The sequence below is a fragment of the Neofelis nebulosa genome, chromosome 5 (genome assembly GCF_028018385.1).
Source record: "Neofelis nebulosa isolate mNeoNeb1 chromosome 5, mNeoNeb1.pri, whole genome shotgun sequence".
Lineage (NCBI taxonomy): Eukaryota > Metazoa > Chordata > Mammalia > Carnivora > Felidae > Neofelis > Neofelis nebulosa.
In genome coordinates, this window is record NC_080786.1 from 50,989,289 (window position 1) to 51,277,646 (window position 288,358).

The following is a 288,358-nucleotide window of genomic DNA, read 5'->3' on the forward strand; positions in this document are numbered from 1 at the left end:
GGAAACTTTCTGGCTTTAAGTTGAGGGCATCACCCTCTCGGGCTAAAGTCGGCGGAGGGCGCGGTGTGCCGAGAGCCAGGCGGAATCAGGGATTCCTTGCCGGATTACTCGGCCGGGTCGGCACGCAAGGAGAGCTCGATGCCCGCCAGGAAGCCTTGAGCGAGCACGGAAGCGCCGAGAGCAGGCGGCGGGGGCGGGGCCGCCGCCGCCGGGGTTGCGTGACCTGCCGGCCGGCGGCCGCACGCACTTCGTGCCGGTGGCTGCCCTCTGCAGCCTGGCCGGTCGCCGCCGCCGCGGGGCGGGAGACGCAGGTGCCGGAGGGCGGCGCCGGGTTTCCACTTTTACAACCCCAGCCGGGAATGGAGTCACGCTATATTTCTGGGGAAGGGAGTGAGTTCACCGGAGAGGACACGCGTCTCCTTGTTATCAGAACGTCGGTAACATTCGGTAATAAAACCCGCTCACACAGGATGTTATTAGACACACTGGGAACCAGAGCTGCTTAATCAATAAGCAATCACGCCGAGGAAACTTTACAAAAAAAACTTTAAGAGGCAGGGCGCACAGGTGCGGTTCGTGTGACATGCTTACACAGAAAGGAACAAAGCAAGGATGGCGGCTTTGGGAGGCAATTTTGTCCACTCTGCACAAAAATGAAATAACATAGTCGGGATTCTGTGCACGCTGTCATTCCTCCTAAAAGTGTTCTTTCCAGCGTTTTGTTTTGTTTTTTTTTAAATCAGAAGTACCTGATTTCCCTGGCAGACTGACTGGAGAGACCTCTTGTGTACGGCGACTCAAGAGTCCCAAGAGCATTTAAAAATGAAAAGAAAAGGTTACAGACATAATAAGACGCCTTGTCAAGATCATGTAATCAAAAGTGTTTTTTGCTCAGGTATCTATTTATTGTTACTTGTATGTTTGTAGATTTCCAGATAAATCAAGTTTGGAGGGCAAATCAAACCTATTAACACCAAAATATTTTAACACACAAAACCATTCCCCTGGACTAAAAGTTTTTCAAATTCAACATTAGCTTATTTGCTATTAATTAAACTTTAATTTGGTGGATCTAAGCTCTCATTTATTTCCCTATTACTATTACCCTTAGACCTAAGGTGCCTAGTTACACACACACACACACACACACACACACACACACATTTATTTTTGTTATACAGGTAACATACTATTATTGAAGAAGGGATCCTGCTGGGTTAGGATACCTACCATAAAGTCCTAGGAAGTATTTTTCAAAATACACATATTTACCTCCCCACTTCTCTCTTAGAGCAAAAGTCACTGTTTAGTTTTAGCATGTTTTCCCAGCTAACTAATTCTTAAGTGTATGTGGGGATGTTTATTTTGTATGCCCAGCACTCATCTGCTACAGAACTGCCCCTCTACTCTTCTAGGCCTATAATTAGAAAGGGAGGTTCATCATGTGTGGCTTTGCCTACATGATCCTCACAACTGGTCAGGAAGCATGTACCTGATACCTCCTAGCTTCAGCAGTTTGATCAAGGGATTGTTGTATAACTTAAGGTGTGCCAGAGTCACTTCCCGGCATTTTTCTAACTGGAGGTCGGGAACAGAAACCTCCTCTTTTCCTCTTGGTGACAAAACCAGACTGTCGGCCATGTGCAGAGACTGTAAGAGAATGGACCAACCATCATTAAGTGGTAGACTTAAAGGGCTGAGACTCCATGACTTTTTATAGTTCAAGAGTTCATATCTGAAGTTCTCAAAGCAGGCTTATTTCCTGCTTTCTTGAAGCTTGGTTATTCAGCTCTTCTGTTGATTCTGTGAAGTGCTCTGGTATCCTAAAATATATATTTATAGACATAAATAACAAAATGTATATTTAGAATGCTGTTTGGAATACTTTTTTGGGGGATTTATAATATTTTTTTTTAATTTTTTTTCAACGTTTTTTATTTATTTTTGGGACAGAGAGAGACAGAGCATGAACGGGGGAGGTGCAGAGAGAGAGGGAGACACAGAATCGGAAGCAGGCTCCAGGCTCCGAGCCATCAGCCCAGAGCCTGACGCGGGGCTCGAACTCACGGACCGCGAGATCGTGACCTGGCTGAAGTCGGACGCTTAACCGACTGCGCCACCCAGGCGCCCCGGATTTATAATATTTTTAACTTGCTTGGGACATTAATCACCAAAGAACTATATCATCATTTCTTTTTTTTTTTTTTTTTTAATTTTTTTAACGTTTTTATTTATTTTTGAGACAGGGAGAGACAGCATGAACAGGGGAGGGTCAGAGAGAGGGAGACACAGAATCTGAAACAGGGTCCAGGCTCTGAGCTGTCAGCGCAGAGCCCGACGCGGGGCTCGAACTCACGGACCGCGAGATCGTGACCTGAGCCGAAGTCGGCCGCTTAACCGACTGAGCCACCCAGGCGCCCCTATCATCATTTCTAACAGGTGCACAATCTTGATATTTGATATATCTATTTATTTCATGTTTTGGCTTTTCCAGCTTTTAAACATTATTTATAAAGGAGACTGTCATGGACACTAAATATATGTACTAATAAGAAATAAGCCTCCCAAAAGCTTCTAGCAGGCTTCTCTTGGGGCCTGTTTGGTCAGAATTGGGTCATAGGCCCATTTCTGATTTAAACCACTGGTTAAGGGGAAGGGGCTAGCAGAATTGACCTAATCTGAGCTGATTCCTGGAGTTGGGCTGATTCACTTGTGCTTGAGGGGAGGGAAAGGGGAGGGTGAAGAGGTTTGGATTGTTGAACAAAAGGAAGATGTCCTTTTGTTTGTCTACTACATTAGTTTTGTCTAATGTTGTCTACTACAATAGTTTTGAATTTTTCAGGGTGTTTACAACATAATAAATGTATTACCCTAAAATTTTTGACCCTAAAAGCAATGTTTAAGAATGCTATTGTTCTAAACCCTTGCAAACCAGGGCTGCTATAAGTGTTTTAATCTTTTTCTGCTGTTTTATAGGTTTGGTAATATTATTTGATATATTTTTTATCAATAATTCATAAGAAAATATCTTTAAGATGATTCAAAACTCCTTATTTAATAGAATCAAATCATTCTGTTAATAGAGATATAACAAAATGACAAGAAAGTTGCTATAATTTGATTCATATAAATTCCACTGCTAGCTAAAATTATAGGTACCAAAACATGAATTTCATCTTTACAAAGGTAGAATGAAATCACTTCTGCCAATCACTTATCAAAACACATATGAATTAGACTCTCAGATGCTTCATTAGAATCCTATGGAAATCTCAGAAATGAGCTATAATTTCATTAAACAAGCAAATTCTACAAAAGCTGTTTTTTAAATATATAAGGCAGTTCTCAATTTTCAGTCTTTGAATTCATTAACATTTATTATAGGCTGTGTATTGGACGCTAAGAGTTTAAAGAACTATCAGTGCCATATATTTGAGTATCAAATTCATTACAAGAGTTTTAAGTCAGTGCCATGAGAGCTTTATTCTTTTTTTTTTAAATATGTTCATGAGAGTAAATGTATCCTTGAGATGTAATGTACAGCATAGTGACTGTATCATATATTTGAAAAGTTGCTAAGAAGATAGATCCTAAAAGCTATCATCAGAAGAAAAAAATTTGTAATTATGTGTGGTGATGAATGTTAACTAGGCTTACTGTAGTGATTATTTCACAATATATATAAATAAATATTGACTCATTATGTTGTATACCTGGAACTAATATAATGTGATATATCAATTATGTCTCAAAAAGAAATATATTCATGTAACAAATATTAAACTATATTTGGCAAACAGTACATTTTTGGCTAAAACTCTTATCAGTAGTGAACAGACCACAAGAGAGTACATTTATAATCATTAAAGGTTTCACTGTAGTGTCTGACTTACTTTTAATATTTGAGAGTTGACATTTATCACTTAAAGGCCTGATGTCTCATTGGGAATTTTGTTCAACAATTACATTCTTAGGGCTAAAAAGAATTCAGTATAGAACTTATTATTGCACAGATCACAACACATTTGAACTCCTAGAGAGAGATGCTAAACAGTGTGACATTCATTTTATTACATACTTAAAGTTTATACTACACATGGGATGGATTCAAAAATATACAGAGCAAAACCCCACAAATAGTATTTTGTGGCCAAAGCCACCTTTAGATTGGTTATTTGGAATTCAAAATATACAAAGTAGGGGAGTCTGGGTGGCTTGGTCAGTTAAGCTTCTGCCTCTTGTCATGGCTCAGGTCATGGGCCTGCTTGGGATTCTTTCCCTCTCTCTCTCTTCCCCTCCCCCCACTTGTGCTCTCTCCCTCCCTCTTTCTCTCTCTTTCTCAACATAAATAAAAATAAAACATTAAAAAAAACAAAACAAAAAATCCAAAATATACAAAGTAGCTTTACAAAGGAATCTACAACTTTAAATGTTGATTAGCAGTTAAAAAAACAGTATTATGAAAAAAATCTAATCCACATCTTGGTGAGAATAAAATGTGTTGGGGTGAGTATAACAAAGCAAATCGTCACTTGTAGCCGACCACTTTTTTGAAAACTGGAAGCTGTAACAGAAAAGTTTGGAAAATGGTAAGTCTAAAACAAAGTTAAGTTTCCAGAATTCAATGCTTTTTGAGTATTTACATATGTTACTAATCTACAGTAGGCTGATGCCTTTTGGTCACTGACTGACTGGCAGAGTCAACTGACATAATACATGAGGCCCAGGTGCTTCTGCTTATACTTTCAGTCCAAGTACACTTCAGTGCTCATGTGTTGTTGGGCCATGCCCTTGGCCACTTCCATCATTTGGGTAAAAGTAAACAATAAGTACGATCTGACCAAGTTATGATTTGGAAGCATTCTCAATAAATGAGATATTGTGTATGCAGTGTTTGGCAAACAGAAAGAGCCCAATAAGTGTTAGCTTTTTAAAAATTCTGTAGTTGAATGGGATAGAACTCAGAAATAGCAGTGAAGTTTGCTTCCAACCTGGGAGGCCTGTCTGCAACCATTTTATTCAAACTTTTGAGGGAATAGTGTGGTACTATGTTCTGGTTCACAGGATAAAAATAAAGTTGGGCTAAGTATAATTTTGCCATGCTCCCTTGCTACAGTTCTGAACTCACTTTGAAATTAGCAATTTTGGGTAGACTTCCTGATATTTTTATCAGACTTGCCAACAAAGTACGCATTTTTCCACATGCCTCTTATGGGGGGAGGCGGAAGGGAAGGGGAAGGGGAAGGGAAATAATATTACTTACCAAAATGAATGGGATGAGTGACAACGCCCTGCTGGTTCAATATCTTAGGTAAACTCATAACAGAAACAAAAGCACAGACACTGTGTTCTCATAAATGTTAATACTACAACACAAAGGTCTGCAGACATTGTGGAAAGCCCTCATTTAGTCACTTTACAGAGGTTCTTCTCCCAAAACTAGGGACCATACTTTTTCTTTCAGGGGTCATTGACCCACAGGGGAAAAAGAATAAAAAAAGGTCACAGAGGAGGTGAAAAGGAACTTAATTTGGTTACCACCAGATTACTTTTAAAAGTCACAGTAAAAAGTGAAAGGGGGCACCTGGGTGGCTCAGTCAGTTGAGCATGATCAGACTCTTGATTTTGGCTCAGGTCATGATCCCAGGGTGGTGGGATTGAGCCCTGTGTTGGGCTCCTCACTGAGCATGGAGCCTGCTTGGGATTGTCTCTCTCTCTCTCTCTCTCTCTCTCTCTCTCTCTCTCTCTCTCTCCCTCTGCCCCTCTCCCATGCTTTCTCTTTCTCTAAAGGAAAAAAAAATTAAATTTAATAACTGAATAACACAAAACTTTATTCAATATGGCCAATGATGGGAACATTTTAAATTCTATATAAGTTCCAGTATGGCCAATAATGGGGCGAGTTAGAGTAGTGGAAAAACAAAAAAGACAAGGAAAGAGCCCAGAGAGAGGGAGGGAGAGAAGGAGAGATTGAGATCATGAAAAGCCAAGAATAAACACACAAGAACCCGGGGAGAAGGTTTATAGGATTACTTTTTTAAAAAATCTATTTCATAACACCCTGTCACAACTCTTCATCTGTGCTGTGGTCCTCAGGAATAACACCTTTCACTGCTACTTTTTAACAAAAGCTATTCCTCGCAATCTATCAATGCTCTTTATCCTTGAAATTCTTACTGGGCCTGCAACTGTTCAGTAGAATTTTCTCTGATGAGGAGAATGTTCTATATATGGGCTGTGTGATGCCGTGGCAACATGTGACTACTGAGAACTTCAACTGTGGCTAGTGCAATAAAGGAATGGAATTTTTTATTTTGTTTTAACTAAATTGTACAGTCACATGTGGCTATCTTATTGGGCAGGGCAGGTCTAAGGGACATTTATGGTGTGGACATTTATGGTGGAAGGAAAATCGGTCTCAAGGCCAATGTAGAGATGACTAAGGACAGATGAAATTAACTCAGAATGAATTAACAGCCTTTCTGCGGTATTTTCTCCTATCCTTGAAGTGTTTCCTTTCCTTATATACACTAAATAATAAATATTAATGCTAATAGTCATACTACTAGCCAAACTAGACTAAGAATCATCTTGCTTTAGATGTGCAATTTCTGTTCCAGATAAAGCACTCAGTCGATCGAGATGAACTGCTTTTTTGTGTGTGTGACCTATGTCTAAACTCCCCATTGTTAAGAACAGTCCTATTTTCATTGTCCCTCAAAGAAACATACTGAACGTGAATAGTTGTGAAAGTTCTTTATGCTTCTCATAAGCATGCTGTCCCTGACCACTTCATTGGCTCCCCTCTCCTAATCCTCTCTTCAATCCTCTAATTATTGTTTATCTTTCTCAGATGAAGAAAAATGCTCTTTGAGGGGTGGAAACTGAAGGTCGTTGGCAGGCAGGCAAAATATCAGCTAGGGTACAGGTACAGGGTACATCTATCTCCAAGACTTTCAGTGCTTTGAGGACAAGACTTTTAGGAGTGGTCAGTACTTCGTCCTGTCATTTTCATTAACAAACAGCTATCATCAGCAGTTTGACTACTGTTTCAGCACTGCTCTGCATCATTCGATCACCTCTAAATCTATAGGTTTTAATTAATTTTCTTTGTACTTTATTCAATGGTAACAAGTTTCTTTCCCTGCTGGTAAGCCATTGATATTTTTTCGTATCAGAGCTGCAATTTCTTTTCTTTTCTTTTTTTAATGTTTATTTATTTTGAGAGAGAGCACATGCACAAGCAGGGGAGGGGCAAGGAGAAAGGGAGGCGGGGGGGGGGGAGAGAGAGAGAGAGAGAGAGAGAGAGAGAGAGAATCTCAAGGAGGCTCCACCCTCAGCACAGAGCCCCAGGTGGGGCTTGATCCCATGACGGTGATATCATGACCTGAGCCCAAATGAAGAGTTGGCGCTTTAACCGACTGAGCCACCCAGTGGCCCCAGAGCTGCATTTTTGACTTCATGTATTCAGGAGAGATTGGGGTTATTAATGAGTCACTTGAAAATCATACCAATAGCTGCCCCTACCTGGGTTAGTTACAGAGCATCACCCCATTCTGGTATGCAGTGCTCATCTCTTAGTAGTATGTCAGTAAATACTTGCTTTATGAAGGAAGGAAAGTAAGTCACTTGCAAACGTGACCAGCCTTCTATAAATAAACAACTTGTGAGTAGGCGGTCTGAAGATACCTTCTGAACTAAGCCTTACATCTTGACTACTTTGGAGCTAGAATGAAAATTTTAACGCCTTCTCAATTGCCTTCGCTGCAATGCCCAGCGCTTCCCTTTACACCCATGACCTCTACAGGCTTCTCTTCTTTCCGCTCAAGAACAATGATTGCCCACTGCTGTCTCCGCCACACGGGCTCTAGAGCCTGGGGTCAGAGGTACACGGACTTGGGCCTCCACCGCAGGCAGTGTCTCTCTCTCTAATCTAGTCTTGGGGCTAGGGACATCTCCCTCCTTCCCAGCAGCCTCTACCGCGACTCCAGCCCGCCCTCCTCTGCCTTGCCCTTTGCGACCCTCCCTTCTCTCACACAGCGCTCAGCATAAAAACAAGCCTTTTCCTCTCAACCCCACCGCCAGCTTTCCCGCTTCCGCCCGGCACGTGTGGCCCGGGGCGGGGCAAGGGAGGCCCCTCCGAGTTGGCGAGGGGCGTGGGCCGTGACGTCACCGCGCCCTGACGTCGGGCAGACGTGTAGCACGGTCTCCCGGGAGACCGGGAAAGCCGTTCGCACTGGGAGTCGAGGTCTAGGTGAGAGACAATGAATGACTTCCTTGAGTCCCCCGCCTACCCAGCCCCCCGGGACGCAGTTCCGGAGCGGAGGCGTGCTGGCACCGGGGGAGAGGGCAGGAAAGTTGAGACGAGGCGCCGCGGCGAGGGGCTGGGGCTTCCGAGCGTTCCCTCCGCCCCTCTCTGCGGCCCCGGCACAGCTTCCGCCAGCCCGCCAGTCCTCTACTCCCTCTGAGAGCGCCGCTCGGCCTCACCCCCGCACCCTCCTCCTCCTCTTCCTGCCACAGCAGGTCCCGAGGGAGCGGGGTTAGGAAGGGACGGGTTTTAAAACCCATCCAAGCAGTTTTGGCTGGCCTTGCAGTTGGTTTCTATTCGGAAAATCCCGCCTCTTCAGGAATGTCTTAGAGCGTGAACTCCGTTTCACCTGACGCTGATCTGCTCATTTGCGGGTGATTCACGCCAGGGGAATAGTTCTTTACGGAAGGGCCTGAAAGCTGGACGTGAGTTAATGGCCCAGCGTGACACTGCTGTGAGGGAAGGGAATCGGAAGTGAACAGTCAAGGACGTTTCTGTATTTTCGACATCTTCTTCACGATCCTGTTAAGAGAGCAGGTTCACAAATACTTACGTGGCTGCTGCCAGTTTCACCGCACTTCTCGCTGAAGGGCAGTCTACATGTACGTAATGTGAAAGAATAAAAGAAACTAGTTTGATAAAACATACAAAACAATGTAAGAGTAAAGTAAAAAAGTTAAAAATTTTTCCACCTACGTGTTGCCGTGGGTGAAAGACTTTTTTCTTTCCTTTTCTTGAGAAATTCCGTAAATTTGTGAAGGCCTCTATTCGTTTAATACGTATGCAAATCTTTTTAAAGACCCAGAATGTTTTTCTTGAGGACGTGGGAACCATCTCTTTAAAATGTAAACATCAAGGAAGACGGCGTCCCTGTTTCCTTATCACCTTTGGTACTTTCTCCCTCGACTCCTTCCTTTAGAAACCACGGATTCTATCACAGGGATTTGTATTCCTTAAAACAATCGCAATTAACCAGTGCAGATAGCTACTTCAATCACTAGGTGAATTGGAAACGAACTATGAAAGTGTGTAGCCCACTGTGTTGAGGACGAGTTACCTTTTCTCTTGAGAACGTATATGTAATGGATTGTATCTACATGGCTGTATATAAAAAAAAGTGAGCTTTCTGTCTTTGTAGTCTCGTTAGCAGATTGGCTCTGATGTGCATCACAGTCTAGTTAAATGCTTACTCAATAATAAAATTGTTTTCTTTCTGCATTGTAGAGAGATTTTCTGGGTTGGCAGTATTTTCTTCAATCAGAACCTGCCAAATTTTCCTACTTGCTATATAAGAAGGACCCAAAGTTGGAATACCTTTACAGATAAAGAAGGTACTAAACAAATATGTTCCACTGGTCCTTTGTTTATGCTGTCACTAGATCCATGCTCTCAAATAATTTTATGGGTGGAATTTAAAAAGGAGATTTAGTTGGCAATTTTAGGAAAAATTGTACTCCCAGTAGAGTTTAATTAAGATAATGTCATCTTATTTACTGATGGTAAGTCCATTGTAAAATGGCAGAAGAGAGAATAATGAGCCTTCTGTGAATAACGAGCTCTTGCCATATCACAGTCTGCCAAACGTCAGATTATTATGTACTTGACTGTGTGGGCCTATGTTAGCTATGGCAGTTAACTTTACCCCCATAGTTAACTCTAGTTAACTTTACCAAACATACATATTATGTTTATATGGGAAGAGAGCTCATTAGTTATTTGTTCTAAACAGCAGCTCATTAAAACAACAGGCTTTGTGCTAACACAAGGGGATGGGGAATTTCCTTTCCACCAATGGTTGCGCGACTTAAAAAAAAAAAAAACAAAAAACTGCCGCTCCAGGAACTTTTGTTAACTACAATTTCCCTGACACCTCGCTGTGCCTGGGTTGCTGTCTCTGATAGAGTACTGTGCCTCTTTAGTCTATCTTTGTGTCAAAATCCTGCTCTGATCAAAAACAGCTTCAGGAAGCCTTCCCTAATTCGCCACTCCCACCAGAAAGATAAGACATCTTTCTTTGCTGAACTCCTCGGTTGTTCCTAGTCTACCACTCCCAGCCCTCAGACTTTCTTCATTGCTATGGAATTGTGCCTGTATCCTCTCTGCTGCCTCCTTTCTGCCCCTCAAGTCCTTAGATGAATATATAAGCATCTCTCATGAAACTGGACTGTGTGTTCTTTCTCCATATTTGGGAAAGATAAAAAAACAAACAAACAAACAAAAAAACCAGGGGCGCCTGGGTGGCTCAGTTGGTTTCTGACTCTTGATTTCAGCTCAGGTCATGATCTCCTGGTTCTTGAGTTTGAGCCCCGCATTAGGCTCCACACTGACCGTGCGAAGCCTACTTGGGATTTTCTCTCCCTCCCTCTCTCTCTGCCCCTTCCCCGTTCTCATACTCTCTCTCTCTCTCTCTCTCTCTCTCTCTCTCAAAATAAATAAATAAACTTAAAAAAAAAAAGAACCAAAAGTGTTCCTTCCATTCATCTTGTGTGGTTTTATGAAAGTAGTAATAGGATTTTATGTTGAATTATTATATTAGAAATGAAAATTTATTTAGGTAAAATATCTGCATAAAATTATATAAATGCTCATCTTGAGTAAAATTAGCACGTCTCATAGTTTCATGACTTTTCAGTGTCTGCATATCATATTTAATCTGATAACTCTAAATATTTTTTGTACTTCATCCTTTAAACCAGCATTCATGTCACAATTGTTTTTCTTATCTGCTGAACTAAAATACTATATTTAGATATTTTTCTTTTCTTTTTTTTTTTTTTTTTTTTACCGTTTTATTTATTTTTGAGACAGGGAGAGACAGAGCACGAACAGGGGAGGGTCAGAGAGAGGGAGACACAGAATCCGAAACAGGCTCCAGGCTCTGAGCGGTCAGCACAGAGCCCGACGCGGGGCTCGAACTCACGGACTGCGAGATCATGACCTGAGCCGAAGTCGGCCGCTTAACTGACTGAGCCACCCAGGCGCCCCTAGATATTTTTCTATTAGCTTTTTGGAAAAAACCCTTTAAAAAAAAGAAAACAGAAATAAATGAGTCTGTTTAAAATTTTAAGTGACATTTAGGGGTGCCTGGGAGGCTCAGTCGGTTAAGTGTCCAACTTCAGCTCAGGTCATGATCTCACGGTTGGTGAGTTCAAACCCGGCGTCAGGCTCTGGGCTGACAACTTGGAGCCTGCTTTGGATTCTGTGTCTCCTTTCTCTGCCCCTCCTACACTCACACTCTGTCTCTCTCAAAAATAAATGAACATTAACAACAATTAAAAAAAATTAACATTTATTCTGTATTTGCAAAACAAGTAATTAGTAATAAACCACCAGAGAAATTACAATTAGACTATAAAGTTCTAAAGGAAGAAAATATTTCTGACTTAGTCATCTGTTATCTTTCCTGTTCTATTGGCGTAATTAATTGAAAAGGTCCAGTTGTACCTTTTAATACTGAGTTGATGAAATAACTGTTAAAAGTTATCACCATTTATCTCTCATTACTCCAAGAATTTATAGCTTTTAATTTGAATGTTATTCATAATTTCAATTCTGACCATTGCCATCAATGTTTTTAGATTATTTTACTTCAGAACTCCCTCTGCATATTTTGAGAAATTATGGATCGTCACATCCCCATGCACGCATTACCTGAAGAAATCCAAAAGGTATGGTATTATATTGTGTTATTAAAGCATAACATTGAGAGCATTTTAAGGTAGATAGTAATATCTCCCCCTCTCTCTGCCCCTCCCCTGCTCATGCTCTGTCTCTCTCTGTCTCAAAAATAAATAAAAAACATTTAAAAAATTTATATATAAAAAAAAGGTAGATAGTAATAAAACCTGGGGGAGTGATTTCAGAGGTTTTATATTTATTTTGGCCAGGGGATCTGCAATTAATTCATGGAGTGTAAGGGGAACAATCATAATGGCCAGATTGTAGAATTCAATTCAGTGCAAAGAATGTTTGACCTGTGAAGGAAGACATCTATAATTTCAGCACAGTATTTGACCAGCTGTTTGTGGAGCTCTTGTGAAAAGAGGGCCTCAGGAATGTCCAAATACTATAGTTAGATATATATTTTTTTGGCAGCTTTTCAGAAAAAAAAAAAAACTTGCTTGAAAAATGGAAATAAACGGGTCTGTTTAAAATTTTAAGCGATCCCCCTATTTGCAAAAACAAATAATTAGTAGCAAATAATTAGTAGTAAAACATTATAGCACCTACAGTTAGTTTGTAACATTTTGTGATATGCTAAATTTTTGTGTCTCTCCATATAAGGGTCTGTTTCAATTTCACCTCAATTCTTCCCACTTATCATGTACCAGGCACTGTTTTAAACCCTTTCATATATATCAACTCATTGAATCTGGTTAAAAAATTTTCAGTTTCTATCCTGCTCTCCTCCCTGTGAGTTCATATCTGTCCTCAGGCAGAAGCATTTATCCTGTATTTAGTTTGGCAATGCACACATTGTTAACAGTATAATGTTTAAAACGTCTCTTTGAAACTGATTGACAGATTGTGAATTAAAACCTCAAACATTAACTATCATTAATCATTGAGGGTTTTCAGTAAATCTACAGTCAACTCTTAATTAACCACCAATCCGTTACTTTTTAATTAAAAATTGTAGTCATCCCTCAGATATGCTTTTATCCTTTGTGCATGTTGCTTTGGGCTGCCTGTTAGCATTAATCATGCCATTGATTTAACTTAATGCTTAATGTTACTGCATGTCCTTCAGATTTATGTAAAATGCAACCTAGCAGGCACTGGAAAGGAAAAGCCCAGAAAAAGACCTTTTAAACCATTGCATTTAATTTGCTTCGCCTTTTAAATTGGACATAAGAGATAGTAAGCACAGAGAGAGCTTAACTATGCTATGCTTATCTGAGAAATGGTGCTTATATGTGTTTGAAGACATGGAATATCCTTCTTCTCTCCCTCAACTGAGTTCCTTGCAAATACTAAGCTGGTATGGTAGAGATTAAAAGACACAAAACAAAACAGTCTGGAAGAAACAATTTCCATACTGCAGATCCCAAGGAAGAGGATATATAATGACATGAAAAAATAACTCTAAAAAACAGGGGCGCCTGGGTGGCTCAGTCGGTTGAGCGTCCGACTTCGGCTCAGGTTATGATCTCACGGTCTGTGAGTTTGAGCCCCGCATTGGGCTCTGTGCTGACAGTTCAGAGCCTGGAGCCTGTTTCAGATTCTGTGTCTCCCTCTCTCACTACCCCTCCCCTGTTCACATTCTGTCTGTCTGTCTCTCAAAAATAAACATTAAACATTTTTTTAAAATAACTGTAAAAAACAGTATATGGTTTAAATATCATATAAGGTAGTATCTTCTTTGATTTGGACAGGTGGGGGAGGATGGTCAAGGGAGGAGCTTTATGTGGGTGACAGAATTGGGATTGGCCCTTGAAAGCTGAGTATTTCTATATACAGATGGGGAATAGGGCATCCTAGGCCAACGTAACAGAAACTTACTGGTGAAAAAAAGCTGGCCAAGTTAGGTATGTATTTATTTTGACAAGATTTTTATGAGAATTGTAAAATGCCTTTTTCTCATGTTTAAGGTGCTATATAAGTAAATCGTTTAAAAATGATAAAAACCAAACCTTTCATGAATCTACAGTTCTATTCTCAAGGCAGGAATGGCAGACAGTTGTCCATACAGTGCAGAGGAGGGACATCAGGAAAAACTCAGCTGCCTAAGTCCCTGGACAATTATGCTGATTGTAGCCCTGGTCCTGCTGAATGTTTAGAATGTAAAATGCAGCTCTGCACTTTTTCAGACTCAAGTTAGATACATTTATACCACAAATATTTATCAAGTGCATATTATGTGCTAGGGACTGTTTTGGGCTTGATTATAAAGCAACAAAAATGTGTACATGTAGCCACAGCCTATTAAAGCACAGTCCAAGAATAAGTCAGTTATTTCTTTTTCACAACTTCTTACCTATGTTTGATTCATCTAGATTGTCCATTATGTAACTTGTTAAATTGCTTACTGATCGGGCAGTATATCTATTTAGTCAACTTGCATACATCATTTCATACAGAATCATGTTAAATAGGTATATAGCTTACAATGCTAATAGGAATACCTCAGATTAGAACCACTGCATTATTAAGATGAAGAAAACAAATCATTTTTCCCACATGGCTTTGAAATTGTGCTCATTTCTCTATTGGATGAACAAATAACTGAGGTGTGTAGGTCAGTAGGTGGTGACAGGTCTTTCAAAGGCTTTTTTTTTTTTTTAATCTTCTGTTAACTTTTTATATTAGTTCTTATGTGGCTCTTCTTTCTAGAAAAGCTTCTGCTGTGTTTCTTTCTTTACTTTTTTCTTTTTCTTTTCTGTGTCTAGGCAAGGAAAGTTAGTGTAGAAGAGAAGGTGAGCCTTTCCTGTTTATTTCTTTCTATACTTTTGCTGTATGATCTGGAAATAGATGGTCAATAAATCACATGAAAGATACATGGTAAGGAATGTGAAGGTGTATTACACTCTATTATTAATAGCAAAACAGGTAGTAATAGAGTTGCAAGAAAAAGTAAAGGTGGTGGGGAAAGTAGGGAGAAGAATGCTGATGACATTCAGTTATATTGAAAGAATCCATTGCCTGATTAGAAGCCTAATGTTAGATTACTTCCCCCTGGTCTCATTTCTTAGGAAATCTTAGAGAAGAAAGAATAAAGTAATCTTTTGACTCTCATTCTTAAATCTTTTTGCTTTTTGTCACAGTTTCTGACCAAGCATCAGACATGCCTCAGACTTCCATATCCCTAAGTGGCAGAAAATATAAAACAGGCTTGTGTACTGGAGAGCAGGACCACACTTGCCCGCTTTGTCTGCTGCTAGACTCTACAGTTCACTTCCGTGTGTACTTAGACTATATCTCTGAATCTACTCTCTCTAGACTGAACTAACTCTTACTTGTCTCTGACCTCCAATATCCAACAGCTTTGCTAGAATTGTTATCCAACATTCTGGAAGCAGAATGAACTTGTTCTAAGTTTAGGACATTATTGCCATGATTTAAAACTTGAACAGTACTTATAGATCAGCAAAGTAATAATTCTATATTTATTCCCCTCCTGAATGTCAACTGATATTATAGACATACGGAGTTCTCTTTTTAGAAACAAAGCAACGAACAACTTTCCTTTTGCTGTTTTCACCAGGGGACATATGCAGAAGTCAAAACAACTCCAACAAACTGTGGAAAAACTAGTTACTTTGCAAAAAGTAAAACTGATCTCTTGGTTTTTTTTTTAATGGTGACAAAATGAACACTTGTAATAGGATTTTTAGCTTCAGGAGATATTTATTACCACAGAACACAAAGTAAAATAAAGAGACCAGAATTGTTTATTTTACAAAACACAAGTGGTGGTGCAGGCTGGAGTGCACACTGTTCTTTCTGGGATAACAATCCCTTTCCCTAGCAGTAACAGCTCATTTCGTCCTGTTTCAGTAAAGTAATTTTAGTACTTTGGAACTTTGAAATTTATTCAGAATAACAGTTTTATATTTCCAAGCACAGATTGTCATTGCCAGAAAAAATAAACGTAATTTTCCAGGTCATTTTGGGCCACTGTGGCTAGGGTCAGATTTTGTGTTGAGTTAAAGGAAAAACAAAGAGAATATGGTCATAGAAATGTTAGCACTAGCATCCTGGAAAAGTAGTGATATTTATGTGTGGGCGTGGGTATGTGTGTTGTGTTTTGAAGCAATTTTAGTCTTAAAGTCTAATGACAAAAGGAATAGGAAGTTATGTGATTTTTGGAGAAACTATTCTGTTAATATTATGACCTAAAATCTTGAAAAATCTCCAGTTGTCAATTTGTAGTCCAAAATCCTTTTCTTTTCTTTTCTTTTTTTCTTTTTTTTTTTTTTTTGAGTCTAAAATACTTCTGTTGGCAGGCCACAGAGGGTCATGGAGTCTACTAAGGTGAGGTTTCCCAGTGGAAAAATAGGTATTGAAGGAAATACACTTTAGAAGCATATTTATATAAACATAAGTGTGTCATATATAATTTATGTCTGAAGCCAACATTTCTTAACATTGTTCACTAAAATTTCTTTATGGATTAATCTCTGTATTTTAGTCCCAGATTGATTTATTTTTATTTTTATTGTTTTACAAGTAAACTTCTTATTTCGAGATTATTGTAGATTCACGTGAAGTTGCAAGAAATCATACTAAGAGATGCCAGCTTCTTCTTCCCCATCTTCCCCATCTTCCCCATCTTCCCTGTCTTTCCCCATGGCCTCCAGTGGTAACATCTGGCAAAACCATACTACGCTTTCACAACCAGGATATTGACATTGATACAGTCAGGATGTAGAACAGTTCTATCACAACAAGAATTGCTCATGTTTCCCTTTTATAGTCGCATTTACCTCAACCTACCTCTTCACATACCTCCATTACCCCACCTCCCATCCCCAATTCATGACCCTTGGGAACCATCGATCTCCAGTAATTATGTCATTTCAAGATGTTACCTAAATTGAATAATGCAATATATAACCCTTTGGGATTAGATTTTTCACTCAGTGTAATTCTCTGGAGCTTTATTCAGGTTGTTGCATGTATCAGTAGTTTATTTCTTTCTGTTGCTGAGAGGTATTCCACAATCTAAAGGTACTGCGCAGTTTGTTTAACCTATTGAGGGACATCTGGTTTTTTTCCAGTTTTTGCCTATTATGTATAAAGCTGCTGTAAGTGTTCATGTGTATGTTTTTATGCGAACATATGTTTTCATTTTCCTGGAATAAATGCCCAAGAGTGCAATTGCTAGGTTGTACAGTAGTTGCATTGCATGTTTAGTTTTTTAAGACACTGTCAAACTTTTCCAGTTTGGGCTGTCCCATTTTACATTCTCGCCAGCGATGCATGAGTGAGCCAGCTTCTCTGCATCTTTACCAGAATTTGATGTTGCCATTAGTGTTTATGTTAGCTTTTCTGATAGGTATATGGTGATAACTCATTTTGGTGTTAACTTGCATTTTCCTAATGGCTAACAATGAGTAGCTTTTCATGTGCTTATTTGGAATCTGTATCCTCTTAGGTGAAATGTTTCTTCATGTCTTTCGACCATGTGTTTTCTTTCTTTTAGTTAAAAAAATTTTTTTAGTGTTTATTTTATTTTTTGAGAGAGAGTGAGAGAGAGCGCAGTTGTTTGTGAAAGTGTGTGTGGCACCAGCAGCGGAGGGGCAGAGAGAGAGAGAGACAGAGGATCCGAAGAGGGCTGCTGTGACAGCAGAGCCCAATGGGGGCTCAAGCTAATGAACCGTTGAGATCATGACCTGAACCCAAGTCAGACGCTTAACTGACTGAGCCACCCAGGCGCCCCTTGACCATGTGTTTTCTAATTGGATTTCCTTAAATTGTTGAGTTTTGAGAGTTCTTTTTGTAATCTAGATAATAGTCCTTTGTCAGATATGTGGTTTGTAAATATTTTTTTCCCAATCTGTAGCTTGTATTTTTCTCCTCTTCACAGGGTCCTTTTCAGAGCACAAGTTTCACATTTTGATGAAATCCAGCTTATCAATTTTTCCATTTATGGATCATGCTTTTGGTATCAAGTATAAGAACTCTTTGCCTAGAAAATCCTGAAGATAATCTCCTAGGTTTTTTTTCCTTCTAAAATCATATTTTTATGTTTTACATTTAAGTCCATAATCATTTTGAGTTAATTTTATATAGGGTATGAGGTTTAGTTTAAGTTCCTTCCTTCCATCCCTCCTTAACTTCTTCCTTTTAACTTATGGGTATCCAATTGTTCCAGCACCATTTATTGAAAAGACAATCTTTCCTTCACTGAATTGCTTTTGCATCATTGCAGAAAATCAATTTGGCATATTTATGCAGATCTTTTTCTGGGTTCATTATTCTATTCCATTGATCTCTGTGTCTGTCCCTTTGTTAATACCACACAGTCTTATTACTATAACAATACGGTATGTATTGAAATCAGATAAAATGATTCTTTCCACTTTATTTTTTTTAAGATTGTTCTGGTTCTTCTAGTTTCTTTGCCTTTCCATATAAATTTGAGAATCCTGTCTATATCTTAAGAAAAAATCTTGCTGAAATTTTGATAAGAATTACATTAAGCCTATAAATTTGGGGATAATTGCTATCTTTAATATTTTGAGTCTTCAGTATGTCTCTCTGTTTATTTAGATCTTCTTTGATTTTTTCATCAGCATTTTATAGTTTTTAGCATACAACTACTGTACATGTTTTGTTAGATTTAAGCCTAAGCATTTCATTTTTTTGAGCAATCATTATTGGTGTTGTATTTTTAATTTCACTGTCCATGTGTTCACTGGTAGTGTATACAAATACAATTGTTTTTCTTATGTTTATCTTCAATCATTGACCTTGCTGAACTTATTTGTTCTAGGAGTTTTATTGTAGATTCTTCAGGATTTTCTATGTAGGCAACCATGTCGGCTCAAATTAGGGACAGTTTCCTTCCTTCCTTCATTCCATCCTCCTTCCCTTCTTTTCTTTTCTTTTCTTTTCTTTTCTTTTCTTTTCTTTTCTTTTCTTTTCTTTTCTTTTCTCTTTTCTTTTCTTTCTTGGCATTTACTTCTTGCCTTCTTGCTCTGGCTAGAACTTGCAGCATTATGATGAATATGAGCAGAGAGAATAAATATATATCCTTGCCTTATTCCTGATAATAGGTGAAAAAAACACTCACTTTTTCACTATTGCTCCTATGTTGCTATAGGGGTTTTTGTAGATGTTCTATACAAAATTGATCTTTAAATTGGTTGTATAGCAAATTGACTTATTGATAAGGAAGGGTCCTGATGGCCTTATGAAATGGTCAGGTGGCCTGTATAACTGGTGATTCAAAAGGTCCACTGTTCTGTCTTAAAATGTTTCTCCCAAACCAAATGAAATTCACTGGCTAGACCCTCTTTGCATCTTTTTAAGTGGAGAACCTCTTAGAAGGGGTCACATTTTATACTGTGTTATGGAATAGTTTATCTGTTTCTTTCCTCCTTTATAGAATAGTTTATCTGTTTCTTTCCTCCTTATCCAAGTACAACAAGCATGGGATGGGTGGGAGAAGAAAGAAGGAACAGTTTTAGAGCAGAGAATAGTTCAGCTGGGCTGCAGGAGGTTACTGGAGTGCCTTTTCTAGTTCAAGCACAGACAGGAGCTTTGAAAAGGATTTGAAGCCTAATTTAACCTTTTAAAAAACTTGCATCACTTCTATATTAAATACAGTAAAACCTTGGTTTGCAAGCATAAGTCATTTCAGAAACATGCTTGTAATCCAAAGCACTTGTATATCAAAGCAAATTTCCCAATAAAAAATAATGGAAACTCAGATGATTCATTCTGCAACCCAAAAATATTCATATAAAAATGATTACAGTATGGTAATATAATGAAAAATAATAAATAAAATACAAAATATAAAGAAAAATAAGTTAACCTGTACTTACCTTTGAAAACCTTCATGGCTGGTGTGAGGGAGACAAGAGAGAGGAGGGTTATTGTGTAGGACAACTTCCAGTATCACTAAGGGAATCACTGCTATCTATTGGCTCAATGGAATCTTTTTCTTTTTGTGCAGTTTTAACAAGGAACCTATCCAATGACACTTGCTCTTGCTTCCTTTCGAGGATTTCACAGAAATGTGACATTGCATTGTCATTGAACAATTTCATTGCTTGCACTGCTATAGCCTTATTTGAGTGGTGCTTTTCTACAAAATTTTACACTATTTCCAGATTTTACACATCTCCCTAATCTCATTTGAAGTGAGGGATTCCTCTGCCTTTTTCTTCTCTGTAGACGAGATGCTTACAAAATGTTGTAATAAATTTTCTTCTCTGTAGACATACACTGCTTACAAAATGTTGTAATTTTGGCCACTTGCATACCTTGTTCATACTTCTCGATGATTTCCTTCTTAACTTCCACTGCAATTAACTCCTTCTTACCACCTTTCTTTTCAATCTTTCTCTACGTGGGGTGCCATTGTATACGCTGGCACAGATGTTGACTACAGTATGGCATTAATAAACTCTTGTCATATACTGTATTTAATGTAACTGGTAATAAGGCCACAGAGGAAAGGGTCTCCATCTGCAGACAGCCTGACCTAGAATGAAGCAAAGCCTTCCTAAGCTTATTCTTGTGTAGAAAAGCAAAAGACTGTCCATGGGTGCTTTGAAGTGACAAAAAATACACTGATGCCAGTTGTGGGCACCTTCCAACATTTTGAAAAAAATCACTGGTTTGTGCCAAACAGTGTGACCTGAGACTGAGCATCTGAGCATGGGAGATGATCACCTGCAATCCCACAGTGACAGAGAGAGAACCATTGGCTCAGTTGTGATTATATGATGTTCGGCGTCACGTACTACTCATATTGTAAGACATCACTCGTTTATCAAATTAAAATTTATTAGAAATGTTTGCCTGTTTGCAGAACACGTTACTCACAATCTAAGGTGTTACCGTAACTATAATTTTAAAAGTACAAATACCACATTTGAGAAGTTTATAATTTTTAAAATTTTATTAAAAAATGTTTATTTGGGAGAGAAAAAGAGAGTGCAAGTCGGGGAGGGACAGAGAGAGAGAGAGAGAGAGAGAGAGAGAGAGAGAGAGAATCCCAAGCAGGCTTTGCACTGACAGTGCAGAAATGGGGCTTGATCTCACAAACCGTGAGCCATGACCTGAACCAAAATCAAGAGTCAGATACTTAACTGACTGGTCTACCCAGACACCCCTGTAATTTATTTTTAAATGACTCTACATTTGTTTAATATACTGCATTTGTTGATGCCTCCTCCAAAGCATGTCTTGTAGAAAGCAAAAATATCCTGCTCATGATATAGGTCTTTTGTCAAGAACGACAGCATGTCATTATTTTACTTAGAAAATGATGACATAATACCAAGTTATAAGAGTGAAGCACAAATTATATTTCACAAAAAACAGATAACTTTTACTTACTTCATGTGGGAATATAATTATAGTATTTCATAATTTTTCAAGCTTCACAGAAATATCCTAAGTAATTAGCCCATACAAACACTAAGAATTTGAAAGTGTTATTGCATTTTTTTCTGTTGTATTTTTGCTTATGAAAAATTGTTTACAAGTTAATAATACTGAAAACTTTTGTTCAATATACTTATCTAACATAGATCATTCACTAATTTAGATCGTACTAGGTGAATTCTGGAGACTCTTCTTATGGGCTTATTCTTTTGTAATTTGGTTGTCTTGTTTTCTAGCTCATGATATCATTTTTTGGGTATTCTTTGCTGAACTTCTAGAATACCTATTCTATAAAATGTATTACTTTATGTATTTCTGCTCTACCTGCCCCTGCCTTGATTGCTGTTTAGAATATTAGAATAACATTCTAATAGCTTTTGTAGCTGTGAAGTTTATACTGTTTCTGTTTTGTACATCAGGCTGCAGATGAGCTCCACCTAGCAAGAGTTTTCTTTAGAATGAAGATAAAGCATTTTGCCAGAATCTGGGCAAGAACTGTGATTAATAGGCATAAGGTTAGGAATGAAAGTGCCTTCAAGTAAGCAATATAATTTTCAAATTGATGAGAAGGAACCAAAACTCACAAGAGCAAAGGGATTATAAGAAAATACCCATCTGTTCTGAATTAGTTCAGGTCTCTTGACCTAGATAAGTTATATTCCCAGGGACTGATAGTACCTTTGAATGTGATTGTGGAGCTACTCTTGGTGATCTTTGAGAACACATAGAGAGTAAGAGGATAACATACAAATGCCATTCCAGGTATAAAATGGCCATAAATTATAACCAGTGAACTCAATTTCAGTTCCAGACAATATACTAGAACGTATTTATTAAAAGATGGTTTGTGAGGATATACTAGAGAAAACAGTAACCCTTGAGCCAATTTTATGTTTATTAAGAGAATCAGCATGTGGATGTTGTATACAGTTACTAGGTCTAAGAGCTATAGTAGCTATAGAATGTATAGACTTTATGAAGACATTTGACTGAGTTTGCCATAATATTCCTGAAGACAATATGGGTAAATATAGGCTGATTATAAAAATAATTGGAGGGGCGCCTGGGTGGCCCAGTCGGTTAAGCGTCCGACTTCAGCCAGGTCATGATCTCGCGGTCCGTGAGTTCGAGCCCCGCGTCAGGCTCTGGGCTGATGGCTCGGAGCCTGGAGCCTGTTTCCGATTCTGTGTCTCCCTCTCTCTCTGCCCCTCCCCCGTTCATGCTCTGTCTCTCTCTGTCCCAAAAATAAATAAAAAACGTTGAAAAAAAAATTAAAAAAAAATTAAAAAAAATAATTGGCTAGATTAATAATCAATTGAAAAGTTGTACCTTCAACTCTTCAAATGTGCTGAGTAATAGATCAGTATCAACCAAGTAGATATGACATGCTATGGAGTTCTTTCCTCAGTTTTGTCATATTCAACATTTTAAATCAATGAATTAGATGGAGAAAACAGCTTATAAGGATCAATTTTCAAAGAGACACAAAGCTTAGAATTTCCTGCACACCAAGTCAATACATAAAGGGAGTCTAACACATACATATCTTTAAGATACATGTGTGTCAGAGGCACCTGGGTGGCTCATTTGGTCAAGTTTCCGACTTCAGCTCAGGTCATGATCTTGTGGTTCGTAGGTTCGAGCCCCACTTTGGCCTCTGCTGACAGCTCACAGCCTGGAGCCTGCTTTGGATTCTGTATCTCCCTCTTTCTCTGCCCCATCCCCACTCTCTCTCTCTCAAAATAAAAATAAAACTTAAAAAAAAAGAAAAAGATATATGTGTGTCTAAGATATGTATGTGCAGATATATATGTTATTAATTTACTTACATTATAATTATAATTTAATTTTCTGCACTTCAATCTGAAAAACCAGATACACAATAGAATGAGGGTTATTGGTTGCAAGAAATAGGTAGTATAAGGAGGAAAGAGAATAGTGCAGGAAGATTGGGCATGGATCCCAAAGGACAGGTAGGGAAGCTAGGTTGCACGAGTAACTGAAGTGAGGAATTTGAAGGTCATTGGTTCCTTTTTTCCTTTCTTACTTTGGATCCAGATTATCTTTGTCTCATCTTGTCTGTGTATGTCTGCTCACCCTTCTCTCTCATTCCAGTAATGTGGCTAACTCTGTGTGGAAGATCCGTCTCCATTCAGGCTGCCCTAAAGGTGTCCCAAATACCTGGGTCTTCAACACTTACAAGTCTGGTTGGCTCATCCCAGCCTAGGGCTTGGTTCTTCTAGGTCTGATATCCAGTCCTCATCCCCCAGTCAGCCATGGCTACGGTTGATGGGTGGAGGGAGATTTAGTCACATTACCAGAGCAGCCAGGACTGTAGAAGGTGAATTCTCTAAAAAAGCAAACATAGCTGAGAAGGAATAGATTGGTATATTTAATATAATGAAAGATGGTTTCACACTGAAGCATTTTTTTAATAGGTGCTTTATTTAACACAAAAGCAAGTAATAATATATAATATCAACGTATAAAAAATAGAAAAGACTGTTGTGAACGAAGGTTGCATTAGAAGATACTACCAATGATATTACTTATGAGATATTAGAATGAGGGAAGTTTGAGCCCTCTCTTACTCTGTTTTAGTGAGACCAACCGTGCTGGAGTATTAAATTCTGGGGACCAAACTTTGAAACATGTATAGAACACTGGAACAAGTTCAGAGAAAATTATTCAGAATAAGGAAGAAATTCAAAACAATGTCATATGGGAAACAGCTGAAGGAATTGGAAGTCTTGACCTGGAGAAGAGAAGATATGGAGTGCTCCTGATAGCTGTCTTTAAATATTAGAACGAGGTCTAGGGTTGTTCCACATGGTTACTGGGAGATTTAGGGCCAGTGCGCTTACCAGGGAGGCAGATTTGGGGTCAGCATGAGAAGCTGTCAGAGGATAGAACAGGCTGCTTTACAAACTAGTTTCCCATCATTTGGGAGGTTGAAATAGAATCTGGATAACTTCTTATCCAGGTTAGAATAGATTGTATGCAAGTTACTTTTATGATTTGTTTCAAACTTGTTGTTTTACAAATCTGTAAATTTGGTATCTCTGGCAGTTAGATGGTTGATGTGGTCATTCACCTGTATCCCACAGTATTGCAGTTTTTAATTTGAAATTTTTGTTATTGAACTTTAGATGAACAAAATGATACTATGTAAAGATTTGTTATTTGTTTCAACTGACTCTTGTGTAATGGCATTGACAGGTGGGTGAAGTGTGTCACTCTTAGTTGTGGGAGCAGTTTCTACAGTCTTAAGGGAGTTTTCATTAAGAGTAAGTACCCCTTGAATACAAGTGTTGCTTTCATTTTAGTGCCCTGGGGCAAATATTTAATGAAGCCATCTCTTAGCCTTTCTGAATAGCAGGACGAGTACAGTCTACTTGAGGAATATTTATATACTTGAGACAGAAAAAAGAATTACCTCTCTCTTCACTTTGCTGGAATTCCATTTTTCACTGCCCTTATGCTGGCCAGAGATATATGAACTTCTTATTTATTTAAGAAGTAAGAGGGTTAAGCTGACTCACCCATAGCAGAAAAATATGACACAAATGGTTACAGGGGGTAGGTTTTAGATAGACCTGGGTTTAATCCCAATGTCTCCATATACCAACTGGTTATTTAACTTCAGTGGTTTCCATTTCCATATCTATAAAATGGGTATAACCATACCTACCTGAAGGGAAAAGAACAGAGTTAGAAGAGATTGGGTTTAAAATGTTTTTGCTATTTATGGTTATATGAGAGAATTCTGTTGTAAATTCTGTAAAAATCATAAAATATTAAAACTGAACAGGAACTTAAGAGTTCATTTGGTCCAATGCCATAATTTTATAAATGAGGAAAAATAAGATCTGAAAAAGCCAAGAGGCATCTCCAGGATCACAGTGCAGCTGGCGGTGAAAGGCCAGCGATTTCTCTCCACTTCATGGAAAACTCATCTTAAAACAAGAATTATAAAGATGTTTTCATCATTTTTTGTTTTATTTTATGGAAAATATTTCAAGAGTAAATCTTTCTTAGAGATACTATGGAGAAGCAATCACTCTGAAAGACCCTTTTTTAATTCCAAGATTCTGTGTCAGAGTCAATGTCATGCCAGTTTTTAAAATTTTATCCAGATGTCAGCAACATCATAATTATTACTCCATGGCATAGTCCATTGTGCATTTACTTCATTTGACCAGCCTGGTTGCAATAACATCTTCAGTGGAACTTTGCCAGAAATTTAAAAATATCATTTCAATGTATGTATGTATATATGTCTATTTTCTAGATGTCCCCTGAAGAAAAAGTTTGTAAGTACTGTGGAGTCAGCTATCTAATTCTTCACGAGTTTAAAGCTATGGAAGAAAAAATGAAAGCTATGGAAAAAGAGATGAAATTTTATCAAGGAAGTGTAGATCGTGAAAAGAGACTTCAAGAAAAGCTACGGTCTCTTAGTCAAGATTTTGAACAGTACAAAATTGACAATGAATCCAAAACAGAAAGGTATATTATTCTTTTCTGTCATTTATTTAGTTCGAAAGGAAAGTACAGGAAATAGACTTTGAATGTTTTTCTGGAATTTCTCTATATCAGGTATAACTTACACTTTAATACACCTATGTTTGTTCATTAATTATTACTAATTGTTAAACCTAATTATTATAGTTTAAGCATTTCTTTTGAGGCATAATATTTACTATTTGAATAATTAGAAACTAGTTCATTCAGTAGTCATAGTTGGGAAGGGTCAAGTTATATTTTTCCCCAGATATATATCTTAATTTATCATTAGAAAGATTTGTCTATCGAAATCAGGTGAATTTTGGTTGTTTTGCAACTTAACATTTGTTTTTAAATGGCCTTGAATATTTAGATTTATAGCATAAGGTTTTCATGTTTTGAAAGGATGCCAAAACATTAAAATTGGTACATGATTCTAAGTCACTGAAATTGGAATAAAATTAAAGATTGGGTTCCTAATTGCTGCTGAATCTAATCAGCAATTTAGTCTGCCTAACGACACTTCAGTATGTTTATACAGACATTTCTATAGAAAGGTTTTTGCTGGTATTTTATGGCTTTTCCTTTTTCCTATAAGTGAATATTTCTCCATTTAAAATATCGACAGTTGATGTTAGTAAACTTTGAATTAATGAATTTAGTGAATATCATGTCTTTGTAAAAGTAGGAACTTTGTTAAATCTCGTAGGATTAAGTGCTTCTATTACATTTTGTTATAAGCTTTTATAATTACATTAAATCTCAGTTGAACCTGATATTTCTTAGACCTTTACTAAGAAAATTTTGTTACAGTGTCTTTAATTTCAAATTTGAATAATAAATTATTTCATAATGTTTGAGTAGAAAAATAAGAAGCTTGAAGTATTCAGCTTAAAATTTTAGATTTGGAGGGTTTTGCCTATCAGAGCAGAGATTCTTTTGTTTGGGGTATTCACATTTTACTTTCTTTAATAAAATATTGCATTATATAAGTCATATGAACACACAAAATAAAAGAAGTAAACAGAAGTAAAGGCAAAGAATTCCCTTTTTATTCTGATTACTTTCTTCTTACTGGAGAGAAAACCGCTTTTAATGGTTTGGTGTATATCTTTCTAGATCCTTTATTGTGCCTTTTCTTTTATTATAGATATATTTCTTTAAAATATCTAATATATATGAGCCACTTAATTACATACATTGGAAATTGTTCCATGTTAGTGTGTATAGAGCAATCTTGTTTTTAACTGTTACACTTTCCTTCTTAAGAATATGCCATAATTTACTTATTTTTCTTTTCAACATTTAGATTATTTCCAATACTTCTTATTACAGGTTTATTTTTTTTACAGATAGTATTTATATTTATATTCTTGTGTACATGTGTTTTTCATGGGATAAATTCCTAGAAGTGAAATTGCTGAAAGAAAGGAAATGCCAACTTAAAATTCTGATAAATAGGGGTGCTTGGGTAGCTCAGTCAGTCAGCTATGTATCCGACTCTTGATTTAGTCTCGGATCATGGTCTCACGGTTCATGAGATTGAGCCTAGTGTTGGGCTTTGTGCTGACAGTGTGGAGCCTGCTTGGGATTCTCTCTGCCCCATCTCCCCTTGAAAATAAATAAATAAACATTAAAAAAAATAAAATTCTGATAAATGTATACCAAATTGTCCTTTGAGAAGATAGTGTTAATTTGACCAATAGTTTATAAGACCATTTTCTTACATGTTCATATTAGAGTTTTTCAATTTTTTTCAAATAATTTACTTTTTTCTTGAGTTTTCATTGTTGTTTAATTTGTGTTTCTTTGTTGCTAGTGAGGTCGAACATTTTTTCATGTTTATTAGACATTTCTGTTTTTTCCTCTACTAAGTACTTGTTCATATCTGTTGTCAAAATTTCTATTGGGTTATTTGTTTATTTTTGTTTATTTATAGGAGTTTTTAATAAAATATGGACATTATGTTTGGTTTATATATGTTGCTAATATTTCCTCATGTTTGCCTATCTTTTTGTTTATTGTGTTTTTCTGTGTTGATTTTTTATTTTTTTAATATTTCATGCCAAATTCTGGTCCAGGTTCTGTGTCAAGTTCTTTTGATTGCAAACAACAGAAACTCACTCTGGCTAACACTAACCTAGATTCAGGCAGGTTGAAAACACAACATATGTTTAAAACTTTTATAGTACTGCTGTTTTAGTTAACTTTTTAATCTATTTGGAATTAATTTTGTCTGGTGGATTTATAATTTCATATTTATTCTTTTTGAAATGTATGGCTTGTCTCAATATCATTCATTAAATTTTCATTCTTTCTCTTTTGATTTGAAATGCCACCTAGTAATTTCTATGCTAGTCTATTTCTGGACTCTGTTTTATGCTATTGATCTATTGCTTATCAGTGGATGTCTTAGTCCATTTGGGCTGCTATAACAAAGTACCATAGACTGGGTGGTTATAAACATTATTTATTTGTTTCTGACAGTTTTGCAGGCTGGGAAGTCCCACGGTGCTGGCATATTTGGAAGGGTTCCTCCCTCCTACTCTTTCCTGGTTTGGTGTTTTTGCTATGTCCTCACATGGTGGAAGAAGCAAGGGAGCTCTTCCAGGTTTCTTTTATAAGTACACTAATCTCATTCTTGAGGATAAAAATTCTATGTGCTATGCCTATTCATCTTTTCGTCCCTTTTAAAGACTGGCAACCACTGATCCATTTGCTGTCTTCATAGTTTTGTTTTATCCAGAATGTTGTATAGTTGGAATCATATGTAGCTTTTTCAAGTTCTTTTACTTAGTAATATGCATTTGAGTTTCTTGCATGTCTTTTCATGGCTTGAGAGCTTACTTCTTTTTAGCATTGAATAATATTCCATTGCCTGGATGTTCCACAGTTTATCCATTCATCTACTGAAGAGCACCTTGATTGTTTCCACGTTTTGGTAGTTATGAATAAAGCTGCCATAAGTATTCATGTGCAGGTTTTTGTATGCAGATACATTTTCAACTCCTTTAGATAAATATCCAAGTGTGATTGCTGGATCATACAGTAAGAGTATGGATAATTTCGTAAGAAACCTCCAAGTTGTCTTCCAAAGTGGCTTTATCATTTTGCATTCCTGGCGACAATGAATGAGTGAGAGTTCCTGTTACCACATACTCACCAGAATTTGGTGTTGTTGGTATTTTGGATTTTGGCCATTCTTATAAGTGTGTATTGGTATCTTGTTTTAATTTTCATTTCCCTGATGACATATGATGTTGAACATCTTTTCATATGCTTGGTATCTGTATATCTTTGCTGAAGTGTTTATTCAGATGTTTTGCCTATTTTTAAATCAGATTGATTATTTTCTTATTGTTGAGATTTAAGAATTCTTTGTATATTTTGGATAATAGTCCTTTATTGGATGTGTCTTTTGCACATACCTAATTTTTCTTCTGTTATTTTCTAGGAATTTTATACTTTTGCATTTTATATTTATATCCATGATACATTTGAGTTAATTTTTGTGAAGGTTGTAAACTCTGTACTTATATTCTTTTTTTTTTCTTTTTTCTTTACTTTTTTTTTTTTTTTTTGCACTTGGATGTCTTATTGTTGCTCCCAGCGTGATATGTTAAAGAGATCATCTTTGCTCAATTGTATTGCCTTTGCTCCTTTGTTGAAGAGCAGTTGACTGTAGTATTTATGTGGATCTATTTCTTTTTTTCTTAAAGTTTGTTTATTTATTTTGAGAGAGAGGCAGTGTGAGTGGGGGAGGAACAGAGTGAGAATCCCAAGCAGGCTCTGCACTGTTAGCACAGAGCTTGATGAAGGGCTCAAACTCCCGAAACCGCGAGATCATGACCTGAGCTGAAGTCGGACGCTCAACCGACTGAGCCACCCAGGTGCCCTCATGTGGATCTATTTCTGGACTCTTGTATTCTGTTCCATTAGTATCTTTGTCTGTTTTGTTTTTGTTTTTGTTTTTGTTTTTTACTGGTACTACATTATCTTGATTATTGTAGTTTTGTAGTAAGTCTTGAAGCCAGGTAGTGTCAGTCCTCCAAATTTGTTTTTCTCCTTCAATATTGAGTCGGCTATTCTGGGTCTTTTGTCTCTCCATATAAACTTCAGAATCTGTGTGTTCATATCCACAAAATAACTTGTGGGATTTTGATTGATACTGAATTAAATCTATACATCAAGTTGGGAAGAATTGATATCTTGACAATATTGAGCCTTCCTATCCACACACGGAATAACTCTCAATTTATTTAGTTATTCTTTGTTTTCTTTCATCTACATTTCATTTTCTTATATAGATCTTATACATATTTTGTTAAGAGTTTTTCACGGTTATACCTACATATTTAATTTTTTGGGGGGGTTGCTAATGTAAATGGTAATCTGTTTTTAATTTCAAATTTCATGTAGTTATAGTATATAGGAAATTTATTGACTTTTGTATGTTATGTATTTTGTTATGTATTTTCTACATAGGTGATCATATAGATTTGCATACTATATATTTCAGTAAGTTGTATTTTCATTTTCATTTAGTTCAAAGTATTTTTATTTTTATTTATTTTTTTTAATTTTTTTTTTTAACATTTATTTATTTTTGAGACAGAGAGAGACAGAGCATGAACGGGGGAGGGGCAGAGAGAGAGGGAGACACAGAATCGGAAACAGGCTCCAGGCTCTGAGCCATCAGCCCAGAGCCTGACGCGGGGCTCGAGCTCACGGACCGCGAAATCGTGACCTGAGCTGAAGTCAGCCGCTTAACCGACTGCGCCACCCAGGCGCCCCCTCAAAGTATTTTTAAACTTCTGTTGTGACTTCTTTGACCCATATGTTATTCATAAGTGTCTTTTTTAATTTCCCAGTATTTGGGGATTTCTCAGCTCTTCTGTTTCATTTGTAGTTTAATTTCCTCGTGGAATCAGACATTGTATGATTTTAATTTTTTAAAATTGTTAGAGTGTATTTTATGGCCCTGAATGTGGCCTAACTTGGTGAATGTTCCATGTGAGCTTGAGAAAAATGTATGTTCTGCTATTCTTGGATGAAATAGTCCATAGATGTCAATTATATCAATTGATTAATGATACTATTGAGTTCAACTATGACCTTACTGATTTCCACCTATTGTATCTGTCCATTTTTGTATTAAAGTCTTCAACCATGCTAGTGGATTTATTTATTTCTCCTTGTAATTCTATAAGCTTTTGCCTCACATATTTTGATGCTCTGTTGTTAGGATCTGTTGTTAAGGATTATTATGTCTTCTTGGAGTATTGACTCCTTTATCATTACATAATACCCCTTTTCAACTCTGATAACTGTCGTTGCTCTAAAGTCTTCTCTGTCTGAAATGAATACAGACATTCTCACTTCTTTTGATTAGTGTTAGCATGATATATCTTTTTCCACTGCTTTATTTTTAATCTACATGTGTCTTTATATTTAAAATGGGTTTCTTGCAGACAACATGTACTTGGGTCTCATTTTTTGATACACTCTGTTAATGATTTCAATCATTAACATTCAAAGTACAGTAAAACCTTGGATTGTGAGTCACTTGTTCTGTGACTGTTCCACAAGACAAGCAAGCACTTCTAATAAATTTGAACTTGATAAATGAACGATGTCTTGAAATATGAGTAGTACGTGATTCCTAATGTCACATGATCACAACTGAGCCAATAGTTCTTGAAATTCCCTTTGATATATGGGTGCTTTGGATTACAAGCATGTTTTCAGAACAAATTATGCTCACAAATCAAAGTTTTACTGTAAAGATTGATGTAGTTGGATCACTATCACCATTTTTATTACTGTTTTCTATTTGTTGCCCTTGTTCTTATTTTTATTCTTATGTTTGTCTTTCACACTTTTTCTGCCTTTTGTGTATTTGAGCATTTTAAATAATTACATTTTCTCGTTCTTAGAATATCAGCTCTACTTGTTTTTTACTTTTTTTTTTTAGTTGTTGTTGTATAATTTGCATTATATATTTATAGCTAATCCAAGTCTACTTTCAAATAACACTGTGCTGCTTCATGGGTAGTGTAAGTACCTTATAATAACAAAATATTCCTGATTCTTCCCTCCTATTTCTTGCATCATTGCTGTCATTCATTTCACTTTAAGTAAGAGTATGTAAATATTCACCATCAGGATTTGCATGATTTGTTTCCTTAGTCATGATTTTCTGTAGTTTAAAGATGGTATACCTAACTGTGGGGTTTTTTGCAGGGCAGGGTGGTAATCATCTTGCTTGGTATTCTCTGAGGTTTCTGGATCTGTGGTTTGGTGTCTGACATTAATTTAGAGGAAATTCTCAGTCGTTGTTTCAAATACTGTTTCTTTTCTTTTTTCTTTTGGTATTCTTGTTATACATATGTTGCACCCTTTATAGTTGTCGCAAAGTTCTTAGAGTCTCTCCCTCTCTCACTCTTTTTTTTTTCATTTTTTCCCTTTGCTTTTCAGTTTTAGCAGCTTTTCAATTCTATTGTCATATCCTTAAGCTCAGAGAATTCTTTCCTCAATGATGTCTTGTCTACTAATAAACCCATTAAAGGCATTCTTCATCTTGTTATAGTGTTTTTGATCTCTGGCATTTATTTTTGATTCTTTAGTAGAAGTTTCATATCTCTGCTTACTTACCCATGTATTTTTGAATATTGTCTACTTTTTCCATTAAAGCTCTTTTCATACTAATCGCAAATTCCTAGTCTGATAATTCTGACATTCCTGCCATATCTGCCTCTGGTTCTGATGTTTGCTTAGTCATTTCAAACTGGGTTTTTGTTTTTGTTTTTTGCCTTTTAGTGTGCTTTCCAATTTTTTGGAAGGAGAACATGATGTTCTAGGTGAAAGAAATTGCAGTTAATGGGTCTTTAGTAATTTAGTCTAATGTGGTGGGTGGGAGTGTAGGAGAGGTATTCAGTAGTCCTGGGATTGGGTCCCAGTCTTGCAGTGAGCCTGTGCCTCTAGACTGTGAACTTCACAGATGTTTCTCAGTTGCCAGCCTCTTACCCCTCCCCACTCCCACCCTAGGTAGGACAGGATGGCTGGGGTGGGCTGAAGTTGGGTATTTCCCTTTGCCAGGTCAGTTGGGCCCTGATAAAACCCCAGTAGTTTAAACTCTGATAAGATAGTTTTTCCTGAGAGCAGGCCTCTTAAACAGAATAGAAAGCTCTGGTATATTTCATCATATTTGAAATATGTTTCCCCTCTCCTTGTCAGAAGCACAAGTGGATTTTTCTCTAATCTTTACTGTGAAGACCTGGTAAGGCTCCTGGATATAAAACTCACAAAAGTGTGGTTTCCCTCTCCCCCTATAGTTTTTATCTCTCAGATTGATGTCCACAGTGAGCTTCCAGTCATTTGCCAATTACAATTCAGGTTTTTCTTTCCATGCATTGGTTCCCATGAAGGTTTCTCTTGTGGGTTTCTGCTCTGAGAAGTTCTGATTCTCTGTATCCACCTTATCTGTCTCTAATTTAGGGGGCAGTGGTTTGCCCTGTGACCTTACTTCTCTAACAGATCTAGCAAGAGTTGTTCATTTTTCACTTTGTTCATCTTTTTTACCTATTGTTAGGATAGCATAGTGACTTCTAAGCTCCTTACACATCTGATTGGAAACCAGAAGTCTTATGCTGACATTTAAAAAAATGACTTAATACTTTAAACATTTTTATTTTTTTCATGTGCTATAAGTGTTTATAACTGTACTCATTAAGCCTCATGAAACCTGAATCAAAGTATAGATAGCCCAAGAGAAAGAATAGAACATGGTGGACAAAGGAAATAAGCAGAAAAATATGAGTGCCTAAAACTTAAAGAAAGAATGGATTTCAAATAACATTTTCTTTCTTTATTTTTTTATTAAAAATTTTTTAATGTTTATTTATTTTTTGCGAGAGACAGGCAGACAGACAGAGCACGAGTGGGGGAGGGGCAGAGAGCGAGGGAAGTAGGCTCCAGGCTCTGAGCTGTCAGCATAGAGCCCAACGCAGGGCTCAAATCCACAGACTGTGAGATCATGACCTGAGCCAAAGTCGGATGCTTAACCAACTAAACCACCCAGGCACCCTCAAATAACATTTTCTAACCTTGACTTTCTTGTTATAATAGGTTAGTGTTACTACTTCTATATCAATTCCTTTGGTGTCTGTCATAGACTAGTATTGAGCTGCCAACTTGACATTGCGGCAGAAATATCTTTTGGGGCTCCTTGGGAGGTCTACTCCAGAGTTCCTCTGGAAAGGACTTCATTTGAGTAGCCACAAGGAAATTCTATGTTTGCAGGTAGATTGATACTGTATAAATAAATATATCATTATTATTTTTTTTTTTTTAATTTTTTTTTTTCAACGTTTTTTATTTATTTTTGGGACAGAGAGAGATAGAGCATGAACAGGGGAGGGGCAGAGAGAGAGGGAGACACAGAATCGGAAACAGGCTCCAGGCTCCGAGCAGTCAGCACAGAGCCCGACGCGGGGCTCGAACTCATGGACCGCGAGATCGTGACCTGGCTGAAGTCGGCCGCTTAACCGACTGCGCCACCCAGGCGCCCCTAAATATATCATTATTATAGCTACTAGACTGTTCTATTGATATAAGCTTATTGAAACTCTTAGTTTAAGCTTATGATGCTCACCAGCTGGTCAGAATGACATATAGAAAATTTTACCTTTTATAAAAGTCATAAAGAGTAGCACACTGATCACAGCTGGGTGTTTACTTCAGAGAATTCAAGAACCATAATGGCAGATTATTGGTCAGAAATATTTGCATTTAGAATTGAATGGAATTTTTACATTAAACTTTAATTTTAAGGTAATTATAGACACATGCAGTGTAAGAAATAATGGAGATCCTGTGTACTATTTACCCAGTTTCCCCTGTTGGTAACAGCTTGTAAAACTAGTATAATATCATAGTGAGGATATTGACATTGATATAGTCAAGATGCAGAACAGTTTCATTACCACAGGATTCCTCATGTTGCTCTTTATAGCCACAGTTACCCTCTCCCTCCTCCAATCATGACCCCTGGCAACCACCATTTCTATAATTTTGTCCTTTCAAGAATGTCATATAGATGGAATCATAGAATATTAGTCTTTTTGGGATAGGCTTTTCATCCAGCATAATTCTTTGGAGATGCATTCAAGTAGTGTGTATTAATAGTTCATTCTTTTTTATTACTGAATAGTATTACGTTGTATTCATTGTGTTGATGTACCATATTTTGTTTAATCATTTACATTAATCATTCACAGAAGGGCATGTTGGTTGTTTTCAGCTTTCCCTATTGCAAAGGAAGCTGCTATGAATGTTTATATACAGGTTGTGTTTGAACATGAGTTTTGTTTCACTTCTACAAATGTTCGGAGTGCAGTTGCTGGATTTTAGGGTAACTGCATGTTTGATTTTATAAGAAACTTCCAAATAGTGTTGCAATGTGGTTATACCCTTTTGCATTTTCACCAGGAATATATGAGTCATCCAGTTTTTCCACATCCTCACCAGCATTTGATGTTGTCAACTATTTTTTAATTTAGCTGTTCTAATAGGTGTGTAGTGGTACCTCATCATGATTTTACTTTGCATCCTAATGACTCATGGTGTTAAACCTCTTTTCATGTATGGATTAGTTTACCGGGGCTGCCATAACAAAATACTACAGACTGAATGGCTTAGACAACAGAAATTTATTTTCTCACAGTTTTGGAGACTAGACGTCCAAGTTCAAGGTGCTTGATTTCTGACATGTTTGTATGTTTGAAGAGAGAGAGATCTCTGAGTCTCCTCATTTTCTTTTGTGGATACCAGTGCTGTGGGATGAGGGCCTCACCCTCATAATGTGTTTTAAACTTGATTGCCTCCTGAAAGGCCCTGTCTTCAAATACAGTCACATTGGGGGTTAAGGCTTCAACATTTGGAGTTTGAAGGCACATATTCAGCCCTTAACAGTGTGCTCATTTGTTTTCTGTATATTCTCTGCTGTGAAATGTCTACTCATATCTTTTGCCCATTTTCTAATTGAAATATTGACTTTTTTACTGTTGAGTTTTTAGAATTTTTTTTATATACTCTCAACACTAAGCCTTTTTTGATTTGTAAATATTATCTCCCAGTCCTCTTCACAAGGTCTCTTGCAGACCGAAACTTTTTTTTTTACATTTGATGAGATTTAATTTATTGGTTTATCTTTCTATAGATCATACTTTTGCTAAGTCTAAGAACTCTTTGCCTAGCCATAGATCCTGAAGATTTTCCACTGTCATTTTTCTAGAAGTTTTTATGTTTTGTACTTAAGACATATTTCAATTTGTCTTAATTTTTTAAATAAGGCGTAGGACTTAGGTCAAAGTTCATTTCTTGTCTGTAAATGTTCAACTGCTCCAGCACCATTTATTTAAAAGACTACCTCCCCTTCATAGAACTGCTTCTGCACATTTGTCAAAAATCAGTTGAGCACATTTGTATTGGTTTATTTGGGGGTTCTGTATTCTGTCCCATTTATCTGTGTGTCTGTTTTTCTACCAGTCCCACACAGTTTCGATTACTGTAGTAAATTGGTAGACCTTTATGTTAAAGGTAGAGTGATTCCTCCTATTTTATTCTTCTTTTTAAAGATTGTTTTAGTTGTATGGAAACCAATTTGACAATAAATTTCATATATTGGAAAAAAAAAAGATTGTTTTAGTTTAGTTTCTTTACCTTGCCATATAAAATTAAGAATTGGTTTGTGTCTACAAAACATCTTGCTCGGATTTTGATAGCAATTACATTAACCTGTGTATCAGTTTGGGGAAAATTGACATCTTTACTATGTTGAGTCTTCGAATCCATGAACACAATATATCTTTCCATTTATTTAGATCTTATTTGATTTCTTTCATCAGCATTTTGTAATTATCAGCATACAGAGCTTGTACATGTTTTGTTAATTTATACTCAAGTATTTTATTTTCTTTGGAGTGTTTGTAAATGGTATTGTGTTTTTAATTTTGGTTTCCACATGCTTGTTTTTAGTATATACAAATGCATTGTTAGCATATAGAAATGAAAACAATGGTATCTGCAAATATGGATATGGATAGTTTTCTTTTTCTTTGCTATTTCTATCTTTTTTTTTTTTTTTGCTTTGCTACAGTGACTAGAACTTCCAGTAATATGTTGATTAAATACAGTGAGAGTGTACATCCTTGCCTTGTTCCCAGTCTTAGGGGGAAAAAATTCACTCTTTCACTGCATTAGTGTGATGTCAGCTATAGGTTTTTTGTAGATGTTCTATCAAGTTGAAGAAGTCCACTTCTCTTTATAGTTGGCTGAGTTTTTATCATGAATAAATGATGGATTTTGTTAAATGGTTTTTCTTTGTCCTTTGATATAATCATATCATTGCTCCCCTTAATCCTGTGGATATGGTGAAATATATCGATTAATTTAAAAATATTGAACCAGACTTGTATACCTAGAATAAATCCCACTTGGTCATGGTGTATTGTATACATATACTGGATCTGATTTGCTAATATTTTGTTGAGGGTTTTTGTGTCTAAATTATTGAGAGATAATGGTGTGCAGTTTCATTTTTTTATGATGTTTTTGTCTGGTGTTAGTATTATGTTGATGGAATCTTCTGAAAGATTGATTAATTCATCTTTATTTATTTATTTATTTTTTAATTTTTTTTTAACATTTATTTATTTTTGAGACAGAGAGAGACAGAGCATGAATGGGGGAGGGGCAGAGAGAGAGGGAGACACAGAATCCGAAGCAGGCTCCAGGCTCTGAGCCATCAGCCCAGAGCCCGACGCGGGGCTCGAACTCATGGACCGCGAGATCGTGACCTGAGCTGAAGTCGGACGTTTAACCGACCGAGCCACCCAGGCGCCCCGATTAATTCATCTTTAAATGTCTGGTTGAATTCTCCAGTGAAACCATCTGAACCTGGAGACTTTTTTTTGTCGTTGGTTGCATTTTTTAAAATGTTTTTTTCATTTTTTGTCGGAGGAAGGGCAGAGAGAGAGGGAGCCAAAGACTCTGAAACAGGCTCCAGACTCTGAGCTGTCAGCACAGAGCCTGACATGGAGCTTGAACCCATGAACCATGAGATCATGGCCTGAGCTGAAGTCAGACGCTTAACTGACTGAGCCACTGGATTGCCCCTTGCTGATAGCTTTTAAATCACAGATCCATGTCTTTAATGGTTATAAGACTACTCAGGTTATTTATTTCATCTTGGTTGAGTTTTGGTAGTTCATGGTTTTCAAGCAATTCTATCCCAAGTTGTCAAAATTTTTAGAGTGTTGTTTATAGTCATACCTTACTATCCTTTTGATGACTACAGGATCTGCAGTGATATGCCCTCTTTCATTCCTGTTGTTGTTGATCTTTGTCTCTTTTTGTTCTTTTAATTCTTCCTGTAGATTTATAAATTTTGTTGATGTTTTTAAAGAGTCAGGTTTTCGTTTCATTGATTTTCTCTATTATTTTCCTGTTTTCAATTTAATTGATTTCTTCTTTTATCTTTGGTATTTTTTTTTCTTTTGCTTGCTTTGGGTTTATTTTACCATTCTTTTTCTAATTTCTTGAGGTAGGAACTTAGATTTTTAAAAAAAATTTTATTTACATTCCAGTTAGTTAACATACAGTATAATGTTAGTTTCAGGTATACAAAGTAGCAAGTCTTAGATTATTTATTTGAAAACTCCCTTTTTTTGGTGGAAGCACTTATCTCTTTTCTAATGGAAGCACTTAATGTTTTACTCATAAATTTAACTCTCTTCACTACTTTAGTTGCGTTTCACGTATTTTGATATGCTGTACTTTCATCTTCATTTCAGTTCTCTATGTGTGGGCTTGTGTGTATGTATAATTTTAAAAATTTCTTTTGAGACTTCTTTGACATATGCATTGTTTATTATTTTTTTATTTAAAAAAATTTTTTTAATGTTTTTATTTATTTTTGAGACAGAGAGAGACAGAACATGAGCAGGGGAGGGGCAGAGAGAGGGGGAGACACAGAATCCAAAGCAGGCTCCAGGCTCTGAGCTGTCAGCACAGAGCCCAACACAGGGCTCAAACTCACGGAATGTGAGATCATGACCTGAGCTGAAGTTGGACGCTCAACCAACTGAGCCACCCAGGCGCCCCTGACATAATGCGTGCATTATGTGACATATGCATTGTTTAGAAGTTTGCTGTTTGGTTTCCAAGTGTTTGTAGATTTTCTTGTCATCTTTGTTATTGATTTCTAGCTTGATTCCATTGCGCTCAGAGAATATATTTTGTATAATTTCACCTTCTAAAGATTTGTTGAAATTGATTTTATGGCCTAGTATAAGCTCTGCCTTGATGACTGTTATGTGGGTGCTTGAAAAATAAATGTGTATACTTCTATTATTGGGTGGAGTTTTTTTATATATGGCAATTAAAATCTGATGGTTAGTAGTTTTGTTGAGTTCTTTCATTTCCTTGCTGATTTTCTGTCTAATTCTGTCTGTTACTGAAAGTGTAATTCTGAAAGTCCCCAACTCTAGTTGTAGATTTGTCTGTTATTCTTTGAGTTCTATAATTTTGGCTTCACATATTTTGTGGTTCTGTTGTTTGACATGTACACCTTTAGGACTGTTATGTCTTCCTGGTGGATTGATCCATTTATCATTATGTGATGTCCTTATTTCTCTATAGTAATTTTATTTGCTCGGAAGTCTACTTTATCTGATAATATAGACACTATTGTTTTTTTTAAATGATTTACATGGTATATTGTTTCTATTCTTTTGCTCTTAATCTACCTATGTTATTATATTTTAAGTGAGTTTTGTAGACAGCATATTGTTGAACCATGTAGTTTGTTTTTTTTTTAATCTACTCTGCCAACCTCTTTTAATTCATGTATTTAGACTATTTACACTTAAGGTAATTATTGGTATGCCATTTTATTATTTGTGTTCAGTTTGTTTCCTCTGGTTCTCTTTTCTTTGTTTCTCTTTTCTTACCTTTCTGTTGGTTTCTTGAACATTTTAAGGATTATATCCTGATATGTTTATAGTGATATATGTATATTGCTCTGCATGGGTTTCTTAGTGGATGCTCTAGTTATTGCAGTGTAGACACGTGACTTATAGTCTGTGGTCTAATTATGATATGTCTTACATGGACTTTTTGAGTTTATTCTATTTGGGTAGAATAAGATCTTCCCTACATCTTGTTGAATCTATAGGTTTATATGTCTTGCCATATTTAGAAAGTTTTCAGCCATTATTTCTTTGAATATTATTTAGCCCTACTTTCTGACTTTCTTCTCCTTAGATTCTAATCATGAATGTTAGCTCTTTTGCTATTGTCTTACATGTCTCTGAGACTTTGTTAGTTATTTTCCCCCCATTTTCTCTCTGTTCAGATTGGGTGAATACTGTTGATCTATCCTAAAGTTTATTGATTCTGTCTTCTGCCCATCTAGTGAGTTTTTTCTTTCAGTTATTATATTTTTTCATTTCTGTAATTTCTATTTGGTTATTTTTTTGTAACTTCTGTTTATTTGTTGAGATTCTTTATTTTTTATTTCAATAGAATTTTAAATTGCTTTTAAAATAATTTTTATTCTGGCTGCTTTATAATCCTTGTCAGATAATTCCAACAATTGATTTATCTCAGTGTTGGGTCTATTGTTTATCTTTTCTTGTTAATGTTATGATTTTCCTGCTTCTGGCATGATAAGTGATTTTCCATTGAGTCCTGATTATTTTTGAGGTTATACTGTGAGGCTCTGGATCCTATTTCATCTTTTTTTTTTTTTTTTTAAGCAGGCACTCCCCCTGTTGAGGTATAGCATGAAAGCCAGATGGGCATATTTGTTCAGCTTCCTGCTGAGTTCACTGACACCACTCCAGTAAAAATGGGTTTTGACTCATACTGTATCAGTCTGGTAGAGTGGAACTTCACCTACCCTCTTTGGTCCCCTTCACACTTTTCTGGCTAAAGTGGGTCACCAACTTGCACTGCCTTGTATCTCTGCTTGGGTTATAACGTTAGCTCCCTGCTGCTGAAGTCACTGTCACCAGAGAGTGTGAATCAGAGGGCTGACACACACTGCTTCGTTGCAGCAGGAGGCAGAAGCTTGGCTCCACTTTGTGCCCCACTGACACCAAGGGATGGGAGAAGTAGAGTGCCACCCAGCCCTGCTTCCCATCACTTGATTCTGCTTTGTTGACGGCAGCTGGGAGGAAGGCTCAGCAACCTGGTCCCACTGGCACCAGAGGAAAGGAAGCGGAGTGTTGACTAGTTGGTCTCATACTACCTTATTCTACCTCATTGGTGTTGAGTGGGGCTGGAGGCTCCTAATTGGGACCCCGTGACATGGAATCTGGATGGGGAGCAAGAGCAGGAGTGCTGCTAGTAGTGTTTTTAACTGCTTCATTCGATCTCTTTGCTGTTGCTTGATATGGAGGTTTAGTTTCCCACTAGGCCTCACTGACACCAGGAGTAGATGGGAAGTGAAGTGGTCACTACTACGGACTTACACTTTGTTCAGACTTGGTGCAGGGTGGGAGTGGAGGCTCAGCTTTCCCCTGGCCCTGCTGTTACTGCCCTGGTGGGGGAGTTAGAGCATATCTTAGCTTCTGCAAGAGGGAAATGGAAGATCAACTCCCAGATCATCCCATTGACACTGCACCTGTCAGGTGAATTGGAATACACTACCTGCCTCTATGGGGGTAGGGATGGCGTGGTGTGAAAGATCAACTTTCTACTTGATCCCAGGCCTACTGAAATTCTGGGGTAGGGAGGTACAGTTGTACAGTTGATGTCTAGTTTGAGAGGGTGGATATTGCCAAGAATGTTTTTGTTGTTTAGTGACCCTATTCCTCATCAGTTAAGTAGATCAGATTTGTCTTGGAGGTTTTTTTTTTCTTTTTCTTTTTTGGTTTGTGATTGTTGGTGATTCTGGGTTGGAGATTTCAGCACCCTGTCTGGGATATATGGATATAATAAGGAAACTCAGTGATCTCATTGCCTTGGTATGTCTCAAGTTCTGAGATTTCTAGCCCATCTGCCTTCTTCCCACCTTTCAGAGTCTTCATATACTTGTGTGTGTTATGATCAGGGTTTTTTATTTTTTATTTATTTTTTAAATTTTTTTTTCAACATTTTTTTAATTTATTTTTGGGACAGAGAGAGACAGAGCATGAACGGGGGAGGGGCAGAGAGAGAGGGAGACACAGAATCGGAAACAGGCTCCAGGCTCCGAGCCATCAGCCCAGAGCCTGACGCGGGGCTCGAACTCACGGACCGCGAGATCGTGACCTGGCTGAAGTCGGACGCTTAACCGACTGCGCCACCCAGGCGCCCCAGGGTTTTTTAATTATAAGAGGGAGGACCTGAGAGCAACAGGTTGTGATCTTGGTTTTGATCTTGGATTGATATTTTAGCCAAATTAAATATTGCTTTGAATAACTAAAAACTTTTTTTAAGTAATGGATTAAATTGTCACACTAGTCACAAAGTAGCTAGTCAATAAATAGTCACAAAATAGCCAGTCAATAGCTAGTTCACAAAAGTCAGTAGTTTTATAAATGTGTTTTCTATGTGTCTGCTAAACATTTCTTCTTTGACTTCTCTTCTGCTCATGCTAGGTTAAGACTCTGGCATGAAGATTTAAGCAGCTATACAATAGACCTGTGTATGAGGAACCAGACTTAAGAGTTCTATTGAGCATAGGTGGCTGTTCTCACCAGTCAGGTGAGCCATGTAAGTAAAAGCCTAAAGCAGTCAGCCAGAGAAATGGGCATAGGTAGTAGGTACCAAGGGTTCAGAGAGCCAGACTGAGCTCACAGTTTGGGATCAAAATTGGGGCACCTGGGTAGCTCAGTCGGTTAAGCGTGCCAGTTTGGCTCAGGTCATGATCTCACAGTTTGTGAGTTTGAGCCTGGTGTCGGGCTCTGTGCTGACAGCTTAGAGCCTGGAGCCCACTTCAGATTCTGTGTCTCCCTCTCTCTCTGCCCCTCCCCCACTTATGCTCTGTCTCTTTCTCTCTCTCTCTCTCAAAAATAAATAAACATTTAAAAAATTTAAAAAACTAATACAGAGAGTATCTCTGAGTTTATAAATGAAGAGAATGGGAGGAAATAGGTGTACCTGGATAGAGTAGAGCATGATTGGGCAAACGAGGCAGATTTTGTGAATTATCTTCCCCTGCCAAATCTACCTTCCACATAGACTAGTTATATCAGTTAGGAATGCATTCTGCAGCAAGTGGCTTTAATTTGTTTCTTGAATCAAGAGTAAGGGGTATAGGCAGCTCAGTAATGTCACCAGGGAGCTAGCCCCTTTCCATCTCTCACTCTTTCTCAGTGAGTAGAGAGCCTCATGCTGGTCTTCTTGTGATCTCAAGATGGCTTCTACATTGCCAGACATCATGTTCATTTCTAGGCAGGAATATGAGGGGTAAAGCACTAAGGGGAAATGCCTATATTAGAAGATCAAAAGCTTCCCTATAACTGCAGGGGTTCTGGCAACTGACTGCAGGGAGTTGGCTCATTGCTTGCTGAAATATCAAGTTCTGTTGTAAGGAAGAAGACACTAGCAGGGCCTGCCTCACTGTACCGTTACATCTTCCTCCAGAAAGTAATGTGTGCATGTTTATTTTAGTTCCTTGGGTGGGAGAAAAATAGTATCTCAAGGAAAGAAATATATCCAGAATTCCCTTTTTAAAAAGATCTTGTCTTCTGTACATGTCTTGTTGAGGCTCTGCTTTTTCTACATTTGCAGTATTCTCTGGGGTTTGTGGAAGTAGTGTTAAGAGACATACATTAAAAATGTGTGTGACAACTGATTTTGAATAATTAAGATTTTATAGAAGTACTGATCAGTATAAAGTACTGATGCACAACTACAGTTCTCATGGGGTAGGGAACTTCCTAGGGAATCACTTCAAATCTCTGGGACTTTTCAAACCTTCACTTCTCTTCTAAGATCCTGATTTGTCCCTTGGGGGCAGAGTGAGACTATCTGCAGTGAAATAAGAGCTAGTATTGATGGGAGGGTGGTTGGGTATATGAACATGGGGAAGGCAGGAAAAATCAGGTTGCATTCCATTGGATATTTATTCTTTTTCAGGCACTGAAAAATGGCTCTTAAATAGACACAGTGTCATTAACAAATAATTTCAACTTAGAAGTTCATATCATGTTTTTGTCTAGGTATATAGATACGAATTTATTATATTAACATTTGTACTATGCATTACTTAAATTTTCAGAAACCTAAACAAATTTTATTCACATCATTTAGTTCTAAGACCAGCTAGTCTTTTTGTTGTCTTTTCATTGTTCACCACTACTAGATTGTGTTCCCGACCAAAATCCTTGGGTATGCAGTGTACTGTTTTCCTTTATTCCTTCTCTCTATGGACATGTGCAAACGGTAAATAGAAGTTGACAGGTGTTTTTACTATTGGTATAAATAATGCCTACATGGGTTTCTTGTTACTAGATCTGGCAAGGTTATGGAGATTGATATTTATTCAACAATGTTGCTAGACCTATGTATACATGTATATCTTTTATAACCACTATAACTTTGAAAGCTCTTCTGTGTACCATTGTGTTATCATTATAACAATGTAGTTACCAAAATAAGGTACATTTTTCTGCTTTGTTTTTTTAAAGGAGGTCTCTTTTTCCCCCAGCTTTTTAATCAGCAGTGTAGAATTTTGGTTCTAGACATTCAGTATTCTTTCTATTTATTTTTTCCCCTTGAATTTCCCTTGCTTAAATTAGTAATTTATCATTATAAAATGCAATTTTTATTGGACTAAAGCCTAGTGGGAGTTATAAGAATGAATGAAGAGAAACCGTGTATTAGATGGTATAAACAGTTAAGTCTCTGCTATTTCCTAGCCCCAGGACCTTGTCTTGTAATCTTTTCATACTTTTGTTTCTTCATCTAGAAAATGGTCAAAGAACCAGCTACTTCATAGGAATGATGTACACTTTACTCTGCCTGGCAGGAATTCAGTTATGTCTCACTCCTCTCATCTTCCTTTTTTTCCTTTCCTTGTTTTGTTTTTGTTTTGTTTTGTTTTGTTTTGTTTTGAACTCAGGTTCATAGCATACAGTTATTCCTCCGTAGATATCATCTCATTCCCACCTACCTTGGATATCTGAACGTTACCTAATATTATAAGGGACTTTCTTATGTCAGGAAATATCTCAATCTCAGCTATACTAAAACAATGAATTCCTTTTTAAATGGGGACTTAAAATGCCTAGCCCAACTTTGAGATTTTGTAGAAACCATGACTTTAGAACTTAATTGTTACTTTTATTTATTATACTCTTTTATTTCCAAATGCATAGTGAGGTGTTATAAAAAGACATAATAAAATTAACAACTTGCCAGAAAAAAAGAGAGGAAGGTGTTGTACAAAAACTAAGAAACAAAATAAGTGAACCCTGAGGGTCAACAGTTGAGTGTAGCTTTCCTGCAAATCCTTTTACCTGAGTTTCAGGGATCTTACATAGTCTTTTTGTAGGAAAAAGAGTAGAGTAGGGATTGGAGAAGTGGTTTTTATTTAATTAATTAATTAATTAATTTAAGCAAGGCTGACTTAGCACTGGAAGAAATCTATAAGAAGTCCACAGGAAATAACTAGAGGGCAGTTAGACCCTAGTGAGAACCTACACTATCTGTGTAACTTGAAGCCAGTCCTGGTAGTGACAGGTGGCTGCCCTACTAATGCTCCTGTTCACTAAGGAGGCGGCAGAACTTTTCTAAAGAATGCACCCCAGTTTACCTTTCTGTTAGCTTTCTTTAGCTCTTCATCTCTCTGCCCAACTCCTACTGCTTCAGTTACCACCAGGCCTGAACACACAAGTCAGATCATGTTATTTTAGCTTAGGAATAGGCTGGTTTTTATTTGTTACAGATTTGAATTAATGTATCTTCCAAAAAGTGTGCAATTTGATTTCTTCTAAGATCCTTTATTTTACATTTTTCTAAAGAGGAACAGTTTGAAATTAGTGAACAATGAATTAACTCATTGAGTGAGGTGTATGATCAACAACTCCTATTATATCCATTTTGAGGATGGATAAACAAATAAAAAGATTAAATAATAGTGTCACACAGCAGATTAACTACTTTGTCTTTTCTGTATTACCATTTGGATTAGTTGAAGAAACCAAAAAAATATAGCTATGGCAAACGATAGCATGAAGATACTGTCATTGGAGACTTGTTTTGAAGGGACAGGGCACACCAGTTCTTGAGTCTTGCCTTGTTGTACTAAAGAAACCCACTGTATAGAAAGCCATCCAGTATTAGCAAGAAATGGGTTGGTTGAGTTGGCAGATCTATTAGGAAAGCTGTCCCTGGAAACAATGTGAAGAACTCAACAAGAAATCTTCATGTATTACATGCCTTTTTAAAAAGTAAACTGAAAATGTGATGAAAATTGAAAATGCTTTTATTAGCCAGAGTGACTCCACATCTGAAATGACTAATTTGGACATCCATTCTTTGTTTATAGCGTCTTCACCTTCCAACGTGGTCAGTTTCATTGAGGACTGAGGTCTATTGCTATCTCTACCTTCTCTGTCTCTTTATGTTATCCCATTTTTCCTATTCAACTTAGCTTCCATAGTCTGTGATGTCAGCTGTTCCTCTGACAATAAGTTAAAGTCCATTGTCCCATTATCCTTATATCAGCCTGGAAAACCCCTACTGTGGATGACTCCAGCTACCACACACTGGTACCCTAGCTGCTGGGAACCCGATACTACCTATTATTTCCTCTTTCTAGAGTACTTTTTACTTTCTCTTTTTCTACAAACTCCTTCCTTTCCAACAGCATTCCTTAGGACTCTCCAAACAAAGGAAAACTTCACTCAATCTGAGGCTTCTTCCAGCAACTGCCTTAGCCCCTTTTTCCTTTTAATGCTAGTCTTATTGAATAAATTATCTGAACTTATTGTCTCCGTTTTCTTATTTCCACACACACCTTGGCTTACCATAACCTGGCTTCACCTGGCACCATTTCAAAGAATATGTTCTAATTCAGGAACCAGTTACTTCTATGTTACTAAATCTAAAAGATTATGCTAGTTCATAATTTTTCTGGACTTGCTAGCCAGCATTGATGCAGTATTTGACTTGTTCTATTCAAAATACTCTTCTTTTACTTCCATATCATATTCTTTTGGTTTTTATGTTGCTTCTTGTAACTGTTACTTCTCATTATCCTTTCATGGCCTCTTCACTTCTTCCTGTTCTGGAAGATTTTCAGGGCTTTGTCCATAGCTCTCTTCTATTTTTATTCTATATTCTCTCTTTACTTTCCAGTTTATCTTATCCCATCCCAACACCTCAATTACCCTCTTTGGGTTGTAGGTTTATGAATCCCTACTTCCACTTCTAACTTCTCCTCTGAGCTCCAGATTAATCTATTCAACTTTTCATTCAACATCTCCACTTGGAGGCATCACAGCTTCAACAGTGCCCCAAAGTGAGCTGGTCAATACACTTGAGTTTCTAAGTTAAGAAAATGTTACCCTCATTATCACCATGCAGCATTAATATTGTTCAGAGTCTGTGTCCTACAGTCAGACTGACTGCCTGGGTTTGAATCTTGGCACCCCACGTTATGAGTGGTGTGGACTTGGGTAAATTGCTTAAATAAAATACTCTTTGTCTTAGCTTCCTACTCTTTAAAATGAGAGTAATAATGCTGCCCATATCGCAGGATTATTCTGAGTATTAAGTAGGGTTTTGTAAGGTATATGTATATATGTAAATTTATAAAATACATGAATTACTTATATAACAAACTATAATTATGTTTATCATCAATCCTAGGCATCATTCTTAACTTAATTCTTCCTATTTTATTACCTTATTCCTGAGTATCTCTTGAATCTGCCCCTATTCCTCTCAAACCATATAGCCACCATCCTGGTCCATTCTCTGTTTGGACATCTGCATTAGTCTCCCTACATGACCTATTGCCTCTTTCCAATCCATTCTTTACTCTGAAACCTAGGTCAGATACATACCTCACCATTGCACTTTACCACTGTACCTGCCATGGGTTTGTACTGTTTTTAGAATAAAGTCTAAAATCCTCTTTATGGTTTGAGACTTTGTGTGATCTCTGGCTCTTGCTTATCCCTCTAGCCTCACTATCTATGTTCCAGTCACCTTAGACTTTTTCTTTCTTTCTTTTTTTCTTTTCTTTTTTTCTTTTGCAGTTCCTAAAAGGTACCATTCTCTCACCTCTGACCCTTTAAATGTACTGTAACATCTGCTGGGGATTCCTCTCCCTTCCACCATCTTTTCTCTCCCCTTTTTTGCTAGTCTTAGATAACATGTCAAATCCTCAGGAAGGTATTCCATGACCCCTGATGGGGGTTCCATGACATTCTTCCCCCTTCCCCCCCATACTATAATGTTCTTCACACTTACAATTATTTAATGTTTGTATTTCTGGCTGTCATGTAAATTCCATGGAAACCAGTCTTATTCTTTGCTTGATCTATCCCAAGCAGCTAACACAGGGTCTGTCATATAGTAATGTTGCAAAATATTTGTTGGATTGATTAATTTATAAGCAAATATGAAGAATGTATATGGTGGCTTCTTGTTTGAGAAATTTTCCACTCTTTGATTCTTGTAAGCAGTACAAGGCCTTTCCCTGTAGATGTTGAAAAGGCCAGACACTTACTTGCTCAGCCTTATTTGCAATTAAGGATGACTGTCTCTGACAGTTCTATCAAATTAGATGTAGGTAAAATTCTGATGGGGGGTTGTGGGAAATTTTGCATCACTCCTCTTATTGCTTCCTTCTTATTCTTTCTATATGAAATTCAGAGGACAGAGTTGAGGCAGATCAGAATTTTTTGCAATGTTGAGTTTCTTGTGAGGATGAACATGACATTCTTTTTTTTAAATTTAAATTTTAGTTAACATACAGTACAATATTGGTTTCAGGAGTAGAATTCAGTGATTCATCACTTACATACAATACCCAGTGCCCTATTTAATACCTGCCACACATCTAGCCCATCTCCCACCCGCCTCCCTCCATTAACCCTCAGTTCATTCTCCATCATTAAGAGTCTCTTGTGGTTTGTTTCCCTCTCTCTTTCCCTGTCCCATATGTTCATCTGTTTGTTTCTTAAATTCCAAGTATGAGTGAAACCATTATGGTATTTGTCTTTCTCTGACTTATTTCACTTAGCATAATACATTCTAGTTCCATCCACATTATTGCAGATGGCAAGATTTCATTCTTTTTGATGGCTGAGTAATATTCAATTGCATATATATACCGCATCTTCTTTATTAGTTGATGGACATTTGTGCTGTCTCTATAGTTTGGCTCTTGTTGATAGTGCTGCTGTAAATATTTTGGTGCATGTATCCCTTCGAATCTATATTTTTGTATCCTTTGGGTAAATACCTAATAGTATAATTGTTGGATCATAGGGTTCTATTTTTAGTATTTTGAGGAACCCCCATACTGTTCTCCAGAGTAGCTGCACCAGTTTGCATTCCCACCAACAGTGCAAGAGGGTCCCCCTTTGTCCACATCCTTGCCAACACCTATTGTTTCTTGTGTTGATAATTGTAGCCATTCTGACAGGTGTAAGGTGGTATCCCATTGTGGTTTTGATTTGTATTTCCCTCATAATGAATGATATTGAGCATCTTTTCATGTGTCTATTAGCCATCTGGATGTCTTTGGAAAAATGTCTATTCATGTCTTCTGCCAACTCATAACTGGATTATTTGTGTTTTGGGTGTTGAGTTTGATAAATTCTTTACAGATTTTGAATACTAGCTGTTTATCAGATATGCCATTTGCAAATGTCTCCTCCCATTCCGTAGGCTGCCTGTTAGTTTTACTGTTTCCTTTGCTGTGCAGAAGCATTTTATCTTGATAAAGTCCCAATAGTTCGTGTTTGCTTTTGTTTTCCTTGCTTTTGGTGACATGTCAAGTAAGAAGTTGCTCCAGCTGAGGTCCAAGAGGTTGCTGCATTCTCCTCTAGGATTTTGATGGCTTCCTGTCTCACATTTAGGTCTTTAATCAATTTTGAATTTATTTTTGTGTACAGTGTAAGAAAGTGGTTCAGTTTCAGTCTTCATGTTGCCATCCAGTTTTCCCAGCACCATTTGTTAAAGAGACTGTCTTTTTTCCACTGGATATTTTTTTCCTGCTTTTGAACATGACATTCTAAGACAGAAGAAGCCTGGGTCATTGATAACATCTTGGTGCCCTTCTACCAGCCCTGAAATGTTTCTCTCAAGACTTGTTGTTATGTTAGAATAATTAACCTCTGTATGGTTAATATATACTGTTGTCTGGTTTGTGTTATATGTAACCAGATAAAATTCCTGATACATAAACTTAATAACCTACATCACTTATTTAGTACCTAGCATGAGCTATTTTATGATAGTGGGTGGATGGATGAATGGATGGATAGATGGATGGGTGGGGTAGGGGCGTAGATCAGATGGGTGAATGAGTAGCAACCACTAGATTATAAACTACTAGAGCATTAAGACCACATTATCTGTATTTGTATCACCCCTTCCTCACCCAGCTCTCTCCACCCTCAGCACTATCCTGCATATCCTAGATGCCCAACAAATACTTATTGACAATGATGCTGATTATGGATTGAAGACATTATTTCATTAAAGAAGGCTCTGAGTTATAGGTTTAATTTGGATTCTAAAAATGAAATCCCTTAAGAGGGTAGCTTCTGGACTTTCACAATCTAGAGTCGCATATGCATTTGGATTAATCTTCGGTATGTCCCTGATAATTTAGAAAACCAAGTATATTTATAAAAGTTAGAATCACAACATCTTGGCAGATGTCCTCAAAGGTGTTTAAAACAAAACAACCTTTGTTAAGTGGAAGGATATCAAGTCGCATAATTCTCTACAAAGATTGCACATTATGAATAAGATGACCATAATATTTGTAGTCCATATTGGGAACTTTTTGAGAGTAAAAGGAGGTGTTATTAAGAATTATTCTTTTTAAAGACTTTTTAAGAACAATTTTAGGTTTATAACAAAATTAAAAAGGAGGTATCAAGATTTTCTATATCCTCCCTGCCACCACACATGCATTGCTTGCCCCTTACCAACATCACTCACCTGAAGTAGACTTTTTTTTTTTTAATTTTTTTTTCAACGTTTTTAATTTATTTTTGGGACAGAGAGAGACAGACCATGAACGGGGGAGGGGCAGAGAGAGAGGGAGACACAGAATCGGAAACAGGCTCCAGGCTCCGAGCCGAGCCATCAGCCCAGAGCCTGACCCGGGGCTCGAACTCACGGACCGCGAGATCGTGACCTGGCTGAAGTCGGACGCTTAACCGACTGCGCCACCCGGGCGCCCCATGAAGTAGACATTTTTTTAATCAAGGATGAACCTACCTTGACAAATCATGGTCACCTGAAGTCCCCGGTTTACCTTAGGGTTCCCTTTTATTGTTACATTTTATAGGTTTGGAAAAATGTATTGTAACATGTTTCCATTTCTTGTATCATACAGAATAGTTACACTGTCCTGAAAATCCTCTGTGTTACGCCTCTTCATCTCTCCACCCCCAAACCACTGATATTTCAATTGTCTCCATAGTTTTACTGTTTCCAGAATGTCATATGGTTGGAATCATACAATATGTAGCCTTATCAGATTGCCTTTTTTTTTTTTTACTTAATAACATGCATTTAAGGTTCTTCCAAATCTTTTTATGACTTGATAGCTCATTTCTTTTTAGTGCCAAATAATATCCTATTGTCTGTATATACCACAGTTTATCTATTTCTTTACTGAAGGACATCTTGGTTGCTTCCAAGTTTTGACAGTTATGAATTAAGCTGTTCTAAATATCCACATGCAAGTTTTTGTGGACATAGGTTTTCAACTCCTTTGGGTAAATGCCAAGGAACAGAATTGCTGGGTCATATGGTAAGAGTATATTTGGTTTTGTAAGAATTGCCAAACTGTCTTCCAAAGTGGCTGTATTTTATGCATATCTACCAGCAATGCAAGATAGTTCCTATTGCTCCACATCCTTCCCAGCATTTGGTGTTGTCAGTGATCCGACTTTTGGCCATGCAGATAGGAGTATAGTGGTATTTCATTGTTGTTTTGGTTTGTATTCACCTGATGACATATGCTGTGGAACAGATTTTTATTTGCTTATTTGCCTTGTATATCTTCTTTGGCGAACTATTGAGATGTTTGGTCCATTTTAAAAAAATTATCTTTAATATTTTTTATTTTTGAGAGAGAGAGAGAGAGAGAGAGAGAGAGAGCGAGCATGCGAGTATGAGCAGGGGAGGGGCAGAGAGAGAGGGAGGCACAGAATCTGAAGCAGGCTCCAGGCTCTGAGCTGTTAGCACAGAGCCCAATGTGGGGCTTTAAACTCACAAACTGCAAGATCATGACCTGAGACGAAGTCAGACGCTCAACTGACTGAGCCACCCAGGCGACCTGTGTGGTCCATTTTTTAAATGTGTCATTTGTATTCTTATTGTTGGGTTTTAAGAGTTCTTCATTTATTTTCTTTTATTTGTAAAATGTTTGTTTATTTATTTTGAAAGAGAGAGAGCGCAGAAGCGAGAGAGGAGCGAAAATCCCAAGCAGGCTCCTTGCTGTCAGTGTAGAGCCCAACACAGGGCTCAATCCCACAAACCATGAGATCATGACCTGAGCTGAAATTTTTAAAAGAGTCAGATGCTCAACCAACAGGGCCACCCAGGTGTCCCAAGAGTTCTTCATATATTTTAAGTAATAGTCCTTTATCAGATATGTCTTTTGCAAATTTTTTCTTCTAGTCTGGATTTTCTTCTAATTCTCTTAGTATTGTTTTTTGCAGAGCAGAAGCTTTTTAATTTTGATAAAGTTTAGCATATCAATTATTTCTTTCATGGATCATGTCTTTGGTGTATCTAAAAATGCATCACCATACCCAAGGTCATCTAGGTTTTCTCCTGCGTTATCTTGAAGGAGTTTTGTAGTTTTGTACTTTGCATTTAGGTTTATGATCCATTTTGAATTAATTTTTGTAAGGACTATAAGGTCTGTGTCTAGATTCTTTTTTTTTTCATGTGGATGTCTAATTGTCCAGCAATATTTATATGGGTCTATTTTTGGACTTTCTCTTCTTTCCATTAATTTCTTTGTTCTTTCACCAATACCACACTATCTTGACAACTGTGGTTTTCAAGTAAAGTCAGGTAGCATCAGTCTTCCAACTTTGTTCTTCCATTTGTGTTGGCTCTTCTGGCTCTTTTGCCTTTCTATATAAACTTCAGAATCAGTTTATCAATATCCATTAAATAAGTTGTGGGGTTTTCATTGGCATTGAATTGAGTCTGTAGATCAACTTGGGAAAAACTGACATTTTGACAATATTGAGTCTTCCTATCTATAAAGATGGAATATCCTTCAGTTTATTTAGTAAATGAATCTTGTATAGATCTTATATATATTTGTTAGATTTATACATAAGTATTTCATTTTGAGGGATGCTAAGGTAAATGCTAACGTGTTTTTTAATTTAAAATTTCATGTGTTCATTGCTGGTACGTATATAGGAAAGTGATTTACTTTTTGTATATTAACCTTGTGTCCTGCAACATTGCTTTGACTGCTTATTAGTTCCAGAAGTGTTTTTGTTGATTCTTTCAAATTTTCTGCATAGATAATCATGTCACCTGGGAACAAAGACAGTTTTATGTCTTCCTTCCCAATCTATATACTTTTTATTTCCTTTTCTTGCCTTATTGCATTACAAGGATTTCTTGTACAATGTTGAAAAAGAGTGGTGGGAGGGGATATCCTTAACTTGTGCCTGATATTAGTAGGAAAGCTTTGATTTTTCACCATTAAGTATGTTTCTAGTTTACTTTTTTTTTTAAAAAGATAGTCTTTATTAAGTTGTGAAAGTTCCATTTTATTGCTAGTTTACTGTGAGATTTTATTCATGAATGGATATTAGATTCTGTCAAGTTTTTTTTTTTTTTTTTTTTGCATCTGTTCATATGATCTCGTAATTTTTCTTTCTGATACTGTCAGTGTGATGGATTATATTACTTAAGTTTTGAATGTTGCACCAGCCTTGCACACCTGGGTTAGATCCCACTTAGTAAAGGTATATAAATCTTTCAAAAAAAATGTTTGTGGATTTGATATGCTAATATTTGGTTGACAATTTTTGCATCTATCCTCATAAGAGATAATAATCTGAGTTTTCTTTTCTTGTAATGACTTTGTCTGGTTTTGCAATTAGGGAAATGCCTCTGTCATTGAATGAATTAGGAAGTATTCCTTATGTTTCTACTCTTTGAAAGAGATTGTAGAGAATTGGTATAACTTAACCTTAAATGTTAGAATTCACCAATGAACTCATTTGGGTTTGGCTTCCTGTTTGGAAGGTTATTAATGATTTATGCAATCTTTAAAATAAATATAATCTGATTCAGATTGTCTATTCCTGTGTGAGTTCTTTCAAGAAATTGGTCCATTTTATCTAAGTTATCAAATTTGTGGGCATAGAGTTGTTCATAGCATTCCTTTCTTATCCTTTTATTGTTCATAGTATTTGTAGTGATGTCTTTCCTCTTTCATTTATGTTGTTAATAATGTGTGTCCTCTCTCTCTTTTTCTAGATAGCCTGGTTAGAAAATTTTCCATTTTATTGATTTTTTTTCAAAGGGACAGCTTTTGGTTTTGTTGATTTTCTCAATGGATTTCCTGTTTTAAGTTTCATTGATTTCTGCTCTAATTCTTGTTTCTTTTCTTCTGCTTACTTTGTATTTAATTTGCTCTGCTTTTTCTAGTTTTCTAAATTAGCTTAGATTATTGATAATTTATCTTTATTCTTTTCTAATCTATGCATTCGATACTATGACTTCTCTAAACACTGTATTTTTTCCTGCATCCCACAAATTTTGGTAAGTTTTATGTTTTCATTTTCATTTAGTTCAAATATTCTTTAGTTTCTTTTGAGAATTCTTCTCTGACTCATGTATTATTTAGATGTTATTTATTCTCCATACTTTGGGGGATTTTCCAGATATCTTTCTATTATTGATTTCTAGTTTAATTCCACTGTGATCTGAGAGAGCAAATAGTGGATGATTTCTGTTCTTTTAAATTTGTTAAGATGTGTTTCATGACCCACAAGGTAGTCTTTCTTGGTGAATGTTCCATGTGAGCTTTAGAAGAATGTATATTCTGCTCTTGTTCTATGTGGTCTATCGATGTCAGTTATATCAGCTGTAGTGGTATTATTGAGTTCAAATATGTCCTTACTGATTTTCTCCCTACTGTATCTGTCCATTTATTATACAGGGGTGTTGAAGTTTCCAGCTATTGTGTGGATGCATGTATTTCTCCTTGCTGTTCTATCAATTTTTGTTGCAGGTTGTTTGACTTCTTATATCTTCTTGGAGAATTGACCACTTTATTATTAAATAATTCCCTTCCTTGTCCCTGATAACTTTCTTCCTTTAAAGTTTGTTCTGTCTATGGGGCGCCTGGGTGGCTCAGTCGGTTGAGCGTCCATCTTCAGCTCAGGTCATGATCTTGTAGTCCGTGAGTTCGAGCCCTGCATCGGGCTCTGTGCTGACAGCTCAGAGCCTGGAGCCTGTTTCAGATTCTGTGTCTCCCTCTCTCTCTGCCCTTCCCCCACTCATGCTCTGTTTGTCTCTCTCTGTCAAAAATTAATAAACATTAAAAAGTTTGTTCTGTCTGAAGTTAATATGGTTATTCCTGTTTTCTTTTGATTATTGTTAGTTAATCAAAATGTTTTTTTTTTCCCTTTATCTTTACTTTTGGTCTATATGTGTCTTTATATTTAAAGTGGGTTTCTAGCAGACAATATAGAGTTGGTTTGTGTTTTTTTTTTTTTTTTTTTTTTTTAATTTTTTTTTTTCAACATTTTTTTATTTATTTTTGGGACAGAGAGAGACAGAGCATGAACGGGGGAGGGGCAGAGAGAGAGGGAGACACAGAATCGGAAACAGGCTCCAGGCTCCGAGCCATCAGCCCAGAGCCTGACGCGGGGCTCGAACTCACGGACCGTGAGATCGTGACCTGGCTGAAGTCGGACGCTTAACCGACTGCGCCACCCAGGCGCCCCTGGTTTGTGTTTTTGAATTCACTCTGATAATCTCTGTCTTTTAACTGGTGCACTAAGACCTTTGACATTTAAAATGATATTGATATAGTTGGATTAATATCTACCATACTTCATACTGTTTTCTATTTATTACCCTTGGTTTTGTTCTTATTTTTGTCTTCTACCCTTTCTCTGTCTTTTGTAGTTGAGCATTTTATATGATTCTGCTTTCTCTCCTTTATTAGCATGTCAGTTATACTTTTTTTTTTCTTTTTTAGTGATTACCCTAGAGTTTGTAATAGACATTTACAACTAATCCAAGTTCACTTTCATATAACACTAGACACATCACAGGTAATATTGTGTGTATCTTATAATAACAAAATAATCCATGTTCCTTTCTCTTGTCCCTTGTGTCGTTGCTGTCATTCATTTCACTTATGTAAAAGCATACATGGGACACCTGGATGGCTCAGTCAGTTAAGTGTCTGACTTTGGCTCAGGTCGTGATCTTGTGGTTCATGAGCTTGAGCCCCGCATCAGGCTCTGTGCTGACAGCCCAGAGCCTGGGGCCTGCTTCAGATTCTGTGTCTCCCTCTCTCTCTGTTCATCCCCTGCTTGGACTCTGTCTCTCTATCAAAAATTAATAAAAATTAAAAAAAATAACGAAATCATATATAAGTATACATATACATAAGAATAAATAAGTACATTGCTGCTATGATGAATTAAGAATAAGAAAAATTGGGGCGCCTGGGTGGCTCAGTCAGTTGAGCGTCCGACTTCGGCTCAGGTCATGATCTCACAGCTTGTGAGTTCGAGCCCTGCATCGGGCTCTGTGCCGACAGCTCAGAGCCTGGAGCCTGCTTTGCATTCTCAGTCTCCCTCTCTCTCTACCCCTCCTCCACTCATGCTCTGTCTCTCTCTGTCTCAAAAATAAATAAACATTAAAAAATTTTTAAAAAAAGAATAAGAAAAATAAAAGTTTTTTTTTTTTTACTTCCACTTATTCCTTCTTTGATGCTCTTCTCTTCTTTAAATAGGTCCATGTTTATGACTGGTTTTCCTTCTCTCTAAAGAACTTCTTTAATATTTCTTATTAGGCAGGTGTACTAAATAGTATACTATATATACTATATATTGGCAACAAATTCCATCGATTTTTATTAGTCTGAGGAAATCTTTATTTCTTCTTCACTTTTAAAGGATAATTTTGCAGCATACAGAATTCTAGGTTGGTGTGTTTTTTTCTTACACTAAACACTTTGAATATTTCACCACACTCTCTTCTTGTTTGCTTGGTTTTTGAGGAAAAGTCAGATATAGTTCTTATCTTTGTTCTTGTATAGGTAAGGTGTTTTTGCCCTCTGAATTTTTTCTTTATCTGATTTTCTTAGTTTGGTGATATGCCTAAGTGTGGGCATTTATCTTGCTTGGTGTTTTCTGAGGTTCCTGGGTCTGTGCTTTAGTGTCTGACATTAATTTGGGAAATTCCCGGTCATTATTGTTTCCAATATTTCCTCTGTTACTTCTCTTTTTCTTCTTCTGGTATTCCCAATATGCATGCGTTACACCTTTTGTAGTTGTCCCATAATACTTGGATATTATGTTCTGTTTTTTTAAGTCTTCTCTTTGATTTTTTAGATTTCAAAGATTCTATTAATATATACTCTAGCTCAGAGATCCTTTTCTTAGCCACGTTGTCTACCAAGCCCAGTAAAGGCATTCTTTATTCTGTAACAGTGTTTCTGATCTCTGGCATTTCTTTTTGGTTCTTTCTTAGGATTTCCATCTTTCTGCCTACATTGCCCATCTGTTCTTGCATGCTCTCTACTTTATCCATTAGTGCCCTTAGCATATTAATCATAGTTGTTGTAAATTCACTGTCTGATAATTCCCACATTGCTGGCATATCTGTTCTGATGCTTGTTCTATCCCTTCAGATTGTGTTTTTTTGCCTTTTGGTATGCCTTGTAATTTTTTCCTGATAGCCAGGCATGATTTACTGTGTAAAGGGAACTGCTGTCAACGGCCTTCAGTAATATGGTAGTGAGGGGTAGGGGAACAGGAAGCAATCTGTAGTCCTGTGATTAAGTCTCAGTCCTGTAGGGAGCCTCTGGACTGTGAACTTCATAAGATTCTCAGTTCTGCCTCTGCTCATCCCCACCCCCTCTGCCTCCAGCCCTTAGGTAAGACAGGATGGCTGGAGTAGATTGGAACTGGATATTTCCCTTTGCCAAGCCAGTTAGTATCTAATAATACTTATGCAGCTAGCTCTGGTTAACTAGTTTCCCTGGAGAGCAGGCCTTTTGTTAAGAGAACAGAGTGATCTGGCATATTCCTTTTGCCTTCCTCCTTCTGGAACCATAAGGGGATTTTTCTTTGATATTTGCTATGGGAACCTGATCAAATTCCTAAAGGTAAATCTCACAATATTGTGGACACTGCACTATGACTGGGTTCTCCTGCAGTTTTTAACTCTTAGAGTTATCCACAGTGAGTCTCCAGCAATTTATCAATTACAGTTCAGGTTTTCTTACCCTCAATAACTATTCTTGAATAATAAGCTTAAACTGGAACTGCCCTAGGACTTATGACTAATTTTGAGAAAATAATTCATTTATATATGTTAAAAAATCAATGATTTTGATATAGATTTGAGTTAGCATAAAACTATGAGGCCATTCTCACTTCAATGTGTTTGCACATGTTTTTCCCCTGGCCAAAACAAATTACCCATTTTATTATTTTCTTTATGGTTAGGTTATTTGGATTCTTCAAGATCCTTCTTTTTTATGGTGTTACCTACAGTTACTCTAGCCCATAATGATCTCTTTTGATACCATATAGCACTTATATTTTTAAACCGTTTGGCAGTTGAGTATGTGCTGTCTTGTTGGGTGTTTTTTTTTTTTTTTGTTTTTTGTTTTTTGTTTTTTTTGGTGCTTGTTCTTCAGTCTTGCCTTTTTTGCATGTCAAAATTCTTGAGAACAGTAACTGTCTTTATTTTCCTTTGTAATACCCATGGGACCTAGCACAATGGTGGGTGCATAATAATAGGTATTTGCTAATTTGCCCAGTGATTGGAATGTATGAAATGAATCACGAAGCTAAGGTTTTCATATTACATTTCATTTTGATTTTACCACTCTACAAAACCTGGGAATGTTTACACATCTCCTGAAATGCACTCAAGCTAATGTGTTGTTGTCCTGTATTGTAAATGATATCCATGCCAAGAAGGGATTGATATGGAACAGTATATCTCTTGCTGCCACTTCTGTTTTCTATTAACATTAAATGCATGTAGGCCTATAGATGGCTCTCTGCCATGAATTGCATCATTTACATTGGCTTTTAATATGCCTCCTGGCATTTCAGTTTCTGTTCTCAGCAGGCAGCCTCACTCACGCTGAATTTTCTAATATTTGTATCCAGATAAATGCTTAGAGAGCTGTGAAAGATATTCTTTCTTTGCTTCTACATGGTTTCAGATGAATGTGAGTGACACATTGGAAAGTGTATCGTTCAGATATAATTTAAAATATTGAATCATCATAATTTCCTAGAATTTATATTCTGTTTCTTCTTTTAATGGACATGAGTTTTTATATTGAGTTTTGTTGCCCATATATGATTACTCCTGGGTTTTGTCATCGTCTGCCCTCAAAAGAGGAGGGTTTTTTTTTTTTTTTCATCTGCTGCCAGCCAGTAGGCACCGTGTGCCTTGTCTGTGCCTGAGCTTAGAAAGGGGAGCAGAGAAACAGAGAGAGGGGAAAAATGGAAAATGCTTTACAACATTTTCTTTGCCCATGTTAGGGGTAGCGTATGGCGGAGAGGCTGGGAAGAAGGATAATGCATACTTAAAAGTGGTATTAGCTTCTAGTTAATCAAGGCTCAGAAGAGAAAAACATTTACTTTGTAATAATTATACATTTTTGTGTCAATAATTATGTAGATGAGCTTAACAAATATTTTTAAAGCTTTTTTTCCCCTTCAGAACCCTTTGTGTTCAAGAGAGTCATACTGTACACAAGATAAGGATAAAAGAAATTACATTTTTTTTTCACAGAGTACTTTTTTTTCACAATTTTTTATTAGTAAAATAATAGTTTTTTTTCAGGGAACAAGACTTCATTCATACTTAGAAGCATGTTCATAAATATTATGGATCTTTTTAATATTTTATGCAGCCATCAGAATAGTAGTTTTCAATTCTCAATTCTCTGTTGAAAAATATTTGAATGATTAGTTTATACATTCTGCTTTATTGGTATATTAGTGGAGGTCCCCTGGTAATTGCTCAGGAAAGAGCAATCAAGCAGCAACTCGTATCGCTATATGAGCTTTAATCCTATTATTTATCTAATTTAGAATTATTTTTATTAGAAATTAAAAAACTTAAAAATGGGACATAATTATTGTGCTGGGATCAGGGTAATCCTTCTGCCGCCGCTCCGCCCACCCCCCCCCCCTTCCCCAACTGTCTGCCATTTGTAAAAATCCTATAGACAAAGATTTAGGTTAACTCATTCATTCATTCATTTATTCATGAATGACTACCATTTTCTAATTTTTTCCAGATGGTATATCTTGAGAAGGACATTTGAATGTTCATTTGTATGTGTTTTGCATCATTCTGTTATTATTTTGACAATCTCAAGAGAGTAGTTTAGTCCAAATTCTATCATTAACATGCAAATAAAGTTGTGATGACAATAAACATGATGATATAATCAGGGAATGGAAAGAATGTCCCTGTTTTCAATATGTAATTCTGTCAAGTGTGTGGTCACAGTTCACATACCTCTTCACTATGTCTAATGAAACTATCTAGTTTAATGTGACTGCATAAGAGATGGTCAAAGAAGGTGGGAGAGTTAGGAGTGGGAACAGGATCTGGATAGGGAAGAAACAAAAAAAGTAAAACAAAGCAGTTGGTCAACACTTCTGTTAAAAAGCAAATGTACAGTAGGGAAACATGGTAGTTATTTATGACCAATCTAAACAGCAGGATATCTCAAGACTCAAGCTTAGACTGGAAGTATAGCATTGCTGAGTAGAAGAACTAAGGCCACATTCACAACACTCTCTCACTAAGCCATTCATAGCTCTGTGATTTAAGTTTTCCTTATCCTGTTGTTAATAACTGTGTTTTTGCAAAATAATTTTGTGAAATGAAGTTAATGCTCTTCTAATATTAAACCAGAAGATTTTGGAGAGGCACAGAATGAAGAACAAAAATTAAAGATTGAAAATGCCTGGTAAGAATGTCCAGCAAATTTGAGGGGCTGCTAATCCAAGGAAAGAGAATGGCTTAAGTTTGTTTCCTTTTTCTCTAACCTTTTGCTTTTAGCCTGTCTTTATTTTTGTAAATTGTGTCTGTGAAAAGCAGCATTTTCTGGGAATATTTATCACCATTGTTCTGTGTTAGATTTTGTCCAATGTTCTTAGATCTCTCTCACCAGCATTGCAGTCCAAACACAAGCCTGTCTTTTTTTTCTTTGTTTAACTTAATGTAAAACTAATTAGAGCATGAGCTGAAAACATATTATGTTTATGCCTTTGAAAATTAACTTTAGCGTAACCTGTTTTATAGCTCTTATTTTCTAAAAAGGAAAGTTTTATTTTCTTGTAAATGCTAAATCATAGACTTCTTTTTAATTTTATTTTCTTTGGCTAGACATTTTATTCATTCATATCTTTGTATCTAGAAGAATAGGTTATAATTTTCTCCATTTCCTATCCTCTTTTAAAGGGAAGAAGAGTTGGCTATTGAAGTAAAACTCAAAATTGTCAGCGAGCTATAAGCCAGTCATTTAGTACCTCATTTACACTATTATATTGGCCTGGCATTTTATGTGATGAGGGAAGGAAGACTACAATTAGAGGGCTTTCTAGGGTTGATAAGAATTATACTAAAAAAATTATATTTCACATAATTATAAACCTGTCTTGTTTGTCGCAGTGGAAAATATATGAACAACAACCACCACCCCTGTGCCTCTTTCCTCCAATGCTTTTCTTTCTTTTACACAAATCTGAAGTCAGTTTGGAGGCGGCTAGAAGAAGATGAAAGCGATTTGCTGTGGAAGCTAGAATATTAAGTGCTTTGGCAAGCATTTAGATTTCTCTCTCAGGAAGAAAGGAGTAGCATGCCAAATTCTTACCATGCAGAAGGACAGAGACTAACTAGGATTGATTCTGAAAACATTTTATGCCCATGAAAACAAATGTCTGTGGAAATTACCACTGAACTCTTTCCCTCTGTCAACCTCTGGGTTTCATAAGGGGATTTTAAAAAGACATCCTTTTGGAAATACGTGTAAATTTATCCTTGTGCTTAACTTTTTTTCATGTGCATAACATTTGTGGTTCTTAGCTGTTGCTCACTTTCCTTTTTTGGTAATGCCATTTCCCACTCATTAGTTCCCATCAATTGTTAGTAAGTATTAATTTAATTAAAGCAGAATGCAAAGTACAGTATGCAAATAAAAATCCATCTTCTAAAATGATATGCAAAGCAACAATCAAAAGTACAAGATCAGAGCAAAGTACAGTCCACTATATATTAGTAGCAGGATAAGAGTCAGGCTGCGTGGGTTCAAATCCCAGCTTGGTCACTTGCTGGTTGTGTGCCCTATTGCAGCTTTGTTTATCTCTCTGCCTCTCCATTTCCTTATCTGTCAAGTGGGGCTGATAGTAGATCTACCTCATAGGAGTATTGTGATGTTTGAATATGATAGCTGATGGGAACTTTAAGTGCAATATCTGGCACTTGGTAAGTGCTCAGTAGTGTCCTTTATTGTTTCTTTTTATTTTTATCCTTATTATGAATATTTACCTTGCTGTAGGAAAATATGATTTTGAAAAATAAACATTTTGATATCAATAATATGCCCGCATTTAAAGCAGCATGCTGAACTAACTCATTTACTTGAATGCCAAAATGAAGAGAAGTGAAATCTGAGAAGTTATAACTGGCCCAATATATAATGTGTGACCTCACCATTCAGATGTTTGCCAAGAGCAATCCAAATTAGTAAATATCTAAATGATACACTATTTTATAAGTGCTCAGTTTTAATTTATTTAAGTACATGTAACTGATAAAAGCAGGACAACAAAGTACTGTGTGATTTAATACTTCATTGATGAGCTTTAGTAATCCCCCAAACCTAATGTTACAATTTTTACTTATTTCTAAATATCAGCAGTTCATATTTAAGTATTTTTTCTGAAGTTTAAAAGCAGGTATTATGTTAATATGTCCATCTTAAATAATGCAGACAAACTTCAGCCCAGCCTTTTGTTCGAACTATCAGAAATTCCCTGTTTATTTGGAATCAAATTGTAATTTAGCATTACATTTACAGAGCAACTCTAAGGCCTCTCTGTGCTGTTAATTGAGATCAGCACTGTGAGATTACTCCGAAGTGACACTCTGCCAGCCTTACTTGACAGAAGGGTGGGTGAGAAAAGAGGCTGCAACTTGGGTATAGGTGGCTATTTTTTAACAGCCATGCTTCTTTTTAACAGAGAGGATTAAAGTATTTATGGGAAGCCAGAGAAGCAATTTTCTGTTTGTTTGCACTGTTAGACTCCAGAAGAATTTTAATTTGGGGAAATGCAATCCAAGATTACTTAAGCGTGAGAGAAAAGTATACACATTTTCCTCTTGAGGTTACATGATTCCATACTTAATAAATTATTAGTACTATAGGGAAGGCCCAGTACTGTCTCATTTCTGGACAGAGTGGAAGAATTGAAGGGATTATGAACTTTTTAATCTAAATAAGGGAGAGAAAGGCTTAATGGGCTAGTGAGGGAGAAGCATAAGGTGATTTTTTTATGGCATGCAACATAAGATTGGGTGTCAGTGAGGATCATCTAAGGGGCCAGGTTATCATCTCAGTGAACAGTTAAAATAAATGGTATTTGTCACCTCCCTGAACTCAACTGAGCTTGGCTCAGTTTCTTAAGACAAATATATAGCTTACTAGAAGGGGGTGGGACCTATCCATTGCCTATATCAGGGGCTAGGGAAGACAACCTTAGCCTTATTATGCACTGTATAGGTCTTCCACTGCCACATACACACCCTCCTTGAATTTCTAGGAGGGTTGATGTATCTGGATATGCAGTTGACGAGAGAAGTTCAAGGCAAAGTACTAATAGCTACTAGCTTGCCCCAACAAATAGCAGGGCTCATGTTGATAAATCCAAAAGTCTGATCACTCAGTCAGTGATAGAGAAGCTGAATTGCCAAATTGTGGTCCTGGCCTGGAAAGAGAATCATTAAGGATCTAGTCTTAAGTGAGGTTACCAATAAATAGAAGACAAGATTACAAGAAAGTGAGATACAAGCCTATTTATTAAAGGAGGATAAAGGAATGAGCAACAAGAATGAATAGGTGTGGAGAGGTGGGCAGGGCTGTTGAACTTAGGTCTGAAGTCAGAATTGGTCCTAACAAGCAGGAAAGAAGGGAGGAGAAGGAAAAAGGCATGAAGGCAGGAGGTTGAGACTCTTAAGTGGGGAAATCATATGGCAGCAGCTGTGATCACAATAAAATAAAAGCTGACTGATGTTATCAATCAACAAGACCATGTATAAATTGAGCTTTATAGGAGAAATAAGATACTGGAGAGGAGGGGGAGGTTGAATGAAACAAATATACACCTATGTCTCAGTGGCATTTTCTTAGGTAATTTCTGATAGAGCCATCTTTCAAAAATGCAAATCTGACTCCTGCTTCAAATCCTCTAGGGGCCCCATAGTACTGAGGGAAAAGTGCAAATTCCATAACATGGTTCACATGATCTTTAATTTGCCTTCAATTCTTGTCACTCCATGTGAACCACTAAGAATTAACCAGAATATGCCATCTTCTCTCAAACTTCTGTGCTTTGGCTAATGACCTTCTGGAACTCCTTGCTTGTTATGCCTTCCCTGCTTCACACTGACCCAAACTCATCCTTTACCACTCAGCTTTCTTGACCAACTTCCTATGAGCTCACATAAAACTCTGTGCATGCCTGCTGTTATAGTACTTAACCTTTAGTGCTGGTTGACCAACCAACCAGTCTTCTGCATTAACTGAAATTCTTCAGTGAATGAATAAATGTATGACTCAGATGAAACTTTGAGTGGAGAGAATTATTGCTAAGATTTAGTCCAGTTTGATGGTTAGTTTGTTTGAAGTACCTCAGACCTACTAATGATAGCTTCCTATTTACAGTGAGGGAGCCATCCAAAAACTTATAAGATATCTTCCTTAGCTGGCTTCTGTTTCTCAATAGAGCCTTTTGTAGGATACTGGTGCCTTACAAGGTCAGGATATATAGGAGAATCTCTGCTATTGAGGGCCTCTGGAATTCTAGTTATGACTTTGCTGTCATGGGAAGTTTTAGGTTCTATATTTTGGAGAGTAGAGAAACCTAAAAGAAATATCATTTCTGTCTTTAAGATCCTGGTGGAGAAATGGCACTGGAAAGATCTTTCCTAGCTATAATTTTTATCCCTGGCTTTTAAAGTCCATGGTGTAGGCTATTTGGCAAATATCTGAAGATCAAATAGGTCAGACTCTTTGCTTGTTTGGCCTTTTGACAAGCTCTGAGTATAAGAAAACACTGCTCTCATTAGCTCCCTTCATGTGTCTTTTAGATTGGCCTTACTGATCTTTAAGAAGGAAAATGCTAACATTCACTTTTACCAAGATGATAGGAACAGCATCCTTAGGTATGCTACTATCAATCTTCTCCCATAGTCAAAGAAAATGTCTGAGTCTGGGATAGAAAATTGGTTTGGGGTTAGTTAACATGCCCCAACTACCCCTTCCAGGGTGGGCAAAGGATCAGGTACATTGGGATGTCCAAGGAGTCTTCCAAGTTGAAAGCAGTGGGCCAAGGGGGAACTGAGAGGGACAGAAGTAAAAGGTTAGGAGTTGGAAACAGTTTGATGATTCAAGTAAGTTTGTAGGGCAGAACTTGAGACAACGCCTGAAATTGTGTGAGAAGGAGTCTTTGATGGAGCCAGCTCCATTCTGGACAGGAGTCCCCGTAAAGGGAATAGCTCATTTGGCCAGATAGAGCCTCTGCAAGATTCACTAGGAAAAGAGGAACCTCTATTCTTGTTGGAAGTACCTGCCATCTGCTCAGCTTTCTGCCTTCTGCTGATACTTTCTGATACCATATTGAAATGAACACCACTTTAAATAAAAGCAATTACATAGAATGATTATAAGATTAATACTAAAAATAGAACATTGCTCCTCAAAGTGTGTTCCAAGGGATTTGTAAGAAATGTTACTGAAAAACTATCCTATGGTCAAATTTTAAGTTTGGAACATACTCATCTATCTTCTCTTGGTGATTCACTTTACATATTAGCACAGTAAAAACCCTAAGAAGTTTTACAGTATAAAAAACCTGTTATTTCCAGTTTTATTTTACTATGAAACCCTTTTTTGGAGTGCGCTGGGGCTTACTGTGGAACATAGTTTGACAACACTAAAATAAGGGTTAATAAAACATTTGATATGAAAAAGAAACTGTTAAAAATCAGGCAAAAATCCCTTAACTGGGACCAAAAGGAAATTGAGAAACTGGAGCTAGGATTCCCCAAAAGGTTTAAATGAGAAAACACCTGTAACTTACGTTGCATTGGACCTTTTGCATGGTTGGTGCTGGGTCATTTATTGCTGCTGTTGTCTTTTGCTGTTGTTGTTTGTTGTTTGTTTGTTGTTGTTTAATGGGAAATGAGATAGAAAAGGTTTATTCTTGCCAGTTTTGTGAGAGACAAGTTGCTGTCGGTAGGGTAGGTATCAGTCAATCTTTAAACTAAGGATCCCACTGCAACTTTGGAGCGGACAGTCATGATTTCTCCTTGCCTTCAAGTCTTAGTATCTTGGTAGCTGTCAGTATAAATTCTGATTTTTCTCTACGGTTTTGCCATTCTCTTTCTTTTTCTGTTTCTCTGTCTCTGCCTCTGTCTCTCTCTCTCTATTTTTTTTATTATGCAAAATAAAAATGGAATTCATTTAATTTATAGAATTCCCCAAGTAAATGGTAGGCAACCAACTTATGTCATTTTCAGAGAAAAAATATTTGAGGTAGCCAAAGCTCATTTGGATGGGCTTTAAATGGCTTATAAAAACATCTAAAATCCATCTAGTGAATCTCTGGAATTAGAATTTAGAATGGCAGACTTAAATGCCTATGGGGCAAAGCAGGTATCCAAAACTCACTGATTGTGAGTTTGTTTTAGCGAGTGAAACAGGCTAGGTGTGAACTACAGGAAGCCAGAGGATGCATGCTCATTAAAGGAGACAGCAGGTACAGGAGATTGTTTTGGTGGGGGGGATGTGGGCCTGTTGTTTCTGAATTACTTGATTTTTAAAGAAAAGTAGGTAATCTGGATCTTTATGTAAAATCCCTGAAATTTTAAATGGTGGTACTCATGAAAAGTCAAGTCAAATAAAGAGTGTTCACGGACTGATTTGCAGCTTCAAAACTGGACAAAAGTAAGACTGCACACAGAGGAACCTGAGTGAGTCATCATACCAGCTCGGCTCTGGGTCCTGCTCATCACTGAACCCCTACCAAGAAATAGTATCATGATTCTCATGTCACCCTCTAACAGAGGTGTTTTCTGTGACCCCTATAAACATCTGCTTTAAATTAATTTGAGAGCACAGTGCCATTATTTGATGATTTACAAAAGTCACATTACCTTTCCTAAGGCATTGCAATTAGAAACTTTCAGTGTAAGCGTATAGGATTTGAGTTAGAAAATATTTAGTAAAACACCAATAGCAGAAAAAATGTCCAAAAATAAAATAGGTTTCTTAACTGTAAGAATATTTGGCTTTAATATTTTTATGTGTTTTAACGATTTGTAGTTGGAGAAAATTTCATAGCTTTATTTCCTCAGAATATGGCAGGCAATAAGTTGAATTTTGAACAAATATTACTACATTTCTTTTTCTTATTCTCTTTGAATAGTAAAATGAAGTGTATGTAATATCTTGTCAGAAAGATTCTTTGGGCATTTTTATTTTTAAAAATTTTTTTTTAACATTTATTTATTTTTGAGACAGAGACAGAGCATGAACAGGGGAGGGTCAGAGAGAGAGAGAGGGAGACACAGAATCCGAAACAGGCTTCAGGCTCTGAGCAGTCAGCACAGAGCCCGTCGCGGGGCTCGAACCCACGGACAGTGAGATCGTGACCTGAGCTGAAGTTGGACGCTTAACCGACTGAGCCACCCAGGCGCCCCTCTTTGGGCATTTTTAAATGTCACTACAGTATTAATGAAACTCTTTGAATGGTCTTTCATTTGGAAGTAGCCATAATAACTCATAGCTTTTTCTGTAATTATTAAACTTTTTTGTTTATTTATTTATTTTGAAAGAGAGGGAGAGAGAGAGTCGAGGAGGGAAGAGAGAGAGGAAAAGAGAGAGAATCCCAAGCAGGCTCCAGGCTGTCAGCACATAGCCTGACGCGGGGCTTCATGAACCACAACATCATGACCTGAACTGAAGTTGGACACAAGCGACTGAGCCACCCAGGCGCCCCTAAATATTTTGAAAAGGACTTCCTAATAAATTTTCTTTTCTTCCCTCCATTACATCTGGGCAGCCTCTTCCCTCTTTTATTCTTCTCTTCCTCCTTGCCAGTTTTCAACAGTACTCCTGATCAGTCAGAGCATTCTCTAATCTTCATATTTTCAAGGACACACAAAGAGAAGCTGGTTACTTTCCTCTCTGCCTTCTCTCACTGCCTTCTTCCTTTAACCATCTGCATCACACTGTAATGTAGCTCTTCACTTTTATTCTCTCCCACATCTAACTCCGAGTCACCAGAAGACAGATACTATTCCTTTATTTCCCAATCTTTAATGGTGCTGGGTGTGGTACCATGTACATAGTGGGCATGTCATACATATTTTTGAGTGAGTGGTTTCTATTTTTGTTTTTCCTCTCTAGTGTAATTACAGTTTTATCACAATATTAAAAAATAGTGACCTGAAGCTGTCACATATACTCTTTTCCTTTGATTGAACCAGATTTACTTTTGCTTCAAACCTAAAAATGGGAGGAAAGGAAGCCTCAAATTTTAATGATTCTTTGAATATCTTACAATTCTATGCATTATTTCTAGAAGCTCACATATAGCTCTCTTGAACCTTTTTAAAGAACAGATGTATAAATTAGTGTTTAAAACAACTAATCTAATGACATTTTGGGGTGCATTAGTAAATGGGCTATCATATTGGGTTTCAAATGCACTAATTTTTTATTGCTTCAAACATTAATTTATAAATTATTTGCTATTATCTATTTTTTTCACAGAAATTAAGTCTCTTACTTTTACTGTGCACATTATGGAGTATTTGAAAAGTAGAAAGTTTGATGAAAAAGATTGCCTTTAATGTCACTTTCTGAGATAACTGGTATTTACTTTTTGGTGTCAGTCTCTTCTTTTTAAAAAAAATTTTTTTAAGTTTATTTATTTATTTTGAGAGAGAAAGAGAGAGAGAGCATAAGCAGGGGAGGATTAGAGAGAAGGAGGGAGAATCCTGAGCAGGCTCTGCACCATCAGCACAGCACCTGACTCAGGACTTAAACTCATTAACAGTGAGATCATGACCTGAGCCGAGATCAAGAGTTGGACGTTTAACCAACTGCACTACTCAGGCACCCTCCAGTCTCTTCTTTTAAAATGTATTCATTTTAGGGGCACCTGGGTGGCTCAGTCGGTTAAGCGTCCAACTTCAGCTCAGGTCATGATCTTGTACTCTGTGAGTGGTCTGTGAGTTCGAGCCCCATGTCGACTCAGTGCTGACAGCTCAGAGCCTGGAGCCTGCTTCTGTGTCTCCCTCTCTCTGCCCCTCCTCCTGCCCTCTTTCTCAAAAATAAATAAACGTTAAAAAAATTTTCACATGTTCATTTTATTACCCTAAGAGCCTCAAAAATCACATTTTAAAAAGTATTTTTAATGAGAAAAAGAGATTAGAAGCTGTTTCACAATCAAAATAAGTTACTTTTTCTATAAGAATGTTAATAAAAGTTTTTTTTAAAAGAATAATCCTATATAGCTATTTTACTACTACAGGGTAAAAGGAATACAAATACATGTAGTTTAGCTAAAAGGGCAAGCGTATATCCAAAATATCACTGAGGAGTTCCTGAACAATATGTAAGACTGTACTAAAATTGGGTTTCTAGAAATTATTATACATGTCGTAACCACCAAGAGTAAAAACACAGACCCAAGGTCAGCTGAGCAGGGAGCCCCTTACACGGGATAGCTAGTGTTCTCACATTTGGAGAACAATGGCTTTTGTCCCTTTACTTAAGGTGCTAGCACTTTCACAGAGATCAGCTTTTCACTAACAACAGTGCAGTCTTTAGAATGCAGATCATGTTCCCTATTACCCTATTGAACGATATCTAGCTTATATTCATAAAAATTTTACTCAGAATATTGCTTTTCTCCGAATTGCCTATTTATTGTCATGAGCTTATTTCACTAAATGTTTTCCATTTTTTAAGGATTATTAGAAAGCATTCTATCTTCAAACTAACCTTAGAGGTTAATTTTAAGTTTGCTGTATGATGGATCCTGGGTCATACACTGTTAGTTAAAACTCTTAATTGTAAGTGACTAAAATCTAGCTTGAACTAGCTTGGACACAAAATTTAAAAAAATTAATGGATCGCAGATTTCAAAGAAAAAATTGAACCATGGGAGCTAGCCCTCAGGAATAACCTGAACAAAGGACATGACCACCCCTAAGATTTTCTTTTTGTCTTTCATCTTCGCTTTTCGTTTCATACTGGCTTTATTCTCTTAAGCTGCAGATTTACTTTCTCCTTTTAGAAGGAAAAGCAGTTGCCTACAATGCCTAAGTTTTAGTTCCTAGATCTACTGCCACCTGAGAAGAACTGCCTGCTCTTTTCTCTTGTTGCAAGGGGAAAAAAAATCCTAGAGAAGAGCTCTGGTTGACCTAGTTTGGGGCAGGTGTTTCATCCACTGAGCCAGTGGAGTTTGAGTCCTAGAACATGGAAACTTCTGTGGCAGTAGTCATATGAATGGTTGGATCTTTAAGGTTCGGGTGGAAAAAATAATTCTTTGCATAAAGAGTTGATGATTTCACATAAAGGGAATCGTACCGGGTGGACAAAACAGTAGCTAACCATTACATGAAAAAGAATATCCAGGGATTTTATATGCTTTCCATTCTTTAGAGTTAATCAAAAGAATATTCATCAATGCCTTCTATGTTACCAAAACTGGGACAGAACAATTAGGGAAGTAAGAATCGTAAATTCTTGCACTAAAGAATAAATAATGTAATTGTTAAGTGTACTTTGGGGCACCTGGGTGGCTCAGTCGGTTAAGCGTCAAATTCCTGATTTTGGCTCAGGTCATGGTCTCATGGTTTTTTGAGTTCAAGTGTTGGACTCTGCTGAAGGTGCAGAGCCTGCTGGGGAATTCTCTCTCTCCCTCTCTCTTTGTCCCTCCCTTGCTTACATTCTCTGTGTCTCTCTCAAAATAAATAAATAAATAACTTAACAAAAGTTAAAAGGTAACTTAGAATGATGGTAGCAATATTTAAAACAGTTTTTTTTATAACAATGTGATTTTATTAAGAGCACTTTATTTTTATTTATTTTTTAATTTTTTTAAATGCTTTTATTTATTTTTGAAGGAGAGAGAGACTGAGCATGAGCAGGGGAGGAGCAGAGAGAGAGGGAGACATAGAATTTGAAGCAGGCTCCAGGCTCCCAGCTGTTAGCCCAGAGCCCCACGCGGGGCTGGAACCCACGAACTGGGAGATCATGACCTGAGCCGAAGTCGGACGCCCAGCCGATTGAGCCACCCAGGTGCCCCTAAGAGCACTTTAAAACAATGGAAATTTCCATTTTTCTCCAAATTATCTTCCATCTATCCCCTTGCCTTCAAGGAAAATACAGCAAAACTTTCACCTCCATTTTGTGAAAATATACATCAAACCTACAATACAGAATTATGTGTTTGGTTATTTATTAAGTCAAGGTTAAGATTTTTAACTTCTGTTTCTGTACTAGTAAAGCTTAAGAGTATCATATTTAGTCAAAGGAAGATCTATTTAGTAGATTCTCTACATTAAAGAAACCAGGGGAATTTTTTGATTACTGATTCAATTTCACTGCTGGTGTTCAGTCTGTTCAAATTTTCTATTTCTTCCTGCTTCAGTTTTGGGAGGTTATATGTTCTAGGTACTTATCCATTAAAAAAATTAAAGAGACCCAGGGAAAAATCAGGGACTGAATAAAGCTCAAATGAGACCAATTAAATGAAGTTCATTTAAAAAGCAGTGTTGATTCAGTCCAATGGAAAGTACCATTCTCATAGTGTTGGGAAAGAGTGGGGAGAGACAGGGGAGAGAGGAGAGAGAAGAGGCGAGGGAATGAATATGAATGTGTGGTATCAAAGTCAAGACAGTGGCTTACCATTGTTCGACTTTTGAGACCTCTACATGTTAGAACCTTCCGTCAATAGGGCAATCACTGTTTAGAAGGAGTCAAACTATTAAGGAGTACATTTGTTACCAATACACTGAAAGTACATTGATACTGTATACAATGACTGGGATAAAATTAACTACCTCAGAAAAGGATATGTTTTAATAACTAAGCTAGAACTTTTGTAGGAAGATATAAATAAGTATCATAATAATTTTATAAATAAAAGCAATAGGATATCACTCAAAAGGAAATTGTTGCATTCACAAATAATTTTGTTATAAATATTGCTATTATTCTATGCAATTGTATGTTAGTGACATTTCTGGTCCTGGGCATTCTCCAGTTGACATTTTTGAAGTTGCCATACTCCTGATAATAGGTAAAGAAGTTTGGTTTCTATCTCCAGAGTTTCACAAAGTGCTTATGACTTTTCTCTGCAAAATAAGAATTCTTTCTGGTTTTATTGAGTCCTGAATGATTTATCTACCTATATACTTGGCCTTCCCACCTCACACTCCCTACTTTCTTGAAAGGTAATTTAATTTTCTGGATGCATTTAGGCAGTGGTTAATTCCAGAGAAGCCACATTTTGTGATTGGCAGTTAGTTGCATGTTAACTTCTGAAATCTGTTTCCCAAGAATTCTTGAAGCACTAACTTGTTTTGATTGATTTCTTTGTTGCAGTCCTAATTTACCCCTTGATAATTGGATGCCTTTGCCTGCCATGATAGGCCACAGTCCTGAAAATCTGCCACCTAATTTCTGTGGACCCTGAACTTCCACCTATCATCTTAGATTGCTGTAAAACCAGTTTGAAGGAAATACTAAAAATAAAGGAATCTTTAGAGCCAGGAGCTGGACATAAAAGAATATAGGTTACAGGTGGTAGAATCCCTAGGGATATGATTAGCTTCCTTATTGTGTTTTCTGAAGTGTTTGATTATAGACTGGAGGGAAGCTAAAGGGGTGTTTTTAAAGTATTTTCAATTTAAGAATATTTTCATTATGAGTAATATTAGTAGATGATCCGAATGAAAATAATTAAGAGACTATAATACCTTTCCCAACTTTGTTTTACAACTCTGTGATTCTCACACGATTCATTTTAATCAAGTTAGCTAAGAGAAAAGCTGGGAAGTATGTAAGAGTAATAAATGTGTTGTTCTCATGGGTGCATTGGCAAGAGGTTTATAATACAAATCATCTAACTTCCAGCACAGGACTCTCTCCACTAGAACATGCTGTTAGTCCCTATTTTCAGGAACACCCTCTCTCTAGACAACAACATGTCCTCATATCAACATAGTATTCAACTTTAATGCAGGATTATGACCGTTAGAGAAAAATATGTACTTGCACAGTACATACTTTATTGCAATATTATGTGAATTGTTTATTTCATAAAGTTGATAAAATATGTAAAAGTGAACATTAGTGCCTTTCCAGGCATGACATTTATAACCTTATCAGTTTGATTTGAAAGAAGTGAAGTCAACTTACACAGCCAGAACAGATTGAAATAATGTGGCCTAACTTCTCAAGGAGTATTAAAGGGCTTGAGATGCTATTTATATGTAACATTCAGCTGGGGAGTGTATTAAAAGAATTAAAGTTGGAAAGTGTTTTCATGTGTATTTTTTTTAATTATGAAAAGGAAAATAATTTGTAAAAATACAAGCTTCGAATTCTTTTCTGGGTAAATCTTAATAGTTGGAGTGGGCTATAATTAAGGAATGTTTAATAAAAAAGCCTTTTAATCCAGCAGTATAAACTTAACTTTTCTTAAGTGTAGCTTAAATTTTCTAATATTTCTGGATTTTTCCACATTTATCAATCTCTATATGCTTACATACAAGTAATAAGCTGTCTAGGTGTTTAATTTTAATTTTATTTTTATAAATTTTTATTGAAGTATAATATAGAGGAGAATGCATAAATATGTACAGCTAAATTAAATTTCACACAGTGAATTTCCCATGTAATCAGCACCCAGATCATGAAACAGAGTACAACATCCTTCCAGAAGCTCTCTTTACCTCTTTTATTATCACCCATCCGGAGGAATTTACTTACTATCTTGGCTTATAACACCAGAGATTAATGTTGCCTTTTTTTGAACTTTATGTAAATGGAATCATATACTGTATATTCTCTTGTCTGGTTTCCTGATGTTTGTGAGATGCGTCTATGTTGTTTTGGGTGGCAGCTTTTTGTTCATTCCTGTTGCTCTTCAGTTTTCCATGGTCTGAATATGCCACAGTGGATTTATCTGCTCTGCTATGGATGGGTATTTGGGCTGTTTTCAGTTCAGGGCTATTATAATCAGCGGTGCCATGAGCATCCATGTGCATGTCTTTGGTGAAAATATGAGCACATTTCTGTTGGATATGTACTAGGTGTGGAAGTTCTGGGTCTTGGCCTCATACATATGGCCTGGTTTATAGATCCAATTATTTATTCAAAGTAGTTGTGTTAATTTGCATTCCTACTAGGCATGTTTGAAAACTTTTACTCATCTGTAAATTACAGCTTTTCTTTTTTCTCGATAATTGGTCTTGTATTCTTTCTATGCCAGGACATAGAGATATATTTCATTCTTTTTTTATTTTTTGTATAGTATTGCATAGGAATATAGGTTGTTTAAAGTTCCTGTACTATTGACCATGAAGGTTTTTTTCCTTTTATTTTTGCTATTAAAAATATTTTATAACCTCCAAAATTTAAGATGCACCCACCTTTTTTTAATGTTTATTTTTGAGAGAGAGAGAGAGAGAGAGAGAGAGAGACAGAGACAGAGACAGAGACAGACAGCACATGTGTGGGGAAGGGGCAGAGAGGAAGGCAGTCACAGAATCCGAGGCAAGCTCCAGGCTCTGAGCTGTCAGCACAGAGCTGTAGTAAGACACTTAACCGATTGAGACGCCCTGGTGCCCCTAAAAAGCACCCACCTTTTTACATAATTTATACTACAGATATATTTGACATGTACAAATTACTCATTGTATATGTACAAGTGATTTTTAAGAACTTTTTATTTTGAAATAATTTTAGACTTACAGAAAGTTGCAAAAAATAAAAAATAGTACAGTTTCCATATGCCTAGCTTCTCCTGATGTTAACACCTTACATAACTATGGACAGTTAAAAAAGCCAAAAAACTAAGAAATTAACATTGGTATTGTATCAATTTTTCCACTAGCATCTTCTTTTCCAGTTCGGGCTTCAATCTTGAATCACACATTGCATTTAGAGCTTATACTGTCCTAGTCTTCTTTGGTCTGTGACAGTTCCTTAATCTTAGCCTTTCATGACCCAAGGCTTTTCAAGAGTGGTGTTCAGTTATTTGTAGAATATCCCTTAATTTGGGTTTGTCTGATGTTTACTCATAATTATGATGAGATTATTCTTTTTTCGCAAGAATACCACAGAAGTGATATGTCCTTATTAGTGTATCATGATGTTAATATGTCTTCTTACAGATGATGTTTACCTTGATCACTTGGCTAAGGTGGGGTTTGCCAGGTTCCTCCATTGTAAAATTACTATTTTTCCCTTTGCAATTATACATATTTTGTTGTAAATACTTTTCTTATTTCTTCTACATTTATTAATTGCAATTTCTTTGTGAGGGAAGGACTGTTCCTTCTCTTCCATTTATTTATTCAGTTACTTATTAGTATCAGTATGTAATCATTCATTTTTATTTTGTGGGTTATACTCAAATACTATAGTTATTCTTTTTGTTTATCAGCGGTTCCAGTTTTGGTTATTAGGAGTTGTCAGGTGGCACCTGTGCCCTTTCAACGTGTCCTATCTTCCTTGAGCTCTTCCTTACTTTCTGGCACCACAAAATATTCTAGGCTCGCCTTAGATTTTACCTGCCTCACCCCTGGAATCAACCAGTTCTCTAAGATGCTTTGGTTTATTTTGTTGGAAAGTAGTATTTAGAAACCAAGATGTAAGAATTGGGTATGCTCATTGCTATTGGGGTACCCTTATTTCTGAGAATAAATTTTTTTTGTCATTTATACTTTCTCTTAGATCATGACATTCAGAATGCCCATTCATTGTTATTTTTTTAATAAATGCATTATCATTTGTTTCTAAATAGTTGATAATTTTTTAAAAAAAATTTTTTAACGTTTTATTTATTTTTGAGACAGGGAGAGACAGAGCATGAACAGGGGAGGGTCAGAGAGAGGGAGACACAGAATCCGAAATAGGCTCCAGGCTCTGAGCTGTCAGCACAGAGCCCGATGCGGGGCTCGAACTCACGGACCGCGAGATCATGACCTGAGCCGAAGTCGGCCGCTTAACCAACTGAGCCACCCAGGCGCCCCAGTAGTTGATAATTTTTATTTTTACTTCCTTTTTGACTCAAAGTTCATTAGATGTATGTTTAAGTTTCCATATATGTAGATTTTTAGTGGACTTTTTGTTGTAAATGTTTTGTGTAATTTTACTGTAGACAATGAATGTGGGTATATGATTTTCTTTTTAAGAACATATTAAAATTTTGCAATCCCTATCAAAATATCACCAGTATTCTTCACAGAGCTAGAACAAGCAATCCTAAAATTTGTATGGAACCAGAAAAGACCATGAATAACCAAAGCAATGGTGAAAAAGAAAACCAAAGGCATCACAATCCTGGATTTCAAGCTATATTACAAAGCTGTAATCATCAAGACAGTATGGTACTGGCACAAAAACAGACACTTAGATCAATGGAACAGAATAGGAAACCTAGAAATGGACCCATAAATGTATGGCCAACTAATCTTTGACAAAGCAGGAAAGAATATCCAATGGAATAAAGACACTCTCTTCAGCAAATGGTGTTGGGAAAACTGGACAATGACATGAACCTGGACCAGTTGCTTACACCATACAAAAAAATAAACTCAAAATAGATGAAAGACCTAAACGTAAGACAGGAAGCCATCAAAATCTTACAGGAGAAAGCAGGCAAAAAAACCAAAAAGCCACAGCAACTTCTTACTCAACACGTCTCCAGGGCCAAGGGAAACAAAAGCAAAAATGAACTATTGGGACCACATGAAAAAATGCTCAACATCACTTGTCATCAGGGAAATAGAAATCAAAACCACAATGAGATACCACCTCACACCAGTCAGAATGGCTAAAATTAACCACCCAGGCAATAACAGATGTTGGCAAGGATGCAGAGAAAGGGAAACTCTTTTGCACTCCTGGTGAGAATGCAAACTGGTGAAGCCACTCTGGGAAACAGTATGGAGGTTCCTCAAAAAATTAAAAATAGAACTACCCTATGACCCAGCAATTGCACTACTAGATATTTATCCAAAGGATACAAAAGTGCTGATTGGAAAAGGCACATGCACCCCAATGTTTATAGCAGTGTTATCAACAATAGCCTAAGTATGGAAAGAGCCCAGATGTCCATCGACAGATGAATGGTTAAAGATGTAGTGTGTATATATATATGTATGTATATATATATGTATATATATATGAATGGTTAAAGATATATACATATATACACACACACACACACACACACACACACACACACATACATACACATACATACATATCCAGTGGAGTACTACTCGGCAATCAAAAAGAATGAAATCTTGCCATTTGCAACAATGTGGATGGCACTAGAATGTATTATGCTAAGTCAGAAAAAGGCAAATATCATATGACTTCACACATATGTGGAATTTAAGATATAAAACAGATGAACATAAGGGAAGAGAAGCAAAAATAATATAAAAACAGGGAGGAGGACAAAACATAAGAGACTCTTAAATATAGAGGATAAATTAAGGGTTGCTGGAGGGGTTTTGGTTGGGGGATGGCTAAATGGGCAAGGGGCATTAAAGAAGACACTTGTTGGGATGAGCACTGGGTGTTATATGTAGGGGATGAATCATTGGATTCTACTCCTGAAATCATGATTGCCCTATATGCTAACTACCTTGGATGTAATTTTTTTAAAAAGAAAAGAAAAGGAAGGAAGGAAGGGAGGGAGGGATGTAAATTAAAATAAGTAAATAAATAAAAATGAAAAAAATAATATATTAAAATTTCAATCGTGGCTGATTACGTGGTCAGTTTTTGTGATTATACCACATATTTGGAAGAATGATTATTAGATATATCCTCTAATTATATCCGTGCATCAAGTTTATTAATTGTTATTCATAGCCTCAATATCTTTACTATTTTTCATGTCATTGTGACCATTCCATTCCTGTGAGAAATGTGTTCCTACCTCCCATTATGATTAGTAATTTATTCTCATTTGATTTTTAACAGATATTTCTTTATATTTTGGGTATGTAAAAGTTCATGATTATTATTTTTCTTGGTGGATTAGACTTTTATCAAAACTTAAGGTTGTTCCCTTTATTAGTAGTTATTAATATTAATATATATCTTTTGTCATTTTTAAAGCATCTGGTATATATTTTTCTAACCTTTTATTTTCTACATTTCTTTAATTGTTATTTATTTATTTATTTTTTTAGATGTGACTCCTGAAATCACTTGGCTAATTTCTTTCTCTCAGTATGCCAAGAGAAATACTTGTCAGGGTACAAAGTGAGGCTGAAAATAGGAGAATTTATGAAAAATATTTTAAAAGTGCATTTAGGCTTTCAGAACCTCTCTCCCACTCTGTCTCCTCAAAGGCTTTTAATTACCTTGCCCTGACTCTGGCAGATGGCATAGGTACTAGCAAAATAGCTAATTCCCCATGTGATCTCCGCACAGTTGAAGGCCATCATTTAATAATTCCTGCACACACCACAGAACCTTAAGACAGAATTTCACTGCCTCGTTTGTTGGTTTTTTTTTTTCTAGGTGAAAATAGTATAATATACATTAACACAGATTCAAAAATTACCACAGTTTTGTCTTATGTGTTTCATCTGTCCCATTTTTTTTTTGTTGTTGAAGCAATTTAAGGAAAATCCAAGACTGCATGCTAGTTTCACCTCCATTTACTTCAGTGTGATATGCCATTTTCTTATACAACAACAGTATTATTATTCCCAAATTAGCAATAGTTCCTCAGTATTTTCTAATTCCCAGTTCATAATCAAATTTCCTCAATATTAAAAAAAATTGTAGTTTGTTTGAATCTGGTTCTACACAAGGTCTACATGTCACATTTAATTGTCACTTTTGTTACTTCTCTTTATCTAGAAAAGCCACTCCCTCTTTTCTCCATCATTAGTAACTTATAGAAATGGGACCAATTGTCCTCATTTGTAAATATGAATAGATAACAAAGGATCTCCAGACTTGTAAGGAAGGCTTCAAATGTGAAAGAAGGGAAGCAAAACAAAGAAAAAATTTAAAAAGCCAGAGGAACAGAAGCTATGAAGTGAGCTGAAGAAAACTTTAAAATACACCATAATTGGGGTCCTTGGGTGGCTTAGTTGGTTAATCATCCGACTTCAGCTCAGGTCATGATCTCACAGTTTGTGAGTTCAAGCCCTGCATTGGGCTCTGTGCTGACAGCTCAGAGCCTGGAGCCTGTTTCAGATTCTGTGTCTCCCTCTCTCCCTCTTCCCCTCGCCTGCTCACACTCTCTCTCTTTCTCAAAAATAATAAATTAAAAAAATAAAAAATAAATGATAAAACACACAGTAATTGATACCTTCAAAAAATAAGAAAAGAAATTGTAATCATGAAATAAGAACAAGAAATAATTCTTGTAGACTTTTGAAGAATAAGAAAGAATTCTTGGTAATTAAAATTTAACAGAAATTAAAAATTTCGTAGACAGGATGGAAGATAAACAAAATGTCCAAAGTAGTAAGATGGCAAAAAATTTAAGAAAATTAGAAAATCTCTTCAGAAGGTCCCACATCTAAACAGAAAGATGTTCCAGAAAAGAAAAGAAAAAAAAAAAAAAACATAGAAAATGAAGGGGAAAGAATCATTTTCCTTAGGGTAAAATTCCTGGAACTAAAGAACACCAGTTTTCAAAACATCATGTGCCCAGCAAAGAGAATGACAAAAGACTGATACAATAATATATTGTGATGAAATTTAAGAATACTAAGTGAAAAGAGAAAAATCTTAAAGCTTCTGAACCAGGGCAGGGGCAGAGTGAGGAGAACCTACCATGTATCATACAAAGAAGTAGAAATTAGACCGGCATTGGACTTTTCAGAAACAGCACCATATGTTAGGAAACAGAGGAAAAGTGCCCTAATTTTCAGATGAAGAATATTTTTTCTCATCTATGATTCTATATTTAGCTAAACTGTCTAGTCTGAGATATAATACATTTTCACATATTCAAGTTCTTAAAATTACCTCTCACGTACAAAACAAAAAACAAAAAACAAACAAAAACAAAAAACAAACTCCTGGAGGATTTATTCCACCAAAAGGAGAACACCAAGAAGGAGGAAGACTTTAGAGCCAGGGTACAGGGTACCGACATGAAAGAGAGCTAAGGACAGTTCCTGAAATGGTAAGAAAGGCAAGTCACAGGGTGACAGTTGTTTAGTGAAACTGGAGAATACCCAGACAGGAGCATGGGAATAGAGAGCTCTGGGAAGGATGTTTCCTGGAAAAGAAATGATATGGAAGAGTTTTCCGCTGTGTCTGAAGATATTGAGAAAGCAGAATTAGACCTCTGTCAGATTTGGAAGATGTATCAAAGACAGGTACACAGAAAACTAAGAAGAAAAGGAGATGGGTTTTCAATCCAGGGACACCAAAAAGTTGTACAAGAAAAGAAATGTGATCATAACATAACAGCTCACTAGTGAAGAATAATGTAAATACTGAATAAAAAGATTGATGTAACTAAACTGGGAGGGTAAGATGGGGAGGGTGGTGTGTTTGTACGTTTAAGAGTACAGGTATGTGGAGGAAGGTCAGTTCTTACTAGGATTGTGATAGAGACTGCTAGCTACCTACTATAACACCATTCTTCCTTCTTTGTTAGTAATAGAACTGTGGATATACCTGGGAGCTAATCTTTCCAATTACTTACAGTAGGTACAGCCAATGTGTCTAAGTTCAGCAGAAGTAGTTAGTGGTACTTCTAGGAAGTTTCCTTATAAGAGACAGAGTGAGCCATTATTCTCCTCTTGTTGCTAGTCTGGAATGGGAAAAGAATTGTTGCAGTTTCTGCCATTATCATGGTCAATGAAAATAAAAGACATATACCAAAGATAATAGACCAGAGAGTTGGAAGTATCCTGGGGACCTGATGACTCTATAAAGCTATTACATCAGCATTAGATTGGCTAATAATACATTTGTTTTATGCAATATAATATACTCTTGTATATTTAAGCTATCATATTCAGGTCTCAGTTATATGTAGCAGAATCAGATCTTAACTGTAATTTGTAATTTACTAGGTAATATCTATACTGAAATATTAAGGAATAATAATATAAGCATGTTATTTAGTAATATAGAAGTAAATACTAGAGGAATCAGGAAAAACGTTGAAAGTTGTTTTGGGCAGTGGGAATTGAGGTAAAAGAAAATGATTTCTGTTTTTTTTCTTACGACTCTTTTAGTAATACTTGACATTTGAAATTATATACACATATTACTTTAATAAAAATTAAATTGATGTTTTTAAGTTATATTTTAATTAGTAATTCAAGTAAAAAATGTTTATTGTAAAAATTTGAACAATACAAAAGATATGGAGAAAAAGTTTTGCCTCCCTTCAGTGCCCTTCCTTGCCTTTCCCCTGCCAATTGGTTCCACTCTCCTTCCCAGTGTTAATGGTGTTTGATTTGTGTCTCTCCATACTTTTTCTGTACATTTATTTAGCATATATAAAGATGCATAGTTTTTTAGAATTTATTTTTATTAAAAGTGTATTTAAATTTTAATTTAATAAAGCTCTCATGAAGGATTATTTAAACTTGTAATGGATGTTTTTTGTTTATATTTTTAGAATTTGGGATGTAAGTATGCAGTTAAAAAGTCAACAAAATGAATTTCAGAGAGTACAGAGAGAATTGAGTCATTTGCAACATGAATTAAATATTAAACAGAGACAATCACAAGCATTCAGGTAAGATTATCTTTAAAGAATCGAAAATCATGAAGATTGAAAAAGTACATTTAAAACTAACTTTATAAACATTCAAACACATTTTAGTAATATAGTTTCTATATTCAGTGTGGTTGAAACAATGAAAACAACTTTACTTATTTTCTTTTTAAATCATTATTTCAACTGAATAGTTTTACCAATAACATTTAAATCAGGCAAACACCTTGCTTTTATTTTGCAGTAACATTTAGAATGAAAGAATATTAGCTAATTCATTTCTCTCTTGATGAGTATTTCTTGGTGTATTTGATTCCCTGCCAGATAGTCCAGTGATACAAAAAGTCATAGAATAGGGTACATTTCTAAATGATAGTAATAGACCTTCTAAATTTAGAAATCTCCAACAAAAATGGTGTTAATTCTGCTTTTATATCATCTTTGGAGGGTTTATCATACCTGAAGGTAAAAACCCCAGTGTTCTACAGCAACAAGGAAGTTCATTTTTTTTTAAATAAAATTGGAATTGAATTATTGAGAATATCAGAAAAAAATGATTCTTTTCAAAACAGTAATTTAGCTGCTAGAAAAGGGAAATAAGTTAAATGAGCATTACAAATAGACACGGATTCTGGGTGACTTAAAAAAATATGTTGGATGAATATTTTGAATGTTAGGTTTCTTTCTTTTCTTTTCTTTTCCTTTTCCTTTTTTTCCAATCTACTAGTTGTTGCCAGAAACATTGTTCTGTTAAAAATATTGCCTGGGTGGGGTGCCTGGGTGGTTCAGTCACATAAGTGTCCAACTCTTGATTTTGGCTCAGGTCATGATCTCATGGTTCATGAGATCGAGCTCCACATTGGGCTCTGTGCTGACAGTGCGGAGCCTGCTTGGGATTCTCTCTCTCCTTCTCTCTCTGCACTTCCCTCTCTCTGCTCTCTCAGAAAGAAAGAAATAAACTTAAAAGAAATTTCCTAGGCTAACAAGTTTTTAATATACTAGCTGGTGATCACCTGTTGGCCAAGTACCTTTCATAAATGCCTTGCACATAACTGATGCTCAATAAATAATTTTTGAATGAATGAAGGAGTCTACTCATAAAACAGATGATAGTTTTTATCATCAGAAATCCTTGCCCTTTCCTAGAAATCTGGTATTGAACCAGCAGGTGATTTCAGTTCTCCACTTTGATCATCCCCACTGGTGTTCAAGCTTGGCTTTTCCAATAGCTTTGGCTCAGGTCTGCTAAGGAAGTCCCATTTGTTTCATCCATTAATGCCATCATGAGTGGTAGGATTGATTAAATTTTAAGGTTAGACCAGGACTAGGGGCACCTGGGTGGCTCAGTCGGTTAGGTGTCCAACTTGGGCCCAGGTCATGATCTTGTGGTCAGTTCATTTGAGCCCTTGTCCAGCTCTGTGCTGACAGCTCAGGGCCTGGAGCCTGCTTTGGATTCTGTGTCTTCCTCTCTCTCTCTGCCCCTCCCCTGCTCATGCTCTGTCTCTATCTTTCAAGAATAAACAAACATTTAAAAAAACATTAGACCGTGGGGTGCCTGGGTGGCTCAGTAAGTTAAGTGTCTGACTTCAGCTCACGTCATGATCTCACGGTCTGTGATTTTGAGCCCCGCATCAGGCTCTGTGCTGACAGCTCAGAGCCTGGAGCCTGCTTCAGGTCCTCTCTGACCCTTCCCTGCTCGTGCTCATGCTCGTGCTCTCTCTCAAAAATAAATAAACATTTAAAAAATTTTAAAAAAGTAGACCAGGACTAGCTTAAATAATTAATGCTGCTTCAGGATATTATGGACTGATATGGTCAATTTTCACTATTCACATTTTGCATGTGATTTGTAGCATTGTAAATTATTGAAAAAACTGAGACATATTTGTACTATTTATTGTCTAGCAGAAGTAAGATGGTTTAATTGTAACTGATTAATATTCTTTTTCTAGTCTGGTTTCCTCTTTCTTTAATGTTTGTTTATTTTTGAGAGAGAGAGAGAGACAGAGACAGAGTGTGCGTGAGGGAGGGGAAGAGAGGGAGACACCGAATCTGAAGCAGGCTCCAGGCTCCGAGCTGTCAGCACAGAGCCCAATGCGGGGCTCAAACCCATAAACCATGAGATCATGACCTGAGCCGAAATTGGATGCTTAACCCATGGAGCCACCCAGGCACTGGTTTCCCCTCTCTTAAACTTCTGATGTTGCTATGCCATTGGAGTAGTCACAAGCATTTGTGGAATCTGAGTAAGGGAAAACTGAGTTGGGAATACACGATTATAACTGACATTTGGGAAAACATTGTAGAATGCTTCAATAATACAAGTAAGGATTGCAAACTAAAAATTTGGTTGTGTATGAATTTTTAAAAATTAACGGAATAAAAACAATAAATATCAACTTAAACAATATAAACTATTGTAGCATAAAAAAATTATAACTCTTTTTTCAGATTATATTACAAGTGAATTCATTAAGAGAAAGATATATTTTCAAAAAAGGCTCTTGGATTATGAAATAATCCATTCAATGAAATAGAGTAAATTATTAAAATACATTGGAGAAAGATTTAAATGTTTTGCCAATTTACAAAAGCTACTAACATCACTGAATACAACATAAAAATCACACCACTTCAAGGACATTTAAGATAAACTGTTTTATGAGTTTCATCATTTCAAAGACAATTTAAGTCTAGTCATTTTCCAAGAAAACTTGAAATGCTCCAATTCTTATAATCATATAAGAAAACTAGATAAGTGTTTTTCCAAATTGGACAATGTGTAATATTTACACAGTGTTATCAATAATGAATCGTAAAGCTGAAAGAATATTTTGAAACTACCAATAATAAAAAACTAATGGCCATGTTAGATGAAAGGCTATATAATTTTTATATTCTCTCCACATAATGCATTATTATAAAATGGTTCTCATATGCAGAAGTGGTTGAAGAACATGTGGACAAAAATTACAAGCAAAAAAAATATTGTAGAGCCGTTACTATTAGCAAGTTACATTATTTTCATATATTTTGTGATATTGGTGGAATTTATCAACTTTACAATTTTCATTTGTAATGATTTTTCTCATTCTATAGATAAGCACACACTTTTAAACCTAATTTTGTGGACATTTTTGTGTTCCTTTTTCTTTTTTTTCCAAGAAAGTCTTCCTCTCACTCACCACTAATAGTATAAGATTTAGGTTCCACAAAGCATGGATCTGGTCTTGGCTAACAAGCTTGAATTTTCTATTTCTTGCCTTTCTCCCTAAAGAAGCACCTGAATCCACATCCAGTCTTTTTTCCTGTTAAATATCCTTCTATACCCTGACCCCTTTGTACATGGTTTATTCCCGGCAGCTGCCTTACACCAAAACCATTAGCCCCTTGACCTTGACTTAGTTCATAGCTCTGATCTCCCTTTCTTACCACCAGTTTCTGGTTCCACATTCAGACTTCTCATCCTCACTTTTGGCCCCCTTGATTTAGTGATCTATTTGGACTCTTTCTCTGCTTTTTGAAATTAGCATCTCTCTTAGCTCCTAGCTCTGCATGCTGTTTGAGGTATCCTCTGTGGCTTCTGGTCACTCAAGTGGACATTAGTTACCATATAGAATGTCATCACCCTTTTTCCTGGCAAAGGCTAATCCTTTAGCCTCTGGCCTGTATCTGGCCTTTCTAGGACTTTGCACAAGAAATTGACTGTATCTCTTGTCTGTGTTTTTAGCCTCTGACTGTGCTCGTATTGTTGCTCAGCTGTGTGCACATTCAGGTGTCTCCTTTCACAACAAACCATTCTACTCTGCATTTTCCTCTTCCTCTCCTTGCTATTTAAGTCAAGTTTCTTGACTGCTAGTATCACTTCTGCTTTACTACTCTGTCCTTTCCTGCCTAATGCCTCTCTCTCAGATCTTCAGAGGCCTCCTTAATACCAGATACAGTGCACTCTGTTCAGCCTTTAACTGAGGCTTTAAACACTGACCACTATTTTTTGTTTACATTTCCTATTTCCTGAATTTCTGATATTATTATTTTGGCTCCCTGGTCTTTTTTTGAGGGATTCTTTTCTGCTGTAGTCCTATAAATGTTAATGTTATCCAGTGTTTTATCCCCAGCATTTCTCACTTCTTCGGTCCTCCAACTGGGTGATCTATTATTTTTACTCATTCATTTATTTGTCAGTATTTAAGCATATACTATGTGATAGGTACTATGCTAGGTGCTTGGGAAACTGTGATGAATAAGACAGATATAGTCTCTGCATCATAGATCTAGTCTATTCAGGGAGATATATATTAACCAATTATACACTTCCATGGCTTCAGTCATTACTTACTTACTTACTTACTTACTTACTTACTTATTTATTTTGCTGATAACTTTCAGATCTTGTCTAATTATTGGGTAAATTATAGGCAGGACATCTGAAGTAATAAATCACTGAGATTGCAAAAAATGTGTGATTTCTTTGAACTGTGTCACTTGATGAAGCAAAAGCACTACATCATTCACTTTAAAAGGTATTCTTTATTATTACCTTGGGTTTTACACTTTTACACTGTCTGGAGAAGCATGGTATGTAGCAAGAATACTGTCTAAGAATCTGAGATTCCCATTTTGGTCTATGATTAAGTCACTGTGACCTAATTTTCTCCACTGTTTACTCTTGAATTAATTTAAAAGGTTAGTAGAATAAATATGTATGAAAAAATTAGCTCTATTTCTTTATAGTTAAAATAATATAATGAAAATGAGTTGGGCTGACCATACACTTCAGTGTTCCTGGGATATTCCTAGTTTATATCTGTCATCTCAGCAAAATACAGATATCACCTCCTTTTACTTTCAAAATGGTCTCCATTTAGACAGTAGATTATATGGTCATTTTCAAACCATTTTTCAAAGAAGACCATTTTTTCAAAGAAATATTTGTTATTATGCTTGCTACTTTTAAAATCCTAATTTTTAAAACTATTTTACAGTCAAAGATTGGTGGAGTACAAATATTTGTGGAATAAGACTCTTTCATTACTTACTTTTACTAAAAGGGAGCTAACCAGTATTAAAAATGAAGTATATGACAATTTTCAAAACTGGACTTCACTGAAAGGAGAAGTTTTTCTACAAATTAAATCCATAAGTGAAACAGCCTTGACAGGTTTGTTATGTATATTTAGAATGTAATCATCTTTTTCCTTTTGGTATATCATACATAATAAGTAATGAAATAATGATATTTGATGTGATGGGACGTATGACTAACTTTTAAAATTATTGTTTGTTGGTAAACTAGGTGGCCATTATGACCTATTTGAACCCTGAAATTCAATAATTGTAGGCTGATCTGAAATTAACCATGACACATCTATCTAAAGCTGTGACCAGAAGTCTGTTTATTACTGTTAAGTGTGCCAATTTGACTTTTTAAACTTTTTTTTCTGTTAATGACTGAGTATCTCATGTTGAATCAGCCTTCCACAGATAACTGATAATTTCTAGACAAAGTAACTACCTAAAAACACCTGGAGAGTGACCAAAATCAAGCACATAGCAGAGAGAATGTCCAAAAATTGAAAAAAGGCATATTACTAAGTGAAAGAAGCCAGACTGAAAGGCTACATACTATATGATTCCAACTAAATGATATTCTGAAAAGGGCAAAACTATGGATATAGTAAAAAAAAGTCTTTGTTTGCCGGGGGGCGAAGTGGGGGGGAGAAGGATGAATAGATTGGGCACGAAGGATTTTTAAGGCAATCAAAATACTTTGTATGATACTAAAATGGTGGACACATGTCATTATACATTTGTCAAAGCTCAGAATGTAAGCACCAAGAGTGAATCCTAATATAAACGAAGGATTTGGGGGTGTTTGTGATGTGTGAGTGTAGGTTTATTGATTTTAAGAAATGTCTCACTCTGGTGTAGGATGTTGATGATGGGAGAGGCTATGCATGTGTGCAGGCAGAAGTTATATGGGAATCTCTGTACTGCTTAATTTTCCTATGAGCTAAAACTGATATTTTTTAAAGCCTATTTTTTTTTAAGTAAAAGAAGAAAATGGCACTGGGTGAATTCCCTGGGGTTTTGTTTTTATTTTTGTTTGTTTAAGGCTAATAGGTTGAGGGCAGAGTATAGTGTGTTCTACGCAGGGAAGCTAAAACTCTGAAGAAATCTATAGTCTTTTTGGCTTGAAGACTGGAGGACATAGATCAAGGCAGCCTCTGAGAAATAAGAGAATATCCCAGAAAAGAGATAATCAGCGAGGGAGAGTTCAGAGTTTGCATATAAGCTTTTTCCAAATCTCTGTCCTACTTCTACAATGCACGTGCACAGGGAAGACTTTAAACAGCCCACCAAAGGCCGAAATAACTGATATTTTAGCTGTCACCCAAGGGTAGACATATTTTACAGTTTGAGTTCAGACAAGTTAGCTGCTTATTAAAATAAAACAATACCAAAAATCACTACCCTTTGGAGGAATATAACAGAATTCAAGGTCTCCTTAGCATAACATCCCCAATGTTCAAGATGCAATCCCCAATTCCTTGAACTGGGAAGAAACAGGAAAGCATGGATCATACTCAAGAGAACAGACAACAGAGACCAATGCTGAGTTGATCCAGATGATGTAATTAACTAACCAGGATCTCAAATTAGCTGTTAACTATGTTCAATGACATAAAAGAAAATAAGCTAGTAATGAATGAAAAGAGATAGACTATCTCAGCAAGAAACTATTAAAAATTGGATAGTCAAGATTAGAAAAATATAGTATCTGAAATAAAAATTTACTGGATGGACTTCTATAGCATATTGTGATTATAGAAAAAAGAATCAGCGAACTTTATTCATTTTGAAGAAGAAAACTAAATAACATTGAAAAAAGATGAACAGAATCCCAGGACTCTAAAAGGATGTAAAAATGATGTATAATTCATAGAGCAACCACTAAAAAATAAATACAAAGTGATAAAGCTACAGAGGTAATAAATAAACTAAAAAAATAACTCTTTTAAAAGTATCCAAACAATGGAGAATTACTATCATCTGTCTCTAAGATTTATTATGTATTATGGCATATGGATCATCAATAGATACATGGAACAATAGCCTGGTAAATGATCCCTATTTGTATGATTATTTCACTTTTCACAAATGTGCCAAAACAATCAAATGGGAAACAAGAAAGTCTTTCAACAAATTGTGCTAGAACAGTAGAATACCCATATGGGAAAATATACCTCAAGTCCTACATTACATTGTACATGAAGCTAATTCAAGATAAATCATAGAACTAAATATAAAAGCTAAAACTATCAAAGAAGAAATAGAGGAAAATATCTTCATGAATTGGTAGTAAATGAAGTTTTCTTGGATGGAAAAAGACCCAAAAATTGATGTGTTAGACTTTATCAAAATTAAAAATTTCTGTTCATCAAGAGATGCTATTAAGAAAATGAATAGGTAAGCCACAGACAGAGAAAATATTTTTTAAAAAAACATTTGAAAAACAAAGAATTGCTGCCTGGATTACATAAAGAGCACCAACAAGTCAGTAATGAAAGGACAAACAATCCAGTCAACAATGGCTAAAAGATTTGAGCAGACACTTTACAAGGAAACATATACAATTGACCAACACGACATGAAAAAGTGCTGAACATTATTGGTCAAAAGGGAAATGCAAATGTCAACAGTACATACCCACTATACTTGTTAAAATGAAAAAGATTGACAACAGCAAATGTTAGTGAGGAAGAAAAGCAACTGGAATTCTTATGCAAATTGGTGAGAGTATAAAATGCTACAACCACTTTGAAAAAAGATCTGACAGTTGTTGTTGTTGTTGTTTAACAAAACTAAAGATACACCTACCCAATGACCCTGAAATTCTTCTTTGGTATTTATGTGCTCTCCCTGCCATGAAAACATATGTCCATACATATATCCTAAAGAAGTGTTCATTGTGTCAGGCTAGTACCCTTAAATAAGGGAGCAAAATTAATGCTCTTATAGTTTAAATATATTTATTAATATATAACTAATATATTAAATATATATAAAAATGTAGACCCATGTAAATATGCAGAACTGATTTTTGACAAGGGTGAGCAAGCAGATCAATGGAAGAAGGATAGGCTAGCCTTTTTATTGTTGTTGTTTTTTAACAAACTGAAAATAATAATGGAGGCAATGGAGTGACTGGAGTAACTGGTTATCCATAGGCATAAAAATAAATAAAAAGAACCTTGACCAAAACCTTGCACCTTATGCAAAAATTAATTCATAATGGATCATAGACCTAAATTGAAAATAGAAAACTAGATAATCTTTGGGACTTAGGATTTTCAGACTTGAACTAAAAGCATGATACATAAAAGGAAAACTTGATAAATAAGAACCTCAACAAAATTAAGAACTTTTATTCTGTGAAAGACCCTGTTACGAGGATGAAAAGACAAATTACAGCTTAGGAGAAAGTATTTGTGGACCACACAAAGGACTTTAATCTGGAATAGATGAAAAACTCTCAAGACTCTACATTTTAAATAAACAGTTTAATTAGGAAATGGGCAAAATATGTGAGCAAAAATTTCACCATAGAGGTTATGCAGATGGAATAATAAAGCATATGAAAAATTGTTCAACATTACCCAATTAGGGAAATGCAAATTATAACAGTAATGAAATACTACTACACATCTATTAGAATGTCTAAAATTGTAAAGATTTCCTAGAGACATAATTTTAAGTCCATATGATTAAGCTAATAGGACTAAGAACAACAGAAAAATCTTACTAAGATAAAGAAATTATGTAAGATTAATACTAATAATTGTATTTACATTAGCTAGCATTATATGATACTTATTCTAACGGCTAAAAAAAGCTGTATTAGCTATAAACTTTGACAATATTATAAACATTTTAAATGGCAAATACTTTTTTAATACCAGCTTTTATTTATGATCTATGTGGATATATTCTTAGGGTGTGAGTTGATTCTGCATGACACAGTTCTTCAATTGAAAAGTTGATGTAAAGGGCTTCTGGGTGGCTCAGTCGGTTAACTGTCTGAGTTTGGCTCAGGTCATGATCTCACAGTCTGTGAGTTCGAGCCCTGCGTTGGTCTCTGTGCTGACAGCTCAGAGCCTGGAGCCTGCTTTGGATTCTGTCTCCTTCTCTGTCTGCCCCTCCCCACTTGTGCTCTCTCTGTTTCTCAAAAATAATGAAATAAATGAAAATAAATGAAATGAAAATAAATGGAAAAAAAAGTTAAACTAGAAAAGTTGATATAAAAAGAACAATGGAAACTTTTTTTTTTTTTTTTTTTTTTAATTTTTGGGACAGAGAGAGACAGAGGATGAACGGGGGAGGGGCAGAGAGAGAGGGAGACACAGAATCGGAAACAGGCTCCAGGCTCCGAGCCATCAGCCCAGAGCCTGACGCGGGGCTCGAACTCACGGACCGCGAGATCGTGACCTGGCTGAAGTCGGACGCTTAACCGACTGCGCCACCCAGGCGCCCCGGAAACATTTTTATAAGAAGTAAAACAAACCCTAATTCCTTTATCCTAACATAGTTGTTTTCATTTTCCCATTTTATCTTCTAGTCCAACACATGCTCATCTATTTTTTTCCATATTTATAATCACAATGTAAATGCCAGTAAATGTTCTAAAATATGTTATTGGCTGAGTTATGTCACTGCACCCCCCCATTCATATGTTAAAGTTCCAATCCCCAGCACCTCAGAATATATCTGTATTTGGAGTGAGGGTTCTTTTTTTTTAATTTTTTTTTATTGAGAAAATTTTATTATTTTATTATTATTGAGAGATAGAGCGAGACAGAGCATGAGCATGGGAGGGGCAGACAGAAGAGGAGACACAGAATTTGAAGCAGGCTGCAGGCTCTGAGCTGTCAGCACAGAGCCCGACGTGGGGCTCGAACCCACCAACTGTGAGATCATGACCTGAGCCGAAGTCGACTCTCAACCGACTGAGCCACCTAGGCGCCCCTAGGGTTCTTAAAGAAATACATTTAAATGGGTGGGCTCTAATCTAATATGATTGGTGTTCCTTATAAAAACAGAGGAAACAGAAACATACAGAAGAAAGAGTCTTGAAGACACAGGAAGAAGATGGCCTTTTATAAGCCAAGTAGAGAGGCCTGGAATAGATCTGTCCTTCATGGCCCTTGAAAGAAACCAACCTAGCTGATACCTTAGTCTCAGACTTCTTAGCCTCCAGAATTGTGAAAAAATCAATCTCTGTCCCTTAAGCTACCCGGTCTCTGCTACTTTGTTACAGCAGCCCTAGCAAACTCATAAATATAGTGAACCCCATACAAATTCACGACATTATTTGAGATACTTTAAAAGTTTTGCACATTAAAATTTAGGCTTAAAATCAAAGTCCAGAACAGAAACAACATTCCTAGAAAAGGCTTTGCTTAATATTTTCTTGCTGACAAGTATGTTGATTATTGAATAGCGGATATGAGTAAAATATTTCCTACCCCTCTAATGAGTGGCTATCTCTTTATATAATCAATGTTTTTTAAGCTCAAATATTCATAGATTAGGGGTTTTTTTTCTTGTATTACTTAAAAAAAATTTTTTTTGAGGTTTATTTATTTTTTGATAGAGAGAGAGACAGAGTGCAAGGGGGGAGGGGGGAGGGGCAGAGAGAGAGACACAGAACCCAAAGCAGACTCCAGGCTCTGAGCTGTCAGCACAGAGCCCAATGTGAGGCTCGAACTCAGTCTGTGAGATCATGACCTGAGCTGAAGTCGGACGCTCAACCGACTGAACCACCCAGGCACCCATTTTTTTTTAAGTTTTTTTGAGGTTTATTTATTTTTTGAGAGAGAGAGAGAGCTAGCATAGATTAGGTTTTATTAAAGTAGAGCATACCTATTTTAATAAGAGAAATTTCAGGAAAAAATATTTTTACCAAGGTAGATTATTTTAAGTGTAGAATCAGTTTGTTTCCACTCTCAAAATAACTATTGGATAGCTCCTGAATTTTTAAAATTCAAGTTCCAAATTAGGCTTGGAAATGTAGTCCACACATTTTCATAAAATTGAAGAAATTAGGGATGAAATAGGCCTATTTTCTCATCCTATTAAAAATGTTAGCTGCTTGTTTTTACTACCTTACCTAGCCTGACATTAAAGAATTTGTGACTCAAAATGCTTGCCTCTGAAGTAAAGGGCAAGATAAGACAAAAAATATTCAGAATACTGTATTCAACTAGTATATCAGAAACTATTTAGAAGTTTTGCTCAATAAAGCCTTTATTCATTTGGTAGGTATGCATTGAGCTCCTGTTATTTCTAGGACATCATGGTAAAAATTGTGGGTGGAATAAAAAATGACTAATATATGATCTCTGGCCTAAGTAACTTACAGTCCAATAATAGATCACATGTATACATATTATCAGTGCAGTAAAAATGGTGTAAATTGGTATGAGTTCTAGGAAGATCCAGGTCACTTCCAGATTGGGTCAGAAAAGATTGCCAGGCCATGGTAGCATATGAGCAATAGCAAGCCAAATGAATGAAGTTAGAAGGACCTTCTTCATAGGGGGTGCTGAGATAAGGGAAACCAAGGTGGGTACAACAACCAGAATAGGTTAACCTGGTGGAAATCATAACTTCTGAACTCCAAATTGGAACACGTGACTGACAGATATGATGCTGTAGAATGATGAAGGTAGGACCCAATATTTGACATCAGGATTGCCGTAGGTACAGGGAATGTGTCACTTGTCGAGGGTGAGTTAATTCCCCTTCATTGAGTTTTAGTCTTCTAATTTCACATTAGAAATATAGCTCCTATTAGTTTGGAAATCTTGCTGTACTTTTCCATGTTTCACAACTGAATTTGTATTGCAGATTCTTATTCTTCTAATGTCAGATAGAAAGTCATGTTGACATGAGTAGTTATTTTAGAGACAGATAGTAGTGTATGCTTACAGAGTCATCCTGCTAACCTAAGCAGCATCATTCTGGCAAATGAAAAATAGGTGACAGCATGTGTGGATTCCTCTGCACTGTCATTCTGACTTAAACACAGATATGATTAGGATATGATACAGTTTATTCAGCAGAAGGAGCCACCTTTATGGATACAGAAATACTAGAGAAAAATTGGGCCTAAAGAAAAACTGCAACCTCCATATTTTTTAAACTCTATTCTTTTAAAATTTTACACATTAGTGTGTTAGCAGTTTTCTTTACACAAATGGGTGCATATCCGTAAGTATTTAGAAGCACATAGTTATTCTTAGGAAAAATATTCCCATTTAAGTAATTGTTTGAATATAGTAGAACTTCACTTACTTGGTCCCTGCCAATTTATTTCTCCAGGTTTTCCATTTTGAACAACAGTTAGAAGTGAAGTAGGCGCCAGACTCCTTGTGGTCACCCCTAAATCTGTCTTAACGGTCACATTTTCTTTCGGACATACTCATCACCCACAGAAAGACATTTTACTTTCTCTCCTTGGACCACATTCCTAATTCTATTCTTCACCATCCTTTAAGGCATGCTCTCTTCTCTGTGCTCTGTCTAGCCAACCACTTTACTTTTCCTTTAACCACTTACCAGCCCTATTGCCTCTGATGCCATGTCTGTCTTCTGGCTCTCTGCTTCAGGTCTTCACTAGCCTATCTGGTGCTGTGGTGCCCCCAAGACCAAGCCAGTCTCTTCGGATCCCCAATCACATGCTACACCTATCACATGGCCCAGGATAAGCTAAACAAGAAAGGGGATGCCAAGTGAACGATCTGGAAAAGCAGACTGTCCAGATTTTCACATAGATCACCTCCTCATCAATTCAAATTAATTGCGGTTGTACAAATTTTATAGTATTTTATCATTATTGTGTGTGTATTTTTATATTTTAGTGGTGGTTTAAGACAGTGCTGAAGAGACTGCTTAAGGGAGAGCTTGATGATTATTCTGAAGGATAATATGTTCCATGCATTTCTCACAAAATTATATAAAATTAGCACATTTAAATCTACATAATGCTGTGAAGGCATATTTTTATTAAACTTAATCTAAGTAGATAGAATAATGACAAGTGATTGCTATGATAAAATTCTGGTCTCATTTTGAGTGGACAAAGTATTATTAGAATCATTAAGCTCTATTAACTAATACTTTCTGCCCATAAATTTATTAGTTTTCGACACTGAATCCTTTTATTCCTCTCCACCCCTACTGTCTTTCTTCATAATTTGTATAGAACGTACCCTAATTACTCTCCTAGAAATGCCACCCAACCAGCTCATGCTAGCACATTTAAATGTACTTTTCTGAATCATGTTGCCAAGAAAACAATTTCATTTCAATAAAACTCAGAACATTATGCAGATATTGTGTTATTCATTTATGTGAGCATTTAAAAAGCAAGATGGATTGCCATTTAATACAATTTAAAGGCTAACCTACTAAAACTTTTCATGCATCATTTAGCAATGCAATCCTTCTTTCTTTTTCAGAATAACTACTAAATTTAAATTTTTTGGTTAGGTGTCATTCTACTGACAGAAAAGTTATCTTGACTTTCAACTATTGATTTTCTAGAAGAAAATAATCATTCTACAGGGAAATGATTTATGATTCAATTTTGTCTATTTGCAAACTTTGACTTTTCTATACAGAAATAGAGATACTAAAGAAAAGTTTGACAGTGTCCCAGAGAAATAAGATGTGCCTTGAAGAGGAAATGAAAAATCTGAAATTGTTGTCAGATGCAGCCATACTGAGGTCTCAGCAGATTCAGACATCCAAACAACAGGAAGTAAACTTGCAAACCAGATGCCATGACTTGGAAAAAGAAGTACTAGGTAAAAGAGAATGATTTTATTTGCTGTTGTTAGCAACTGGCCATAACAAAGAAGTATTTACATTTTTATTTCTTTTATAATCACAACAAAATCTTGTTTTAATTAGTGTTGCAAATACAGCTAATTACTAGTAACTCAGTCAATAACTGTGTCTGTGATCAATATTTACTATCATCCCTTCTGATTCTGCCATTGAGAGTGAATGCCATTCACACTTAAGTGAATATATTCCTTCATTTTCCCAAGGAAAAATTAAAAACTGTGTTTGGTGGGGCGCCTGGGTGGCTCAGTCGGTTAAGCGTCCGACTTTGGCTCAGGTCATGATCTTGTGGTCGGTGGGTTCGAGCCCTGCGTTGGCTCTGTGCTGACAGAGCCTATTTCAGATTCTGTGTCTCCCTCTTTCTCTGACCCTCCCCGGTTCATGCTCTCTCTCTCAAAAATAAATAAATGTTAAAAAAAATTAAAAAAAAAAAACCTGTGTTTGGGGCACTATGGGCAAAGGTTTTAAATTTCTACCTCAGAGGAATGAGTGTCTTGGCACTAAGACTATGGAATTTGTACTTTTCCCTAAAGGCAGTAGGAATCCTTGAAAATTCGTAATCAATTTTCATTCAAGGAGAATGCTATAATACAAGTAGTGTTTTAGCAAAATTAAGTTATTACAGTGATTGGGGGTGTTCCAAATAATCAAGAAATTGGAGCTAGATAGCCATTCAAAAAATATCTTTGCTGATAACCCAGGCCCTAGACTAACTGTAACAAACTGAAGTAGGAAGGGAACTACATTTTTTGGGTCCTAATATGCACTGTATGTAAATTACTTCTGTCAATTGCCACAGGGATCATGAAAAACAGGTATAATTATCCCATCTTGCAGAGAAGAGAATCAAAGCCTAGAAAGGTAACAAGCCTGTTTTCACGTAGCTGGTAAATGGTAGGGAGTGAAAGAGTTCAGATTCCAAGACTCGTGCTCATCGCACTGTGTCTCCTTGGTCATCTCCGTGGCCACAATGGGAAAACCAAGATAGAATCAAGATTGAGCAGAGTACCCAGGATTAGAGAGGTGGACATCTGGCTAAGTAGACAGGGAGAGAACGAAGTCACAGAGGACTCTGAACCTCTTTTCTTGAGAGTATTTAATGATGGGAGCACACCACAGACTAGGAAATCTGGAGAGAAAGTGGTGCTGGAATGGAAAATAAGGACTCGTTATGTGAAGTTGGAGCAGATATCAAATATTTTAATTTTCCCTTCTGTGAATTACCTATTTATAGATTTTGCCAATTTTCTATTGCATTATTGGAATTTTCCTTGATAATTTTTAAGAGCAGTTTGTATAATGTAGTAATTATAATCTATATTTGGTTTTTTTCTAATGTATAATTTGTTGACTTTTTATGGTAAATTTTACTACCAAAATTTTTCATTTTGATGTGATCAAATGATATGTCTTGTATTGTTTTTGGTTAGTTTTGGTTAAAACATTCTTAAATTGTACAGATAGTCTCTTGAGGTTTTTTTTTACATTTAAGTCATTAATCCATGTAAGATTTATTTTTTATATGGTATGAGATATGGGGGATTAGTTTTATTCTTTCCAAATGGATAACCAGTTGTATCAGTATTGTATATTAAATAATCCATCCTTTTACACTGAATAGAACTATTTGTCATATGTTAAAATTTTATATATGTTAGCATTGATTACTGTGTTCTCTTTTGTTCCACAAATTTATTTGATATACCATTCATACATATTCATTTGAATATAGTGACTTAATAGCATAATCTCACAGCTGGTAAATCCTTTCTCTTTCTACTGTTCTTACTTTTCAAATATATAAGTGGAGGAGTTAGTCTTCAATTTGAATTTTTTAAGATCCTGTATTTACTTCTAATCCAAAGACTAATTGATACTTAGTAAAGTTTTTCTCCTCCAGTCTTTATTCTTTTCTTACATATTTATATTTACAAGAAGTTATTCTTCCACATGAAGTTAAGGTAATTTCATTTAATTCTAATCCCAACAGAGATTCTAGCTGGAATTGCATTATATTTACATATTAAATTTTGGAGAATTGGCGTTTTTAGTGGTATTAAGTCTCAATATTGTAAAAGTCTTCTCATTCAAGAATATAGTATGTCCTTTCATTTCTTTAAACTTTTTCTGTTTTTAATTATGATTTCTTAGTTTTATTTGGCTGTATTACTTTTTCCTTCTTGTTAAATTGATGACTGTCATGTTTTTGCATCTACTATAAGTGGACTTTTTTCACTATGTCAGTCTCTTGGTATTTTGTTTTTGTTTTTGTTTTGGTGCCAGAACGTGCTTTTATTATAGCACAGAGACAGGACAAGTAGGCAGAAAGAGTTGCACTGGGATTGTGAGGAGTAACTGGTTATATACTTTTTAGTTAGTGGGGGTTAGGGATAAGGTAAGTCTCTAAGGAATTTGAGCATGTTAAAAAGCAAGGTCTCCAGGATCTTGGAGGGCTGTTGTTAAGATAAGGTTGCTTTTAGTCTTTAATGAAACATCAACAGTAAAGTAGCCATGAGTTCCTTGAGGAATGTCACACTCTGCATGTCTCAGGAATTTATAAGTGGGGGGTTGCAAGTTGTAAAGAGATGATTTTAGCCCCATTTCTCTTACCTTTGTTCTCTTCATCATTTACCCCCTGAATTATTTGACCTTTAAATCTTTAAGGTTGCTGAGGGTGGAAGGTCTTATCTTCTGTAACTTTTTGCTGCTGAATAGGGGCATTGGTCATGTGGGGTTATAGGAATTGTTAAAAGCAGAGGCAGCCAAATCCAAGGTAGACAACACATATGAATCTCCTTGAGTAGAAAGGATTATCTGTCCACTTGAAGTTATGCCACTGAGGGAGTCTGGGCACCAGGTGGAGAGACATTTAAAAGACAGCAAAACATGATTGAAATTATTATGAGAAAAAGAAGCCCAATAAAGAGACATTTGATAGTTGACCAAAATCCTCCAGTTCAGGAGTTTAACCAATTATTAAAGGAGAGGGAGAGATTGTTTAAAGTGGCAATTTGAGGGACACCTGGGTGGCTCAGTCGGTTGGGCATCTGGCTTTGGCTCAGGTAGTGATCTCACGGTTCATGGGTTTAAGCCTCGCGTTGGGCTCTGTGCTGACAGCTCGGGGCTTGGAGTCTACTTCGGATTCTGTGTTTTACTCTCTCTCCACCCTTCCCTCTCTCTCTTTCTCAAAAAATAAATAAAACATTGGGGCGCTTGGGTGGTTCAGTCGATTAGGTTGCCGACTTCAGCTCAAGTCATGATCTATAGGCCTGTGAGTTCAAGCCCCACATCAGGCTCTGTGCTGGCAGCTGGGAGCCTGGAGTCGGCTTCGAATTCTGTGACTCCCTAGCTCTCTGCCCCTCCCCTGCGCCGTCTCTCTCTCTCAAAAGTAAACATTTAAAAAAATGTTTTAAATAAAACATTAAAAAAATTTTAAGAAGTGCCAATTTGAGCACAATTAGCAATCCTGTTAAATTTTAGTGATAATCTGGAATATATATATAGCATTCAGTGTTTATGATGGCACATGTTCCACCCATGCTGCAGTTAAAACATCTAATACCGTTTTATTTTGTAGAACTGCTTTATGAATGAGTTATTTCAGTGTTTAATATTGTAATGCTATTTGAGAGTCATGTAAGGCCTTAATCGTGTAGCAGGTGGTGTTAGCCATGATATAGACTCTTTTGTTTAGCAAGCAATCAGGTAATTAATAAGAGACACTTTTACAGAAACAAAAGAAAAATATAGGTTAGTGGTTGGAGCAAATTACAAACCCAGTGTCTGGGTCTTGAGTGCTCCTAGTGAAAGATTTTCAGATGTCAGGCTTGAAGCATTCTCATATGGTGTGGGAACAGGCAGCAGGAATCAGATGAGTTTTTCTGGTTTGTAATTTAAGTGTCTCTGGTGATCATTTTGACCCATAGAGCAGGCACAAAGATTGTCTATACACAAGTTTTGTGGCAATTTCTCTAAAGCTGAACTCAAGTTGTCCAGCATCAGTTTTCAGTGTTTTAGGAAAAAGGACAGTTTTAGTTAAAAGAATGGAAGAAAATTGAAATCTTCATATTTGTTGATAGAATAAGGAAAGGTTATTGATTTTTGTGTATTTGTCTTGTATCCATCAACTTTATAAAATCCTCATATTAATTCTAGTAGTTTTTTTACTAGTATCTCTTGGATTATCTAGTTCTACAATTGTATCACCTGCTCAATACCCCCCCCAAAAGAGTTCATCTATTTTTTTCCAGTGTTTATATCTGTTATTTTATTTTCTTATCTTGTTAATATCTTATGAAATTCATTTGAACCCCTCAGACTTTGTTAAATAATAATGACACTGAACATCCATATCTACTTACTGATTTTAATTGAAATTATTTGGTGCTTTGCCACTTGGAATTATGTTTGATGTTTTTAGTAAATATTTATTTTTAATTAACTATTTTACTTGTATTCCAATTTTAGTTAGACGTTTTAAATGAAATGCTGTTGGATTTTGTTAAGTGCCTCTCAGCATCTATTGATATAATAGTGTTTTTTCCCCTTTAACCAACTGGTAAAATGGACTAGTATTATTGAATTTCTTGATGTTGAAGTGTCTTTGCTTTCATGGAATAAGCCATGCATCATTTACTTTTTGAATATATCATTTGCTACATGTATATATTTTATTTGTAAATTTTGTGCATATATATTAATAAATGAGATTGGTTTATAAGGTTTTTTTTTTTACTAGCAAGTACTAATTTTATCAGAGCTTTGCATTAAAATTAAGTGAACATCATAAATAAACAGGTTTAATCACATGAATTATCTGTTTTTTAAAGTTAGATAAAACTTGACCTGAACCACATATCATTAGGTAAAATTCAGTTATGAACTCCTTTGATTTCAGTACATCTTTGAATGGTACTTAGTATTTTCAGAGTTGTCTGTGGTAATTGACTATTTGAATATTCAGCTCTTCTCACATCAGTTTTGATTCTTTATATTTGGATGGTAAATTATTCAATTTTCTCTAAGATTTCAAATTTATACCCATAATATGGAATGCAATACTCTTATTTTAAAATATTCCCTCTGTCTGTGATTAGGCCTGATAGTTGATTTTTAATCTTGTCTATTTTTCGTTTATCTTTTATGATTTATCAGGCTTGCAAGGCCTTCATTTTTTAGTCTTTTCAAAGAACTAGCCTTTGTATTTTTTGTGCTATTACTTTTATTTTCTATAACATTACTTCCCATATTTATTAATTTCCTATTCCTAGTTTCTTTTTATTTTTTGTTTTTATTTTTCAGACTTCTGAAGGGAATACTTAGTTCTTTTATTTCTCATCTTTTTTTTGTTCAATGATAGAGGCATTTGAAGGAATGAGTTTTCCTATGAGTAAAATTTTACCTATGTCTCATATATTCAATATGAATTATTCTCCTTTTTAATACTGTCTAAGTACTGTGTAATTTCTAATTTTTTCTTTGGTGAAAGGGTTATCTAGGAGTATATTTCTGAATTTCTAAGTATGTAGTTAATTATTTGGGGAAGGAGTTACTTTCTTATTATGTATTTAACTTGAGAGTATTCTGACTAAATAATGTGACTTATAATACCTTTTTGAATTTGTGGAGCTCTCCTGTATGTTGAATACATGATCTAGTGCTATAGATATTCCTTAAAAATACAAAATGTAATTCTCAGCTTCATGGTTATAATGGTATCTCAGCTGATTATAGGATTCTTGAGTTCTTTTCTCTCAGTACACTGTGGATGCTCTGTCTTCTAGCTTTCAGTGTTGCAAATGTTACTGCAGCTCTGATTCTTTTTCCTTTAAAGGTACTTCATTCTTTAGCCTGAAAACTTGTTAGATTTTTATTTCTCTTGTTTTTTTTTTCTCTCTTTCTTCATTGGGCTTCAGTTGGATCACTCATAATCCTTGGTTCATGACACATATGTACTGGCTGGGACTTCATGTACAATTTTGAATATAATAATAATAGTGGGCATCCTTACCTCATTCACAGTTTAAAAAAATACACTGCTGAATAACTTTTGGTTTTAAGCAGAAATTATAATGAATGTAAAATATCTAGAGAATGATATTAAAAGCACTATATATCAAAACTTGGGGAATACAGCCAAAGAAGTGTTTTCAGGGAGATGTATAGCTTTAGAAGTCATATAAGAAGGAAAGGACAGGGGCGCCTGGGTGGCACAGTCGGTTAAGCGTCCGACTTCAGCCAGGTCACGATCTCGCGGTCCGTGAGTTCGAGCCCCGTGTCGGGCTCTGGGCTGATGGCTCGGAGCCTGGAGTCTGTTTCCGATTCTGCGTCTCCCTCTCTCTCTGCCCCTCCCCCGTTCATGCTCTGTCTCTCTCTGTCCCAAAAATAAATAAAAAACGTTGAAAAAAAAAATTAAAAAAAAAAAAAAAAAAAAAAGAAGGAAAGGACAGGGACACCTGAGTGGCTCAGTTGGTTGAGCATCGACTCGATTTCAGCTCAGGTTGTGATTTGGAATCTGCTTAAGATTCTCTCTTTCTCTCTCTCCCCCCATCCCATCCCCCTCTCCCTCTGCCCCCCCCCACTCACATGCTCTCTCACTCTCTCTAAAATTTAAAAAAAAAAAGAAAAAAGAAGGAAAGAACAAACTCAAATAACAGAAGAAAAAATAATAAAAATAATACCAGCAGTGAGTGAAATAGAAAAGAGATGATAAAGAAGACCAGCAAAACAAAGCATTGATACTTTTTTAAAAAACCAACAAAGTAGAACTTTGGCAAGTTTAATCAGAAGATGAGAGAAAATACAAATGTAAAATGTGAGTAATGAAAGAGGGGCAGTTACTACAGATAAAGGGTAAAAAAATAATAATAAAAGTGGATGCTGTCAACAATCTTATGCCAACAACTGTGAAGTCTTAGATGAAATGGATATACTATTAGAAAACTATATCTTACCAAGACTTACTCAAAAAAATTAAATGGCCCTATAACTATTAAAGAGATTGGAGCAATGTCTTCTCACAAAGAAAAAAACAAATTTTTTAACTAGCAAGTTCTACCAACTTTCAGGGAACAAAGGTCTTAATGTTATACAGTATTTTCTTTCCTTTTTTTAAAATTTTTAATTAATTAATTTTTTTTTTAATTTACATCCAAATTAGTTAGCATATAGTACAACAATGATTTCAGGAATAGATTCCTTAGTGCCCCTTACCCATTTAGCCCATCCCTCCTCCCAGAACCCCTCCAGTAACCCTGTTTGTTCTCCATATTTATGAGTCTCTTATGTTTTGTCCCCCTCCCTGTTTTTATGTTATTTTTGCTTCCCTTCCCTTATGTTCATCTGTTTTGTCTCTTAAAGTCCTCATGTGAGTGAAGTAATATGGTATTTGTCTTTCTCTGACTGATTAGTTTCACTTAGCATAATACCCTCTAGTTCCATCCACGTAGTTGCAAATGGCAAGATTTCATTCTTTTTGATTGCCAAGTAATACTCCATTGTATATACATACCACCTCTTCTTTATCCATTCATCCATTGATGGACCTTTGGGCTCTTTCCATACTTTGACTATTGTTGATAGTGCTGGTGTAAACATTGGGGTGCATGTGTCCCTTCGAAACAGCATACCTGTATCCCTTGGATAAATACCTAGTAGTGCCATTGCTGGGTTGTAGGGTGGTTCTATTTTTAGTTTTTTGAGGAACCTCCATACTGTTTTCCAGAATGGCTGCACCAGCTTGCATTGCAACCAAGAGTGCAAGAGATACTCTTTCTCCTCATCCTTGCCAACATATGTTGTTGCCTGAGTTGTTAATGTTAGCTGTTCCAACAGGTGTAAGGTGGTATCTCGTTGTGGTTTTGATTTGTATTTCCCTGAGGATGAGTGATGTTGAGCATTTTTTCATGTGTCGGTTGGCCATCTGGATGTCTTCTTTGGAAAAGTGTCTGTTCATGTCTTTTGCCCATTTCTTCACTGGATTATTTGTTTTTTGGGTGTTGAGTTTGAGAAGTTCTTATAGATTTTGGATACTAACCCTTTATCTGATATGTCATTTGCAAATATCTTCTCCCATTCCATCGGTTGCCTTTTAGTTTTGCTGATTGTTTCCTTTGCTGTGCAGAAGCTTTTTATTTTGATGAGGTCCCAATAGTTCATTTTTGCTTTTGTTTCCCATGCCTCCAGAGACATGTTGAGTAAGAAGTTCCTGTGGCCAAGATCAAAGAGGTTTTTGCCTTCTTTCTCCTTGAGGAATTTGATGGCTTCCTGTCTTACATTTAGGTCTTTTGTCCATTTTGAGTTTATTTTTGTATGTGGTGTAAGAAAGTGGTCCAGGTTCATTTTTCTGCATGTCACTGTCAAGTTTTCCCAGCACCACTTGCTGAAGAGACTGTCTTTATTCCATAGGATATTCTTTCTTGCTTTGTCAAAGATTAGTTGGCCATATGTTTGTGGGTCTGTTTCTGGGTTCTCTATTCTGTTCCATTGATCTGAGTGTCTGTTCTTGTGCCAGTACCATACTGTCTTGATGATTACAGCTTTGTAGTATAGCTGAAGTCCGGGATTGTGATGCCTCCTGCTTTGGTTTTCTCTTTCAAGATTGCTTTGGCTATTTGGGATCTTTTCTGGATCCAAACAAATTTTAGGATTATTTGTGCTAGCTCTCTGAAGAATGCTGATGTTTTTTTGATAGGGATTGCATTGACTGTGTAGATTCTTTGGGTAGTATCAACATTTTAACAATATTTGTTCTTCCTATCCAGGAGCATGGAATCTTTTTCCATTTTTTTTTTGGTGTGTTTTCTTTAATTTCTTTCATAAGCTTTCTGTAGTTTACAGTGTATAGATTTTTCACCTCTTTGGTTAGATTTATTCCTAGGTATTTTATGGTTTTGGTGCAATTGTAAATGGGATCGATTCCTTGATTTCTCTTTCTGTTGCTTCATTATTGGTGAATAGGAATGCAACCGATTTCTGTGAGTTGATTTTATATCCTGCTGCTTTGCTGAATTAATGAATCAGTTCTAGCAGTTTTTTGGTGGAATCTTTAGGGTTTTACATATAGAGTATCAGGTCATCTGTGAAGAGTGAAAGTTTGACCTCTTCCTGGCCGATTTGGATACCTTTTATTTTTTGTGTTGTCCGATTGCTGAGGCTAAGACTTCCAATACTATGTTGAATAACAGTGGTGAGAGTGGACATCCCTGTCTTGCTCCTGACCTTAGGGGGAAAGCTCTCAGTTTTTCCCCATTGAGGATGATATTAACATTGGGTCATTCATATATGGCTTTTATGATTTCGAGGTGTGATCCTTCTATACCTACTTTCTTGAGGGTTTTTGTCAAGAAAGGATGCTGTATTTTGTCAAATGCTTTCTCTGTATCTATTGAGAGGATCATATGGTTCTTATCCTTTCTTTTACTGATGTGATGAATCATATTAATTGTTTTGCGGATATTGAACCAGCCCTGCATCCCAGGTATAAATCCTGCTTGATCGTGGTGAATAATTTTTTTAATGTATTGTTTGATCTGGTTGGCTAATATCTTGTTGAGGATTTTTGAATCCATGTTCATCAGGGAAATTGGTCTAAAGTTCTCCTTTTTAGTGGGGTCTCTGCTTTTGGAATCAAGGTAATCCTGGGTTCATAGAGTTTGGAAGTTTTCCTTCCATTTCCATTTTTTGGAACTGCTTGAAGAGAATAGGTGCTAACTCTTCCTTAAATGTTTGGTAGAATTCCCCTGGAAAGCCATCTGGCCCTGGACCCTTGTTTTTTGGGAGATTTTTGATTACTAATTCAATTTCCTTACTGGTTATGGGTCTGTTCAAATTTTCTATTTCTTCCTGTTTCAGTTTTGGTAGTATATATGTTTCTAGGAATTTGTCCATTTCTTCCAGATTGCCCATTTTATTGGCATATAATTGCTCATAATATTCTCTTATTATTGTTTTTATTTCTGCTGTGTTGGTTATGATCTCTCCTCTTTCATTCTTGATTTTATTTATTGGGTCCTTTCCTTTTTCTTTTTGATCAAACTGGCTAGTGGTTTTATAAATTTTGTTAATTCTTTCAAAGAACCAGCTTCTGGTTTCATTCATCTGTTCTACTGTTTTTTTGTTTTTGTTTTTGTTTTTGTTTTGTTTTGTTTTGGTTTCGATAGCATTAATTTCTGCTCTGATCTTTATTATTTCCTGTCTTCTGCTGGTTTAGGGTTTTATTTGCTGTTTTTTTTTTCAAGCTCTTCAAGGTGTAAGGTTAGGTTGTATACCTGAGATCTTTCTTCCTTCTTTAGGAGGGCCTGGATTGGTATATCCTTTCCTCTTATGACCGCCTTTGCTGTGTCCCCAAGGTTTTGGGTTGTGGTGTTATCATTTTCATTGGCTTCCATATACTTTCTAATTTCTTCTTTAACTTCTCGGTTAGCCCATTCATTCTTTAGTAGGATGTTTTTCAGTCTCCAAGTATTTGTTACCTTTCCAAATTTTTTCTCGTGGTTGATTTCAAGTTTCATAGCATTGTGGTCTGAAAATATGCACAGTATGATCTTGATCTTTTTGTACTTGCTGAGAGCTGATTTGTGTCCCAGTATGTGGTCTATTCTGGAGAATGTTCCATGTGCACTGGAGAAGAATGTATATTCTGCTGCTTTAGGATGAAATGTTCTGAATATATCTGTTAAGTCCACCTGGTCCAGTATGTCATTTAAAGCCATTATTTCTTTGTTGATTTTTTGATCAGATGATCTGTCCATTGCTGTGAGTGCGGTTTTGAAATCTCCTACTATTATGGTATTTTCAATGAATTTCTTTACGTTTGTGATTAATTGATTTATATATTTAGGTTCTTCCACATTTGGTGCATCAATGTTTACAATTGTTAGGTCTTGGTGGATAGACCCCTTGATTATGATATAATGCCCTTCTGCATCTCTTGATACAGTCTTTATTTTAAAGTCTGGATTGTCTGTTATAAGTATGGCTACTCTGGCTTTCTTTTGTTGACCATTAGCATGATAGATGGTTCTCCATCCCCTTTCTTTCAATCTGAAGGTGTCTTTAGGTCTCAAGTGGGTCTCTTGTAAGCAGCATACAGATGGATCTTGTTTTCTTATCCATTCTGTTACCCTATGTCTTTTGATTGGAGCATTGAGTCCATTGACATTTATAATGAGTACTGAAAGATATGAATTTATTGCCATTATGTTGTTTGTAGAGTTGGAGTTTCTGGTGGTGTTCTCTGGCCCCTTCTAATCTTTGTTGCTTTTGGTCTTTATTTATTTATTTATTTATTTATTTATTTATTTTATATTTTCTTCTTTTCTCCCCTCATAGAGTCCCCCTTAAAATTTCTTGCAGGGCTGGTTTAGTGGTCACAGACTCCTTTAATTTTTGTTTGTCTGGGAAACTTTATCTCACCTTCAATTTTGAATGACGGCCTTGCTGGGTAAAGAATTCTTGGCTGCATATTTTTCTAATTCAGCACATTGAATATATCCTGCCATTCCCTTCTGACCTGCCAAGTTTCTGTGGATAGGTCTGCTGCAAACCTGATCTGTCTTCCCTTGTAGGTTGAGGACTTTTTTTTTCCTTGCTGCTTTCATGATTGTCTCCTTGCCTGAGTCTTTTGTGAATTTGACTATGATATGCCTTGTTGATGGTCAGTTTTTGTTGAATCTAATGGGGGTCCTCTGTGCTTCCTGGATTTTGATGTCTGTGTCTTTCCCCAGGTTAGGAAAGTTTTCGCCTATGATTTGCTCACATAACCCTTCTACCCCTATGTCTCTCTCTTCCTCTTCTGGGACCCCTATGGTTCTGATGTTGTTCCTTTTTAATGAGTCACTGATTTCTCTAATTCTTAAATCATGCTCTTTTGCCTTAATGTCCCTTTTATTTTCTGTTTCATTATTCTCCATCAGTTTGTCCTCTATCGCTAATTCTCTGTTCTGCCTCATCCATCCTTGCCGCCGTGGCATCAATCCGTGATTGCAGCTCCGTTATAGCATTTTTTTATTTCATCCTGACTAGTTTTACTTCTTTAATCTCCACAGAAAGGGATTCTAATCTGTTTTCCACTCCAGCTAATATTCTTATTATCATGATTCTAAATTCTGGTTCAGACATCTTGCTTATGTCTGTTTTGGTTAAATCCCTGGCTGTCGTTTCTTCCTGCTCTTTCTTTTGGGGTGAATTCCTTTGTTTCATCATTTTGAAGGGAAAAAAGGAATTAATGAGGTAGAAAAAATTAAAATTAAAAAAATATTAAAAGTAAAAAATTAAACACAAACACACACACACACAAATCGAATAAATGATGCTAGATCCTAGGTGTGTTTTGGTCTGGGTGTTGAAAGTGGCTTGATAGATTAGAGAAAAAAAGGGGGGGGGTGGAAAAAGGAATTTGATTGCAAATTTGAAAAAATGAATACACTGAATTAGACTAAAATGAAATGATGGAAGTAAACTAGAATTTGAATATTTACACAAAAGTAAAGAATATAGTAGAAAAAATTTAAAAGTATTTCTAATAAAAATTAAAAATAAAAAATGAATTTTTTCTTTCTATATTCAAGAAAAAGAAAAGAAATGAAAAGAGAAAAAAGAAAAAAAAAAGGAAATTGTTTGGGGTGCCTGGGTGGCTCAGTCGGTTAAGTGTCAACTTTGGCTTAGGTCATGATCTCACATCTTGTGAGTTCAAGCCCCGTGTCAGACTCTGTGCTGACAGCTCAGAGACTGGAGCCTGTTTCGGATTCTGTGTCTCCCTCTCTCTCTGCTCCTCCCCCACTCGTGCTCTGTCTCTCTCTCTCTCTCTCTCAAAAATAAATATTAAAAAAAAAAGGAAATAATTTGAAAATTTGAAACAGTGAATACACTTTAGTAGACTGAAATAAAATGATGGAAGTAAAATAGAATTTGAAAAATTTACATGAAAGTAAAAAATATAGTAAAAAATTAAAGAAAAATATTTTTAATAAAAATCAAAAATAAGAATGAATTTTTTCTCTTTCTGTATTCAAGAAAGAGAAAAGAAATGAAAAAGAAAAAAGATAAAAAAAGGAAATCATTTAAAAATTTGAAAAAGTGAATACACTGAAGTATACAAATGATGGAAGTAAAATAGAATTTGAAAAAATTTACACAAAAGTAAAAAATATAGTAAAAAAACATTAAAGAAAAATATTTTTAATAAAAACTGAAAATAAAAACGAATTTTTTCTCTTTCTGCTGAATTCTTTGGTTCAGGTTGTACAGATTGTTGTGTTAATCCTCAGATAAGTTTTCTAGGTGTGCAGGATGGCTTAGTTTTGGTCTGGCTGTATTTCATGGACGTGAGACACACAAAAAACTTCCATGCTGTTCTGCCATCTTGGCTCCCTCTCACAGTGTTTTCTAAGCAGTTGAAAACTGGGGACTGTTTCCAGACTCAGTCTACAAGTCCAAGGCAACTCTGTTACCAAAATCAGACAAAGATATTAAAAGGAATATTATAGGTCTATTTATATTATGAATATCAATGTAAGAATGTTAATGTATGTTTGATATTTTGAGAAATATTTTGATCCACCTGAGTGTATTACCTATTTAGAAAACTAAATAAAGTTATAAATAAAACTATGAATGCCAAGCTATTTATTTTAGACTCAGGAGGACAAATTTAAAACAGCTTTGCTAAAATATGCACTTCACACTTATAAATAACTTTGTTCAAAATGCAAGTTTTCCTTTAAAACAAAGCTTATCATTCTGGTTTCTCTAATATTTCATTCTTTTAATATGGCTTAGAAAAAATGAAGTTTCAGGAGCACCTGTGTGGCTCAGTTGGTTGGGCATCTGACTTCAGCTCAGGTCATGATCTCACAGTCTGTGAGTTCAAGCCCCGTGTCGGGCTCTGTGCTGATAGCTCAGAACCTGGAGCTTGCTTCAGATTCTGTGTCTCTCTCTCTGTGCCCCTCCCCTTCTCATGCTCTGTCTCTGTCTCAAAAATAAATAAAAACATTAAAAATTTTTTTAATTAAAAAAATTTAAAAAGCAGTTTCTTTGAATATTATGGTTTCCTCGAAGAACAGTAAAACATTGGAGAACATGATATCTTATATTCTTTTAAGAAACTATAATATATATAATATTCCCTGATCCCCCTAACTCCTCCTCTGGTCCTGAATACTGGTTGGTGTTGGCATGAATTCGTGACTGCTTTTTTTTTTTAATGTTTTATTTTATTTTTTGAGAGAGAGAGAGTGAGCATGAGCAGGGGTGGGGCAGAAAGAGAAAGGGAGTCACAGAATCTGAAGCAGGCTCCAGACTCTGAGCGGTCAGCACAGAGCCTCACACAGGGCTTGAACTCAAAAGATGTGAGATCATGACCTGAGCCAAAGTTGACACTTAACCGACTGAGCCACCCAGGTGCCTTTTGCTTGGTGTTGTTCTTTGGTCATATCTTGGGGAAAATATATTTTAAAAATAGTCTTAAAAGTAAGAAACATGTTTGGCCACCTAGCCCTAGCATATTTAGAATATGTTATTATAGGGGTGTGTTGCAGTTGTAAAAAATGGCAATGTATATGTTTAGAACTGAATACAAATTCCAAAGGTGAATCAGATTTTAAAGTAAGGATCTCTAACAAATGGAAGAAAGCAAAATTATGTGACAAGTGATGTTCAGATTACTAAAACAAAATATATCAAATACTCTAAAATAAACCTCAAATTAAGTAAGAAAAAATAACAGGAAAACTAGTACAATAAGGGAGATAGAACTTATCCTAATCATAAAGCAGCACTTTAAAAATTACAAAGCATAGGATGGATTTTGCCTATAAAATATAGAATCTCTGGCTTTAAAAACTGCCAAATAACCTAAAAATAGAAGATGGACAAAAACATGTATATCATCTATCATAAGCAAAAGGTTACTATCCATACAATATAAAGATTTTATTCAACTATGTGTGAAACTTGCCAAGATCCCAAGCAGGCAAATGGTTGAAAAACAAAAAACAGGTAACACAGGAAATATAATAATAAACAAGGCCAGAGTGCTTCATCACTAATAATTAAATAATAAAAACAATTCATCTCCTTAGTAAATTAGTACAAAGATTTCAATAATTTCCCCTTAATTTGATGATTAAAATTATTGTATTTTTCTAACCCATAGAAATGTTTGTGATCAAGTAACCTCTTTCTTGGGAATCGATGCTGGGGAAATAGAAGATGAAAAATTATTTATATGTCACGGTCATATTTTGAATAGTGAATGATTAGAAGTAATTTATCCCCAGCATTAATGATATGGGTAATAAATCAATATATACCATCACCTGGAACATTATTCAGCCTTTAAAATGGCAATATGAACATGGACTATCAACATGGAAAAATACTATAATTGTAATATTACATAGTAAAAGAACTCACAAAATTGTATGTACCTTACAATTACAATTATGTCCAGACACATATATTTATGAATAGGAACCAGAAGGCAACATGAAAATATGCAAATGAGTTTTAGGGTGATAGAGATATGAGTGATTTTTTTCCCTCTTTCAAAATTTTTTCTGGTGTTATTTTGATAAACTTTCTTTAAAAAAGAAAAAAAAGTGTTACACATCTTTAAGATTTAGCTCACATTCCACTTCCTATAATAAAAAACCTCACCAAAACTCCGTAGTACTAATTAGTCACAGTTTTTATACTCATTAAGATCTCACCTTTATTAAGTATAGCTATATTGAAATCAAAAGTGCAGCTGGAGACTCTGATCTACTCAGCACTTTATATAGAGGCTGTATAGTTATAAATGCAATATAGACTCATCCAAAGGACAGTGTAATTGCAGAGCAAAGTGGCACATAATTTCAAGACTAAATTAGGGTTTCAGTTTTGCTGCTGCTGTTGAATAGGTTCACTCCATGGGTAACACCCAAACTATGTTAACACAGAGAGAAAGCATTTTAAAAGGCTGTTAAATTTCTCTTGGTTGGCAGAAAGTCAGTATGAACAGGATCATTAAAGCCAGTGATGGCACCAGTGATCTCAACTAGTGATGACAAATAGCACTTCCTGTGAACCTAGCTATGAAGGGTACTGGATTTGGGGCGGGGTGGGGGTGGGGGTGGGGGTTTTGTTTGTTTGTTTGTTTGTTTTTACCCCACAACAATCTTATACCCATGTTAGGGTCTCAGTATGGAAATTGACAGAACATTTAGAAAAATGTTCATAAATGTACCTCTTGCGTTATCCACAAATATCCTCCTGGTGAACTGATTGCACTAATGTATCCTTTCTAATTCATTTCACCAAAATGGTGTTTTCATTTTGGTTTCATTTGGTTTTCATTTCAGTGGTTTCAGAAAACTAAAAGTGCAGGAGAGACAGCAGAGTTTCTGTCTCAGGTGTTAGCAGTGTTAGCAGTGTTGTATCCCAAATTTGGTATACTTTCATCTCCCCTGTGGGATCTGCAGATTTTCTCAGGTGTTCCCACCTCCAAGTGGTCCACACCTGCCCTTCTACTCCCTTCCTCACACTACCTGTTTTCAACTTCTTATAATCTACTTTTACTTCTGCCCACTGTCCGTGAACCCAGTCATTAGCCTCTTCCCTCATCTGTTCCTATCTGTTGGCTCTGGGCTGACCAGGCCCTGAGTTTAACTTCATTTTTTCAACAAGTGTTTATTGGACATCGACCACCTGTGGCCAACTGGCCTCATCTGTGCTTTGACTTCTGGTGTTCATATGTTCTCCAGCTCTTCATGGGTGGTCATAGGACTTCTGACAGCCTAACTCCACACTGGTGTATGTGCTGACACTCTTAACTTTAGCCATTCTTGACAGATATTTTTGTCCTCTCTATTAAAAATAGTCTGCAAATTTCCTTAGCTCCAATTTTGTTGTCATTCAAATTATTTTTAGTTGTGCTTTTTCTGCCATCACATGGCATTTGCTTTCATAATTTTCATGAACTTCAACACTCTTACTTTTTATTCTGCTTTATTTTAAATGTATGCCTCATATTGCTATTACTAACCAATTAATGTCCTTAAGATTTTCTGCTATCTTGATCGTCATCATCTGTAGCTTTTCCAACTTATTAATGTCTTTTCAGAAATCATGTCAAAAAAAGAAATCATGTCAACCATTTGAGAAGAGAAAAAAACCAATATATCACAGTGAATATCTTCTCCCCAGATAAATGACTGGGTCAACATAACTGGGCATAGCATTTTAGATTTTCTTTGGGCAAATAAGAATAAGGGCAGACCAATATACCACTCATAACTTTTTCTGTACCTTATTTTTAAGAAACATAATTATTTGCTCAAAGAACACAATAGTGTTTTTAATTCATTTTTCACCTGAGTTTTGTTAATGGTTTATTATCATTTATAATCTTAAACCAAATTCTAAGCACTTGCATGGTCTATACCCCTTCCTATGAACCATTTTACCAGGTTCTCCATAGTTGCAGAACCAGCATTAAGTGATAAGAATCACAATAAGGCTTATTTTCTAAAACTAGTTGAACAACTTCCCTTCTGTTTTCCTTGCCTAGTTCTCTGCCTTACTGTCTGCCTCTCATTATTTCCTTCAGAGCATTCATTCAAGCACTATACTATATATTCTCAGTTATTCGGAACCTGCTTGTTATTATCCATGCTCTTAATTGTTTATTATTCTCTCTTAGATTCTCTTAGTAAATGAGTTAACATGTTATACAGTTGACATTTGAACAACAGGTTTGAACTCCATGGGTACAGATTTTTTTTTTCAGCAAATATTTTGGACACATTTTTGGAGATTTGTGCCAATTTGAAAAAACTCAGACAAACTGTGTAGCCTAGAAATATTGCAAAAAAATAAGAAAAAGTTATGTCACGAATGCATAATATATATGTAGATATATATGTAGTTATGTAGTTACTAGTCAACTTTATTACTACCATAAAATATACACAAATCTATTATAAAAAGTTAAAATTTATCACACTTGCACATACAAATACTTACAGACCATATTCTTTTCATTTTTGATGTCTAGTATTAGTAACATGTAATGTCTATGGTGTTTTGTATCATATAAAAAAATATTGAGGTGGGTACTGACAAATGATTCATCTTGTAAACTGATAATGTAAACTTATGGTATCAGTAAATATAGTACAGTATTATAAATGTATTTTCTCTTCCTTATGATTTCCTTACTATTTTTTTCTCTAGCTTACTTTATTGTAAGAATACTGTATATAGGGGTGCGTGGGTGGCTCAGTCAGTTAAGCGTCCAACTTCGGCTCAGGTCATGATCTCACAGTTTGTGAGTTCAAGCCACTCATCGGGCTCTGTGCTGAAAGCTCAGAGACCGGAACCTGCTTTAGATTCTGTGTCTCCCTTCCTCTCTGCCCCTCCCCAATTCATGCGCGCGCTCGCGCGCGCTCTCTCTCTCTCCCTCAAAAATAAATAAATGTTAAAAAAAATTAAATAATACTACATATAATATATATAAAATACAAAATATGTGTTAATTGCCTGTTTATGTTATTAATATGTCTTCTGTTCAACGATAGACTATTAGTAATTAAATTTTGGGGAGTCAAAAGTTACATGTGGATTTTCAACTGAGCAGGAGGTTGGCACTTGTAACCCTCACGTTGTTCAAGGGTCAATTGTACTTTTTTGACTGACTAAATATATTTATGTATTTGAATATATTTTAGATTCTACACATAAGTGAAATCATACATTATTTGTCTTTCTCTGTATGATTCATTTCACTTAGCATGATGCCCTTAAGGTCTATCCATGGAAAGATTAAGATTTCATTCTTTTTTTTATGACCAAATGATATCACAGTATATATATGTATGTATGTGTGTGTATATATATGTGTATATATACATATATATATGTATATATGTATATATATACATATATATACACACACATATGTGTACATACCACATTTTCTTTATCCAATCATCCATGAATGGGTACTTAGGTTGCTTCCATATCTTAGCTATTATAAATAATGCTGCAGTGAACATTGGAGTGCATATATTTTTTCAAGTTAGTGTTCTCATTTCCTTCAGATAAATACCTAGAAGTGGAATTGCTGGGCCATGTGATGGTTCTATTCTTAAATGTTTCATGAATGTCCATACTGTTTTCCATAGTAGCTGTACCACTTTACATTCCCATCAACAGTTCACAAGGGTTCCCTTTTCTCTGTATTCTCACCAACACTTGTTATCTCTTGTCTTTTGATAATAACCATTTAACAGGTGTGAAGTGATAACTCAGTGCCGTTTTGATTTGCATTTCCCTAATGATTAGTGATGTTGAGCACTTTTTCATGTACTTGTTGCCCATCTGTATTTCTTCTTTGGAAAAATGTCTATTTGGATCTTCCATCCATTGTTTTAATCTGATTGTTCTATGGCTATTGAGTTGTATGAGTTCTCTATGTATTTTAGGTATTAATCCCTTATCAGATATATGATTGCAGTATTTTCTCCCACTTGGTAGATTGCTTTTAAATTTTGTTGATGGTTTCCTTTGCTGTGCAGAAAGATGTAGTCCCACTTGTTGATTTTTTGCTTTTATTGCCTTCGTGTTTGGTATCAAATAAAAAACATCATCATCAAAACTGATGATCAAAATGTTCAAAGGTTCAAAGAAACCTTCTAGGAGTGTTATAGTTGCAGGTCTCACATTGAAGTCTTTAATCCATTTTGAGTTAATTTTTGTGTATGGTGGAAGGTAGTGGTCCAGTTTCATTCTTTTGCATGTAGCTATCCAGTTTTCCAAGCACCATTTATTGAAGAGACTGTCCTTTCCCTATTGTATATTCTTGGTTCTTTTGTTATAAATTAATTGACCGTAGTGTGTGGGTTTATTTCTGGGCTCTTGATTCTGTTTGTTTTTATATCAGTACAATACTGTTTTGATTACTATAGCTCTGTAAGAAATTTTGAAATTAGAGAGCATGATGCTTCCAGCTTTGATCCTCCTTCTCAAGATTACTTTGGCTATTCAGAATCTTTTATGGTTCCATATAAATTTTAGGTTATTTGTTCTATGTATGTGAAAAATGTCATTGGAATTTTAATAGGGATTGCATTGATGCAGTTTTTTGGGGGTAGTATGGGCATTTTAACAATATTAATTCTCCCAATCCATGAACACAGAATATCTTTTCATTTATTTGTGTCTCCTTCAGTTTCTTTCATTAACACTGTACAGTTTTCAGTGTACAGGTCTTTTTCCTCCTTGGTCCAATTTATTCCTAGGTATTTTTTTTAATGCAATTGCAAATTAGATTGTCTTCCTAATTTCTCTTTCTGATAGTTTGTTACTAGTGAGAAATACAACAGATTGTTGTTTATTGATTTTATGTCCTGCAACTTTACTGATTTCATTTATTCTAAAAGTTTTTCAGTCTAGGGTTTCCTATATATAATATGTCATCTGCATATAGTAACAGTTTTACTTTTCCTTTTCAATTTGGATTCCTATTTCTTTTTCTTGCCTAATTGCTCTGGTTAGGACATCTAATACTATGCTGAATAAAAGTAGCAACAGTAGGCATCTTTGTCTTGTTCCTGATCTTAGAGGAAAAACTTTCAGTGTTTCATCATTAAGTGTCATGTTAACTGTGGTCATATATGGGTTTACTGTGTTGAGGTACTTTCCCACTAAACCCACTTTATTGAGAATTTTTATCATAAATAGATGTTGAATTGTGTCAAATGCTGTTTCTGTATTTTCTGAGATGATCATATGATTTTTATCTTTTATTTTGTTAATATGGTATCTCATATCGATTGATTTGTGGATTATTGAACCATCCTTGCATCCCTGGACTAAATCCCACTTGATTGGGACATATGATCCTTTTTAATGTATTGTTGAATTTGGTTTGCTGATAATTTTATTGAGGATTTTTGCATCTATGTTCATCAGGGATATTGGCCTGTAACTTTCTTTTTTCATAATGTCCTTGTCTGGTTGATGTTAGGGTAATGCTGGCCTAATAAGAGGAATTTAGAGAAATACATTTCTTTATACTTGCAACTTTAGACTTAGGCCTCACTACTATGTCATTATTGTGTTTCCTTAAAAATACATTCTAAAATCATTCTAATACTTTATATTCCCAATTCTCTTATTTTTAGAATTCACCTTTAGAACAAACTTACCTTTCTCCATTTTTAGCTATATAACTATCTCTTTGTTGTGTCTGTCTACCTACCTTCCACCCAACATTCCCCAGTAATGTGATATTAAACAAAAGCATTGAAGGCTAAGAATCAGATGATGACTGTCCATACATTAGCCAGGTGACTCTGAAATGCCATTTCTCCCTGATGAGTATGTGTCCACATCTAGGCAGTGGATGGGTTGGACTAAAGCCTTAGAGGTTCCTATGGGCTATAGTGTGCTGTAATCTGATTCTAACTCTGGTGCCATTTGCTTGTTTCCAAAGTTAAATAAATGTTCTTATTTTTACATTTTGATTTTTTTTCTTTCTTTTTAAACATTTTATTGATTTAAGTAATCTCTACACCCCATGTGGGGCTTGAACTCATGACCCTGAGGTCCTCTGACTCTTCTCTTCTGAGACTCCTTTCTTTCCTTTGAGATAGCTGTAATTTTCTTCTTTTAAATCACCATTAAACAATTTCAACCTTGATTCACATATATAGTTTTTTATGATCATTATTTTTCTACATAAAAACTTGTTTTTTCCACATTTTCCCTTTATTTGTCTTTTAAAATATAGACATTCAAAAATTTAAATTCCAGTGATAGCTCTGATCCATATAGTTTAACAGTGGCTAAAGTATAAATAATAAGCTGTTAATAGCAGCCTAATTCTTAATGACAATTTAGCTTTTTCATTAGAAAGCGATCATAGAAAAATTTGAAGACTAAATTCTTGGTTCTTTTTTAAAGATTTATTAACATAACTTTTGTAATTTTCTGTTTAGCTTACACTAATACAACCTTCAAATGCACAATTTATCTCAATTGATAATACTCCTCTCAGAGGTCTTTGTGACCCACAAATCAGTCCACTTAAATGATTTTCCTTTCACCTGGCAGAATAAAGTGTCCTTTACTTTTTGTCAGTAGTCACAAATATTGGAAGACAGAGTTCAGATAAATCATGTTAGCATTAATGTCTTTGCTAAAATTTATTTGACCAAATTTCAAATGTATTCCAAGTAAAAAAAAAAAAAAAAAACTTAAAATTTTTTTAGGGAGCTTGTGATACTATAAATAATACAGAAATATTTTAATAAAATTATTTTTCATATATTTTAATATCTTTGTTGCATTTTTTAAAAATAGCTGTATTGAGAAATAATTTAAATATCATAAAATTCACCCATTCTAAGAGTACACTTTCATTGTTTTTAGGGTATTTGTAGAGGTATACAACCACCACCACAATCTAGAGCATTTCTATCACCTCGAAAAGAAACATCACGGTCATTAACTGCCACTCCCCTCACCTTTCTGCCCTTCCCCCATCAATCATTAGTCTGCTTTCTGTCTCTGTAGATTTCCCTGTTCTTGACATTTCATTTAAATAGAACCATATAATATGCAATCTTTCATGTCTGACTTCTTTGACTTAGCATAATATTTTTGACTTTCATCCATTTTGTAGCATATATAAGAACTACATTCCTTAATTGGTAGATTCTCTATTAAAGTAAAAAATAATCAAATGAGCAGTACAGTTTAGTTAAAAAAAAAAATAGTGGTCCAACAGTCAAATACTTCTACCTTCTGGCTCTCTTTGTGCCTTTTATGGCCTTTGGACAAGTTATTAATTTCTTTGACTCAATTACTTTATCTGTGAAATGGACATATGATAGTGTTTCTTACCCATCTTAGAGCATTAGCAAAATTAACAAAATCAACTGTAGAAACCCTTAAAGACTATACAAGTATAGAATAGTAAATTGCATTTTAAATTGGTTTTCCTGGTATAATAGCAAACCAAATTATTCTATTTGGGATAAAGTATTAGAATTTAAAAAATACTCCTTTAATAACAAAGGGAAACTATAAATTTTAATTCCTATTTGCCCAAAGGTCCATTTGCCTCCACTAATTTATCTTCTAGTCAGCCTTGGTTAGCTTTAACAGTAATACAACAGGTTGCTGAAGAAGGAAGTGGCTACAATTAATTCAAGAGTCAACTGTTGTATGGTGGATGGAAGAGTCAATGAACAGAATTCCACCGTGACCTTTCCTGCAAGGTTTGATGTTCAAAGGACACTCACAATGGTGAATTGACCAGCCTTTATGATTCCTTTGAACCCTTGGATTCCATTATGAATAATGCACCCTTGGCTTCCAATAAAAGGGGAGAAATACTGATTTTACAAACAGAAAACCAAGGTTTATAGTGACCCTTCGTTATAACTAAATCTAACAGATTCTGAAAGAGACCAGCTTGATATTGGGATACTGTGGGCTACTTGTATACCCCAAAGCAGAGGGAAACACAAAATACTGTTTTCCTAGGGTCTGTACACAAGTTCAAGCCAGATAGCCCTCACTGGAACCCAGAGAGGTTTTGTTTGTTTGTTTGTTGGTTGGTTGGTTGGTTGGTTGGTTGGTTGGTTGGTTGGTTGGTTGGTTTTTTACTGAACCAGGTCACCACTGGAATGTGAAGTCTAATAAAGGGGTCTTCTATGGAAGCCACTTGATTTTTGATCAGTGGAGTCTTAAAAAATTATGTTTTTTATTTGTTCCCAACTTTGAATTTTCAAATAAAGTTATCTCTACATATTATTTCTGTTTTACAAATGTTTGAATCCTAGAGGAATTTTCAACAATGACCTTAGGCAGCCACAACTTAGGATGGATGTCTCTCCTCTGAGACTCCTTTCTTTCCTTTGAGATAGCTGTAATTCTGGTTTATTCTCTAGTCATTTTTTCACCTATGCCATTGCTTCTTCATTCTTTCAATCCAGCATGGTTTTCCTCTTTTAACGTTAGTAGACTTGCTACTTTCTCTGCCTTTTCTTTGACTGCACCATCCGCCTCAAGACTTTAGGGTAAATTTTAGACTTTATCTTTTCTTCTGTTTTTTAATCTGATGGGCTTATTTGCCCCTTTAATTCTTTCTTCCATTCTATATACTTGTGGCCTAATGTGACTGTGTTCCCCTCCCCCCCCAATGTAAGTTCTCTTCTGCCCATTCAGTCACCAATCACCAATTAATTTGGTCATTTAGTAATATTAATTAGGTACCTATCATGTGACAAAATCTAGGCTTAGTCAGGAACAGATCTGTGTCATATACATGACTTCTACTTGAAGCATGCTAAATCTTCAGGACAACTCCACCCAAGCAATGGAGAGAAAGAGGGTTCATCTACCATGTCCCTAACACCCATATGGACACACTCCTGCCTATACTCACAACGAGTCACTCTTTCATATATGGACTCACTCAGGTACACAACACACTTACTCTTCATCTACATCCGCATTTCTGGGCCGATTGCATGAGTAATGACAACACTATCTGAATGAGAAAAAAGTGACCACCCCATGTGCCCTGTGTCCAATGTCTCTCATCTCTTACCAGCATCTCTCTCCTACTTGCTAACCGCTAATACTATCCTGACATCATTAAAAAAAAAAAAAAAAAAAAAAATCATTCCCATGAGTTCAGGTAGCTTTCCCACTGCAGCCTAAATAACAGCTAACATTCACCAAGTGTTAACCGCACGCCAGGCACAATGTAGCCATGGTGTACTCACTTTTTACCCTCCTGTCCTCCTAGATTAATCACTTTTATCATCTCTAGTTTACAGATGAGATTACTGAGGTTTAGGGAATTAAGTCATTTGCCCAAAGCTACATGGCTACTAATCAGCAGAATTGGAAACTGTGTCCAGAATTGGGCTGCCAAAATTGGGGCTCTTAACCCTTAAAATCCAGTGCTTGGGAGCATTAAAACATATATATTGTTATCATTAATTTAAACTTCAGGAGAGCTACTGTGCCAGACCACTTCCAGTACTGGTAGTAAGCACAAGTTTCCATAAGGGGAAGGCAGGAGAGATCTGGAGGACAGTAGATATCTGGTGACAAGTTATGGGAACTACTGATGGGTTATGGGATGGGTTATGAGATGGGTAGGGGTATAATGGAATAATAGAATTTTATCATCTCCAACCCCCCATTTCCCCTTTATGAAATTTTTCCATGTCAAAAATATTCATAGTTTCTTTCATTTAGTGTGAATCATTATCTAATTGCATCCCAGGCTTGGACAATTGTTTTCACTTTTTTTTCTGTTAAAATGATATTGTGAGGGGCGCCTGGGTGGCGCAGTCGGTTAAGCGTCCGACTTCAGCCAGGTCACGATCTCGCGGTCCGTGAGTTCGAGCCCCGCGTCAGGCTCTGGGCCGATGGCTCGGAGCCTGGAGCCTGTTTCCGATTCTGTGTCTCCCTCTCTCTCTGCCCCTCCCCCGTTCATGCTCTGTCTCTCTCTGTCCCAAAAATAAATAAAAAACGTTGGAAAAAAAAATTAAAAAAAAAATGATATTGTGATAAACTTCCTCCTAGCTAAATCTTTTCACATATCTGTTAGTGTTGCCTTATGATCTCTTTAGTCTTCAAATTATATATTTTTTTGTTTTTTTGCTTGACACCTTTAAATTATATAATTGTGTGGTATAATTTTTAATGCAATTAGCACAAAGTAATTTTGTAGCATGAAAACAAACTTTTGAAGAAATTATTGACCTTTACCTATTTTACTGTCATCCTAGCACAACAAGGGGAAAGGGAAAAATCAGAACTCTCTGTGGCTAAAGATGCACTTCATCTCCTTCATGGTTTCGCATAAAGTTATCCTGTATACAGGAATCTCTGCAAGCATTCTGATTATAAAATACACTAAGTTAGGGGCATCTGGGTGTCTCAGTCGGTTAAGCATCCGTCTTCAGCCTAGGTCATGATCTTGCTGTTCCCAAGTTTGAGCCCCGTGTGGGGCTTTGTGCTGACAGTTTAGAGCCTGGAGCCTGTTTTGATTCTGTGTCTCTCTTCCACTCTGCCCTTCCCCCACTCATGCTCAGTCCCCCCCCCCAAAATAAATAAACATTAAAAAAGTTTTAAAAAACACAGTAATTTATTAAAGAAACTGATGTTTGTATGATTATGTGACTTTATTTTAAAATATCTTAAACATTTTTAGATCTAAACTTCTCTATCTTCCATTTATTCATTTACTTTATTATTAACCCTAAGTATTTTTCTTTTTATCCCACAAATGTTTTTAGCTAATACTCTGTTCGTTATAGGTCCCTGTCCATATCCATTACTAGTATTTTTCAGTCTTGAAAAATCTCATTATAATATATATGTGTATGGCTTGTGAATTTATTTATATGTACAAATTTGTCAGAAAATAAAGTACTGTTCTAAAGTATTCAGAAGTTTCTAAATCCATCAGGATTGTTCCTATGATATAGATGATGTATTATTATTTCTGTTTGCCAGTTGAGAAAGAGTAGTTTTAACTATACTAATAAAAAATTGAATTTAAGGCTCCTTGTGTCTTATCTATCCATAATTTGTAAAATTTCATAAGCCCCACCATAAGTTACAATTATATTCATGTTATATTGGGTTAGTTTAATGTTCAGAATAAACTCCAGTGAACGTTTAGAAGCTTTTTTTGTTTTTTGTTTTTGTTTTTTTTTTCATTCTGGAGTAAATTCTTGATTCTTAATATCAGAATATAATTGGGGCACCTGGGTGGCTCAGTCGGTTAAGCAACCAACTTCGGCTCAGGTCATGATCTCATAGTTCGTGAATTCGGGCTCTGTCCTGACAGTTCAGAGCCTGGAACCTGCTTAGGATTCTGTGTCTCCCTCTGTGTCTACCCCTCCCCTGCTCATGCTTTGTCTGTCTCTCTCAAAAATAAACATTAAAACAAATTTTTTTAAATATCAGAATATAATTCACTCCCAAATTTTAAATATCTCATTATCTCCTTACCTTGATTTAATGAATATCCCTACTCCCCCTTACCCACACATACCTAGCTAAATAACTTTCTGGTCTTAATATAACTACATCTGGACTGAATTGCAATTTTTTGCTGTATATCCACACCTGTTCTAGCATCTGATGTATTAAAATCTCCAAATGTTATTTCAGTCCTTTCTGGCATTATGTGGAAAATGTTAATGTACTTCAAGTATACTTGTTTCAAAATAGATGTGAATCAAACCTCTGAAATATAAACCGTAAAATGAAATGAATTTTCCAAGCGGCTATATAACCATCTGAGCTTTGTAAAATGTTTGTTAAAGTTAAAATATGTTAATTTGCAATTGATATAGTTGAATACTCATTATAGAACTTTCTTCTATTATTTGCATATATTCTTACATCTGCAAAGGTTTCTTCTGTTAATGCTCATTTAAAAAAATTAAGTGAAACATTACTTTTGTAAAGGTCTAAGCTCATCAAACTGTGATATAATATATACATATAAATGTTATCTGAATGCAGCATACTGATTGTGTTCATTCACATCACTTATATCTGATCAGAAATCCCACAATTTCAGCCACATAATTAACTATCTACCTAAATATAATCATTTAAAATATTGGAAAAATAGAACAGGTTTAAGTTTAAAGGAGTTGATTTGTTATTTAAAACCTAAGTCATCATTCTTGAAGGCAAAATGAGGAACTTGGCTATAATTTCTCTAGTGACAAGGGAGTATATCTTATTGATATTTATACACTGATTCCAGTTTGCATGGCCCTACCTAAAACAGAGTAGACACTCAATAAGTGCCTATTGAAGTAGAGTGACCTATTCATAAGAAAGTTGCATTTCAATGCCAAGATACATATTAGGTATTATCAATGAAAACTGTACAACTCTTTCTGTTCCATGTCTTTTAACCTTAGGTACATAATTTTAGACATTTGCTAGCATCCTTATTTCCATTATCTACAAAATTTCATTCATTCATTCAACAATTATATTTTTGAGTACTTTCCATGTCTCAAACACTGTGAATATAACATAAGGCTTCTGCTGTCATGGAATTTACATTCTAGGTAGTTTACCTTGTGAAGATTAAATTACTATAATGCAGTCAGAACATAGTGCTTGGTACATAGTAAGGACTCAACACTTATTAGTTGTGATAATGATGATGGAAGACACCTTTATATATATGCTATTCAAAGCCATGAGACTAGATGAGATCTGCTAGAGAGAAAATGCAGGTAGATAAAAGGGCTATGAACTGAACTCTGGTGCTTCCTAATATTTAGAGTGTATCTAAGAATAAGGACCATCAATAGAGACTGAGAAAACAATAGCCAATGAGGTAGGAGGAAACCAGAGAATATAGTGTAATGGACACAAGAAGCGTGTTTCAAAGAGGAAGCAAACAATTGTGTCAAATGCTGCTAGAAGTTTGAATTATGTAACAGCAGGGAATTGAATTTTGGGCTTGCCAGGGTAGCATGTCATTCATAATTTTGAAAATAGCTATTCCTGTGGAAGAGTGAAGAAGAAAACTTGATTAGAGTAGATAGAAAAGAGACTGGGGAAAAGGCAAATCATGAAAAAGACAGGAATGACTAAGATGTGTAAGATGAGATGATTAGCTTCAGTAGTAAGCAGAGAACTGCAGATTAAGCCAACACTGAGACACTACTTTGCACCCTGTGGATTGGCAAAAAACAATTGTAAATAGTTCCTTTTTTTAACATTTATTTTTGAGACAGAGTGTGAGTGGGGGATCGGCAGAGAGAGAGGGAGTCACAGAATCTGAAGCAGACCCCAGGCTCTGAGCTGTCAGCACAAAGCCCAACGCGGGGCTTGAACTCACGAACCAGTGAGATCATGACTGGAGCCTAAGTCAGCCACTTAACTGACTGAGCCACCCAGGTGCTCCTAAATAGCTCTTTTTAATAAGGAGAGGAAAGCAGGGCCTTTCATTTAGTGAGGTAGTAGTATACATTGGTGCTCCATCCTGGCAACCATTTGGCATTAGTGATGTATGTGTATGCCTGTGACCTCTTACTGCAGAAAAATTCCCCTATAAGTACACAGGAAAACGGGTAAAAAGCTTTTGTTGCAGGATTAGTTGTGGTGACACAAAGTTGCAAGCAAGTAGGTTCCATCACTATGGGAGTAGATCAGTAAAATATGTATGTGCACGGATTAGACATTATATGACAGAAAGGAGTGAATCATATCTGTGTGTGGCTACATGGGTAGATCTCAAAAACAATGTGTAGTGAAGACAAGTAAGAATTAAAATGAGATTTATAGCTTAACACCACTTGTGTAGTTTTTAAAAACACCTGCAAAGAGTACAATTTTTTCACACATAAGGAGCAAGTTAGAAAGCATACATTAAATTCACAAGCACTGTAGAATGGTTCCCTTTAGAATGGATTATTCCCAAATCCAAATAATATATCCAAATATCTTTTTTTTAATTTTTTTATGTTTATTTTTGAGAGAGAGAGACAGAGTGTGAGCAGGCGAGGGGCAGAGAGAGAGAGGGAGACACAGAATCGAAGCAGGCTCCAGGCTCTGAGCTGTCAGCACAGAGCCCGATGTGGGGCTTGAACCCACAAACTGTGAGATCATGATCTGAGTCGAAGTCGGACGCTTAACCGACTCAGCCACCCAGGTGCCCCAATCCAAATATCTTTAAAGAAAATGAAATTAACAACCCCCTTGTTACTATATATCCCTCCAGCTATTCAAAGAATCCAGTGAGTTGTCTTTAGTTTCAACCTTATCCCCCACTTCCATATCAAGATCTCTAATCTTTGTTTTCTTTCCTACCTTGAACACCCAGAACTGAGTTGATTAGACTCCTTCATACAGAGCATGCTACCATCCTTGACCATACAAGCAAGACCTGTCTCTAAACTATATATGCAGCACTATATATATATATACACATATATATATAGACATTACATATATAAATGACATTATGTATGTCAAACAGAAAAAAAACAGAATAATATAACAGCACTATATAGATTATATATATATTTATATTTATATATACAAATATTTAAATGTTATATATTTAAAATATTTAAATTATATATATTTATATGTATAAATAACATTACATATGTCAAAAATACAGAGAATAATATAACAAATGTGAGTGAATCTGTCACCCACATTTAACAAGTTTTAACATATGGCCGTAGTAACTCTGTAGGTTGTTATAAAACCTTCATTTTTACCCTTCTCCATCCAAGATAACCACTGATGACACCTGCAAGGACAAGGTCCTCAAGGTGAAAAGTGATGAGATTCAGAGTGGAAGTGAGGTTGGCGGCCAGATGGTCTCACTGGTACCACCAATGATAAGAGATAGCAGTTCAGGAGTGCTCACTATGTGCCTGCTACTGTTCTCCTGTTTACATATATTAATTAAGTCTTAATTCTCACTCCTGTGCTGCAGTAACTGTTTTCTAGGTAAGGAAACTAAAGTACCTAAAGTCACACAGCTCATAGAAACAGAGCCAGGATTTGAAAATAGGCAGTCTGGCTTTAGAGGTCATGCTCTACACTTTTATGTTACCCTATCAAAAGAGTGTATAAACAATGATAAACTTCTGTTTTTCCCTTCCTTCAGTTATCTCTACCATTTAAAAAAAAAAATTACACAGCATTCAATTTCTCATTAAAAAAAATTCCCCTAGATCTGGATCTCTGGGGGCCAATTCTTCTGCTTATTTGTTTTTTCATTTTTCTTCTTCTTTTTTCTCTTCCTCTTCTTCTTCTTCTTCATTTATTTATTTTTTGAGAGACAGAGAGAGACAGAACATAAGTGGGGGAAGGGCAGAGAGAGAAGGAGATACAGAATCGGAAGCAGGCTCCAAGCTCCAGGCTCCAAGCTGTCAGCACAGAGCCCATTGCGGGGCTTGAACCCACAAACTGTGAGATCATGACCTGAGCCAAAGTTGGATGCTTAACTGGCTGAGCCACCCAGGCCCATGTCATTCTGCTTCTTGAACCTAGACTCAGTTTCCTCCACTTTGAACCAGATTTTTTTTTGTATTTATCCAGAAAGCTTTAAACTTGAAATATCTTTCCATTATGAAGGTTCTATTTATTGTTTTCTCAAACATTATACTGAATATACTCTCCCAAGTGACTGTAATGTTTTCTATCCTTCTATAAAATAACTATGAATACCTTTTGTATTTGTAGTTTCTAGAAACCTTTTGGAATAACAGCATTCTCTTAAATGACTAATTACCCCAAATCTGATGCCTGTGTAATGCTATCCAGCAAGCAGCTGGCTTCGTATGAAGAGAGGCTAAGAGCTCTTTTTTGTCTTGTTCATTTAAAATCATTTGCTTCTTCTTTAATATCTCTAAAGAACGCAGTCACATCATAGTAGAATTTGCTGTTGTAAATTTTGGATTGTTTCCATGGGTTCCGCCTTACATCTGCATGGTGTTTAAAGCCAATGCTTCCTTTCTTTTTGTAGGCATTTAGGGCCTTTTGCCTCATAATCCAATGTCATGCTGAATGACAGAAAATTGAAGTTGAATTTATTTCACTATAGAGAAGGACTGCACAGAACAATACACTTATTTAAGAACTCCTTGCCTCAGGAACTGAAGGAGCGGTCTTGTGCAGGTGGCTTAATCTTTCTGGTTCTTATCCTAACTGTGCTCCTTTATTAAGGACAGGAACTGGGGACTCTGCTTCCAAAAACAAAACAACCCTACTAGTCTACCGAACCAATAATAAACTAATAGTATGTTTATTTCTCATTCGGAACAGTGAAGACAGGTTCTGTGCGTTTTCAAAATTATTCTTAGAACTTCTTTATTAGAGAAAATGTAACCAAAAGTAAAAACCAAGCAACAACAATAACAACAAAAAACATCCATGAAAATATATTAACTCTTAATTATATACTGCTGGTCTGTTTACATTAGGGATTATTCATAATGAATCCTTTTCTTTCCTCAATTCTATGTGTATCTTCTCTGTTTATATAAAGTGATTTCTTTGTTGACACTACTTGTATTTTCTGTTTCTACTTACTTCACATGGCAACCTTCTATAGTTTCTGTGTTGTAGAGTAAAATGTTTATTTCTTTTCCCTGTTTTGACTCAAAGATGCTGTAAATACACAGTAAATTTTCTAAAGGAAGTGGCTTCTTTGCTCATCAGGCACTGTGAATTAGACTAAGCTGTCTATGCTTATTTTGAAACAGGGAGAAAGGGAGATTCGGGTGGGTATGCAGAGAAAATAATACTGGAAAGTATAGTGGGTCATGACTGTAGTTTATTTTCCCTTAAACTTAGTAAATTCTGGAACTATGATGCACAAGTATATTCAAATGTAATCTTAAGAAAACTTTCCAGTGCTGTAAACATGCTGTCATTTTTACTATCTACTGTTCTACTAATTAGCAGGTAATTGAGAACTGGATAAAATTCACATATCTATACCAATTACCTGGAGTTTGTTTTCAAGATAATCAATTCTTCCTCTTAATAATAGCTGTACTTAGGAGTGATAGCATGAAGTTTATTAGATGGGCTCAGACCCATGCTTTATCTAGTTTATGTCCTGACAGAAGCACCAAAGGACATTAATAAGAAGGCATAATAGTTCTCTCTGGTGTCAGACACATAAAATTGGTCACAATGATACCATATTTGTCTTAATATCTTTAATTATATTAAATTTTGAATTTTCAGGGGTGCCTGGGTGGCTCAGTTGGTTAACCATCCGACTTCAGCTCAGGTCATGATCTCGCGGACCGTGAGTTCGAGTCCCGCGTTGGGCTCTGTGCTGAAGACAGCTCAGAGCCTGGAGCCTGTTTCAGATTCTGTGTCTCCCTCTCTCTCTGACCTTCCCCCCCCCCGTTCATGCTGTCTCCCTCTGTCTCAAAAATAAAGGTTAAAAAAAATTTAAAAAAAAAAGTGTTTTAAAATTTTGTATTTCCAAAAATTAAATCTGGGGCGCCTGGGTGGCTCAGTCGGTTAAGCGTCCGACTTCAGCTTAGGTCATGATCCCAGGGTCCGTGAGTTCGAGCCCCGCGTCGGGCTCTGGGCTGATGGCTCAGAGCTTGGAGCCTGCTTCCGGTTCTGTGTCTCCCTCTCTCTCTGCCCCTCCCCCGTTCATACTCTGTCTCTCTCTGTCTCAAAAATAAATAAACGTTAAAAAAAATTTTTTTTAAATTAAATCTAAACCACCTCCTGGGGTTAGATATTCTAATTTACTATGTATTTTATGCAAAATAATACTTTTCATTTGTTAAGTATCTCTCTTGGAAGATTCTCAGATATGTTAAATAGATCTATAGCTACACTAACCATACTTTCATGAACAAATATCATATCCCCTTGCAGCTTTTATAGTTTGAGAGTCCATGTAGGAGAGTTAGAAAGATAAGGACTTTGGGATGAGTTCAACCTGAGTTTGAATCACAGGATCACTTCTAACTAGTTATGTGACCTTTGATAAGTTAGTTACTCAGGTCCTTAGAGTCTTCACTGGTAAAAATAAAATGTGTGCCTGTTTTTCATGGTAGCTGTGACTATGAATGAAATGATATGGGAGAAAGCATTTTTCCTAGTGCCACATAGTGCATATCAACAAACATTAACCTTCCTCCCTCCTTATTCTTCAGAGGATTTGGTTGAAATCTTTTGGCTGTGTCGTTGTGAATAGAACCTCTCTGCAAATCCATATGGACTTAATAACAAAGCAATACATTGTGTAGCATTCATGAGAAATTGCTTTGTTCCAGAAGGTTGTACTCAAAAATACATTATCTGTATGTTATCTTTTCCTTCATATAATCACTCAATCACTGGGAAAGGTGTACCCCACAAATATTATCTACCATGTAAGTCCATATTAAATCTTACTTTGAGGGGTTATCCTCTCAAATTGATCACTTAGGCTGAGTTAAAAACCTTCAGTCTAAACTGTTGGCTAATGCATTTATTCATTGGAAGATACCAGGCAAGAGAATCAGAGAAGCTCTCCTTTTATTCTCATTTGAAAAATGGGGCTTATTGCACCAGAGAGAAGTTTGAGAGATAAAATTAAATAATGTATGTGAAAGTACTGGATAAACATAAAGATTTATACTCATGTCTGGAAAATACTTAATTAAAACATTCATTTAGCGTGAATTTGTTTTCTGCTTTAAGCTTTTCTTCATAAAACAAAGTTAAGAAGGCAGATTGAGGATATATAGAGAAATGTATGGATGCATAAAGATTTTAAAGTTTACTATTAAAAATATGTTATTAAAACATCTGAGCAGCTATAACATAGAAATTTTATAATTCCAGTGTGCTAAATTATCTTCTCCATAGAAACCAGTTAGTCCATTTGTGTCAGTGTGTTTTCTATCCTACTCAAAAAGAGTGCCAACAAGGGCTGTCATTGCATTGGGGGTTCAGATCATAGTTCCCACACACAGGCTAATGGCAAGACCCACTTCATGCAAGCCATTTATTCTTTCTGCTTTAGTTTCAGTTCTGCATCCACACACGTCAGACACCGCTGTGTGAATAATCTTCCTCAAACGCTGCTTGAATTCCCCAGACTATGGAAGCCAATTTCCTGCTTGTATATCTTGGCTTTGAAAGTCATTAAAATGCCTATTAGATGCTACCCAGAGTTAACAAATTCTTTACCGGGAGCAATGCACATGGTTTGTCTATTTCAGTTCTTCCAGGAGGCCTCAGTGATACTTCTCAGTTCCAGACCACAAAAGCAAGCTCAGGCAGTCAGGTGTTTCAGAGATGAGCCACATGATCACATCAACATATGTGTGTCAGCTACATACATTTCCTTTCAAAACATCAGTAAAATTTAGGCCATTGGGTGTTTGAAAATTAGCAAGATGATGGGGGCAGAAAGAGGCCAATAAATTGGCTCTGTCAAAAACTATTAATTCCGTGGGGTTTCAGAGAAGAGATGAGCTGCATACACAGGCAAAGTGGAGTAAACAGCGGCAGTATGCTGCAGGAGCTGAGTGGCAATTCTCAAAGAATATGGTTTACACTATGAAAATATCTGGACATTTAGAATATGCTAATCAGATGAATATATTGTGTCATTTCAGGTTTACAATGTCAAGTAGAGGCACTTGGGCTAAAACATCAGAAGGCAGTGACAGAGATTGACAACTATAAAGAAAAGCTCATGTAAGATGAACGTTGAACAACCTGTAAAATTTTTAGAAAGATCCTCCCCCACACCTACCACGTGTTCTCTGTGACTCTTTGGCAGTAATTTAGTTGTGTGAATGTGGTCTCCTGCTTTTCTCAGGTACTTTTCTGGCGTATGTTGTATATTAAAGGATCTATAAATATTTTTAAATACATGAAATGTTTCTTTCCCTCAGTAAGAGACTTAACTTATTCTTGTATTAAAGGTTTCCCTGGTTGTTCAAACGTAACTTAATGTGAAATATTCTCTAACTTTTGTCTCTTCACATTCTCTCTCTCTTATCTATCCAGAAGAAACAACTTTTAAGTTGTTTCTTAAAATTACCAATTTTAAGTTCAAAAAGTTAGTATCTTGTGAAGAAGTATCTTTGAGTATCTTTGAAATGCTGGAGTACTTACACTTTATATAAATGAGAAAGAAAATATTGGAAAACAACTGATAAGAAAATGCCCTTGTAAAATATCCAGAGAAGTAACTTTTTTAGAACAGAAGTTTCAAAAATTACTTTATGGTATAAATATCATACATCTATAATTATAGCACTAAGATAGAATTTGTGTAATCTTTGAAAAATAGATTTTGTTTTCTTTGTGGTATATAATCTGATAGCTCTGGTTTTCAGTTCCTATATTTTGGAAGAATGAATCTCGTAAGAAATATAAATATTTAGAATGCTTAGCAACCAACTGTTGTGTTCACTATGAACTACTCCTAAGAACAATGTGTTTAATAAAATTCTTAGCAGCACAAGGAAGAACAAATTCGAAAATACCCTACCAAAGTGATGTATATGTGAATTATTTGTAGCAAAATAATTTGGTTTTGAAAAACAAGAAAAAGCAAATATTCAAGCTTTATAACACTGTGGTTAATAGTACAGTAAATATAGTAGTTTTGCCATCTGTATATGATGGCTAGGGCTGAAGGAATGAGTGACAGGAGGTCCTTGGATGACTCACTGAGCCCAGGAAGCAACTTTCTGGATGAGAACAAGCATAAAAAAGAGAAGCAAGATGGTGATTGCAAAAAAAAAAAAAAAAGAAAGAAAGAAAGAAAAAAAAAATCATTCTTCCCCACCCTCTAGTAACATTAGGAAGGGCTTTGGCCATATGGATGCCTCATGTGGAGGACAGCCTACTCAGGCCACAGCTACTGTGTGACTTTGGCTTCTTGTAGCTCAATAAGTGACGAAGGCACATTCCAGGAATAGAAAAGTTGGGCTCGTACCTAACTAAATTAAAAGGGAATTTATGGACCCATCAAGACTCAGCATATGGAACGGAGTCCTGGCAAGTTGGGAGAGAAGCTAACTACAGAAATAAGCATACTGAGGAAAAAGAATAAAGCTCATGGGTTGTGACATGAATTGATTTTTACTGGATAAATTGGCACAGAATTTTCTATATATATAAGGAACATTCCCATTTAATATTGACACATGCTTTGTGGTTTTTTTATTAATTATATTTTTAACATAATTTATTAATGTAAGTGCTGAGAAATAAGAGTCAGAGTAGATTGGAGTTGGAGTGAGAAATACCATCTCACTAAAGTCCATCAAATAAATTACCTGGAGGAAATCACTATACAATTGCAGAAATGCTGATACTTTTGTTTCAGTTTCTAAAACTGATGCTTCCTGCTGATATAAGAACTTTTTTGTTTTAATTTGAGAGACAGAGAGAGAGAGAGAATGAGAGAGAGAGAGCACACAAGCAGGGGAGAGAGGCAGAAGGAGAGAGGGAAAGAATCTCAGGCTCCACTCTTAGCGTGGATGGAGCCTGACACGAGACTTGATCCCACAACCCTGGGATCATGACCCAAGCAGAAACCAAGAGTCAGATGTTCAACCGATTAAGCCACCCAGGTGCCCCTATAAGAGCTTCTTAAAATTAGAAAATGGGCAGAGTATCCATTTTTTAAAAATTGAGTTATGAAAGAACTGCTTAAATGGCCCCAGTTGCGGGAGACCTTTCTTTATGCTGACTGTGTCTGGCTTTTCCATCTCTACTCCATCTACCCTCCTTTACTATGAGGATAGAGTCGGGTGGGCATGTAGGATCAGAGCTAAGACTGTTCAGCTCAGAGCTCAGGAGGTGTCCAGAAGTCAAAATAATTCACTCAAAATTTTCCATGTACAATTTGTTAATAAATTGGAGATTTACTATCTATATCCAAACCTTTTTGAACTTCCAAAAATTGGAGGTGCTGTGAAATAAAGTTTCTTTAAATTTTTAATCCTCTCCTTTGTGGGGGCTAGAAGTGGAGATGATTTTCACCTATCCAACTTAGGATAGTTTTTTTGTTTCAGGATTTTTAAATGTTTGGATATCAGTTTTGCGGATTTTTACTTAAGGGAAAGAGGCAGTTTTTAAATGGATGAACTTACAAGTTCTTTTTTTCCTAAGATTTATAAGAAAATATTTTCCAAGGTTTGTAAGAACTTGTTATATATTTGAAAACAGATTTAATCAGTAAAGATGTTGAGCTACAAGTAACAAGAGGTAGAGTGGTTTCAGGTTTAGTCGATTGAGTGGCTAAATCATCTTGGGTCTTGATGTTCTTTCTGTCTCCATCCTGCTGTCGTTAGCACTGGCTTCACTTCAAGCCTAAGTCCCTTGTGATTATGAGATGACTGCAGTTCCAGGTACCACATCCAAATGTAACCAGCCCAGAGGCAGGAAGGGCCTGTTTTTCTGGTGTCTCCTTAGAAGTGAGAAAAAAATTTTCCCAGGAGCCATCAAACAGCCCTCTCTTTACAGCTCTTTGGCTGAACCCTTTGCATCCCCTCTCCTAAATAATCACTGGCAAGGGGAACAAGACTACCACAATTAGTTTAGACCAAGCAAGATTTATCCTGAAAGAAGATGATAATGGGCTCTATGGCCAGGAAGAAAACTGTAGTCATGTCCAGAAGGTAGTCAGTAATGCTTGCTAAAGTGATAGAGTGTTAATGAGGCTTTAAAAGCTGATGACATGAGGAAGGCCAGGTGAACTTGATGACCAAGTTCAAGACATGAGGAAGGCCAGTTGTGGTGGACAGAATAATGGCTCCCAAAGATTTTCATGTCCTCATCTGTGAGCATGTTACTCTACATGACAAAAGGAACTTTGCACCTGTGATTAAATTAAGGATTTTGAGAGAGGGAGATTATCCTAGATTATTCAGGCAAGCCAGATGTCATTGCAAAAGTCCTTATAAGAGGAAAACAAGACGGTCAAAGTCACAAAAGTAGATGTGAAGATGGAAGCAATATTTGAAATGTTGTGATTTGCAGGTAGACTAAGGGAGCAGAAGCCAAGGAAGTATGGTGGTGTCTAGAAGCTAGAAAAGTCAAGGACACACATTTTCCCCTGGAACCACCAGAAGGAACACAGCCCTTGTGATGTCTTGATGTTAGGACTTCTTACCTGAAAACTGTAAGATAATCAGTTTGTGTTGTTTTAAACCACGAAGGTTGTGGCAATTTGTTACAGCAACAATAAGAAAATAATACTCCAGTGTGTTCAGAGCCTAGTGAGGATTTTGGATTTATGTGGAGGGCAATGGGAAACTATTAGAAGATGTTTGGCAGGAGAGTGAACTGATGTGATTTGTTTTAAAAGGTGGACATGGCAGCAACCTGGAGAGAGGACTGGAGTGGGGGTATGAGAGTAATCAGTGAGACTAGGTGGGATGGCGCACGTTCGCGCAAGTGAGAAGTGACTGGTTGACTGTAAGGCTATAGTGTGGAGATGGAGAGAAATATATGTTGGCTTAATCTACCAGGATTTATTGGTGGAGTGCATGTGACTGGGGAGCAAGAGGACTGGGAAGGAAAGAATAAAGGGTGAGATTTGGGGATTTTTCAACATTAGGGTAGACAATTGAGGGACAGTAGAGTGTAGTGACTAAGAGCCTAGACTCTGGATCCAGACTGCTTCCAGCATTACTACCTAGTAGCTATGTTACTTTGGGCATGTTATTTCTCTCTCTAGTCTCTTTTCTCAACTGTAACAAGGAAGTAAGGGCTGCCTTGAGGTAGCATGAGATACATAAGTGCTACCCTTTTAATATCACTATTGTGTTGGTATCGTTTGTTGAAGTGGAATAATCTGTAAAAGAAATAGATATGGGGTGAGGGAGATAAGAAAAACTATGCTTTTGATGTATTAGATTTGGAATGCTTTTTGGACAGCAAAGTGCAAGTATCAAGGAAACAGTTTGAGAATGGCTGTTTCATATGAAGCAGTGGAATGGTATGGAAACTTGCCTTTCAAATCAAGAAAAATATACAATAATTTCACCTTATTTCCTTTACGTTGATTGACGGGGATAGCAGAAGCCTTTCTAAAGGCTTATTCAAAGCAGTTTAAGAGAAAGGATTAACAGAAGGAATGCAGTGTTTAAAGAGATGTAGGCTTTCTTTCTATTCCCTCCAATTCTCCCTCTCCCCATCCTAATGAGATGAAGAGAACAATTATGTTGTGAAGGATGGACCGTAGAATGGTTTAACTGGCATGGGGGTGAGAGCTGATCATGGTGAGGGGAGTCCTTGGGATGGTAGGCTCCCTAGATTAATTGTCCACAGAGTTAGCAAAATAACCATTGAAAGAACTACTATCCTTGCCTCTGGATTTGAAAAATTGTACATGAGTCTGAACATAGAGTGAATCTCATGGTGGGGCTGCTGAACCTCAAAGAATTTTTTAAAATTTTAATTTTAATTCCAATTAGTTAACATAGAGTGTTACATTAGTTTCAGGTGTAGATACAGTGATTCAGCACTTCCATACATTACCCTGTGCTCAAAGCATTTTTTAAAGAAACATTTTTGGTTTTTTTCAAAGCAAATGTATAAAACTTGGAAAAGACAGGAATATACAAAAACGAAAATCATAGTTGTATTTTGATAAATCCTTATAGTCCTTTTTTCTAAGGACTTTTTCTTAAAGTCTACTTTTTCTAAGTAATGTATATTTTTAACATGTTTTCGTTTAGTGATATACCCATGTCATTACACAATACATTTGTAGAGAACTATTTTTTTTATAATTTTTCATTTATTTATTTATTTATTTATTTATTTATTTAGAGAGCGCACGTGTGAGCAGGGGAGGGGCAGAGAGAGAGAAGGAGAGAGAGAATCCTAAGCAGGCTCGGTGCTGTCAGCACAGAGCCCAACATGGGGCTCCATCTCCCAAACCATCGTGACCTGAGCCAAAATCAAGAGTTGGGCACTTAACCAACTGAGCGACCCAGGCACCCCACATTTATAGATAACTATTAAATGGCTGTATAGTATTCCAATCTATGGATGAATTATAACTTGCTTACTAAGCTTTTGTTTTTTAAAATTTCTAAATTTTTCACTTTTATAAATAGGGTACTTTGAAATTCATATAGGTAAATCTTTCTACTCACATGTATTTCCTTTTGATAATTTTGCTTGAATCAAACTTAAATAATGTTAAGGCTTTTAGTGCTTAATGATTCATTGCCTTCCAATAAGATTATACTAATTTTATTCTTAGCAGTGTTTGTAAATAACCATTTCTCCCCTTCCTAGCTCATAGTGGGTATAATAACTTTAAAAAATACTAGTTTGATGAAAAATTGTACTCCTGCATATTCTACTCTGTGTTCTTTCCTTTGTGACTCACCTGATCATCATCTTTGCCCACTTTCTAATGGCATGTCAATCTTTTCCTTATTCTTTCTTTTCTAATGTTTTATTCAGAAATAACTTCAAACTTAACAAAAAGTTATAAACATAATGGTATTACAGAGGACCCAAATGACCTTTATCCAGATTAACATTTTAACACATTTGCTTTCTTCCTCACCTTTCCTTGCCCCCCTTCCTTCTCTCTCTCTCTCTACACACACACACACACACACACACACACACACACACACACACACACACACAATTGTCTTTCCTGAACTATTTGAGGATAAATTACATACAACATGACCCTTTACCTCTAAATACTTCAGTCTGCCTTTCCAGCCTCACTTTCAGTGATACTTTACATAAGGACAGTTATCCCGTGTCATAAATTTACATACTTTAATCTACCACCCATATTCTAATTTTATTAGTTGGTCTTTATAGCATTTTCTCCTCTAGTACAAGACCAGGTAGAGTCAACCTATTTGGCATGTCTCTTGAACCTCCTTAATTCTGGAATATTTCTAGTCTATCTTTGTCTTTTTATGACACTGACATTTTTTTTGAAGAATGCAGAACCTGTCAAACTTTTTTTAAATAAAAAATTTTCATTTACATTGGTGTAATGTTTCCTCTTGATTGGATTAAAAATATGTACTCTCAGCCAGAAAATGACATACGTGGGGAGGTGTCCTTCTCAGGGTATGAATGTCTGCCTGCTCCTCATTTGGTGATGTTAATTTTGATCACCTGGTGAAGGTATTGCTCACTTTGTTCAGTGTATTATTCCTGGGTTTTTTTTGGTTCCCTTCCAGTTAGTAAGTGTCTATAAGAGACATCTTAAATACATATAAATACTCTCCTCCTCACCAAAATGTATCCCTAGATGTAGCATCCATTAATGACTTTTGCCTTATCTAAACTTTACCACAGTGATTTCTAAATGATGATTTTTCTGACTCCAGCCATCCCTCTCCATTTATTAGTCCTCAGCATCCTATTTTAAACAAGAGCCTCTCTTCTTATTATTAATATATTTATTTATTCATTCATTCATTCATTTTTTTCAATGGTTTATAATTTATTACTGTACTTAATTATTTTGATACACACATTGTCTAGGCTTAGCCAGTAGGAGCCCCTTCAAGCTGCCTCCTGTGACAATGGAACCTGGTTTCATCATCTTTTATGAGCACTTCCTTACTTTGTGGCATAACAAGATATTTCAGATATACTTACTCTGCCCCAGCCTTGGAATCAGCCATTCTCTGAGTAGCCCTGTTTCCTTTGTATAGGAATGGCCTTAGAGACCAAGATGTAAGTTCCGAGTATGCTCATATGCTCATGTGCTGCTTGATTCTGGTAATGGTTTCATGGCCTTAACACATATGTCAGACATATCAAAGTATATGCACTTAATTGTATGTCAATACAATACCTTAATCTAGTTTTCAAAAAACAGGTAATAAAGGAAATAAAATGTTTTAAAAAGACATTTTTACAAAAGAAAAAGTAAAACTAAAATATAGTGCTCAAAGATAAAACTTGGGTAATAAAACTCCAAAGAAAATCAAAGTGATTACCACAAAATTCATGAAAATGGATATTTTGGAGAGGAGGGAGTTAGCTATGATTGGGACCAGGGACATGAAGCTTCTAGGGTAGCTTGGTCAGGTTTTACGTTTTTACATGAATGGTAGTTATAGGAGTTTTCTCCTTATAACAATTTATTATGTAATTATTTCATGCAGTTCTCTATTGCTTATAATTTTATCATATTTATAATAAAAGTGGTTTAAAAATAAATTAATGTTGTTATGTTCATGATACAAACAATTACTTATTAGAAATTAAAGTCACTCTGCAAGTAGGGCAAACTTATTGACAATCTAACAAACATACTTCATTGTACAGTTTATAGGCTATTTTAAGGTACATTCAGATAATGACTTATTAATAAGCAGCCTACACAAACTTAAACTGGGATATTTCTCTTTCTTAATATATTAACTTTTTGAGTATTGTTATAAAACCCAATTATATACAATGAAGACACATGTTTATTTCCGTTTTGGAATTTCCATTTGGTTCATTTTAATGGTTTGTTTTTCTGCTGAGATTTATCATCTTTTCACTAATTAGAGTGGATTTTTCTTTATGTCTTTAAGCAGAGTTGTGACTGCTCTTTGAAAAATCCCTGCCTGCTAATTTCAGTATCTGGGTCATCTCAGAGGTAGTCCCTATTAACTGTCTTTTCTCCTGGGAATAGGTCATGCTTTTCTATTTCTTCCTGCGTTGAGTAATTTTCATTATATTTGGGCATTCTGAATATTATGTTATAGAAATTCTAGATTCTGTTATATTTCTCCAAATACTATTAAAGGTGGGAGTAGGAGTAGTGTTGCTTTAAGCAGGCAGTTAATTTGATTGGCTTTAGACTGTAAACTCTGTCTCTAGGGCAACAGCTCAAATCTCTAATTTTTTTTTTATCTTAGGCTGCTTGGAGTCTGCCCTGTGCATTTTTAGTTCAGGGCTCAGCCAGATGTGTGGGTAGCATCTTTATGCAGTATTGGGACTCTCTGTCTTTGGCTCTCTCCTATTTTGATTCACTCCTAACTTTCTAGGAATTATGGTTGACCCTAACACTGTACTCTCCTTCTTTAGGCCAGATTGAGTGTGTTTTCTGTCAGAATGTCAGTTCCTCTGCATGGTGCAGACTGGGGACTCAGGTTTGAAAATCTGACCCCCATGCTGTCACCTCATTCAAGGTGTCAACTTCCCTCCAGAATCTTCTTGCTTTTGTTCACTTTTCAATGCTTTCAAATAGGGGCTTTTCTTTTTAATGTTGTCCAAAGCTTAGACTTTTTATTTATGTGCAGATCAGTCTGATAGGAGCCTACTTAGCAATTATAGCAGTGGCCTGAATATTTATTTCTTTAAAGAAATAATAATATAAATACGCTAAGAAATTTCTTTTTACGGATAAATAAAATGATATAGAAAAACACATTGTTGGACTACAGGTAATTTTTTTGGCAAAGAAAAAAAAAACCCTTACTATATATTTCTAACTTCAAGGAAGTATGCATATATAACCACAAATAGGATATAAAGATAATAAGAAAATTAATAAAGGAAAAACATGTTTTTTAAAAAGGGAAACATTTATACTTGAACTATTTTGAAATAAAATATTTGAACTTCTTTCATATTATTTTAGGAATAAATCTAATGAAGCTGATGACTGTCAAAGAGAACTTAGAAAACTGAAGTTTGAATCCATTATTTCTGAGTCACGGTATACACTGCAAATTTTAAATTAATATTTTTAATAATTAAATTTGAAATCATGTTTTAAATAACATTTTATTTGAAATGTACTTAGTTTTTCTTATTGTATTATTTACACATTGAGTACCTAATTTAAGTTTATAATATCTTTAAGTTCATTGATTTTGCCTCTTTCTAGATGGGAAAGTTTTAATACCACAGAACTCTCCATTTTCTTAGTGTGAAAAAAAAAATTTTAAGTTAAAATTATAGTCTTTAGTTTCAAATGAGATTTTCATATATCTTTGATAAACATAAAAATATAGTGTCTAATGTGTATTTTTTTTCCTATTCCATTTTAGGCATACCAGATTGCTTAAAGAGAAAGAGGATTCTTTAATAGCTTCTCAACAAATATATAAAACTTTACAGGAAGAACTGACTGCGAAAGAAAGACAAGAAGAAGACATAAAAAGAAGAATTAACTTTGCAGAAAATGAACTACAGATAACCAAAACTCTTCTGCATCAGACAAAGGAAGAGGTTGTAACGCTGAAAAGTGAAAGGTGCAGTCAACAATAATTTCTTCCAAAAATATTTTGTTTAAGTCAATGTTCCACATATATTTGAAATATCAAAGTCTTACATATACTAATAACAGTAGAATCACAGGATTAAAGAAATATTTCACATGAAAGGCCATCACATCCAACCACCTCCTTTAGTGATTAAACTAAAGCCCCATTTGGTTAAAGAACATGCTTAAAGTCATATAGCTAGTGAAAATAGAGATGGAATCCACATTGTATTTAGTGTTAGATTTTTATTGAAAAGAATCAATGTGTGAAAAGACCATGTATGATACTTATACTACCGAATTTCACCTGGACCAATAATTGGTGGATTCTATCACTTTGCGACGCAGAAACATCTTTTTGTATCACTTTTTCCTTTTATTAGCTCCTACTTTTCTTCTCTGTTATTTATCAGTACCTCTTCTTGAGGGCTCTCCACAAACATAACTCTGGTTATCTGGTGTTCAAGTAGTGAAGGGATACTAAAAAGTTGCTCAGTTAATTTGTCTTTTTTTTTTTTATAATTTTTTTTAACGTTTATTTATTTTTGAGACAGAGAGAGACAGAGCATGAACAAGGGAGGGGCAGAGAGAGAGGGAGACACAGAATCTGAAACAGGCTCCAGGCTCTGAGCTGTCAGCACAGAGCCCGACGCGGGGCTTGAACTCACGGACCGTGAGGTCATGACCTGAGCCTAAGTCGGACGCTTAACCGACCGAGCCACCCAGGCGCCCCAATTTGTCTTTAAATTAACCTTATTTGTATTTCGTATCTCAACCCTGCTTTCTTTCTTTCTTTTTGTTTTTATTTGCCTGGTATGTCTGTACTCATTCTTTTTGAATTCTTTTGTTTTAAATGTATATCTGATAATATAACATACATTTTGGGGCTTTATTTTATTAGGTTTTATCAAATATGGAAGTCTAATGGGAGATATTATCCCATTTACATTTATTGATATAACTATTATATTCCAAAAGAACACAAGTTCCATAAGGGCAAGAATTTTTGTCTTGTATTATTCTCTGTGCACAAAAGGCAAAATTGGCTGTTTGTTTTCCATTCTTCCTATAATTTTTTTGGTTTATTTTTTGTTTTGCTAATTTCATTTTATGCATATTGGCTTTCTAACTTAGAAGATTTATAATTTTGTTGTTGTTGTTGTTCTTTACAAGGATAGCAATTTGCCCCCAGAGGAAGAGTCTGGGAGTGGCTAGCAAGCAGCTTAGAATTAAGTTAATTGTCTCAGAACTTTCTCATTAACTCTTTGCCCTGGGTCCTATCTGTCTCTCCTTCAGGCTAGGAGGAGTCTGTCCAGTTCACAGGGGAATAATTCTTATCTCTGGTCCATCCCAGGATAAGATGAACACCTGTAGTGCTGATTGCTACCCAGCATTTCTTCCTGATTCAACCATACCAATAATCCGCTTCTTGCAAATATCATATACCTTATAGTTAAATGACTCTTCATTCCACCCCACCACCTCTACCATTTCACAATTACATAGTCGCTCAGCCCATAGCATGTTAGAAGCAGCAATTTCATAAGCAGGGAATTTGTAAGAGCCAGGTTTACTAATAACCAGAAGGAATGGCAGCTGAAAGATTGACCATGCATAGAAGAGAAAAAAACTATAAATGCAGACTAAAATTTTAAAAGCATTGCAATTTGACCCAATATACGATAGAAACAACCCTACACACATTTGTAATTGTTTCTATATTTATAACATGGGTTTATAACTGATGACCATCGTGATAACCGTGAGTGATAAAGATAAAAATCAGCCATATACTCTACTTAAAAAGTACAGAATCATATATCCTAAGATACCATGAAATAAATAAAAAATGTTTAAATCTTCTGTTCATAACTTTGGTTATCTGAATAATTTTCTTATATCCCTGTATCATCTAAAATACCCCATTTCTAATGATGTCCGATTAATTAGATTTCATTGCTTATCTGAATGACTGCTATCTTCTTTATAGTGGTCATTGAAAAGACCCTGTCTTTGTTCAGACGTCTCTGGAACACTTTTCTGAGGACTGACTTAAGTGCAAATATTTTAGAATATTCTCTGTATGATGTATCTTTGCCCTTTAGGGATGAATTTGATTTTTTAAAACCATATCAGTATGTTCAGTGAAAGCACGTTGAGTGACTACGGAGGGAAGATCTGGGAAATACCATGTAGGATCAAAATTAAATTTTTTTTTCTATGCTTACTAAATTATCTCTGGCTGCAATTTGAAGACGGGAGTCTTATGAATGTTTTGAGGATTGACGGCATCATTAGACTAAATATAGAACTTTCTTGGGGGATTGCTTTGAAATACACAATCACCTGGATATATATGTTTTTCTGTGTTTTAAAAACAGAAATAAAAATGTGCTTATAGATCAGTAAGTTAACATATTATCATAGGATTACTCCTAGACATAAATGTCCTTTTTCTTTGTCCTAGGCCACCTTCAAATTTTGTCTTCCTTGTCCTCTGTTGTATCCTCAGAGTATGACACATATCCACTCAAGAAATAGAATGAATGGCTTGCTTTGGGTAATTTAATCAACAGTTGTTTGTTAAGCATTGACTATATGCCAGGTACTATGTACTCTGGGGATATAACAATAAGTCTGAAACATCCCTGTCCTCAAGAAGCTTGCATTCTAATGAGACACATAGTAAAAGAAAAAGTGAAGTGCTAACTAGAATAATTACAGATTGTGACAATGGAAATAAAGTAAGGAAAAGGGTATTGTAGCTGAGACTGATAGAAAAAGGGCCTGATTTGTAAAGGGAAGTCATAAAAGTGACTTCTGAGATGATATATAAAGGAAGCCAAGTGAAAGTTACCAGGCCAAAAGCCAGGAAGAGCTTTATAAGCAAAGAACAAGCTTGGTGAGTTCTCAGAAATGGCAGTATGACTGGAGGCCTAGCAAGTGTGAGTGAGGCAGGTGAGAGCCAAATCAGGCAGAATCTCTCTGGCCTTTATGGATTTGGGTATTATTTACAATACAATGAAAAGAAACCATTGAAGGGATTTAAGCAGAGGAGTGACACTGTGGAAAGGTCATTCGGGTCCTGAGTGGAGGTGTGGCAATTGAGCAGTGGGAGCAAGTCAGGTAATTTACTGTTTTTATATTAATAAAAGGATTTTATGTATAGTTAAACCTAACAGACATGAGAAAAATGAAAGCCTTCAGCTCCCACACCCTGCTAGCTTCTGCTGGGTTATTTAAATGTCTGTACCAAATGGATGATGGCAAAACAGCCAGAGCTTACTCTGTGTTGAGCCAAAGGGTAGACACATGAAAGCCCCGTGAAGAGCCTATCTTGAAGAAAAATGACCTTTTGAAAGCTTTTGACACTGCTGTCCAAACCTGCCTTGAAACTTGGTCTTCCTTTGACTACAGGGCCAACCTGTTAACCTGCCCCTTTTCTGTCTCTGTTTTGGTTCTTTCCCATTCCCTCCTCTGATCCCCTGACAGCAGATATTCCTTAAGGTTCATGTATGAACTTGGTTTTCCACTGTCCACTTTCTTCCCTTCAGTAGTAAACTGTCTCTCAGCTGAGCACATTTTCTCTTAAAGCTTTGATTTGAAGTGCCAGTGGGACCTCTATATAGAGGTGTCCCTAAGCAGTTGGAGATGTGAAAGTCCTTCCAAAACAAGAAGCTGGGCTCAGGAAAAACTTTTAAAATAGAAGTGCTTGATAACACTCACAGAGCTTCTTGTTCAGTAGTACTGGGCGGTGTCTGGAAATGGGCTGCACAGCAACGTCCCAAACCACCGTCATGGAAGGACTGCAGCCAACCAGGCTGCCAGATGTGCTCTCCGAAGGCCAAAGCCCAGGTTGCTCCCAGTGACAGCGTGTGCTTCCGTAGACTCAGGCGGTCTCGCGTATGTGCTACCCTTCCTCCCTCACCCCACTGATATCAAAAGCTCTGCCAGAACTCCCCTAGGACCACTATGAAAAACGTGCTATTCAGAAGCTATGTAGCTTCAGCAGAGGAGAAAAGGAAGGGGTAAAAAGCCAAAACTGACCCTAGAAAAAAATTGGTAGAACTGAATTTGAGACAAGAAAGGAGTTGGTGACTAGGAAATAGTTGATGGAGAGGACAAATCTATTTAATGAGGTACTGCTTTCTTCCCCTTCCCTCCACTCAGCTGAGGAGGCTTTGTTAGGAGAAGAGCCTCCACTGGAAGGAAGAGAAGTGGGTGCTTCAAGATCACAGATCCTCGGGACCATAGTGGATCAAGTAGGGTTCTGTGGGCCGGCCTGTAGGCCTAATTCCATTTTATAGAATTTTATTTTATTTCTACAGTAAAATGTGTTTGGAATTCCCTATAACCAGCTTACAGATACGTTCTATAAGGACATATGTGTTTAAGCTTGGAGACTGCCCACATATAACACTTAGAAAAATTTATGCACTAACATGTGGGCTACAACCATACTGCTGAAACTCGCAGCTGTCTATAACAGCTCTCTATGCAGTCCCAAGAGCTGTATTAGCACCATCTTGGTAAGTTCCAAGAGCAAAAATAGAAAAATACTTCCTGTGATTGACTTGCCAGTAACAGGATGGGATTAGTGAAGAACATTGTTGAAGGAAAAGCTTAGTTTCAACCAAAGTTAGGTGGAGGTTGCTTACGTGTAAATTCTTCCGTGAAATAAATAGGTCTGTATCTCTTTATCTAGCTCTTTATCTATTTTAAGTGAAGTTTATTTAAGTGTTCCTTGTTCCTCCAGACAGGTATCTTTTAGGCTATAGGGAAGGGTTTTATTCCCCCTCCCCCACACACGTAACCTTAACTTCTTTACAATTCCTGGGTTCTCTCCTTTCTCTTTTTGTCTTTGGTGTTTGTTTGTTCATTTTTAATTGAAAGCTAGAAACCCTCTCCCCAGAAGAGTATACACAAAATCTAGCACATTTTGGAGGGGGGTAGTTTCATGGAGTTTCCGACTTTTCTATAAATGACTGACCCCATGATTAAACATGGATGCTTCCTCATGTTCTTTCTCCTCTCTCTCCTCCTTTTCTTCCTCTCCCCGTCCTGTCCTCTCCCTTCCTCCCTCTCAAACTCTCTCACACACAATCCATAGTTATCACAGTTGTGGGGAGCCCTCTAAGGGCTTCTGTTATCATGTCCTGAGCGAGATGCTGTGCAGTGTTATGTGGCACTCCGTGGAAGGAGTACGGGATCTGAAAACCAATCTGGACTCTGCTGTCCTAGCCACTTGCCACAGGGGAAGGAGCTCAGCTTTTTTGCGTAAGTAAGTATGCCATTCCCCTCTCCCCTTACCAAGCCTTCAGTCTCTAGGTCTGTCCCCACCCAGAGGGAGTATGGTTTCCAATTCACCTCTAATTCCCAGAGGGGAGGTCATTTCCAAATTTGCCCAAAGGCACTGGCTAGCAGAGCTGGGGCCTTCACCTGTGAAGCAGGTATCATTTTCCACAGTTTCCATATGAGGAAAGAGTAAGCAAGGCTATATCTCTCACTCAGGGTCACATAATTGGCAAAGACAGAAATCAAGCTCATTGTGTCTCACCTTATTAACCATCTCCACTATACTTCCCGTAGTTCCCTCAGCATCTGTCTTGAAGGGCTGTTTTGTCACTTCTCTCTGTGTGACTTCTTTCTCATGTTGTAACACTGAGCCTTCAGGGGACTCCCAGCCTTGCAGAAAGCAGGAGAGCCCAGAGTGCTCCCTTTGTGTCTCCTCACCCCCTCTCCTCACTTACCCCACCCTCCAGTCTTTCAGGATTCTTCCAATCACTCAGTAAATATTAGATGGTGACTTTTGTCTTCTATTCTCTAGTGTCTTGGCAAAATCAGAAGTGGAGCTGTATCTTCAAAATGAAAATAGAATAATAACATCTCACAACACATTTTAGAAGACAAGAAACTTAGTGTTTACTTAATGAGTCTTGTCATATTTTCATGAAGGTTAAAAAATGAGAAGTATAGAATATAAAAAAAGGATTCAGGAGCAGTGAGTGTTTAAAGGGTCTGTTACTTCATGGTACTGTGGCTTACTATAAAAGAATGGACTTTAGAGTTAGGCAAACTTAGGTTTAAATCTCAACTTTACCAGTGATAAGTTTGGACAGCTTAGCCACTTTAAGGCTTTTTCTTTACCTGTAAAATGAGGATAGTGATGATAACCATCTTCTCATGAAGATTGAAGCATCTCGTATTATACCTGGTAGGTTGTAAGGGCTCAGAAAACGATTTCCCTCTCTTTCATTCTTCCTTATGTTGATAACCCGTTAAAGCATCATATCTTATTAATGTTTATATCCTGCACCAGTGCTGTAGGTATTTATTAAATGTCTATTGAATTCAGTATTATCTGCCTTACTCTTCAAGTTGTAAAGATTAGTCCATGGAGTGATTCAATTTGGATGCTATCCTATTAGTTTAAAGTATTATGAAACAAAATGTTTTAAGTAATAACATTCTAAAATAATAAACCTTGTCATGCTTTTCTCCCGAGATTCCCCTCTTTCTCTGATTTCTTATCGGCAGCTCTTAGAACAAGAGGCTTGCCAAACTTTTTATGATACCACAGACTTAACTGCTTTTAACTAAGGCAAGAGTTGTGGCAAAATCAAAATTATCTCTTTGATTGACAATGTGAAGACATCTCTAAAAGAACAACTTGTGAAATAGAATTTAAAGCTGTCGTTTGGCATTATGGTTTGACATTTGTTTGCAGTTACGTTTTTAACTGCAATTAAGGGAATCTAGATGTTTGCATGTATATGTGAAATTAGATTCTCATTTTCTTTTGGGTCTAAGAATTTTAAAGTTAAAATTTTAAAAATAAATGCTCTTAATTGCTAGAGATCCTAATTTGCCTATTGTGCCAACTCCGGAGATGTTATTTTTAAACAATATTTCATGAAATTGCAGGGTAGAATGCTACAGATAGCCACACCTCTCTCTCCAATATGAAGAGCAAAGGCAGCATAACATACTGCAGGGAGCTCAAGGCTGGTATGAGCTTGAGCTGGCATTGCCTCTTGTGATTTGTGTCACTTTAGATAGTCATTTACTACTTCAGGATCTTGTTTCTTCTAAAACTTAGGGAACTGCCTTCATGTATTATCAAAAAATGGCAAGAAAGAACTACTGCTTCACCAGAGACTAAAACAGTGCCTGATACATAATAGACACTCAATAAATATTTGCTGGATAGATGGATGTATGGATGAGAATTTAACCCCAACTAAACCACTGATTGCAGGATTTTTTTCTAAGTTTATGTATTTATTTTGAGAAAGTAAGAAAATATGTGTGCAAGCAGGGAAGGGACAGAGAGAGAGGGAGAGAGAGAATCCCAAGCAGGCTCCTCACTGTCAGCACAGAGCCTGACACAGGGCTCGAACTCACAAACTGTGAGATCATTACCTGAGCCAAAATCAAGAGTCGGATGCTTAACCAACTGAGCCCATGATTGCAGGATTTAAAGCCCAAAAGCACCCAGTGTTTCTCTCAGGTCCAGAGAACTTCTGATTTCTCCAAAATCAGAGGTGGGAATACAGTCCAAACAGCTGGGTTCTAGTGATAATCTTCTTTATTGGATTCTTAGTAAAATCTAAATTTAAGACCTAAATCTGCATTGTTTCCTGTAACTCTAAAGTATCTTTATCTCTAGAACTGGTTCTGAAGAAGAAATTAGATGGCTACACATTTGCAGCTTTTTATAACATGGGAAAATATGGAATATGCATCTAACAATGTTTTATTTCTTATCATTCCGCTAGTTTTCTAGCAAAAAAGCTCATGAGAGTCAAAGTTGATCCTTTTTAGTTTCTTTCAACACAAGCTTGTCTTTTCCTCATCAGTGTCTTAAAATGGGTTTGTATTCCTAAACAATGTATAAACTCTTCCATGTATACCACATAATTGTGGTTTTTATTTTTGGAATCAGGATTATCTTTTTCACGCATGTAATCATCTCCGTATACATTAGTCAGTGCCTGTTTCATGCTAACCAAGGGCAGTAAGTGTTTGTACAGTCATATATGATTATTCTTTCTGCCTTGTCCCACTAAAGAATCATACAAGGGTTCTTAGAGTCTGGATCAGAGGTTCAGCAGGAATCAAAGAGATCTGAAAGTCTTTCTCATTCCTATAGCCATAAATATCAAACAAACTTACCACTTCAGACTTTAAGTTCATAATTTTTCTAAGAGTTCACTGAAAACATCTTGTATTTTCTGGAAATGTCATAGGGAACTTCATAACTATGAAAATTCAGTGAATAATTATCACTTCATTAACATTGTTTAAACCTTGGCCTATTATTTTTTAGCGTCTGTAATTTACCAGACTTTCTCAGTTTTTGTTCTGAAAGGAAACATAACAGCACCGGTGTTTTGTACTGGGTCCATCAGAGGAATGTATATGGAATGGATTCTGCTTTTGGTGGTATCTAAATTATAAGTGTCTCCAGAGAGACTGAAATTTGAGCATCTCAAATACTCAGCACCACCCATTTTACAATAAAGGTAACTTCTAGTGTACTAACAGGCACCCATCTGGAAATGCTCATTGGAATTTTCTAATCAGTAAGACCTCTTTTCAAATGGGAAACCTGGCTTAAGAAATAAAATGGAGTGAATTGTCAAGACTGTGCTGTCTGCTACTTCTAACAAGTGCATGGCCAGCCACATCCATTCTGAATACTGGCATTTTGAAAACCAGGTCAAGTACTGCTTCAGTTTCCTTTGCTACTGCTCCTTATTTGATTAAGTTTACTATTATCAGATTCTAATCTCATACCTAAACTTGTATAATATCACTTGAAGGTAGACTATGGCATTGGTTTTCTATTGCTGCTATAACAACCTCCAATTTAGTGGCTTAAAACATCACAAACTTATTATCTTACAGTCAGAAGTCCAAATGAGTGTTAAGGAACTAAAATCAAGGTGTCACTAGGGTTGGTTCTTTCTGGAGGCTAGAGGGGAGACCCCATTCCTTGCCTCTTCCAGCTTTTAGAGGCTGCTGGCATTCTTTGGATCCTAGCCTCATGAATCTAATCTCTGCTTCCTTTGTCACATCATCACCTTCCCCCATGTTAGTGTTCTTGCCTTTCTCTTATAAAGACCTTGGTAATTACATTTAGGGCACAACCAGATAATCCAGGATAATCTCCCCATCGCAAGACCCTTAATTTAATCACATCTGCAAAGTCCCTCTTGGCATATAAAGTAACGTGTTTACAGACTCTGTGGATCAGGATTGAAAGCAGTTTTCAGTCTACTACAACTGTGGTAAGTTAAAGATGGCTATTTTAACCCCTTAGGAGCCACTAAAATAAACCTAAACAAAAATTTATAGCTAATAAGACAAAAAAAGTAGATAAAATAGAATCCTAAGACATACGCAAAATCCACAAGAAGGCAGAAAAGGAAGGAAAAGGACACAGCAGATGAGACAAATAGGAAACAAAGAGCAAGGCAATAGATATAAGCATATCAACAACTCAATTAAATGTAAATTGTCTAAACAATCCAATTAAAAGCCAAAGATTATCAGGTTGTATTTAAAAAAGTAAGATTCAACTATAAACTGCCTATAGGAAATTTCTTTTAGATGTAAAGACACAAGTTAAAAGTAAAAGAATGAAAAAAATATACACCAGGCTGACACTAATCTAAAGAAAGCTGAAATGCTTTAATATCATATGAAGTAGATTTTAGAACAAAGAATATTACCAGGAATAAAGAAATTCATTTCATAATGGTAAGTTAATCAACCCATCAGGAGGCCATAACAATCCTAAATGTTTATGCATACAATAACAGAGCTTAAAAATACATGCAGCAAAAACTGATAGAACTGAAAGGAGTAGACAAGTTCATGATCATTGTTAGATATTCCAATAGCCTCTCACAACAATAGATAAAACAGGTAGAAAAATCAGTAAGGCTATAGAATACTTAAGCTTTACAATCAACTTAATCTAATTGACATTTATACAACATCCCACCCAACAACAGCAGAATATATATATTTTTTCCCCAAAGGCATACAGATATTCACCAAGATATGGTTGGGCAATGAAGCAAAACTAAAGAAGTTTAAAAGAAATCAAATCATACAGAATGTGTTCTCTGGTCACAATGTAGTTAACTTAGAAATAAATAATAGAGGGGTACCTGGGTGACTCAGTCAGTTAAGCATCTGACTGTTGATATCAGTTCAGGTTGTGATCTCAAAGTCCTGAGATCAATCCCTGCATCCAGCTCCATGCTGACCATGGACCCTGCTTGGAATTCTTCTCTCCCTCCCTTTCTATCCTTCTCCCTGCTTGGAATTCTCTCTCTTCCTCTCTTTCTACCCTTCTCCCACCCTGTCTCTCTCTCTCAAAATAAATAAACACTAAAAAAAAAGAAAGAACAGAAAAGTGTCTGGGAAATCCCCCAAATGTTTGCACACTTTATAACACAATTCTAAATAAGACATAGGAAAAGAAAATATTGGAAGGGAAATTACAAAGCATTTTAAACTAAACGGAAATATCAACATTTGTAGGATGTCACTAAAGCAAAACTTTGGGGAGCAAGTTTATAGCAATAAATGTGAAAAAAGAAAAAAAAGGTCTCAGCTCCCACCTAAGAAACTGCAAAAAGAAGAGCAAACAAAATCCAAAATAAGAAAGTTAAATAATAAAGAGCAGAGCAGAAATCAATGACCTAGAAAACAAAAACAATATAGAATATAAAAAATTAGTTCCTTTGAGATCTATAAACTTAATAAATCTCAATCCAGATTGATCAGGGAAAAAACAGAATTTACTGGTATGAGGAATGGAGAGGCAACATTACCATATATTCTTCATATATTAATATAATAATAAAAGAATATTAGAAACAACTTTATGCCACTACTTTTGACAACTCTGGTGAAACAGAAGATTTTTAAACATAAACTACCAATGTTCACTGAAGAAGAAATAGATAACCTGAATTTATAGTTTAAAATTTTCCCACAAAGAAAACTTCTAGCCCAGAAAGCTTCATTGGTGAATTTTACCAAGCATTAATGAAGAAATAATACTACTTCTACTTAAACTCTTCCAGAAAATCGAAAGGGAAAGAATAGTTCTTAATATATTTTATGAGGCCAATGTTACCCTGATAATAAAACCTAACAAAAACATTACAGGAAAACTAATAAGCCAATATCCTTTATGAGCATAAATGCAAAAATTCTAAACAAAATTTTATCAAATTTAATCCAGCAATGTATAAAAAAATAAATTGTGAATATGTGGGGATTATCCCAGGAATTCAAGATTGGGTTAACAATCAAAACTCAAATCACTGTTATTTAATATATTATACTAAAAAAGAAAAATTATGCCAATAGAAGCAAAAAAAAAAAAAAGAACAATTGACAACACACTTATTCCTGATTTTTTTTTTAAATCTCAGCAAAGTGATACAAGGCATCTAAAAAAACCTACAGATAACATCATACTTAATGGTGAAAGACTAAATGCTCTCTTCTTAAGATCAGGATCAAGAAAAATATCCACTGTTAGCACTTCTATTCAAGATTGTGCTGAAGGTTCTAAGTCAGTACAATCAGGTAAGAAAAAAAAAAGGCATCAGACTGGAAAGAAAGAATAAAACTGTCTATTCACAGAGGATGTGCTCACTAACATTTAAAAAAAAAAAACCTATGAAATCTACAAAAGAAGTCACTAGAACTGATAAGTGAGCTTAGTAAGGTTTCAAGAAAAAAGACAAATACCCAAAGTCAAGTTAATTTCCATATATTTGCAGATAACAATTGAAATTAAAAAGCAATATCTACAAAAATAATTCAAAACACATGAAATACTCAGGGATGAATCCAACAAGAGATGGGCAAGACCTGTACACTGAAAACTACAAACATTGCTGAGGGAAATTAAAGAGGACCTAAATAAATGGGGAGATATATAATGTTCATGGAACAGAAGACTCCAATATTATTAAAAGGGTAGTTATCACCAAATTAATTTATAGACTCAATGCAATCACAATAAAAACACTAGCAGAACTTTTTGTAGAAGCTAACAAGCTAATTCTAAAATTCACATGGAAATGCACCAACATTCACATGGAATAACCAAATCAACTTTGAAAAAAAAACTGAATAGTCAAAAGATCAAAGTCAGTGTCTGACTTCAAGACTTCTTGTAAAGCTACAAATATACTCAAGACAGTGTGTATTAGTCTTAAGAAAGACAAATACATCAGCGGAACAGAATAGAGAACCCAGAAATAGGCACACATATATGGTTAATTGGTTTACTACATGTCTACCAAAACAGTTCATTGGAGAAAGGATAGTATTTTGAAACTGTTGGTGCTGGAACAATTGTATATGCATGTACAAAAAAATGAAATTTGCTTCATACTATGAAATATGTATAAATCTGAAATATATCATAGATCTAAATTTAAAATCTAAAATTGTGGTGTATCAATACAATAAAATACTATTCAGCAGTAAAAATGAACCACCATCTAAGAAGGGATATGCCCCACCTCCAGGGTAGAGATCCTCACAGTGGCTTCCAGGGGGATTTCCGAGTTGTGATGGAGAGGGTCTACCCCATGTGCACCTCCCGGTGGGAGGTCTATACTATCCACGCCTGACTGCCACCAGACTTGGCCACTTAACTTGTTTTTGCCACTGAAATGTGAGAGAATGCACCAATTCTGAGTAGAAGACTTAACAAATCCAATGTTTTGGAGATTTTCCTTTTCCATCTGCCATGAAAAATAGCATTCCTGGGTTAAGAGTTGTTTCTTGCACTATATCCTGGAACAAACCAGGTGGAGCAGAGTAGCAGATGACACATAACATGAGCAAAAAATATACTCTAGTACTTTAAGCCTCTGAGTTACAGATATGTTTGAGATGTCTCTGAAATATAGAGTAGTCAGATGGTGAGTTGGATTCATGAGTCAGATACTCAGAGAATAGATGTGAGCAACAGATAAAATTGGGGAATTGTCAGCATCTAGACTGCATTTCAAGCATACGAATGGATAAGATCATGTAGGGAAAGAATTGAGAGGGAAAAGTGCTGAGGAACACGAACATTTAAATGACAAGTACAGGAAGATGAGTCTGTAAGGGAGACAGGAATGTCCACATATTTGGAAGAAAGCCACAATTGAGCTGTTTTTTTGTTTTTTTGTTTTTTTTTTAGCTTTCCAGAGATTTTATTTATTTTTTTAAAATATGATTTATTGTCAAATTGGTTTCCATACACCACCTCACAGTGCTCATCCCAACAAGTGCTCTCCTCAATTCCCATCACCAAAAAAAAAAAAAAAAAAAAGGTACAGAGAGGGAGGCAAACCATAAGAGACTCTTAAGGACTGAGAACAAATGACCTTTTTAATGTAATCTTTTGCTGTCCTCATTCTTTGTTTCTTCTGCTTCAGCTTAGAGATTGCTAAGCAAGCATCAGAATCTTCTGGGTGCACCCCACACTTTGAAAGATAAATCTTCCTTTTACATTACTGGATTTTGAGCACCATTTGGACAGGGATCCTGCCTTCCTAATTCACCTCTGTCCCTTGTCCCTAGTGTGCATAGCTGATAGTAAACCTCACCCTACTAGTCACCTGCCCGTTCCTTCACCTTAGTCTTTGCCTTTGATTCCTTTTCCTCTGCATACTGAATCTACCCTGTGCTCAGGCTTTATCACTAATAGTGTTTTTATAAATATTGAGTAGCTACAAAGAAGGTTAACATAGGTATAAAGTATAAAGAAGTAATACAATGAACATCTATGTATCAACCACTCACAGTTTAGGAAAAAGAACCTTACCATTAGCTTTGAAGTCCCTTTGTGCTTCTCCCCAATTCCACTTACAGTGCCCCATTCCCCAGCGGAAAACACCAACTTGGATTTTGTGGTTCTCAACAAACTAGGCATAGAAGGGAACTTCCTTAAATGGATAAAGAACATCTATAAAAACCTACAGATAAAACCTGATGTTTCTTTGCTTCACTTTATACTTTTACCAAGTAACATAGTATGTTTATATTCCTTTAAAAAGTTAGACTTTGCATATATTTTATCTTCATAGAAATAAAATCATGTATTACCCAATGTGTTTTTTTTCTTTGTGCTCAAGGTTATGTTTCTAGGATTTGTCCCTTATGGTACATGTAGTTGAAAAGCATTCATTTCTGCATCTGTATTCTAAAGTATACCACAGTATCCTTCCTGTTTTACCTGTATTCTGTAAGTTTTGATATATAGCAATTTCATTATTGTCCAATTCTAAGTATTTTGAAATATCAGTTATGATTTTTTACTTGACCCATGGGTAATTCAGAAATACATTTTTTAATTGCCAAATACGTGGACATATTTTACATATATTTTATTATGGGGGTTTGTTTTCTGAGAATATGGATTGTAACAGTGCTGTTCAGTAGTATAAAGTGAAACACATATGTAATTTAAAACTTTTTAATTGCCACATTAAAGGAAAAACAGGTAAAATCTATCTTAATATATTTTACTTAGCTCACTATATCCAAATTATAGTTTAAATATGTAATCATCTTTAAAAATTATCACAGATATCATAGATTTCAAATCTGGTGTGCATTTTAAATTTAGGTACATCCTTATTTGAACCAGTTACACTTTAAGTGCTTAGAAGCTACATCTGGCAAGTGGCTACCATATTGGACTATATCAGGTTAATCGGGCAACAATTGTTTGAAATTTGCTGCAATTTACTTTCTGGCCTAGGATGGATGTAATCAATTCCATGTGAGCTGGAAAATAATTGTGTGTTTTTCTACTAATTGGGTATATATATATATATATATATATATATATATATATATATATATATACACACCTTAAACCAATCTTATTTGCATTGTTAAAATCCTCTATTTTTATTGAATTATTTTTCTGCTTGACCTTGGGTTGCTGCATTACACATTACAGGAAGGCCACTCACATAATAGCCTGGAGTTGTGTGGTATACATTTCCGTGGCTTTTTATGATGGTCCCAGAGACAGACTTACAGTCTGATGGACCTGTATTGAAATCTACCACTATAGTATGGTTTTGACAATTTCTCCTTACAGTCCTATAAATTTTGCTTTATATATTTTGAGGTTGTTTTAACAGGTGTATATAAATTTAGACTATTTATGGTGAATTAACCTGTTATTATTATAAGCCCAGAATGATTTTGTCTTAAAGTTTACCCTGTCTGATACCAATATAATTGCATACTTCTTTTCTTTTAATATTTCCCTGTTACATCTTTTCCAAAACAATAATAATAATAATAAGGAAATCTTTCCATGTCCTTATGTTTTAGGAATGTCTCTTATAAAGAACATATAGCTCAGGTTTGTTTGTTGATCAAGTCTGTTTCTCTTTTTTAACTTACGAGTTTAATTTATTTACCGTTACTATCATTGTTACTTTAAACTTTCATCTTTTCACTTTTTTTTCTGCACTGTTTCTACCTTTGGGGCCTTTGGATGGAGGGGTATTGTTGGAGTTTTGTTTATTTTCTTTGTGCTTTTCATCTAATGGTATATTCTATTTCTATTCTTTTAGTGTTTACTTTTGAAATTTTACCATACATACTTAATAAAGTCTAAAATTAATATCTCAAACTCCCCTTGAATCATGCAAAGACCAAAGAACACTTGAGTTCTTACTGTTGGAATCCTGACATACAGTATGTAGTTTTGTCTAGTGTTCTAATTCTATCCTTTTGTTAGCCCCACTAATTATACATATTCAAAACTATTATTTTTATATAGATATTTGCTTACAATTACCTACACGCAAGGCTGGCTACATAATTTTCAGGACCCAGTACAAAATGAAAATGTGGGGCTCTTGTTCAAAAAGCTACAAAGAAGCTTTGTCCCTGCCTTCACAGTCTCTCTTTCAATCTGACGTGGTGTTTTCTTGATGACTATTGAATGTTGTGCTCCCTTGGGCATGGGGAAATCGTGGAGTGGATGCAGGCTTTCATAAGCACCCTGTGCCCAGGGTGGCCAACCCCCACTCTCCCCATACCAGTGCCTCAACCTGGGCCCACACTCAAAGCAGAGGAAGGCAGCAGATTCTGGGCAAAGGCTGAGGAGCAGGGGCTGGAGAACCATTCCGGAGAGGCAGGGAGGTGGCAGGAGGTACAACTATATGTGAGCCAAAGCTCCATGACCTTGGTACATTCTCAGTTGTCCCATCAGACCTCACATAAAAAAAAATTAAAAGATAAAATTATTAAGAATTTCTTGAGAGTGACCATAAAGCATTAAATCCGAAGCACAGGACCCCCTTCTGAAATTGGGCCCTGTACAACCGTCTTGATCACGTGCCCAAGAAGTCTTCCTTGCATCTGAGTTTGCCAGTTTCTTTGCTTACCATCTCTTCTTGCATACCTCACCTTCCTTCTGAGATCTTATCTCTTCCTGTAAAGCATATTCTTTAGAAGGTTCTTTAGTTAAAGGTCCTTTAGCTGGTAGTAAACCCTCCAATTTTGTCTGAGCATATTTTATTTCAGTCTCATTCTGAAAGATAGCTTTGCTGGGTACCCAACTTTAGTTGGTGGTTCTTTTCTCATAAGATTTTGAACATATTATTTTGCTGTCTGACTTCCTTTGTTTGTGTTGGAGAATGAGCTCCTTTGAAGATAATGGATTTTTTTTCTCTCGCTTCTTTTAAGATCTCTTTAACTTTGATGTTCTTCAAGTGCACTACCAGATGCCCAGATGGGAGATTTATTTTTATTTATCTTGCTTGGAATCCATTGAGCTTCCTAGATTTGTGAGTTAGTGTTTTTCATCAATCTGGAATATTCCCCTCAAATATTGCTTCTTCCCCCTTTTCTCTCTTTCTGAATAATGAATAGATACATATTAGATCCTTCACTCTATCCACCATATATCAACTTCTCTTTTATATTTTCCACTTCCTGTACTGCACTCTATATAATTTCTTTAAATCTCCCTTTTAGTGTATTACTTCATTTTTTTTAGCTGTGAATAATCTGCTACAGGACCATGCACTGTTTTTCATTTTGATTATTATATTTTTAATTTCTGCAAGTTGGATTGGGTTCTTTTTCATATTTCATTAGTCATTTAAATCAATCCTTTATTTCTTTGAACATCTGATTTTATATTCTATCTGAAAATTCAAAACTTTAGAAAGTATGAGTTTAATTATGCTGTCATTATGTCTTATTCTTTCTCTTACTGGCTTTTTTTTTCTTTTACAGTTTTGTGATTTTTTTAAAAAAAAATTATTATCTCATAGATTTTGACTCTTTATCTGTAGAAAATCTTTGAGTCCCAGATTGAAGATAGATTGCTCCTGAAAATATCAGTGTTTTTCCTACCTGTTTTTCCTACCAGGCATCTGGAGGCAAAGTTAACCTATTACCACTATAAAATATCTTTTCAACGTGAAGCTCTTTGAGCCACTCAGGTAGTGTGAATTCACAATACAAACCTGCATTAGGGTTAGTGTGTGTTTACAGATTCTTGTGAGAGATATATATCTTTCCCTCTACCTAGCACCCATATTCAAAACCAGTAATTTTCCTTTTGTACCTTGAGAGATGTTATTTGAATTTTACACATGCTAGGTGTGAATTTCACACATATGTTACACATGCAGCTCTTTGAGATTTATGCAGGTGAGTTTACTGGTAGACTCTTCTCTCTTGAGCCCTTCATGGCTGTGAAATTTAAAGCTCAAGTTCATCAGATTCGGAAAGTACCTTCAAGGTGAGAGTTGCTTTCAATGCTCTACTTATAGTTGGAGGTTCTTCCTTTTGCTTCACTTTTTTAAGGTTTAGTTTGGAATAGTTTTATATTTATAGAAAAGTTACAAAGACAGTACAGAGAGGGTTTATGTTTCTCCTTGGCCCATTTTTTATAACCATGACACATCTGTAAAAACTAAGAAACTAACATTGGTGTAATACATTTAGCTAATTGTTGATAATTAACTAAACTACAGTTTATTCATATTTCAATAGGTTTCTACTCATATCCTTCTGTTCTTTCACTTGAGTTTTGTTCTTCGCATCCTTCCCACATTTTGTCCGGCTCACTGATGAATTTAAAGATTTTTTCAGAAGTTAAAAAATGTTTAATTGGGCGCCTGGGTGGCTCAGTTGGTTAAGCATCTGACTTCAGCTCAGGTCATGATCTCACAGTTGTGAGTTTGAGTCCTGCATTGGGTGAGCTTGGGCCCTGCTTCAGGTGAACACAAGCCCCACTTTGGGTGAGCACGAGCCCTGTTTCAGGGAAAAAAAAACCATGAGCCCCATTTTGGGTGAACCCCGCTTCTCTCTCTCTCTCTCTCCCCCCTGCTCTCCATGCCCCTTGTGGGATTCTCCCTCTGCCTCTCATGGGATTCTCTCTCTGCCCCCTCACCCACTTGTGCCCCCTACCTCAAAAAATGTTTACTTATTTTAAGTAGGAAAGTTGTCAAGTTACCTAGTCCAACATACTTCTGGAAAGAGAAGTCTGGGAGCTTTTTTTTTTTTTTCAATCTGCTTCCCTTAAATGATACTCATTATCCTGGTTACCACGTCAAACATGTCTTCTTATGCTTGTGTCCTTAAAATTTTCTAGCCTAGAAATGTAGGCACTATTTTTATTATGGTAAAAAACGTGTGATAATATTGTAAGAGTGAGACTAGAAAAGAAAACAAGACATAGATTGAAGGTCTGTAATAATACTATAGGTGAGAGATAAAGTCAAGAACCTTAAGGCAGTTGTTGGTGGGAAAGGAAGAGAGGAAATAGTTTGAGGTGCACTCAGGAAGTAAAATATAGAATTTGGTCTTGAACGGATGTAGTAGAACATGGAGAAGCAAGAGTTAGAGAGAACTCAGAGATTTCAAACCAAAGATTTGGACTCCTGAAGATTTTCAGAAGTCAAAAAGAAAAGCAAGATTGCAGCAGGTGATGGTGAATTTGTTTTTTTGATGTATCTGGTGTTAATGGATCATTAGTGTGGCAATGTCCAACAGGTAGTAATAAATGAAAGTCACAGTTTTGAGAAAGGAGTCAGAACTAAAAGGAACAGGGTGATGATGGAAAACAAAGAGATTAGAAAGAGGAATAAGCAATGGAGAAGAATCACCTGTACGGAAACTAAGGAAGGTCATGATTATAGAAAAGGGAAGGAACCCTAATCAACAGGTGCAGTTTTGCCACTAGTGATATCCAAAGACTTAATTTCAGTGCCCCTCCCTGTGAAATGCTCTTATGGGGCACCTGGGTGGCTCAGTCAGTTAAGCGTCCGACTTCGGCTCAGGTCATGGTCTCATGGTTCCTGGGTTTGAGCCCCACATCAGGCTTTGTGCTGACAGCTCAGAGCCTGGAGCCTGCTTCCAGTTCTGTGTCTCCCTCTCTCTCTGCCCCTCCTCTGCTCATACTCTGTCTCTTTCTCAAGAATAAACATTAAAAAAAAAAAAAAAAGCTCTTATGAATCTTTTGCTCTTACCTCCACCCAGAGGATTATGAACTAAGCTTTAAGATCCATTCATATGGGGGCGCCTAGGTGGCTCAGTTGGTTAAGTGTATGACTCTTGGTTTCCACTTGGGTCATGATCTCATGGTTCATGGGTTCAGTCCCCACGTTGGGCTTTGTGCTGACAGCATGGAGCCTGCTTGGGATTCTCTGTCTCCCTCTCTCTCTGCCACCTTCTCTGCTCGCTCACTCTCTAATAATTTTTTTTAAAGGTCCATTTATATGGATTAAAATATTAAAATGTTTTTTGTTTCCAATTTTCTAATATGTTTTGTACTATACCAGTTCTCAAACACTACCCTCTCCTTAATTTGGTTTGTTCCTATCAGTACTTGAGACAGGTAAAAGAAAAATAAATCTAGCAAGAACTACCAACCTGTGTTGATTTTATGGCATATCCCAACATATTTTCTTTTTTTAAGGAAACAAAATATCGTCTAGTGTTAGAATTTAGTCATAAACTTTGGAACCACGATGTGTGATGTTTTATTATATTTATGACTCCACATATGTTGTTACTATTTCATGCAAAAATAATAACATAACTTATTAAGCAAAAATTAGGAGAAAAATACTGATAAAATACTTACCTTGTATGCAGTGTTTGTAAATTTCTGTGAATGGTTAAAATATTATCTAATGGTAGTATTTATATTGTTAAAGAGAATAAACAGACTAAGTTGTGAAATACTATTCTCTGAGCCAGGAACTGCAATTTAGGAAGAGTGTCAGGGTGAGTCTTGATTCATTTGTTGGGTTTATGGTTTTCAGGGAATTAATGCTGATTTCACATCAGAAAAGCATCGAGCAGCTGCAGGAAACCCTTAGACAGAAGCTGCTGAATGATGATAACTGGAGAGAGAAGGTAATGATAATGTAACTTTCATCAGCATGTGTCTTATTTGCTTTTTCAAAATTCTGTTTGCCAGGAGACTATTCCGGATATCTTTGCTTCTATGCACATTTTGATTCCTTCTGGAATTTCCTAGGCCAAACATACTTATAATGTGTGTCTTTTCCATAATACTAGACAACATAATAGGAAATAAAAAGGTAAGAACAGAATTTTAAAACTTGTAAAATTAAGATGGCCCCTAGTTCTCATGTAAAAGTTTAATTTTTATTTTCAAATATTTACCTTTTTCCTGTAAAGTGACAGAATCTGCCTTTGACCACATCCTTAAAAGCAGGGGAATATTAATTCATTCTTGTAATTTCTCTGCTTTTAAGAAGATAATGTAAGAGAATGGAAAATGACAGGATTACTCAGTTATGAACTTTTGGCAAAGTAAAAGGAAAGCATTTAGCTCACTCTTTATAAGGAAAATATTTTCTCTTAGAGGATTGAAAAATGCATTGATTGTTGGCTTTGGACTTCTCTAAATTTTTCAAAGTTTCAGTAATAAATATGTATTTAATAATTTTAAGGAATTCAAATAATATTCTAAAAATTGTTGGTCCCTATCTTCTCAGGCCATGTACAACTCTAGTCATTGAGACTATAACCATGATCTCCCTGTCATAAACTTCTGATACTCCTTGATTGATCCCTGGACCTTATCCTGAACAATGTCCTGAAGCCTTTCCAACTCTTTCTCTTGCCCAACTGATACCTATCCCTAGCACTAGCCTTCATCCTTGGTTTTTTGATACCATTATAAATTTGCATCTAGTACTAGAGCTAGCTACTGAAATTCAGATTGCTTGACTTAAGCCCCGACAACCTGTTTGGTTATATCAGATTCTTCTCCTTGGTGACCAGACCCTATAACTTGTAACCTCAAGCAATAAGCAGTGAGTACATTCAAACTAACATCTCCACCTGGACTCTTCACTCTACCATCCACCAAACTTAGACCCTTTAGATATCGTTGCTGGCTCACATGAGATCTAAATTTTTCACTTTCATTTCCAATATTTACTCAGTTGGCCATACACAGGCATTACTGGCCCTCTACATATGAATCTCACTTCCCTTGTCCCTCAGGGATAGCACACTCAGGCTGTAAGAGAAATGATCACTAGAACAACAGCTCCATAGAGGCAACAATTAAAACTTAAGAATAGCCTAACGGTTGCTCTAAGTGGCTCATTCTTATTTTGAAGTATGGGCTTTTTCTTTTCCATCTCCTAAAGCCCACATTTTTTGAATTTTTATTAGTCTTGGGGTACTCAATTGGCTATTCTTAGTCACTTCCTCCATCCTTACCAACCCATGTTTAAAAATACAAAAAAGATGATCAACCTAACCAGCAATCCAAAAAAGGCAAATTAAAACAATGAGAGATTATTTTTTTACCCATCCAGTTGACAGAGCGGTTTTGGCATTGTGGCAAAGTCTAGTAAGGTAATCTTTCATACTCACTGTTCAACGGGCTGAAAGTTACAGCAACCCTTTGGGAGCAATTTGGCAGTATGTATGAAGAGATATTGTAAACATCTCATCTTTTGTTGCAGAACTTTCACTGACGGAATTAGTGTGAATAGAGAGTCACAGATTCTTCCCTTCCCTCAAATGCCTGAGCTCCTCTTAGACCGATAGAGTGAAACTTCCAGCCTTTGCTTGTATAGAAGTTCTTTATCTCCTTGGTCACACCCCTGAAGGACTTTCAAATACAATATACTGTAGAAGTCTCTGCATTTATGATCTCTTCTTATACTGCTTCTTACTGTACCCTGTCCATGAGGTGCTAACACAAGTAGACCAAGTTAGTGTTAGCATCTGATCATATAAAAAAGTATTATGATCTTGCTTCATGCTGTTAATTTGATGATGCAAATAAACCTATGTAAGATTTTCTAAGTTCCTACTGAGACCATGATATCATTCTCATAAATTAATTGTATCATAGACATATTTTGGCATGTATAATTTTCTATGATATAAATGGGCATTTCATTTTGTTGAGAGGACATGACTTCTTACTAATAAATCTTATAATTTAGCTTGGCAGTAAATCCAGATCTAGACCAGTAAAGCCAAGGAATGATAATTAGGTCTTGGCTGTGTTAGTTATTGAGACTATGAATAAAAAGTTCCCTAAAAGTCCTCTCATGAGAAAGGAGAATCACTGCTATGACACTGTCATCTCTTTCTTGGGTCACTGTGCCTTTGTGTAGGAATGAAATGTTCCCTTTACAAATATATAATACACATATTAGAATAAACTTCATAACTTAAGTGTTTTTAGCATTCAAAAAGAGTAGATAGCAATTTGTGCCTCTGCTTAATTATTTTAGAGTATGTAAAAAGCACATAATAGAATCAATAGTTGCTATGCAACAAAGATGGCACATTTTAAAATAACTGTATATTTACCAATTGCCATAGATTTTTGTTTATTTCAAGTATTCTTTGATGTGAAGAAAATAAATTACTGTGTATGGTGAACATTTAAAATTGGTTCCAAGTTAACAGTGTTGGTACTTTTCAGTTAAAACTTTTGTAATTAAGAAATTTCCTATAGCCAGAGTGCTGACATTAAGTGATAGTCATGTATTGACTATTACTTTGTAGTGCAATAAACAAATTCCAACCAAATATTTTCTTAGATTATTACTAAGATATCATCACATTTAGGAACATTTTAGAATTGTATTACCATTGACCTCATTTTAAATAGTACATAAAGCGTTTAAAACCCATTATTTTATGACAAGTTCATCCCTGTACATTTTGTTATTTTATAAGCTATCCTTTTAAATTTCATTCGTAGTACACTAAAACACATTAGGAATTATTCAGCCATTTGGCTCGTCTGTTTTGAATAAGAACTTGATATAACCCAATATTAAAACAAACAAACAAACAGAACCTTACCTCCTGGCTGAGCAACTGGATTAATAGTGAAAACCCAAGGGAGGGGGGTAGTTTACCTCAAGAAGTAGGCGATTCCAGCATCAAAGGAGGCAAACCAAAAAAATATCAAGTTCTTCAAATAGAAGAGCCAAATGGCTGAATAATTCCTAATGTGTTTTTGTGTACTATTAATGAAATTTAAAAGGATTGCTTATAAAATAACAAAATGTACACAGATGAGCTTGTCGTAAAAATATCAATTTTCATTTATGCGTTATAAATATATGACTAAAAACAATAGTGAGAGCACACTTTAATTTTTAAAATTATACCGTGTAATTTTCAAAATTGAATTAATGAAATCATAAAATTTTAGATCTGGAATAGCCTGCAAATATCATATGACTTAAACCTTTAATCAGGATAATAAAAATAGTCTCCATTAATTAGAGTGTTTACTATATGCTAGGCCTGGTGCTCAATGCTTTCCATAAATGTAATTTTAATTATTATAAAATTATTATTCCCATTTGCACATGGAAAAAAATAAGGCTCAGAGATTTTATGTAAGTTGCCAAGGTTATATAGCCAGGAAATGAGAACCAATACAAACCTGGGCAGGGTGGGGGATGAGAGCTAAATACAAAATGCAAAAACTTCTGCATTTGACTTATATGAACTAGCAGGAACCAGATTTACCTTCCCTCCTAAACAAGTAAACCATTGGGAACAAGATAGAAAACAATGGTTTGAAGACACTAGATATCAAACAATGATTCTTATAGATGAGAGACAAATGAGGTGAGTTCTGTGATTGCCCAGACTTCGTTCCTTGAAAGAAATTTAAGGCCACAATACAGGAAGTGTGAATCTAGGTAGTTTGGCAGATTCTTTGAGTTGAGGAGACCTGAGAGATCAAGGTGGCTAGAATTCACAGGGTAGTGTTCTCAGGGGAAAGCTGCACACAGAAATAATGCTGGAGATCTACGAAGAGTTCCCATAAAGTATATGCATGGTTAATGCATATGTGTGGGGAAACTACTCAAAGGCAGAGAAAGACCCATGAAAAGGGGACTAAAGGGGAGTACCAAATGCTCACACATGGCCAGACTGGAAAACTTATAATTTATAGGGCACTGGGTAAAGTTCTCAGAAGAGTTTTGCATCAGCAGTAAGGAAAAATTAGCCCTAGACTAAATGCTGAGCTGATCCTGCCTAACAATTTTCAAAGGAAGAACTAAAAAACTCACGGTGATTCCAATAAACTTAACTGCATCCCACAACAGAGTTCAATAATATTCATAGGAATACAGAAATATTCAGCATCTAATGAGGTAAAATTTACAATGCGTGGCATTCAATCAAAAGTTGCCATTCAAAACAAAACAAACAAAACAGGAAAACTCATAATGAGAGTAACTCATAATGAGAGAAAAATCAATTAATAAAAACTGACTTAGAAAGGCACAGGTATTAGAATTAGCAGACAAAGACATTAAAACAGTTATGATAACAGGATTCCATTTGTCCAAAATCTGGGGGAAAAATTGATCATGTTAAGTAGAGATATGGGAGATATAAAAAAGATCTAAAATGAACCTCTAGAGATGAAAAGAACAATATCTAAGATGAAAAGTACACTAGATGGGATTAATATCAGATTAGACCTTTCAAAAGAAAAGTTTAGTGAAATTGAACACACAGCAATTGAAACAAAAATTGAAAACTCAAAACAAACAAACAAGAACATCAGGGAGCTATGAGACAAATTTAAATGGACTAATATATGCATATTTGGAATCCCCAAAGGACAAGAAAGAGAAGAAAGGACAGAAAAAATATTTGAAGAAATAATGGCTGAAAAATTTAAGAGTTAATGAAAACTATAAACCCACACATGCAAGAAGCTCAACAAACCTCAAACACACCAAGGAACATTATAATCTAATTGCTCAAAATAGTGATAAAAAGAAAATCTTAAAAACAACCAGAGAATAATAGACATATTATATAGAGAGGAACAAAGGTGAGGATTACAGCAGTTTTTTCATCAAAGACAATATAAGCAAGAGGAAGGTGGGATTGAAAGTACTGGAAGAATGAGGGGCCTGGGGGTGCATGCTGCCAATCTAGAATTCCAAACAAAGTGAAAATATCTTTCAAATATGAGGATGAAATAGACTTTCAGAAATGAAAAAGCTGAGCAAATATATCACCAGCACACCCACACTATGAGAAATGTTAAAAGAAGGACTTTGGTCAAAAGAAAAATTATACCACATGGAAATATGGATCCACACAAAGGAATGCAGTATATCAGAAACGGTATTGACGGCAGATTGGACCTTCTAATGTGGATAAATATATGAGTCTTTTAATTATATGAATTTCTTTAAAATATAATTAACTTTGAAACAAAAATATTAACAACCTTATGTGAGAGTTATAACACGTAGAAGCAACATATATTACAAAAATAACACAATGTCTAAGAAGGGAAAAATGGAAGTATACTGTTGTGAGATTCTTAATTCAATACATGACATGATAAATCACTAGAAGATAGACTGCATTAAGTTAAAGATGTATTCTATAAATTCTAAAGCAACCACAGAAGTAGAAAAAGAATTATAGCCAACAAACCAGCAAAGGAAATAAAATTGAATTAAAAAAAAAAAAAAAACCTAAGTCAGAAGAAGACAAAAAAAAAAAAAAAGGAAAAGAGATGAGATGGGCCAAACAGCATATAACAAAATAGATTTAAAGCTAATCATATCAATAATCAAGTTAAATGTAAGTCATCTAAACTGGGAGCAAACTTTTTCTATAAAGGACTGGTTAATAAATATCTTTGCTTTGTGGGGCATAGGCTGTCTGTTGCGACCGCTCAACTCTGCCCATTGTTGCTTAAAAACAGCCATAGACAATATACAAATGAATGGGCATGGCTGAATTTAGTCAGTGGGCCATAGTTTGCAGAGCCCTGGTCTAACTATCTCCATTACATGATAGGATTGTCATGTTTGATAAAAATGCAAGACTCTACTGTATTTTCCCTCCAACAAAATACACTTTAATACAAAGAAATGTCTTAACAAGTAAGTTAAAATAAAGGATGCATAACACAAATAAAATATATGCTAACACAAATTAAAAGAAAGCTAGAACTATGTTTATATTTATGTATCTGCTTATATTTATTTATGTATATTACATATATGTAAATATATGTATTATATTTATGAAGTAAATTTCAAAGCAAAGATATTAGAATATTTTGAATATTAGCAGGGATTATGAAGTTGATTTCATATTATTAAACAGATTGTCAGTTCACCAAGAGGACATAATAATCCCAGATATTTATTCACCTAATAATTTTTAAATTAATTTTAAAATTAAGAAAAATTTGACAGAACAGCAAGGAGAAATAGACAAATCCAAAATTAGATAAGAGATGTCAATGATAGCCCTCTCTCAATGATAATTGATACAAAAATATCTAGAAAATTAGTAAAGATATATAGTATGTAAAGTAGTATAATAATTTTTATAATTATTTATTTTTAAGAGATATATTGAACAACACTTTTAAATTTTTTTTTTTCAACGTTTTTTAATTTATTTTTGGGACAGAGAGAGACAGAGCATGAACGGGGGAGGGGCAGAGAGAGAGGGAGACACAGAATCGGAAACAGGCTCCAGGCTCCGAGCCATCAGCCCAGAGCCTGACGCGGGGCTCGAACTCACGGAGCGCGAGATCGTGACCTGGCTGAAGTCGGACGCTTAACCGACTGCGCCACCCAGGCGCCCCAAACAACACTTTTAATAAACATGACCTAATTGATTTTTGTAAAATTCTCCACTTAACAACAGAATACATATTCTTCTCCAGTGCACATAGGGCATTTATTAAAATGGATCATATTCTGGAGCATACATAACTCTCAGTAACTTTAAAAAGATTCAAAACATACAAAGTATTTTTTCTGACCACAGTGGAATTAAATTAGAATTTATTAACAAAAAGTTATCTGGAAAGATCACCAAATATTTCAAAACTAAATAAATACCAAGTCCATTCCCTTTATCACTATGCTATGTAGATGTGTGGGGAGACAGGCTACATGGAAAAACAAAACATGCTGAACCATGGGGTCTACCAGAAATAAATAAGTGTGCATACCTCTCCACCTTTGTAGTAACTCTATGATCTTGGTGGTGGTTCTTAACCTCTCTGAATCTATTTTGTAATCTAGATAGTGGGAATAATAATTATTATGTTATTATTATTATATGTTGCAAGAATTAAATGAGCTAATATAAGTAGCCTTCCTACCTTGTATTGGTGCTAAGAGAATATTCCCTCCTTTCATCCTGAGTTTACAGTTTCTGACAGGGCTTCAATATATATTCTATTCCTTAGCATTGTTTTTTTACTGCAAAGTCTGGGTATTTGAATAATCATCTACTTTTACAATATATTTATTCAGTAGTCAGTTCATAAATAATGAATTATTAGTTTTCAACCAGCATTTGTTTTAACTTTTAGAACATAGTAAAATTTATTTATAGGAGATATATTTTTAAGAATTATGTAGATACATCAAATATAAACAAATGACCTAATTTCTACTTTGGCATCTGAAATTCCCTTGCTTTTATAGGGATTGTCAGTAATGAGTGATTATGTTACAATATGCTATTTGGCTCCATTGACGGAAAATTATCTCAGAATCAACCACAAATAACTCACTTGGAAAATAGTGAAAAGATGGTATTTTGAACATCAGTGTTAGACACAGGTGTTATACTAATAATGCATATCAACACAAATACAAAAGGAATTTAAAAACAACATGCTCAGAATGGAATCATCAGGAAGCCTTCACCAAGGAGATAGAGTTTGAGCTAACGGGGGATATGGATAAATAAAAAGCAGAAAAACTCAAACCTGTAATGTGTACACAGATAGCAATTTATTTTATTTGTGTAACTCTTGAGTTCATATATTACTCATGCTTTTGTTTTATTTTATTTTTTTATATAATTTATTGTCAAATTGGTTTCCATACAACACCCGGTACTCATCCCAACAGGTGCCCTCCTCAATGCCCATCACCCACTTTCCCCTCTCCCCCACCCCCATCAACCCTCAGTTTGTTCTCAGTATTTAAGAGTCTCCTATGGTTTGCCTCCTTCCCTCTCTGTAACTTTTTTTTCCCCCTTCCCCTCCCCCTCTGGCCTTCTGTTAATTTTCTCAGGATCCACATATGAGTGAAAACATATGGTATCTGTCTTTCTCTGACTGACTTATTTCACTTAGCATAATACTCTCCAGTTCCATCCATGTTGCTACAAATGGCCAGATCTCATTGCCAAGTAGTATTCCATTGTATATATAAACCACATCTTCTTTATCCATTCATAAGTTGATGGACATTTAGGCTCTTCCCATAATTTGGCTATTGTTGAAAGTGCTGCTATAAACATTGGGGTGCAAGTGCCCCTACGCATCAGCACTCCTGTATCCCTTGAGTGAATCCCCAGCAGTGCTATTGTTTTAGAAATCAGAATTTCCCCGTGATTATGAAAATTACTATTAGTTATTATATAAAGTAGTTTGTATTTTATATAAGCACCATCACCAAATTCATTTATTTTGTATAAGCATAAGTTCTTTCATCTAAGAGATTTTATTTATTTATTTATTTATTTATTTATTTATTTATTTTCATCTAGGATATTTTAATTTTTTTAATGTTTATTATTTTTGAGAGAGAGAGAGAGAGAAGGAGAGACAGAGATAGAGCATGAGTGGGGAGAGGGCAGAGTGAGAGGAAGACACAGAATCTGAAACAGGCTCCAGGCTCTGAGCTGTCAGCACAAAGCCTGACGTGGGGCCTAAACTCAGGCACAGTGAGATCATGACCTGAGCTGAAGTCTGACACTCAACTGACTGAGCCACCCAGGCACCTCTCATCTAGGATATTTTAAACAGCTTCTATCAATATGTAAAAAATATAAACGTGATAATTTGGCATGAATTCATCTTCTCAATGACAATATACTGGCTTAAGAAAATCCTTGTGTTTGTGGGCTTCTCATTTTGTTCAAACTATTCAGATTATGAAGGAACCAATAGTATCATCTCTCTATGCTACAGTGTCAAAACTTTCAGATGGCCTTGAAGCTTCCTTAAACATTTAGAAATCCCTCCTGAAGCTTGTCACTGTGCTTCTCTTTCTCTGGTTGTGCAAACTAAAAATCAAATCAGTGATAGTAAAATCACTCTGCTCTCTTCTATCCTCATGCTCTTTCTTTCCCTTCTTCCTTTCTCGCTCCCTCTCTCTCTCTCTTTACCTATAAGTATTCATTCCAAGGAATAGTTCAGGAGCAAGAAGATCTCCCTGCTACCTGCCTCAGAACAGAACATTCTACTCATTCAATCCACCAGCTGCCTTCTTTTCTTCCCTGAGTACTTAATGCTCCATCTTCATCAAGGGACTCTACTGGTTTCCTAAATGACCTCTTTCCCATAATTAATTTAAATAATGTTTTTAAAAGTCCTTCTAAAGTCTTTCTGTCATCTAATTCATAGTTTGTCCTGTCCCACCTAGTCTGGATATCTTTTTGTTCTCTTAATTTGAGCAATCAGTCCTTATTATGAAAGATGTCTTTTTGTCCTAAAATAACAATTCAACTCTACCAATTAGCCACACAAGGAATTTTTTGAATACTTGCTATTTTAGTACCTTGGCACACATTTTTCTTCAGCTTCTCAAAACGTGTTTATTTAGTTGTTTTTTTTTTTAATAGTATCAAGGCATCTTGTGAGCTATTAACTCTTAAAGTTACACCTTGCGAGTTTTTCAAATGTTTTGCACTTGATATCCTCCTTTCATGTGCTCTTGACTCATCTATTCCAACATGGTTGGAGCACGGGGCTGTGATCAAATGGGGAAAGTGAAAGTCAGGTTGGAGAAGTTCAGGGCTGCCATAAACAGTGTTTGCCTTGTGCCCAGCACAGTAGTACAGGCCAAGGGAGAGAAGAGAGCTGGAATCCAGCCAGTGCTCTGCTCACCAAGTGCTCTGCTCAGCATGAGGTTGTGTTCCTCTGAGGAAGGGGTGCTTTGTCAATTCACAAAAAAGTGTTGCATGGGCTGGTGGTGGCCCAGTGGAAAATCATGTATAGGAGTTTTGATTTTATAGTAATGCATTGAGAAACCACTAAAAGGGAATAAAATAATCCAGTTTATAGTTTGTAAAGAACACCCTGCTGTGTGTGTCATAGATTGGAGAGAGGCAGGAGTGGCAGTAAGGAAGCCAGCGAAGAGGTGATAGTGGCCAGGACTAGAGCGTCGGGAGTGGAAATGAAAAGAAATGAATGAATTCAAGGCATCTTTTGGAGGTGAATAGGACTTGGTGTCGGGTTAGGTGTGAAAGATAAAAATGATGTCCCAGTTACTGACCTGAATAACTAGATGGATTGTGGTTACCGTGTTCGGACTGGGGAAGAAACGGGGGCAGGGGGAGACAGTCGTATTAAGGTTTCTGCTTCAGATGGCCCTTTGTAGCAACGTGGATGGAACTGGAGAGTGTGATGCTAAGTGAAATAAGCCATACAGAGAAAGACAGATACCATATGGTTTCACTCTTATGTGGATCCTGAGAAACTTAACAGAAACCCATGGGGGAGGGGAAGGAAAAATAAAAGAGGTTAGAGTGGGAGAGAGACAAAGCATAAGAGACTCTTAAAAACTGAGAACAAACTGAGGGTTGATGGGGGTGGGGGGGAGGTAGGTGATGGGTATTGAGGAGGGCATCTTTTGGGATGAGCACTGGGTGTTGTATGGAAACCAATTTGAGAATAAATTTCATATATGAAAAAAAAAGGTTTCTGCTTCAGTTTATCTGAGACACCTCTGGTATATCTCATTGAGATATTGGCTAGCAGGAGGCAGGTGGATGTAAGTACCTGGAATTCAGAAAAACATCTGTTCTTTTTTTGAGAGACTCTGAGGCTTTCCTTGTCTTTAGAAGTGTGAACACAACACAAATGAGCAATTCTATCATGTTACTAAATGATCCTTAGCATCCTTTTCCCCAAACAACCCACAAACTTACTTTGAGAGAACCAGAATAACTCCTTGCATTGAGTATAAACATAATTGTTTTTCCTTAAAGGAAATGCTCAGCCCTCTAACCAGTGCAATAAGCTCAACTGACCCCACACTGGGGCTAGTCTTCTATCTGCATTTTATTTAATTTAAAGAACTTTCTGTTAACTTTCTTAGCAAATCTTCTGTTTCCTGGTACCCGGGTTTCAGTATTTCCCTGAGAAATTCATGTTGACCTCTGTCTTCCTTGTATAGTGGTTTGAATCACAGAGTCACAGTAAGTCAGATTTGACAGTTTTTCTCCTAAGTTATCTGGCATTTACTCCTTCTAAGAATTTATAATCATGGCACAATGTAAATCTAGAGCCAGCCTGTCACTGGAATTCTCTAATCTCACTAGATGAACGACTAGGCCAGAATGACTCCAGTACTCATAGGTTTGTTCTCTCTCTTGCTCCAGTAGGCAGAGCCAAAACCAATGGTTAAAAACCACAGGGAGAGAGATGTTGGCTCAACTAAAGGAAAAACTGCCTAATGCTTAGTGCTGTCTGAAAATGGAAATGCTTGCTGGGAAGGAGTGAGTTATGGTTTCTAGGGGTGTTGAGGCACAGAGCAGACAATGGTTAGTGTAGATTCTGTGATAGAGATTGAAGGGTCACAGCATAGGAGTAATCTTCACTGACTATTTAATCCCTGCTCATGCTAGAACTTTACACAGATGTTTTGTCCCATTTAATCTTCATAATGATTCCCAAGGGAACTGGTTGTAACTCCACCAGGAGAGGTTACAGTCACAATTTAAGATTATACAGCTAGAAAGTGGCAGAGCCAAGGGTTTAGAGCCAGGATTTAAACTCAGTTCCATCTGAATCCAAAACCCTTGCTGATTCTTTCCACAATTCATGGAAGCTTGAGAAATGGAACCAGGGGATTTCTACGGTCCCTTCCAGTGCTATGGTTCTATCTGGGTCCAATGTGGATACAGGCATCACTGACTTGACTGTGTTTTACCTTAATCATCCTTCTGGCCTCAGTCACATTAAAATGATAATCTGTGACTCCAGAACTTTCTGGGGTCTCATCAAGAAAAGATCATTTAAAAACTCAACATTTCTATTTTATATCTCCTCTGAGCTTTCAGTAGACCTCAGTCTAAAGGGCTCAAAATCTTTTTATTTTTTTCTTATAGGGTTTCTGGCAAGGACTGGGTTTATAATACAAAGGTACAGAACACTAAGCTTTAGTATTTCTGAAAACTGTCAGAATATATTGTTTTAACTTCTCTACTCATTTTAAAAGCTTAGAAGGTCTTAGAAGATCTTGAAATATTTGACCCAAGGTCATTTTTTTTCTGGGTTAAGTTCTGAGTCAGATTCTTTTTAAATATTAGAATTTAAAAATTCAATTAATAAAATAATTAATATTAGAATTAAAAATTTTTAATTAAAGTCTGAAAATAAGCTTAATTTCCTTATCTTAAGGTCAAATGGTTTTAAATGTGTGGTAAATACTATTTTCTAGATTGAAGCTGAACTTGCCAAGGAAAGAGCCCAGCATTTAGTTGAGTTTGAGGAGCAAGCTCTGCTTTTCAAAGCAGAAGCTAAACTGGAACTTGATATTGAAAAGGAAAAACATCAAGAAATAATCTGTAAATATAAGAAAGAACAAGAGGAACTAAAAATGAAGGTCTGTCATTATGATGTTCATTATTATTTAATGGGTTTCAAACTATAGATGTTGGTTATTTCCTTGTAAGAACACTGTACAATATTTATAACTCAAGTAGCTTTCCTCATAGTCACTGTGCCTTGGTTTTAGCTACATGGATAGAATGGTTTGGCTATTTTCCAGAATAAGTAGCTGAAATAAATCATATCAGCATACAATAAACTTATTTTTTAGGCAGCAAAAATTTATAACTAATAATTAGCATGACTAAATATTCCAACACTTCAAATATCCAACATTAAATGATAAGGAGATGTTTTACGTAATTAATATTTTCCCAACAACTAAAGCCTATCTCCTTTAATTGCAAATATTTTCAATTCTAGACATTTTGAATGAAGGGAAATATTTAAAAATGTAATCTACCTCCATAATTTCTGAAACAGTATGTGCTAAACATAATTTTTTTGAAGATTTTGTTTTTAAGTAACCTCTACACCTAGTGTGGTGCTTGAACTCATAATCTCAGATCAAGAGTAGCATCTTTTCTGACTGAGCCAGCCAGGTGCCCCCTAAACATAATTTAAGGTTTTGTTAAGGTTGTCCTGTTATTATAAGACCTGAACACCATATATATATACATGTGTTTGTGTATATACGTATGTGTTTGTGTGTATGTATATGTGTGTGTATATTAACCAAGACCCAGTGCGGAAACCATACTTTGAATAAACTCATTAACAGTCTGTGTAGATTAGGCATCAAATGAGACTTAATGGCCTCTACTTCAGTGAACAGGAGATATGGTACAGCCTTTTCAAGAGCACTGTGAACAATAGGCAGGGCCAGCTATGTGAGTATATGACAAGTCCAGTGTCACAGGGCCCACACTCAGAAATGCCTCATACCTCTTGGGTTTAATGCTCTCCAAATGTTGTCTTGAAACTCTTAATAACTTTATCTTTGAATTTGTGTTTTGTAAGTGAAATCCTGTTGGGACAATGGTACACTTGAGAGATTCCAAGCTGATAGCTGAAAGCTTAGAATCTCAGCTCACCCAAGTTTCTACCTCTCCTATACTATTTTTCTTCCAGAAGAAGCCTATTAAGGCAGGCCCCAACTTGCCAAGAGTTATAGTTTTTTAAAAGAAGTCATAAATCCAGATTTTCTAATTGAATTCTCTTGATTTGTAAATGCTGACTCCCGTTTTGAAAACATCAAAACATATTTGTGGCTTTGTGAGTCTCCTGTCCCAAAGATAACCTGCTCTATTTCAGTGTCAGCTCTCCTTTGGATGATGGAAACGACTGCTCAGACCTAGCAATGATCCTCTTCCTTCCTGGATTAATTGAATATAATGGAATATTAATTTAATTTCTCAAGTTACTAAGTGTGAATAGATTTCTTGCAAAAGTTATTCTTAATGTAAATTTAACATTTGAAACAAATTTTGGATGCATTACTCATAAATAATAGTTCATAGAATCCTTGGAACTTTGGTCTATGAATGTTTTCCAGATTCTTCATGGACTGGTTTCTTGTTGTACTAATATTTATAATGGGACAATATCTGTAGCACAAATAATAAGGATATGTTTCATCAGAAGCAACTTTGCTCTTCCTGGTTTGTTTTCTGTTCTTTGTTTTTTAAGGAGAAAGAAAACAAGCAGTCTTTTCCCTTCTAAAGACTTTCATGACTCTAAGGAAAAGCTTCTCATCTTCTCTCTTTATCTCTCATTCTCTCATCTCTTTATCTAGAAGTACCACCTGAGAGATAGTATATTTGCAAAGTATTCTGGTATTCTCTAGAGCTGTACAATCTAATATGTTAGCCATATGTGGCTACTTAAATTTCAAGTAATTAAAATTTAAATTTAAAGTTCAGTTCCTCAACCACATTAGCCACATTTTAAATGCTCACTAGCCAGTACTGGCAAGCCAGAGCCTTTTGTTGGCCTCTCTTCCCAACTCAGCAATTGGTTATGTCACCCTGGTACCTTGGAATTGGCCGTGGTGAGAGTATTTACACTCAGTCCACACGGAGTCTACATGGAGACTAGATACAAATCTGGCTTTTTGTGTGTGTGTGCATCAGTTGCTAAACATTTACTGACATACTACTGTCAGTAGGTACAGGTGGCTAGTGGCTACCATATTGGACATCACAGACTATTTCTGTCGTCACAGAGAGCTCTACTGGGCATTGTTGATCTAGAGGTATAGTACCTGAGGGCATCTCCAGTCATCATATATAAGAAAGAAAAAATATATGTCAAAACAAAACTTACTATAATTATAGCATGAATAGAATAAAACTGTGGTGCTCCTCTATGTGCATCCCCAAACATCAGGCATTTCTAGGTCCCAAAGCCACCCCACACTGAATCCAGACAGGTACGTGGATCAAGACTTGAGCTGTCCTTGGTAGCTCAATCTGGACACAAAGATTTATATATTTCCAAGGATGCCCAAGTGATTAATGCAATTCCATTTAAGGTGGTAAAAATAGGTTTTAGTCTTAACTTTTAAAAAGAAAATTTTGGAGGCCTACATAGTGTCATAGGATTTGTTTTCATTTGATAAGAAGAGCACACTGATTATTTAGAATAAACCTCCTAAAGCCATAAGGACTCTTTGGTTGCCTAGAGATATTGCCTACAAACTAATACAAGATTTATCTTACAGATATCTGATTTAATCGCAAGTGCTACTAGAGATCTAAAGCTGGAAGTGGCCACCCTTGAAGAAAAACTCCATGAATCTTGTATCCGACATACTGAAGATTCTGAATCAAAGGAGAAAGAAATTGAAAACCTTAAAAATTTGGTTGCAGAATTTGAAGCCCGCCTGAAGAAAGAAACTGACAGTAACGATTCCATTTCAGAGGACTTGAGGAAGGAAATGAAGCTGAAGTCAGATGAGCTAGATAGAGTAATGCTGGCACAAACACAACTGATGCAGCAGTTTAACCAGTCCCAGGAACAGGTAGGAAGCAGACGATGGTGCCGCTGTGATTAGTGAAAGAGCACACACTCTTTCAAAAAGTAGACAAACAACAAACATCAAAGATAGCTTGGTGTCATGCAGTCGAGGACTGTTAGTCAGGAACCTGGAATTACATCGTGGCTGTGTCCTTAACTAGGCAGTCATTTAACCTCTCTTCCCCTGGCTTCCTTTTCTGTAAAATGAAATTCACTGAACTACAAGATCTCTATGGTTTCCTCAGCACCCAGTTCTACTGTGTTGCAAAAACCATTTAAAACTTCTAAGACTAGAAATCTTTGCATATTTATGTCTTACTGGTTTTGACATTCAGTCTTTGCCAAAGAAACTTTTAGAGCACTTGCTGCTTACGTTCAAAAAATAATTTGGACAATATATTCTGAAAGTAATTTCTCTTTAGGGCTTTATCTTTCTGTCAACCTAAACTGTAGCATAATGTACATGAGTTGGTCTTCTTTCTTATGTATGCATGATTATTTCAGCAATATTTTTGTTTAAACTGAAATAGAATTATTTTGATTTGAAATTGTTTTCTAATGAATTCTTATTTCAGAACTGCTAAGCAGTTGAGGTCACACAGCATGGCAGAGCCAAGATTCTATTTGAATCTCCATGATATGATGTTTCCTGTTTCAGGAAACCTGAGTTCTAGTGATTCTGCTTCTAAGTTTCAAAGTGACCCTCAGGCTTAGCACTCAACATCGCCAGGCTTCATTTCCTTCCTTCCCTCCTTTGTTCGTTCTTTCTTTTTCTTTCTTTCTTTCTTTCTTTCTTTCTTTCTTTCTTTCTTTCTTTCTTTCTTTCTTTCTTTCTTTCTTTCTTTCTTTCTTTCTTTCTCTCTCTCTCTCTCTCTCTCTCTCTCTCTTTCTTTCTTTCTTTTACTCTTTCTTTCTTTCTTTTTTCTTTGTTTCAAAATACCAATAAACATGCTACTTGCTTCTCCAGATGTTTAGGGAGTCAGCTGATTGAGCATCTCCTGCCAACACACAATAGCATAGCCTCCCTCATCAAGGTTGCTGCTTCCACCAGTCCTGGCATGAGTGGGAAAGGATAGCACATATGGACTTGGTTCTGCTGGAAAAACCCAAAGGAGAGAGGTGATACAGAGTTGCTTCAAATGAGACAGCAGTGTTTAAGTTCTAAAGGAGGGTCAACTGGTTAAAGGAAAGAGAGATCAAGGCAGTTAGACTGGCAGGTTTTCTAACTCTTAAATATCCAAAGACATGGCAATATGGAAACTGAGGAGTAACCTATACACTAGGACATGTAAAAAAAAAAAAATAGAAGTGTTGAATCCAATAAATATATATTGAGCATCTATCCAGGGCCCAGGTGCTAGGCCCTATATATGCAATTAGGAACAAGACTGACAGCTGCCATTACCTGCTCTCAAAGAAGAATTTAAAGAAAATCTTTTTTTTTTTCAATATATGAAGTTTATTGTCAAATTGGTTTCCATACAACACCCAGTGCTCATCCCAAAAGCTGCCCTCCTCAATACCCATCACCCACCCTCCCCTCCCTCCCTCCCCCCATCAACCCTCAGTTTGTTCTCAGTTTTTAAGAGTCTCTTATGCTTTGGCTCTCTTCCACTCTAACCTCTTTTGTTTTCCTTCCCCTCCCCCATGGGTTTCTGTTAAGTTTCTCAGGATCCACATAAGAGTGAAACCATATGGTATCTGTCTTTCTCTGTATGGCTTATTTCACTTAGCATCACACTCTCCAGTTCCATCCATGTTGCTACAAAGGGCCATATTTCATTCTTTCTCATTGCCACATAGTACTCCATTGTGTATATAAACCACAATTTTTTTTATCCATTCATCAGTTGATGGACATTTAGGCTCTTTCCATAATTTGGCAATTGTTGAGAGTGCTGCTATAAACATTGGGGTACAAGTGCCCCTATGCATCAGTACTCCTGTATCCCTTGGGTAAATTCCTAGCAGTGCTATTGCTGGGTCATAGGGTAGGTCTATTTTTAATTTTTTGAGGAACCTCCACACTGTTTTCCAGAGTGGCTGCACCAATTTGCATTCCCACCAACAGTGCAAGAGGGTTCCCGTTTCTCCACAACCTCGCCAGCATCTATAGTCTCCTGATTGGTTCATTTTGGCCACTCTGACTGGCGTGAGGTGATATGTAAGTGTGGTTTTGATTTGTATTTCCCTGATGAGGAGCGACATTGAGCATCTTTTCATGTGCCTGTTGGCCATCCGGGTGTCTTCTTTAGAGAAGTGTCTATTCATGTTTTCTGCCCATTTCTTCACTGGGTTATTTGTTTTTCGGGTGTGGAGTTTGGTGAGCTCTTTATAGATTTTGGATACTAGCCCTTTGTTCGATATGTCATTTGCAAATATCTTTTCCCATTCCGTTGGTTGCCTTTTAGTTTTGTTGGTTGTTTCCTTGGCTGTGCAGAAGCTTTTTATCTTCATAAGGTCCCAGTAGTTCATTTTTGCTTTTAATTCCCTTGCCTTTGGGGATGTGTCAAGTAAGAAATTGCTGCGGCTGAGGTCAGAGAGGTCTTTTCCTTCTTTCTCCTCTAGGGTTTTGATGGTTTCCTGTCTCACATTCAGGTCCTTTATCCATTTTGAGTTTGTTTTTGTGAATGGTGTAAGAAAGTGGTCTAGTTTCAATCTTCTTCATGTTGCTGTCCAGTTCTCCCAGCACCATTTGTTAAAGAGACTGTCTTTTTTCCATTGGATATTCTTTCCTGCTTTGTCAAAGATTAGTTGGCCATACGTTTGTGGGTCTAGTTCTGGGGTTTCTATTCTATTCCATTGGCCTATGTGTCTGTTTTTGTGCCAAAAGAAAATCTTATATGAGTAATTACATTGACATCCAGAGGAAAGAATGACCTAAACAGAAACTTATATATGTTTTGTTTTTGTTTTTGTTTTTGTTTTATTTTTGAGACAGAGAGAGACAGAGCATGAGCAGGGGAGGGGCAGAGAGAGAGGGAGACAAAGAATCCAAAGCAGGCTCCAGGCTCTGAGCTGTCAGCACAGAGCCCGACGTGGGGCTCGAACTCACGGAGTGTGAGATCATGACCTGAGCTGAAGTCGGATGCTCAACCGACTGAGCCACCCAGGCGCCCCTAAACAGAAACTTATATAAAAAGCATAGACTGAAATCTTAAAAATTGGCTTTAAGGGCCTATATTGGTTATCCCTTGTTGAACAATCCACTATTCTCAAATTCAGTGTTCTCAAACAACAAGCATTTACTATCTCACAGTTTCTGTGGGCCAGGGCTCTGAATTTGACTTAGCTAGGTACTTTTGGCTTAAGACCTTTTGTGAGGTTGGTGTCAGGGAGTCAGGCATACAGTTTTGTCTAAAGGCTCAACTAGAGGAAGATTTGTTTTCAGACTCACTTTGTGGTTGTTAGCAGGAGTTATTTTATTACGGCTGTTGGGCTGAGAGCCTTAGCACCTTGCTGGCTGTTGGTCGGAGGACTCCCTTAGTTCCTTACAACAAGGACTTCTACGTAGAACAACAACAGCTGGATTGGCTCAGAGCACCAAGTGAGGAAGAATGAGAGTGCAAGAGAGGTGTCTAAGATAGAAGCTACAGTCTTTGTAACATAACCTCAGAAGTGACATCCCATTGCTTCTGCTAAATTCTATTCATTATAAATGAGTCAGTAAGTCCAGCTCACATTCAAAGCAAAGAGATTGCACAAGGATGTGAATAAGCAAGAGGGCGGGGATAACTGAGGGCCATCCTAGAGGCTGCCAGTCTCAGGGCCGGGCCACTAGAGGTAATTTTGGCAAGAGACCCTAGATTAAAAGTGAAGAATGAATTTCTTTTTCAGACAAAAGGAGCTACATGTGGAGCTCTTTCTGCTCAGTAGTTGTAAAAGGAAACTACTTAGAGATGAAGTTTTATTTTTTCTTTAATGTAGACTTTTGAGATATACAAAACACTGGGTTGGCACTTAAATGATCATTGATCAGTACTGGGGAATAGAAAGAGATCATTCCAAAAGTAAAGTTACCTAAGGACATGCCTAGGGACAGACTTCCTTTAGCTGGGGTGGGAGGAGGGGAGGTAGATTAGATTTTCCTTTTGAAGTTAAATAATTGACACTCAACTATAAGAATAAATAATTAAGGCTGCTTCTCTGGTTAAGCATACCAAAATCCAGAATATTCCTATAAAAATAGGGAATGAGACAATAAAAGGGGTAGGATTTATGAGCCAGAAAGAATAGGGGCTGTAGCTTATACAGTGAAAAACACTATTATTTTGATCACACATTTCAGATACTTGAAATTTGTCAGGTTCTGGAGAAAAAAGGACAAAGTGAAGGACAAATTGTCATTAGAATGAAGATAAATTTTTGGTCTAATAAAGAGGCTAGTTAAAGACAGGAAAGCCCTGCTCTCTTTCAAGAGGCCAGAGAATGGGTAGACTTTGTTTTTAATTGTATGAAGAATGTTCTCAAGGATAGGAGGAAAGCCAGAGCCTCTAAAGGGCAAATGGGCATTCCTGCATGGATCCGGATTATTGGAGAGCGTCCACAGGAACACCAGGATCAAGAAGGTTTAGCAACAAAAGATGCAGGTGAAAGGGGAGAAAATGGAAAGTAGAGCTGTATGGGAAATGTGAATGTTGAAAGGGGGCCCATGAAAATCCTTCATAGGGAAAAGACACGCCTAAAAAAAGGGAATATTTTTTTAAAAGAAGAAAGAATTCAAAAAGAAATATATTAGGGAATAGAACATCATTTAACAACAGATTAAAATAGTCACATGCTTCTTGCTGCCAGTTTTCCTTCCTACTAGCTTCATGTGAGTCCTGTCAAGACAGTGTGGCCCAGCCGCACTGACAGAGAATTACGTGTTGTAATTCAGTAATTCAGAGGAAGAATGTGGCAAATCCAAAAGGAACCCAAAACAAAAACAGAAAGGAACTACCAAAGGAAGCTCAATATTTTTGTTGTCTTAAGATTATCAGTAAGGAAAACAATGGGACAGAAATTTTAAAATATCAGTTTCTATAGCCATCTAATGAAGATGAAAGACATTCAAAAAGAAAAAAGAATGCTCTTGGGGCACCTGGGTGGCTCAGAGGGTTGAGCGTCTGACTTTGGCCCAGGTCATAATCTCACATTTTGTGAGTTTGAGCCTCGCGTTGGCTCTGTACTGTCAGCTCAGAGCCTGGAGCGTGCTTTGGATTCTGTGTCTGCCTCTCTGCCCCTCTCCTGCTTGCACTCCGTCTCTCTCTCAAAAATAAATAAAAACAGTAAAACTAATAATAATAATAATAATAATAATAATAATAATAATAATAATGCTCTTGGTTAAACATGGAGAATTGAATATGTATGTTTATCTATGCAATCCCAAAACATCACTAAAATTACAGTAAATTAATAAAAAGTGAATATATCCATAAGGAAAAGAGAACAGGAGAGGAAGGAGTTGACACTAGATGAAAGAGACATTGACCAAATTTTGAAAATTGAGAAAGCAGTGTTGAGAGGTAATTAGTAGACTGTATGATATTGAAACCTGATGCCTGTGGGGATTGGGGAAGTGAGGTGGAACCCTAAAAGGAACAAATCCAATTATGTGACACAATGCTGGAAAGACTCAGTGATTGGAGACACCAGATACTTCTGAAAGAGGGAGAGGAGTGGATCTGAAAACAGGATTGTTTGAATAATTGTGAAAGGAACAGACAGATCCTCGGATGCCCTCACTAACCCCTAAGCAACTTCACCCACCATCCTGGCAGTATACCAAAGGTTTATACTCTAGAAAAACCTGAATTTAAGAGGCTTTGGACTTGAGGATACAGAAGAGCAGATTGTGGGATAAGGCTAGAATGAAAGTCTGTACCTCAGAGTGAGACCTCTTGAACCACTTTACCCACTTACTTCCCAGAATAGACAACTAGGTTTATATATCAACAGCTAGGAAATTGGAAGTATCTTCTCTGGAGAAATGCAGGAAGAGAAAAGAGGAGAGGAGAGGAGAGGAGAGGAGAGGAGAGGAGAGGAGAGGAGAGGAGAGGAGAGGAGAGGAGAGGAGAATGGGAATGGGAGTGGGAGGGGAGGGGAGGGGAAGGAAGGGGAGAGAGGAGGAGAGGAGAGGAAAAAGATCTATGGATACTGACAATTGGGGTCTCCCAGTGAAATGGCAATAGTCATGTCTAATCTACCCATTAAGAAGTATACCAGTCATTAAGCCCTCACCTAGACACACAGAGCTTCCAGTAACATTTAGGAGACTCCTTTTTAAATGTCAACAGCCAGGGGCGCCTGGGTGGCGCAGTCAGTTAAGCGTCCGACTTCAGCCAGGTCACGATCTCGCGGTCTGTGAGTTCAAGCCCCGCGTCAGGCTCTGGGCTGATGGCTCAGAGCCTGGAGCCTGTTTCCGATTCTGTGTCTCTCTCTCTCTCTGCTCGTCCCCCGTTCATGCACTGTCTCTGTCTGTCCCCAAAAAAAAAAAAAAAAAAAAAAAAAGATAAATGTCAACAGCCAAAGATCATCAAATGTTTTAGAAACACCTCAAATACGAGACAGAAGCTAGGATCAAAATAAAACTCAGAAGGAAAAAAAAGCAACTCAGAAGAAAAAGATACAAAATAATGCATGCAGGGAGCTTCAAAAAAGAGTACAATTAATGTCCTGAGAGAGAAAAGAAAAGATATTGCATCCATGGAACATAAGCAGAGGCTATGAATAAAGAACAAGAATAAATATTAAAATATAAGAGCTGAAGTAAAAAATTCAATATTTGGGTTAGATGATAAAGATGAATAAATCTCCCAGAAAGTAGAAGAGAAAAACAAAGAGATGGAGAGAAGAAAAGAAAATTAGAGGAGTTCTGGAAAGAGAGAACAGAGAAAGTGGAGGAAAGATTAGTGCAGAAACTAATCAAGAACATTTCTAAGTACTGAAGGACATACACTTCTATATTGGAAGAAGGGTCCACTCACCATAATGAATGGTAAAGCCATTCCACCAAAGCATTTCATCATGAAATATCTATACCTTAAGGATAAACATAAGTTCTTAGGAAGTTTTCAGGTCAGAGAGGGAGAAAGGATGAAATCTGAGAATTACAGCAGGGCAACAGATTTAGAGAACAACCAGGCTGGGTTCAGCAGAATGGAGGGTTTTTAGAAGTATGTCTCCAATATAAGAGAAGCTGATAGATTACATGGAGTGTTCGAACATGCTGAAAGGATATTTACACTTCTATAAGTAGATTTGGTGAAAAATAAGTAATCAACAACCCGGAAACCTAAGCAGATAAATAGTGGGACAATAATTAACTGTGAAAGGAAGCCATGCCAGAAAGGAAATGTAATCATAGTACACTGCATGGCTCAGGTCTACATAATATTATATACTATAATCATATAAAGCAAAATGAAAATTGTGATGGAAATTGGGAAGATTTTTCAACAAAATTGTGATAGAAATTTCTCCCAGGGAACAGGAATATCTGCTCATGGGGAAAAGAGAAACACCTGCTAGGAGTTGGAATGGGAAGCTGAATCCTCATCTTCTATCCTATGAAGCCATTAGATAATGACTTCAAAATTGAAAAACCATGAGATAACTGCATAATGTTATTACATAGAAATATGGAAATAAATATCGCAAGAAACAGCTTAAAAACCTGAAAATAGTTATTCCCTGGAGGTAGAACTTGGAAGTGTGAAGGAGTGTTTTTTCTTTTTTGTTTGTTTCATCTCAAGCAGGCTCCATGCTCATAGCAGAGCCCAATGCGGGGCTAATATTTTTCAAATGTAAAATCTATTTAAGAAAAAAAAAAAAGAAAACCCATTTATTTAGGAAAGCTTACTAATAAATCTGGCAAGGATGGATTTGTGTGAAGTCAAAGATTAAATTTGAGGAAGATATGGTGTTTGCAAAGAGCTTTTTTTTTTTTTTTTTTTTTTTGGCAGGAGGGATTTGCTTAGTTTTAGGATATGCATTTTGTAAAAATTTTTTATTTTTTATTTTTGAGAGAGAGAGCACAAGCAGAAGAAGGGCAGAGAGAGAAGGAGACACAGAATCCAAAGCAGGCTCTAGGCTCTGAGCTGTTAGCACAGAGCCCAATGCGGGGCTTGAACCCACAAACCATGAGATCATGACCTGAGCCAAAGTCAGTCACTTAACCCACTGAGCCACTCCAAGGATATACATTTTCTATATTTACATATTTAATTGATATAGATAAAATGGCACACATTTCTCTGGTAATTCCATTTATGAGAAAACAAAGCACCAGTTAGTAAATTAAGTTAGTTAATTACTGGAACCACTTAGTTCTCAATTTAGGGACCAAATAAAATTAGAACATATGAATCTCTTCTCTAACCTCTGGCTCCACAGGGAGCAGAGAGAGAACTGGGAAAGCTTTTAGTGACCATGGGCTACTCCTAGGGTTGGTTGGCAGGGAGGATGGGTGAACAAATAACCTGAGAACCTTAACCATGAGGCATGGGGCAGACAGGAGTGAGGCAGTCAGACTGAGAGGCTTCAGCAGTGCAGAGGGAGAGCTAAGCAAGACCGCCTTTTACATGTTGGAGACAGTTTGCCCGGATGCAGAGTATAGATGCCAGAAAATTGACAGAATGAGAAAAAATAGGGAGAAATTGTTTCCATTGTATTTAATTAATACTAATTAAATCTTAGATTATTGACTTAGACAAATGAATCCTGAACACTGTGCCTTCAAGGGCTCTTCCTCCCCATTCTGAAAATCTGCTCTTGAGGCATATTAGTCCTAGGGGTTGTTTATTTTTCCCCATTTCTACTTCTGTTTCAATATATCTGCAGTAGTTATTTCACAGTGTCCATTAAGTCTGTGAGCACAGAAATACAATTTTAGAACAGCCTGCCTACCATCCATCTTACTTCTTTCCTGGAAATCTATTCAGATTCTCATTCCTGTCTTACCAAAGGGCCATCTCTTCTGTTTTTCTGCAGTGTTTTGGGCTGATCAGATTAGTTGAACAGAAGCCATAAATGGAAGTTTGGGCACATCCTTTGCTAGCTCCTACCCATCTTTCTGGTTTCCACACCTTTTCCAGTTTCCCTTTGCCTCGGCTCCCCACCCAGTTGTCTAGTCATCTACTCACCCTGGGATATATCTCGTTTGGGTGGGTAGAAACTATAATCTGATCATTCCATGACTGGTTCAGACCTCATTGGACGTAAAGCATAAAAAAGACACCCATCTGTGGTTATCCTTCACTGAGGACTTGCTTTCCTGGCATGTTCCCCCCAAATTGCCAAATTCAAGTGATTGCCATCACAAATGGGATTTTCATCTTCACAATGATCAGGTTACCCAGCAAAGCCTTCTCCTGCTTCTTCCACTGTCTTTGGAATTGAAAACAATCCAGCTGTCTCTAAGGAAAAAAAATGAAAACAAACACAAAAATAAACTACTTTTACATTGTAAAGAGTGGGGCAAATTGGCCATTTTTTTAATATTAGAAATTTCAAACAGATGGAGAGCTAATTTATATTTTCATTTTGACATTTACTTACCCAGTGGGAGTGTGATTAAGCCATATTTTAAGCCCAAAGTGGCCTTCATCTGAAAATGTTATAGACATATTCTACTGGTAATGCTCTTCACCATCAACAGAACTTTAGGACCCAGAAACACTAATTCTCCTGTGCCCAGACCACCCTAATCAAGGGGTGCAGGGGATAGGAACCTCCTCTGTGAAAATGTTGGTCTCTTATGATCCTCCCTGTTTCCTTTCTTGCCCCACTTGGGGCCATTTTCCATAGAGCTGGCAAAGGGATCTTCCTTCAATGCAAATTTGACCATGCCAGCCCCATGCTTGAAATAAACCTTTCAACGACTCCATATGACCCTCATAATTAAGTTAAAACTCTAATATTTAGCATGTTATTAAAGTTATCTTCGATCAGACCCTGCTCACTCTTCCCTGCCTGTTCATTCTGCATCCAAGTCATACTAAGCCATGTGTCATCCCAAGATGTGCCTCTTCCACTGTCACTACCAGCCATTTGCACTCACTGCCCATTTGGCCTGGAAAACCCCACTGCCCCTTCTTTACCATTTTACCATGCTAAAATATGACCAAAGATAATTTTACCTGAAACGTTTAGAATGCTAGGGCTTCACTGATTAGTCTCATGTTTGCCCAGGATTTTCAATCTTACTGAATTTCCATCTTACACATTTTCCTACGTTGTTCAGTGAAAACACACATTAAAATTCTTCCAAAGAAACAACCTTCAAAAAAAAACAGCCCCAAAAGATAGATATTTTGCCTAAATCACTGAAAGCAATCTAATCACAAGTGAGTGATTCTTTTCCACACATGATGGAATTTTCCCTTACTGGCTCTGGCCACATCCATGTGTGCTCTTGTCATGCCCTGTCACACACACCCCACCCTCGAAATAGCAATCCTCTAAACTTGATGTGTTCTATTTCCATTTTGTTACTCCATGGTTGAATAAATTATAACATCTGAATTGCCTGTTGTACAAAACTGAGTTATAATCTCAATTTTAAAACAGGAGGTAATGGTAGCAGAGGATATGCAGATATTGTGAGATTCACCTGAGATTTCACAGTGTTTATGGCAAATACAAAAATAGAAGTCCTAATTCTGGAGCCTGTTTTCAGTTCAGAGGTCCTCCTGATTTGAAATAACAGAAGAAAGAGAAATAGTCCTTTGTACTGGAAGCTAATAGCTTGAAAAAGGATGAGTTCCAGAGCAGTGGGCCCCAGACCAAGATGATCAGCAGCCCTTCCAAAGTCCAGTCTGGAGTTGGCCGGCACTTTGTTCCCATTATACTTGCTATGGGGACATCTTTGAGTTCACTCCACCTTTTCATTTCCTCCTTTAGTGCAATGTCACTTGCCTAAAATAGCTTTTAGGTGACTTGCTTTACGGATGTTTTCCATAGAACACCACTCCTTTCCTTTCAGACATGAATTTAATTTTAGTGAATGGATTGAATTTTATTTTTATTTTAATGAGAGCCCTTGTCATCACATCACCCATTACGTTATCCTTCCATATTGGTGCACCTGTTATTCATGTCAGCAATTTATTGACCTCATCAGTTAACTGCTATCCATTCTTTTCTTTTATATATTCAAATAAACTTAACTCTTTCTCATAACTTTCTTAATCAAGGGAATTTTTTATACTAAGTTATTGAAAGCCCCTTGAATCTAATCACTTCAACATATTTTGCCAGCTAACTCTATTAATAGGAAATAATGCACTGATGGTGTGCCACTTAAAATAAAGTTTAGATTAAGTTTAGAAAACTTGGGCAAAGCTAGATGAAGTGTCTTTTTTTTTTTTTTTCTTTTAATTGCTTCTGTGTCCAGAAACAAAGAGGTCCCTGCATGCTTGATATAAGTAGACAATTCATTTAGGCATGGGCAGCTGGGAGCAGGACCTACCACTTCAGGGCTGGGCTGCTTTCAGCAGGTCACATAAGCAGTAGGGCTTCACGGTTTTTCTTTGTCAGAATAGGAGATGAAATGACATCTAACAGAGCAACTTACTAATATTCTTCCCTGGCCCTTCCTCTCTTGCCTTTTCAACAAGTATTTCAGGTAGGATTAATGAAAACCAGATGATAAAGCCACAAACACCATCCTTGGTCTCCAGTTTCTCAAAACAAAAACAAAAACAATAACAAAAAAACAAAAGCACCTAACTAGAAGCAAGTACTTAACCCTCATTATTTAAAAAAATATACATGCTTATATGGACCCATATGTATGTTAATAATATATGAAATCGATGAAGCTTTGTTTGACCCAGACGTGCTGCTGATTTTATAGAAAATTATAGAACAACTGTCAATCTAGAATTGTGCCATATTCTTCAATTCTGACCAAATTTGGAATTGAATAGAGTTCTGATCATAATTACAAGAGACTCAAATACAGGAAGATGCTACTTTCTCTGATGCTTTGTTACTTAGTTCCACTGACAGCAGATTAGTCAGGAAAAGCCTTGGGAAGACACTTCCCACTGACAGATTTGGCAATGCCTTGGGTAGTTTTACAAACTAACCTGATGGAAATTCATTTTTAGTCAGAGAATCCTATAGCACAATCATTTTATTTTATTTTATTTTATTTTATTTTATTTTATTTTATTTTATTTTATTTTATTTTATTTTATTTTATTTTATTTTATTTTATTTCAATATATGAAGTTTATTGTCAAATTGGTTTCCATACAACACCCAGTGCTCATCCCCAAAGGTGCCCTCCTCACTACCCATCACCCGCCCTTCCCTCCCTCCCTCCCCCCCCCCCCCATCAGCCCTCAGTTTGTTCTCAGTTTTTAAGAGTCTCTTATGCTTTGGCTCTCTTCCACTCTAACCTCTTTTTTTTTCCTTCCCCTCCCCCATGGGTTTCTGTTAAGTTTCTCAGGATCCACATAAGAGTGAAACCATATGGTATCTGTCTTTCTCTGTATGGCTTATTTCACTTAGCATCACACTCTCCAGTTCCATCCACGTTGCTACAAAAGGCCATATTTCATTCTTTCTCATTGCCACGTATTACTCCATTGTGTATATACACCACAATTTTTTTATCCATTCATCAGTTGATGGACATTTAGGCTCTTTCCATAATTTGGCAATTGTTGAGAGTGCTGCTATAAACATTGGGGTACAAGTGCCCCTATGCATCAGTACTCCTGTATCCCTTGGGTAAATTCCTAGCAGTGCTATTGCTGGGTCTAGCACAATCATTTTAATTGTTTCCTTATTTGTTTACTACTTTGAATTGTTTGCTTTTCAACCTCTTTTTTGACATTCTACAGACATGTCAGGAGGTTAGAAAGATCCAAGAGCTAATTCTTACCATGGACCTTGAAATAATTTGGATGAATTCCATAGACGAAAGATGAGTAACTTCTTTAACTAAAACTATAGTCTCAGAATTTGAAGGGACCTTAGTGATCTCTAGTTCAGTCACCCATTTGAAGTTTAAGTTTGCTCCAGTCCATCCCAGTCAAGTGAGATTTAACCCTTCAGGGTATCCTCCAGACAGTTCTGGCTTTTAAAAAGTTCTTCCTTATCTTCAACTACATAACTTCTACCCTTGGTTCCAAATCCTGTTGGGAGACATAAAAAACAGCTCTGCTCAAACTCATGAGGCTGCAAACTTATTGAGGGCAGGTATTGTATCCACTACAGCTTCTGGCGACTTGATACATGATTGCCAAATGGAGTTAAAAGCAAATAACGTTCTTCTTTATTTTGATATATATCTTACAAAAATAACAAACGATCAGTATATTTAAGTCCCGTTGAGAAAGCGTCATATAAAGTAGCTGATTCTGTTGTTTAAGCGCTGTACCTGATATGTTTTATTCTTTCAATCTTATAATTCAAGCAATTTTACCTGTCTTGTGTATTGCAGCTTACCTTCGTTATAAACTAACATACTTGCCCCTGCAGATGTTAAGTGTTAGGCATCACATGTGCCAATGAGCTGAAACCCCACTAAAGTAAGCATTAGAAGTTCTGGGTTCCAGCGCCAGCCCCTCACTACCCATCTGAGTGATACTGGCTCTTGGTTCCTATTCTGCAAACTGCAAGGGTTGAACCAAATGTCCTCTCAAAGTTCTTTCCAGCTTCACAAATCATTTGCGTTTTTGACTTGTCTGTCCCATGTGGTAGAGTAGCCACAAAGACAGTCAAAGACGGACCTCTGATTTCCATTTCAGTTCTCCATTTATATTGCTAATTACCATCCAAATGTACAGTTTAAAGCTAGGGATGCTTCTCCCCCCACCTTTTCTCATTTCAGAACACTTTTCTTCAGGAAACAGTGCGCAGGGAGTGTGAAGAACGCTTTGAACTGACAGAGGCTTTGAGCCAAGCCAGAGAACAGCTTCTGGAGCTCAGGAAGCTCAGTGGAAGTTTACCTTTGTCGCCGTGTTCCCTTAACCAGGGCAGCCTAACCTCCTCTGCTGCAGTGGTCAGCAGCCAGGGAGAGAGAAGCCTTACAAGACTGAACTCTGGAAAAGGAATCAAAATCCCCAGCCTGCATGGAGTGTCAAAACCCACCACTGCCCCAACCTCAGTTCAACCCAAGAGGGTCAGCAGCTCAGGTTTGCCTACTTTCCCCCAGCCCCATCCTCCCAGGGGTCGAGCATCTTCCGTAAATGAGACCAGACAAAGACTGACTGCCATTCTGAGGAGGAGACTAAATCAGCAGTGACTGATCCAGCCAGGAGCAGCTCCAAGCAGGACACTTGGTACTTCCCAGACCAAGTGTAACTGAGGATGACAGAGGTCAAATTATTATCACAGATCAAGAATGCACGGTTATAGATATTTTTAATAGGATAGTTGGAAAAACTAGGAATCGTGAAGCCATATTTTCCAAGAGGCCTTTGAAGTTGCAACAGATAATGAAGTTGGTGGTATTCCAGAGGGCCAATTTCTATGTGTCTATATTGGATGTTTAGATGTGTTCTCTGAATATTCCCTTTTTGAGATCACAGGTAAAATTTTTCACCCATAGCATCTTTGCTATTTTTTTTTTTTGCACCTTTACAAGCAGATATATTTCCACCAAAAATAGATTGTGTTGGTTTTGTTGGTGTTTGTTCATTTGTTTGTTGAGCTGAATAGATTAAATAGATGTGATTAGTATTCCAAATAGAAAATAGAAGTACGTTAGTCCTAAATTTGATAACTTCCAAAATATTTAGTTCAAATATTCACAGAATTCAACATCATCATAGAAACCTTCTCTTTTCATCTTGCAATTTAATTGGTTAATACAATTTCTTTTTAGGCCGGAAGTCATGGTAGGTACCCTTCAAGAAGACAGTCTTTCCTGTGAACCTGGGACCTTCTAGAAAAAGGGACACCAACTCCAATTCAAGGACAAGGGGGTTTACTTTTCAAACTTTAGAGATTATTTTTAAAAACAGTCTGGCTGACCATGTAAATATTACTTGGTAGAGGTAGTGTTTCTACATTGAATGGTTTTTAGTAATCACGATTAGATTTTGATTTGAGCCATTGGGAAAAGAACTAATTCAAGACAGTCTCATAGAGGCACATAGTGCTAATTTGGGGGTTCACGTTTTATTACCTCTTAAAATGGCCAATTGGTTAACATATTTTCTATTTTCATAGTGAAAAATTAAAACCAGAAACCAAACCAGCTATTTTAAGTTATAAAGCTTCAGGCTTCTCCTGTTTCTTAAAACATAAGTCTTTACCTTAAGCTAGTGATTGTCCATCTTTTTTCCCCTTCAAGTTGAACTGCATTTTTTTTTTCCAACGCTGACTTTACTTAAATGCTTCATCTGACTGTATCAGGGACATCCAAGTCGCTTTTTAATCCCAGATGAGAATGTTAGTAGCACATGTCAAATATGGCACATAAAACTCCCCTCTGTCTGGCTATTATGTTCATGAGAGAATCCAAAGGTACTTGGAATCCCTCCCATGTGCAAAAAAAAAAAAGTAAAGCTGCTAAGTAAATTCAAGTTCATCTCTAATCTTTAAAAGGATTAGTCTAATCTAACAATCGTGTGTTTTAACTTCAAAAAAAAAAAAATTCCACATTAGGTCTGCCGATTTCCCTGACTAGTTTAAGTGAGCACATCTTGTGTTAAGGCTTAGAATGCTTAGTTTCACTTTACAGAGATCGATGTTCCTTATAATGGCATTTGACAAGAGAACAAAACAATAGAATGGTGGTGCTGGAGTGAACCTTAGAGGTCACCCCAACCATTTCTTTACAAATAAGGAATAGATACCCAAAGAAGTCCGACTTGCTAAAGAGGTACAGCTAGTGACAGAGCTAAAACCAGACCGTTAACCGACCCCAACCACTCCACTCACTTTCCCACTCATCAGAGTTTCCCCAGCCTCCATCAGGACTTTTGTCAGAAGCCCCACATAGTATTTACCTAATATTTTCTTTAAATGCCCTCGCTTTTTAAACTTAAAGTTATGTAAAAAAAAAAAAAAAAAGTTATGTATTCTTTCTTGGCCCAAGAAAGAATAATTGTAGAGTAACGAGTTTGATTTGCTAGGTATATTTTTGCTAATACTTGAAAATCAACATGTGTCTGTTAAAATTACAAAATGTTGGTTGGTGTACCCCCTAAAATCATCGTGTACAATGACAGTAGTACCCGTGCCACCCTCTGGGAACTACTGGACCAGACCTCGATGTTTCTGACCTGGTATTTGGATGTTTAAATTACAAGTACTTGTGACGTGAGGTAGATGGCAGAAGCTAGAGAAAACTTTAATAAAAGCCTACAGGAAAATTCAGGGCAGCGGTTCTTTGCCATCATATGATACACGCTTTTCCACAGTCTCCCAATTTCAGCTCTCTCTTCAGGAACCATGGGGATACATTGTTTTCCCTAAATTATGAACACATTTAAATTTGTAAAGAAGGTCACGTGTAAGCTTTTCTAAAGTGATAAAAACTATCAGTGCAAATCTGGTTTCTTGGTTTGTTATACTCTCACTTTATAACAAGTCATTATGTTAATCTCTCTGAGAATAGAATCACGGTAAGACTGTGTTATATTCCACAAGTATATTAGAGAGGTTATTCCGTGGATACACGACAGAGACAATATTGACATTTGTATCAAGCTAGACCACTTGAATGGTGCCATCTAAGCTATGTGCTGGGATTTTTTAGAGGAAGACACTTAAAGAAAAGAGAATCGCATTAGAGTATGTAACCTGGGGGTTAAGAACATAAACTTCCCTTGATTTTCTCACTGATGAGATAACTCCTGGCATGAAACAGTATCATATCAAGAGTGTTAGGGAGGCAGTGAATACTATGGCAAAAGAGAGCTCTCAAATGCATATAATGGATATTAATTTAAATCTATTAGTTTTACTGAGAACAAACTGAGGGTTGATGGGGGGTGGGAGGGAGGGGAGGGTGGGTGATGGGTATTGAGGAGGACACCTTTTGGGATGAGCACTGGGTGTTGTATGGAAACCAATTTGACAATAAATTTCATATATTAAAAAATAAATAAATAAAATAAATCTATTAGTTTTAATTTCTCTATATACATCTGTTTTCCATGACCTCAATGGAAGGATTCGTAGGTACAAAAAGAAAAGAATATCACAGAAAATATTCCTCAAATAATTATAACCCTGGTTTTTTTTTCTTCTCAATTTAATATTGGTAGACAAAGATGGGAGAATTCTATAGTTAACATAGATTTTTCAAGTGATTTTTTCAAAGTCTTTTTGAATGCAATTACTGTATTTATAGTTAGTCAGAATTACTTAAAAGTTATATTTTCTGGCAATGGAATTGACTGGAAGAGATGTTAATGTTGAAAATTATGCAGGGGCACCTGGGTGGCTCAGTTGGTTGAGGCTCCAACTTCAGCTCAGGTCATGATATCATGGTTCATGAGTTTGAGCTCCATGTCAGGCTCTGTGCTGACCGCTCAGAGCCTAGAGCCTGTTTCAGATTTCTGTCTCTTTCAAAAAGAAACTTTAAAAAAAGAAAATTATGTAAAACTAAGATTTTTTAAAATGTTCTATTAGTTCAAAAAGTTTTTGTAGTATTACAGATCAATTATAGCTAATTGCTTTGATTGTGGAACAAGTTTTCTCAAGCTGGATCTTTTAAGGTTCTTAAAATTGCTGTATTGCACTGATAAAGCAACCTAGTATCCTGAGAGGGTTAATGCACTGGAGCTCAAAATTCCTGACCATCATTGTGTATCTTATGGAGCACAGGAAATCAATTTAATTATGTGTCCAAAGTTCACAAATCCTACAATGATTATAGATATATATTTTTTACTTTTCCACTTTCATGGTTTATTTTTTTAATTTATTTATTCTGAGAGAGAGAAAGTGCATGAGCAGGGGAGGGGCAGAGAGAGAAGGAATGAGTGAATCCCAAGCAGGCTGTGCTCTGTCAGCACAGAGCCCAGCAACACAGGGTTAGAACTATGAACCATGAGATCATGACCTGAGCCTAAACCAAGAGCTGGACGCTTAACTGACTGAGCCACTCAGGTGCCCCTTCACTTACATGTTTTAGTAAAATAATATATCTTGTTCAGAACACCTTTAATGGTCCTCAAGCCATGATAGACAATAATGGTCGCATTCCTAAGGTGTTGTCTATGGTATCTTAAGGAAGAAATTCTACTTTTCCTTTTGAAAATATTAACCCCATATAGTAATAAATTGTGAAGCCAATATAGTTGGGTTGCCTCTTTAAAATCTTAAATATAAATTATGTCATCTTTGTATAATCTTTTTCACACATAAAATTTTCTTCATAACACTGTAGTTGAATCTGAAACACACACATATCCTATGACAATATTTACCATGATCCAGAAAGTCAAAATATTTCCTTCTTCTCCAGCATTTATACAGCATGATGTTTTATATCCATTGAGTAAAAAAATTTACTAGACATCCCTTACCTCCACCCCAAAATATACAAGAGGATACTGTGTCACAGAGATTAATTTACCTGGAAATGAATACTGATTAAGACCAAGGAATAATTTTTAAACTTCTGCAGTTTCTGAGCATCTTGATCTGTAGAACAGTGAAGCTATATTATACATTCACTCATTTCTTCAACAGATACAGAGAATTGAAAAAGCACTGTGAGAGCTATAAAAATGAAGACATACTACAGTTTCCCGAGAATTGTATAGTAGAGAGCAAGAGGACGTATATTCAGAAATTATAATGTCAGGTAGTAGATGCTGAGGAGAGAATCAAAAGCAAAGTGTTACACGAGTTCATCTTCTTGCTGGAAAAATCAGGGAGCATTTTTAGCAAGAACTGGCATTTATAATAGATCTTAAAAAATTGGTAGGGTTTTATAGAAGAAGGTATACCAGATGGAAGAGATGTATAAAGAGGTACAGGCATGGGAAGTGTAGAAAATACTTGGTGAAGGGAAGTAGTGGGAACCTGACCCCATAGCATGGAGGTGTTGAATAAAGGCCATTGCAGCATTTTGACTAAAAGAAGCATGCGTTTTGTTGAAATCTGGCAGAGGCTTATAGGAATAATTATGGGGTGGAAAGGCTGGAGATGGAACACAAGTTGGTAGATTAGTACAGTAGTCCAGACAAGAGTTATATGAAGTTTCTGAATAAAGATGTTGACAACGGAAATAAACAGGAAGGATCTGACTCGAATTCTATTCAGAGAAGGGAAAGAATCTGTTCCCTATTAAATATATTTTAAAACTGTTACTAGTTATTGCCACTTAGCAGGGGTGCCGTGTATGATATCGGTCCAATTAAAGGATCACCCTTCTATTTAAGAATATTACAGCTTGTCTGAAAAATGTGAAATCGTGGGAACTACATTTCATTTGGGAAACAGGTAAACTAATCCCACAGACTCAGGACTTATAAGAATTCTTAAAGTTAAAAAAAAATACAAATCTGAATCGTGTTCTAAGAATTATGGAGGAGGAAGGTGGAAATTGACATTTAAAAAATAACTATCATCTTGGCCTCAAAGAATGCAAAGCACAACTCAGTGGTGACCTTAGGGACTAATACGGCGCAATAAACCCTTTTCTGATTTCTGTTAACTGTTTATGAGGGAAAGTAAAGGAGATAGTAGCCAAAATACGATAAGGGTTATCTTAAAATCCTTAAATTTTATAGTTCTGAAATGACTTGATACATCACCTGGCCCAGACTTATAATTTTACAGAAGGAAATAATAGTTCCCTTTGAGGTTAAATAATCTTTTAAATTCTTATAACTGCTTAACAGCTGACTTGATGAGAAAGCCATGGCCTCCAAATCTTGGCCAAACATCTCATTTGTAGGCTGGAAGAATAGTATCAGTGCTCTAAATTCTTGCTACTCAAAGTGATCCAGCAGGATCAATGTCTCCTGGGAGCTTATTAGAAATGCAGACTATCAGTCCTCACACCCAAACCTACGGAATAAAATCTGATTTTAATGAGATCTGCAGGTGATCCTTATACATGTTAAAGCCCTGGCATATTTCACCTCTAAGAGCTATACATTAGTATTGAACGGAAATAATCTTGCTAGACTCAGTTCCCTCATGCCTATCTGAAACAAATGGCTCTCTGAGACCACCCATCCCCATGTTCAATACCTCAGCTCCCAATGCACTCAAATTCTTTTTTTTTCATCAATTGATTGTGAATCTTGAAAACTCTCCAGAAAAGCTAGTGAGTAAAAGGAAATCAATATCTAATCAATATTCATAAAATCTTATGTCACAATCCAAGTTTCTGAGCCTGCAAAGAACTAAAGATTTGTTATTAACAAAAAAAACCCAATAGAAATGCTTTCATTTTGATCATTGGCAACTCATTGAATAATCTTTTTTTTTTTAATGTTAATTCATTTATTTTGAGAGAGAGTGTGTGTGTGTATAAATTGGGGAGGGGCAGAGACAGAGGGAGAGAGAGAATCCCAAGCAGGATCTGCGCTGTCAGCACAGAGCCCTACACAGGGCTTGATCCCATGCACCATGAGATTATGACCTAAGTCAAAATCAAGAGTCGGTCACTTAACTGACTGAGCCATGCAGGTGCCCCTCATTGAATAATCTTAAATTTTAATCTCATAATGGTACCTATTTGGTTTAATCTCATAATCTCATAATGGTACCTCATAATGGTAATCTCAGATTTAATCTCATAATGGTACCTATTTCCCCAAAGGAAATCTGGTATTGCTGGTTGTCTTTGAGGCTTGTGAAACATAGAATACTTAGATAATTTATTGGAATCATGAGAAGAGATACTGGTATATTATTATCCCTGAAAGTAGTTCTTAACCACTTAAGTATAAAACTGTAACTTGCAATATACACCTAGATCAATTTTTTTTAAAGGTAGACCAGCATTGAATAAGAATTTGATTCATATTTAAAATTTCAAAATCTGGGGGTGCCTGGGTGGCTTAGTCAGTTAAGCATCTGCCTATTGATTTTGACTCAGGTCATGATCCCAGGGTTGTGGGATCAAACCCCACATCAGGCTCTGTGCTGAGCTTGGAGCCTGCTTAAGATTCTCTCTCTCTCCCTCCTCCCCCAACTCATACTCACTCTCTCTCTCTCAAATTAAAAAAAAATTAAAAAGAATTATGAAATTCAAAATCTGTACTTGACACAATAAGGCATCATGCTCACTTGCCTGTGAATATTAAATCAGCTTATGTCATTATATAACAGGATGGCTACATTCTTTAACCTTTGAATTTAGAAAATAATGAAAGGATGGACTTCATTTGCCATTAAAAAGTTTTTAATCCTTTTATTAACATTCTTACTGCTGATATTCAGCTTCTATGGTTGTTATTGTCATTAATCTCATAAATAATAATAATTCAAGCCCAAGAATTAGACATATAATTTAAAATATTGAAGCATTTTAAAATAGACGTTTTTTAAGACTTAACACGGGAAATATACTTTTTCTGGAAAGTATGAACATCTGGTTTTACATTGTGCACCATTGTCAGATATATCCAACTTTCTCCCAAGTGAGCTTGATACAGTCTAACACATTAATCTAAAGAGATGCCTTCTGTCTTCTGTCTTCTTAGACTGAATGAGTTCTACAGTTGTAATTTTCTATCTGGAACCTTAAATTTCTAGGGAATTAAGGTTACTGCCAAGATTGAATTAACTACTTTTCACTGATTTAAAGCAGAATTTCCTAAAACCTGGGATGGCCAAATTTCCATTCTCTATTACTACACTTTTCAAATGGTTGAGGTTTTAGCTGGAATCTCATAGCATCTCAAAACCAGAATCATTTTTATTTTACCAAGAGGTATACAGTACTCAGTAAAGAACTGAGGTGAATGAGAAAAGATGAAGTTAGGGAGAAAAGAATCCACTACCTTATTTCATAGAAGTGATGAAGTAAAGACCTAATCCACAGATTCATTCCCTCCAGGATTTTAAGTCAGTGTTTTCAGCTGTGTACCCTGAAAATGTGATTTTAAAATACTATAGGGGTGCCTGGGTGGCTCAGTTGGTTAAGCGCCCCATTCTTGGTTCTGGCTTAGGTCATGATCTCAGTTTCATTGGTTCAAGCCCCATGTTGGGCTCTGTGCTGGCAGCATGGAACCTGCTTGGGATTTTCTCTATCTCTCTCTCTCTCTGCCCCTCCCCCCCAACTTGTACTGTCTCTGTTTCTCTCCAAACAAACTTAAAAAAAAATTAAAAAATAAAGAAAACTATTTATTGTACATTTGTAAGTTGACATCTAAAATATTTCATTATAAGTTTAAATAGTGGCAAAGGATGTTGTAAAGATAATCAGCATTTAAAAATAAAACTGTTACTTTAAGATACCTTTATGATTACAAAAGGTATTTTTATTGATCTCCCATGTTATTAAATTACTATCAAAACATATACATAACTTTATAACATTCTTATGGATTAATGTTACTAATTATTAATATACTAGTATTTATTTTTAATATTTCTCTTATTACCTTTTTATTTACTTTTTTATTTTAAATTTTTATTTTAATTCCAGTTAGTTAACATAGAGTATTTTATTAGTTTCAGGTACACAAAATAGTAATACAACACTTCCATACATCACCATGTGGTCATCACAGTAAGTGCCCTCTTTAATCCCCAACACCTATTTAACCTATCTCCACACCCCCCTCCCCTCTGATAACCATCATATTTTTCTCTATAATTGCACTCTGCTTCTTGATTTCTCTCATTTTTCCCTTTGCTTGTTTTATTTCTTAAATTACACATATGAGTGAAATCATATGGTATTTGTCTTTCTCTGATTTACTTATTTTGCTTAGCATTATACTCTTTAGCTCCATCAATGTTTTGTAAATGACAAGGTTGCATTCTTTTTTGTGGCTGAGTAATATTCCATTATATATATATTATATATATAATATATATCTAATGTATGTATATGTAATATATATGTGCGTTATGTATATATATGTACATATATATTCCGTATATATGTACGTATATATTATGTATATATTATATATATACACTATATATACACATGTATGTACATATATATTATATATTATGTATATATGTATCTCATGTCTTTATCCATTCACCAATCGATGGACACTTGGGATGCTTCCATATCTTGGCTATTGCAAATAATGCCACTATAAACATAGGGGTGCTTGTATCCCTTTGAATTAGTGTTCTTGTATTATTTGGACAAATACCCAATAGTGTTATTACTGGATAATAAGGTAGTTTTACTTTTAACTTTTTGAGGAAACCCCATACCATTTTCCAGAGTGGCTGCACCAGTTTACATTCCTAGAAACAGCATGCAAGTGTTTTTTCCCCACATCCTCGCCAACACCTGTTGTTTCTTGTGTTATTGATTTTAGCCATTCTGACAGGCATGAGGTGATAGCTCATGGTAGTTTTCATTTGCATTTCCCTGATGGTTAAGTGATGATGAAGATCTTTTCATGTGTCTGTTGGCCATCTGTATGTCTTCTTTGGAGAAATGTCTGCTCATATCTTCTGCCCATTTTTTATTGGATTATTTATGGGTGTTGAGTTGTAGGATACTAAACTTTTATGAGGTATGTCATTTGCAAATATCTTCTCCCGTTCCCTAGGATGCCTTTTATGTTGATTGTTTCCTTCACTGTGCAGAAGCTTTTTATTTTCATATAGTCCCAATAATTTATTTTCTCTTTTGTTTCCCGTGCCTTAGGAGACATATCTAGAAAGAAGTTGCTATGGCCAGTGTCAAGGAAATTACTTCCTGTGCTGCCTTCCAAGATTTGTATGGTTTCAGGTCTCATATTTAGGTCTTTAATCCATTTTCTTTTTAAATTGTTAATGTTTATTTTTTGAGAAAGAGACAGAGCATGAGTGGGAGAGGGGCAGAGAGAGAGGGAGACACAGAATCTGAAGCAGGCTCAAGGCTCTGAGCTGTCAGCAAAGAGCCCGAGATGGGGCTTGAACACACAGACGGTCAGATCATGACCTGAGCCGAAGTTGGACATTCAGCCTACTGAGCCACCCAGGCATCCCTTTGTCTTCCTGCTTTAAATGTTTTTTTTTCTTTATCCAATGTTTTGCAAATTCAACTACAATATGTGATGGTGTGGGTTTCCTTTTGTTGATTTGGTGAGGGTTCCCTGTGTCTCCTAGATCTGGATGTATATTTTCTTCCCCAGATTAAGGAAGTTTTCAGCTACTATTTCTTCAATAAATTTTCTTCCCCCTTTTCTCTCTTTCCTTCTGGGACTCCTATAATACAAATCTTATTATGTTTGATAGAGTCTGAGTTTAAATGAGTCTGAGTTTGAATGAGCCTGAGTTCTCATTTTGCATAATTCTTTTGTCTCTCCCTTGTTCAACTTGATTACTTTCCATGCTCTTTCTTCTAATTCAAGTAATTCATTTCTCTGGTTCTTCCATCCTGCTGTTCATTCCATCAAATGTGTTTTTAATTTTGTTTATTGAGCCCTTTATTTCTGCTATGTTATTCCTTATCTCTGTGTTAAGGGTCTTATTCATTTCTTCCACTCTTTTCTCAAGTCCAGTGAGTATCCTTGGGATCAGTCTTTAAATTCTCTATCAGGTATGTTACTTAGTGAAACTATCTGTTTCACTTAGGTGTCTGGCTGTGGTCTTGTCCTGTTCTTTCAATTGGGGTAAATTTCTCTATCTCCTAATTTTGTCTGCCTCTCTGTGTCTGTTTCTCTGTGTTAAGAAAGTCAGCTGTGCCTTCTGCTCTTGAAAGTAGTAACTTTATGATGAAGAGGCACTGGAGAACCCACAGTGCAATGTCCCCTGTTCACCAGAACCTGGCACTTCAGGAGAGCATCCTGTGTGTGTTGCTTATGCCCTGCTATTGTGTCTGAGTTACTTTTCCTTTCAGTGCAGTCATCTGCCTGTTGTGGGCTGTGCTTGCTCCCTGTGGTGTTAGTGGGACCCAGACAGGCCAGCTCTGAGTGTATATGCCCACTAGTGAACCTGAGAGTGGGGCAACGGTGTTAACAGAATTTGTACTGGGCCACTGGTCCTATGCCGGATCCCCCTGAAGCATTGCCGTGGCTGGGCGCTGCGCGCCAGGGTGGCTGGGGGCACGTGGCTGGGCCTGGGGCAGTACACGTGTGCACCACGCATAGGCAGCTGTGCACCTGGCGGCTGCATGGGGTGCACTCGTGACTTTACCAAAATTTGCCCTGAGCCCAGGACTGAGGGTAGCAGGCTTAGAAGGGGCAAGTCCTCAGGAGAACTTGTAGACATGGAGCACTGGTAGCAGGTTAGGTAGCAAGTCTCTGTGCAGTGCCACCTCCCACAGGCACTTCTGTGTTTATACTTGGGGGCAGGGGAGAAGAATGGCACCTGCTAGCTCCCTCGTTTTCTGAGAAGTCCCCCAACATACTCGGAAATCATTGTGAACAGATCTGTGTCCCATTTGCCCCTGGCATTGTGTAAGCTGCCATTTTTATGTTGCCGCTCCACACAGGCTGCGGTCTCTTTAAGGGCGGCAACCCAGCTATGGCCCTCCCAGCTCACCTGGTGCTGAGGCAGCTGAGTTTTAAAGCTCCTGGCTCCAGTCCCACTGGTTTTACAAACTCGTGGAATTCAGCCCCTCTGGTTTTGAAAGTCAAACGTTATGGGGATTAATCTTCCCCATGTGAGCTCCCTGGTGCAAGGGCCCATTTCTCTGCCCTCTCTGCATGTGCAGCTGCCTTCCTCCTGCAGGCAGCCTCCCTCCACCTTTCTGACCTTCCTAACCTTTCAGATGCAGCTTCTTCTCTATCAGTAGTCTTGGAGTTTGTTCTGCCTGTCTTTGTTCTGATCGCTGCCCCGTTTATTGACTTGGATATGGATGATATCTAGTTGGAAATGTGGGACAGGTGAGCTCAGTATCCTCTTACTCCGCTACCTCCCCAAGATCCTTCCAGGATCTATTATTAATATGTTAACATAGGGGTGCCTGGGTGGCTTAGTCGGTTAAGTGTCTGACTCTTGGTTTGGGCTCAGGTCATGATCTCACAGTTTCGTGAGTTTGAGCCCTGCATTGGGCTCTGCACTGACAGTGAGGAGCCTACTTGGGATTCTCTCTCCCTGTCTCTCTGCCCTTCCCCCGCTCGCTCTCTCTGTCAAAATAAATAAATAAACTTTAAAAAAATACAAAAAGTAAACAACATAAATATATTACAAATTTTGTTAAATAATTATTAAGCATGAAAGTTCAATTTTATTGACAATGCATTTCTTGATGAGGTGAATCCATAATGTTTCCTTTTACATTTAATGAAAAATAAAATGGGTGACGTTAAAAGAATTTGTACATAGGATATCGTTTGCTTTTTATTAACAGGAGGTAGAAAACACTAAACATTTTATGACGAAAGAAGATGAGGATTATACTGTATTGCAATCCACATTTCAAGCAGTATTTAATAAAAATTGTTTTAACTACTTGGTTGAAGAATAAGTGCCAAGTGGAAAGATCGTAGAACTTTAGTATATCTTGAAAAGGTTAATAGTCTAAGAAAACATTCTAATTACATTTGAAAATATTAGGGACACTCACCTATACTGCTTTGCTATATAAGGTCTGGAGTTTTTTCTAGCAAATAATGTGTCTGAGGGATAAATATTGAGAAGAGCTGAAAAGAGCTGCTTATATTTAAATGCATTGCAGGAGGGGGCATTTTCAATAATCAACCTTTCTTACTCAACATTAGTTAACATTATTTTTGCCTTGCTTTCATGAAACCATCCCTCACATGGATATTTGACAAATCCAGGGCACAGAAGAAGAGAATCATTAGTCCAAAATTGCCTAACTCCCGTCTCTGCAATCTACCAGAAAATCCCAATGTGTGCTAAAATATTACATTTCTAGCATGACGCTTGAATAGCAATATTTATAAGTCAAGGAAATAGGAGAATCTTAGGTTCACAGTATCTATGAATTTAAGACTATCAAACCTTTGAAATACCCCTGGGGTGTAAGTTCTCCATGTCAAAGGCCACTGTTCTAAGTTAGCAAATCAAATCAACCAGAATCCTGTCTGCATCAGAACATTACACCTTCTGGGCAAAATTGAGTAGAATACCTCAGATCAGAGGGTTGGGCTCCCAGACTCCTGATCCAAGACAGAGGTTGTGCCCCATTCCCTCTGTCTGCCTCCACCCAGGGTACAGAGTGTCAGGGAGAGGACCCTGAGAGCCAGTTCATACTTCTTTTGGCCTTGGGCCCAGATCACAGCAGAGAGAAATTTCTGAGTGCAGTATGGGTGCTGTCCCTGTGGTTCTCTGTGACCGTGTCCAAACGGAACTCTTTATAACACTCTTAACCAAAGGAACCCCACAACTGACCAACCCTATTCACCTTATGCAGTCTAAGGCACACTGCAATCTCCAGGAAGAAAGTTCTTTAATTTTCCAGTCCCTGGCAATAATAGAAGTAGTAGTAAAGAGGAATATGAGCCATTAGGATCAAGTTTGGGGCTTAAATTTTCTGTAAATAACATGGTTGGAATTCTGCTCCACTAATTATTTAATGTCATCAAATTCTTGGTATCTGCATGACTCATGTGGAAGTGGAGAAAGAGCTTATTTTTACCATTTGTGCCCTGGACATAGTATGCTGGTAGGGAGAGATGTCCCTGTTGGATGGAAAGAGATGTTTTTCCATGTTTTGATGTTATTATCCATGAGTCAGATATAATTATACAACCAATATCAGAGTTTGTTTTGCTTGGGTATTAAAGGCCTTAGAAATGTTTGTCAAATTGTCTGTAATTTCGTGCTTTAAATTGGGCTTGATGCATCTCAGTAGCATATGTGTGTAGAGTATCGCTGTTCTTATTTTAGTTACAATGTCCTAAATGTTTCTTTTTTTTTTTTTTTAATTTTTTTTTCAACGTTTTTAATTTATTTTTGGGACAGAGAGAGACACAGCATGAACAGGGGAGGGGCAGAGAGAGAGGGAGACACAGAATCGGAAACAGGCTCCAGGCTCTGAGCCATCAGCCCAGAGCCTGACGCGGGGCTCGAACTCACGAACCGCGAGATCGTGACCTGGCTGAAGTCGGACGCTTAACCGACTGCGCCACCCAGGCGCCCCTGTCCTAAATGTTTCTAATGCTTACTTCATAGGTACATTCTTAACTCTCAATGGCCCCCAGATACCCAGAGTTTCTGCAACCATCCCCACCCCTCCAGAATTAGGACAGCTCTCGAAGGACACAGGGAAAGGTAGGTGTCCAACTGGGCCTGAGGGCATGTGACCTGATTGAGTGTATGATCCTGATTGTATTTCAACCACAAGAACTTTATGAGCTGTTCATTTATTTGTTGTTATTATGTATGCCTCTTCTGGCCTTTCTTACTGTAAAAGCAGCCAAATTTTTAATGAAGAAACTGTGGACTCATACATTATTGAAACTCAGTCACTACAGGTGACTTATACAAACCTTATTCCAAATGTAATGCCACAGGTTTCAGTACACAGATCTTCTCATAAAGGTTCCGCATTTTCCTGGGAACATGATCAGGATACTGTCTTAGCAGTTTTCCTAGGCCATCTTTACATTTAGTCTTAGCACTCCCGAGAAAATTTAACCTCGGATCTTCTAACTTACCTAAATGTGTGTAAAAAGGGATCTATTACACTCCCTTATCCATCTCAGGTTAAAATCAAGGTCTCACTGCAGGTCAGAGAGATTTTCTTGCATTACTGAAAAAGCACGAATAAAAAAGGCATGGACACATCAGGCTGTGCCTTCACTTTGTGTTCCGTTTAAAAGCAGGAACTAGATATCTGGTGTAAGATGGTGTGATACCTGGCCAGCAGGCATTGATGCAGTCCCTTCCAGTATCTCGGTAAAAACCGTGATGGAAAAGAAAAGCACACAGGCAACAGAATCACAAGAACCTGCCACCACCACCTCCCCCCCACGCCCCCCCACTGCTGGGCCACATGGGTGCTGCCCTTCAAAGCACCTGGGCCACTTTGTAGGGAACATTCTGAGATGCAAACTCCTGGGGGGAAAAAAGGCTAAAGAAGCAGCTTGTGTGAGTGGCGGTAGGGAGGGAGAGATGGGCAGCGGTGCATTAGATCTCAGAAAGGGGAATTCTCTCCCGTACAGCCGTGGGTCAGCACACGGGACACTCAGCACAGGTGGAAGAGTGTGCCCTGTCAGAAGAGCGTGGTTGCCTACAGAGCAGGTAGTGGTAGCGGTAACAGCAACAGTATGGCAGGAGTAACAATGATAATGCTAGTTATATTTGTTGTTTATGACGGGCAGTCCATAGTGCCAAGAGCTTTGGAAGTATTTCATTTAATTCTCCTAAGAACTCTGTGAAGTTGGTATATTTATCAACTTCCTTTCACAGGGGAGAAAACTAAGGCACAGAGAGGTTAAGCAGCTCACCCAAAGTCACACAGCTTATAAGTGGCAAAGTCTGGATCGGCAAATAGACAATGTAAACTGGGAATTGGACTGGGGACCAAGCACATTGTCTTGCCTCCATTTGTGTCTCTGAAAAGGGATGGGACCCTCACTTCAGAGCAAACTTGAGTGACGTCTCTATACTCTGTTGACATAACAGTCTAGCCTCATTTGAGGGTGAACATTCAAGAAGCAAGAGAGAGAGAGAGAAGAGAGAGAGAGAGAAAAGAAAAGAGAGAAGGTGCTTAGAAACTATGGGAAAAAATTATAAAACAAGGGAAAACCATATAGGAAAAAAAGAAGACAAAACAGATCTATGAAAGAGATCTATTGCAGAATCTTATAAGGACCCTTTAGGAAGCTATTTAGCATCCTGTGGAAACAGAATATTATAGGTCTCACGTTCCTTTTTTAAAATGTGTCATTGTCTATATTAGGTCTTTAGGTCCTGTGCTTTCTGATTTATTTCTAGAATATGATGTCCTAGCTATAGCCTTAAAAAAAGCAGGTCCTTCTAAATACAGACAAAGGAGAAAAAGAGTGTTAAAACTGGTACAAAAGGAGAAAGATATAACAAATTATATAGCTGTTCACAAGAAAAACTCTCCAGATAAAGTCAAAGGCCAAAATTTATAAGAATAAAAACATGTTCTAAAATTAGTAATGAGAAGACTGCTCATAAAAATTGTCTATGAAAGTCCATTTTTGTGGCACAGGTCTTCAGAAGTTAAAGTTTCTTTTGTAGAATAAAGCCTTTTATTCTCAAAGGTCATTTATGCTCATTTTTCATTGTTAATCACAGTATGAAATTAACACCCATCATTGTGGAGTGTGTATAAACTTCCACTGTTTTGATTTGGGGCAAAGGATCTTGAGACTGTCTTTGCTCTTCTTCCTTTGATTTATTTCTATCATCTTATCATGTGCCATCCATTTCTCTCTCTTTTTTCCTTTCTTGCCATCTTCTGAATAGGTTTTCTTTTTTCTTTTCATCTTTTGCTATTACCACCCCACCCCCTACCTCTCTTTTGGAATTAATTATCTCTATATCTATTTTTAGGAGTTACCCTAGACATTTTAACACACTTACTTCATTTCTGGATGCTCTGCCCAAACAATGCAAGAACCTTAGATTATTTAAACTATAGTTTTCCACCCCATTCCAATCTATATTATACTTTGACCAGTATTTGAATTCTATCTTGTTGGTTTAACCTCACAAATTAGACATTATTATTATTAATTATTATTATGTAGTCAGTGTTTATTTCAATATACCCAACATATTTATCACTTTCTTCGCTCACTGTTTCTTCTTGCAGACCTTCCTCCATTTGGTCTCATAATCTTTCTGCATAAAGCAGTTTTCATTTTGGAAAATTTTATTCAATTCTTCATCAGTCTGTTTGATTATGTTTTTTAAAAGCCGTCTCCTCAGTCAGTTAAGCATCAGACTTGATTTCAGCTCAGGTCATGATCTCATGGTTCATCAGTTTGAGCCCCAAGTCAGGCTCTGTACTGACAGCACAGAGCCCACTTAGGATTCTCTCTCACCCTCTCTCTCTGCCCCTCCCCAACTTGCATACAGACACACATACACACACACACACACACACACACACACACTCTTTGTGTGTGTCTCTCTCTCAAAATAAGTAACCTTTAAAAAAAAATAAAAAGCCATCTCTTATTCCTTTCTCACAAAATATTTATTTCTTCACCATACCAAACATGGTTATTTTATATTCTGTGTCTTATCATCTTTACAGATCTGATTTTGCTGCCTGTGTCTGCTCGTTCTCATTCACGGTGCTTTATTCTCCTGCAGGGGAGGAGAGAAGGCAGAGTATACCTATGCGTAGTTTTATGTGAGCTTATGTTCTTTGGAACTCTATCCATAGGAATTCTTCGAGGCCTCAGTTGAGATTGCATTCTTCCAGAAAATATTTACATTTGCTCCTCCCAGTTGATTATACAAACATTCTGAAAATGCTTTAATTAAAATTCTTCTCTTTCAGTTTTTCAGATACAGGTGGTATAACATAAATTCATGCAAAAAGCCACGTGAGGGCCAAGCTGTAGTTCTAAATTCCCAAGTGAGATTTCCTACCACTCTCCCCCAGCATAAAAATAGAATCAGATGTGGTTTGTCCCCTTCTGTGTAGCAGTTCGTTTTTTACTCACCCTTAATTGAAGGTAAAGCCCTTTGAGATTCCTGCTTCATGTAGGGGTCTTCTATAAGATTTCAAATGTTGTGGCAGGGGTGGTGGTGGTGAAATAAAGAGGATTAAGGGCACTGAGTATGTATAGAATTGTTAAATCATATCGTAGCAAAAAAAAAAAAAAAAGATTTCCAATTTTGTGTGGGCCTAACACAAAGAGAGCTGGCTTTGGTTCTCCTCTCCCAAAGTTGTTACTTTTATCTTGTTTTTGATCTCTGCTGATGCTTTACTTTTGTGCCATCTCAGTGATGTCTTTTTTTTTATGTTTATTTATTTTTGAGAGAGAGAGAGAACGAGGGAGGGACAGAGAGAGACAGGGACAGAAGATCCAACGCAGGCTCTGCACTGACAGCAGAGAACCCCATGCAGGGCTTGAACTAACGATCCATGAGATCATGACCTGAGTCGAAGTCAGACACTTAACCGACAAAGCCACCAAGGTGCCCCTCAGTGATCTCTTTTAAAAGTGTTTTCTTGGTTATTTTATCTGACATTTTGGTTATTTTTATCGGGTAAACCTTTTAGCATATCTAGTTCAACCAAATCCTCCAGAGTGCAGTGTATATGCTGAATTGATGACCTATGGAAAGCACTGTGTTGGAAGCAAACAGATGTCTGGGAACCAAAAGGTGGACACAGAAGTGGCCCCACTTACCGTCATTCCAGTGGCCCACTGACATAAGTTTTCCATCTCGTTTCTACAACTGTGGGCCCTGCAGAGTCAGCAGTCCCAGTCTCCAGAGGGGGTGCACTCTCACCCCAAGACACATGGAGAGTCCCACCGAATTACAAGCTACAGCTGTCACCAGGCTCTTTGGGATCCTTTGTGCTCCCTGCACCCAGGTAGCAGGAGGTGAGAAAAGGTGTCACCATGCTGGCAACCACAAAGACTAGCAGAGGTGATAGCAGGTGACTGGGGAAATTTGGAATGGACAGTGGAGGAGAGTGATGATGAGTACAAGTTGTGACCCTAAAACTAACTGCTGTGGCAGGGGCTTTAGTTTGTCCCACTTACTTCCCTTTTCTGAGTTTGTCCTCAGGAAGAGAAGTTCACGGGAACTGCAGTAGCCTGCTCCCAAGACAGCCCCCAACGATCCCTGCCTCTTGATATTCATACCCTTGTGTGGTCCCTCCCACATTGGATCAAGGTTGGTCTGTGCAGCCAATAGAATATGATGGAAGGGATGGTATGTAACTTCCAAAATTAGGTTATAAAAGACTACACCTTCTGTTTTAGTCTCTCTCTCGCATCACTTGCCAACTTGCTACCTACAATTGGTCATGAGACACACAGGCAGCTTTCAGAGAGGCCCACATGAAGAAGAATGGAGACCTCAGGCCAATAGCCAGCAAGAAACTGAGGCCAGCCAGCAATCACATGAGTTCGGAACCAGATTCTTTAGCCCCAGTCAAGTTTTGTGATGACTCCAGCTCTGGCCAACATCTTGACTACAACTTCATGGGAGACCTTGAACCAGAACCATGCAGCTAAGCTACTCCCAGATTCCTGGCTCTTTGAAACTGAATGAGATAATTGTGTTCTTTAAGTTGCTAAGTTTGGGGATAACTTGTTACACAGCAGTAGATGGCAAATACAGGAACCCTGGCAGATCTGTGCCCCAAATGTATAAAGCAAGTAAACCCATGTGGCACAAGGAGCAAACTGTGGCAGCCACATTAGAATGTTATTCACATCTCCAATTAAGTACCTGCTCCAATGGGTAAGAGTTCACTAACAGCCTTCAGCTATTGGAGCCTTCAAGATCTGCCTTGGTTTCCAAGCTGAAGCCATATGCTTCCAGGAAGACCCTGGGCAATAACTGAGAATTGTTATAATTTCTGGCCAGTGCAGGACTGCTCAGTGGGGACTCCCAGTTGACTGCTTGAGACTTACTCAGCTCTGTACCACCAAAGCTCCTTACTGTCTTCTCTTGCTCACAGATGCCTCACCTGCGCTGTAGTCTGAAGGTTTTCCCTGCTCTTTCTCTCTTTTAAGGAGTTTGCCCCAATAAACTACACATACTTCTAGTTCTGTCTTGTGTCTAGTTCCCAGGAGACCTGAGTTTTAACTTTATTATTACCTTTCTTTTATTTATTTTGTTTTGAAATTTTCTTCCCATTGCTGCTTGTGAAGGTACAAGTTTAGCGTAATTATTTTAAATATATTTTTTTCTAATATAAGAATTCAAAGCTAGAGAATTCCTTTAGTCATCTGTTTCTGGGAGAAGCAAATTTATAGAGTGTTTAATGAAAAAAATATTTTTCTGTTTGGAAGAAACCCAGGATATATGTCTTATTTATTTTGATTCTTTGGTTAATTTTAGTCCATAGTAAATTATAACAAACATTGCTATCTAAAATTAATCCTGAAGAATAATGCTGATTTTTAAACAAAATGGTTGTCGATAATTTTTAATTTTGTATCAGTGTCTGTTCATTTATTTATTCCTTGAACAAACATTTATGAAGCTCTTTGTTCCAGTCGTTATGCTCAGGTAGTGAATTAAGAAACATCTTTACCAGATGGTTAATTTTCTTTTACTAAATACTGTAAAAAAAAAAAAATTTAGGGAGATAAAAACCCTGTTTTTCTACAGATCACAATTCAGTATTTGACCATAAAATGTTTCTTGGCCTGGTTTCAGATTGTTCCTAAATAATTCTCCAGTTGAATGAATCCCAGGTTCTCCATCGACCTTGTCATTAATAAACTCTTGACCTCATAATTATTTTGTAAAGAAATAGATGAAATAAGAAATTTCTTCAAGAGATGAAGAACATATTGCCTGTTCAACCAATAATTCACTAATTCATTCAGTGTTGATTCATGGCTTCAGGAAAAGGAAAGGAATATAAAAAAATGACATTAATCAAAAAAGCCTAAGTAAACAGGACAAAAAGTTTTATCCGTATCCGAGCTCTTTGCATTTTACTTACTGTCATCATTGGCCAAGGGCACATACCACACGGCCTCTGCTCTGTTTGCTTTTCCCCACTATGCACATGGCAGAGGCCTGGAAATGTTACCTGTGCTTTGGGCAGGGTGCAAGGCTTGGGAGAGCTCTCCCTGCAGTACCCCAGGTGATAAGGAACTGTGCAGCATGCATTTCTTGTTGAAAGTAAATTTCAAATTAGTCTTGTATGGAGACACCCTTTGATGTTGCTGGGGAAGCATGACAAAGTGGAGGGAGTCAACCCTCTGTCTTTGGTTTGGCATCAGGATCAAGCACTCCATCTATCATCTGCACAACAATAATATTTTGACCTTTATCTCTTTATACAACATTTAGTCAAGAAATGGACTGTAAAGATTTTTTATCACACCCTACCCCTCCCTGAGCTAGATAATTTTTATGCCACGATATCCGTTTTACTTACTTACAATTATTCTTTAATTTTTATGCCCATAATATACTCAAATATGTGGAGTCTCCTTCCACAGTTGGCACTGACTGAATTCCATACCTCATGCATAAGTAACTACCTGGGGTGTGTTTTTAGGAAACAGCTCTGAACTGCCTGTATCTGCCACTTTGCCATGCCTGGGAGAAACAGACTCTCCCTTATTAATCTATGAACAATTTAGAAGGAATGAAAATCAGAGTTTATCAAGTTCATGTTACTATCTTTATGTATTGGCATTTGGAAATGTCTCTAGTCATTGTTTTTCATTATCACACTCTGGCTTTTAAAGCCTCCAAAATAGTCATTTTGGCAAAGGAGCAAATACCAGCAACTGCGCAAAAACAATGGGCCTCCCTTTGTAATGTGATGTGGGGAAAATATTTTTTTAAATTTTCTAACAGGTGCTGGGCTATGAGTCTGACTCATAAAGAGAGTAATTATACCTCTTTTCTGAAGGAACCAGTAGAGAGAGAGCATACTGAAATTAATAAGGAAAGCATGACTTGGCTTCACTCTCTCTATCTGGAGAATTCCTGATCCTGAGAGGTTTTTTTTTTTTGTTTTAAATGAATCATTGCTTCGTGAAGTAGCACAGGAGTGCGTATTTGTCTTTGTGTCAAAAACAAGGACTCTTAGCAAATTGAATCTCATCCTACCTGTAGGCAATTCAAGAAAGATAAAATCTTGAGAGCTTGATAGTGTAGAGCAAGGATAAAGCCTTCTTACAGATTGAACAAAATTCTTACCAGCTTCAACGGACAGATAAAATGCATTTCAGAACCAACGTTCACATAAAGAACTTTTTAGTATTCCAGCCCTCCATACAGGCAGGGTGGTAACTGTGTAAACATGCCGCATTGTGTGAAAATGAGAGCCCATTGATTCTTGTGGAGCTTTAGTGATAGTATGAATCAGAACAAAAACCGCCTTCTCATTCCTTAAGTGGTGAAAGGAAGGTGGGCCAGGCCTGAGGAATGACAATGAGGTACTGTGACAAAGACCAGCTGAAAACAAGGGTGAAAATGGCCAGATAGGTGCACTTTAATTTGAATTGCAAAGGGTAAATGTGTGATGTTGAATATTCAGCACCTGTAGTTCACAGAGGGATATAAAATTGTCCCAAATCCAGTTCAACTCAGGGAAGATTGTGTTCTCACTCTCTTCTCTCTCTCTCACTCACTTTTGGAATATGATATAAAACAATAAAAACAAAACAAAACAAAACAAAACAAACAAAACAGGGGCTGACCAAAAAGGAAATTGCATGGAATTAATTTAAGAAGAAAAATTCCAAAAAGTAGTTGCTAGTCACTATAGCTCCTGGAGTTCCTGCATTTCCTTAAATCATTCTCGGATCACTCTCAGCAGTTTCTTTCCCCAGCCTCTTCACTGATGCACTTTATTCAGCTTCAGTGAACTGACAGGGTTGCAACAGAAGGACACCCACTTACACACAGCAGAGTGTGGGGGATGCCTTCGCAATCTGCGCTGTTTTGCGGCTGACAGTGATACTGAAGATTTGTTGGAGGTTCCCTTGGGCATCAAACAAAATTACAAGCAAATAAATAAAACCTCCATGAAATCAAATCTTGTCACTGGATGTGGAGAAGGACAAGTTAGCATAGACAGCTATCACCTCAACAGGTCATTATTTGAACGGGTATGAGAGTAAGCATGGTATAAGCCTGGAACTTAAAATGAGAAAAGTGTTTATGGAACGAGTTTGGATCCGTGAGTTCATTATTTCTTTTCAGTGACACCTACAACTACAGGGAGTGCAAATAATAACTAAGAATCCATTGTATCCTTTGGTGTTATGGCTGAATTGCATACCTCTCAAGTTCATATGTTGAAGCCCTACTTCCTCCTATGACTGTATTTGGAGATAGAACCTTTTAAGAGCTAAAGTTAAATGAGGTCCTAAGGATGAGACCCTAAATGCAATAGAATTGGTGTCCTTATAAGAAGAGGAAGAGACACCAGTGGTTTGTATGCATAGAGGAAAGACCATGTGAGGCCACAGAAGGCAGCAGTCTGCAAGCCAAGGAGAGAGACCTCAGAGAGACCAAGTCTGCCAACACCTTGATCTTGAACTTGCAGCCTTTAGAGCTGTGAAAAAATAAGTTCCTGTGGTTTAAGCCACCCAGTCTGTGGTATTTTGTTATGGCAGCCCAAATAAACTAAGACATTGGGACACTTTACAGATATAATGCCATCCCACTATGGTATTGAGTTGTAGCCCCAGATCAAGGAAAGGCCAGAATTCCACGGAAGTCTGACATACATACCAAAATTGACCTCTCTGTCAATTTCCATCTCTCTTGTGCATTATACTAATAGCACAAGGCATAAAAGAACCATCCATTAGATTCAGGCTGTTAGGTGCTCTGAAAAGGCAAAAGTGACTCACAGAGCTTCTGCCCTTAACTCTCATCATCTGGAGAAAGACAAGATGAGTCAGTACTCTGATACAGGCTATAAGAAAGGGCTTTTGGAGACAAGAATGAATAGTTTAATTTGGGGGTCAGAATTGTGGGAAGGACAGAAAGGAGCAGGGAAGGTTTCAGAAAGAGGAAGAAGTTTGAGGAAAACTGTTTTGGTATCTATCGGTGTCTAACAAAGCACCCCAGACTACTGGCATGAAAAACCACCAATTTATGCCACTCAGAGAGTCTGTGGGTCAGGAATTTGGATAGAACACAATGTGGGCAGTCTCTTCTCCATACTGTCGGAACCCCAGTTGGCTGGGAGTGACTCAAACAACAGAGTGCTGGAAGCATCCACTTCTAGGATGGCTTCCTGTGCTGCATACCTGGAATGAAGGACAGGTTCAGCTAGAATGTCAACCATAGTACCCCCAGATGACCTCTCCAGTGCTGCAGCCTCAGGGTGGTTGACCTCTTACACTGAGGTCCAGGGCTTCCATATCTGGTGCTCCTAGCACACAAGGCAGAAACTGCGTGGCCTTTTATGGCCTTCCCTCAGAAATCACATAGGAGCATTTCTGCTGCGCTCATTGGTGGAAGCAGTTTCATTTAAAAGGACAGGACACAGACTCCACCTCTCTGTGGAAGGAATAATCAAATATTGTTGCCACATTTTAAAACTGTCACGACCTCGAAGCATGACCAGGATTTCAACAAACCTCATGTACCAAAATTTTATTGACTAAAATTTTTTTCTGATTTCACATGGAATGCACTTTCGTTATTTAAAAGAAAAGAGGGGCACAAATGTCCATCAACAGATAAATGGATAAAGAAGATGTGGCATACACACACACACACACACACACACACACACACACACACACTGGAATATTACTCTGCAGTCAAAAAGAATGAAATCTTGCCATTTGCAACAATGTGGATGGAACTAGAGGGTATTATGTTAAGCAAAATTAGAGAAAGACAAATATCATATGACTTAACTCATATGTGGAATTTAAGACACAAAACAGATGAACATAAGGGAAGGGAAGCAAAAATAATATAAAAACAGGGGAGAGGACAAAACATAAGAGACTCTTAAATATAGAGAACAGAGGGTTGCTGGAGGGGTTTTGAGTAGGGGGATGGGGTAAATGGGCAAGGAGCATTAAGGAAGACACTTGTTGGGATCAGCACTGGGTGTTCTATGTAGGGGATGAATCGCTGGATTCTACTCCTGAAATCAGATTGCACTACATGCTAACTACCTTGGATGTAAATTTTTTAGAAAAGAAAAGAAAAGGAAGGAAGAAAAGAAAAGAAAAAAGAAAGAAAGAGAAAGAAAGAAAGAAAGAAAGAAAAGAAAGAAAGAAAGAAAGAAAGAAAGAAAGAAAGAAAGAAAGAAAGAAAGAAAGAAAGAAAGAAAGAAAGAAAAGAGGGGCACCTGGGTGGCTCAGTTGGTTAAGCATCCAAATTCAGCACAGGTCATGATCTCATGGTTCATGAGTTCAAGCCCTGTGTTGGGCTCTGTGCTGACAGCTCAGAGCCTGGAGCCTGCTTCAGATTCTGTGTCTCCCTCTCTCTCTGCCCCTCCCCCACTGGTTCTCTGTCTCTCTCTGTCTCTCTCTCTCTCTTTCTCAAAAATAAATAAACATTAAGAAAAGAAAAGAAAACCATGGAAAAATATAAGGAAACTCATTTATTATTTCGATAGGCAAGCTATGTGCCTGAGGTCGGTAGAAATTAGAGCTATAATAAGAAGTAAGAAATAATCCCTACTCTCAAAGAGTTTACAGCGTACTAAGCCAAACATACTCACCCCATCAAGAGGTACCACAACTAATATGTTGGTGCAATCCTTCCCAATTTGAATAAAACAAATTGAGATTATCCTGCACATACATTTTTGTGTCCTGGTTTGTTTGTTTCCCCCTGATACACAAGATAGTATGGGAATTTTCCTCGTGGTATTAAATATCCTGCAAAACTGTGATTGATCCTGAATGAACGTAGCATACATCATATGAATAGACCATTGTTTATTTAACCATTTCTCTGCTGCTGGACATTCAGATTGTCTTCAAGTTTTTGCTACTACAAAATGATACCGTAATAAACATGCTTACTCATCTTTATGATCCTCTGATAACTTTCATAGGATAAATCTCAAAATTAGTTGAATTACTATTTCAGAAAGAAGGTTTTAGAAGCTCTTGACTATAGTTTTCCAATTGGGTTTGCAAAAATGCTGTCCTGGTTTACATTTCCCTAGCATAAGTTGGAGGAGCGTCAAGCAGAAGACCATGTGGAAAGCAAGCCTGTTCTCTAGGTATGGGGTAGAGAGATTTGGCCCAGTCTGAATTAAATTAAAAAATACTGAAAGAAACCAGAGGCGGGTTATAAACCACAGTCAACTAATAAGTAGCATGGGCTTGGCAGCTAAGAAGATAAATTCTGGGAAATGATTACTGCAGAGTCAGGGTAAATGTAAAGGCTTCATCGGCTTCTAGCACAGCTTTGGGGTGATGTTCTGAAACCAAGTGTGACTTCAGGGACACTCAGAAACCTAGGTTCATTGTGGGTGTGAGTTAGGTCTCCTTAGGAGGTAAGCGACAGAAGCCAACCCTGGCTAAGCTAAACCCAAAGGGAATTTACTGGAAAAACAGTTGATTTCTCAATGACTGGGAAATCAGGCTCAAAAACCAGAACATAATGGACAGGAACTGGGAAACTCAGTGGGCAGGAAGCAGCATAAAATCGAGGGTCTAAGACACATGGCCTCTTAGCAGGGTCACCTGGGTACACTGCTGTGAATAATGAATAAGCTCCAATTGGTTTCCGTCTTTTGATGACTTGGCTCAAATTTCAGATTCCAGGGAAGGCAAATCCAACCAGCCTCACCAGGTTCAAGCGCTTGCCCTGGGGCCAGGGACAGGAAGGCACCTTGACTAAACAGCTTCCCATGTGTGGGAGAGGTAATTACCAGAGGTAAATCAGGGCACAGCCAGCCCAAACCAAAAACTATCTACGATACCATGTCACCTGGTGGGGGGGAACACCAATACCTAACCCTGAACCCAAATACATTTCCCACCTCTGCCTTCCTACTCCACTCCACCCCACCACATCCCACCACACCGAAGTAGGAATCTGTGGGAATGACAAGAGACCCAGGGACTATTAGACTTTGATTAAAGGTCAAACGGGAAGTTGTAAGTATGAGCCATAATGCATGGTGCTTGCAGGCAGGATGAATAAATAATTAAAACAAATAATCCTGTTCTACCTTGAGAGGCTACCAGAGTATTAGCCTATTCCCCTCCCCACTTCTTTTTTGTTTGTTAATCAGTCTTTGCCTGATTAAAGGCAACCAGAAAACAAGCGGACTGGAAGCAGTCTCAATAGAGGGCCAGAACCAGGCCCTGCACACTGCCTTCGTCTAGGCTAGAGATCCCCTTCTGCCTAGTAAGCCCTATGCAGAAGAGAGAAGCCAAAAGAGATTGTCACCTAGCTTTGTTTGAGGGGGATGCCAAACATGGATCAGGACATGGTGTCATGTTAGGAGGCTGGCTATCCCCAAGAGGACACCCCTTAGGGCAATATCTCCCAGTCTTGTTATTCCTGCTAGCTAACAGTGGATAAAAATGAGGCCATTGGCCCTGAAGTTACCTCTGGTATTTGGGAACAGGAAGAAGAGACCAGATTCCTTCCGCAGATACCTCCATCATCAAGCCAGGCAGTGACAGCATGGCAAAGGGGACAGGTGAGTTTTAAGGACAGAAGCAAAGTAACACAAGTCTGATTGCACTTGGGGGATATGAAAAGTCAGGGTCAGGGAGGAGTTCCTAGGATGGGAGAGTGTCATAAAGGGGAAGAGGTACCCATGAAGAAAGGAGGATGGTCAGGAAATGGCAGAGTCCACTCTTTCTGGAAAGAGGCCAAGAGCCTTGCTTGATCTCAGATCCCCATTGCTTCTGGGGGAAATCATCTTAGGGTGTGACAGATCAGATTTCTTAAAATATTCCCTTTGCATCATCAGGAAGGTAGATAATTAGCTGCTCCCTTGACATGGGTATTAGGGTACAAGGTGGGGAGAGTGGTCCTATACTGGTTGCCAGAGTCAACTTCTATGTTCAAAAGCATATTTAAAAAAACAAAAACAAAACTATAGGATCTTTACATCTGCAGGGCAGTGGCAAGATCTCAAGAGTTCCCGAGAAAACCCTTTCAGCCCCTTTGAGGAGAGTGGGGAGATGTCATTTGTGGGACGGCCTTGCTGATTTGGGGAGGAGTGGCCTAGTCAGTCAGTGGGACCAGGGTCACAGCAGGACCAGAGGGAGCCCTGGGGATAGGAGGGGTTATGGTGGCCCTGCCATATGGAGAATTTAGAAACTGCCACACCATAGGATAAGTGCAAAGACATTTAGGTTCTGATTTTTCTCATGAGGAACACTTCAGTATTTTTTTCTGAAATGCCAAATTATCTCTAATTTTTTTTCTCCATGTTCCAGTGTTTTATTTGCTTTGTGTGTTTGGGGTAACTAAGTGCTGGCCCCATGAAGCCTGACCAGTGGGATTTTGCTAACTGTGAGGAGGCAGCCTGGATATATCACAGCAAGAAGTAAGTCTAGACATGAAGCGTTTCCTGCCTGGCACCTGTGAGTCACCAGGATATCTCCCCAGGGAAGAAAATGTCCATCCTGGACAGGCTCTGTGTCCCCCATGGGGATTCTCCAGGGGAAGCCCTCAGCCCCTTCTGAGGAGGCAAAGGCTGAAGGACCAAGAACTGGCTAGATATCTGAAGAGGCATCTGGGATAGACTATCACCCAGAACCTCTGCTCTGAGACCCTTAGTCCCACTCAGGGGGCCCCACGGCCAGAGTGTTCTATACTCACCCTTCAAGCTCTGGGGCCTGGGCTCTCCTGGGGCCAGCCTTCCTCCACGGAGGCCCTTCTCTGCCTTTGCCTGAGCCCAGCCCTACCCTCCTTCCTGCCCAGACCATTCCCACTTCTGAATTTATGTGGCACTTAAGTTCTTCCGACCTCTCAGCTGCTTTGCTGGTAGTTACCTTTTCTTTTTGATTTTTCATGTTTTAGTCTTCTGTCTAAAATCTGTCGTATGTTCCATGAGGCCAGGAATAATGTTTTCTTACTTCTCTGTGTGTCCCCCACACATCCTGACACAGAGTAGGTGCTCCTCTGTGTCCCTTTCTCCTCCAAAACCTTTGCTGATAACAGTTATATATCACGTTCACGCATTATCCAGACCAATGGTTCTAATCTTTCCAGGGTAATCATATTTCTTGAGAATATTGTGAAAGCGGTGACCCTCTCCCCAGGAAGATGCACATAATCATGTAGAAGCAAAATGCTCGTGCTAGTAATTTCAGGGCTTTGCAGCCCCACTGAAACCTGGCCAGCAGTTGACTAAGCTAAGAGCTGCTGTTTGGGGGCACCTGGGTGGCTTGGTCAGTTAACCGTATGACTTCGGCTCAGGTCATGATCTCACAGTTCATGTGTTCAAGCCCCACATTGGGTTCTGTGCTAACAGCTCAGAGCCTGGAGCCTGCTTCAGATTCTGTGTGTCTCTCTCTCTGCCCCTTCCCTGCTCATGCTCTGTCTCTCTCCTCTCTCAAAAGTAAATAAACATTAAAAAACAAAACAAAACAAGAGCCTCTGTTTAAACTGGTTCTTTCAACCATGCTGCAAGGCAGCTGCCACGGGCATTATGACCTGTGCCTTGCAGGTGGGAAAAGTGAAGCTGGGAGAGAGACTCCTTCAGTCTCTCTGCTCTGAGTGCAGAGTGCGTGCCTCCTCGCCTGGGGTCCCCATCTCCTTTGATATCTGTTTGGCAGATTTGCCCTCAGAAGTGCAAAGCCAACATGAGAAATACCTCTTCAGTCAGTATCTGTGCGTCAGCGCAGAAACTTTCATTCCTGTCATTCTTGCTTTTGTTAGGATGTCTGGCTTCTAATGGAACAGTGCCTTGCAAAGGCCAGCTGCATCCCTTGCCAGTGAGTTTCTCTCCTGGTGTCAGAGAGGAGGGTGGGATATCAACAAGCTGCTTGTTGCCTCGAATCTTTGACTTGCTTATCAGAGGTCCCCAGCCGGCTCCCCCAGGCCAAATGCAGGATGTCAAATGTGAGAGCAGCCAGGGGCTATTCCTGTGGCAGGCAGACCTTCTCATCTCTGGGCCCGAGAGGCCCTGCGCCAAACCCCAGGCCTTTGCTCAGCCGTCCACCCTCCACGGGCCCCAGGGCCCCAGCCGGTAAATGATGTGATGAGGAAGGAGTCATGCCCGAAGGGGCCTTACGTTACGTTCTACTGTCTGCGTGCAGTGCAGCGTGGGAAAGGAACGTCCCTCTGCGGTCATTAACACGCTGGGCCTCAGTCACCACATCCAAAATCAATCTTTACTGTCTCGATGAGGGAAAACAACAATCCCACAGCTCCTCCAGGCCCTGGACCTTGAGTGAATTCTGGCCACCTGGGCATCCCCCAGACTCAGCTCCTGACTTGACAGAGTGTAATAGCTTCAGAAAGTGGTGGCTTGTTCCAACACCGTTTGCCGTGTTTGAGCAAATGCACTTCTTCACAGCTCCACCTGTCTGTCGGCGGCTCTGTGACTGATGGATGGCCCCAGCACCCAGAGGCCCGGTGGTCATACACGGGGGTTACCTCCCTGCACACCAAATTGTTCAACCACCTCTACCCACGGCTCCGGGGCTTGTCCCAGAATAGGTGTGCACCTCTCCTGAGTTTGGATGTGTTCGCTTATTAAGCAGTGAACACAACCCGCTAAGGAAAAATATGTCTTTTGTTTCATTTTGTGTTACCTTTCTCCTTTGTGCTCTTGCTGGTATGACCCCAGGCTCCTCCTAGTAGCTGTTGTGCTGTCTCCAAGGCTACAACCTCCCCCCAAAAGATACTCATATTTCTCAGAGGAAGAGCCTTATCCACTTATCTGTTTCCCCACCTCACTGAAGAAAATTCCAGTGTTTGGGGTGTCTGGGTGGCTCAGTCGGTTAAGCATCTGACTTCTTCGGCTCAGGTCATGATCTCCCAGTTCATGAGTTCCAGCCCCGTGTCGGGCTCTGCCCTGACAGCTTAGAGCCTGGGCCCTGCTTTGGATTCTGTGTCTCCTTCTCTCTCTCCCCCCCTCCCCCACTTGTTCTCTCTCTCTCTCTCTCTCTCTTTCAAAAATAAACATTAAAAAAAAAAGACTTAAAAAAAAAAAGAGAAAATTCCAATGTTTGACTAGCTGTCAGGACAAAACATGTGGCCAGAACGTATAAGTAGCTGCCTGATGCTGAGGTATGAAAACAGTGATGACTTATAGGAACAAGGGGTAGGTCTGTGAGGGAGCCTCACCAGGGAGCGGCTCACCTCATACTTCCTCTCTGCCTCCTCAGGGACTCTCCTATCTCAGTGGTTCTCGACCAGGGACAGTTCTGCCCCCAGGGGACAGTGACGGTGGTGATATTCTTGGCCGTCACAACTTGGGAGGCAGGGGAGTGCTACCAGCGTCCAGTGTGTAGAGGCCAGGGATTCTGCTAAACCCCCTACAGCACACAGGACAGCCCTCCACAGCAAAGAATGATCCAGCCCAAATGTCACTTGTGCTGAAGTTGAGAAACCCTGACATCAAGTCAGCCACTCCTACTTTCATACAACATTCCAAGTAATCTGTGGCATATACACACACATCTGGAGATCCAGCCCTAACTTCCCTGAATCCACAGCTCCCTGGGGACCCTCCCACCCTGGTTCAGAATCTCTGCCTTGGTTACAGCTTAAGCCTAAATGACCTCAAGTTCCCCTGTCAAAAATGCACCCCTCTTCATTTCAACATCCCCAGTGCTGTATCATTTGCCCCACTTTAGGGCAGGCCTACCCAGGAAACAGCCTGGTTTTCTTCCTAAGGGCCTCCCTAGTTTATAATAGCAAATGGATTATTTCCTTAATGCAAGTCCACTCACTATGTGACTCAGACGGTTGTTTTGTCAGGTCATGAGATGGAGGAAACAAACAGTGGGGAAATCCCAAATCCTTAGCCACCCCATTTCCCAAAGTAAGCCCTACCCTTGGTCCTTAAAAGGCATTTGCAGCCTTCTATCTGCAACAAATGAACTAAAAAGACAGATGTGTAAAAACCAGATCCTTTTTGTTGGACAACAGAAATACTTCACAAGATCCTTTTACAGCATCCAGTAATCATTTACTCATCTTTTGCTGGACCCGGAGATAGTCTCCTTCTCAGAAGAAAGACACCTTCCTATAAAACCGCCTTGGGCGGAACCCTTGGCAGGGAGAAGAAAGCAGTGAGATCTTTCCCGGGCATGGCTCCTAGGGATTGGTGATATCCTTAGAGATAGCCCCAATCTGGGTCACAGTGGTGCTGGACGGCTGCCTCCCTCCCACCCCTGAGAAACTCAGGCCTTCCTATAGGTTTTCAGGCTCCTGGTCGCTGGCTGTCTGCAGGAAGCTGGCTGTGTATTTGCACTGGAGGTGAGCACTCAGGCAGATGCACTGGGCTGTCGCTGGTTCATGTTTCTTTGGAGCAGACACAGGTATGCATCAAATCTGCTACGTGTGGCCTTGTCAAAACAAAGAGACATCTTTTGGCATATCACATTTACCCCAGCTTTCTAGCACTCCTGGTGACACAGGAGTGATTCACCAAAAATAAACAGTGTCCATGTTATGCTGAGGATCTGTGTCCACCTTGGGTTTCCAGTCTTGTGGGGAGCAGCCTGCGTCCTTGTTTTCCTTTCTTCCTGAGCCTGATCCTTTGAAGGTGCTTGGCGGCTTACAGGGACCTCATGTTGGACTGTGAGTTTAAAAAAATTTTTTTTAATGTTTATTTATTTTTGAGACAGAGAGAGACAGAGCATGAACAGGGGAGGGTTAGAGAGAGAGGGAGACACAGAATCTGAAGCAGGCTCCAGGCTCTGAGCACAGAGCCCGACGTGGGGCTCGAACTCACGGACCGTGAGATCATGACCTGAGCCGAAGTCGGATGCTTAACCGACTGAGCCACCCAGGTGCCCCTGGACTGTGAGTTTAAACTACAGATGTTTGTCAGAAGTGCCCCAAGCGGCCTGGGATGTCCTGCTCAGAGCTAGCATTTACCAAGTGTCGACTCTTGCAAGGTTTAATTATGTCACTGATTGAGTCCTCACAAGGATCCTGTGCTCGTTTTGTAAGACAGAAACTCCACTTCACCACACCTGAGCCAGGTAGACCAGCTTAGGATTAGAGACCAAATACCCTCACTCCCCAACCCCGTTTGAGCATCCATCAAGCATTTGCTCTCTGACTGGTTTGATTTTTCAAGGATGTTGCTATTTGAAATGCTAGGCCTCCCAGTAGGAAGATGCCACCAGGGAAATGGAAACCTTGAGCGTGGCTGGCCTGGGGTGGTAAACAGCCAGCGGGTGGTGGGGAGCAGTGGGCTGCGGGAAATGCCAATCAGCTGTGCCAGCAATTCTGCTTCTATTTCCCCAAGAAAAGCTGAAATCTAGGATTTGGTTTAGTGGGTTTTTTTTTTTTTTTTTATGGGAAATCCTCTAGTTTTACATGTTGACAGTTGATTTTAAAAACAAACATGGGGCGCCTGGGTGGCGCAGTCGGTTAAGCGTCCGACTTCAGCCAGGTCACGATCTCGCGGTCTGTGAGTTCGAGCCCCGCGTCAGGCTCTGGGCTGATGGCTCGGAGCCTGGAGCCTGTTTCCAATTCTGTGTGTCTCCCTCTCTCTCTGCCCCTTCCCCGTTCATGCTCTGTCTCTCTCTGTCCCAAAAATAAAAAAAAAAAAAAAAAAAAAAAACATTGAAAAAAAAAAAATAAAATAAAAACAAACAAAACAGGGGCGCCTAGGGGGCTCAGTAGGTTAGCATCTGACCCTTGATTTTGGCTCAGGTCATGATCCCTTGGTTCATGAGTTTGATCCCTGTGTCAGGCTCTGCGCTGACAGTGAGGAGCCTGCTTGGGATTCTCTTCCTCTCTCTCTCTCTCTCTCTCTCCCTTTCTTTCTGCCCCTCCCCCACTCTCTCTCTCTCTCTCTCTCTCTCTCAAAAAAAAATAAATAAATAAATAAACTAAAAAAAAAAGCAAAACACAAACAAAACAAAACTTGTTTAATACCCTGCAGGTGAAATAACACGTTTGTGAGCTGGTTTGCAATTTATAGGTTAGGCTTTCTGCTAGATACGAAAATTCAAACACAGACTAGAACGGGACCCCCTTTTTTTTGTCGTTGTTCATGAAATGCACTTTTTATTAGAATGCATTAAAATTTTCAAAAATTCAGAACAAAGTTCTAAAGATATAAATGCTTAGGTATTTTTGTCACTACATTAATTTATCATATTAACATCGCCTTCTATTCCTAGGACGGTTTCCACAGGGCACGAAGCTGGAGGGTGTTATCTCTGTCACTGTTCACGAGGCAGCGGTGAGGTAGGCACCATTACTTCCACGGGTGCTCACAAGGACCCTGAGGCTGGGAGAAGCCCAGTGACTAACTCAAACCCCATGACCATGCGCTGGCAGCCTAAAACCCAGCAGGGCTTTCTGACTCTGACTGTGCTTTGCATTCAGTAAGCCCTGATTTTAGTTTCCCCCACCAGTACGACTATACCGGTAAGTATTCTTCACTCCAGCCACATAATTTTTTCCCAAGTGAGCTCTGGTCATTAAGCAGAAAAGAAGTCATGAACACTCCTTGAAGCTAGCTTTCTTTTTAAGGACCGATAAGGTAGAAAGTGATGTCTCTTCCCCTGGGGTGGGAGGACCTAAGAGTGAGTGGAAGGGGAAAACTGAATGTCCCACAAATGTTTGCAGCACTGGGGTATGCTCTGGGAAGGGGCCCTGTAGCTTTTCCAGATGGTGTCCAACTTCCTTGGAGCGAGCAAGGCCCATGCAGGTTTGACTCCAGACCTTGATCTTTATCCATACTGAATCATAACTTAGGCAACCTTCCTAGATCCGCAAAGCGATTTGTCCCCAATGCCTTTGTTCCATCAGGACAATGTAACTCAGGCCGTTTTGCATCAGGAACTAGTCACCACCAACTAATTTGCTCTAATCCCTTGCTTATCAATCCTTATTAAAAGGGACCATTGGAGTTCCTGCAGGACAGGCCTCCACAGTTGTTACAACTTGGATCAGCCCTCGGATCCCAATTGGTTTCTTCTTAAAAGGCTCAAGCCCTTTTATCCTGTAATGAATGTTGCAAAACACTGTTGAACAAAATATAATCTTTTCATGAGGTAGTCATTACCTCATGCTAACCATTACATGTTAATATGTAGAGAGAATAAAATAAAGCAGAGGCATTTCTCCTGTTAAGAAGGCTTTCTGGGTGGTGTGAGAACCTTCCCATATAAGGTACTTCTCACCAGGTGGTATAAAGAGCATCCGGGCCTAGAAGCTGACCCATTTCATCACCTTTGCAACTGTTTGTGGGAGACAATGTGCAGAGAATGTTTATTATTGGAGGGAGACCTGAAAGACAACATCAAGGGGAACCACAGTGCACATACGGAGTCGAGTGGCCTGGAATTTGATACCCAGCCTTGCACTAGCTCACGGTGTGGCTGGAGACAAGTCGAGCTCCTCATCTCTCAGACAAAATGACCCCTGGGAGCAGGAAGGGCAAAGTGGAAAGGGCAAACAAGAATAACATCTACTAAGAGCCCAATGAGCTGCCCGGTCGCATTGCTGGTATTATTACATGAGGCCTCGCATGTAATGCTCACAATAGGACATCGGGATCCATGCCCCAGGCCACGTGACTTGTGGGTGGTGTGGCCAGAGTCCAAAGCTGGATCTAGCAGACCCTAACATTGAGCTCTTTCCACAACTCAGTTCAGCACTTCTCAGACTCTGCCAATGAAGCATCTTCAGCAAGAGGAAAGACTAAAATACCTTGGATTTGTTTGTTCGGAGCTCCCACAACAAAGTACTACAAACTGAGTGGCTTCGACAATGGAAATGGATTGTCTCACAGTTCCGGAGGCCAGAAGTCTGAAATCAATGTGTTGACTCCGTTGGTTCCTTATGAGCCTATGAGAAAGAATATATTCCAGGCCCCTTCCCCAGCTTCTGGGGGTTTGCTGGCAATCTTTGGCACTCTTTGGCTTGTAAACACATCATCCGCATCTCTGCCTCCATCTTCACATGGCATTCTCCCTGTGTGCGTGTCTATGTCCAAATGTCCCCCTTTTTGTAAGGACCTACGCTACTCCAGTATGACCCCCCTAAACTAATTACACCTGCCATGACTCTCTTGCCCAAATTGGTTCACATTCTGAGGTAGTAGGGTTTAGGACTTCAACAGATTTGGTGGGGCTCAATTCAACCCATAACACTACCCACTGCAGGACCCTGACAGGGTACCTAATGGCATTAGCCATAGCATAACATGTCTTTGAAGTGTTGTGCATTACCTTTAAATTCATGAAACGGAGTGCTCTACTCCATTGTTACATCACCATTTAATACAAAAACATTTCCCAAAAGTCTGTGAGTAAAATTAGTGATCCACAAAGCTGCTCCATGTTGATCCTAGGGATCCAAGACCCCATTGCCGGGCCCCTATCCCACATTTTTTCGTGTCCTTAGAGGATATTCATACCAAATATGGAAGGCCCCCAAAGCAGAGACACTTGTAAGGAGGCAAAGGCACTTTGCCTTTAACCTAAACAGACATGAAGACTGTTGACTTAGGGCTGAACAATTCACATGAAACCATGTGAATTAAATACACAGAGAAAATATGGAGCATCCCTGACCAAAACCAACCAGGAAGCAGACCAGTGTGGAAATGCTCGCAGAGAGCCCTGTTGGAACTGCATGGCTGTTTTTCATTCTCTTCTCTTTCCTTTTTAAAGGAAATCAGCGTCATATAAGCACTGTTCATCCTGTTTCCCCAGCACAATGGCTTTTGAAGAACATGCTTTTGAAGTGCAGGTACCGTGGTGTTCGGGGACAAAGATGACGGTTGTGGCAGTAATAGGCTTCGTAACACACTGATCAGATTCATATTTTTCTATTACAGTAAATGTGCCTCTAGTAATAGAACTTACCAGCAACACTAACCATGGCCACGCTGTTCTTTTATTTCCAAAGAAATAACAGTTTCAAAAGTAATAAAGGACTCTGACAAAGGCCTAGCAATGGGAGCCAGAATGACTCAGTGGCAAGAAGGCCTTCTCGGTGTGGCTAGTTTATGGCCCCGCTTGGTTGATGACAGGAAAGCTGGTTGAGCCGATGCTTTTCCACACCCTGAGGGCCGGCCATCAGGCCTACGGGGGCTGCACTCTTACCCGAACTCGAGCCAGAGACAGCCTCTGGTGGACAGAACTCAAAAGGCAGCACCAGGAACCTTGACAGCATGGAAAAAGAGACGGTGTTCTGCTTTCATCGCTTGAAAACATGGAGGCCACAACGTTCCTTACTTTTTCCTCTCTGTTAGGGGAAATGACAAACTTTACAAAGGCATTCGCCGTCCACTTAGAAGAAATATCTATCAAAGTTTGACACCAATCAAGGAGAAGACCTCTCCAAAGAAGGGGTATCCCGCAGGGTATGGCCAGCGGACAAGCCTGGAGAACAAACCCAATCTGGGTTATTGCTCAGGGCAGCCATGAGCCTGGAGCTGCATGGCTAGAAGTCCCTACCGATCACTGAGTTCTAGAAGCTATGCTAAGCAAGCACAGAATGCCAAGAGGCACTCCGGGGAGACTCAGTGTTAGCAAATGTGGGTGACAAGACCCCCGAGTAAATTGTGTGAGGATGGAAGAGGGGGATCCGAAAGGGAAGGAGGGCAGGGGAGTCTGCGGAACTAGAGCCTGCCGGGGCACTCAGCCCCCTTCGGCAAGAAAGCAGCTCTCTCAGGGCAGCAAGGGGCAATTCCCATCTCTGGGGAGATGAGCTTTTCTCAGAAGCCAGGCGATTTCATCAGGTTTTTCCACAGCCCAGAGAGAATATCTCATGAGATTGCCCCACTCCACTCCCTCTGTGCTAATGTCACATTTGCCAGACCTATTGCAGTTTCCTGGTCATCCTGGTAACGGGAGGCAATGCTGGGAAGGTGTCCACTCAGGACAGGCAACAGGCACTGGGCCTCAGGACACTGACATTTAAATGGAGCAGAAACTGTAAATGATTTCTAAAGATCATGCTGTCTCTCCATTCTCTCTCCTCTCAGATCTCCGCCTGCCAGCTCTCTCTCCAGCCAGCCCACAGGGGTCATCTCCTTGGCAGCTGAGGCAGACAGAAGGGGCCAGACACTCAGCCAGGGCCTGGAGCCCACTGGCCCCGGGGCCCCACGTGCACTCTGGACCACATCTCATGCTGCCCGCCCTGCATTCCAAACCCCGGTCACAGCTCCAGAAAGATGCACATTTTAAAGCAGTACTATTGTCTGGCTTGTAAGCCTAGTTTCTGGTAAGTTCAGTGTGTGTGAATTATTGCCCCAACAGCTTATTAATGCCAGGGAAGAGACAGAAATCTAGTTCATGGATGGGGGAAGTGGAGGAGCAGACCCCCAGGCACAGTGCCCCCCAGGCTCTGGGACAGCAGGTGGCCCTGCCACCTCCGACTAGCTGTCCCTCCTAACAGTTTCTCATGTGCCCCTCAAAGTTTTCTGAAAGCCACCGGAATTCCCCAAACAAGATGGGACTGAGCCACAGAAAGCAGGACTCAGCCCAGTGGTAATAGTGGGGGGGGGGGGGGGGGGGGAAGAAAAAAAAAGGCCCTTAGGGGGAAAAGGGGGACAAAGTGGTGAAGTAGTGTAAAATTTAAATGCATTTGGGAGACTCGCCCCAAAATGACTAGGGCAGAACATCACGCTGGTTACATTAAAAAACAGAAGCAAAAACAAACCAATAAAAACTGGGAAGAGAGGAAGAACCCCTGGTTATGATGCTCATTCCCTTCCCTCCAGTCCTCATCCCACATAGTACTGGCTCCTAACCAGCGTGTTTGCTCCCCTCCCAAAGGGGACCTTTGACAAGCCAGGAGACACGTTCAGTGGCTGCACTGGGGGACGCTTGTGGGGCATCTTAAGGGTGGAGACGAGGCCTGCTGCTAACCAGCTTCCAGAACACACGCACCGCAGCCACCACGACTAAGTCGTCAGGCTCAAAGCATTCCGAGTGCCCCTGTTGAGAAACCTCGCCTGCAGAGAATGATTCTCTGGTCTCTCGGCAACCCACTTGCAGCCACACCATTCAAAATGTATGTGGGCGATTCATAACGAGGGAGGGTGCAGTAGTCTGGGAACAAACACAAATTCCCAGACCGGTAACCGTGAGTTCTAAGAGGATCAACGATCAGCTGTAGTGAGTGATTCACTTTTCTGACCACCAGGAAAGAAGACCACCATCTCCAGAAGTCCCTCAAGAGTCCAGCCACTGGTGGTTTTATTGTCCAGTGATATAGGTCAAGGGAGTTCCATGGAACCTCGGTCCCCTAAGAGTTTACAGAATGAGACAGATAGCAAAGACAGGGCAGCTAGCTAGCTAGCTAGATTCTTTTTTTTTTTTTTTTTTTTTTAATTTTAGGGAGGGGGAGAGAGAGAGAGAGAGAGAGAGAATGAATCTCAAGCAGGCACCACGCCGAATGTGACCTTGGGATCATGACCTGAGTGGAAATCAAGAGTCAGCTGTTCAACCGACTGAGCCACCCAGGTGCCCTGACCCAGCAGCCATTTAAAGGTTAGATGCACAAAGAGCAAAACTGAAATACAGGCCACACCAATGGTACATTACGGAACAGGCGGAAGCTGAGCATAATGCTGAGAAATGCTGGGGGGGGGGGAGTTGGGGAGGGGGAGATACAGTTATCATAGGTAAGTAAGGTGGCATCCAAAGGATGTCAGAGAAGGCGAGGAAAGCATCCATCACACCTCCCTTTCCTCGTACTTTCACTAAAACTCTCACCGTGTCCCGTGCTTCGGGGCATGCAGACACAGAAGGCACCATCCCCGTGCTCCAAACACCTGCAGTCAGGTGAGAGTGATAGGAATTGTGCACAAATAAGCAAATGACAAAAATGTCATTTTGAGAGGCACAGCAGGCATGTGCAACAATGTTCGGTGAAAGGGGTGATGCCTGCATGCGGCAGAACTCTCACATGACCTGGGCCTTGGAGCATGAGCCTGCGGGTGGGAGGTGAGTTTCCCCCGGCAGTCCAGAGTTACAGGGGGGTTAGGTGTCCTGCGGCCAAAATCTCTGTAAAGAGGGTTTGGGCTTAAAGCGTTAGTCCTGGCTTGTCTTCTGGTCACTGAACAAAACCCCCTGTGCTTCATTTTTCTCTCTTTCCTATTTCCAAGCAAAAAGACCATACCTACTCTTATTAGGAATCACGGGCTAGGAGGAGCCCTGTGGAGCTTAATGGCGAAACTACCCACATTGGCGAGGTTCCAGGCAGATGCTAGTGGTTACAACCCACAGGCTATCAGGTGTTGTTTCCTCTCCGGTGCGTCTGCCTCACTCGGTAACAGCGACTCAGAAAACTACCCAGGCGAAAAGTCAGATGCTTTGAAGATGTACTAATATTTCAACAGCCCAAACGTTCTCCAGGACCAAATCTTTACCAGAGCTACTAACAAGTAGTCAGATGGACTGCCCTGTGCACTTTCTCCTCTGACAATGAACTCAGAGAGAGGTCAGCAGCCGGACACAGAAAGAGGAGAAGGGTCCTGAATACACACAGACAGTTTAATCACCCGTGAAGAAATCCAAGAGTTGACTGAAAGTGCTTTGTCAGGAAGAGTAGAGAGGCCCCTGCCCTCAGAGAAAGGCGAGGAAGGCTGGAGGTCGCCTGGGCAGCAGAGATGGTGGCAGACCAGTGAGGCCACCGTGGAGACACCAAGGGCCTGGTGGGAAGGTCAGTGGGAAGACTCAGAAACAGGAGGGCAGGGAGAGCCAGCACTCTCCAAAGGACCTGGCAAACAAAAGTTCCCTAGAAAGAAGATCAAAATTTAGCTCAGTAGGAAGGGAAGACATTATTTTTAAAACCACCATATTTACTTAAGAGTATTCCTTCAAGTGTATGTCATTCCTGATTCCAGACTCCTCAGAATATTTGAAAGACTGGTTTATTCAGGCTACATCAATGTCCCTTACTTACATTTAAAAAATCAAGGTCAAGCTATGTTGATATGTGAAAGGGAATTTAGATGAATGGGGGCCAACTCCCAGGCTCTGGCCTTGTAATTACTTTCTTTGTAAGCCTGAATACCCAATCAGATGGATGCCTTCTCCACTCTTTTTGTCATATTTATGGAATACCTTTAAACAATGGAATCTGGAAACTCCAGCAACATCTGTGTCCAAATATATCCAAGCCTGTTTATGTTTTTAATTGGAAATCCAACAATTTTAGATGAACTAATCCATGGTATCGTTGGAAGTGCATATTTTTTACGTAATTCTTGAGAGCAGTTTGCAAACCATTAAAGTAACTCGGCATCATGCTTTATCTTCAAAAGATATCTCTCAACTGTGATTACTATCGGAATGAAATCAGGGGTAGCGTTCAAAAAAGACTGCAGCATGCAAGGTTTGCAGAAGAATTCTGACTCCACTGGAAAACCATTGCTTTTAGGCCAGTTCTTCCATTCGCCTTGGCTCATGGTTGGTTTGTTCTCATTCCAATTAAAGATGCGATTCACTGAAGAGTCTTTAACTTCGTTAAAGCAAAGCTTTCTATTAAGGTTATCCGGCACTGGTGGGCTTCTAATCAGACATTCTCTGCAGGCAGGAGAATGCTACTATGAAATCCTCCGGTTTTGTATGAAGCAACTCTCCTTTCTACACAGAGACTCTCATTTCTATGGTCTGGCCTGGTGAAATGTGTATTCCTTTATGCTCAGTTTGGTTATTGTAGGCCCGTATCTATGGGCCCACTGATTTCTATGAGAGGATGATTTGTGTAGAAGGAAAGTTGTGTTTTTATTGAATCCTTGGTGATTAGAAAAAACTTAAACCAATTAAGGGTTCCCATCACCTGGAATTTCTTAGGAGGAAGTGACTTTCCAAGGCATGTGGGAATTATCAAGAAAATAATTTTCCCTTGAAATGGTGTGTTGGTACACAAGAGGAGGGCTGGGCAGGATCTCAAGAGGAAGTGGTCGCTCGCACGTGAGGAAATGAGTTGCTATTTTCAAGGCTAGATGAACAGGAGACCAGGGCACATTTTCCTCATTTACCCTTTCATTTTAAAAAGTGGTGGAATTCAGGTACACCTTGATTGTTCTGGTAATAAAGGATACATGAGACATGAGTAGAAAAACCACAAATGGTCAGTAAAAGAAGTAAACCGGGGATCACTTTTTCTCCTGTTTATTAACATTCACACCAAGGCTGTATATTTTGGTTACCATGGTCGCGTGGTATCTGATGTCACAAGCCACATCATATAAAATCACAGAGGCCACGACAGGCAGGAAGAGAGGCCTGGCCTTGTTGTCTGAGTAATACAAACAGCCCAGTGTGTTGGACGTGAGCCTGGGAGTACTGCTGCCTGATGAGCCCAGCCTGGGAGCCGACTGGCCACCATCTCACCTCTTCTCCTGCCTCTGCCTGCCCCCTAGTGGACAGACGAGGGAAAACGTGGGAGTCCACCTGGGGGTCTTTGTGGAAACTGAAATATGGCTCCCTGAGAACCCGCCTCCCCCAGCCCTGTTCCCAGGCACTGTCTGTGGATTTCTTGGAGAATCAGAGCTCCGCCTGGATGCCCTGGAGTCTCCCTCCATTTCTGTGTCATTTTCCAGGGGCCTTTGTCTACCTCTGCTCGCCCTGATCCTCAACTTGCAGTCACCTTCCCTTATGCAGTCCCCACAGGAAACATGCCTTTCCTAGAAAGGACAAATTGTTCATTCTTTGGGTCCTACACGCTGTAGGGAACCAACAGATTACTGTACTATGAAACATGTTCCCACTACAGGAGCCTCATGTGCATCCCATATGTCCATACAGCCATTCATTTATTCATCAGAAACTTACTGGACTCCCGGCCCTGTGCCGGGCTCTGGAGACATGGAAGAAACCAAGCCAAGATTCCTGCCTGGAGGAACCCCCAGCCCAGGAAAGGGACAGCTCATCCATCAATTGCCATGGGATGAGGTCCATTCCACTAAGAAGGTATCAGCGCTGTGCTGTGGGAGCAAAGGCAGTAGGAAAGAGACATTTGGATTTGTCGTGGGTTTTTGCCACAGCACAGTTAGTCCAGCAACTGCTTTGTTCAAATGACTGAGGCAAATAAATGAGGCTGGCACAGGCCATCCTGATACCACACCCCTCTGGAGTACTCTGGCAGTGCTGGGTGTTTTCATCCCTGCCCAAGGCACAGTGATCTGACTGTCCCAGCCTATGTGGATGCTGCTAAAAGAGGCAGACACCACCAGGAGCTCCCTCACATGACGCACTGCCTGATTTTCCCACTGTGGCAGCCCTCGGCTGCTGCCCACACTCTGCTCAGCTTTGCTCACTTCAAGCCTCCCTTAATTTTTCTGAAGCCCCCATTTCCCACATCGCTGATTCACAGATATGGAGGACCTAAGAAGAAAAAAAATAAAATAAAATAATTATCTCAAATGATTCAGGAGCCCTCCTGGACTCTGTGATCTCTGTGTTGACTTTCACTTTAAAAGCCTGAGAGTAATAATATTGTCATCTGTGTAGGCAAAGCTGGAAGGAAAACAGATTAACGTTCTTCTAAACTCCTGCCTCTTGGCAAAAATTAGTGTAGAGAAGACAAATTCTCAGCCCGGGCCTGACAGCCGAGGTGAAGGTAGCTGAAAAGAACCCAGAAGATGACAAGCTCCTGGGGTGAGGGCATCATCTTGTTCCTCTCTCTCTCTCCCTCTCTGTCTCTCTGTCTCTGTCTTTCTCTCTCTCTCTGGCAGTAAATATTTGTCGGAAGAATGGCTGCCGCCCTGAGTGAGTCCTGTCAAGCTGCCTGGGCTCTGGAAGAAACAGGAGTTGGGAAATGAAACCACTGGCAGGCCCTACGCTTGTCAGTTGAAGATTCAGGAATAAGGTGAAGGGACTTTACCTGCTACCAATGTGCTAGGAGAGATGCCACTCAAGAAAGGGTGCAAACACTGGAGCCCCTAAGAAAGGGGGCCTGACAGGTCTCTGCCCAAGTCAGCCCTTCCCCCTTGGCAAAGGAGAGCTGGCACGAATGCCACCCCCCCCTCACCCCCCACCCCCACCCCCAGAGGCAGAGCAGTGTGGCTGGAGGGCGCGAGGACTGACCTGAAATCTGTGGTTTTCCCTGAGGCTGTTTCGGCCCGGGGGGAAGGGGAGTTACACACAACTACAGATGTTGTGCACTCTGCAAATTTTATAATTAGTCTAAAGAAACTCCAACATCCTCTTTTAGGATGGTGTACATTCAAATTCTCTTCCTGTGCCCCAGCTTTAGGTTCCATTAAATGCCCATTTGCCCCGCATTTCCCCCATATACCACCCTCAGTAGCACTCGTAATTCATTTCTTCACTCAACACATACTAACTGAACGCCTGCCCTTTGCCGGGTCAGGCCAGCTACCAAAAATACGGTGTCAGCAAAAACAGACATGGTCCCTGCCCTCATGGAACTTCCACAATAGAAAAGGAGAAACCTTGATCAAATACCTACACGAATTAATGTGACGTTGCAATGTGAGACTGTAATAAGGGGTTTGGTTTCATAAGAGATGTCAGGGAAATCTCTGAGGACATGATGAGTGAAGTAAAATCTGAAGGAACAATAGGATTAACTAGGCCAGGTGGGTCCTGGGTCTCCCTGCGGTGGGATGGTGTCTGTGTCTTCAAAGCCATGAAAAGACTCAAGTGTGACCAGAGCACAGACAGCAAGGCGGGCAGGATACACCACAAGGCTGGGCTCAAGGCAGAGCTGGCCAGGGGAGGTGCCGAAGTGTTTAAGCGGATGGGCAATGTGATCAAATATGCATTTCAAAATGTTGCCCTGTAGAGAAAAACTTGGAAAGGGTCCTAAGTGGATGTCATAAGACCAGTTAGGAAGCCATTACAGGTGAGTTCAAGACTAGGAGGAGACCAATGAAGGAGAGAAAGGGGCAAAATTCTATTTAGGACCAACAATTGTCACAACGTGGTGATGGAACAGATAGGCTTACAGTGTATTCCACACGTGTACAATCTTCCAACAACCTCCCCAGCAATAAGCCCTCTCTTCATGGGCTAGATTACTCTCTGAGATACAAATACAACGTTCTCTTTTTCAGGTTTGTCCCTATGGATGCCTTCATGATTTCTGTCTAGCTTTCTCTAAAAATGAAGTGGAGGAACGTCCGTGATGCCTGGAACATATCAATTCAAAGGTCATGAGTTGAAATGTGATTAACAACTCAGATTACAGGATTGTCAACTTCCAAGCTCCCATGACCTTAACTGAAGGGCTGAAGGGTTGGGTCGAGACCAAGAGGGCTTAACAACACTGTGAGCTGCCATAGCATTGGATGTGCTGAGTGCTCAAAATTCAGGTATTGTCCGGGGCGCCTGGGTGGCGCAGTCGGTTAAGCGTCCGACTTCAGCCAGGTCACGATCTCGCGGTCCGTGAGTTCGAGCCCCGCGTCAGGCTCTGGGCCGATTGGCTCGGAGCCTGGAGCCTGTTTCGGATTCTGTGTCTCTCTCTCTCTGCCCCTCCCCCATTCATGCTCTGTCTCTCTCTGTCCCAAAAATAAATAAAAAACGTTGAAAAAAGATTTAAAAAAAAAAAAAATTCAGGTATTGTCCGATTAATCCACATATTCTTTTACTACACACTTAGGGGACGCTATTATAAGATTCCCGCATCAGCTAGGAATTCAGTTAGCTACCAGATGCCCTCCTGCTGGGATCGTGGCTTCTACAAAACAGCCACTGGCCCATCTCAGGAGCGGTGTTTTATCACTATGCTATGCTAGGCACTAGGGACCGGAAGGTGAAGGAAAGTGTCCTTCCCCCCAGGAGTTGCAGCCTAGCAGGCCCATCAATCAGGATAGCACAGTGCGGTGTGCTACAGCACAGGCAGGGGCAAGGTGCCGTGTCCCCAAGGCAAGGGACAGGAGCTCTGCCTGACTGAATCAGGAAGGTTTTCCAGGAGGCACATCTAAGCCAGGTGTCAAGGGGTAAGCAAGAATTTATCTGGAGAAGAGGAGACTGGTTGTTTCGGGCAGAAAAAAGTAGCTTATACAGAGACACGAAGACACCTAAGAATAAGGTGTGACCAAAAAGTAATGGCCCATGGGTGATGGTGGGGCTATAGCAGGAGGTGAGACTGGAGACGCCACTGGTGGGTCACGTAGGCCCTTCACTACCTGCTTTGGGTACTGGTGTTAGTATTAGAGGTTCTCTTCCTGCATGACAAATCACCCCAAAACTTAGGTGCTTAAAACAACAAACATGTATTCTCTCACCATTCCTGCGGGTCAGGAATCCAGGCATGGTTTAGCAGTCCTCTGACTCAAGGTCTCACGGGCTGCAATCCAGGTTATCAGCCAGGGCTGCAGTTACCTCAAGGTTCGACTGGGGGAGGATCACCTTCCAGGCTCACTTGCCTGGCCGTTGGCCAATCTCAGGTCCTCGCTGGCTGCTTGCTAGAGACATCAGTTCCTTGCCACATGGGCCTCTCCATAGGGCAGCTCACAACTTGGCAGCTGGCAGAGAGAGAGAGAACGAGAGAGAGAGAAAGACAGATGACAGAGACAGAGAAACAGGGAGAGAGGTCGAGAGAAAGACACGGTCTTTTTGTAATCTAATATCAGAAATGACATCCCATCACTTTTGTTCATTCTGTTGAAAGAGACTCACCAGGTCCAGCCCACATGCCCACAGGTGAGGGGGTTTACACAGGGTGTGAATACTCGCAGGTGATGATCACTGGGGTCATTTTAGAGGCTGCCTACCACATACATGAGAGCTATTTAAGACACAATCCCAGCATCATCCCATTCTGCATAAATTATAGAGAGAGACATACAATTTCACTGCCTATGAGGTTGTTTTTGTTGATGGGTACACTCTGGTCCCGAAGAGCCCTGAAGAACAATGTGCTTCATTTCACATCTCTCCCTAAGGATTTTGTACAACCCACTTGGCACTCACGCCGTTATTATTACGTGGATTCAGCCCAAAGCTGCCTGTGTGGGTAGACAGAGGTGGGAAGGTGGGGAGGCAGAGAGAGGAAGTGATCGGGACCCCAGAATGAACGAGAAAAAGGTCACACGCCAACTGAAAATTAGAAATGAATCTGAGTGGAACTAAGTATTGTGGTTGACAGCTCACACACGCGGAGCCAACTTGCCACAGCTTGGCCGCGGACCTTGGTTTTCCCACATGCAACTGAAAATAACTAACATTCATCCTGAGGGAGTGCCACTAAAATAAGTAACTACTGGGAGCTATACCTCACTGTTCATTCAAGCTGGAAGCAGTCTGCAATTACTTGGCTGAAATTAGACACAAATTAAATTGCCACTTCCGGAACCCTTTTCTCCGGTACTATATTGCAAAACAGAAACTGCTTTTTGAACTCTGACGGTTTAGATTGTGTTTCCTTTCTTACAAATAAATGCGATATCCGACAGACTCTCCACAAGGGCAGATTACTGACACTAACCTCTCGGGAGACCTAATCTTTTCAGAAGCCTGGTTTTCTGAGTTGCAGACCTGGGTTTAATTGTTATGGACAGAGTGACAGGCTGGTAAAAGGGACTAGAGAGGAGAGCAACTTGCCCACATTTGAAGTAGAGTGCATGGTGGAGGAGAGAGGGCTAGCAGAGAATTTTGCCCTGAGATATATGTGGATGGCTTTGCTCCCAGTTGTTTTGGTCATCTGAAAGCTCTCAGGCCTGCATCCATCTAATTTTTTTTTTTAATTTTTTCACTCTGTGTTTGAGAGAGAGACAGAATGTGAGCAGGGGAGGAGCAGAGAGAGAAGGAGACACAGAAACCGAAGCAAGCTCCAGGCTCTGAGCTGTCAGCACACAGCTGGACACGGGGCTCGGATTCATGAACCGCGAGATCATGACCTGAGCCGAAGTTGACTGCTCAACCAACTGAGCCACCCAAGGCACCCCATTCTGCATCCATTCAAATATGGAAGTTCTCCTATGATTTTTAAAAACAAAATTAACACACATACGTGAAAACAGTAATAATGATACCTCGAGGGTCTCCCCTCAAACTTGTCTAAGAAGGAACTGGCATGCAGATAATGTGGGTGTTTGGGGGTTTTCTGTTACAAAAGAGCCCTGAACTGTATTATCTCCTTAATAAAACACCATCTTCCTGTCAAGGAAGAACCTGCCATTGGAAGATGTGGACGGATATCAAAGAGCCCAGCTGTGCTGGAACCTAGGAGGCAGTGGAGGCTTTCAGGGGAGGTGGCTTCTCCATAACTTTGAATTCTAACTTCCCTTTGCAGAAGGGCAAAGAGTACTTTCTTCCCGTTGTTGGAGACATTAGTTAGTCACAGATGAAGCACACTTAAAACTAACCCCCACCCCCTTTCACCAGCTCCACACATTCTCACCCTATATACTTATTCTGATCTGGTGAATCTTAGAAGTGACAAATTAAACAAAGAGGTTTCCAGGTATCCTCTCCTCCTCCATGAAGGTTTTCTTTTGCTTTTTTTTTTTTTTTTTTTTGTCTCCATAATTCTTTAACAGAAAACTAAGTCACCTAAGCAAACCTCTACAACCTTGCTTTAATTTTAGGGGTTATTTCATGCCCAGTTTAACTTTTAAAATTATTTTTAGTATCTCCTTTTCCAGACTTCCAGAAAATAGAATGAAGTTAAACGAAATCAAAGTAAACTGAGTAATCTGAAATGAATTGATGTCAGCAGCGATTCCGCAAGCAGCTCTCTCCCACATCACATCCCCCGGGAGTGGTGAGCTCAGCACTGCATTTATTCTGACAGAGCAGAGCGAACACACAGACTCTGGCTGGCTCAGACCAGCTGAAAATCCAAGGCAACCACCCTTTCTGGACAACTTTCTGCCTTTCCAGCACTTAGCATGGCCTGAAAATTCCTGTCTGGGGAGGCAGGACTTTTAAGTCCTAGCAGGACAAAGTCATTCACTTAACAGTGACAACTTGAAGAGCCAGTTGGTGGAAGGGCCCCACTTTCTTGCCCCCTCCAGCCCACTGATCCAAACCTCCTAGAGGCCATCCCACCTGCAACTGGCCTAGAGGCCGGATAACCTCCGACTTGGACATCAAAAGTTAGCAAAGTGCAGGAAGGACGGAGGGGATCAACAAGGGCAAAATCAAAATGCTGATATCTCATTTGCTTTCGCCGTGCAGGTAACTTGGATTCCCATCCTTTTTCCTTCTCTGATTTCAAAAAAAAAAAAAAAAAAAAAAACCCTAAAAATTCTTAAGTTCTGAGGAGGGACTCTGCAGCAGGAAGAGGAATAAGATCACAGGATGAGTAGGGAAAAGGCTGCACGTGTTCTCTCCCCCACGTCCTCTCCCCTGTCACCCCAACACGCGCGCGCTTCAACCAGTGTGTAAAAATAGCTGCCTGGGTTTTGTTATTCATCCGTAAGCAGGAATGATGGGCGGGCTTCTCCCTGCACTGCCTGCTGCCCTTGAGTAGCTTGTACTATCAGGTGACGCCTCACGACTCCCAGTCCCCACCCCTCGCCAGATAAAAGTCTTCCGTGACGTTAGAAATTTTCATTTTAATGGAGAAGAAAACCCGCCCCGCTTTCCGCGTCGGCGGGGCGGGAGCTCCCCTCCTCCACGCCCTAGGCCCCAGCGGCGCGAGAGCGGTTCCATCTGTGCTCGGACATAACGGCCTCTCTGTGCCTCCCGGCACGTCCAGCGCGAGGGCGTCCGGGCCGGAACACGCCCTCCCGCACGGGGCACAGCTTTCCCAGGGGCCTGGGGAGAGGCTCTGGCCTTTCCTAATGAGGGCCAGGCGCCTCCCCTGTGGGCTCGGTCCAGGCAGGCGCACCCCGTCCCCGCGGGGTACACTGATTCCTTCAGGGGGTGGGGGGGAGTCGCGGACGATGCCTGCACAGCCTCCCCGGCGACCAGAGCTGGCGCATGCGTGGAGAGGCTCCGGGCGCTGGCGGCCTGTGGCGGCGCATGCGCCAGCCAGCCTTGGGGCCGGGGGCTGTCCGCGGAGATTGGAGCTCCTCTGGTTTAGGCCCTTGTCTGTTTCCTGGCAGCACCTCAGGGACACTGCAGCATTGGAAGAGAGCCACAGAATGCTTAGAGCTCCTTAGAGAGCATCTGTTTCATGCCTCCATTTTACAGATGAGGAAATAGAGCCAAAGAGGCGATGGGAAGTGACCAAAGCTGCATTTCTGAATTCTGGCACCTGCGACCAGATCCAGCTCTTATTGGCCTGCTTTAGGTACTTAAGCATTTATCAAGCTCCTGGATACTATATACTAAACGTATGCATTGTATGAAAGAGAGCCACGAATGCATCAGAAGCAGTGTAACCATGCCTGCTCCAGACTTGGGCATAGAATGAGACAGACCTGGCTTTGATTTGATGATTTGCAGGACTACACCACTAGCTGGATGGCCTTAGTGATACTTGGCTAAGGTCTCTAAGTTGTAGTTCCCCGGTCTGCAAAAAAGGAGATAAAACAGGACTTACTGCTAGGTTGCAGAGTTTAAATGAGATAAGGTGCACATTGCTTAGCATGGTCACTGCACGTGGAAGGCATTCAAATAAATGTTCGTGCAATATTTTGAGAGGTAAAAGTGCTAGGCACATAGGCGTTCATGAGACAAACATGATACTCATTTCCAGACGGAAGTCAGGCAGAACAAGAGGGAAGGTACTTTCCCCAGTGAGGTACTGGGCGAGACTTACACAGGGTTACGGGACCTGGCACTACAGAGACAAGAGAAATGGTCTCTGTTTATCTTTCCACTAGCTGCTCCCACCCAGCCCTCTCCTCTTCCTCCTTTTCCAACTCTCACCGTGACTCATGGTGGCTGCAGAGAGACATCAGAACCTCTTATCAGAGTGAAATGGGTTCTGTGAAGTAGTTTAATTTATGTTTGAAGTTCTACTTTTTTTTTTTTTTTTTTTTTTTTTTTATCACGGGGCCTCTCTCCTCTTTTCCTGGGCGGGACAGGCTGGAGAAGGAACAATAGATTTATGTGAATAGGAAGGAATGGTGGTTAAGCCCCTAAGGTGTCAGACTGGAGTAGTCTGGAATCATAAATCATCAGAGTTGAAGATTGTCTGGGGCAACGCCCTTGTATTAATGAAAGAGCCTTGAAAAACTGTAAAAGCTTTAGGCTCAAGTTAGAAAGGCCTCATTTTCTGTGTTCACATAGTTCATTCATCCATTCATGCACATTGCTCTGGGGTATGTTACATACTGCCAGGTACAAGGTTGTCTCAATAAGCAGGGAAAGGGAAACAGAAAATAGGAATCCAGGAGGATTCCCAGGTTCTTCGTGCAGTTTCATGGATGGTGATACCATTTACTGCGATAGCGACTAGAGGAATGGAAACTATTCGGAGAGGAAGATGGCATGTTTTGAACATGTTTTTTATGTGCATGGGATTTCCGGGGATGATCTCTAGAAGGCATTTAGGAACATGGGTGCCAAGCCCATCAGAGAGAGGCCTAGAAATGCCCAATTGGAAGTGGTCAACATAGAGGTAGTCACTGAGCTGGGCTGAGATGGTCCAGAGAGAGCAGGCAGAATGAGAAGATCATGGGATGGGTGAGAACTGAACCTGACAGATACCAGCTTCTAAGGGTGAAATAGGGGTTCTGAGGAGAGGGCAGAAAAGTGAAAAGAAAACTAGGGGGGAAAATGTCATCAAGCAGTCCAAATGAAAAGGGTCTCTAGGGTGAGGAAGTGATCAAGAGTGAAAAATGCCACAGAGGTGTCCAGCACATGAACACTGGCATGCAACCATAGACAATGAGGAAGTCAAGTCATTGATGACTCGTGTGACCCCAGTTTCAGTGGGGTCATGAGAGCAGAAACCAGGTCACAAGGGGTTAGAAGCAAATGGAGTCAGGGAAGAGAGCAGCAGGGAGAGTGGGTACATAGCCCACTGTTTCAGAAGAGTTGGTTGGGCAGAGAAGGGGAAATTACAGTTGGGGAGGCCAGGTGAGTTTTTTGTCAATGTCTTTTTACTATGAGAAACTGAAACATGCTGATAGGGTAAAGAGAAGCAGGAAGGGCCAACAGGGAGGAATAGGATGGGGTCTCAGTACAGCCTCCACAGAGGTGAATAGGAGGAGAGGGTATTCTGCCCCCAGGTAACCCAAAAGAAGGACCCTCTTCTTTCATTTCCTTCTACCACATGAATGGGAGTGGTGCATTTAAAAGGCTTATGGATGGATTTGAGGAGCTCTTTAAAGCAAGCTTTGTGTCATGGATCTAGCCATGGCATCAATCTGACTGTCAAATGCATTTAATTAACCCATTTGCATGTGGAGCTGTGCTTAATGCCACATAAATGATGTGACATAGATTCTGTTATTACCAGGTCTGTCAGGACTCTGGGGAGCGAGTGACTGAAACCACCTCTAACCAGCCAAACCAAAAATGGAATCCATCACTTTGCTCAACTGGGTAGACTGGCTTGAGGGATGGTTAGATTTTAGGTGCTTAAAAGATGTTGTTAGGAATAACAAGGATTATGACATATGAATTCAGTCCACCCAAGGCATTCATCTGCCTGGTGGGGGGGGGGGGGGATGAAGATTCTTTCCTGAAGGTATGCAAAGAGAAAGGAAAGGTGACACTCAGCTTCACACATTCAAAGGTAGAGTTTGTAGCAGGACAATAGCCATGTAATTCAAGCTCTTACCTTGAGAAAATACCCTCTGCATTCCCTTACCTTCTCCTTTCGCAGATCAAGGACTGGGTTTGGTAGGCTAAAATTGGTGTTTTATGTATGAGAGGTCTAGACAGGAAGAGAAGGGGGGATTGTGGGGGGACAGAAGCAGCAGAACCAGCCAAGAAAGAGGACTAGGAGGAGCAATAGTATTGGAAAAGTAATGACTAATCCCACAGGCATGAGAGGACCTTCTCCCCTGCTACCTCCTCCCCACTAGAATTATGAGAGGGCCTGCCTGTGGAGCCTCGCACTGGTCAGACAGAGGGAGGCCCACCATGGACTTCCCAAGCTGTGCTAGTCCCCTTAGAGCCTAGACCCTACTCAGATGTAGCAGCCAGTCTGTGGCCAACTTGTCAGAGCTGATCACTGTAAGAAGGTGACTCAGTGATGTGGGTCAAGTAGACCCCTAGGATCAGGATGATTAGGAAGTCATAGCCAGAAGTCAGAAGCACCTGAAAAGAACAGAGAAGAGGCTAAGCCAGCCCGGGAGCACCTTTGAGAGCACTGTCTCAGACTAGAAGATGGACCACCAACTCACCATGCACAGACTTCCACGTCAGAGGCTGACAGCACACCCAGGACAGGCAAAAAATGGACACTGCCCTGAGCTGGCTGGACATCAGGCGGCTATACCCCAGGACCATACAAGGCCAAGAGTTCCCTTCCTCTCAATACTGTGAGGGTATAGAAGCCACACACCTCCCTACCTCTACCCTACAGACCCTACAGGGGTGATCAAAACATTTAAAAATCCTGACAGGCTCAGATACTGACCCATCTGAACAGAGGCGTTCCTCTGTGCCCAACATTAACCCTTTTGTCGACAGATTGTGAGGAGCTTGGAGAAAAGTCCCAGAGAAGGGGCACTGAGGGTTGCTCAGGGAACTCCGGGCAGCACCTGTTTACCAACTGCCCCAGGCATATTTCAGCATTTTATCAATCAGGTCAACCATGATGATGTGTACAGGTGAATATGAGCCAAACACCATCATCTTTATTGGCAAAGCAAAGAAGAGCAAGGCCATCTGAGAATTGAGCATGTTCTCAGAGGGGATATTGAAATCATTGGATTGGACTAGGACTTAAACCAGTTTCTCCCCCTACTATCTAGTGCCTCCAGATAGATTATGGGCAAATAAGAGAAAGTACATTTTATTGATACATCCACATTGCAGTGTATGCTGAATTTACCATCTATTTGCTTTCTTTTAGTCTGGCTTCACTTTTAGGAGAACAGCTCCAAGCATTAGCAACCCCAAAGGGCAAAAGCACATCTTTCTCAATAGGGCCAGCAGCAGTCCCAGGTCACATTCTCCCTGGCCCAGCTTTACTCACCTACCCATCTCTGAACCAATCCCTGGTTGGCCAGGCCCAGGTCACATGACTATTTCTCAGCTCAGGGTCTGAGAGTGGGGAGAGCCATGACTCCCCTCAAGGAATCAGGATGCTGTTAGCAGAAAACGTACTGGTTTTTGAACCGGCAGGCACATTGAGGCACAACACTGTTGCCTTCTGGGGTATAACCTTCTAAGGTTCAGGGATGAGTGGAATGGCTCCACAGCATCAAATAAATTGTCCCTTGAGCATTTATCCAGAAGTTGATGTGTGTAGATAACTAATATTGAAAATCATAAAGCAGAATTTGTCTCCTATTATGATACTGATTAAATTAATTTTTAATGATTGAGCTAGAGGAATATAATCAACTAAGTGTTCACTAGGGTTTAAAGCATAGTGCATTTCGTAAATCCATTTAGAAAATACTCAGTCTCTCTTGTGAATGTGACGACAACTCTCTTTCTTTTCCTCTGTGTATTATTGTCTCTTTGTAAAGCAAACCAGACTTTCCTAAATCCAAAAGAAACTAGATAATTAGTTATTGCCTATAAAAAATTGTTTTTGTAATAAATAAAAACTTTAATTATCCAGGTAGAGAGAGTAAAGGCAGCATCGGGTTTTCTTCACAGATTTTTATTTTCAATATCATAAAACACTTCACTCCATATACTTTTTTTAAGTCAGCCCTAAGTAAAAGGAGATATTTAAGTTCTCAGGAAAGGAAAAATAATCATCAATTTTACTCTAAAATTTATGCTGTGTCTTTTTGGAAATAATATTATTCCATAAGGAATATCTTAAAATTTACAATTTATAAAATTTGCATCTCAGAGTTGAAAAACTGGTTTTCAACTCTGAACAAAACAAAAAATCATTAATCACAATAAGTAGAAATAAACTTGTCATGCCCTGATGGTTGAGTCACATATTTAATTCAGAAGGGGCTGGCTTTCTCTGCATGTGGAATCCAGGCATTCATTTATGCATCAAATATTTATCAAACCCTTCGTAGCTTTCCTGCTCTATGCTGGGCACTGGGGATGCAAAGATGAGTCAGGGAAGGAAGGAGACAAGTGGATAACACAAAGCTCCGCAAAGGTGTGCGGGCATGCTGAGGGCTTGTAGGAAGGAACAGTTGATTTTTCAGCAGGGTGGATGGCTCAGAGGCTAGCTGGAGTAATAAGCGGCCTAAAGGCTTTGCATTTCTCACAGTGACCAGAGCTGTGCTGGAGAAGTGTTTGTAGACATGTTATTGCCCTGGCTAAGATGGAGGACATTTGGAAATCCTCTTTGGCAGCCCTCCAGAGGCAGCTGGGCTCTGTGTCAGCTAAGACACGAGAACTCCTGGTTTTCCCAACACCTCAGTATGTGTGTTCTGACCCTGCTTGCCTAGGCCGGGGGATTCCAGGCATCCATTCGACATACTCCAACTTTCAGTTGTTTTCGAGCAGCCACCGTGGGCTAGATCCTGTTCAAGCGAAGCAGCCACAATGTCAGGGAGCTTACCTCTAGAAGAGGGGAGGGGGACAAATAGTAGACCAAAATGGTGATGAGTGGTACGAAGGAAAACAAAGCAAGAATGGGAGGGCAGGGAATGTGCGGTGGGGGTATACAGTATAAAACAGGGTCTATAAGAGAGCCAGCCTAAATTTAGTTTCCCTGGTTACCTGAGCACCCAAGAACTGTGGCTGTCGGTGCATTAGGAACCCACCAAGAAAGTGGTGTGGTGCCTGACTCCAGAGCTGCCAAGGAATGACCAGCTCAGTCTGACAAAGGCTGGTGTGCATCCCAGGTCCCTCCCCCAGAGAGTGTTCTCATCTGGTGAGTGGAGCTGGTACAGTCAGAGTCTAGGATAGGAGCTCATGCCTGGAGGAAATGGGATATTATGCTGGAGGCGAGTACCCTAATAGCATCTAGGGGAGAAGGGCATCCAGCTCCCCCCAAAGAGAGCTGTAGCAAAGCACAGATAAAAGCTCAAGGCCTGGGCCAAGAGTGCTGGGGCCTAGTCTGGGTGAAGGCCCCCAATGGAAAGGGAAGTATCAACCAGGAAGGGGCCAGACACCAGGTCATTGGAGTGGGCTAGAAGGGACGCCTGGGTTGGGGTGGGAACAAGGGGGCACAGACCCCTCCCTACTGGGTACCGGGATGGGGGGCAGAATGAAGAACTCAGGTTCAGGACCTTTAGGCTGGAGCACAGAGTGTAGGGTGGCCAGGTGTAGAGGCTTTGGGAACAAGTCAAGGGTTTTGTGTTAATCTCAGGTCTACTGACACTGGCTAAGGCGTCTCTCAGCTATAGCCAAGGCTTGCTTGCTCTGTCATTTGTATAAGCACCACAGTGGTTTTAACCATGAGCCAAATAACACTGAAATAAATTATAGTTGTACTGGGAGGGCAGCTGAGGGAGGGGGACGGAATGGCAAGGAATCTCCAATAGTTTGTGCCTAAAGCCTAATTGCAATGGAAACCAAGTAGAAAGAGACCTAGGCCCCTAAGGAGGATAAAAGTATGTACAATAAACTGACCAGCACAGCATGCCCTCCTGTATGGATGCCAGGATCAGAACAACATGTCACGCTGCCACTTTGATCATGGGATTTGGATCAGAAAGAACATGGGATTTGGATTTCCGCCTGGGCTTGGCCCTGGTCTCTGCCACCTGTTGGCTGTATGACTTTGGGTAAGTTACTTGACCCTCTGAGGCTTTGTTTCTTCATTTGTGTAGTGGGAGGGTGCAAGCTGGAGCCTGTGCTGGGATTCAGTTGTGCCTGGAAAGCCAGTGGGAAACCCCACAGGGACCAAGGAATCTGCTTCTCTTGCAGAGCTGCAAGGAGCCAAGTACAGTGAGCTCACCAAGTGGCAAAGTGTCCGTGTCGGAGAAAGGAGTACTTTTGAGAATGCTATGATAATAATGGCTGAACGTATCCTTGGCCCTACCCGTGCTGGATCCATGTCTGATTCCTGAACAGAGCTGTCACTGAAAGCTCACAGGATTATTTACTAAATACTCTACTGAGGGACAGGATCACTGTGATGAGACCCCCATAAACGAGTGTAACGGGAGAGAAAGGCATCATCTTCACAGGGCAGCTTTGCCAGAGTGAGACGGCAGAGCAGGGAGAGGGGCAGTGTCTGGCAGGCGGGCATTGCCTTCTTGGAGAGTAAATACAAGACACCTCACCCAAGGACCCCCAGACGCAGAGGGGGGGTCTAGGTGACAGATGGTGGTAAGACACTAACGTGGATTATTAGTCTCGTCATGGCTTCATTTGCCCCACGTGAGGTGAGAGAATCTTGGTTGAAAATAAAGATGTTCAAGCATGAGAAGTACATGGCAAGTACACAGTAAATGTCAGATTCCCCTCAGAAACCACCTGAGGAACCTAATGAGCCCCCTGGAGGACTGTTCGGGACATGCCCTGGTCTGTCTGGGGATTGAAACAGCATTCCCGTGGCAAAGATTTTTAATCAAAAAGGAAACTAACACATATCTTTGAGCACTTGCAATGTGCCAGTGAGGTATATGTGCTAAGAGGGGTTTGAATTATCTTTGTCTCAGCACTTGACAGTTTACAAAATACCCTGATAATGCATTTTATTCACATTAGTCTTCACAACGACCTAACAATGTAGGATCCCCATCTACAGATTTGAAGATGGAGTTCCGGAGAAGTTAAGTAATTTAACCACTAAGGGGTGCAACTGGGCTCTCTTTGGTGGGACGCTGAGTCCAAACAAATGAAAGAATGAGGCAAAAAAATCAGCAAATACTAAAACCTGAAGTTCTGACCAAAAGAGCTAGAGAGAAAGACAGGTCTTAATGGCTGGACCTCCAGAAGGGGTCAGCTGGGACTGGAGCCGGATCTCACCGGAGGGTTGCTGGAGGGGGACAGGATGTAGACGAGGAGGCACCACACACGTGGCGGAGGGCATGCTCCCCCTCCTGCCCCTGGAGCCGTCCCGGCTTGTCACATTTCAGAGAATTTTTATGGCCTTTCAAAAGGAAATTGCTACTCTCATTACCCCCTAAGTAACAACGAGGCTTTGCTCTTACTGTGGTGTCTGGACCATCCAGATCACTTCTCGTGACTTCAGCGACTGCCTGTCTCAGGGTCTGTATCCCCATCATTTCTAATTCTTCTTGGAGAAGTATTTATGATGTTCTAAAAGTATGCAAAGCCACACACTGAAATGTGCCAATATTAGAACATTAGTTAACCAGAAATTATGCTCATTTCAAATTGCAGACGAAAACGGAGGATACAGGAAAAGGAATGAGCATTTATGGGCCAGACTCTGTGCTGGTACCTTTCACATTCATGATCCCTTTTACTATTCATTTACTATTCATTACAGTGTAATGTGGAAGATGATATCAATTCCACGTTGGCAGTTGAAGAAATGGACGTTCAGAGAGGTAAAGTAACGTGGCCGAAGTCCTATAGCTACTAAGGGGCAAACCTAGGATTTGAATCCAGGTCTGACTTCAGAAGACTCTGGTTTCCAATATAGCATAATTTATCACTTGTGAAATTCAGGTGGCACTGAGAGTGACCGTACAATTTTTTATCCTATTTTTCTTTTATTAATTCAAGTTTACAAGCCGTGTCATTTCCAGATTACCAGCTTCAGAAAGTTCTTAAGTCATTGAAGTCCCCAGGATTCAAAGACAGTGCCCTATCAAAAATGGGGCCCACCTTGCACTGGGTAGAGGAGGAGGAGGAGATTGGCAGGTGATCCTGCCTCATTTCCTCAAACTCTGTTTAATACAAACGCCAAAGTTTGACATTTCCTGACCGCTTTACTTTCTTTGGCAACTTCAACTCTGACGAGAGAGTAAGAAATATGTCTCCCCTTGACAGGAACAAGGTGTGCGGTGAAGGACCTCAGGTGCTGTGCTGCATTTTGACAGTTCCTTAGAAGAAAGCACTCCTGCCTGTTCTATTCAATCCCAGTCCAGGTGAGTCACCACATTTTCAGTCAGGCAAGTATTTTAAGGAACGAGAAGTCTAAGCTGGAAGCAGAGAAAGGCGAGGGATGAATTATCACCAGTAGCTTTGATGATGATGTGTTGTCATGGTGCCACGAGACTCATTTCCAGTTAGGGTCCCAGTCACCGCTGCTTTGCTGGAATTTTTGACACGGGAGACTGGTGGCCACCCCGACACAGGCGTGAGACACGGGCAGGTGCACATGTATTTACCCAGAGCAGACCCCCACTCTAGAGGGCTCGCGTTGGTTATTTGGGGCGTGGTTAAAAGGATGTGCTCACATGGATGGATCATCTTGCGGGGAGCCAGTATGACCACCGACCCTGCTCCTGTGACATTGCCCGAAGTTTTGGGGCAGAATCAGGGACTTCCTGACCCACCTCAGCATCTGCTCTCTGGTTTTCAGCATTTGAGTCTGCACGATGCCACCACTCGGAGTCTCCTGTGCTGGCACCTACATTGCAAAGCTCTGTGGTATCTATACTGAAGTGGACCAGGAGGCTACCTATGAGCAGAAATGTAGGTTCTGTCATAGCCCTCTTGGATGAACCATCAGGATGCACTGTGTTCCTCACTCTGACTTCCCACTGGGTTGCTTCCCTGTCTCCTGCTCCTCTTTCTTCTGCCCTGACCTGGGGGACTCCAGGAGGGTGGGGTGGGGATGGCGAGTAACCTTGCTATCTAGCTTTTCCTGAATCCCCTTAAACTTTCACATGAATGTGAAAAACAAGCAAGTTCATGGGGCGCCTGGGTGGCTCAGTTGGTTGAGTGTATGGCTCCTGATTTCGGCTCAGGCATGATCCCAGGCTCTTGAGATTGAGCCCCGCGTCGGCTCTGTGCTGAGTGTGGAGCCTGCTTGGGATTCTCTCTCTCTCTCTCTCTCTCTCTCTCTCTCTCTCTCTCTCTCCCTCCTCCATGTTTTCTTTTTCAAAATAAATAAATAAAAATTAAAAACAAAACAAAAACAAACAACAACAACAAAAAGAAACAAGCAAGCTCCATACCTGGGCCCTGCGGCCCCCTCCCCCAGATTCTGAGTCAGGGGCCTGGGGTAGACTTATTTTTATTAAGGGCCCAAGTGATTCAATTGCAGGTGATCCTGGGCCACGCTGAAAAACACTGGGGCAGGAATAAGCCAGCAAGTGTATGAGATACATCTGGTGTGAATGGTAATTCATCTGGTTTCTTAAAATAGTATTATGGGCTAAATTGTGACCCCCACCCCCGAATTTATACATTGAAGTCCTCACCCCCAGTACCTCAGAATGTGACCGCATTTGGAGATAGGGCCTTTCAGGAGGCATTTAAATGAAAATAAGTTCATGGGGGTGGACCCTGATCCAATATGACTGGTGACCTTATAGAGAGAGAAGATTAGGACATGCACACCAAGGAAAGAGAATGTGAAGACACAGTAAGTAGACAGCCATCTGCAAACCAAGGAGAGGAGACCTCAGGATTTAGGAATTTAAGAAAGATAATACAGTGCACATGTTATGGCTGCATAACATCCTGTAGCATCTACAACAGTATCCTGCAATCAAACGTGCTAATGTGTCTGTAGTGAGATGTATATGTTGCATAAATAAAGCCTATAAGTAGCCATGTATCATCTTAAGACAGATTTTTGTGCCAAATGAATTTGTTTCAGGTCAAGTTTTGCTGCCAAATGAGTTATAAATACAGTCTTTGGTATTCAGAGCTTTTAGGGCTTTGAAATGGTGGACCTTTAGTATCCCTGCCTTACAGATGAAGAAACTGAGACACAAGGAGATAAAACACCTTATCCGCTATTATTAACCCATGGGAGGCGGGACTAGACTACCGACCCAGGCAGCCTGGCTTCAGAGTCCGCGCCCTTCACGTCCACCTGGCTGCACCCTTCGGTACCACCTGCCTGCCAGCGCCGGACCTGCCACAGAATTTCACACCAAGCTTGCGGCCTTGCTGTGAGGACCAGACACAGAGAGTGCAGGTAGAGTTCTGTGATGGGTTGAATTGTCTTTCTCCCCCCAAATTCATATGTTGAAGTCCTAACCCTAGTACCTCAGAATTTAACCTTATATGGAGACAGGGTCATTGCAGATGTAATTAGTTAAATTACAATGAGGCTACTAAGATGGGCCCTAATTCAATATGACTGGTGTCCTTTCTTAAAAAAGAAATTTGGGGGCACCTGGGTGGCTCAGTCCATTGAGCATCTGACTCTTGATTTTGGCTCGGGTTGTGATCCCAGGGCCATGAGATTGAGCCCTGTGTCTAGGCTCTGCACTGAGCATGGAGCCTGCTTGGGATTCTCCTCTCTCTCTCTCTCTCTCTCTCTCTCTCTCTCCTTCTGCCCCTCTCCCCAGCTCATGTGCTCTCTCTCTTTCTCTGAAAAAAAAATTAAAAAAAGAATTTGGACATAGAGACAGAGGTGCACTCTGGCAGAATGCCATGTAAATATGAACGCAGAGATGAGGGTGATCTTTCCACAGGCCAAGGAATGCCCAAGATTGCCAGCAACACGCCAGAGGCTAGGAGCGTGGAATAGTCACGCTGAGCCTTTGGAAGGAAGCTACCCTGGCGATACCTTGATTTTAAACTTGTAGCCTCCAGAATGTGAGACAGATTTCTGTTCGAGCCCCCCAGTTTGTAGTACTTTGTTACAGCTGCCTTAGCAAACTAACATAATTTCTTCATGCAGGTCCCAGAGTTCAAGTGGGAGACTAATAAATGGTAGCTAACCAACTTTCTACCTTTGTCATGAAGGCTGCAGAAAATAAAGAAAGTGCATTAGATGATTTCTAAGGCCACTTACAAGTTGCAGGTCTAATTTTCTTTCTTTCTTTCTTTCATATTTATATTTATGTTGGGGAGGGGCAGAGAGAGAGGGAGACACAGAATCCGAAGCAGGCTTCAGCCTCTGAGCACAGAGCCCGATGCGGAGCTTGAATTCACGAACCGTGAGATCATGACCTGAGCCAAAGTCAGACGCTTAACCAACTGAGCCACGCAGGCGCCCCTAATTTCCTGTTTCTAACATGAGGATAGCCCAGCTCCACTTGTCACTTGCACCAATCAATCATCTGGCTCTTACAGCATTTCTTTGCTGGTTAAAAGATGGGCTAATGTAAAGGGGGTCTTAAAAAGCAAAACAAAACAAAGCAAATAACGTTTTTTCCTCTGATGTGGGTTATGTCCATGTACATTAAAATTGAAACCGTGTGGGCCTTCATTTCCCTTCTGACGTTCCCGCTTATATCATGAACTCAGTCAGACGTGGGTTTTTCTGAATCCCTTTCACTTGTGTCTTCAGAACTGCCAAGTCTAACCCACAGCATGTGTCTGGGTACAAATTCTGCAGAGGAAAGCAGAAATCTAAGAGGTTGTTTTCTGTAAGTGAAGAGTGTATTGCTGGAGCCCTGTGTTGGCCTAGAGATTTGGGTTCTTCATATCAAAATTTGTCCCCTCATCACCATTTTACTAAGCAGATAAAAACCGCCCTAAGAAACTCTAAAAGGCTGATGAATGCTTTTTCTGTTCATAGAACAAGGTATGGTTGGCCCGATATAGAGAAGGCGGTAAAAATGCTAAAATGTGTTCCTCAGGCTTTAGGGATAGGATCCCCCATTGTAGAGCTGGTTTGGATCTCTAGGCCTCTGCCTTTAAGATTCTACATGTCAGGGGGTGCCTGGGTGGCTCAGTCGGCTAAGCATCTGACTTCAGCACAGATCGTGCTCTCATGGTTCGTGAGTTCGAGCCCCATGTTGGGTTCTATGCTGACAGCTCGGAGCCTGAAGCCTGCTTCAAATTCTGTGTGTGTGTGTGTGTGTGTGTGTGTGTGTGTCTCTCTCTGCCCCTCCCCTCCCCTGATCTCTCTCTGTCTCTGTCTCTCTCTCAAGAATAAATAAACATAAAAAAAAAAAGATTCTATATGTTGGGGCACCTGGGTAGCTCAGTAGGTTGAGCATCCGACTCTTGATTTCATCTCAGGTCATGATCCCAGGGTAATGGGATCAAGCCCTGCAGCAGGCTCTATGCTGAGCATAGAGCCTGCCTTGAGATTCTCTTTCTCTCCCTCGGCCCCTCCCTGCTTGTGCAGGTACTCACTTTCTCTCTTTCTAAAAAAAAAAAAAAAGATTCTACATGTCAATTTCAGAAAAAATTATTTGCTGTAGGCAGAGTGTGGCCCCCAACTCCCCATCCATGGAAACAGGACTTAATGGCTATGAGTGTTCAAAGAATGAACTTCAGGTTTCTCTCCAACACCCGACATCCATTTGCAGCTGTTCTCTGACTCCCTGTCAGCCCTCAGCCTATGTCCAGCAGGCCACTTCCAACGGCCTTCCTCACCAAGCCAAGGGCCCTCTCTCATCCCCCTGAAGCCCCTGCCTGTTCCAGGGTCGGAGCGGTGTTGGCATTTGCGTAAGGTTTTTCATCTTTGCCCCTTGTTCCTGGTTGTCCTTCCACCAATTTTAAGAGAAGTATGTCTTTTCCTAGCGCGGGTGCAGCCCCGGTGGAATTCTGTTGGGAGGCAAAAATGGTTGCAGGGTGGGCGGTGTCACTTTGGGGATTTCATGGTTGGTGATTCTATCCAATGTCATTATGAGAAATTTAATTAAACCAGAGTAAATGCCTAATAGATGGAGCTGCTCAAGAGTAGAGACCACACCTTGTTCATTTTTGAATCTTCAGTCCCTTGCTCAGCGCGGGGCACATAGTAGGTGCTCAATCAATTATTTGTTGGAGGCGCCTGGGTGGTTCAGTTGGTTAAGCACCTGAGTTCAGCTCAGGTCATGATCTCACGGTCTGGGAGTTCGAACCCCTCATCGGGCCCTGTGCTGACAGCTCAGAGCCTGGAGCCTGCTTCAGATCTTGTGTCTCCCTCTCTCTCTGCCCCTTCCCTGCTCACTCTCTCTCCCTCTCTATCAAAATAAATAAATAATCATTTTTTAAAAGTATTTGTTGAATGAATGAGTCTTTATTTTCTTTCTTTATGAGAAAGGTGTCTGACATGTATTAAGTCCAAGGATCGTGGCCACAAACAAGGTTGGAGAATGTTTCTGCTTCATCATAGCTCTCATGGGTCCTGTCCAACAAAAGAGTGCTGAGGCCAAGAGACAGAGATAGAGATCCAGGTCTGGCCCTGCCATTGTCCAAGAGACCCTAGGATCTTCAGCCTCCCTGTGCCTCAGTATCCTCCACTGAAACACAGAGGTGGTAATATCTGCTCTGCCTACCTCACCGGATCCTTATGAGAACATGGCAAGAGAACGGATATGAAAGTTCTCTGAAAATTTAGAAGACCATGCCAAGGATATTATTTTTATTATCATTTCTATTATTAAGGTATTTGCAGAGTTGTGCTGCTCATAATTACTTTCGATTTCTTCAATTTCCTTTCTACATGCTCATGCTCAAGAATCAAAGTCGGGATTACCTCGCACCCCAGATAAAGAAATATCCATCTTGGTAGTCCAGGTGCTGCCAAGGGCCAGCCTCCTCGGAGCTCAGTCGTCTCATTGGTCAGCAAACGTTTCTGCATCACAGGTGGTGAGTGGCAAATTAAGTCACAGAAGACTAGCTGACATATAGTTGCCCCCTGATGCAATTCCTGTGCCTGAAGCCACCGGAAACAGAAATAGTAGGGCCTTCTCCCTGGAGGACTATGTTCCTTGACATTATCCCTAACCCATCCAGGGAGCCCTTGTTCCCATTCCGTCTAGAATAGACCAGTGGGGAGGCGAGTGGTGGGAAGCAGGCAGCCAGTGGCGCCGAGCCCAGGCAGAAGCCCTAGCCTCTGGCTTGCAGGCCAGTGCTTCCTCCATTCACTCTGTCTCTCGATGAATGGAGGTCCTGGAAGGTGGTGCTGTTCCTCCTCTTGTTTCCTGTTGCTAAGGTAACTGGGTGAATATAAAACGGAGACAGTCCACCTGGTCTTGCTGCCTCTACCTACCTTGCTATCTCAGCCAGAGAGCCACAGTCAGGCTGGTCGATTTGGGCTGAGTGTGTGTTTTAGGGGCAGGAACCCCCTGAGGAGAAACACCTGAACTGTGTGGCAGTGACTATTCTCCGGACATTCGTCGTAGGCAGACGAGGTGTTGAAGCCAGGGAGTGGCAGGGGATAGAGAGTGAGGAATTGAAATGACTGGAGTGTGCCGGTTGTCAGATGTGACAAGGCTGAACTCGTCTGAGGCCAGGCTTCTAGCTGCCTGTCCTTCGTTACTGAAGGAGAGAGGGGACGGCCACTAACCCTCACCTCTGAAATTTGTACCTCTAACTTTCCTGCTTTCTCCCAAGAGGGGTCCTTCCAAGCTTTCAGACAAGGGTCTTTCTTAAGGAGCAACGTGGTAAAGTTGATAAGGGCAAGGCCATCTGAGAACCAGGCAGCTCTCAGCACTGGGCCACAGAACTGGGAGTCACACGAGAGGAGGTGCAAGGCAGACCATCCAATGGACGTCCCTCCAACTGCAAGGCTCAACTCAATGATGACCTTCTCCAAAAGTCTCTTCAAATCCACCTGGATGGGTAATAACACTGTCCTTCTCTCTATTCTTCTGGCATTTCCATCTGCACCTCCCTGTGCACTTAGCACCTGTTTACCATGTACTCACCCTTTGAATGACTTTTATTGTACACATAGCAATATATGTTTATTGAAGGAAAGATCAGAAATGCAGATACCCACAATGAAGAAATTAAAACCACTCTTAAATCTGCCACCTGGAGGTAATCACTGCCGATGTTTGCGGTGGTAGCACTAGTCAGGCTCATGGCTGGTTTTCTGCCTGTGTTCAGCTATTCAAGGGCCAAGTCCACACCTCACACCTTTTCTGTGTACCCTCACAGCCCCCATAGTGCTTCCCATTGGACAGTGGGTGAATTAACAAATAGATGAGTGGACAGAAAAGGAGGGAGAAAAGGTTCTCCTACTCAAAAGTTGCCCCATCAAAGGAACCAAAAAGGGAAGAGAAGGCCACATGCAGCCCACCTCCCTTCCCCTCCCCTCAGGTCCCATCAGAGCAGAATCAACGCCAGGAGACGAGCGATGCACAGAGAATGGGCTGGACCTGAACAATGATCACTAGTGGAAAGATAGAGATCCCTGCCGTGTGACTTTGAATTGTCGGCCATGGCTTAAGGGGAAAGAGGATTCGTGGAAATAGCCAAGTCAAGGTCACCACATGTGTGCAGTATTATAGGCTCAGCAAGCAATCTGGCAAATTCAAAGCCTCTTGCAAATGACTTCCAAGAAATCTGCTTTTAGCAGTGTCATTGACATGGGAGTACATCCCCATGACTTGCCCCTCACTGGGTTGAAGATTATCATTGATTTATCTGGAGCAGAAACAGCAGGATTCCACATCACCTCTTGGAAGGCAGCCGGGGCAAGAGCAGGGAATTAACAAATCTTTATTATTAATTCCAATACCACAACACCCCATGGGTCCTGCAGCAAATCACAGGCTCTCTTAACAAGAGTTCCTCTGTGTTTAAGTGGAGCTGGGTTTTTTTTTTTAATGGGGCATGTCCTCATTCTTAACTATAAAGACAACCTCAAAATATTCATGAATCACGCACAAGTCCAGAACATGCCAGGTGCTGCAGGAGATGCAAAATAAGTAGAAAATCCCTATATTTCATTCATTCAAACATCAAACATTTATTGAGACCCTCTTATGTGCCAAACACTGTGCAAGACACTGGATTTTATAGCACATTACAGTTATTATCCTGTTTTAAAAGTGAAGAGATGAGCCTCAGGGAGGTTATACAACTTACCCAAATTGCCCACAGCCACACAGTCTGGAAGGGATTTGGGTCTAGGATAAAGGGAAAGAATCTGATGCTTTATTATTTTTATTATCAGTTAAGTGCCATTTATGTAGCCTTAGAAATGTTAAGCCAACATTTGTGTGAGCTTCCCTTTCACTAACCCAGGACCAGCCATAGTTGATGTGAGGGGAATAGGAAAGAGGGTTGGGCTCATTCATGCCCCCTACGAGTCAGCCTCTGGGGGAGGCTGATATGTGCAAAACCAAATGCCAACTGTTCCTTGCTCTGTATTTGCTCTCGGTAGTCTGTCGGTGCCTGCCCTCCACACGGTGCCCAGAGACGGTCCTGGTGCAGGGGTGATCACAAGCCCACAACCAACATGAGCAGGAGGAGAGGAAGTTTTGGTCCCCAGCAGTGTTTTGCTTCTGACCTCACTGCTTTTTTCCTCAACCCGAAAGCAACACTTGGGTGCTGAGGGAAAGGAGGCTGAACTCGGAGTTTCAGACCCAAGGGTTCAAACCCCAGCCCGACCTCTTGCAAGTTGTGTGAGCTTAGGCAAGCCTCACGGAGGCTTTATCTTCTCCCCACCAAGCGGAGGCAGTACCTACCCTGCAGAGAGGTTCAACTAGGTAACACAAGTACAGTGTTGCTCAATCAGTAGTAATCATTTACTCTTGTCCAAACTAAATTCCACCCAAAAAGCAGAGTCGTGATTTTTTTTTAAACCATGAACTAACAAGTATTTATTAAAGATCTATTTTAAGCAGGAAGATTTAGAGAAACCCTGCCCACCCTCTTCAGGAGTGAGGGACCTAGGCAGGGAGTAAATAAAACCCATGGTAGGGCGGCTGGGTGGCTCAGTCGATTAAGTGTCCACTCTTGATTTTGGCTCAGGTCACGGTCTCACAGATCATGATATCGATCCTCATGTTGGGCTCTGCACAGAGCATGGAGACTGTTTGGGATTTTCTCTATCCCTTTCTGTTTCTGCCCACCGCTCCTGCCCCCTACTCATGCTCGCTCTCTCTCTCTCTCTCACTCTCTAAAAAATAAACTTAAAATAAATACAATAAAACCATGGCAATGAGCAACTTCCAATGACTCAAGCATCCAAGATACTGGAGGTGAGACACAATTCTCCAGCTTTGGAGATATTCTGCAGTTTTGGAGATAAAGGCTGTGAGTGTGGGCAGATGAAGGCCACTAGGAGACGCCCAGCTGAGACCCCCTAAGGCTATATCACAGGTCCTTTTTCGTAGGCTTTGTTTCCACCCCTGATCCTTTCTCCCCCTGCCCTAGAGTTTGCTGTTTTGTTCATGCAGGTATTTTCCTTCCTGAGGCCACCAAGGATTCAGAGCATCCACAGGTTATCTGTCCCAGTTCCCGGCTGGCTCCTCACCAGGCTCTGACCTCACCTCGGCGTCAGTCTTATCAGGTGTGGACAGAACTGTCTCCCCGCTCCAGGAGTTCTGAGCCCTGGATCCCCTCCACACCCAGGCAGAGGAGGGCCTGGCACCTTGGAGACCGAACGCTGCTGTCACCTGCCAAATCCGGAGCAGCCACAGAGGTCTGCAGACGCAGCCACGAGGCGCAGAAGCAGGAAGGAAAGGGAAGGTTTACCAAGTATTGACAAGGAACAGAGCAGATGCTGAGTTCTGCCAAACAGGAGAGAAGGGAGGAGAGTGACAGGAAAAACCAGCCACCACCACCCCCCCTTCAGTCCTCATGGGGATCCCAGCAAAGGGCAGCAAGGCCACAGTGGGGCTCCAGTCTCCTCCAGAATGTGCTTCCTCCCAGGGAGCAGGGAGATCCAGCCCAGCCCCGTCTTCTGAGAAGCCGGCCTTGGGATGAGTGAAAGGAAAGGGAGGAAGACGGCTGGGCACCAGGGAGCGGGCGTGTGCCCTTGGCTCCTGAGCCGCCAGGCACGGTACCGGCGGTTGGTGCCAACTCCTATTCCACAGTCACCAAGGACACTTCCTGGTGACCGCAACTCTGGTTTGTTTAGCTTCGTGAGGTTGAGTGCTCTTTGGTGTTAATGGCCTGGGGGTGAAGTGGGGAACGGGATATTTCATTGGAATTCGTTACACACAGGCTCCTTTGTCCTGCTGCTCCAGACGCTTGTTTGTTTGCACCGAGACTCTTGCCTTTGTTGGACTGGTTAGTGTCTGTCAGTAAATGATAACTTATCTGAACTGTCCACAGAATCATAGTTGTGCATAGTTCTCAGAAGCTCCACGCAGCAGCGTTTTCACATTCTAGGGCCTGGAATGGAGCCGGGGCGGCGGGGGAGGCGGTCAGAGCACCCCCAGTCCTCGCCTGGTTCCATCCTGGGGTGGGAGAGGTCCGGGTGAGCGGGAACTGGCCGCGTTGCCCTTGTCAGCAAGAGAAACAAGTAGGGACACTGGGAATCTGCAGCTGGACAACTGTGCCCGAGAGAAGAGGGGAGGCCCGAGGAACGGAAAGTATGTCCTTGCCCACAGGTTATACTCCACGAGCAGGCCCGTTGCAATCACACCCTGCAAGTCGCAGCCAGGAAGTCCTCCTGCAGAAATGCTCGCAGGCGTGCTGATGATGGACTGCAAGGTTGTTCGTTGCGAGCGTTGCTGGAAACGGCAGAAGTCTGGAAACAATCTAAACGCTATCAATAAAGGCCTGATTAAATAATTTATGGTCTGTGCATCCGATGGCACACTCTGAAGAAAGCTTCTCGTACACTGGTAGGGAACGATCTCCCGAATACCTTGTTATGTCAAACAGCTACAACTAGGTTAGGAACTGCGTGTTATCGTTTGTTTATAAAGGGACAAGAGGGGAAGGGAGGAGAATATGTATTTCCACAGAGACTGTCTTTGGAAAGATTCACAAGCCGGTGATATTGTTTTCCCCTGGGCAGGAGTGCACTGGGTGGGTGTGGGAGCTGGGAAGGTATCAGTTGACCTGTGCTGTATACCGACCCAGCCCAAACTTAGTAGCTTAAAACAACCATTGTATTCCAGGTCGCATTTCTGTGGTTTGACTGGTAGTGGCTGGGGAGGCTTCACATGGCAATGCACGAAACCCCAGAAGAAAGAGAGCAACCCATTGCAAACACTTTCCAGCCTTTACTTGCGTGATGTTTGCTGAAGTCCCTTTGGCCAAAGCACCTCACACAACCAAGCCCAAATTCAAGGGGGAGAAACAAACTCCATGTCTTCAAGTACAGTGGACATCAGTTTTAATCTACCACATGGTGGAGCAGAGGTGAGGAGGGAGGGAGGGACGTTTCTCTTTTAACCCTGTATACTTTTGGAATTTGAGTCGTGTCAATATTACCTCTTCAAAAAGAAATAAAATTTTATCGATTTATTTGGTTTTTATGAGAGACAGAGAGAACGTGTGTGCACAAGCAGGGGAGAGGGGCAGAGGGAGAGGCAGACAGACAGACAGACAGAGAGGGAGAATCTTAAGCAGGCTCCATGCTCAGCACAGAGCCCGACACGGGGCTCGATCCCAGAACCCTGGGATCATGACCTGAGCCGAAATCGAGAGTCGGACACTCTCAACCAACTGAGTCACCCAGGTTCCCCAAGAAATATGATGATTTTTGAAAATTAAAATAGATTCCCTGAATTTAACTTTGGAATAATCCAGTTGCTGAAGGAAACACGGAGAGGGACATGTGAGGTAGAGATATAGGTGAAACAAGATGGCTGGATCATGAACGTGTGAGACTCACAATACTACCGTATGAATGTTAAAATTGCCTACAACAGTTCATGCTCTCACAGCTTGTGGGTTCGAGCCCCGCGTCGGGCTCTGTGCTGACAGCACGGAGCCTGGAGCCTGCTTCAGATTCTGTGTCTCCCTCTCTCTCTCTCTGCCCCTGCCCCGCTCTCTGTCTGCCTCTCTCTCAAAAATAAATTAACATTAAAAAATTTTTAAAGGATTTCTCACAGCAGAAATTTGGAAAAGTCAAAACGACTAACCAGAAGCTCAACCTCGTTGAGGGTCACTGACGTGGCAGGTGCATTGCCCGCATCATCCCCTTTTGCTTTCCCAGCCACCCTGGAGGTGGGCACGGTTAGGCCCTGGAAGTAGCCTTCTTGAGGTTGCTGATACCAGAGGGTCAGCTGCAGAGTGGGGCCGCAGGCAGCTCCGAGCAGGGATGCTGGACCTGGAGGAATTGCTGGAGAGCCGGGAAGAAAGGACACCTAAGGAGCTGCCTCCACAGCGTGGGTGCGACTAGCAGGCGAAAAACCCGAGGACGGTGTGGTATTGGTGGTGACAGGGGAGGTGCAAAACACTTGACGGTTTCAAACACACACGCAGAGATTGTGAGGGTGGGGAATAAGAAGGATGCCTTTCCAAAGATTCCAGACAAAAGTTCTGGCGCTTATGGGCACGTCTGAAGGAAAAGAACTCAGTGAGAAAGAGTTTCTCGCCTCTTCTTTATTACTCGAGATGGCCACATGTGTACCCAGGCCTTGTGCCAGGGTGCACCTCGAGCCACCCACCTGGCCTGTGCCTGGCTCTGAGTGGGGGGGGGGGTCCCATCTCAGAGTAGCTCTGAGAGTGCTAAGCACTCTGGGTGAGCCCTTCTGTGGGCAAACAGGGAAAATCCTTCATCATCTCTACCCTGTCATTTGGGGTCCCTAGCTAACCCTGAGAACTTTCTCCTCTGTTCCAAGCGTCTACTGAGAGCTTTGCCAGAGGCTGTGTTCCCTGAGGCCTTGCTCACTCCCTTCATACACATGCCTGGGAATGCATATGTGTGCATGTATGGACATTCATGTAGCCGCTACAAGGCAAGGAACTGAGAGAAGTGACCGTAGCACTTTCTAGGCATCCAACTTTGTCCCCTGCTCCCACTCCAGGCCAAGTTAGGTGACCCTCCCTCTCATCATGCCCTCTGCCTATTTTATTGCTGAATTTCCATACTGTTTCAAATTGTTCAGGGGTGCCTGGGTGGCTTAGTTGGTTAAGTGTCCGACTTCAGCTCAGGTCATGATCTCACAGATTGTGAGTTCGAGCCCCACGTCGGGCTCTGTGCTAACAGCTCAGAGCCTGGAGCCTGCTTTGGACTCTGTGTCTCCCTCTCTCTCTCTCTGCTCTTCCCCCACTCGTTCTCTATCTCTCTCTCCTTCAAAATTAAATAAACATTAAAAAACTTAAAAAAAATAAAATACGATTGTTCAGCACTGGTTAAAGACTAGTACTAAAGAATTACTGTCACATTTTTAGGAGTGGTAGTAGTATTGTGGTTATGTTTTGTTTTATCTTTTTTCTTTAATAAGTTTTTTTTATGTTTATTTATTTCTGAGACAGAGAGAGACAGAGCATGGGTGGGGGAGGGGCAGAGAGAGAGGGAGACACAGAATCGGAAACAGGCTCCAGGCTCTGAGCTGTCAGCACAGAGCCCGACGCGGGGCTTGAACTCACAAACTGTGAGATCATGACCTGAGCCGAAGTTGGTCGCTCCACCGACTGAGCCACCCAGGCGCCCCTGTTTTATCTTTTTATTGAAGTATAATCTACACACTGAAAAAATCATATGTTCACAATTGATGAATTTTTAAAAAGGGGAAACATCTATCTGTATTTCCAGCCTGCAGATCAAGAAACAGACCACTGTAAGCATTCTAGTATGTTCCTTAAAAAAAAAAAAAAACAACACATTGTTTTTCGTAATATCTTCTTAAACACGTACAGATGAAAGATAGGCTGTTTTGGATTTGCTTCAACATAATCTGGAGTTAAGAGAAGCTAGCGATTAAACAAGGTTGGTCACAAATTCATAATTACTGAAGCTGAGTAATAATTACATAAGGGTTCTTTGTATTCTCTCTCTCTTCATATTTAAAATTTCATGATAAAGATTTTAAAACAATCAATCAGGTGTCCTGGTTTCACCTCAACCTGGTGCCTCTGAGACATGCGGTAAAAGCCGAGCGACGCGGTGAAAGCTGTCGCTTTGGTATGTGACTTGGTAATTAAGAATCTGAGAGTCTACTGGACTAAATGTATAAATAACTAACTTTTCAAAAATGAGTTTTCACTTGCTATCTGCTCCGTGTAAGGGAAAGCTCCCTGTAGGCACTGGGTGTTATTCATATCTGTATCCTGGCCCCTCAGCACAGTCACACGGTAGGTGCTCAGAAGTGTTTGTTGAGGGAATGAATGCTCGAATGCTGTATCCTGTCCTACACAAGACCTAATATGGCACCAAGATGGCACAGGTGCCCCAACTTGAATCGAAACTGATACTACCAAGTTCTTTTCTCTTTTGTAGTGGCTTCCAAACAATAAATTGCTCAAATCCTAAAATACCCTAATTGAGAGGGACTCAGAGGTCATTTTGAACACAATTCTTGTGTTATAGATGAGAACACTGAGCTCCTGAGAAGTGACTTTATTGAGGTCACAGAGCTGGCAGCGGACAGAGCCTGAGCTCAGGCTCCTGGAACCCAATCTGGCCCCTTTTCGTCATAGCATCTAGGTGTATAGCTGGGAATTCGACACATATGGGCAATCCTATCTTCTCAGGTAGAGAAAGTGGACTTCAAAGAAGTGAATAGAATTTTCCCATGGTCTTGGGTCATTTCGACTCCATAGCTGTCTCAAGAACAGTGTTTTCCACACTGGGTTATGTCCCTTACTTCAAGAACCTTAAAATTCAAAGACATTAATTTTCAGAAACAACCAGAGGGGTGATTATTTCTCGTTAGAAAGGGCTTTGGTGCGTATGTTTTTTAAAGTGAACTCTCTCAAGTGTCTTTGAAATATGAGTCAGGTTTTAACAATTCCATCTGCATCCAGCTTGTTAGGAACAAAGTGACAGAATAAAATCAGCAAAGTTCAAGCCATGGCCCCACAGTCCCCGTCATGTCAAGTGTCACAAGGGCGCTTTCAGCATTCCCAAGCCAAAAAATAAACAAATCAATCAAAGATAACACACCGAGAGTAGAAATAAATGCAAAAAAGAAAAAGAAAGAAAGTCGAACATTTTGTAAAATTACATCCTTTTAAAAACATGTTGATTTTTTTAAGTTTTTAAATTAAAATGTTAGCATAACTGTACCTTAGAGTTTACTTTTGTTGGCACTCAAATCAATATAACTCTAATGGTCTTTTGTGTCGGTCCTGTTCTGGGCTTTTCCATGCAAAGTATTTTTGCAGCTTTGTCCGGTGCTTCTTTCAAGAACCTTGTGACACTTCCAACCCCCTACCTAACAGGGGTGACCGGATTTCTTTGCTGTTAAGAGGATTACTGAGACGTTCTCTTTTATATATAACCCAGAAGACTCCGTGAATAACAGGAAAGAGCAAACAAGAGATGTCAAGGGGAGAGGTTACAGCAAGGGCTGCAGTTCAGGGAAACTCTTTAAGCAAGGAGAGGTCAAAGAATGTTCCTAAGGGACAATGATAAGCTGGGGCTCAGGAAGCAGTGTGCTGGGCGCCATTTTCATAGGCAAGCAGTGGAGTTAGCTTACATCCATCCATCAAGGGTTAAGCTTTAATCCCAAGAACTTTGGGTGAGTCAGGGCCAGAGCGCTGGGAAGAAAGGAGACACCTTATCTCTAATCAGCCCTGCCTCAAAATAGCTCTCTCTTCCCTCAGGCAGAGACTCGTCATCCTTTCCCTGCACAGCACAGCACAGCAGCATGGAGGTGCCTGAGTCCCACTTAGTCAGAAAGTCAATGAATATGCTTTATTCATCTCTTGCACAGTTAGATCTCTCTAAGCAATGCATAATTTAGCAACCCTCAAGATGGCTTGCACAGAATCAGGATGTTCCAGTCAAAAAGAAACTCACAATTTACTTAGATCCGCCTGTCATTTTATGGATGGATAAACTGAGACCCGGGGAGATGAAATGATTTGTGGAAGAACACACAGGCAGTCCATGGCTGTGCTGAGGGCTGAAACTCTGGCTGGAGCAGGCAGACATTCTGCCTCTCTTGGCAATGCTGCTGTTCTCATCTGAAAAATGAATGAAACACTCATGCCCCTGGTCAGTTTTCCTTCCGTTGTTAAGGAAATCATTTCCAATGCTCCAAGAGTTCGCGAATCCACACTTTCACAGGCAGCTCTTGTTAAACCCTTTCATTGTGAGTCTCTCAAACTTCCTCTTCTATCTTCATAATCCAGACAGCTTTACTTTTGAGGTTTAATACATGGGCTGCCGCTGCTGTTGTTGTTTTTTTTTTCCCAGATGCTGGAAGAAAATGTTACAAATGGGTAATTGAAGTCCTCAGAAAGTAGCTTAGAATGGGGTCAGACAAAAATGCCCACCAGTCTCATCAGCTGCTCACCCATGCCGAGGGTTGCGACTCACACAGAGGACTTGCCCTCCCAGTGGCCATCTGTGCATCTGTGCGATGGCAAGCTCAAACATTCCTGCTGCCACACTTCCTACACCACTATTTGCAGACTGAGTCCCCTTTGTGCATCCTTTACACAGTATGGGCTCTGTCGAGAGCTGTATGAGGCACACAAGGTCTAAACAAGGGTGGGGACAACCCTGGGGCTTGCAAAGTCTGCAGAAAACCAGGCAAAGTAAGGGAGGTGAAGAACATAGACAAAAGGCTGGAATGTGTCATTAGGAAAAGGCCCGGTTCCATCAACTTAAAACAGTTTTGTTTCAGGTTATTATTCAGTGCAAGACACTGAAGAGAAAGAGCTAAGAGGCAGAAATTGAATTTCAACTCCCTTTCATTTCTCCGTGATTGTCATCTCTTAAATGTTCCCATTTATTTCTTGCATGAGTCTCTTGTGCTGGACTTATCACAGCTCTCAAGTAGGAATTGGTCCTTAGCTGTTCATCGTATGTGGGGTTTTTCTCTTCTGGTTAGACTCTAAGCTATTCTCCATAAGGCCAACAGCTTTGTGATTCCCATAGGTCTCCCGCCATAGAGTAGGGCACCCAGCATGTGCTTAATAAATATTTAATAAGCATGTCCTACTGGGTCAGCATCACAGTCTCACTTTGTGCTAAAGCCAGATCATGCCATGATGGCCCTCATTTTATTCATGAGAAGGCAAAAGAGACAAAGAAAAATGATCATCTAAGGTTTACACACAGTGAATGACAGAACTGGACCTCAATCCTAGGTCTTTTGAGATTAAATTCAGCCTTATCTGGCTATCTGTTATAGAAAATATAGAAAATATTATGCTAAAGGCCTTCAGGCTAAAGTCAGTGAAAGGCGAAGCGGTATGAGTTCATTGCTTGAGGGGTCTTACACTTTTCATGTCAATTTTTTTAGGAGGACATTTTAATTGATATATACTTAGCTTAAACCATGAGTTTCATAAACATCCTCATACATTTATGTAATGATAAAACTATGATTTCTTTCCTAGCAGCTCAGTCATAATCACTTGATCAGAATAAAAACAGATTCCTTTTTTGCTGAACAACTAAAAGTAAAATGTAAATTAATGCCTGGTGAATGAGATCTCTCTCTCTATGAGGTAAGATCTTGTTCTGACTAATATCGGCTCAACATGGAGTTTGAAAGTCTCAGAAACGTGCATCTTGATGCTCAAAGATTATCCCATCAGAGGAACATCATTCAAGCATTCATTAAGTGCCTACTGGGTGCATAGCATGGTTCTAACTGGCCTTCTAATTTTGCCCTTAACTAGTTATAGGATCTCAGGTACGTATGAAAGGACTCGAGATTTTTTGAATGTCACTCATGTGTCAGGAACCTTGAAATACATATTACATATGTTATTTCATGTAGTCCTCGTGCACTCTTATGATTTACAAATGGGGACTCTGAGGAGGAGAGAAATCATGGATCTTCAAAATCACATAACTAGTAAATGGCAAAACTGGGATTTGACCCAGATGCTAGTGACTCTAAAGGCCATTCCTTTCCTGTTCTACCTGAGCTGTTCAATCCTAGGTCACATGAATATTACCTAAGGAGTTTTTATGTAATACGAATGCCCACTTCAGACAATGACATCAGAATATCTGGGGGTGGTACTTGGAGTTTGAAAAGCCTCCTTAGATGATTATAACATGAAACCAGGGTTAAGAATTACTGTGCCAGGTGTTCTGTGCTTCAGTTTCTTCAACTGTAAAATGAGGAGTTTAGACAGACATCTCTAAGATCCTTTCTACTTCTGTAGCCACCAGAACTGGGATGACAATGATACGGGGACAGTTGCCACTTGAGAAGCCCCAATTTGTACTAGGAGTAAGCAGTTATCACCCATACTGGATAGTCTCCTGACTCTCTAGTTAAGTGTAGGCTCTGACTGAAGCTGGCTGAACATCCACAGATAAGACTCCCTAAAGCATACAAATATTTTTCATATATTTATGAACAAGGCCCTAAAGCTCAAGAAACATTCCCCATGCCATCCTTCTCTCGGTCTTCTTTTCAAGTATCAATCATAGTTATTTGGTGAAATTCCTATTGCTCAAAGCTGCTGTAGTGCTACCACTAAATATCACATCAAAAAGTCTTTTGAAAATGTTCATAGCCTTAAACCCAAAATTCCTCTTATAGAAATCGACACTAAGGAGGTAAACAGAAAGCAGAAAAACCTTTATGAAGAAAGCTGTTCAGGACACCTGGCTGGCTTAGTTGGTTACGCCTCTGACTCTTGACTTCTGCTCAGGTCATGATCGCATGGTTAGTGGGCTCCAGCCCAGAGTCAAACTCTGAGCTGAGGGCACGGAGCCTGCTTGGGATTCTCTCTTTCCCTCTCTCTCTCTGCCCCTTCCCCATTAGCGCGCGCGTGTGTGTGCACGCGCTCTCTCAAAAATAAACATTTTTAAAAAATGAAAGATGTTCATTGCAGTATTGTTTATTACAGTGGAAAACTGGAAACCACTATCTAACAATAGGGAAATGATTTAGTAAAATATGATATAGCCTACTAAGGGAAGAAATGGCCATTACAAATAACATTTACATATAGACTTTTAAGTGATGTGAGAAAATATTAACGCTTATGTTATAATGCTGAATGAAAAATACAGGGTTTAAATTACATAAAGTTAATCTATTAGTAAAATTGCATAGAGTTAATGTCCAGTATGCAGTTACTTTTGTACATTGAGAAAAGACGAAAAATACTATACAATGCAGAGGTTAAAATATCTGAAACTGTTTTCACCATTAACCCAATTCTAAATGTTTGATGAATGGAACAGTGGTTCTGCGGTGGGCCCTGTCCAGAAAAACTTTAAATCTGGCCCTCGGCCTCCCAGACTGTGTAGAGCAAGGACTTATAAACAGCAGAGCAGGAACATGAAACCACAGGTCAAGTGATTCCTTTAGGCGTGGGAAGCAAAGGTACATTTATAGAGTCAGCATAAGGAAAAAGAAACTAAGAACACCAAAAGGCCAAAATCAACTCTCCTTTAGTCTAGAAAACCATCAAGAAGGAAATGCGATTCACGGGAGAGTTAAGTCAGTGAGGGAGCGGCCAACGTGGCCATTTTCGAAGTATTTTCGGACTCCCTGTTTCGCAGGCCCCGAGCACGTGCTCAAGGCGAGCACGCGCATCACGCGGAGGCGGGGAACGAGCCTGAGACGGGCGGCGTGCCCTGCGTGGTGTCATGGCGGCGGCAGTGCGGCCCGGAGCCTCTCTGCCTCTTGCTGCTGCGGAGCCAGGGCCATCGCAGGAGAGCGGGAGGCCCACGGCCATCGCTCAGGACGAGGCCGTCCAGCGTCGGCCGGATGCCTGCGGTTCGGGGTCACCAGACTGCCAAGGTAGGGACCCACGGCGCTTCCAGGAACGGGAGACCCAAAACCGAGCTGGGGCGGAGGGCGGGGCTCGGCAGCTTCAGGCCGCAGACTTGTGCTGCCCTCTCTTTGTCCCGGAAGCCACAGGTCGGCGCACAGCATAGGGGATCACAGGGGTCTGGGTCCTCCCCCAGGGCCGAGGACACCCGGGCCACGTGGTTCGCCATGGCGGCCTTCCGCGTTCCGGCCGCGGCAGGACGAGCTTTCCCGTCCCTGAAAGGTGCAGGCGGTGTAGCTGAGGCTGGTGGGCCCGTGTGTCTGTGCTCCTGTGCCTCGATGTTTGGTTTGTCCTGTCTTAGAAAACTGAACCTTGTGTTTTCGCAAACAGCGGGTGTTTGCTCAGCAACCCGAGCAACATCTGAGGATTGCAGGTCGGGCTCCAGGCTTGTGGTCGGTGCGGTGTGGAAGGCCTCACATTCCAGAGGAGAGCTGGCCCCGGAGGCACCAGAGGATGCCGGCCACTTGGGCTGAACCTCAGGGCCCTGTCCTCAACTCTGAGGGTTCCTTAAGCTTCCTTAGGCTAAATTTTATAATGAAGGGTGTCCTAGGCCACAATTCACTGACTAGTAAATTTTGACCATCCTAAACCCGCCTCTTTACCCTTAAAAAGCTAATGTTTTTATAGATAATGATAATAAATTTAAGAAGATTGGTAAATCTGTTGTTTTTACATTTGTGTCATCCTGATTCTTTTAAGTCCAGAACAGGTCCCCCTTTTGCTATTAAGAATTGAAAGCAAGCCATTTCAGCTTTTCTTTGAAATACAACTTAGTCCATACCTGAGGTTTTGTTTTTCTAGATTTGAAAATCTATTTGGAATTTGCACAAATGCCTTTCCCCTCAACACCTTTTGTCCAAAGAGAAGCACAAAATTGTACTACTTCTCTTTGCTTCCACAGACCTCATTTCACATTATCTTACATACACACCAAATTGTTCACTGTTAAACATGCTCTTATTAAGGAGCTACTCAGCCGTGCTCTCAAATGATGTTTATCTTTGCATTTAAAAGGGGGTTGGATGTTACCAAAATGATCAGCAATTGTAATATGTAAAGTACTTTGCAATTCTCTAAACTTTCCCTCCTCTAGACTCACACTGTTCTCTTCCTGGAGTAGATTCATTCCTCTGGTACCCAGAGGTGCTCTCTCAGACAATTTAACATTGTGTCCCTAAACTTTTATCCAGTGTCGTTTTAAGAAATGATCAGGTGAAGCACAACTTTAAAATCTCTGTAAAATTGCCATAGACGTTCATTATGTTGCCTAATGTAAGAAACCCTTGCCGATAATTTTCACTTGGACTTTAGTACTAGGATAAAGTTTTGCTAAGCTTTCTTTTATGAATTAATGAAGGCCATGAATGCACTGTACAGTACTTTTTGCTTTCACTACCAGGAGTCTCAGAACTTCATTTTCTGCTCAGTTTCAAGAATCTCTTCTAGCTTAGGCTTTCTGGATTAGTTCCCATTCTGTATCCCCTTTTTCCCCAACCACTACCAGGTTTTTCTTTCTCTGATTTACTTATCCCATCTTTGTTTGAGGTACCTGTAACTTCTTTAATGATTCCCCTCAAAACTTCTCAGAAGTCAGAGGATATAAAAATTATTGTAGATTGCCTCAGAATATTCTTTCGATCTGCCTTAAGCAGCATATGCAGTCATTTTTAGTTTTGGCATCTGTTTGGGTGACACTCACTTGCAAAGCTCCCAAAGGCCCACCCAGAATTGTGTACAGTCCCAGCGAGCTAGGCTCTGTCCCTTCCCTCCCCTTGAGAAAGCTTATCTAGTTGAATGTATTACTGCTTAGTGAGTCACAAGCTTCAATACTTTTTTTATTAGTAACAACTGACTGGAAGCACACCTTGCAGCTGTGGGTGCCCCACCCAGCACCCCGACCCTTGGTGCAATGCAGCTGCTCTGGGATATGCTGGGATGCCACAGCTCATAAATCATTACTTATTTCCCCTCAAGTAGTAGCACAGATTTCCTCAATTTCCAGTGTCATGAGTGTGCAACTCATTGTTCGGCAAAGCCTAACATCTGTGCTTCCTTCCATACAGCAGGAAAACTTCTCATTCCCCCCCGCCCCCCATATTTATTTGTTTAGTCAATTGTGAGGAAAGTCGTACTTGTAAAGTCACTCAAGGAACAATTGGGAAAAACTCTTTTGGGTTCTTAGGACCCTTAGAGGAAAGGCTGATGGAGAATGGTAAGGGAAGAACATTTCTTGAACCTCAGCTAAGTGCCAGGCACTGTATGGAGTATTTGGCAAAAATTTTTTAGCCTTCCCAGCAGGCCTGTGAAGTAGGCACATTTATACTGACTTTCTAGATAGATGAGAAACAGGCTCAGAGGGGCTAAAGGACTTGCTCAAGTTATATCACTATTAAGTGGTGAATCCTAACTAGTGTTCTAACCCAATTTGAAAAATTATGGGACATGATCATTCCATTTTCACTATAAATATTGCTCACAGAGGGCAAAGCTTTTAATACCCTCCCATGGACTGAGCACACAGGACTCTGTAGTGCAGGCCTCATGCAGAGACTCTGAGACCATGATACCTGGGTTCAAATCCCAGCCCTGTCACTAGATGCGTGACCTCAGACAAATCACTTAACCTCACCAAGTGCCTGTTTCACACATCTATAAAATGGGGATAGTTGTTGTAAGGAGTAAATTAGTTAATCTTGGCACATTATCTGCATACAATAAGTGATAACAGCCATTCCTGTTTTATTTTATTGCAGGATAGGAAATGCTGCTTTCTTGCCTAAATGATGGTGTTTTTATGTCAGCCTTTCATGTAGAAATCACTCTCTTAGAATGGTAGTTCTGATAGTAGGTCATCTTTGGAAACACTCAGGGAGTTTTAAAAAATATTGGTGCCTATGGGGCGCCTGGGTGGCTCTGTCGGTTGAGTGTCTGACTTCGGCTCAGGTCATGATCTCTCGGTCTGTGGGTTCGAGCCCCGCGTCGGGCTCTGTGCTGACAGCTCGGAGCCTGGAGCCTGATTCGGATCCTGTGTCTCCCCCTCTCTCTCTCTCTCTCTCTCTCTCTCTGCCCCTCCCCCATTCATGCTCTGTCTCTCTCTCTGTCAAAAATAAATAAGCATTAAAAAAATTAAAAAAAAAAAATTGGTGCCTGTGTCCCACCCCTTAGAGATTCTCACTCACTGGGTCTGGGGAGTAGCCTAGGTGTGGGGGCGAAGGAAGTTCTTAGTGGTTCTTAAAGTGTAGTGCCTGGACCCACAACTCAGTCTAACCTCAGAGCTTGGTTGTTAGAAACACAGATTCCCAGGCCTTACCCTGGAACTACAGGATCAGATACCTGGGGTGTAGAGCTCAGCAAAACGGCCTCTGGGTGATTTGATATCCACGAAGGTCTTAGAACCATTACTCTAAGGAAAGACAGTGCTCATGAGAGAGGCTCTCATCTCAAATACAGACCCCAAGACTGAAGCTGACCTAGAGGGCTTATCTACTTGTTGACACTGAGCAGTGAGCCACTAGTATACTTCTCTTCTCAGAGCCATAATACGCTGTGACTCTACCAGCTCATCCTCTCCCAACCCCAAGGAAAGCCAGGTCTTCATCACAAGTCTTTTTATTAAACGTCGAAGGACATCAAGCTAAGATAGCCCAATCTGTATATTTCATGGTATAGATCCTGAAATCATGCACCAAAAATATCGAAGTCCATTGGCTACCAACCTACCTTCATCTCAGAGTAGCCCTGCCACAGGTCCATAGGCAGTAAAGCTCCCTCTCCTCTTCTGGGCACCACAAGATGGACACAGCTGTCCTTTGCCTTGGTAACTCTTCTTTCTCTCTGTGTCCGGCATCCTGCCCCCTTTCCCGTGATTGTGGCAGTCTTTACCTTGTATCAGTATATGCCAGGAGATTTTAGTTGGATCTTGCAGGCCATATAGCCTCTTGTCCCTTCTAATGACTCTGCATAACTCTGCTCTGACCCTGTTGTGACACTCTGACACTCTTCAGAGGTATGGATATCTACTTCCCACTTTTTCCATATGGATCAACTCCCCAGAGCACTCAAATTCTTCTTCACCTGTGTCTTGTTCCTACTCCTTTAGCCATCATTAGTCTCTTCTGAAACTAAGAAACATTTGTGTTAAGGATTTCCCTTCATTGCTTTTCCAGATTCTGTGGAACTTATGATCAGAAGGTGTTTCTCCAGTGTCATACAGTTTATCTTGCATCATCTGATTAAAGAGAAGTGCTATCATAGCATCTAGTGAAACAAATGCCATCTGTGTGTTTTGGTGTTGTAACTTATCAGAGGAATAACATTCATGTTTTCCTCATGCCTTCAAGTAGCCACTCACTGGGAAGCTTACAGCAAAACTTTATAACTTTTAACAGATGATTTATTTCTAAGATAACTTTACTCTTTAAGCAAGTGAACAAACATCAGAATCATTGAAGCAAGGGCAAAAGAACAGCAGCAGTGAGTGACACAGGGAAGAAAGCAGAAGGAGAAGGTGTGAGTGAGTTAGGGAGGAAGAGGGAGGAGGAAGGGGATTGATGGACCCAGTGGGTTTTGAAATCTAGGTTGAAGAGAAGCTACTGCAGGTAGGTATTAAACTCAACCTTGGCAATCAAGGTAAAAAGAGAAGCAAGACAAATTCCATTGCTCTGCAGCAGGATGTTAGGGAGGCTATTTTGTTACTACAGAATTTCAGCTGATCCCTCAAAGCTAAAAACAATAGGTATTAGGTGGCCATATTCCATGGAGGGGAGCTAAACCCTCCACACAGAATTTGCTAAGCAGTCACCCCTGAAGCCCAGCCCAACGACTCGGAGCCTATCACTTATACAGAGGTGTGGAGAAGGGAGGAGAAAGTTGATGACGAGAGCAGTGGGACTTCTTTGAGGAGAGTTGTCAGTAAACTACCACAAGCCACCACAAGCCAAGTGCAGGGAGGGGCTTTGAGAGAACCGCTTGGGGAAGGTAAGGTGTCTCCCAGGAGGAAAACTGACATCTTGCCTCCTGGCTGATGAAAGCAGAGTGGTGGAAACTGCCTAGCCCCACACTGTCACAGTGAGACAGAATGTGGGGAGAGGCTTCTTAGGAGGACTTGACTTGGGTCGTCGTGAGTTGAGGGAAATAGACTGGAGCCTGACTGTAATGATGTCTGTAACGTAATCTGAAATGCTTTACCACAAGCAGGGTGATACTGTGTGTGTTTGTTAAGCTGTAGCCTTACCCACACTCCAGAGGCAGCTACCACAGGACATATAGTTATCTTTATCTTTGAGCAGTGCCAGAGACTTTGCTAATTAGCATAATGAATGCTTAAAATGGATTTTATTTTGTGAAATTAATAGTGTTCAAGTTAGGTGGATTAGCCAAGTATTTGAGATTCCTCCTCACACTTGCATGGACTGAGCATCCATCTGGGGCAGGATGGGGAGGGGGGGAATAGCCTGTGCTCTTAAAGGCATTAGAGGCTTGATCTCTAATGGTCCTGCAGCTAGCAATCGATGTGAAGAAATCTAGTTGTCTGATGCTAACCCTGTAGTTTATTTGAATTTTACCTCTACGATATCATGATGTTTCCCTTAAATGTCTTTTGTGCAAAGACAAAAAGCTTTCATGATAACCTAATAACATTGTGAAGGAATAACTAATCCTCCCCTACCTCTACCTATTGATGGCTCCTCTTCCTCCAAGTAGTCCAGTGGTACTGCCTGGCCAAATTGGCCTAGGACAGTTCATAACACTGCACCTTACCTGGAAAAATCGAAAAGTGAGGCTCTGGCTGGAGCTGCCTGAGACAGAAGAGTGGAAAGGAAGGGCTGAGTGAGGGTGGTGTGCATGCCCAGTGCTAGGCAAAGCAAAGAGGTGCATTCGCTTAGGTACAGTGGAGACTGGAAGGTGTCACCGAGGAAGAGACCCCACCCCAGAAGATGGAGTGAGGTTCTCCTAGCAGAGCTGGGTTCTTTCTGGGGTGTGCTGTCGGTAGGGACTGAGGGAAGAGCTGTTGGGAGGCAGCCAGTGGTTGGGAAGTTTCACCAGGGCGCTGTGTGGTTGGACATGTCCAGAATGCTTCCTGAGGAACATCTGCCACACTCTGAGCCAAGAGAGTCTGCTGCCCCTTGTCTTCCCACCCGGAAGGGGCTGGAGCCAGCAATGTGAGTAGCAGAGGAGTGGAAGGACCCAGTGGGAAATTAGTCAGGCAGCTAAGCATCTTTCTCCCCAGCACACCCTCTGTACTTCTGCAGGCTTCAGAGTCTTTTTCAGGCCCCAACTAGGGTGGGAAAAAGCTTTATATGAGGTGAGAGATTAAAGCTTTGATGTGAGACTCATACCTAAAAATGAGATGCTTATTAACACCTGAAAGTGATCATAAAAGCTTAAGGATATGCCCAGCACTTCACCCAGGAAAATGGAAGAATAATTCCACAGAAGGGCTTAAAAGGGTGGTGACAAAAGAAAGACTAACTTATTTTGTATGTCCAACTGAGTCTGACTTGGTCAAGTATCTACAGCTTTTATTATTGAAACAAAGGGACATGGTATTTTTACTATAATTTTCCAAATTATTTATTTTTATATCTCACTGAGTAGAAGTTGAGGGGTGGCAAATTAGTTTTCAAGCCTATTCTTTGAAGCCACAGACTGGATAGCAGTGGGATGGAGAGGCAGGGAGACATGTATTAGTTACTCATTGCTGAGGCAACAAATCACCATCAACTTAGTGGCTTAAAATGAAACAAATTTCACAAATGGATTTCGCTGAACTAAAGTCAAGGTGGAGGCAGGGCTGTGTTCCTTCTGGAAGCTCTGGGGAGGAATCTGTTCTCTTACTTTTCCAGCTTCTAGAGACTGCCTACACTCTTTCCCCATCTCTTTAAAGCCAGCAGTAGAGGGAATTCTAATCTCTGACTCTGCCTCTCCTGCCTCCCTCTTTTACTTATAGGGACCCTTGTGACAACATTGGACTGACCTAGATAATCCAGAATAATCTTTTTACGTCAACATCCTTAATCACATCTGCAAAGTCCTCTTTACTATGTAAGGACACATTTACAGGTTCCAGGAATTAGTGGGTGGGGGAGCATTATTCTACCTGCCACAGGAGAGGCCCAAGTATATCTCTGAGAGCCCTGTCACCCTTACCTCCTTAGCTTCCAGTTGGCTTAAAGGTGAACTCAAGGAAAAGGCCCTAAGTAATCTTGGGGAATGCACATAATCTAGGGGGGAAAAAAAGGCACATAATCTATTCATATCTCAGTTTCTTCATCTGTGAAATTATAGAATTAGGTGTTCTCCTACATTGTCTTCCAAAATTTTTCTCTTTGGCAAAATAAGTATTTGAGGAAAACTAGCTGCTTAAACTCAAGAAATCAAACTGATGTTGTTCTAGTGCAGACTGCCAGCCTCCAGCTCTGCCCTAGGCCGAGGAGACTCTGACAGCCTGCACTTCGGGAGCCTCAGAGGATGCCACAGGTGGGAGGTTCTGGCCGACCAGCCTCTCCAAGCAAGAGCGTTTCATTGTCCTACTCCTTTCTGCTGAGTCACCATTGAAGGCCTTGAGCAATGGTACCAGTCGCAGACACGGCTGCTGACTCAGAGCTGCTGGAGTGGTCCAGGGAAGCTCCAGGGGCATGAGTCACAGGCCTCTTGTGCTTGCTCCTCTAAAGTCAGCACACACACTCCTTCCTATCTCCTTGGAGCCTCAGGCTTTTAGAGCAGTAGGCCTCAGAACACTGGAGATGGAAACACCTTGTCACAGTTGTCTTTCCCACCAACCTTTCCTTGCCATGTGATCTTGAGCTGGTTCGTGTGTTTTGTTTTTCCAACTACTCTGATAAATTGCAGTGTTTTTGTGGCCTACATCCCTCTTGAGTCTGGCCATAAAATTAAGGTTCATTGTGCATCCTTAGCCCCATGAGTTTCAGAGAAACATCCAGCTCCCCAGGACTCCTTTAGGCCACATTTACTTTCCACTTTCAAGATAGTGTCATCTACCAGCAAGAGCCCTGGGCCATAAATCAGGAAACTGGGGCTTCCTCTTCCTGTTTTCTGAGCAGCTATGGGGCATTCAGCAAGTCACATCATCCTTTTGGGCTGCATTAGGGTTTGACTCTTTCCTCCTAAGTCCCTTCCTGTGCCAATGTGAGGGGATCAGAGTAGATCATCCTAAAAGTCCTTTTCAGTTCTGTAAGTCAATCTTACTCTATCACAGAATTCCTGAATATAGTGAGTCTGGCTCAGCCTGCCCTAAGAGGCAAGCTTTCTTTGGATTAGTCTTTTCCTGTGGCTCCCAACTGCCATGTTTGCTCTCTTCCAGGCAGATACTGAATGCACAGCCTCACGAATGTCCACACATTGTTCTGAGGGCTCCTGTCCTTTCTTGAGCTGGTTTCTCAGTCCCAACCTAGGCTAGACTGTCACCTCTACCCACCAATCTCCTGGGAAGTCAGGGGTTGGACTGTGGAGACCCAGAAACTGAACTGTGACTCTTCATCCATGTGACAGGCCTGTCATTCCTCCTTTAGTTGGGCCTAACCAGACCAGTACTAGAGTTATTCGGTGTGAGTAGGGAGAGATTCCTGCCTATTTGGTGACCCTGAGGATGGATGCTGCTCAGTGAGTGAATGTCACCTCTGTCCTTGGAGAATCTGGAGTACCCAGGGTCCCCACCTACGCATTGCACATCTCCAGGGCCTTCCATGTCCCCTTGCCTCAGGCCTGGCTACACTTTGCCAAGGACTACTTGTTCCCAGAACCTCCTGGGCTCCTTTGAACCACAAAGGTGCTCTCTGCAAGTCAACAAACCACCCTAGGGGTTGCCTTTTCACATCCATTTCAATTGGGTTCTTGTGTTTCCCCTAAAAAAGTGAACAGTCCTTTTCTGCTCATCCAGCAAGGAAATCTGCCTTTTATTTATCACATGGGTTTAGGCATGGCCCTCACCTCTAAAGGAGGAAACTGAACACAAATTATCTGTGTTGTTAACTAGCTTCCCCTTCAGTCCAGAACCCCAGCACAGAGTTGGCATCTATGAGCGCAGCTCTCTTCCTCCTGGGTGTGTGCTTAGCTGTGAAGGAGAGAGAAAGGCCTATTGTTCCGGCCTTGCCGCGCACTCCACCAGGCAACAAGCTGGGTGTTCCCCCCGGGAGGTAGAAAACCCGCTTCCAAGATCCCGTGTCTCCTGCCTCTGCTCTGTTTGCTTTTGTTTCTGGTCTTTCCTTCTTTGCTGTGTGCCCTTGCCAGGCACCCTGCGCCCATGTAGTGCTTATTTCTTCCTTTAGCCTTTGCACAGTGAATGCCTTTTGTGTGCTTCTGGTGTTGCTTGTCCTCCAGGGAGCAGAGTGAACATCTCTCCCACCTACAGGCTCGCTCCTGGCTGGTCGGTGGTTGGGCAAGGGGAGTGAACAAAGGCATGCTTGGCCCCAAGGGAGGTTGGGGGTAGGGCCTGGGTCTGGAATGTTGTGTCCTCTCTGCTTCTATTCGGAAGGAGGACTGCTTCTCCCCGTGAGTTTTATGGGGGAGGAGTCGGGCAGAGGGGAGGCTGGTGGTGCTTGGTAGGGCTGAGCCACCAAAATTAAGTGTAGTTTGGCTGCGCCGTCCTTCCCTTGTCTGCTCAGCATCCAGCCCGGCAGAGGCTCTGAGAGAGAAGTGTGGCTGGAGGAGCCAGGAAATTCTGATTGGGCCTGCCTCTGCCACCGTGTGACCCTGCATGACACTGGGCCTCCCAGGGTGAGCCTCACTTCCCTGCCCCAACTGGGGCACTAACACCCACCCCACCCGCCTGCTTCCTGGGACTGATGTGAGGAGCAAACACAACACTCTCTGAGGAAACGCTGTGGGAAGCAAAAACCCTTTGTGAGTCAGCGGTGGGAGTCGTCGCCCTGTCTTTCTCCACTATTTACTGGGGCCACCCCTCCACCCAAGTTCCCGTAATCATCTAGTGAGCTCATGCTGTCCCCTAGTGGCCAAAGTGCTCATCATTCATTTCTTTTAAATTAAATTTCTATCAAAATCATAAGAAAAAGTAATTATGAATATGCAGTAATGAACCCAGCCTGGGTTATATCCGTTTTTATATAAGTTCAGACATAAAATACAATTTTAAATACCATTTTAATGGAGGAAGTGACCCACGAAGAAAACAGCGCATAATGGAGCCCTAGGCCCCAGGAGGGAGGCATGTTTGAGCTCCCTGTTCCCCATCTTGCTACCCAGCTGCTGGCTGCTCCTCTGAGCCTGCAGAGAGGCCTGCCTGGGGCCTGATGGTGGCCTTCCCCCAAAAGGGGCCATATTTCCCCCAGGATGCTGGTGATTGGATGGAGGAACAGGTGAGAAACCAAAGCACTTGGCTACTCTTCTTCAGCCTTTTAAACCTTTTAAATCCCCAAAGATTACAAAATGCCCTGATAACTAGCTGTCTTTCTCATTGTGGACAGTGGAACAGCACTAGTTGGCTCAGAGAGAAATTCTGCATAATAACAATAACAAGTGACCAATGACTGCTATGTTCCCTCTTTAAGAGAAGCCTCCCCACACATTTCTCACAGATTGCTCACCACAGCCCTGAAGTCCCAACTGCTTTTATTTTCAGGTGAGGAATTGGAGGTCTAAGGGTCACAGGCAGGTCAGAGGGGAACAACAGCTTGAACCCAGGTATTCTGGCTTCAAACCCCTCACCTTCTCACTACATTGAGTGCTTAGAATTGAATTCCCCCAGCCTTGCAGAATGAGAACTGTTTGCATGGTGGGGAGGAACACACTGAGGAAAAAAAAAATTAACAAGCCTTTTCCCTCCATACTGGTGGATGAAATAATCTGATCAGTAGTCATCCTCCAGTCATGATGAATAGTAGACTGAAAACTTGTGCCCTTTGACCTAGTTAATCACTTTCCTTTTCCTTTCTCATCTGACAAATTTCTTCACAGCATTCAACATTCCAGATATCTCTTTACTTCCCTTACAGGCCTTTTCCCCAGGCCTCTGAGGAACTTCTTTTAGACTCAGCTTTTTGGCATTGGGACCAGGATGAGAGGTTGCTGGACTTCTGGAAATTTCACTCTGTGTCCCCCTCCAACTCCATGCCCTTTCTCTCTTCCTCCTCCTCCTGAGCGGGAAGGATGGGAAGCCTCTAGGGACTTACTGCAGAACTGAGAAGAATTTTGTCACCTGATGCCAAATTCCATCCTGCTTTGAGGAGACCAGTGAGCACACACCAAATAGCTTGGAGGGTCTGACAGTGGAGGGGCAGGTGGACAGCTTGTTACAGAGGCATGGGGGACCCAGGAAGGCAGTTGACAGCCCATCACAGACACTGCTGGTTCCTGAGAAGGGCCTTATCTCTTCTGTGCCCGCCCCTGGTAGTTTTGCATATATCACTACAGTTAACCTTAGGAAAATCCTGTGAGGTAGGGAGCATTTTGCCTGTTTTATATATTAGTAAATCCCGGTTTTAGAGAGGTTCAGAGAAATTTGGCCAAGACCACAAAGCTAATTAGGAGAGTATCAATTCAGGGCATGATAGAAGCTCCAGAAAATGCTGCACCTTTGAGACTATAGTTTGCCTGAACCAAGATATCTCTGGATACTTTTCTGCTTTGGGGCTGAAGGGAGTCCCTTGTAGATGTTAGGTGAGTGCATGTGATTTTCCCATTGATTGGATTTATAAATTGAGTGATCAGATAACTTAGTTATCCATACATGGGCCTGCACCCAGCATTGGCCTTTGTTCCAGTTTCCTGTTCCATTCCTCCCCTGCACATGGAGGCCACGCCATGACTCTGTCAATCCCTGTGGCCTCATTTGTCTGTCTGCCACAGATGTCTGGGCAGCTGTGGGGTAACTGACCAAGATAAGAATGGAGAGAACATGGGCTTTGGAGCAGGTGGGGTTGGGTTTAAATTGAAAACCTGCCATATTTTCAGGAAAAACTGCCGAGATTCTAGGATGGGAATGGGGATGGGGAGTTTTAGAACCATGTGGTCTCAGCCTGCTTCTGAGCAGAAAAGGGACAGGTGCCAGGGTCAGCCCTCTTCAGAAAAGTCAGGACCTTCCTGCCCAGAGATGGAGGACAGGACCACTGCTGGTCACTGGTAACTCTTATGGGACACAATTTCAGGAGCCCCAGATAAGACTCAGGTGGCTCCTGTTCTCCAATTTCTCTCCTATACTCACTTTTAAGGCTCTGGCCATTGGCCAAATGTAACCATCCCTGGAAGGGGAACGGCACTTTACAATGCTAAAGAAAATGTGATGTAATGAGGGGAGAGCATTTGTATGGAACCCACCAGAAGCCAGGCTTCACAAGTGATTGTGTGGCTTCTGTTTTCTTATCTTTAACATAGAGTAGCTAATAATATATAATGATGACTAACGCTTCTGTAGGACTGCTTTTAGCACTTTTCACATAAGTTAACCCATTAATGCTGACAGTAGCCTGAGTCTTATTTTCCTGGTGAGGTGGGCAGGTAGGTCAAATCATCTGCCCAAGGTCACATACAGAGTGCATAGCAAACCTGGACTTTTGAACTCAGGCAGTCAGGCAGCAGTGCCCCTACTCTTGGTTCTTATGGTAATAATGAGGCCTTCCTCTAAGGTATGAGGGCAAGATTAAGGGAGATCATGCATCTAAAGCTTCTGGCACAAAGCAAGGATTCAGTTAATGCTCTTTTACTTCCCTGGTATTTTAGATTTGAGAGGAGAGAGCCACAGCCTACCTCTCAGCAGAGGTCTGTCTTGCACATATAATATGCTCAGGCAGTATCTGTGGGGCAGATGGAAGGGCAGATTTTGTTCAAGCATGGGGCCAGGACCCATGGGCAGAAAAAGCTGCTGGGGGGCGCCTGGGTGGCGCAGTCGGTTGGGCGTCCGACTTCAGCCAGGTCACGATCTCGCGGTTCGTGAGTTCGAGCCCCGCGTCGGGCTCTGGGCTGATGGCTCGGAGCCTGGAGCCTGTTTCCGATTCTGTGTGTCCCTCTCTCTCTGCCCCTCCCCCGTTCATGCTCTGTCTCTCTCTGTCCCAAAAATAAATAAAAAATGTTGAAAAAAAAAAATTTAAAAAAAAAAAAAAGAAAAGAAAAAGCTGCTGGAAGGGCAGATTTTGATAAGGTCAGAGGTGGTGGCTGGGGTGGGGGTGGGGGTGCACTAGAAATAGAGGCCCATATGCAAGGCCAAGGTCAGGGGGCTAAAGCTGTGGCAAGGGAAGTGGTTTTCCTGGGGCTTCCCTGCCTGCTCGGGCATCACTATGCTGACTGGGGGGTTGATTCCCTGATGTGGGCTTCAGCTGCCACCTACCCCTTATATCATGGTGCTAGCCTCAGAGCTCACCTCAAGGCCTGGGAACCCCAGATGAAGACACTGCTAAACCTGTCAGGACTGTCTTCACTTAGGTGTGTGTGTGAGTGAAACTAAACCCAACACAGAGGACTAGGGGAGCCACAGGGGAGGGGGAGGAGGTGCTCCTAGCACCACCCCTCTGTTGCTAAGAAAAATTTGAGGCTACTCATGAAGGGGGAGGTACAGAATGGTGGTGGGGGATGGGACGCTAGTGTGAGGAAATAGAGCTGTTCTGTTCCAGGCCTAAGATAGCCCAAGCCCACACCCAAACAGTGGCTGTGCCACCCCTGCTCTGGCCTGAGTTAACCACTACAAATTGAGAGTTTCTTAGAACCCAGAAAGAGGTCTCTGTAGGGACAGACAGGGCCCAGCTGATGGAAGGTCTCCAAGACATCCTGGTACAGTTCAGCCAGACCCCAGCTTCACCAACATAGGCTGTCTGGGCAGTGGTTACTGAGGTGCATTTATTTCTGTTTATCAAGATTGCACTGGCCAAGGCCAGGTGTACCTGGGCCAAAACAAGCAGACCTTGACCGGGCAACATACCAATGCATTGGTTTCACCATGTTCTCTCTGAATGTCCCTCAGCTCAGTTGATACATCATGATCGAGATGGTTCAGGATGACTAAAATGAACTGCCACTCCCTGCACCAGCTTTACCTATTTCTGTTCGTAGGCATAGCCTGCACATCCAATGCAAAGTAAAATGAGGTCGTTTTTTCCCTACAAAGTGGAGACACTAAACCTCAATTGCTTGGATGTTTTGGGAGTGGTTATTTCAAAACCCTACCCACTGCCTCAGTTTGCCAGTCACAACCCCAGACACCAGAAGAGATTAATCCACTGTTCTTGTTCTGTTTTGTTCCACGTGACCAGCTGAACTGGGCTTTTCTTGTTCAAGATTTGCAAAGGACAGTCAAGATCCGGCTTCAATCACTGGCATTTCAGAAGGGTTCTTGAAATAACAGGATGGTTTCTTTGCACTGTGAACATTTTCATCATCAGTGAATATTTATCAAGTGCCCACGTTGAGGTTGCTTGCCAGTTCTGAACCCAGATAAGAGGGAAGGTTCTTTGTTTCTGTTGCAGAGAAAGGCTTAGTAAACTGCATTTCTTTTAACTTCTGAAGGCCTTCCTTTTCCTGGAGAAAAAAAAAGAGTCATTTTGCTTTTGCAAATGAAAGAGTAGAGCTTTTGCTAATGCATAGTATTTTCTCCAGTTATCATTTGTTTTCCTGACAGTGTTTGTTTTCTGAAACCCTCAAATTACCTGATTTCTTTGCATTAAAAATATTTAGTCAAACATTGTTTGATTTCATGACTGCAGCAGCTTGCACATTCAACAGATAGTTTCATTTTTTTCCAACCCATTCTCTCCCTTTTCATCCACTCCACCCAAGAACAAATCATCCAAATACTGCATGGTTGGGATGAGTCCTGGGGAAGGAGTCCATCACTGACTAGGTCCTCTAGCACTCGTGGTCTTGTGCTGACCCCTTGTGGGGAGAGCATGGACTGTCTCCTGTGCTCACCATCTCAGGGGCTGCTGGCTGGTCTTAAGGACAGAACGGCTAGTGAGGTCCCGAATGGCACCAAGGTCCTTGGGCACTAATTGCCATGGTATGTACTCTCCACGGTGAAAAGGGCTCTGGCCTGTGGGCTTGGCTTTGCCTTTTGTTGGAGACACAGTGAACCAGATTGCCTCAACAGAGAAAGTCGTTCTCTGGGAATTGGATGCCTGGAAAGGTGCATGAACTGTTTTGGCTTTAGCAGAAACTTTTAGCCAGAGCAAGAGCTCCTTTGGCCAGGTTTTAATCACCTCACTTTCTCAGAGCCTTGTCCATTGCCTGATGCTTGGTAAAATCTCCATAAATACTTGTGAAGTAACTTCAGTTAGTCTCTGTCATTAGCAGTCATTTACTGAGCACTTACTGTTTTGGGTCCTTGGTTAAAACTAGGGATATGAAAAGGTATAAAGGACAGCCCCAGACTTGACTGAAGTCTAGTTGGAGAATTAGGCCAGACACAAGAGATGACACTTGCCAGCAAGAGTGATGTGTTTTCATTGCTCAAGGGATAACACAGGCAGTTAGAGGCACTGGTGTTTGAGAAAAAGGACAGAACCACCTAGGACACATCAGGGTCAGCTATTCTGATTGGTGGGAATTGGGCTGTACCTTTAAGGAAGTGGTAATAATAAAATCTACCAAGTACTTCCTACCCTCTGCCAATATCCTTTACATTCATCACTAATTCTCTCAACATTTGTGCCAGGAGAGCACTCACAGATGAGGAAACTCAGGCTCAGGGAGTTAAGCAGTTCTGCCAAAGGTGACACAGCACTGAGCAGGGGCACAGGGTTTCTAGTGCAGGTCAGTCTAACACTAGAACCCCTGCCCTCTTTCACCACCCCCTGCCAAGGAAAGAAGGTCTGAAACCTTATCAGGTACCTTGAGGGATTAATTTGAAGCAGCTTCCAAAGCAAGCTGCTACTTTTCTAGGAAGCAAGGGCCAAGCAGGGAAAACCTGGTGACCTCAGATTGTCTGATCACCTGAACAGGGTGTTGGTGGAGCTGCTGGGTTACTGGGGTTGATCCCAGGACCTGGCCAGCCTGTAACCACGGAGGTCAAACTGGGCTCAGATATGTCTCCACTGGACTGATTCCCAGTGGCACACAGCTGATAAGCATCCACTGCTAACCTCCAAAAGACCTCTGATGACTAAATCTCATTATGTGGTTGTTTTATAAAGAAGCCAGTGATTCCAGGTTTGGAAAGATAGAGAAAGATGTAATTAAAATGGGACTCCAATAAAGCCATACAGGTTGATACACAGTATAGTGGTTAAGTATATGGACTCTGGAACAAACTATTTGGGTTAGAATTCTGGTTCAACCACTTACTAGCTGTGTGAAATCACCTCTTCAGGGGTTCCCCCCAACACACACTGTATGGTTTTTGAAAGATGGGAAGTGAGTTAATATTTGTGAAACAGATAGTCATCTGGAACATAGTGCTTATATAACTAGATGTCACTGTCGTTATTTTTCTTCCAGCAGAACTTAGCAAAGGCATGTACCCTTTGAATTGTTATCACAGATTCAAGTCTGGATTAAGGACTTAAATGAGGCTTAAGTGGACATGTCTAATGACACTAGTGTTCTTTTAGAAACAGACAAATCCTTATTGTGTTCAGAGCAAGACTTGCTGGTTAGCTGATAAGAGATTTAGAGAGATCTTCGATCACATCTAGCCGAAAGTGACCTCTAATGGGCAGCAGTACTTATTACTAACTCGTGCTGCAAACTGAAAGGCTCTTTTAAGGAAAGAACAGATTGTTGGAGAATGGGAACTGATCATGTTTGGGGAAGACTGTCATGAACCACAAGGAAACTGCATCCATGGGAAGCCCTATACATTGGCAGTGTGGTTACCTTGGCATTTATTTATTTTTTTAATGTTTGTTTTTGAGAGAGAGAGACAGAGCATGAGCGGGGGAGGGGCAGAAAGAGAAGGAGACATAGAATCCAAAGCAGCTTCCAGGCTCTGAGCTGTCAGCACAGAGCTTGCTGTGGGGCCTGAAATTCAAGCCCTCACGAACCGCCAGATCATGACCTGAGCTGAAGTTGGATGCTTAATCAACTGTGTCACCCAGGCGCCCCTAGTTACCTTGACGTTTATTATTTTTAAAATATTTTTCTTAATGTTTATTTTAGAGAGAGTGCAAGCAGGGGAGGGCAGAGATAGGGAGAGACACAGAATCTGAAGCAGGCTCCAGGCTCTGAGCTGTCAGCACAGAGCCCAAAGGAGAGCTCAAACCCACCAACCGTGAGATCATGACCTGAGCTGAAATTGGTCACTCAACTGACTGAGCCACCCGCGCCCCGTCCTTGTTACCTTGACCTTTAAAAGTCACTCTATCCCTTCTAAAGCCAGTGCTGATGAAAAAGCCCAAGGACGTCTCATTATACACTCCTAGAAAATGTATAAATGGTGTGAATCTTTTGGAAAGTCACACCTGTGAAGAAAAGTCTTAAAAATATTAATCTCAGGGTGCTGGGGTGGACAGTCAGTTGAGTGTCCGACTTTGGCTAAAGTCAGGATCTCACAGTTCGTTGAGTTCAAGCCCCGCATTGGGCTCCTTGCTGTCAGCTCAGAGCCTGGAGCCTGCTTCGGATTCTGTTTCCCTCTATCTCTGCCCCTCACCTGCTTGTGTGCACATGCACACGTGCTCTCTGCCTCTCTCTCTCTCAAAAATAACTAACCATTTAAAAAAATATTCATCTCAAAGGACACGGGAGCTATCTTAAAGCATTTCTCGTTGGCCATATCTGGGATAACTATAACAAATTAGTGATAGTAATGGATTATAACCCACAAAATGAGTCCATACTGATATACATAAACAAAGGATAAACGAAGAAGGGAAAGCTCTTCCTTACAGTGGGATTCCAACTAATAAATGGAAGAAGGAATGTTGGAATTAGGAAATCATTTTCAATAATTATTTTCAGGCTAAAAGCAACGGGTACTAAAATTAGCAGGCAGAATTATGATGAAAATCAATATGTGATCTTGAAGCATCTCCCACATTAGATACTTATTTTTTTTAATGTTTTTTATTTATTTCTGAGAGAGACACAGTGTGAGTGGGAGAAGCTCAGAGAGGGAGACACAGAATCCGAGGAAGGCTCCGGGCTCTGAGCTGTCAGCACAGAGCCCAATGCAGGGCTTGAACCCACAAACTATGAGATTATGGCCTGAGCCGAAGCCAGACATTCAACCCACTGAGCCACCCAAGCTGTCCCCACAGAAGATATTCATTACAAAGGGGAAACTAGTCTGAGAATACTGGCAGACACCGCCTTAACCAGTAATCAAAAGTAATTCCGTTAGTGATGGAACCAGTCAACATGTGCCTCCTAATCTGATGCACTGAGAAAGACACAACTCACTTCTATCATATTCCTACCCAAAGCACAAAACCTGAGTCTAGTCATGAGGAAACATGGGACGAACCTCAGTTAAGGGACATTTGCAAAACCACTGGTTTACACTGGGAGGAAGGAGGAAAATTAACCCCCTAGTGATGGATTAGAATTGGAGGTTTCGTGTGAAACCTCCATATAGAAGCAGTGACACCGCGATAGCAACACGCATACCTTATGCCAGAACTTGGTCCCTTACTAACGGGAACCTGTACTTCTTAGAGGAATGTCTTGTTCCAGGGTTGAAGCAGAGAAAGTACAAGGTGAGCCTGGATTATCTTGTTTTAAAAGAAAATAACATATAATGCCCAAAACTAATGAGGACGTTATTGAAAGGTCAAGGGGAGCTAGCTTACAGGAGTTTCCACTGGCCTAATTTGGGGTAATATCAGC

The 288,358-nt window shown here is 39.1% G+C and overlaps 1 protein-coding gene and 1 long non-coding RNA gene across 9 annotated transcripts; both read left to right on the top strand.

Moving 5' to 3' along the window:
- Nucleotides 1-7,720: 7,720 nt before the first annotated feature.
- LEKR1 (leucine, glutamate and lysine rich 1) lies at nt 7,721-239,576 on the top strand. 8 transcript variants are annotated; one of them, XR_009261913.1, is made up of 23 exons: nt 8,180-8,254; nt 9,533-9,639; nt 11,887-11,976; nt 25,665-25,879; nt 82,489-82,608; nt 87,573-87,748; nt 96,273-96,458; nt 131,655-131,736; nt 140,636-140,713; nt 141,048-141,251; nt 161,611-161,704; nt 174,280-174,444; nt 177,112-177,411; nt 191,239-191,542; nt 205,593-205,691; nt 217,813-217,931; nt 218,632-218,706; nt 219,455-219,564; nt 225,335-225,584; nt 229,156-229,394; nt 230,527-230,665; nt 236,206-236,463; nt 236,708-239,576. XR_009261913.1 is itself a non-coding variant. In XM_058730308.1 (14 exons), exons 3-14 carry the CDS (start codon nt 11,929-11,931, stop codon nt 191,650-191,652), a joined length of 2,082 nt encoding a protein of 693 aa, XP_058586291.1. In that variant the 5' UTR covers nt 8,263-8,910; nt 9,533-9,639; nt 11,887-11,928; the 3' UTR covers nt 191,653-192,032. The 8 variants fall into 8 exon arrangements, 1 of the variants encoding a protein (XP_058586291.1); XR_009261911.1 differs by lacking the exon at nt 8,180-8,254 and adding an exon at nt 8,261-8,910; XR_009261912.1 differs by lacking the exon at nt 8,180-8,254 and adding an exon at nt 8,261-8,910 and having other exon boundaries at nt 217,813-217,918.
- A 20,533-nt stretch (nt 239,577-260,109) lies between these two features.
- On the top strand, nt 260,110-263,195 carry LOC131512073 (uncharacterized). The gene is made up of 3 exons (XR_009261918.1): nt 260,110-260,607; nt 260,887-261,130; nt 261,930-263,195. It is a non-coding gene; the product is annotated as an uncharacterized LOC131512073 (long non-coding RNA).
- Nucleotides 263,196-288,358: the final 25,163 nt, after the last annotated feature.

Coding starts and splice junctions, on each gene's coding strand:
- LEKR1 (XM_058730308.1), top strand. CDS start 11,929: ATGGATCGTCACATCCCCATGCACGCATTACCTGAAGAAATCCAAAAG. Junction 82,609..87,572: donor AGACAATCACAAGCATTCAG/GTAAGATTATCT, acceptor ACTATTTTACAG/TCAAAGATTGGTGGAGTACA. Junction 131,737..140,635: donor AACTATAAAGAAAAGCTCAT/GTAAGATGAACG, acceptor ATATTATTTTAG/GAATAAATCTAATGAAGCTG.